Source organism: Melozone crissalis, unplaced genomic scaffold, assembly GCF_028551555.1.
Source record: "Melozone crissalis strain CALT ecotype California unplaced genomic scaffold, PUWL_Pcris_2 ptg000033l_1, whole genome shotgun sequence".
Taxonomy (NCBI): Eukaryota; Metazoa; Chordata; class Aves; order Passeriformes; family Passerellidae; genus Melozone; species Melozone crissalis.
The window spans coordinates 16,988,722-17,239,545 of record NW_026535811.1 but is presented as its reverse complement, the minus strand read 5'-3'; the positions used below and the strand labels follow the sequence as shown (position 1 = coordinate 17,239,545).

The 250,824-nt window shown below is 39.9% G+C and overlaps 1 protein-coding gene across 1 annotated transcript; it reads left to right on the top strand.

Annotated features, from left to right (window-relative positions):
* The first annotated feature begins 53,119 nt into the window (after positions 1–53,119).
* On the top strand, positions 53,120–241,064 carry SCUBE1 (signal peptide, CUB domain and EGF like domain containing 1). The gene is made up of 23 exons (XM_054282072.1): positions 53,120–53,298; positions 56,021–56,143; positions 83,898–84,026; positions 104,704–104,838; positions 151,515–151,640; positions 159,645–159,761; positions 162,539–162,628; positions 177,762–177,878; positions 198,002–198,124; positions 217,172–217,288; positions 219,261–219,383; positions 222,501–222,620; positions 223,661–223,753; positions 225,753–225,869; positions 227,505–227,663; positions 228,669–228,872; positions 230,377–230,538; positions 233,779–233,946; positions 234,793–234,954; positions 236,358–236,555; positions 238,025–238,177; positions 238,653–238,732; positions 239,768–241,064. Exons 1-23 carry the CDS (start codon positions 53,211–53,213, stop codon positions 239,918–239,920), a joined length of 3,057 nt encoding a protein of 1,018 aa, XP_054138047.1. The 5' UTR covers positions 53,120–53,210; the 3' UTR covers positions 239,921–241,064.
* The last annotated feature ends 9,760 nt before the right edge of the window (positions 241,065–250,824 follow it).

Below are 250,824 nucleotides of genomic sequence, written 5' to 3'. Positions count from 1 at the left end.
CATCTGGTTTAGGTTTAAAATATTTTATTAAAAAAAATAATTTATTATCCTCTATTGTTACAAAATGATGAACAGTACTTGACATTTTTAGTTGTTTATTATTTGCATCAAGTTGTCTTTGTATAAAAACTGACATTCAACTAAAATTTATTTGAGGTCTCTTAAAATTGTTCATTAAAACTATCTTAAAATGTTTGATGCATTTCAAAAGTATCTTTGCATTTTAAAATATTTTATGAAATAACTGAAATAATGGCCCCTAGAAGGGGAATTAAATTGGAGGCTTCCGGTAGCCATGGCGTTGACAATCTTAGAGAAAGAAGATCTTATCCTCTCACACTTGGATTTAGCTGTAGATTGACAGAGGAAAATAGGCAATCTTACTTTTTCTTCTCTAATGTTGGTTTTTCAGCTTTAATAGTCCTTAACTGAACTACTCAAATGGATTGAAACAAAGATATTCACCCTGCCTGCAAAAGAAACTGCAGCTCTCAAAAATTGCTTTCCTGCATCAGTTACATCCTGTTCCATCTGCTTAGCCAAGGCAGTCAGGCTGGTGGTGTCACCCTCTGAAGCTCAGGAACAGCAAACATCTCTTTATGTCAATTGAAGAGACAATATTACATGATTTTTTTGTGTTTTTAATAAAAAATTTTTGGGGAAGATACTGTGGAATTATGTTGTCCAGCAAGGACAATCCCTATTTGTAGGCATTTTAATCAAATTCTGGGATAATGAAGCAAGGGACCCCTAAATAGTTAGCTTTGGTTGTACAGATTGTTACTTCAAGGTGGAAGGGCTTTTATGTATCATTTTTTAATTATTATTTTTGAAGATGGAAAATGCTCTATGTGAGCACTTAGGCAGCAACAGACAAAAATTAATTTCAACTGATAGGGGAGGAAATGATCCTCTTATCTAAAGTGAAAGGCAGTTGGGCAAACGAAGTTCAGACGATCACTGGGGAAGGCAGAAATAGATAATAAACATAAACCTGTATAGCAGTGCATCATTTCGGCTGAATTTTTGTACTTGATTTGGCTTCTTGCTGGTTGGCAACTATTTATGTGTAGTTTAAATTAAACTTGTGCTTCAAAACCACCCATTAAATGAACAATCCAGCCCAGTTTAGGATTTTTTTAGTGTTTCTTGAGCAGTTTTTCCAGATAAGAGTTAGTGCAGACTTCTGTCAGCACAGTGTCAGAGCAGAAGAGGAGCAGTAGATCACGGCTGAGTGACAGCCTCCAGCTCTGAAATGTGCCATCCATCCCCTCGCAGGTTGTCTGTTCCCCATCACTTCTGGGACATGTCAGACTTCCTGCACATGCCCTGCAGAGCTCGTCTGTGCCTGTGCACTCCAGCCTGCACCTCCCAGGTGCTTTCCTGGGACATCAGATGGAATGCACGTGTGCAAGGAGCAGCTGATCCACACAGTCTGGGTGCTCTTTGCCAGGACAGGAGGGTATGTGGTGCACCTGCGCTCTGAGGCATGGCTGCGTGTCCATGAGACCCGGACAAATACAGAGGAACATCAGGTTGTGCCTGGGCATGGTTATCACACAGAGAGAATGATGTGTTGTCCAGGATGGAAAGATCTGTTCCTCAGGCAGTGGAGCTTCACACTGCTAACACGCACACAAGGATAAAAGTTTAAAGGGTTTTTTTGCTAAATTTTACATCTTTTCCACAGAAATTTGGAAATGGGTCTGATGAATGACTAATAACGAATTGTCATTTCTTTAGTGGGGAGGAGGTCTCTAACCTGTGTGATATTTTTAAGCTAATAAATAAACAGCTAATTCTTAACACTAAACTTACCAATCAAATCAGCCTCGTGTTGTATTGCAGTAAACCTTAGCGATCTCCTTTCAGCTGGGGTCAGGTGTTCCCTGCAAATCCTCATAAAATACGGAGCTGTGGTACTCTGCCTGTGGGGAAAAAGCCTGGAGCCACATAGTGATGTATCTGTTCAGCAGTGTGAGACAGAAATTCCCTGTTCACAGCCCTGCACAGTCAACATTGCCTGCTGGTAAACTTTAAATTGCCCGAGTTGCTTAATGTCATGATTAAAAGCCATTTGTTTCTTTCTTGTCCTATGCTGTGTTTGGCAAAACAGAAGGAATAAAAGTCTCACAATTGCTTGCATGCCCAGCAAACAATTGCACATTGCCCAATTGTATGGGTTTTTCTTGTTCTTAAAAATATGGTCTAATAATACTATAGACACCAGAGGACCTTTTCATTTCCCCATTGTGAGCAAAATGAAAAGCTGAAGTCTTGAATACCAAAGTGCAATTCTGTGACTTGTGAAACTGAGTAGGTATATCCAGCAACTACTGAAAAATGATGGGACAAAACCTCAAACAAGCCATCATTGTTTCTTCCCAAAGATGCCAATAAAAAAGGCTTTGGAGTAATATTCAGCTTTTAATTAAGACAAATGAGAAATGTCACAAATAATGTGCATTACAGGACACAACAAAACCATGTGGAATTTCTCCTGTAGAATTTCTCCTTAAACACTGATGTAATTCCAAGTCTCATTTAACATGAGTTTTTCTTGAACTTTACTGCTATGTCAGAGGCTGAGATACTGCAAATGACTCTAAAACCTGAATAGCAGTTGCTTATATTCCTAATAGTAAGATAAAATATCTACATCCTCTTGTATTAAAAATAGAAAATGAAGTAGAGAGAAAAAGAAAAGAAAACAAAGTATTTGCATTTTGAAAACTGTAGAAATATATATTTGGAATGGCACTAAAAGATGAGCTGCTTCTCTGTGTTGTAAATGAAAAAAAATTACTGGGAGGCCATCTATAGCAATAAAAGATTTTTTATTTGGCTGGTTGGTTTCTATCAGTGATATGTATTCTTCAGCTGAGGGGAAAAAGTCCATTTCAACAATCAAGTGGACATATTTGTGCTCCTATTTTAGGAACATATTCCTTTTATAGGCATTAAACACAGTTTACTATTGGAAAATTTTCATTTATTACATCTGCTTCATGTAGGGTCTTTCATGTAAACATTATAAAAAGGATTTAGTGTTGGATTTAGAAGTTGGGGTTTGGTTTTTTTGCCCTTTGTTCTCATTTTGTATTTTATTTCTTTGGAGAACTCTTTTTTTTCCCCCTTTCAGGAAATTTCACATAATCTTTTCCATTCGTCATCAGCCAGGTTGCTGATTACCAGAGTAACTGCCAAGCTTTCAACTCCTTGTCATCAATGGGCTGTGAATGACAGACAGCATTAATGTTGGCAAGCTCCCACTCTCCTTTTTGCCTTTCCCAAATGTAATTAAACTGCACTAATACAGCAAAAGAAAAGCTGCAGCTTTATTTTACTCACCCTAATAACATAACAATTAAATCAGAGAAGCACACAATTCAGTCAAATAAACCCATCACGACAAGGAAATTCAGAGGTAAGGGAAGTGTGGATCTATCATTTAGTGAGAAACATGAGCAGTCTTCCTTTCCTTTCCTGGCACTCCAGTGACTGCAGTGTTTGACCTTCGGCGCGACGAGTCCAGCATCCAGGAGCCACTTTCTTACAGCTGGGGAAAGGCCTCCAGTGTTTCCCCTTTGGGTTAAGCATAAAGGGAATGATTAGCTTCTCCCACAAGTGATCTGCTGTCCCCCACGTAGGGGATGGCTGGATAAGGAACAAAAAGGTTGGGGGTCAGAATATACAGTCTGGACAACACTGCACGCCTTGGCCACCAGAAGGACATGGCATTGTCCTGAGCTTTGAGGAAGCCTTGAGTCTTAGGCTTAATGTCTGTAGTGGCTAGAGGACAGCCAGGAGTCAGGAAGAGGCAAAAACCAGAGTCCTCAGAGTCCTCACCTCATTTGCAGGTCACTGTGGAAATTTGTGGAATGCACATACACCATTGAAGCAGATAAACTATCAGGAGATGAATATATATATATATATATATATGTGTGTGTGTGTGTGTGTGTGTGTTTCTCTGGATCAAGGCCAGTGAAGAAGTTACTGGCTCATGGAAAAGCAATGGAATTTCCCCATAAACCTCTCATTTCTTGCAGCAGTGTTCTAGGAGGGGAAGCAAGCACTCCTGAGGAGGCTGAGAACTGCCTGCCATGAGCTCTGTTAGCACAGCTCTGAGGCTGGCAAGAGAGCCTGTCTCGTCCTTCAAGGCATCCTTAAAAGTAACACAGTTGGCTTACAAGACAAAGCAAATTTACAGTAATGCAGAGGAATAGTTTGACTAAATGCTGACAGAAGAAAATAAAGGCTGTTGCACAACTAGCCAGAAACAAGGGGCACCATATTCAAAATGCAAAAGCCAGAACCCTCCTCAGCCTGTATTTGACCATACCCTTAGGCCAGCCTGGCTAAACAGACTAAGTCTGTCTGCTTGTGCAATTTGGGTGAATCATGGTGACTGTTAGCTGACAGGTGGTACCTTATAAATCCAGCCTGTGCCAAATTCTCTGAGGAACTGTTCAGTACATACTGTAAGTAAATATGTAAGTTCTGTGGAGTAAGTAATTTACAACTCTGAACAAATTGTCCTACAATACCTAAAGCAGTTCAATATGATGATAATTTTCCAGAGGAAGAAAACTTTGGCTGAAATCATCTTTTAGACAAAGTTTAAAGCAGGATTTTTTTGTAGGTCTAGAGCTGGGGTGATTTTTTATATGCCTGCTAATGTGGCTAAAGTGGAGTGAAAAGCAAAAAGGAAAAAAGGGAGGCATGTAAAACATAAAAATGTAAACCCACTGGAGAAAAAGCATAGTTGTATAGTGGAAACACTAAAGAGATGAACTTGGAGGTTTCTGTTAGATTTGTTCTGATACAGTACTCTTGCTTTAAACAGCCAGTTGCAAAATGGCCCAAAAGACCTTTTGGTTGAGTGTCATGATTTTCTACTTGATTCAGCAAAGATCAAGGCTGCAGTGTTCCAAGCCAGCTCCAGGCCCTCAGAGGGAGAAACAGCACATCAAACACCCACCTCATCTGTTTTTGCCATCAAGCAAAGAAAGAGAGGCCACAAAGGACATGGAAAAAACATATCAGAAGGGCAAAACTGAGCCTTCAGCTGTTCTTGTGTGTCAACCATAATTCTTGTTAGAAAAAAAAAAAACATGGCAGATTTGGTTCCTGTGTAGAAACTACCCTGAACACTTTAAAAGGCTTGCTCTGAGTTTCCATGAATAGATGATTCCCAAGACTCCGTAAAAATTTAATCTGATTTTCAGACTGAATACTAAGTGAAGATTTGCAATAGAAATTGGCCCTAAAAATGAGAGAAAATGCTTTTACTGCAAGCAAGGTTTGCAGCATTCAATGTGGTGGCCTTTGATTGTCATAGTGGGCAGCTACATTTGAGGCATTGCTAACAGAGGCTTTGGTCCAGGACTACTCCTGGCTTACTCACTGCACCTAAATAACACCCTGGGCATATGTTGGCATCTTTGAACAAAATAAGATATATTTACAAATTGGTTGGGATCAACCCAAAGCTGCTGGCCCGAAACTGCACCCAAAGCAATGGAGATTGTGTTAAAAAGAATGAATTTAGGACTGGCACAAATAACAGCGGGGAGGGAAATTCTACTCTTAGGATCTATGGACACCAGAGAGCTCCCCAGAGACTTCCAGATGTGCAGTTTTGAGGGACTTTAATCCTACCAGAAAAAGTTTTTCCTGTTTTCTTGCAATATCACATAACATTTGCATAAACAATGTTATTTCAATGGTCATTGCGTGATTTACTATTCAGAGATGAAATGGTTCTTTTGACCTTTTCTGTGTTAACTGACCAGGGCTGCAAACCTCATTTTCATTTAGACACAGATGCTACTGTTTAGGCACTGGGTATTGATACAGGAATTAAAATTACTGAAGAGAATGACAGCCTATTAAGAGTCAAAGGTGAACTCTTACAGGAAAAATTACCTTATGTTCTGTAAGAGGTAAAAACTGTAGAATATGTTCATAGCTACTTGTAGGAAAGAGGTTTCTGGTGGAATGCACCAGCAGCGGTTCTTCAGATTCAGAACCAGAGGGGCAACTTACTTCCACCACAGACTGGAATAAGGGGAGCTATGGTTTTGTAGTATCCCAAAAGGATGGACTGAGGCTTTAACATTGACGGTATTGATGTCTTGTCCAAATAACTTCATTGTGGGATTGATTGCAAATGCCAGCCTGAACAAAAAAGGAGCAAAGAATTGATTGTTTGGGGCAATGAGCACGTTTGGGGAGAGGTGATTTTTTCCTCCTTGCCTGTATTTTTCAGAAGTGCTAATCCAGTAGAACAGTTGCTCCAGGGATTCCCAAGAAACTGAGTGATTCCCACAGAGGGAATCTGCTACCAGAGTACTGTGCCATTTGCAACAGCCATCCTGGAATACAATCTGTCCCAGTGTGAGTGAAAACTCCTGAGGTTTTTTTCACCTGAATGAAAACTGCATTCACAGTGGAACAGCTCAGAGTTTATCATCAAGTTCTGTATAAAAGTTGAGAGGAAAGCAGTAGACTATAAGATTTATTAGCTAGCTCTAGATCTACTGCAAAAGAATGATGTAGTGCAATGTCATAATTTGAAAACTGCTGGAAATTTTGAGGTGTTGTAAAGTAGTATGGTCTCCTTTGCATGTGTTACAAATGGATGCAGAAGTTGCTAGGAACCACTGAGACATAGGAATAGCCTCTCTTGAGCAGGATTTTGCTAAGCAGCTCTTCCTGATATTTTTAATAAGGGTTAGTATTTATTATTTGCTCGGGAATTTTGCAGTAGTTCCCAAAATTACATAGAGATCACTTGGGAAGGCATTGTCAGGGCCCTGATTGCACTAATAAGTCTTAATGTCCCTGATTAGCCCCACCTGAGCCCTCTACCCACAATCCTTGAGAGACCAGGAGCTCTATTTAAGCTCAGCCTCAGCATGTCATTTTTTTTAATCTTTGTTGGAAAAGTTATGGGTTGGAGCCCTGCTATGCAGCCAGATTTGAAGCTGTGCTCTGGCTTCCTAGCTTGACCTGAATCTGCCTCATCATCACAGTCTTGCCTTAGGACTCGGATTCTTCACTGGACCCGGCCACCATCTCTGGATTTGTGCCTACAGGTATTCGGAAGTTCAGTGGGATGGAGCTTGGCCAGTGAGGCACCTGCCTTGGTGGCCCCAGCATTTCCCTTGGCTCACCTTCCTTTAGGAAATATCCCTGCCCAGGTTGCTTCCTCACAGATACAAAGGAGTGCAGAATGTAACAGAGGATTAATTAGAGATGAAATTTTGAGGTGAGTCATACACAGGTCAGGAAAGAAGCTTTGATTTGGAAGTGTTTGAGTAGATTATGAGACTCTAGGAAAAGTATTAAATACCTGTCATCTTAGTGCAACAACTTCTGATAAGATAGTGGAGGAATTCAGAGTGGATGCTGGCAGTTCAGCTGACTTTCTTATCAACAAGAGGCAGAAATTAGTGTTTTGTGCTGCTTTTGAAGCTGTAGGAGGGTGGGCTAGTGTTCCTCACTCTTGATTGGGGGTTGAAGACTTTGGAAAATCTTCTACCTGGAATTTTTTGTGGACATTCAGAAGCCCATAATTCCAAAGGGAGGAAAACCAAAGTGTCCTATGCTTGCTGGATATGTTTAAATACACCCTGTTATAAATGAGACTATCCACTGCTGATGTTCTGAGTGTGTAAGCCAGAAGTACTCCCCTGCTCTTGGGTGTGGGTGCTGTGCTGAGACAAGACCCAGAGCACACGAGCCCTTCATTCTTAGGAAGCTTGGAGTTTCTCAGCTGTGGAGATCAGGACTGCAGGGTGTGCCAGAGATGACTCTCTTTCAGTAGCAACAGTGTCATTCCTCAGATAAAGAGGATTTGCTAAAAGCATCTTAGGCACTGTTTGATTTTACTGGATCTAAGATAGTTCCTAAGTTTCTGGCAAACTTTGGAGATTATCATGTCCTCCCCACAGAACACATCACAGATGGAACTACTTGGAACTGGGAGTTTGAGTCCCTATCACTGCTTTGTGAAGTCAATGCTCATTTTATCTGTGATAATCACTGAGCAGCTGAATGGTTTGGGGAACTTCCAGTTCAGAAGAATTCCTGAAAATATCTCACTTAGATTTGATTTGGACTGGAATCAAGTCTGAAAAGCCCCCTCAAATTTCCATTGAACTGCAAATCTTGCTTTTGAGCCAAATTTGATTGGAAAACTTAAACTGGCTAAACCTTGGATAGGGCCCTGCATGGATCTGATGTGAATGCAAGTAGTGTCACTGGAGATAATTTGGGGTTCAGCCCTGGATATAAATTGTCATGTCCAACCAAGACCATTTCCAGGGTTAAGATAGTTCCTTTCCATTTCTCATCCTAAAATTTGAGGGAGTACTTGTCAATCTCAAAATTGCAAAGGCTCTTTCAGTAAGAAGCTGCTGCCCCTGCCCACCCCTCATTAGGACATAATGTGTGGGGTGCCACAGCCAGAAATTTCTGCTCATACACGTGACACTACTCAGGAGCCTTGAGTCATGTGTCCCTGCAGGCAGCCTGAAAGAGACCTGGGCAGGGAGTGAAAAACTCCAAAGACAGGTGTGCTGAGCTACAATTTGGAGTAGCACATGAAAACCCTAGTAGATAGGATACCATCTGATAGATAGATACTATAGAGAGCTGCTTAAAATGATGTAATTTGTATTTAATCCTCTAGAATGACTCCTTGACTTTCATTTCCTTTTGAGGGTGACATAGAGATGTCAACCTTCTGTCTTAAGCTGCTATGATGAGTAAGTGAAGTTAACAGATAGGGCTGTGAATTGTCTTGAATTGGATCCTAGAGCCTCCCTTATAATTCTAGTAAGCCATAAGGAGCTGTAAAGCTTCTCCAAGAAACACAACAGTAGAAGTGATGAAGATTTCAATCCAAACAAAGTTATTTGTCCAGAATCAAAGATACAAATAGTCTTGAGTTCCCTTCTGCTCAGGCCAACAGGGTGGCATCAGAGAAATAGCTGACCTATCAGTCCCTCCTCCAGCTGGAGCAACCTGCAGTGGCCAAATTGTGAGTCAGCAGGTAGCAGGTGTTATAACACACACGTGTAACTTGCTAAAATAATGTTCACTGTTTAGGAACTAGTTTCTTTTATTCTCTGCATGGATCTTGTTTGTCATCTTGCTGTTTGCAAATGGACAGTAGGGAAGAAGAAAATGTTGGCACAGGGAGATGTGGATCCTTTCACATTAAAGTTAAGGAATAGGGACAAGCACAAAGGAAAATTCCACGGTAGGAACTTTTTTTATTCATGGTGCCAAGAAAAAGCATGAAAGATAATACTATGAAGGTTGGAAAATAGGAATCTCATGCCCCTGATGTTAGAACCTCGGAAATAATGTGTCAAAGATGTTGGAACGTTTAGAATACAATCTTTTACTGTTTCAATGTCATCAACATGTTGTTCTCGCTATTTTCTGAGACAGGAGATTTTATTGAGTCAATTTGTCTTCAACATGTTAAATGTACTGTGTGTAGGAGGGCAAGCTAACCTTATTTATAAAGTATTACAAGGGAGAATGCTAACTCACATTTGCACTCTTGAAAACTGTATTTCTTCTGACAGAAAATACCACACATTCAACACCCATGCAGGTATGAGAATACTGTTTCTTAAAAGAATGGCTTTAACAAAGAAGAAATATACTGGGGGGTAACCTGGTTGTGGGGTTGAAGATGCATTTATTTGGCTCTTGTCACTTTGCTTAAGCTGCTCTCAGAGCAGATACTCATCCATCTTCCCTACACAAGTTATCTCTCAGAATAAGACCCTAAGATACCTTTTCTTGCTAATCCTGAAGTATTGGTCCTGTTTCTGCTTCATGCATTGATTTCATCTTCTCAGCTCCATCTTTTTTTACTTAATTTTTTGTTGCTTTTTGTGATGTACAGGAAGAATTTTTTCTCTTTTTCTGCCTTAGTGTTAATTTTGTTACCCCTTTCCTGCAGGTTTTGATAGAACAAATGATACTCAACCCTTTGCGTTTCGCTTATCTTTAATCCTGGCCACTTTATACCTGCTGTGTGACCCCAAGGGTCTGAGTTGTCCAGTCTGGTCCTTCTGACTGAGTTGGCTTTTTGTCACTGTCTGGTAAAACCTGTGCAGTACAACATCCCTCTCTGCTGCTGCACATACTCAAATCCAGCTGGAAGTTGGGCTACTTTGTGCTAATTCCATATTTTGCAGCAATATTCAAGAGACGCCACCTCTCTAAGAATTCCTTCTGACTGAGGTGCTCTTCCTGCAGGTGATCTCCATAGTACTGAACTTCTATGGCTGTTCTTTTCATGTCCCCTTTCCCACCTGGCAGCTGCCAAACACCTTTGGTATTTTTCCTGTTACTTCTCCTATATGCCTCCTTCCTGTGCACACACACAGAGCTGAGATTGTGACTGTGTGTATTCCTGTACCTATGTTCCCTGATAATTTCCTGCAATCTGTTTGAGATCAGTGGTTGTTTATTTGAAACTTCACCCTGAAAATCTAATTTAAATATATGCTCTTTACATTTTTAACTTTTGCCCTTTTCATTTTTCCCAGCACAGACTTCCCTTCTCAAGGCAGATCATTTCTCCAGTCTCATCTTTTTCAACCCTTACTTTTTGTTTTCTAAGCAGCTTTGTATTTCCTCCACTTTCAATGGCTCTTGGTCAAACCTCAACACATACATTTCTGCAGAGTAGTCATCCCATATAATTAAAACATCTAACAACCTTTTTACCACTTAGCAAAGGTAGGGTTTGGTAATATTTCTAGATGATTAATTAATCCTTAAATGCCTTCCTGTTTCTGAGAGGGATGCCATATGTTTGACTTTCCCCCCTTCAAGCAGAGGTGACATAGCTGCTTTTGCTAATCATGTGAAAGGTGGTATCATATGCAGAGAGAGGATAACAAGCAGGCTGAAGCCAAACAAGTCTAAGGGGTTCACAACTTGAGAGGCATGGTCTGACACCTCTCTCCTTTTCTTCCCCGCTCTGCCAAATATTTCTTCAAAACATGACTGGCTTCTTCTCTTGCTAAAATAGGGGTCCTTGCCATACTGTGTCTCATGTCATAGATACTACAATCTGTTCTCCTTTGGCTTTATAACAGCAACCTTGCTTATTCAAACTAAGCCACTAGAAGCCACAGTCCTTGGATGTCAGTCCCAAAGCTCAGTCTCTCTTTCCCTCTCCACTTTAAATTGTTGTATCGGTTTTCACACTGAGTCATCAGTTGCCTTTCAGCACCCAATGCCTGTCTGGTGACATTTCTGTCAGCTTGAACCCAGCAAACACTCTGCTTCTACAAACTGGTATGGACCATCCTCCTTCCCTGCTCTCTTAAACGAAGCCCATGTGCCTGGAACATTGTGCTTGATGTTGTGGCTTGCGGCCTCACTTAGCAGCTGCACTGCAGGAATCTCATTCTTCTGAATCTTGCCATTAAAGATATTAAATGTCCAAAATAAACAGTCCAGCTCTTAAATATCAAAACTAGGCTGGTGCTTTGTGGAGATGTACATCTTATTGTTCACTCTGGTGTCCCAAGGAAGAGCAATCTCTGACTGAAAACTTTGTCATGGTTGAGATGTTTGCATGGTCACTCTTGCACACATGGATCCTTGACATCTAAAAATATCCTAAATAACCCTCTTTTCCTCAGCAGAGATATTTGTAATGTTTCTGGTCACTTAATTCACTAATGCTTGAAAATTTTGGTTGATCTGGAGCCTTGCTGCCTGGCTAATTTGTTAAAAACTGTTAATGACTTGTGGAGGTACTCTGGGAGAGATAGATGTGCATGTGCACACTGAGAACATGACTGCACAGGTGAAAACACTAGAAAGAAGTTTTTAATGTTTGTGGACATTATTTTTATCTGTTTTATTGTTACACACCCTGTTTATCTCCCCTCACTGACATACCTGATAACGTTGCCTCACTTTTTACTGTTTTCATTGGGTGTAATGCTTTCTTATACCACCACTCCCTTAAGATTCCATGGGTTTAAGGTTACAGGTGGCATGAGATTTCCTTCTCCTGTCTTCTGTGGCTCAGATCGTGGCCTGCAACAATACCATGTGTATGTACCCTGTGAACACATAAAATAATGCAAAAAACTGCTTTCAAGGAGCTCTACAAGTTTGTGTGTTTGAGGATATTTTAAATTAGCACAAGGCAGTTGAAAAAACAGTTCTGTACCAATGTGTATAGATGGAGAAGTTGGATACTTCTCTCAGTTTTATTGCGTTTCTGGAAAGAACAAGGAGCTCTGGTTGCAGAGGTCACATCTGCATCTGCATTTTGGACAGTGGCAAGCACTCAATACAGTTATTGGTACATGGGCAGGACAATTCACAAAGAGGGATGCCTTAATAACATTTCTATACTCAGAATTTGGGCACTCTGTTAAGGTCCTCTAGGGTTCACACAATGTGAATCCATTTGGCAATAATGTTGGGAACTTTGTAAAAGTGAGACTCCCAATCAACTACTAAAACTCTCACTTGAGACCTAAACTTTGGATATTATTCAAAACACAAAGCAAAATGGGCTGAGAAGCACACTTGTAGCTGTTGAAATAGGTCTGGAAGTTGGAAGAATCTTCACTTAGTTCAGTGATGCAAATCCTTTAAAAGGCAAGAGCTCAGTGCACTGGATCAGGAAATATTTGAGTCATTCCTCTAAAGTGGATGAAATGACAGTGGCGTAAAAATATCTTTTTGATAACTGATGGTGTTAGGATTATAGCTAAAGTGTAGTTGCACTAAGAATGCATGACTGTAATGGGACACTGTGAAATGAGGTCTGTCCCCACACTGTAACCTTCATGTTTTTGGATTTTACTGTGAATGTAATGAATTAGAGCTAGGTTTGTCTAAATCTGAGCAATAACAAGTGAGGTAGTTAAAATTCAGGGTAAAAGAAGAAAACAAGATGGAGTTGCAGTGTTCCTGTAAGCTCTGTGGAGCAGGCTTTAATTCTTTCTCAGCACTTGCACCATGCCCAGATTAATAGAAGGACCCTAATTATGGATCTGGAACAAGAGAATAGAAGATAAATTAATCTTCAAGAGACCCAAATCACAAAGCAATAGCATCTGAGAGGAAAATGTCATTAAACATGCTGCAAACATGCTGAAATTAAATCTACTAAGGGGATGCTTAGTCGGAAGATTTTACAAAGTTGGGTGCTTTGTCTATAAAATTTCTGCTACATTCTGAATGTATATTAGGCAATGATTTACAGATTCCTAAATTTGTTATTTGTTAAATTCTTTTCCTAATAACTCTCCTAATTTTGTTTCATTACTTCCCACACTGTTAAACCACATAAAAGAACATCTACAAAGTGAATTGTGTTTATCACTATCCAAAAAGAAAGTATTAAAAAGCCCCTAGACCTGTTAATTCTGCAGCTGGTGAGGCACCTGTGCTGTAGCAAAGTCACCACAGAGGAAGATTCTCTGGTCTAGACTCAGTTCCATCAATAAGTGATTCTGGGTGCAACTTTCATTGATGTTAACATCAGAACTCAGTGTTTAGTGACTTGTTTTGAGTAATGAAATCTTATGCCTTGATCTACTTTGACAAAAAAGGAACTGAATGAAGAATAGAATAAATAAGCTTTTTTTCCCTGAAAAAACCAATTCTAGAGGGATGATGAAAAAGGAGCATAAACAAACTACTGGGAGAGGGAAAATATATCTAAATTGGAGATTTGAGTTGCTACACAAAGGATTTCTAAGCGATGTTCAGATGTGCCCTTAAACTTTTTCTTGTACCTAAAGTCCCTGTGAAGTAAACCTGAGTTTGTACTTTTGATGCTTGGTTCTGGAGAGGTTAATGGATTCTCTGCTTTCCAGGAAAAGCCCTACATAGAAAGAAGATATTTTGGAATACACCTACCTTCAAATCCCCTTTCGTATTTTTTCTTTTTCTCCAAAACTGTCCTAACCATTAAACCACACAAGGCCAAATAATAGCCTCAACTTCATTTAAACAATTTTCCTTATGAATCTGGCCACTTCTTTCCAAATCTTCATTCCTCAGAAACAAAACACTTCAGGTCAAAAAAAATGTTTCCTTTCACTTGAAAAGGAATATTTTCCCTTTCCTTAAAGTTAAAAGTATAACTGTGGGTCATTCTGAAGTATATTAGATTCAGCTACCAAAATCATTTATTAGCACAGCTCTATGGCAGGATGTTTTTCATGGCAAATTAACAACTCTAGTGTGCCTTAGGACCTTTGGATGAAAGGGATTATACAACTGGAAGGGATCATCAGGTCTATTTAATTTGCCTTTAGTAAAATGATGGAGGAAATAATCAGCATATTAAACATACATGAAATATTTTTGGAATGTGTAGTCTGTTGGAAAAGAATGAAGAGTTCATGTTATTAGCTGGAAAATGAAGTATATATAATGCACTGTGTGTGGCTGTCATCAAACCCTTACTAGGAGTGCAAGACTAAATGTGCTGTTTATACCTTCTTCTTTCCTGCTTTGTTTGTGGCTTTGGCAGAACAAAAAAAGACCTGGATAAAATGAGAGAGATTGTTTTTCATTTATCATGATTGCGTTTGAGGTGCTGTCTTCAGCATGAAGACACAATATAAGCTTTTCATTCATTATTTGCATTAGAGTAGGGCATGGCAGCCTAGGCTGGTATCAAAACTCCACCTCTAGGCACTCTGTGCTCCTGGGGAGGAAGGGTCTCTGCATCTGAGGAGTTTATGATAAAACAGCTGTGGCAAATGATGAGGGGTGAGCAAAGCCACAGAGGAGGAGCCCTGTGTTCACCCTGCACCTGGAACATCATGCCAGTGCTTGCTTTCTGCCCTGCTGCCTCTCCTGATCCCTGATGGATATGCATCCTTATTGGAAGAGTGTGATACATGAGTCACTACAAAGTGCACACATACATACCTGTGCTATTTTAACTTTATTGTGACAGAAATTTAAAAATAAATATATTCCTTTCACCTCCCAAATGTGACCTGGCAAGAACATTCATTTTAAAAAGCTGGTGGTAATGCCATACAAGATATTAATCAGCCTTCAATCCATACCCTTTGTAAGAGAAAATGGGATGGTACATGCCTAGTCTTATTTTATTGCAGTATTTTAACAACAGATGCAATGCTGCCTTTGTTATTATCCTTTATTCCTCAGACAGTGTTCCCCCTCCTAATTATTACTTGTCGTCTTCAGTAAGATTGAGAAATGGCATTTTTTTGAGCTCAGGTAAATATCAAAGCAATCTTACTTGTAATGACAGAGCTGCTTTCACCAGGGAGTGAAGTGTAATGAACTAAAAAAGGAATTTAATATGCTTTCCAAATTAAATAATGTATTAATTTCTGCTGAACAGTGGTCCCCAGCCCTCTTGAAAACAGTGGCTCTTGTATAAATACCTGCAAAGTTAGAGGGTGGTTTGGCAATCAGTAGCCAAGAAGCAAAAGGCAGATCAGGGCCATCTCCTTCAGCTCAAAGTTGCCCATGATACCCTCGGGTGGGCTTTACCCAGGGCTCTCTGTGGGGACTCTGGGCTGTGTCCTTTGTCTCTCCCCGGGTTTTGCTCCTTTCCTGCCGGCAGTGGAGGACGTCACTGACCCCATTCCCACTGTGTGAGCTCCAGGCTTGCTCTCTTGCCATCCATCACAACGTGCAGCATCTTCCTTGCTGGAATCAGGATTTTACCTCCCCCTCAAAAATGGCCGGGTTTCAGCTTTTGTGATAGCAGAGAACTGTTTGAATATAGAAATTCTAAAGGTTTGAAAATCAAAGGCATATTTAAAAACAGGCAATTTCTCTTTAGTATTTCCTTAAGGCAGATACTCTTTTGTTTCAGGTACGTGTTTATTTAAAAGGAATGGGAGAAGATAAGGAACTCATTCAGCTCAGTAGTTCTAACCTCTTGGAGAATTCTTTAGGATTGTGCTGAAAAATCAGTGCATTGAATGATTTCTTTTTCCCCAGGCAGCATTTTTTTTTTCCTATCTGAAACATAATTTTATACTTCAGAAAAGGACCAAAAAAAATCCAAACAATTTTAGGTAGAATTTAGTGATTTCTCTCTGTAGCATGGCTTATGGTCATTAAAATCAGCATTTCTGAGAGCAAGTGTGGGCACAGAAACCTGTATTCCATCGCTCTCTACAGAATAACCATAATTAAGGCATTCTTATCTAGGTAGAGAGAAATAGACTCCCAGAAGTGTTAAGAAATAAAGGAACAGGCCCTGAAACTGAGAAATTTCCAGGCTATTGCTGATACAGTGGAACTCACAGAGCTGGCCAGAAATTTGTTGTTTAAGAACTACTTTAAAAACAAAATATCTAATTTTTTCATTAAACTCAAATCCATTTCATTTAAATTAATATTTAATGAGTGAAATAATCTTTTTCACTCCAGGAAAAAAAAGCACAGATGCACTTCGCAGGCTTGACTTTTCAGCCGTATTACATTTCTCTGTATATAATTCCTATTATTTGAAAACAAATCAGTAGTACTCATAGATATCCTTTATTTTTTTAGACCGAGGTGACAAAATACCATTTTTTTTCATTAAAACATAAACAAGAAGCTGTTTCAATCCGAACTCAGAACCAGCTATTCATCACGGTTTTTGAAGCAAGACACTAAGTTCTTCTGCACCACAACGATGACTTGAGGAGCGCTCACATTCACATGTTCTTCCTAATATTTGGAATCAAGGTCAAAAATAAGAATATGTTAAAAAAACATGTTATTTAAGACATTTACTTTTTCTTTTTTTAATTTAACAGGCTCTTAGAAATATTTCGTCTGGAGGAGGATATTGGGAAGGCATTTCCTGAGAGGTGTACTGACCTTTAGTTTCCTTTTACACTCCGCTTTTTACTCGGTTTTCGCCCCGCTTTCCGCGGCCCCGGCCCCATCCGGCGGCGGCGCCTGAGGCGGCGGGGCGGCAGCGCCCCCTCGTGGCGGGCGGCGGGAGTGGCCGCTCGGCCTCACCCGGCCCGGGCCTTCCCCTCACGGAGAGGCCGCGAGTGGTGCCTGCCGAAGGAGCACTCGTTCGGGTGTTGGCCTTGGGAAATTCTTCACCGAAAGGGCAGCGAAGCGTTGAGGCAGGCTGCCCAGGGAAGGGTTTGATTTGCCAACAGTCAAGAGTGTTCCAGAAACACGTGGATGTGGTGCTTAGTGTCTGGTAAAATTCACAACGCTGCAGGTTTATGTCAAAAAGGGAGACAGAAGAGTTATTCGAACATTATTTGAATAAAGGAAGAGGTCATGGGGTCTCTCAAATTGTTGGGGGATGCAGCCCCCTTTTTATCCTTATTTCCCAGACACATTGCCCTCTTCCTTCCCCCACTGGCTGATGTATATGGAAAGTACAGATTTCCCAAATCACCTACTCTGTGCCCCCCTCTAACATGCACTGCCCCCTTTTTTTCTCCCCTCTTATAACAAAATAGTATTCACAATTCTATTAGGTCTTTGTTCTTTTTCTCTAAGTTGAGGAATTTTACTCAGCCTTGGCTAAGCAGCACTCTGTGTCAATTAGCCATATTTTCTAGAACTGACAGTTTCTTCCATTAGTTCCCTATCTGCAAGCTCCTGGCCCTATCTACAAGCAGATTGCCATGGTTGGTTGGTAGCACACTCACCTTATCATTCCATTAGGGACATGCTCTGGTGGTGGGGCTGTCATTGCGAGGTTGCTGGTTGGACTCAATGAGCTGGGAGGCCTTTTCCAACCTCACTGATTCCATGATCAGCCACCAGATGACCCGAATCACTGTGTTTCTCACAGCTCTGCTGTCCTGGCTTTGGCAGCCCTGCAGGGAGAACCTTGCTAAGCCCTACTCCCTGCCCTGTGCTTTCCTGAAGTTTCCTCCATGGGAGTTGTGCTCATCCTGATTGCTTAAGTGCCACTTAGCTAAAAACTGGTAGGACCGAGAAGGTCCCCAGGTAAATCACCCATGTAGGCAAAGCAAGAAACTGAGCTGTTTCCTTTCCCTCCCTAAAGATAAGAAATGAACTGTATGACACACAGGCTACAGCCTGAATGTGTGTCTCCCTTTTTCTTTCAGGCTAACTGGAAAATCTGCCTGCTTCAGACACTTTCCCACAGATTTGTGGTTGGGTGTTTGCCTAAACTATGGGCTCTGTGTTCAGCTGGGGTCTAACAGATTGTTATACGTGGGAATAGGGTCTTGTGGAAAGAAGTCCTGTAGAAGCTTGTCCTGTTTCCAAAGAAAGGAAATATGTGTATCCTTTGTCTGTTTCAACTCTTCAGGTAACCATGTCGTAGCTGGGAGAGCTAAGGGGATGATGACACTGCTCAGATCCTCAACCCTGGAAACCTTAAACATGCACTGAAGTATTTCTGCTGAAGACTACACCACGCACACTTGTATTATTTCATCTCTACTCTCTACCAACTTCTCAAGCCTCATGCCCCTTGTTTTTAATATTTAGGTGAAAATGCTGAGCAGAGTCTGACCCGAGACTGAAGAAATACCTGTAGTCAGGCAGTGATAAGCGGGTAGGTGGAAAATAACAACACAAATTGTTCATTCAATCTATTAATCTGTCATTGAGTGGCATCTTCCAGGTCATTCATTAATCACTGATGTGGCTTCAGAACTGATGCATTGAAAGATAAATGCTTTATGGGTTTTTTTTTTTAAGGTTTTGAGAAAGTGTTGGAGGTTCTTTGGAAGACAAAAAAAGTAACAGGAACTGTTGACTCATTCAAAAGAGTCATGTTCTTTTATTCCTGCACTTGTAGAACTTTCCCATTCTTATTCCTTACCCACAGGTGAAAAAAGGAGTAAACATCAGAAAGCACCAAACCAGTTTTTCTCCATAATTTATATATTCCCTTGGAAAAGTGAATTGCCTGCTTTGTTTGACTTGAAAGATGTTCCATCTATTTTTTTATTTTTTAATGGAGAATGGATCAGAAGTAAGTAAATAAGTGAGCTTCTTTCTCCTTACTTACATTGTCCTTTTTATTCCATGGAAGAAGATGGTTAGAGAACATTTCTTCCCACACACTCTTATTTTGAGTTCTGTGCCCTTTTCTTTGAGAAGAAGGGGTTTAGAGATCACAGAACTGAAATAAATCCCTCCAAAATTCTTTTTTTTTAATATTTCTTCCTGTGAGAAAGACAGGAATGCAAGGCAGCAAATAACAGAAGTGTTTTCTTTTAAAGGTAATACTAGGAATTAAAGTAGTGCTTTCCTTAGGATTAAAAATTATTTTCCCTTCCCCTGAAGTGTCTGTTGGAGTTTTTTAAAGTTGTTTCACTTTTTTAGTAAAAAATCTGAAAACTGAAGTTTTCTCTTAGAGTTTCAACAGAGGGAGGGAGAAAAAGTGAGAAATTTGGCAGAAACAAATACCCTGCCAAAGAGCTTCCATAGTTATATGAAGTGGAAAATGGTGCTGCTGTTTCTTGCTCAACTTACATGTGGCTGGCATGAGAAAATTCACATTGGTAGGGTGCAAATCAGGTGAGATCCAGTGTCCTCCTGCCGCTTTCTGGAATTTGGAACTCAGTGGGACTGTGGTTTCTAGGTAAAGCCTGTGTTCCAGGACTGTCCAGGTCAGCTTTAAACATGAGGCCATCCTAGACAGAACAAGTGGCTCCCTGTGAGGATATACCACCCTCAGAGGAATGAAAAAGGGAGCAGGGTAAGGGAGAAGCAAATCAGGAATTAATGCTTGCTCATCAGTGTGGTCAGAAATATGACAGTTATGTACAGATTGAGGCTCTTTGTGCCAAAAAAGCAATCTTATATTTTTAGGAGTTGATAATTTTTCAGCCTGCGGCAACATTTAATGCTAATAAAACAAAATATTGTGATTATTTGAAGATTAAGCTACTCCTGCAAGTTGATTGCTCAGATGTCTCCATAAGCATCTTCCAAGCTCAGTGATGTCCTGCTCTGTGTTATTTCTCAATGGACTAGGCATGCCCTGATATGTTTAAAGCCACATGGGAAAGATATGACAGAAAATGTCTAGGGGGAATTATTGCTGGGAAAACCTAATCTTAATGATATTTCATTACCAGTTGGCAGGTCATATGCTGTGGCTTTCTGCAGTTTTTGAGCTTTTGTAGAGCTTGAGCGTGAGGCAATGATCTCACAGTTTGTGCTGGCCGGAGCCTGGAGAGCACACTGTCCACTCTGTAGAGGGCAAATGCCACAAATCCCCATTAAACCTGCGTTCTTGTGGTCTCACCTTATCATGATTCTTGGACAAGTGCCCCAGAGAAGCTAAAACAATCAGTGGTGTCTTGTCCTGGGTATGTTTAATGAGCTGGTAGGCTGAACACCCAGTCTGTGCTCATGCCAGTTGTTATTAATCCTGTATTAATTCCAAGCACATAAATCAAGAAGCTCTCCTGAGTTTCCTTTTTAATCTCTAGAGGAAGGTTTCTCCCACCCATCCCCCCTGCATGTAATTCAATTCTTAAGTAAGGAGCAGTGCATCTTCAGAGGACGGTTAAGCTCGCTCAGGTGGCTCAGATGAGATGGAATCAGATCACCATCTCTTCTTTAATAGAAAGGCCAGGATAGGCTCCATTGCACCTGGATCACATAGCAGTGAGTGCCAGCTGCTGAAGAAATTTGGGAAGTAGAAATATAAGACGAGGAGCAACACAGATCTGATCAGTCCTGTCAGTGCTGGAGAAGGGCAGGCAGGGCAGTGCTGACCCTGACATGACCTTATTCTGGCAGGCAGTGCCTGCTGAGTCAGCACTGGCTCATGTCTCCTCTAGTGCTGGCCAAGGAGTGCCACTGCTTCCCTGTCTCTTCTCCCTGCACAGTCCCCTGTGCTGCTCCCTGCAAGAGCCTTTTCCAGAATGCCTTGGTATGCTACTGTCTCCTGTACTGTATTCCTCCTTCAGTGAAGGGTTAGAGTTATTTACCCCCACACTTCCTCTGAAGTGGCACAAGAGAGCTGCACACATTGCTGTGCTCCACAGGGGTGAGGGAAACCCAAAGGGGAAGCTCCATTTACAGAGCAATTGAGCCCACTGGCAGCACTTTGCTGCTTCCCTACCTGCACTAACTAGAGAGCAGGTTTGGGGCTAAACCAGTAGAAAAATAACTTGTTTTTTCTTCAGCGTAGTATAGGAGTAGTGGGAATGTGTAGCAGGATGTGGTTCCTTGGTCACTCAAAGCACAGCCTTGGCTGCTAGACCAGCAACAGGTACAGCCCTCGGGGCCTTTTCAGCACCCACAGCTCCTTCACGGCCCTCCCCCCACCCATGTCCTTCAACAGCATCCATCTGTTCAGCTCTCGTGCATTCTTTGTGCTTTTAACCCAGCAGATAATTAGAAATACTCTTGCCAATTAGTTTGAACTAAAAATGCTGTTGCACTCGATTCTGATTTCAAAAGGAATTCCAGTTAAAGCATCCCAGCTTCCACAGGGAGGCAGCAGAATACCTGACAATTTCTTTGCTACTTTAAACTTGCTCATTCTTCCAACAAACTTGCTTTTTCTTCTTCTTTTAAGGAGGTCTTTGACCCAGTATATATATTGTTTGGATTAAGAGGTTTTAAGAATTTGAAGTTCAGATGAAAATTCATTTTTTCGTGCCAAGATCAAGCTTGCCAAGATCAACATTCCCCTTATTTCCCTCTGAGCTGCCACCAAAATGATTTACAAGTTATAGAAGAGCCAATTTTGAAAGAAATATGCTTTTAATTAGAAACTAAAAATCAGGGTAACTATTTTGAGACAGTGTAGTTACATTCTGTCAGAATTTCCATTATTTTCAGGGTTTTATCACCTCGGGAGGAGAAAGCATTCTATTCCACTGAAACTTGGAATTTTAGTATTCAATATTAAAAATATAAAATAAGTAGAAAATAATACTATAAATTCCAGCATTTCCGAACCAGGCATTCAAATATCATGGAGCAGACCTCCACCCTGCCCCCTAATTATGTTATTGGCTTTAAAAAGGTGGAAGTTTTAAAATAATACAAATAGGATTTTTTGCTTGTCTTCTGCCTTGTGAGACTTTATGATCTCTATTTTCAAAATCTTTCTTTGCAACCACAGGGGCTAAAAACATTTTGCTTTTTCCCTTTTTCTGAATGGAAGTTGAGATTTTTTCACATGCTTGCATGACCCTGAAAGATGAACTTTCAGGGTTCAGCTGAAAAAATTTTCAAATACCAAAACATCATATCTTCACTAAATTCAGCTAACTTTTCTGAGCTGCCCATGTGCTTAGCTTGTTAGGAAAGAGAGTCAGAAATGTTTTAAATCAGAATGGACAAGCTAGGAATATTTAAATTATGTATTTGCTTCAGACATAACTGGCTAAATTTAAATGTCCACTTCAGAGAAAAGATAGATTTTCACATTTATTGCTTTTGGGGGGGTTTGGGGGTTTTTTGTTGTTTGGGGGGGGGTGGTTGGTTGGTGGGTTTTTTCATTGCAAATAAATTCATAATTTCTAACTTTTAGCTTTATCTACAGAAGAGGTGTCTCATTTCTAGGAGCAGCACACGTTTCTTTTATACTGCCCTGAAATAGATATCAGCCTGCCTCTGAGTTTCACTTCACAGGAGACATCCCAAATAAGCTTTCTCAGCTCCTTTACTCCATGTATTTGCAAAAATACCGCTCTCATGAGGAGTCTCTTACTTGATCCAGGGTTACAAATTCTATGTTCCTGGTGAGACTGGGGGTTTTAGACTATTTTCACAGGTTCACTGACTTGACATCTTTTTTTTGCTATCTCCAGGAGACTGGATCTTGCTCATCTCATGGTCATTTCTTTGCAGCACAGTGCTAGATTTGGTTTGTTCAACCCCTGTCTACTTAGGAAAAAGGAAGAGGAGTATTTTGTATGTTTCTGTCCCTCAAAATTCTGTTGAAAGTTAAAGCCTTGAAAATTCTAGTGTGTTTTTACCATGTACAGATATTTTCTTCATATCCTTTTTCATTGATCCACGCAAACAATGAGTTCCATTAAAAAAAAAATCTGGTGAAACAGGTGAGAGGTAGAGAGAGGTAGCAGTAACTGCCTTGTGACAAACACACATAAGTCAGGGAAAGCACCAAAGAGTGGCTTACAATCATAAGCAAGGGAGACTGAACCTGTAACCTCGAGGTGAAAAGCTCCAGAACTGGCTACCAGAGCTGTGAGCTGTGTAATCCCTCTGGAGCCTGGTTATAGGCAGAAGATGGATGACACAATTTGGATAACTGGTAATGTCAGGCTCCGGTGAGGCACTGGGTTCCTTCTCCAGCCCTAACATGGCTCTCTCTGCTTCGGAGGTGCCTCATTCCCAGTGTAAGCTGCTACTCTGAGCCAAAGGGCAGGGTTAAAGGCCCGGGGGGAGATGGATGGTGTGGCATTAGGGAAGAGCCAAAAGAAAGCTCCACCTCCATGGTCAGTGACAAACACTAGCTGAAAGATTGGGCACAGCCTAGTAGTAGCTAAGAAAATACCCCAGAATACACTTAATTTCCACAGCAACAGCTGGAAGAAGCCACCAAAGTGTCAGTCCTGATCCATGACCCTGGGAGTGCTTTAGGTCTCAGACCCTGGTGGGGCCTGTCCAGTCCTCAGGGAGACAGGATGATCCTCAGCCTCTGCCTAGAGGCATCGATGGGACTTTGATACAGTGATCTAAGAGGAAGAACAGCTGCTGGGCATGGAGGGTGTGAGTCTTTCTGAGCCTTTGGTTCCTCCTCAGTGTAACTGATGATCTCTATTTTGCAGGATTGCTGGGAGGGTGAATGCATTAGTCACTGTTCCGATGAACTACAGGGATGGCTGTTGTCAGGTAATTTATTAGCAGTCTTTCTTTCTTTCTTTGCTGCCTTTTTTCTCCAGTGTTTGATATTGGTATTATCATGGCAGGTCTTCCTGGTATTCACAATTACATTTAAAATAATCATATTATGATTAAAGAGCAAATGTGCATCAGAACCTGAATTCAAATAGGGCCACAGAAACATAGGTCCACTGTGTTTCAGCAGTAACGGGGAGCCAAGAACCTGACAACAGGGCATCAACAAAGATATTTCTGATGTTTTCTGTTAAATAGATTCAAAGGCTCTGATTCAGGCTCAAGAAATTCATCTGCCTTTAAAATTAGCTGATCTATTTTTCACATCATAGCTGCAGTGTTTCTGTTCTCTGCCCTCCCTTTCACTTCATATGTAACCACATTTTGGTGGTAGATGAAGTGATTTCTATATATAGCACCCAAAACACTTTGTGATCCTTTCAGGGAATAAGTCCCAGATATATCAGATATTTATTTAGCACAGTACTTTTTAGTAGGATCACAGACAGGAGTACAGCCTTGGAGCATGGCTCCAGCACCTGGCTTCAAGCTCAAAGCTCACCTACTGAATGTGGCTTGACCAGAATGTAGACAGGCTGAGAGAAAAAAAACAACTTTGTCTGCATCTTTGTTGCAGCAATGGGCTCCTCACCTTGGATTAATTGCAGTTTCCAAGGAGGCTGACAGTTCTGCCCATTTCCATAGGAAAGGAAATACCAAAGAGTACGCTCAAAGGAGACCCTTTCCAGGAATTTAGGATTTGCTATACCTATCAGGTCAGATATCCTGTTCCTAGCAGCTGTCAGGACACGATGCTTCAAAGGAAGTTGGACGAGTTTGCGTAGCCAAAGCATGACTGACTAAAGATGGAGAGAACTGAGGTAAGCATCTCTCTGCAGTGCAGGACTCAGCTTTCTGCCCGTAGGAGGAGATCTGATTACCCCTGGCTTAGGAAGCTGTGTAGCTGTAATGTTAGCAGCAATCATATTCAGGCTTCTACAGCTTTGCCAGGTCATTACATTGTCCCTTTCAGTGACCTGTTCAGCATCTGCTATGTTTTCCAAAGGTTTTACAACCAATATAGGGTACAGCTCAATGGGGACACACAATGTAAGTTTGTGTGATTATTCTGCAATGTACTTTCTGCTGGGTCCTGATTTTTGAAACAGATGGAAAGTGGGCAGAGAGCTGAAAGCCTTAAGACCACTCAGCTTCAGCTGCTTTCCTGCCCACCAAATTACAAGGTCAGGTCTTCCATAACACTTCTGAAAAGTGCCATATGCTAGAGATACCACCAGTCCTTTCAAGTGTCTATTGACTTCAGAGGGCAGACATCTTAAATTACCCTCCACCAAGTGTGCTACTGAGGCTTCACAACACCAAGTATTTTATTCCATGTATTCTTTCAATGTGCCTCATCTTTTGAAAGCTTACAGCATTAACTAAATTTGTCATCCAGAGCAAATGGACCTAAGGTTTTCTAAATTACCTGAAAATTAGGAATTTGCTTACTTCTCATCTGCCTTCCCCTCCTCCTTGGAAATCACAAGTCATGTGGTGTTGTGCCCCTGGTGCTGCTTCCTTGCTTTTAGGAATGGCTTGACTTGAAAGTAGGTTGATAATTTAGTCACACTTATCTTTAATTATCTCTGCAGAAAAAGGACCCTTGAACATGTTGAGTAGGTAAAACAGAGAAATAGTGACTTATTTCATACTCTCCTCAACTTCTATATGTTTTTTCTGAAGTTAGGTACAGTAGAAGGAGAATATTTATTTTAAATTTTGTTGTGGAAAGGTAGGAAATTAAAGAGGCTCTATTATTCCAAATAATTTCATTTTAAAACAGAACATTCCTTCTCCAAATCTCTTGAGGTATCATACATATCCTCTAGCATAGGAAAATCAATAGATAAAAAGGTTCCAGTTCAGTTTCTCTTGGATGTGATCAAGTACATTCAAATATTGAATGATAAATAGGCTAATTTACACATCTGCCAAACTGGCATTAGCATTTTACTAACTCCCTGCAGTGTCATGAGGTTTAATTAATGGTTGTAAAGCACTCCTCTGAATGAAAGGTATGACTTTTTACATTTGAGATTATGTAGATCCATAAGTTTCTGCTGTATTTGTAACAGCTGTCTAGAAGACTAATGGCTTTGCAGATTTACTGCTGTGCTCTGCTGCTTTCTGCTAGCCTGCACTTTTTGCAAGTTTAGTACTGGTAGTAACTTTCAGAGATTAAGACCAATCCCAAGTTTGTTTTCAGCTGAAAGACATCTCTTAATTGTTCAAGGCAATTTCCTTGCATTCTAGTACCTGTAACTTGCACTGTGTCAAATTAATACAAAGTGCACCACATTATTAAAAAGAATGGTGGTTTTCAAGTAGCTGGGGAAAAAACATCAATTTATGCAGCCTCAATGAGACAACCCAGTAAAGAAGTGACACTTTGACTGCAGCATCACTAGGGTGGCTGCAGGAGCAAGGTAACATGCACTGACATCTCTACAAATAAGTTTAAGAAGATGGGTAAAGTGACAATTCAAAACATTTGTGCCATTCTTATCTGAAGGCTCTCTCTCGATTTCTGCTCTAGCTCAATGTGGTCTTGCATGTCACCCCCTTGAGACTGCCCAGAGTATTCCAGTGAGGTCACCAGTTCTAACTAAAATTCATGATGGGACCATCTTATTGAGGTACAAAGGACTTTTTTTTTTTTTAAACTCCTTTTCCTCTGCTCCACTCTATCAGTGTGTCTCCTGCTAATTTGGTGTAACTGCCCTTTGTGGGTAGTGGGAAAGAGAGAGATGAGAGTGAATGCATGCCCTTAACTTGAGCAGCAAAAATCTGCAGCCTGATAAAATATTCACTGATTTTGGCCTTTGCATTTTGGAGTGCTCCACATCACTCAGTATTGTTGACTTGGTTCAAAAACATAATCAATTTTTTCTATCAGTGGTTTCAAAACTAAAGACAGACAAATAGAGCATGTGGTTGCCTTGGTCACCCTGAAGGTGTCCCACCCCCAGCTCCCATGGAGCTGCTGTATCCTGTATTCCTGAAAGCAGGAAGGCTCCCCAGCTCTGCAGCTGAGCCCCAAATAATCCACTGCAATGCTCCACGCCTTATGCCAAATGGACTCTGTGGTCTCCTGAGGCTGACACAGCTGTCAGAGCTTGACAGAATGAGTGAAAACCAGGTAGGTTTTAGTATTATCCCATAATTCTGTTAAATATATAAATATTAGATACAGATTGAGGCAGGGTATCCTAGGCTTATATAACTAACAGTTACTTACAGAAGGATGTGGCTTTTGGCCACATCAAGTAGGATGATTCACCCGAAGTGGCATTATACACTCTTTATTGTTATATTGATCCTAAATGTTGGGGGCTGCCAACAAGCCCTCTCTGCTTTAATTGGTTTTATTTGTATTGGCAGTGTAAAGACCAGGACTATAGAAGCACATATGTGTAAAGTGTTTGGGTTTTTTCCTTGTCTTTCCTTAGGATAACCAATTTAGATTCAATTGTTTCTAGAACCCAGCAATTCTATGGCATGTATAACCAGAAATAATCCTGAATCAATCCAGATGTTGACATGTATTTTGATAATTCCTTTACTGCCTTTCTAAGACATGCCTGGTGTTTGAGATGTACTTTTTTAACCAGCACCTCTTGTCTGGGGAGCTAGAAAACAGCCCTGCAAATAATTATCACCTCTGCATCAGTGTTGGAACAGGAAGCAATGCTGTACCAGTGCTAGTGAAGGACTGAAAAGTATAAAATGGTCTCTGGAGCTTTAATTACTGAGCAATTACTCAGCCCACAGCAGGTCAGCAACAAACTTCAATCACCATCATTCTATTATTCTGTTTTTAAATGGTTTCATTTTCCTGTGAGAATTATGACAAAAAGGAAAACCAGTGCAGAATCCTTATGTGAGCTACATGTGACTGCAAAAAACTTTTTAAAAAAATCTCATTATTGGTGACTTAAATGAATGTATCCTGAAAGGTAGTGAGTGATGCTTCTATGGAATGCTTTAGGATACAAGTTGAAATTACGAACAGTACATAGGAGTATGTAAGAAGGAAAAAGGACAAGCAAATAAAAGTATCACTGCCCTTGTATATGGAAGAGCACATCTAAGGGGCTGCATTTCTGTAAGCAGGGGGAAGTTGCTCCTGTAGGATGGGCTTTTGCTCCTGCTAACAAGACAGTACTACTGGAGCTTTTTGCCAGCCTCCTTCCAATGGCAGAAGCATTCCCAGGGACAAAAACCACGGGATCTTAGTTAACACCCAGTGAAGCCCCTGTTTTCTTTGCACAGAAGCAGCTAGAAGCTGGTAGGAGTGGGATATGTCAGTGGATAGCCCTCTTGTCCTGGGCACTTCCCAGGAGCCCTGCAGGCTGCTGGTAGGGAGGCGTGGTGGGTTCACCCAGGCGCCCACCAAAGCTGCTCTATCACTGCCCTCCTCACTCAAATGGGCAGGGGAAAGAAAATATAATTAAAGGCTTCTGGGTTGAGATAAGGACAGCAAGAGGTCACTCACTAGTTATTGTCATGGGGCAAAACAGACTCAGAGAACTTAATTGTATCTATTACCAATCAGATCAGAGCAGGATAATGAGAAATAAAACCAAATCTTAAAACCCCTTCCTCCACCCTTCCCTTCTTCCTGGGCTTAATTTTATTCACAAACTTTTTACCTCTTTCCCTGCAGAAGTGCACGGGAACCAGGAATGGGGGTTGTAGTGAGTTGATCTCACAGTTTCTGCTGCTCCTTCCTCCTCAGGGGAAGGGCTCCACCCACTCTCTCCCCGCTCCAGCATGGGTCCCTCCCACAGGAGACAGTGTTCCAGCAACTGCTCCAACATGAGTCCTTCCTTGTAGGCCTTCACAAACTGCTCCAGAGTGGGTCCCTTCCACAGGGTCAGTCCTTCAGGAACAGCCTGCTCCAGAGTGGGAGCAAACCTGCTCCATCCTGGGATCCTGTCTCCACAGAGTCTGCCAGGACCCTGCTCCAGCACAGGGTGCATCTCTGCACCTCCTGCCCTCCAGGGGCTGCAGGGGCTCAGCCACCTCTCTGTGGGCTGCACCACGGAATCTCAGGGTAATCCCAGCTCTGGAGCCTGGAGCTGCCCCTCTTTCTGCTCTGCCCTGGGTGTTTGCAGAGCTGTTCCTCTCATGTATTCTCATCCCTCTCTTCTCTGTACCCAATTACACCTGTGCAAAACCTTTTTTTTGTTTTGTTCTTAAATCCATTCTCCCTTAGATGTCACCACCTTCTCTGCTAGGCTTGACCTTTACCAGTGGCAGGTCTGTCCTGGAGCCTGGGCTGGCATTGGCTCTGCTGGACATGGGGGATTCTTCTGGGAGCTTCTCACAGAAGCCACCCCTGTAGCCCTCCCTCTACTACCAACGCCTGGGCACACAGACCAAAATCAGGAAGGGGCAAGTGCTGCAGCCGTGCAGTGTCCAGTATCACCTCCCCAGGAGAGAGCTGAGATTCAGTCTTGTTGGCCTGGGCCAGACTTGTGCAAATATTCCATTTGTGCAACTGAATTGGAGGAGAATGGAAGAGGGAAAATAACTGTAGACATTTTAAAGCAGAGCATGAAAGATTGACTAAATAAACAGAATTGTGCCATAATACTGTAATATATCCAGAGGGTCTCTATGCCTCCTTTGTGTTACCACCCACAAAGTTTGTTTGCAGCTGTGTGGCACAATCTGCAGACCAACTGAAGGATATGTCTTACCACTGAAATCTCTTGCTTCAGGACTTGAAATTGCATCTTTTGTTTGAAATTTGACCACATTTGTAGTTCCTGAATTATTTTCTGTTGACATTTCAAGAAATGGATGGTGTTTGTAAGTAAAAGTGAATCCATCCATCCTCTGTCAGAAGTACTTTTAGTCAAATAAATTAGTATCCTTCCTTTTTGTCCTTTAACCAATTATTCTTTAATCTTTATTCAATATATTCCTTTTACTTGAAATGTCACATAGGCCTGATGCTATACTATGCAGCGATTTCTTTACTAATCTTGATTTGCCTTTCAATTTCACTGATGAAGTAAGAGACCAATTTGCAAGCAAATGACCTGGGGAACAAATGCAAGAGAGTTATATCACACAAAACCAGTCCAGTTCTTCTATGCAGTCCCTGTTTTGCACAACGCTATCTGGCTATATCAGGATGCAGCTCATGGGCAAGCTGCAGTGCACTGACAGCCTCTGCTCCTTGAGCAGGTGAGAGGGGAGTGTCCCACTTGGCTTTGTGCTTCTGTTAGATGCTAAGCTCTTGAGGCTTATTGGCTGTGGACCTTTCTATCGTTTGAGAAATTCTGGCAGGTGGTGACTGTGGAACAAGATGTGTCACTGCCTTTCAGTGTCCAGCCAGAGGATGCATTCCATCAGCGACAACATGAGGTTGGGTTATCCCCATTGGTCTAGGGAGACAAATAAGGTCATAAATAATGGTTTGATGGTTTAGTACTGGGTTATGGCTCAGCCACTGCATAGGGAGCTGCAGTGTGTGCTCAGTGACGTGCACCCACAGGCCATCTGCTTCTGTGCTGATGTGATTTATAATGTAGCTAACAAGGCTCCATTATGGATAGAGGTGTCACAATATGTCCATAGCAGTCCATCTGAAAAAAAAAAACAAACCCAAAACCAACAAAACCCACTGTGAATTGAAGTTTTTTGTTGTGGTTTCATCCAGCAGACAGCTAAACACAGCACAGCTGTTCCCTCTTTCCTCTGTACTGTGAGGGGGGAGAAAATCAGAAAAAAGGTAAACACATGGGCAGCCATAAAGACAGGTTAATAGGACAGAAGAGGAAGGAAAAATAATAATGGAGATAAGTGAACATGCAACACAAGTGATGCATAGTCTAATTGCTCACTACCTGCTGACTTAGGCCCAGCCAATCCCCGAGAAGCAGGTTCCCACGTTGCAGCCAACTCCCTCAGTTTCATTGTTCAACTTGAGGTCATATGGTCTAGAATATTCCATGGGCCAGTTGGAGTCAGCTGTCCTGGCTGTGTTCACTCCCAGCTTCTCGTGCTGTCCCAGCCCTGCTTCCTGGTAGGGCAGGAGAGGCTGAAAATCCTTGATTTAGTGTAAGCCCTGCTTAGCAACATCAGTGTGTTATCAACACTATTCTCATCCTAAACTCAAAACATCATTCTCATCCTAAACTCAAAAAACTCTTCTTGTTGTACCCGCAACTAAGAAGAAAATGATGTCTATCGCAGCCAAAACCAGAACATTTTTTTAAGTGTGCTTTGGAAATGGCACAAAGTACAGTAGGAGCCCATGGCAGTCTCTCTTGAGAGACAGAGTCCAGACCAGTCCTTGCATTCAAATGTCACTAGTCAATTTTCATGTCTTATTTAGGTTAAAATGTTTCATGTTCTTGGTTTTGAGACAAAAAATTTAGACACACAGTTAATGTCTAATTCAATAATGTGTTAGTGAGTTAATTATCCTGAGAGAGCAGTTTTATTTTACTGGCACCAAAAATTTCAGCAAATGTCAAGCAAGCTGTAAATGAGGCAATTCCAGACTGGGCTTTTATTGAATTAAATGGATTATTTCCTTGGTGCCTTCGAAGTCTTCAAATATGTCTGGAATCTCTTGTCCATTTCTCCAAGTCGGCCGAAGCCAGATTATTAAAATGGCCCATTTTCCATAATATTGTCCCGGGTTTTTCTCATCACTCCCCTGATTATTATAAATTGCATGGTATGATATTTCAGAGGATTAATATTCCATCTGCTCTGCACTCTGCCAGAGGATCAAAACACTTGGCTGCTTCAACTCAGACTTAATCTACATGATAGGCTAACCCCTGTAAACACCCGAGTTGTTCATGGTGGGCTGGTCTACATGGGTGGTTTACACTGGTGGAAAGCTGACTATCCATATGCAGAGATCTGTGCCACACATCATTGACAAAATGCTCTTAATTCTGTTGAGAGCTTTAAATTCTGCTGAGATTAGTAGCACTGTGGCAGTGGAATAAATACTGTCGAGAATCAAGTTAATTTTGTCTGTGCTATCATGTTTTGTTAGCTGTCCAGTTATGTTCCTGTGTCTAGTCTTGTACATCTGCCTGAAGATTCCCACTTCTGGCCATCTGGTGCAGCACATTGGTAAATGAGGAAAAGAACCTATTCCTCATTGAGGAGGAGCTAGCATTAGTCCAAAGCTTTTTGGGACACCTACCCACGAGCTTGAATACATGAAGAAAAGAAAATAAATCCTAGCAGTAACAGATAGCAGCCAGCAGTTTGTTTTGATATGGTTTCTGTTTTCAGCATTCTATCTCAGCAGCATAGCCTATACCACCCTGTGCACAAACTCTTTTGCTCTAGAGACTAAGGGGAAATAATGTTGGCTCAGTAATGAGCCAGCAATTAATAAGTATTACATGGCAATTTATACTCTTTGTCTGTGACAAAGGTGAGCTTCAACTCACAGAGGAACGTGCTTCTGATAATTTTTTAACACTCAGAGCTAATCTAGAGTGTAAATACTCAAACACAGTCATGACAAAACAGTGTTGTTCAGTTAGAGCAATGGCTTGTGGTTGTTCCCCCTCAGTTTTTCTACTGGTATCCTTTGCTGACCAGCTCTGCTCCAACTACTTCTGGTCACCACTGATGTCTGAAGGGAAAGGAAAACATTCTGTGAAATGACATTGTAATGTTTTGTGATGCTTATTTGTACAGCTCTTAATCTCTCATTGAACAAGGTCATCATGCTAAATTCAAAACTTGCTGCAACCCCACTGTAATACCATAAATGAGGAATTAATTTGGTATGCTGTATCTAAGTGGTTATTGAAATCATGGTGTGTAGGTTGTTTAATCTTTTGTTTGTCCTGTCCTGAATCTAAACTATCCCCAGCTTGAGAATTTTTACTTGCTAATGTGGACTCTTTACAAGTTGTTTCTCAACTCTTCTTTGGTCCCCACTGTTTTTTGGTCCCCAGTTAAACTGCTAAAAAACATTGAAACTGTGTGTGAGCAAAAACATATTGTCTGTTATTTTGTGTAGTTGAAGCTAACAAAGCCAACCAAAAACTGTCCTGCTGAGCTTCATACAAGCATTTATTCTTCTCTGTGGCCAGGATTCAGAATTTGAAACCTCCCAAACCATCACAGAAATTTCTCTTTGGAGAAATTGGGTTCTAACAAGGCTTTGAGAACCCTCATCTGGTGTTGAACTCCTAATTCAATTGGAGTGAAAAAAACACAGAGGCAAAGAACACAGGCTCTTAACATAGAAATTGTATTTCTAAAGGACTTGGCTATACAGACCGTGGGGAACAAGTTAAGACCAGCTACATAGTTCCATTAATCCAGACTCATCACTTCCATATATGTGAAATTTACTCATCAGAGTCTTCCCCCTACACCTTGAGTCTTGCAAGAAAGTTGCTGTATGTAGCTGCCATTGACCTGCAGCTACATGACTGCTCCTGTGCAATCCTTATCTCTCTTCCACTGAGATCCTGTTCCTGGAGCCATCATGCTGCAGTTGTGGTGTCTTGCACAGGAGATGTCCTGGTGAATAGTGAAGGGTCAGGAGCTGATGTCCCCAGCACATATCCCTGGGGATCCATTGCAATGGTCCTTCAGTGAAGTGAGTGATTTTACTTGGCTGAACACCTTGCAGTACTATAGACTGTGGACCTTACCCTCTCTACTGCCTGTTGGAACCTAGGGCACAGGGAATATTTTTCTGTCTGCTCTGAGGGGTCCTGACCCCCAGAGAAGCATTGCCTTTGACCTCTGCCTATGGAGAGGGCTTCTGGGACCTTGGGATAGACTGGGGTCTACAAGAGTGTGGAATAGATAATAGAGAAAAGTGTAATTTGTCACAGGGTGAGAAATTTAGCTTTTGGGGGTTTTTAATATGGAAGTGGATAGGAAGCAAGATGGAGGATTTCAGGCGTTGTCTCGGGCTTCTTCAACTTCTCCATTTTCTGCAGTGTTCGTGGCCCTGGATGATTGGGTGAGGAAAGCTGCAGTGCAGAGGTTACATGGACAGACGAGGGATAAGTTATTGGTAGAAAGGTGGAAATACAGTACATTTTAAGAGTTAATTGGATGAAACAGCTTTAAAAGACCTTGAAACTGTACATCTTGTGGCCATTTTGCAATGCTTTCCTGTGCACTAAGTCTGGTATAGACGGCGTGCCAGAATTTTTGATAACAACAAGGTGAAGACCAAAAACATCCCGTGCATCTCTCTGTCCTGGCACAGAACGGTTACAGGAGGGTTTCCCCCATCAGGGGAGCCCCCTGAGGCCCAACGAGAGGGACAAAAACCCATAACTGCTCTACTTTTTCCTTTGTTTTTTGGAAATTTTGAATTGGAAAGCTGGAAATTATTTTATTTTATAAAATAATAAATAATAAATAGTGATAAAATAATAGGAAAGTGATAAAATAATAAATAATCTCTTGGGGACATGGGGGAGCCAATTTAGAGCAGCCCAATACCCAGTATGTGCATGCAGATCACTCTTCATGACTAGCCTAAGTGCCAAGGGACACTTTTTGAAGCAGGTGTGTTTATCAGGGCAAATATAGACCCTAAATAGTAAGGACTATCATTGGAACTTACTTGTAACAGTCACTCTGAAAAAGGTCCTGGATATTCCAATTAAATGAAGCTGGATTTTTTTTTTTAAGGTGTAATGGTGTGAATTATTCTTTATGCCAATGCCAAGCATTATTATTAGGCTCTTGAAGATGAAACCCTCTATTTTTTGAGTGTCTAGCCACAGTGAGAGTCCAAAGTGTAAATTGCCCCAGTAATTTTAATTGTTCTACAGAACCCAATTTGCTACCAGATATTTAAACAGTCTAGAAAGGGCCAGTTATTGTAGCCCTGAGAGACTCCCACTGTAAGATGCTCTATCCAGTGGAAATTAACACAAAATATGGTCATAATGAAAACCAACCTTTCTAGTAAAGTATTACAAGTGGAGTGAAAGTATCCATACCAACTTCTACAACTATTTCTTTCTAAAATGGACTGTGAATTTCAGTTCTTCACCTAACCCAATTTGTTCAGCAGCAGCTGTTAGCTTGACACAAATGGAGAGAAACAACACATTCTGAAAAGTAATCAGTTTTGAAATTTGAATACATGCTAGTGTCTTTTCTTCACTTTCACAGAACAGCATCTTTCATCTCAAAAGTTCAAAGCATTCCTCAAATAATTTATTACATCTCATCACCTCCTCTCTAAGGCTTTTAAATATTATTTTCCTCATTGCAGAAGATGGAAAAATGGAGAAATCAGAAAAATTAAGTTACTTTCCTAAGACCACACAGTGAGTCAGAATCAGAGTGAAGAGTACAAGTCTGAAGTGATAACTTCAGCTCTGCCATTCCAAATGCTGGATTATAGTTTGTCTGCAACATTCCCTACAGGGAGAAGTAATAACTTTCTGAAGAACTGCTGTAATTCAACCTGCAAGTTACTGGGACAGATGTGTTAATTACTGGATGAAATTCTGTCACCTAACTATTCGAAGGGTCAGACTGGATGGTCAAAAAGGTCTTGTGTCTAGTCTTAAAATAGAAGAGTCATTGCCACCATACAAATCTATTTGCCCTTTCTCTCCTTCCAACAAAAATCAGCAATTAGTCGTGTTGAAAAGCTTGCTATGAAACTGCATTTTTTAAATCCAAGGTATATTATGCCAGAGGTTAGCAAAAATAGCTTCAGAAATCCTGAAAAATTGACAGATTGAATCTATCAAATCCATTTTTAATTTTATTTTGACAAAAATTCACACTGGGGCTGACAGCTCCTTGTAAAAACAACATTGCTGACTGCAGTTTGAAACACGCATGCTATAAAACCTTGGGAACAGGATTTATAATAGAAACCTGGCAGTCTCTTAACTCTACCAGTATTATCACCATGTGTGACAATAATATATTAGGACCATACCTCAGAGCTCCTTCATTAGATTCTGACATATGGAGGAGAAAAGAGACCCTGAAAACTAGGGAGGACATAGAGTGCAGTCTCAGCTGTGCATATTTATCATCTAAATCAAGTGAAGGCTATTTATTGACTTATTGATTCTAATTCAAAATGAGAACTTAATTAAAAGTTTAGTTCATTACCACACAATTACATGGCCCTCAAGACATCTCCAGGATAGTAAAGTGCACATTTAATCATGTGGTATATTGGATCTTCAGTTGTTATAAATCAGACATTAGTGGGGCCGTGCTAATTTACACCATCTGGGGACAGGGCCTATTAGTTTTCTATGCAGGAGACATTTGTTATTGTTTTAAATAAGGGAATTACAGTTTAATGTTGCCCTTTGCTGAGCAATAGTGTTAACTTCCAACCAGAAGGCAAAGCAGTGATGAGAAATTTAGTTTTGGTTCCATATATAACACATACCAGCCTTTGCTCAAGCAGATTGAAGGACTGTCTGCCAAAAATATACTACCAAGCCCCAGAGAAGCTGTTCTGCCTTGGAAACAGGCTTTGGTGACTCTGCTAAGAGAGATTCTGGCAAAGAACAAACTTTTTTGCCAATTTCTCTGCAGAAGCACAGCACTCTTGTATCCAGATGCAGCCAACATCTCCATCAATGCGCTGTGCTAGCTCTGACATCCCTTTTGGTTCTCAGCCTCACAGGGCTGCACCTACACCTCACAGCTTGTGCTGCTTCCCCTCGACACAGCCAGTGGATGAGTTTGGTTGTATGAATTTGCCTTCTGAGGTTCTTTGCATGCAGCAAATTTAGGATTTGTCCTGCAAAGGATGAGAGTCCTAACTATATTTGTATCCACCTAATGCAGCATTCCAGGGCTGTAATCGTGAGGATTTTTGTGTCTTTCTCTACTTTTTTGATCATTTTTACTTATTTACAAATAGCCAAAACTGACAGTCTGGGAATCAATTTGTGACAGACTTCCACATGCAGACATGAGATGTATTAAGCCATAGAAGATTTGAGGGCAAGTTAAGATGTTAATGAAGAATCATTGTATATCTTCAGTGACTGAAGTTCATTCTCTAAAAGAGAAACTCCAAAAAAAAAAAAAAAAAGAAAAAAACCAAGAAAAAACTCCAGAATGATACTATGCAGTGTGATCCACAGTAAGGGTTTGAAACTTTCACTTTGCCTGGCATCTTTATTCAGATAATGCTTTCCACCTCTGAGCCTTCTAAAAAGAATTTGGGCAGACAATTTCTACATATGTTCATATTTTGGACTCTCAGCATAGGACTTTGAGTGGTACTGTGGAGTGGGCTAATGTCAAATTAATTTTATTGTACTTCTGACCTAAGGGACTAAAATATTTTTCAGGTGGTATGTCCTGTAATTCAACACATAAGCCATACACCAACAAGGAAGCAGGACTAGAAAGAGTTTTCAGTCAATTTTTGGCTCCCAGCTCCCAAGTTGTTATTCACAGTTTAAGAGGAAGAACTTGCAAGGCAGGTGTTAGCTGACTGAGCAAACAGCACAAACTATACCTGTTCAATCTAAAACAAGGCAAGGGCAGAGGGAGAGGAGCACAGAAGGGCACCAGACCCAGCCAGGAAGCTGCATTCAGCATTTGTCAGCCAGCAGAGATGAAGGCTGTGCTGCAGGAAGCACAGTGATTACCCATCACAGGTATGTGTGCTCGTGTGACTGCTGTGGTGGTGGCAACAGAGCCAGAGAACAGAAGCCTAAGGTGACAGAGCTTTTGAAAACTCTGTAGCCCAAGGAGTATCTGTAAGGAATTGACTGGGGGAGCAGGCATTTTAATAGCTGCTTATTAGGTGCACCTGCTACACTCAGTGTTCAACCCAACAGTATTTTCCAGCTATTGATTGAGCACATCCCAGAGCTGCTGAGGAGCTGGTTTTACATAACGCTGGATATTGTGTGTGACTGCTCTTCTCTGTTGCCTCAGATGTTTCTGTAACAAGGAGACACAGACTAAGATGGCCCCTGCTATGTTTGGTTGCAATACCTCCAGCTGGCAAGAGCCCCTGTTTTACCCACTGCAGTTAGAATAATGCTTTGTGCCTTCCTAGTCCTCGCAGCTCTGAGCCATCACACTGAGTTTGTAGCAATAGCTGCATGAGACATTCTGCTCTCCAGATCCCATTTGCTGCTTCACTAATTGTCTTTTCTTTCCCTGCTTATGCTTTTTCCTAGGCTTCATTTTGGTAGGTTGAGATCACACAATATGTTTGTGTGTGGCCAGTAAATGTTACAGGAAGGGACAGAGGTGTGAGTAAGGGTAAAAGTTTGACTTGCAGCCATGCTCTGTGCCATAACTTGTAGACCAGAGTCAGTTTTCATTTTGCAGAACTTTTTGTCAACTTTTTGTCTGAGAGAAAATTTTCCTCACACCTTATGAACCCTACTGAAGTTTGAAACTGAGTATTCAAGGCTAGCAGAGCTAAAACTGCCATCAATGTTAACAGAGCAATGCAACCAAGCAGATTATCAGTGCTTTTCATGTTTGCAGAAACTGATCTGATTTCTCTTAGACAAATAGTAATTGCTGGGTTAAATATTTCCTATGTTAGTAAATATGTAAATATAAAACCTATCAGGCAACACAACATAGATTTGGTCCTTCTTTCCTAACCTGCAGTGATTTTAATAGAGCAGGAAGAAGCCTAATGAGATTTGTCAGGAGATACTGCTTAATTTTGGTGGCTGTGGCAGCTGAATGCTGGATAAAAGGTAAAACTCTTCATATAGTGCAGAGTGCTCAGGTTGAGTTGTTGACCTTTTACTATGGCTCCTTTGGCAGTTAAACTTCCATCTTTGAGACAAAGAAGTGTTTTCATACAAATGAATTCTGTAACACAGGGCTCCTGCAGCTCAAGAATGGTCCTGATTCTTTCATTACTGTAAACTGTTGGTTTTAGTGAAGCTGCTCACAGGAGTTCGTCTCTCTTAATCTTGCCCAGTGCTGGAAAATTTTACTTTCAAACGTTTTTTTATTCAGTGTGACTTCCTGTGGCTACTCTACTGCACGGGTTTGTTGGCTGTTAATAGACTGGCCCATAAGCTAATTCTTTCCACGTTCTACCCAGTAGCTTTTTTCCTCTTCTTTTGTAAGAGACTTCAACAAAGATGGATTTTAATGCTTTTTTTAGCTGTTGAAACCAAGGCTAGGGGAATATATCTAGCGTACCTAAATTCCTAAGGCAGCTCCTTGGCACAGAACAAGATCTGATTTGCAGTCTTCCTTTCTTACTGCTGCACAATGATAACAGAAATATAGTAAAAACAGGAGATATTTTATGTATTACCAAAAATCTGTCTTGTGTAGGGTGGGAAAGCATCAAGTTTCTTAGAGGTAAGTGTCATGAGATATATGTCTGCTCTGAGGCACTTCCTTTCAAACCATTTTTTCAGTATTTTCATATGTTCTTATATATTTAGGCAGAGTGCTGAATTTTCAACAGTACTAAAACAGAGCTGGATTTGTCACATTAAATGTTCACAAAATCTTTCCCCCTCTCTGTCCCATTGCTCCCTCCCCATCTATATTCGCATTCTTTTTAGTGCTATTAGCAGATCTCCCTCAGAATTTTCAAAATCTAAGGAAAGAGTTTTCCAGAAAAATTCTGCTAAATACTGCTTGTTTTCAACCCTCCTGCAGAGTACTAAAAGACAATGGAATTTCTTTTCATTAAAAACTTTCATAAAGTCTCATTGTGCTTAGAATTTTTGGACGTTTTTCTAGGTTTTTTTGTGGCTTCTACTGGACCTTGGGGTTTATGCTGTTTAATTTTTTTTTCCTTTGTAGACAAAGATAGCACCTGATTTACTCTTAAACCTGCTTCCTCTAGAACTCTGTCACCTTTCAATGACTCAGGTGTGCAGGTTTCCTCCCTTCCTTTCTGAAGGGAACAGATGGTCCAGTTAGAAGCCAATTTTCTTAGAAGCACAGTGATTCAAATACACATTGATTCTTGGTCCTGTCTTGCCTAGTGACACTGCTGTGTGGTCAGTGACGTGCCAGTGTGTGACACCAGAGCAAACGTTTGCTCAGCAGCAGCCACTATGCCTGCTCTGGGGATCATAAACTAACTTTTACAAACCTTACCAAAAAAATGGGCATTTTAGTTTAGAATATGTGTAGTTTAGATTGTATGACTGTTAAATATGAAGTGTTACCTTCAAAAGAAAATCACAGATGTCCGGTGTTATGCCAGTTGCAATTCATTTCTCTGAAAATATTTGAGTTGGGATACAATCTAAAAAGAACTTACATTTTTCTGACCGCTGCTAAAATTTTCTTTACTGAACCATAGTAATTTTAAAAAATTTAGTCAGAGTTGCTGCTACCACTTCCTGCAAGGTTTAGATTTGGTTGTTTGTTCCACTGTCTGACTAGGGTTGCAGTCATCTGTAAACACAGGGGACATTTAGAGTTAATAAAAGGAAAACATTGAAGCTTTGATCAGGGGAAAAGGAGGAGGTGGGTTTTGTTTTTTAATTTCTTCTTCATGATTTTACAGTTTATTAGCACCAACATAAATAAGCTAATAGGTTCCAATTACAACAAAATAATTGCAGGTTTTTTTAGAGCCACTATGAAATAAGCTCTCTTCCATTTTAACCTTTCATCTTGGTCTCATTCTTATCTGTGGACTGCCCCTTTTCCCTCTTCTTCCACTTTCCCTGAAAAATAAGCAGAAAATACAGTTTACATTATGTCTGTACACACATCTAGGTTTTTTTTTAATATATCCCCAAAGGAAAGTGGATAAATAAATATACATTTTTCAATAGCTGTAGAGCATTTGTTTAACATGGACTAACTCCCCAATAACTAGCAGAAGATTATACATGCAAATCTAATTTTCTGGCTAACTTAAGTCTCTCTTGGGAACCTTGGTGACTACTTGCAAATACTTTCCTTGAATCAGCAGTATCAGCAAAGATACATGATGGTACTAAAAGTATATAATGTAAAAAGTGAGCTAAAAAGATGGAAGAAGGTTTAGAAAGAAGGAGGAGATGGAAAAGGGAAGTACTATAAAGGGAAGGGCATCTATAAAGAGAGAGGGGTCTAAGCCTTTTACAATAGAGGCAGACTGAAATAACCATGGTTTCTTCTTTGAGTCGTGAGAATAGCTATTTTCTTGTTTAAAAGCTTAAAGAGCTATTAAGTTGGGCAAATCACTGGTAAAACAGCTGGAAATGTAAATAGCAATTTAAACAGTCCATTGCCCCTCAATCCAAATGTGGAATGTGCAGATCTACTTCAAAAAAGTTCCTCTGGTTTTATTATATTGTCAATGGTAAGAGGATTGAGTAGGCACCCTTTCTCCATGGGCTGAATGGAGACAGTGTGCTTTATTTAGAAAATCCACAAATTTTTTCCTTTTCTCATTTTTCTCATTTTCCCCCTCTGCTTTTCCCCTTTTTTCCTTTTTCTCAATTTTTTCCTTTCCTTTTTTTCTTTTTTCTTTTCTTTTTTATTTTCTTTTTGCAAGTGAGCAGACGAGTGTCTAATTTTCACACCATTCTCCCTTAGAGACCTCCTTCAATTGCACCATTCTTTCATTATGTGGAACTAATGAAGTGCTCTGCAACCTTTAGGTCTCCAAAGAATCCATTCCATTGCTTTAGGAATATAGTCCTTAAATAAAACATGTTTCATTGGCTGACTTCAAAACACTATTCTTATGGGGGAGGGGGGATAAATAATTGGCCTGGAATCACTGTGTGAAAAAAAGGAAGAAATTACATCGGACAATGCTTTTAAATTATAGTTACAGTCAAAGGATACATTCAGCAATGGCAGTTTGGGTTCTTATTCCTAGTAAGCTGCCAAAATTGGAATATGATTTCTTTGAAGTTCCAGATTGCAAATCTTTTTATGACTATTGCCCTTTCAGTGCCTGTGTTCTATTGAGAGCGAACGGGTTTTGTGGTGTAAAAAATAATGCAGTAGCAGATCAATAAGACTAATAATTCAGCAGCTGAGTTGGAAGGCTGGCTGCTTGTGTGTCTTAAAAATAACACCTCTCATTTTATACATTGCTTTTCTTCTCCAAAGTACCCACCAAACACTAACTCAGTCCTGTGGCTTGTTTATTCAGCATGTGGAAGCACAGATCTGTTTTATCCATGAGGTATCAAATGCCTTATTCTCCTCTGAATATTTGTGGGTATGAGCGCAGCTTATTTTCATCTGCCATTATGGACTGTGGAGAACAGAGTTATTTCAAATTTGTCAAAGTCTCTTCTCTTTCTGTGCAATGTCTGCCCTCTGGCATTTTTAATTGATTTGCCTTTCTTCTCTAAAGCTTTTAATTGGTCTGAGCTCTGTTTTCCTTCCCTGTCCTAAAACCTTACAACTGAAATATGCTCTCTCATAATATCTTTGTCTGCATAATCTGCTTTTAAATTTAAAAAAAAAAAAGGGAGTAGGGTGGACAGCAACAGGGGGAAAATAAAGCTATAGTTCAATGTAGGATTGCTTGTGTATGCTGGGTTTGTATCTGAACCCAGCAAATAAATGTAAACATTTAAATTTTTTTATTAGTATTCATTTCCTTTCACATTGCTTATCATTTGGTGCTTGATTTAATTTGTAACATATTGGATCCTGGCTTTTGGTAAACTGAAATAACACTATCAGCATGATTATTGTTATAGTACTGGCACAAGAGATTTGCTGGCTTAATTTCAGTGAAAACTAGATGTCTGTCTTTGGCTGTAAAACAATTTATATTTATAGAAGCTGTTGTAATCATCTATTTTTGAGTGAAAGGATTTCTTGGAGCAGAACTGTTTTGCAATACCCAGGACTTATCCCAAATTTCTAGTGTAAAAATTATGCATTTAAGCTCTGTTGAACTGATTAGAAAAGAAAACAGTGTTTAATGAACATGGAGCTTTAATTTTTGGGTGGCTAGGGATAACTTACAGCCTTTAATTAGCTCCCAGTGTATTTTGTTAGGACAGCACACTGCACTTTGCAGTACTGAAGACTGTGGAGCAGGAGTCAAGAACAGGGACTAAGTTTTGCCAAGGTCATTAGTAGCAGTAGTTGCCTAATTGTGGACCCTCTTGAGGGGCCTGATTTCAAACAGGCATGGAGCTTGCAGTCCCTGTGTCAAGCCACTCTTATATTTATAATGGAGACACCTGAAATTCCTTCCAAATCCTGGCTCTGGCTCTGTTTCTGGGTTTTCCAAACTTCTCACGTGAACCTGAGAAAGTAATTTAACCTCTCTGTGTGATCTTTCCCTTATCTTTCCTAAGGGAGAATAATACTCCCCTTTTCTGTCTTATGAGACCTAATTCCTGAATATTTATCAATCTCTTTAAACAGAAGAGACTTGTTCAATACTGGCCTCATCATAAATAATTTTTCAAGTTGCAAACTGGAGACTTGCTGGAGTTTCTATAGCTTGATACAGAAGTGATTCTGGAGCTGCACCCTTGCAGTTCCTACTGTGGAGCAACTTTTATGTAACTTTGGTATCCAAAGACAAAATAGTTTGTTTTCTGCCCAAAACAAAGTGTGCAGGCTGATCAGCTGGCAAGCTGCAGAAGCACGAAGTGAGGCCCAGATGACCCTGAGTGGCACAGATGGCAGCACTTGCTGTTGCTGCCCAGCTGCTCACAGTATCCCTCCCCTGCAGGGAGAGATGTGGGCTCCACTACACCTCACTCGTGTTCAGGTGGAGCTGGGACATGCAGTGTAAGCCTCCCACGAGGCTGACACTGCTGTTCTGCACTCTGCAGAACTGTTCATCTTGCTGTTTAGGTCTGGCAGGGTTTGCACACCCCTGACACATACCTGAGTGTGCAACTGAAAGCCAAATAAAGCCAGCAGAAAGCTCTACATTATTCTGAGTTGTGGGGTTGGACTTGCAGAGGTAGAAAGCAGATGAAAATTAGGATCCTGTTCAAACATTTAATGCCCTGATTAAGCACTAGCTGAAGACAGAACAGACAGAGAGAATTGTTGAAGGTAGGCACTGTCATGTTCAGTGTCAGCTCCATAAAAACATGTAGATTAATTGTCTATTTCCAGGTAAAAAAACAGGGATGCTGTATTTCATTCAGGTTCTGCACATCAAGATCTTACATGTACTATCTGCAGTCTTGACACATGTAGATATATCTACATACATCTGGCCTTTTTGGTCCAGGGTTTCTTTCATCAAGAAATTGGTGACACAAGTATTGATTTTGCTTCTCTAATTCTATTGTATTTGACTGAAATTAATTCCAAATTATTTTAGATGTGTAATTTAAGTTAAAGAACAATGATAATTTACCTGGGAGCTTTCAAGTAGTCAGTAGTTTGTGCCTGCTCTATTTTCAATTTGTTATATTATACATTTTTCTGATTTTATCAGCTCTCTGAGCACACTTTTATGAAGCCTTACTGTGCTGTAATCTTCTGTAAGCTACTTTCACTGCAATTTCCTATACCTGTGTTAATCCAATTCATCTCTAATGACATAATAATACCAAAAAACAGCAACACTAATAATGGGTCTGCACTGTGTATTTCATGTAATTTGAAAAGAGAAGCAATGAACATATGAGGCTAAATCCTCCTGTCATTATTCATTCAGCCATGGCCTTTCAATAGAACAAAATAATATGCAGGATTAAGGTGAGTGGAATTTTACCCTTTCTATATCCAGGCCTCCTGAGGATGCTGCATTTAATTCTATTTGATAATCTTCTCTTCTATTTGCCATTTCACACCAGCTGAAACTGCAGCTGCCTTTCAGGAATTGAGTTAGTCTGAGCTTCAGCTATCTCATAGGTAGCTTAGTGCACTAAAGCATAGGCTCCTCTGGAGAGTCCTTAGGGAGGAGAACTCATTTAGCAGAAAATTATAATTGGGGCTTCCGAGTGGTTCTGGAATCATCACTAAATATTTGGATAGAATGATGTATTTTCAAAGCCTCTGCAAGTGTGTAACCAAGCAGGGTGTGCTTTTAAGGATGAAGTAAGCAACAAGAATGCTTTAATTCCTAGTCCTTTTAAACATGATTGCTGGGAAAACGTGTGAGATGTGTACTCTGCCACTGAGGTGCAGCATGCTGGCAGTCTGAGGGGTCTGGGGAGGGTTGTTCCCCTTCTGTGCTGCAGAGGGATCTCCACTGGCTCCTTCACAGCAGTGTTGGGAAACGGGGCTGCTGTCTGTGTCAACATGGCCTGCGAGCCACAGGCTCCCTCACAGCAGCTGCAATTACCCCTGCAGCCACCATGGGACTGAAGTAGAGTCCTGAGACTTGTGTGAAAAGGAATGAAGGTTTGCTGACCTTTTGTTTTGTTAAACTCAGGTTAGAACTGCAAAGATCAACACACTCAGGTGTATGGACTTTTCTTGTCTTGTTTTGTTTTATAGAGGGGGAGGCATTGGTTGATATGGTGAAGTCTGAGGCAAAGATTTGAGCTTGGATATTTTCTGCAGTATCTTCTCTCTTGGAAGTTTCTTGTAAACCACAAAGACCATGATAGCCTGGTTCCATCAGATTTATCTGGTGTCTTGACAAATGCAGCATGATTCTACACAAGACATGGACTTTCCTATTGCTGCGCATTTTGTGGGAACTGAATTTTACTTATAGTATTCCCATTAAAACCCTGAGCACCCAACTGTATCCTTAGGTCTAACTTTCATTTTTCATTTCCTTTCTCTAGCCTTTCCAACTAAAACATGTTAATTTTCACCGGTGGTAAGGCTCATAACAGTCTCAGCATCAACATTTTAAGCATTAAGAATAACTACAAATATGAGAAACACAGCTGATATAAATTGTAAAATTAATGTAATTCTACATTTTTATATAATTCTACTTCATAATGTATATTTATTATAATTTTAAATTTTTAAAATGTTAATGTATTATTAATTTAATTTATTCTAATTAATAAATTATACCATAATCTTGGCATCTCTAGACTTGGTTGTCTTTACAAGAATATTAACTTTACAATGCTGCATCCAAGTATTTGAAAGATCCTATTGTGAGATTTACCCTTTTTCCTTAAAAGACAATGAGGAAAAAATCTCCTCCCTGTTTTGAATTCTTCTTGTTTCAGAAGCACTATTCTTTTATTGGGAAACAGTTGAAACTTCTTTATTGTCACAATCCTTAGCTAATCTGAGCATGCCTAGAGCTGGAAAAGAGTTACTACAGGACCATAGGAGACAGGACCCTGCTTGTTATCTTTCTGAACTTTTGATTGTGGTGCTCTGTAAGTTATTTCTCACATAGATCTTGTAATCATCTTATGCTCATGCTACAGGCCTCAATTTCTGCTGCTATCCCCCTGATACTCACTGGTCTCTCCAGGTGACAGCTAGAGTGTTTTACAGTATTTTTTCACAACTGAAGAGGTTAAGGCTACAGTCGCAGTGGGGGAGATGCAGGCTTCCTGATCAAAGCCCAGCTCAGTTCAGCTGTGTTGAAGGAACACAGCAACTGAATAAAAATGCATTTAATTACAGTACAAAGAATTACATGCATTTATATTTCAGTAGAAGTACCTACTTTGGAATAAAACTTTACTTGGTCTACAGAGATTTTGTCTAGGATAAAATTGTTACTGGTAACAGGCCAGGCTTACTGGATAAAGTCAGGGCTTGAACTCAAGTACATCTTTCGTAACATGCTTCTTGTTTAAGATTAAGTTTATATGGCAGTGGGCTCTTAAATTGTGGATTGTGTGCAGTAAAGACTGCAGCCAAACAAGGGGATGAGTACATGTTTACACTTGAACTAAAATGAGCACATTGATTTTAGGAAATCTGTACTACACAGCTCCCACTGGCTTGGACTTGGTTTGGTAAAGGGATTGATGCTCTGACCTGGTGCTTAGCCCTCCAGCTGGTTTTGATGGAAGAGTTTGTGTCCCTGCAGTAAATTGAACAGATGCTGCCATGCAAAACCATCTAAGTTTCAACAGCGTTGGACTCTCTTAACATTACAGCAAATTAAAGGGAAAATCCTGAGAGCAGCTTTGGTACTGTGGGCCTCCCTGAAGAATGCAGAATTTCAAATTAGTACACAAATCTCACTCTAGCTCTCAGTGGCTGGGTGGGTAGGGAAGGAGGAAAATTGCAGGAGCTGGCTGCAATTAAAGATATTTTTTCTTCCTGTCTGCAGGAAGGTGTCCTGAGAAATAACCTTTAATTGTTTGTGGAATTGTGGAGAAATCAGGAAAAAATTTTATTTTATGAAAAAAGCTTCTGTTGGAATTTTTCTGGAGTCTTGTTGCTTCTATTAATGTTAAAAATGAAATGGTTTTGGTTCAGGAAAGGTTCAAAAGAATTGTTGCAGGAGTCTTACAAGATCTTACCATGATTTGGCAAGATGTCTTGCCAACTCACCCATCTCTAGCTGCTCTGCCAGGCTACAGTTGGAATTTGGAGCCTCTGGAAGTCCTGGGGCTTTTGTGAGTGCTTTCAGTTTGTGTTTGGGCTTTTTTTTTTTTTTTTTTTTTTTTTTTGAGAGAAGAGAGGGCAGGTAGGCCCTCAGGGCTGTGAATTGGAAAAAAATTAAAATTTCACAATATGAAGTCCTCTGTGAAGCTGAATCAGCTTTTGCCTCTGAAGTGGTGCCATGGTGTGTTCCACAGAGCAGAGAGGACTGCAATTGTCTGCAACTGTGGATTTGTGTGGATTTGAGCCACATCTCTCCTCACAGCTGGTTTTGAGCTGCACTGAAGGATAAAGGGACTGTGAGTGGAGGGCACGGCCTCTTCTCTTTGTCCTGCACTACACAATCCCAAGCCTGCTGAGGCAGTCTTTGCAGAAGTCTATAGGCAAGAGTAGTCCTGCTGATCAGTATGTACATGCTTCAGTGTTCCTTGCATGTTCAGGACCTTGATTAGAACAGGAAAGGGAACTGATAGCTTACAACAGATCATGGGTATGATGGAAAGTACCTCAGCCTGCGGGCCCAAAGTGCTTTGAAGAAGAAATCAGAGCCAGCTGTAGATATTTTTGAGAAAAAAAGTTCACTTTCAAACAAGAGATCAGAAAATGTCTTCTAAAAGAGTCCAAAAGCTTTCTCTCATCAGCTGAGTTACTAGAGCTCTGTTTGCTGTTCTGTGCAGTCCAGAGCAGTTAATGAGTATCCAGAATTTAAGATTTTAACTATGATAAGCCTAAAGTACCAAAGGCAGGACTTTCCTCTGAGTTGCTTGACATTTTTTGTGCGCAAACCTGGTTGTTTAAGAGGACTGCATGTTAGAGCAGCAGCAATCACAATAATCTGTGAGATTCATTTTCAAAGTAACTGAAATGCTAATGCTAAAATACAATGGCAAGTAATCTGCAGCAGATTAGGAGCCAGAACTTGTACCAGCACAAGTCACTGTTCTGAAGTCTGAAGTGGGGGAGCAAATGCGTTAAAATTTTCATCCTACTGAAGCCTAAAGCTAGTGGATGGACAAAGAGCAATTGGATTTTTTTTTCCCCCTTGATATTTCCCTTCTGGCTCGCTTATGCCCCCACTTCCTAAAACCCAACCATTTCAGAATGCCACTTTCATATCCTGGTGAACACAAGGACACATCACTCCCACTTTTAAAACTATTTTGGCAACAGAGTTATCAAACTGGTCTTCTAGAAGGTATCCTTCTCAGCTCTGTGTGTCCACAGGTCCTTGTCATCTTCTCCAACCTGCTAAGTGTAATCTCAGAGCAGGTAGTGGGCACAACCTTGTTTTGTGTGTTCTCTTTTGTGGCTTTTAGAGATGTCCCTTATTAATTTCAAGAGAAACTGCTGTAACCAGTCTCCTGAACAATGAAGGTTATGAAGTTTTATCCAGCTTTTTATGCATCAAGTCCTTATTCACCTGTTTGAGATGTAACCTTCATCTTGGCAAAATATGCTTTTACTAAGATTGACTGAGTACCACAAAAGAAGGATCTACTCTGCTTTTCATGGTGATGGTGGTATTTTCCATCTCTTTGTTAATGTTTTCATCTTTCGCTCTCAGTGGTTATAATTCAAGCAGGAGAGAAAAAAATAAACATCTCCATTACTCTTCCTAGTAACTCCCTTCTCTCCTGCCACTTTCTAGCTGTTGAAGCATTTTTCTGAATGGAAAACTGTTCATGAGACACTTAGGAGGCAAGAAGTTTATGAATTTGTAGATAGTAATTCTCAGTAAGGTGTTTCGAGCCTTATAAGCCTTATGACCCACTGTGTAAAATAATTACAGGTGTAAGGAAATGCCTTTGCATGAGTCTCCATCTCTTTTGACACCCTGGCAATGAAAGGGGAGGGACAGTTGGATGAAGCAGGTGACAAATTTTGGAGGAAGGTAACAGCCAAAGAGTAGCTGTCCTCAAGCATGGGTTGATGTCTGTCTTCAAAGTCTGGCACTAACTTACACCTTTTTTTTTCCCAGAATATCAAAATTTACCACTATTTCCACAAGGTTTCACACATTGTCTCACTGATGGGAGAGGAAGATAAAACTGATTGTGATCTCACCAAAACTATGGAATAAATGTCCCCTCTTAACTGTTACAGCAGCTGCTATGTAAGTCCTTGTTGCCTCCAATTAGGAAAAAAAAGAAAAAAATATCCTCATCCTCTTACATGCTGAATTTTCTTGTGCAAAACTTTATTATGGCTTATGGTGGACTTGTGTTGTTTTTTTACTCCCATGTACAGGAACAAATCATTTAATTACTTCAGCTGCATGCTGCTACTTGACTTCTAGGAAACTTACATGCTGTATTTTCCTGGAAAGAAGTCATACAGCATTGAGTATGTGGTGCAATGCATGTCTATTGCCTGTTAGTTTCAAAAGCTTCCCCTAAATAAGTGTACAAATGCAGAATGGTCTATATTGATTTGATGACTTGGGCTTGCATAGTTCCTTTCTTCCTAATAGAAAGTATTTAAGTAAAGTTTGGAGATACATGTTTCAGGGTTCATAATGTAGGTGTTCCCAGCACAAATTCTGGAACATGCATTCCTTGTCTCCTATCTAAAGGATCCAGGTCTCTCCCAGTTCTTTGAAGTGCAGTTCAGAAAAATAGATGAACTGAAGTTAAAAGGGTCAGGGTTTATGTGCCTCACTGGCCTCATGAAAGCCCTAATTGGGGAGACAGACAAAACAAGTTTAGTGTGTTATTTTGAGAGGTGCTGCATTAATACAGTGAAAGACAGGCTCTGCTGCAGTGGGCTTTTACTGCAAATGGACAGAAAGAGGGACAGGAGGAAGGAAGGGAGACAGAGATGGAGAGGTAAAGCAATTGGTTCAAGTTTGCATAGGCTGTTGAGTGACTGCTGTGATTCCCAGCACTATCAATAGCTTGTGCTGCCTCCTGAGGCAGCAGTGGCCCCAATATATAAGTGTTCATTAATAGCAAACCAGGAAACCAAATAATTCTGCAGAGGCTGTTCTGTCTTTTCACAGCACTTTTGGAATGGTGCATATCTGTGGGAGAAGGTGTTCTGAAAGTGGGAGTACTGTTCTGCAGCCACAATTCTATTTATGCTCTTGCCTTATATGCAGCTTTGTATGGACTTTCTATTCTGTAAAAAGATGGATCCTTTTTTAAAATAAACCTCTTTTATTACTAAGCATTATTATTATTTTATTGGAATAGTCCCCAAAGCTTCAAGGGCATTAGTGTAGAAGAACATTAGAAGCCAATTAACATGCTGCTCAAAGGTTTTTAGGCACAGCTGAAGTACTTTGGCAGATGAGAAAGCTGAAACACTGGAGGTGCCCCCTGGACTGGGCTGGCTCCACCTGCAGCCCAGGGTAGCTCTTGCTTATCTCTCTTACCCAGAGCAGGTTTACAGGCATGAATCTGGCTTTTACTGTCCACAATGGAAGAAGAGCTGCTTAGTCATTACTTCTAATATTAAATTTTTCATAAAAATAATTTTTGGAATTGACATAGAAATTATGTTAGATTATTATAACTAGAGAAACATAATTACAGGTGGAAAATGTGGAGATCCACAAGAATCCCTTTTCTAAAATGTGGCCCTTAGCAAGGAAGACTCTGAAAAGACCCATCTGGAAATATTCAGCCTGGCATTGTAGATGATGTTCTTTATTTTATGTGATAATCCTGACTTACAGTTCAGGCCATCATTTGATAAATACAGTACTTTTGTATTCCCTCCTGTATTCTCTCTGTCCGGATCTTGGTAAAGGAAAAACACAACAAACTCACTAGAAGAGGGACAGCTGATATGAGTGATCTTTAGCTTTCAGTTGTATGCCTTGGAGAATATATAAAAAGTGTGAGATTCCATCAAGGGCACCTCCTTTCATGAGTGCCATACAGGTGTTATGGACTATAAATGTGTAGAGTTCATGTGTGGTGATTTCTGTAACTTAGCAGCTGCAGCTAACATGACACTTACAATGCATGGCAGAGAGCAAGTCACCAAGGCAGTGGAAGCATTTTGTTGCTTTACCAAACTTATTTATTGCACTGTGACTTTTTTAAAAGTTGAGATAGTTGATTTTTTAGACAATTCTAGTGGACTCCTTCATGAAATATAAACTTTTTTTTTATTATTTATCCCATTACAAATTTTAGTATGATTCCATCAAATGGGGGGAGGGGGGGGGGAGGATTTGGCCTTACTTTTCACCTAGGACAAAACTCCTCCTTCCAAAAATCTTGAAGAGGAACGGCCCTTGGGTGGCTCTGCCCTGACGGTCACGAGGTGGCGCTCCAAGGCCCCGTGTGCTCCCTCTGGGGACCTCCGCGGCACGGACGCGCCGTGGGGTATCCATGGAAGACTCGGGCATGGAATCCAGCGCGGCACCTCAGCCGGGTCACACACACACACAAAAATAAGCGTCCGGATTTAAAATAGCAATAGCCCTAACCCCATCCCTAAGGGATTAAGGACGGGAATGCCCAAAGTAGAGGTGTAAACACGCGGAAAGCAAACAGCTTTGGCACCGTGCGGTAGTGGTTCAGTTTTATTGGAGAATAAGGACCGTGGTGTGGAGTTTTACTAAACACGCAGCTGGGCTGAGCAACTTTTCTTACGTTTCTTTCCCATCTCTTCAAGCTTAAAAAATACTTAATAGTGCTACTTTCTGGGCAAGTGTATTGTACTGGCATATATGTGTATTTGGGAGGAACTTGTCAAAAAGAGGCATCTAAGGCTATGGCAGGGTGTATTTATCTTCCAGACGACAAGTGGAACTCATCCACGACAGACAGACAGCCTCCCAGGGGAACTGGGAGTTGAAACTCCTAATTCCCCTGAAGTAAAGGGGAATTGCTAAAGTAGCAAAGCATTTTAGTAGTGGGGTACCCGTGAAAGAAAGGTGTGAAGCAAAGAGGGGCGGCACGGCTGTAACAATAGTCTACCAGCTATTTCAGTCCTTTAAAGACAGTCTGAAGGAGTTTAGGGTCATGGGGCTTGCCTCGGAGGGGAGAAATATGTCATGTTTGGGTTTAAAAGTGAAGGATTTTCGCCTCCAAGGCTGTGGTGACAATGACACTCACATGTCCGTTCTGCAGCGGAGATGATTTTGGGGAGAGCATCTCTCCGGCCCGGGCCAGGTCCGCAGGGATCCCTTGAGGAGCCGTGGTTGACCGGAGTGAAGGGCTCGGAGGAGCAAACCTAGGGCTGGAAAGGCGGAAAGGCGCACCGGCCTCCGCAGCAAAGCCCTAAAACCTGGAGGAAGCCAGCGGCTGGTGATGACCCGTGGCAAGCGGGAGCGGAGTTAGCCGGAGCTAGGAGGCAGGCAGGGGAGAGGGGAAGGCAGTGGAAAAACAAAAAGTTGTCTTTTAGCCTGAACCCGAGAAGGGTGAAGTATCCCTGGCCGCCGTTGCCAAGGAGATGGGCAGTGTCCGCCGGCCTGTCTGTCCTCACAGCCGCGCCGTGGGGGTGGTCCGTCCGTCCGTCCGTCCGTCTGTCTGTCTGTCCGTCTATCCGGGCATCCCCTGGCGGCGCCCGCAGCGCCGGCCCCAGCCGCGGGGGGGCGCAGCGCGGACTGTGGCGATGCTGCGGGGTCGCTGCGGGTCCCTACGCGCTCCCTGTCGGGGCGGCGAGCCGGGCCGCTCTGCCTCGCCGGGCAGCGCCGCACGCCCCGCCAGCAGCACCGCCCGGGGCACGGACCGGCTCCCCGGGGCCCGAGCACCCCCTCCCCGGGGCGGCGGGGCGCGGGGGCAGCCGCGGGGGCGGCTCTGCCCCCGGCCCGCCCCGGCACCGCCCCCGCCGCGGGAGCCCCGGCGAATCAGCGGGGCGCTGTCAGGGCGTCAGCGCCGGCGGCTCCGCGCGGCCGGCCCCGAGCGCGTCCCTTATCGCAGACAGGCACCGGGGATCGCATCATTATCATGGGCACTGTTTGCTTTTCGCGGCGCTGCTGTTTGCTTTTCGCTCTCGCCTGGGCCGGCAGGTTGGCGGGAGGCAGCGGGGGCGCAGGTAAGAAGAGGGGGCTCCGCCGCCGTGCCGCCTTCCCCAGGCGCGGGCGGCGCGGAGCCGCGGCCCCGGGGGGACCGTGTCTGTCCGCTCTCCTCTGCCCGCTGTAAGGTGCTCAGGGGGAGGTCACTTCTCGCTGCTCGTAGCGCCGAGGGTTTTGGAAGTTGCGGTGGGGAGGCGTTTTCTCGCGTGTTTGCCACAGCCGGAGCCGAGGGATTTCTGCAGGGAGAGATGGGGAAGAAAAAGTTACTTTTCTTGAGCGCCTACGAGATAAGTATGTGCTGAGCCCTGGAGACTCCGCAGTGCAAGCGTTGGCTGGGATATCCTAACAGGTTTTCCATGTCTGCGCATTAACCCAAAGACCTGGTGTTTTAAACAGCGGCGCTCGTATCAGTTTAATAGCTCTAATTATACTTTGTCTTTGCTTCGGTGTTTAAAAAAAGAAAACAAACCAAACCAAAAATCGAAAAAATCCCCCCATCCTATCTGCTTTGGAATGTTGCAAGCCCGAAGTGATTTCTGAAAGAAATGCATGCAGGTTTTGAAGTTGTGCGATGAGAAATCTTTTAAGGTGAAGTACGAGCGGGGGCAGGCGTCGGGGGGAGGGAGGGGGGAGGGTGTGGAAAAAATCCCTGTTCCTCGGATAGAGGAGTTTAAATGTAACAAAATGAACAAAGTCAGCCAGAAGTTCTTACAGTCCCACTAATGCAATGTGAGATGTGGAGCAGAGCAGGGGCTCATACTTGGTTTTGCCCTTTCATTTGACTCATTGGCATTCACGCCTGACTCCCAGGCATCCTCTGGTTGCTGTGAAATGTCCCCCTTGGCTCAATGCAGTTTGAATTTTTGACGGCATTATAAAGAGTCCAGCTGTCACTTTTGCTGATCTTGATGGGAGATGGGTGCCGGTTTAATGACTCAAAAGTATGAACCAAAGCATTAAAAAAAACTCGGAGAAGACCCCCAAAAAACTTTTTTTCTCTTTGTGCTTGACTGAATCTGTGCCTGATCTGGGCAACACCTAAGCTAATTCACGTAAATCATAGCTAGATTTGAATTGGCTCAGCGGTAAAAAATATGAATGGACAAGGAAGAAAGCAACAGATTACAGCAGCTCTGCCTTAGTCCGGAAAAGAAAATTACGACGTTCGGTGTTCTGTTCCCCTCTTTCTTATAAAAAAAAAAAAAAAAAAAAAACCCAAACAAAAAACCTCTACAACAATAACAATACCGAGTCCGGGCAATTCTGTCTCTGGGATTCCAGAGGTGCCCCGCGGGGCCGCCCCGGTCTGCACCTCAGAGAAGTTCTCTGCTGTGTGCCATGCTACAATGTCTGCTTATTCTCCCCTCTCTAAATAGCCCCCTCCTGTTCCCGGTGACTTTGAAGGATCCATGTGTTATCGCTGGAGATGGCTGAGTGAGCACTTCTGAAACAATTAGCGTTAGCATTTCAGGCTAACAATAAAACTGTTTTCACTTTAGTGCACCTTTTGGAGGATCTGTTAATCTAATTGGCATGAAACCAACTGCACATGGCTCTCGCTGGATGCCCGTGTGCCTCCCTCCGCAGCACCCCTGTCTCCTCGGTGCTTCCTGACCATACAGCGGGGGCTGTGCTCTGTGCAGCTCCCGGGTCCCTCTCCGGCGGCCTGCCCGTGTCCCCCCGGGAGCCGCAGATGTGGCTGTGGCGTGGGGCAGGGAGGAGCCCCTGGGAGCTGCGGGACTGACGGCCCGGCCCGGCCGCTGTGCCCGGGCGCGGTGGCATCGCCGCCCCTGGCCTCGGGGGCTGCGGGTGCCGGTGTGCCCGGGCAGGGGCAGCTTAGGCAGGGCTGTAAGCGTTCCCGTGTTCCCAGCACACCCCATCCCTGAATAGGTCGGGAGTTTTTTGGGTTTTTTTCCCCACGCTCACTTCATTAACATTCCCACGACTACCAGATCTCGACTCTGTCTCATCCTTCTCCCTCCCCATCCTCTTTAAGTGTGGAGGAGAGAACGAATGTGCGTCACTAAAATGTTTGTAAAGGCTTCCTACTCAGAAAACAAGAGAAGTGGTCTGGGTCCCCCCTTTCAGAGTAGGGCATACCCAGTAAGGCACCCACCCGAGCAGGGGTCAGGACGGCTGCTGGCACTTTTTTCCCCTAAATGTGTTACTCCAAGTAGATGATGTTATTGCAGGTTGCTTTCCTCCACTCTACCTTACCGAGTTTCATATGGTCTTCCATTTATTTATTATTTTGCTTCTCAGTAAAAAGTATTAATGTGGTTTTGCTGTTCAAATATTTCTTTTTCCCATTCCCCACCAGCTTAGTTTATTTAAACTGGGATCTATCTTTATAAATTAAGAAAATCTCTGTGCTAGAACATGCAAGGGGTCTTTTTTTCTCCTCTTACATGTAATTTAAGCATTCTCTTGTTTTACTAAGATGTGGGTCTCCAGTACCAGACTTAAACAGCAGAAGCTAATTTCTAGTGTCTAAGTGTTTTATTCATAGTGCAGAAATGTGAGACTGAGTCCCTCCAGCTCCGTGGAGCAGTGCTTATAAGCGACTTGAGGAGAATATCACGTTGTCTAGTTTAGTTATTTATCCTAAGATGTTCTCATTTCCAGCATGACACTGGTAAGGCAGGCAGGCAAACAGCTTCAAGGGGAATATCTATCCTTGCTGTTTTATGGCTCTGGTCTCCCTTCTTATCTGTCCCCTTGGGGTTCCTTCTGTGCTTCCAGATGTTGACGAGTGCGCAGAAGCTACGGATGACTGTCACATCGACGCAATTTGTCAAAACACGCCAAAATCCTACAAATGCATCTGCAAGCCGGGCTACAAAGGGGAAGGGAAGCAGTGTGAAGGTAAGGACAGATCGGCTCCTCTCCTGTCTCTTCTCCCCTCCCTTCTTTTATTTGTTTGCTCTTTGAAAGCTTTTGTAAATAGCTGAATTCCTGAAACGATTAATGCAGATTTACAGCTGCTTAACGTCAAATCTGGGTGTTTATTGGCAAGCATCCCCCTGCTGCTTTTGCTAATTGTCCGGCACCGCAAACGTTGTGCCCGCCGGCCTGCTCTTAAGAATAAAATTGAAAAGAGGGTGTGAGGGGATGGCGTTCTCTGGTAGCACCAGTTCCTCCTGGGCAGTGGTGGGCCCACTGCCCCTGCGGCTGGAAGCGCTTCGCCAAACACGTGGGTGCGGCCTGAGGGTGGGGATGGGATGGGATGGGATGGGCCGGGCCCCTGGCCAGCTCCCCAGCAGAGAGCGGATGGAAAGGACTCACCATTGTTTTACCCAGACAAGTGACAGAAGGTATTTCTCTGTACCTACTCAGAAAGGACGCTGGACTTCGATTCTCTTTGACACTCTACATGTGTCGTGATTGTATAGTTCTAGTCCTTGGAACATTATTTTAAATGGAAGCATTTCAGATTATTGCACTTGTAACAGACTTGAAAAAACTTACTTTACTTCCCTGTGTCTTCACACCAGTCTTGTAATTGAACAAGACTTAGCAGGTTTTATTAGGCTCTATGTACACTCGTATTTTGGATTTTATGCTCTTCAACTTGTCTGTTGAATCTCAGTGGAGAGATTCTCTGGTGAAAAGAACAAATATTGTAATCACAGCAGAATGCCTTACAAATAAAAGATGCAAGATTGTTACTTTTTCCCACTTGTAGATACTTAGTAGGTATAATATTTTCCTTCCAAGTCTCTCTCATTCTACATCAGAGAGAGAGCAGCTTTTTAAAAAACATCTATAACCAGTCCATTATAAAGATTGAAGACCTAGAAATTAATTTGGTCTACAAAAATTTGAAATTGTGTATTATTCGCCATGGACCTCCAAAATGTTTGTTCAAGTGCCCTCCAAAAGCATTTCTGTGGTTGTCATATTTTTCTGTCGTGGGCTTAAATTGACAAATTCTGATTGTCCACCTTTTGGTGCTCTAGCATCTTTGAGCTGCTGTTCCTCTGGAAGCTGGATTTTCTCTCTTGCAGACAGGATAATCATTCAGCACCAGTTCTTTCTCTACTCAGAGAGAGAAAGAGTAGAGGGAACTCCTCTGTAGCTCTTCCAGGGAAAGAGCTACAGAAGTCTGAGATAATGTACTCAAGGCCGCAGCTGTGGAGGTTACAGCATTCCCAGCACTGGTACTTCTTGTATTGCTTTTCTACATTAAAAGTTTCTTTATGCTTTAACTATTCATATTTTAGTTGTTGAGCTCTGTTTAGTGGTAGATGTGGCTTATATTCATGCTTGTCTAATACACATATATCTCTGCCTGACTTGCCTTGGTTCAGTTAAAAAAACCCTAAAAATCCCAAACTCAGTAAGTAGTAAAAAGCAAGAGTGATCCTTTTAATGATGTACAGAATAATGAAACATCTGTGTCTGATATCAAACTAATATATAATAGAATTTAGTGTCTGATAAGCCTGATAAGTAAACTGGGACAGACTGCAAAACTGCATGGATGTTCAGCATTAGTCAGGTAATATAAGCTGTCTAAACCAGGTGTTACTGTGCATGATATATAACATTTTTTCCTACAATGTTATGTCAGCAGTTCCAAAGATTTTGCATTGGTTCCATGTCTTAAATTGGTAATTAATACCAAATTTTGGTAAAAGCAGAAAGCTTCAGAAAGGGTCAGTGGCAGGTCTAAGATCTGCCTCAGGCCTACTGTACATGGAAAGTGGGTTATTTTGCATCTTGAGGTTAAGTATTCAAAACCTGTGGAAATAAACAGACTAGCTTACTTGATTGGTATTTAGTATTTTGTCACAAGACAACCTCAGTGATCAGCTGTTAGAAGTTATCTTATAAGATAAAAGTGACTATTAACAAAGATGAAACCCACTGGATTGTTTTTGTTGTGCTAAAACTAAAACTGGGTCATTAAATAATTCTTGTCTTGATTTTAAAGTCCAGTCTTTATAACTGGACTTTTCAAAATAAGCCTTTTGATCCGTGAAGCTAGTTACCTGTGAGAAAAAGACTTTGTACAGATAATGAGCCTCTTTAACTAAGTTTGCAGCAATCAACCAGTGTTGCTTCATGTGTGAAGAACATTGAGTATATCATAACTAACTCACTTATAGCCCAGGCTCTCTCATACAACCAGATTTTACTAAAAGAGTAGGAGTAGAATTGCCATTCATGCAGCACAGTGAGCTTAAAGACATGCTATCAAATTCATTCGGATAAATTTTAGTGAGCTGCCAGTTTAGGTTGTATTGAGGCATTGCAATTAATTTAGCAAGGTGCATGTTTGTTCATTCTAAGTGGTAGTCTTAAATATTGCTTTTGTTCACTGAAAATCCATTCTAGAGTAAAGGGTAGAGTATGGGAAGTAACATTTTTTGGATAATTCTGAGGAGCACATATTTGTACAAATGTGTCCAGTATATCAATATGTATTTGTGTACTCTTGTGTATTTATTCATAGTTTTTCAAAACAATGGAATCCTTAGATCAATGCAGTAAATGTGGAGCCCAGCCACTTTGCTCAGGTTTGCTGCTGTGAGCTGAAGGGTGGGGAGAAATGCATATGACACAAATATTCCTATAAGGACATGTGGAGAACTCTAGAAGCAATTACATGGAAATGAAACATTTTCCTGACAGTCTGTTAAGTTTCGTCAGTAGGGAGTTTCTTTCTGAACTTTGATTTTCTCTCAAAATATCTTTTGGCTTGGGTTTCTCCAGAGTTTGTGAAGATTAAGGATGACTTGTCAGTTCACAGATCTTTTTCTTCTTTTATTTTTTTTCTGGCCAGCTTTCTTGCCTGAACCACTTGACCTGTTTCTTTCCACAGAGCACAGTTGTTTCTCCAGACAGAAGAGTTCCTCATTCTTCTTGTATCCTGTCTTCTGCTTCACTCTGTAGATTTCAGTTGATCTTTTTCTTTCTTTAAGGTATCTGTAATGCTTTGTAAAGCCTCATGGTCAGCATTGCCATGATATTTTCCCATATCATGTAATGGATCAATATCCCTTGAACACAAATTCTCTAGCTGGCATTTTCATAGGACAGAATAATGTGTCCAACCCAGATAATGTTTAAAAAATAATTCTCTCTTTCTAGTCAATATACAAAATCCATTTATTCACAATTAATTAATTTACTTGCCCTGCCACACCTGCTATTACCTAAGAAGTCTTCCCCGTTGTGATTTTAGTCAGGATCTGAAATGCAGTGGGCTGGATTCAGCTGCAGGCATGATCTTTCATGATCCATGGGACTTAGTTCTTACCTTCTCAACACTGAATTTTGGCTTCCACACTGGTTGATATCTCAACAAAATTGTGTTGAAGGAATGGAAATTCCAGAAAGTTCAAAAGGATTCCGGGTCCTGGGGTTCCTTATGCCTTGACGGAGCGTTCCTCGTCTCCAATGCAATGTTGTGTGTTTGCAGTTGTAGGATATTGAACTGTGTAGAAAGGGGTTTAGCTCTCAAACCCAGCTGTTTGGGGTTTTTACCCCATACTACTTCTCTGACTACTCCAAAGTCTTGTGCCATTAATGGTTAAAATACTCTGTAAAGTTGTTGGTTGATGTTTACCTATGCCCATTTTATATCCAGTTAGTGTTAAGTTTATTTTATAGGTTGATTTTTTTTTTCTTAGCCTACTTTTTATTCTCAGTGGGACTGTAATTTCAGTGAGTTGCTCTGGCTGGTGGTTTTTTCCTTTTGGATTATACTTTACATGTAGGACCCTTAAGACATGTTTATTGGGACCTGTTACTTCTGAATTGTTAAACTCTACTCAGTGCTTTCCCATATTGACTGAGATTTTCCTCTTGGAGCATTTTTTTCTACTGTTTTTCATGGTATTTTCAGACTTCTGCTTCAGTTCTTTTAATAATTTATCTCCTACAGCAGTTACAATGTTTCTTGAACTTTTTGTGCAGAAGTGTTCACAATTTTCAGCTGGACTTTTTTCCTTTTTTTTTTTTTTTTTTAATTCTCCTGTGAAGCTTCATCATGTTGTTGATGGATTTCTTGCTGAGGGCAACATACACATACCATGGCAAAGTGTCCTGGTAGAGTCTGCCCTGGGAGGGTGATTTTCAGATTTCTGCTCACTTTGGAAATTTGTTCTATAGCAGCAGCAGTTCTGCTTGACTGCTAGGTGAGTGGGATTGTGCAGTTCTAGAGATTTAAGTCGGTCACGTGTTCATGTATTTGTAGTCTTTTTCTTAATGTAAATAATCATTCTAGACAAATAAGCAGGTGATGGTGATAATCTGCAATAAGGGCCTTTATTCTTGATTGCCCTGGTGGCAGCACCTCACAGGATTTAACCATGGCACAATCTCAAAATAAACAATTCCTGCCTCAGTCACAGGTATATTCAGTCTCTGCATATGCCCATTTGGAAGCACAGACCAATTGTCCCTTCTGAACCATCATTATCATCTTCAGTAGTTTTGTGGATTTGAAGCCAAGTTTCTACTCACGCATGTTTGTTAGATCTGTTTTTAATGGATTTTAAACAAATCTAAGCAATTGGAAAAACCTCTCATCACTTTCATTTAAATAATAATGATTGACTCTCCAAGCTTGACTTAAAACTCCTCTTATAATTTTAATCTTGTTGACCTGTTTTATCTTTCATTTCCTTAAGAAGCTCATTCATGGTTTCACTCATTGGGTTTTCATTTTATTATGGCCTTTGAAATACCTGTTGAGTTCTTCTCATGATCTTCAAAAGTGAATCCAAATATTGTGACAGGGCTGCTCTGAATCAATCGATTGGGGAACACAGAACTTTCCAGACTTCTCTTTTCCCAGCTCCCAGTCCAGTATCTCATAGAAGAGCCTCCTTTTGTCTGCAGGGATCTGCAGGGATAATTAAGGAACTTCTGGATGTCCTTTAAGTGGAACAATGATCCCATTTCTTTTAAGAGCTCCATGGTATCCCATCAATCCACTCTCAGCAGTTCTTTCTTAAGTAAGTCATCTTCATCAATGATGTCCTGGGAGAGCTGGAACACTGCTGGGTGTCCTTTGGTGTCTGAAACTTGGGCATCTTGATGCTTGCACAACTCTAGTGAGCTTAGACTTGTTCTGTCTGTCTCTGCAGAATAAAAGTAACGCCACTGAACAAGGCAGCTTAAGTGACTTCTGATTGATGATTCTTCCAATTGCAGTAGAAGGTGAATTAATACTTTCAAGGACTCCCTTGATCTCCCTGAAAGAGGCCTGCAGGGGATATTAGGTGCTGAAGCTGCTGTGCTTTCTGGGGTTACAATACGTTGACAGATGGTGCTCATGTCTCCTGTTGAAGTTCATGTCACCCTCCCCTAGGGCTGTGCTCCAGATGACACCTGGTGCTCCAAGTCTGTGCTGCTGGATTTGTGAGGTTGGCTTGCAGCAGCCCGTCTGAGCACAGAGCAGCACACTCTGCCACCTCCAAATTTTATGGGGATTTCTATTCCAGGATCAAATCTTCCTTCCCAGTTTGATTCACACAAATTATGGCTTTACTCTGGATGAGCCCTCGTGCTGATTTCACTGAAAGCAGCTTTCACAATGAAGCTGCTTTCAACAAATGAAGGAGAGAGAATATAAACTAGCTTCTTTGATTTGAGCTGGTAACTGCTTTTTTATTTTCACTTATTGGGTTGATTGATACATTTTATTTGGTTTAGATGGATAAAAGTGTTCACAGAACTGAATTCTAAAGCCTTCTATATCTCTGCTTTTTCCTTTCTCCTTTTTTGTTTTAATTGTCTGGTACTATTTAATACTCAATTTTGACTTGTGAGTTTTCTAACTTGCATCAGGAGATGAATTTTCTTGGGAGATGGAGAAGTGGAGAAATAGCTGCAAGTAAGAAAATACTCCTGAGAACATTCTGTATTAAATCAGAATTTTATTACAGCCTAAGTGAATTAACAGCTTATGATAACTTTTTTCTTTTTTCTCCTTCATGCTTCTTTCTGTTCAGTGAATAGGGCTTTTGTTTTGGTCCAAGTTGAGCCTTGATTTTATTTATTTATTTATTCAAATTGCTTTAGTTTCCCAACTTTGTTCAGTAGTTCATCCACTAAAACCAGAATATCCCTTAGCTGGGCTGACATGCCCTGTTTAACTGCTCCCAGGGCCATCAGTCCCCATGTGTCACGAACCCTATTGTTTTCTCCTCTCCCTTTTCTTCCCTACCCTGTCCTACCTCTCAGAGCTGCTTTTTGACAGCCCATAATGCTGCTTCAGTGAACAGCTCCCCCGGTGGTCCACTTTGGAAATCTTCCATTTTGACTTAGAACTTTCACTCCAACTTTTTTTTTCTCTCCAGAATGCTTCTTGGATACAAATATCACTATATTTTGCATAAACAAATACCATCCCGTATGAAATATGGGCCTCACTCTTCAACAGCATTACATGTAATTCTCAATTTGGAAAAAAGGAGGTTTTTTTCCAAGGACACTTCTCTAAATAGTTGATAAGCTCCCTGTCTGCTGGATGGTCTATGGGTACTCTGGGAACTTATTTATAAAATTTCATCAGGCCCAACAGTTGCTAAGATGCAGAGCCCAGGGAGGCCTCCTGGAGTGATATAAACTTGGTATTTAGAAGGAACTTCTTTCCACCCAGATACACAATGTAAATTAACTGCCAGGAAAATTATAATGAAATGAAGGAGCATAAATAAAGTGTACTAAGCCCAATAGGTCTGTCCTTTTGTCTTCATTCATTTTACATCTGCCAAATACTACCCAGTTTTCCTTGTTTTCCCACCCATCACCTTTACTTCTGGTGCAGTTCCCTTTTCTTGCAGTCTTCCTTATGTTGTCTTGAGTATTCTGTAAGTCAGTTGTCTTTTAGCCTTGTCATTTCCCTACTGCAAACCCCACTTCTCTTTTGTTCTTTTCTCATGTATTTTCAATTATTTCATTTAGCTTTCCTTCCCCTGTCCTCTCAGTAACTTGCTGCAGTTACAGCAGTGTTTTTCTGAGAGCCAGTGTGCCACAGCAAGCCCATTGGGCCAGGAGAGCTGGCAGCTCTAAGTGCCCCTTACTGGTCCTTTCCCTTGGGCTTTGTCTTTAAGTCAAAACAGCTACTACCAGCTCTCTTTTCTTGCTTTTTCTCTCTTTTCTCCACCTCTTTCCTGGCCCCCATCCACAGCTCAGAGCTCACCTGTTCCTCAGCACATTCCCTGCTGTTGCCACCCTCTGCAGAGCCATGGCTCTTCTCTCAGTGTCTGGCTGGAAAAACATCTTAGCCTGGCTGATTGCCATCATTTGTTAGCTCCCCTTTGGTTATGGGCACTGTCTCCATGTGTGTCTTCACTGCCCTGCTGAAATACACATTCTTTGTTTGGAGGCTGATACAAGACATGGTCAGGGACCCTCTGCTGTGATGATGGCAGAGGAGGAGTTAGGGAATGTGACCTCCTGCTGCTCTCTTGCCCAAAAAAGCTGCACGAATGCTGCTTCTGTCTCCTCTGCATTTGAGCCAGGCAGCATCCACTCTGTTCATTAGCATCCATGCTGGCAGGACACTGTGGGGTGATGGGAATGATGGATGGTGGGTACCTGATGATGGATACCTGAGGATGGTGGGTACAGCCTCTGCACCCATGGTACCAGTCCCAGGCTGTTCTAGCCCAGGACAGCTGTGAGCCCTAAATGCAGGCCAGGTTTGGCCAACCTCAGGCAGTCCTGAGATGGAGGACGGATGGCAGGAATCTGTAGGGAAAATGTGCATGGAGTCTGGTGGTAAAAGGAATAGTACTCCCTCTGCACTGGTTTAGGAAGCTCCTTTTCCTTGATGTTGCTCTTTCTTTTGCACAAGGGTGATTGATGTGGGGCTAGTCTGTGAAGAATATTGCTGAAATAATACACCCAAAATGCCCTGTAAGCATTTCTGCACTGAAAAGTCAATGAACTGGGACATAGAGGCTGAGACTCATGGCTGGGAGAAGGTGGTGGTGAATAAGGTGAACAGATTTCCTAATCTGGTTTAGTTTCTGGAGCCACTATGGTGTGAAACTACAGCATAAGATTGAAACAAACATCTACCAAGAAGGACATTTTGGAAATATCAGCTGCCTGAATTTCAGCAGATGCCTGTTGAGCTTTGGATTTATTATATTCTTGGAGGAGGGGAAGGGGTTAATGAATTTTTAGATGGGTAATTTTTTTTGGTAAATTTTCAGCTGTAATTTGACCATCTTATTCTGTCCTGAGGAATCTCTTGAAAGGTAATTTCCTGACACCTTATTAGAAACAAAATCTGACAATATTAAATCTGTTGAAGCAGTTGAGGGAGATTTTTTTTTTAAACATAGCAAAGCAGTGATTTTTCCATATAATCCCTTTAGAAAAAAAGCTATTTTCCTGGGGTTTTTTCCTTAGTTTGTTTTAGCATATATATATTTGTTTTTAATTTCAACTGAAAAAAATTACCTTCTCTGAAGCAGATACCTTGCAAGAAAAAATATAGTTCATACATAAATGTTTGGCAGAGTTATAAGAAACCAAAGATAGGGTCTGACAGACCCCCTTGAAATTTCAAGACTTTTCTTCACATTTAAGATGCTGAGCATCTTAATGCAAAAGGAATACCCTTACATTACAGTTGGAAGAATTTTTTTTGTTGAAGTGCCATGAATCACCTGAGTGCTCAAGCCTGTGTTTAATCTTAAGAAACTGTTACCTTTTAATGTAATTATGTTTAAGTGCTTTATTAAATTGAAGCTGCTGCCTTGTTTTATGTTGTAGTGCTGTTTTTCTGGAGCCTGTAGAAGTTCACAGTTTTTCTTTCAGTGACCAAAGAATTAAAAAAAATCTGGATCATTTGAAAAGGTGATTTAAGACCTTGATCTTTCACATGCTTTAGACCTAAACTTAGTGAAGTTTGTTTGGTGCTGTAGGACCCATAGACAACTTAGCAAATTCAAGACCATTTTTTCACAGCTATTGACAATGTATAGCCATCAAAGAATCAGACATAATAAATAGACAACTTTCAGATTGTTCTGATTCTTACAGTAAATATTTTAAGCAGATGAGCTGTTATCTCAGAGAATATAAAAGCCAAGTTTCATTTACTCTCTCAGAGTGAGGTCACTAAGCTTCATACTATCCTTCCCATGCCTTAATCTGCATGAACCACTGTCAGTCCTTACATTTAACATCGTGCTCAGAGAGCATAGTAATTTAACTAAGGGGGAAAAAACAAGAGCAATGCATAATACCATTTGGGTGATTAGTAATGTTGTTGGAGAGAATGGTCCTGCTGCAGAAAGTGCTTCAGAGAAGGGCAACCTCTGCAGAAATAGGTATTTGTTGGACATATCATTGCTGAAAATACTACAGGACATTACTGCTGTGCACTCTAGTTCTTGCTGTTGTAAGAGGGAAACTGCACTGAGTGCCTTTGTTCTGATTTCATTATCTGGAAGCAGAGGTCACATTCAGAACTTTCATTCTCCCTGTTATAGTGGAAAAAGGGGTTGAAGTAAGTGGGATATTTGCTTTGCTGAATAAGAAGGCTAGGTAATGCATATCTAAATTGTTTGGCAGCACATGCACAGAAGGAATTCGATATCTGACTTCATACCTCTAGAGATGTCAGTGTCTCTACCAAGCAGAGTTGTGCCTTTATTCTTTTTGCACATTTCTGTTTGCAGAACTTTGTTGGGAAAGGATTCCATAAAACCTGTGACTTGGAGACGTGCCAATGTTTTTCTCTAACTACGAAGCACCCAAGTCCAACTTTATTTGGAAATTTCCATTTTTTCCTAATGCATTCCAACCTGTCTAAAGATGCATGCGATCAAAGCTCCTCTTTGCATCTCCTTCCCCCCCACACACCACTTTTCTCTTAAAGCAGCCCAATTCTTGCTTGCACAGTGGTGGAGTTCACCTGATCTTTAGTGCAGATCTTGGTGCAGCACGCTCTGCAGAGGCAGGTGCTCTGAACGGTTCACTCCTGCCCCTGATTTGGGATTTTCCCCAGGGCTCTGCTGGTGGCTTTGTGTGCATGGGCAGACTGGGGGAAGGCAGCTTCCTTTGGCTGTGCTGCAGACCCAACCCAAAGCCCTGAGGGAGGCTAACTGCATTATTTGGCTACTAGAGGGCAGACACAAGTGAAACCCTCTGGCTTTTGCTTGGCTCGAATTCCTAAGGAAACGATTTTACCTCTATTCAGATGGGAGCGTGCAGACGTATTGAGAGCACAAGAAACGAATGAGGGAAGGAGGGCTGCCGGGATTTCTCTGACCTGTGGCTGTTTTGCTGTAAGAATGAGCCAGGGAATGGGTATAAGAGAGGAATAGACGACCTCACCCTGTTGTCTGGAAACAAAAACCTGAATGCTAAAATGCTTTGGTTGGATACAGTCTGTTTCATTAGGTATAGAATGTTTCACTTTGTGAAAATGGCAGCAGCTTATTCTGTATACACACACAGTTTTACGTTTAAGGAGATTATGACTTCTGTATGGAAGAACTTTTATAATACAGTTTTCTCAAAATCTTAAACAGTGGAAACGACCTTATCAAATTGCTTATAGTATGATTGTTTGCTAGGAAGATACTTTTTTGTGATATGGATAAACTCTAAGTTGCTGTCATTTAAGTTTTGTATTAACAATCACATATAGGTGTACATTAAATGTATTTCTCTTCTTGATCCTTCTGGCACTTTGCATCCTTTCACTGTCTGTTTTGATATATTTTTTTTAAAAAATCTGTGTCTTGAGGGAAGTGCAAGAACTGCATTATAAAAAATTACCTGTTGACTGCATCATATGTGGTCTTACAGAGCTAAACCCAAAAGCTTCAGCTTTTATTCTAAATAGGAAATACACAGAAGTCTATTCAGGATAGCAACAGCAGTAGCATTAATTTTCTAGAACAGCTTCATAACGCATTTTACCTTGAGTTAATACAGAAGGTTCCAATGCACATTTCTCAGTTCTTTCACTGGATTTTGCCGCACAAAACCAAAAAAGAGTTACTAAAAAAGAGTTACCAGAATACATTCCTGTACTGCTGAAAGGCTCTTAGTGATGTCCATGAAAATTGATGTTTTGATTAGGTACTAGTCCTAATTTTGAGCTGTTTTTAAGACAAGTATTCTGGTGGTCTGTATGGAAGGCAACAGACAGCTGCTGTTGCCTGCTCCACAACATCAGTCTTTATCCTGAGTAGGATAACATGATAAAATTGCCTGAGTTAGCCAGAGTCTGGATTCAAGGGATGGGGGCACATGTTCAGGAAGGACCAGCATGTTTTCCTTAATGCTGCCATTCGCTGAGGAAAGCCCCAGTGTTTGTAGCTGGGAGAGCACCTCAGTGCTCCAGCTTGCACACAGCATTTTCTATCTGATGGAGAGGACAGCCTGTTGTCTTTAAAACTGTGATTTATTTGGGTGCTTTGGGGGAGTTCTAAAGAGTCTAAAAGGCAGGTGAAAGGTTTGAGTGTGAATGCACCCAGAGGGTCCTGCTGGAGATGGGCTCTGGCGCAGCCAGGCAGAGGGATGTGGGGGAGGCTCTCGTGCCCTCAGGAATACAGCCTTGATTTGCTCACCCTGTTTGGCTTGAACTGTCTAAAATAACTTGATTTTAAAGATGGGACCAAGCATGAAGAATTTCAGTCTTTGAACAAGCTGTGAAAATGGGAAAAATGGGAAATGGAAGATGAGGTGGGAATGCTTTGAGTCCATTTATGTAAGTAGTAGAAATCATAGTTTACTTCTACCTTTATCTGTCAAATACACACAACATCTATGCTTAAGGCCAAGCCAAGTATGATCACAACTATCAAAAGTCAGAAATACACCTCTGGGAAGTTTAGTGCATGTTCTTATTGATATTTAGAAAATTAAGAAAAAAACATAATAGGAACAAACTTTATAAAACTGCAGAATTTGTTTTTTAAACAATTAACAACATATTGTTCACCTGAAACCTAGTTTACCAAGAGTTGCTTCTTCAATAAACTTTACGATCAACAAGGAAGTAAAAAACTTAAGGGAAATAAAGACATGTCTTCTGGTCTGTATTAGTCACTGACATAGTCTTTTCTATTATAGTATTTGAAGCAGGAGGGAGTGCTTTAAATGCTTCAACCCATTTAACCTTAATTGCTTGGTTTTAATAGACATTTGCTAACTAAAGGAACCAGATTATAGCTTGAATTAGGCCTTACTAATCTTAATTAAAAGCTCTACTTTATAATCGGAAACAGCCTATGCTTCAGACAGTAAGCCTTTCTTAAATTGCTTACTTTCAAATGCTAAGGCCCTTTTGCTAATAATTGTTTAAACTGGATATAGGTAACCATTATTTTCCTTATATTGCACTTAATTAAAAATATCTCCTCCATGTGGTTTTGTGCAGTCTGCTGGCTGTAAAATTGTTTGACTGGTGGGGGTGGGATTACTTTACTTTTCCTGTGGTAATTTGAAAACATGGTTCGGCCTTTGTTTTAAAAATTTTCTGGGGTCACAAGTCACAAGACTAACATGTGAATCAATAGAAACATTCGCTTCCTGCATTTGTCTGTCCTCAGGCAAACGTTTGTCAGTCACAACCATTAATAATACACCCTATAATTCTTTTAGTTCAACATTGAAATTGGGCTCAGGCACTTGATTATGGTCTCTGCACTCCTTCAGAGACCTAAATTTCAGAATAAATCAAGTCTGTTGTATTGGGAGGGAGGCAGGCCCTGGCTCTGTCTGTTGAGCATTTGGTGTATTAACAGAGCTCCTGTATTTTCCAGGGCTATCTGAAGAGGACAGAGGGTGGATTTCATCTTTGCAAAGGTGGATCTCAGTAGTAGAGATCAGCCCACTTAAACCATTTGCTTTGCTTTCCCTTTGTGGTTCAGGAAGAGAAATTTTCTTAATGCAGTTTGCCTTGCATTATTGGAGGCAAAAATAAGTCAGATAAATCGTGTCCTGGAAATAAGAATCTTCTTTCTGACACAGATGTGGGCATCTACAAAGTTGGATGAGGTGTGTCACTGGATCATTATAAAATTCATCCTCCTAGTCTCAGTTTTATGTTTTTACAATCTCAGTTTTATGTTTTTAATTCTTTAATTTATTTTTTTTCTTAGTGCAATCTACTCAGGAAGCACTGCTAGACTGTGTGATCATACCTTTATTTTGTTTGCAATGCTTTTAATTCAGTGGCTGAATCACCTACTTGTACAAACTAAACACAAATTAAAAGTCCTTTATATACTAAGCCTATTAGACCCCATATGCACTTGGGAGAAAATTCCATAAAAAGTCACTTGTGCCAGTTATGGAGGTGGATAGATTTTCTTGAATGCCAGTTTTGCTTGCCTTATCAGATCTTTGGAAATCACCTAAAGCATTCTTTAGAATTTCTCCTTGATGTCCAGTTAGTTTCATGTTCTATGCTGATGGAATTTACAAAGATTTTTAAATTATACCTAGTACAGGAAGGCAAAATCAAGACTCTCAACAGTGGATGCAAAGAATCTGGTCCCTACTATGTGTATTTATATTTTAATATCAAAAGTGTGTAAGCTGGCCAGACCAAGTTTAACTGAAGATCTGTCTACCCTGATGTGCAGTCTCTGACAGTGGCCAACAGTGGATGCTTACAGTAGATTATAAAAAAACATGAAATGGAAGAATGCAGCTAGAGACTTAAAGACCTGCGCCAGAAATTTCATTTCCATCACTGTCTTTAACAACATCTTCAGAATAGGAATGGAAAATAAGTATGTTTGCTTCTCCAGGTGTTCTGCAAAACTCACAGGGGTAGACATGAGATCAGCTGTGCTCAGAATGCTGGTAAAGAGTTGTGCAGGAGCAGGTAATTGTGTACGCCTGTCTCTTTGCAGCCTCCATCTAATGTGGTTTAGCAGGAGCCTTACACTATGTTTCCCTACATGGGCAAACCCTAAAAACCTGAGTTTTTGTCTTGGTTACTAACAGTGTCTTCAGAAGGATGGGCCTTCACACTTTTCTGAAAATGAGACTTCATTAAGGAGAGTCTCAAGTCAGTTGTGAAAAATTAATAGGTACTTTGAAAAGCTTGACCTGGATGTTTGACCAAGCTTCAGATGGCTACAGTGTTAAATCAGGTGCTGTGGATACTCACCCATAACCCTATTATTTCATTCTTGAGCCTTTTACTGAGGCTGAAGTCCTGTATTATTTATGGGTGAGGTAACTAGTCCGGCCTTGCTGCCTCTTTTCAGTGGATAATCAAGGATGTTATAATGTGTTCTCTCCTGGACTTTATGTATCTCAGAAATACTGTGAATATACACCAGAGACAGTGCTAAAATAGGGATTCTCTGGAAAGATGGGAGGAAAGAAGAAGCATGTGGAATTCATGAAGAACATTTCAAGAAGTGACATCTCAATTGTCTAGTTTTATGTTGGATGTACTGTCCAATTAAACAAAAAAAAAAAAAAAAAGAACCCAAACTGTTAGTTGGGTTGTTAATCAAGACTTTAGGCAAGACATTTCAGTATTTTGGTTATCTCTGCATAATAAAATAACATTCTTATGAAAGGCATCTCAAAATAAATCATCTACATGAGAGTATTGGAAATAGGTCTACAAGACCAAACAATTGTTTATATAACCTTAGCCACTTTTATCTCTCTGCTGTCAGGGAAGAGGTGAGTGCAGTTGTACAGCTTGGCTTTCTGTGGTGTATTCTGTCAATGGTCGATTATTATTTGAACACTGCACAGAAGTTGTAGGCATTCTTTGGTTCTCTCTACCTAACATTCTCTCCAACATAACGAAAAATAAATTGCTTAAAATTCCCAAAGGGAGATTTCCAGGCTATGAATATGAGCACTCTTCAATTTAGAGCAAATGCCCATGTTATTATTCCTGTGTCTGCAGTTTCATTCCTTTTTCATTTAATAGTGTTAATGGAAGCTGTGTGTGCTTTCTAGTACAGGATATTTGAACAGTGGAGCCAAATTGTCTGATTTCATGGCAAAGCTGAAATTGCATCCGTTTGCCCTATCTCCCTTTCTTGTCCAAACATCAGATGTGAGCACAGCTTATAAATGAAAATATTTGATGATTCACAAGTCAGCAGTGATGCTTTTCAGATTTGAATGTTAAATTTTGTCCTTAGCACTTTTCCCGGACTTTCCTCACTACTAAACTGGTATTTGTACAGCTTGGCCTGGCCTCATCTAACCCTCACTTACCTCATGTCCAGCCAAGATGAGTGTGTCACTTCATTAATTCCTGTTCCTGGTTTTGCTTTCTGCTCTAGTTACCAAACAGTCCAGGAAATGTTTGAGAGTCTGGAAAGGGTAATGATGATGGAAAAGCCAGTGGATTGCCTGCTATCTGTACATTTATGTCCCTGTTGGACAATGGCTGTACATCCACAGGTCAAAAACTAAAGGCTGCTTACCACTGTTTATTAAATTTTATCTGTGATTATTTGTCTTTGGTGACAAGTAGGTCTCTGGTTCACAAGACTTATTTCTGCATGGCCTTTTCAAAGACTGAGGAGAGCCTACGTCGTAACTGATGAACTCTCTTTGTGGACAAAATTTTAGAACTGTCAGCACCTATCAGTAGGGTTGGGTTCTCTGTTTCAGGAATAAAAACAGTTGGAATAAAAAAATTGCACCAATGTGGTATTTGTTAGAAAATAAAACCCTTTTGCATTCATCAGCTACAGCAACATCTAGGGCTTCTTGTCCATGCTTTCAAATAAAATGGAAAACATTCAGTCTGTACATCCAAGCAAAACTGCATGGCAGGTACTTTACACACTATGGAGACACAATTGTTGTTAAGAAGCTGAGAAAGGCTGTGCCAGATTTCTGAGCTGTGCAGCAAAATTGCCAACTGTTTTGGCACCTTGAAAATAGCTCCACATTTTCTGATTGTTCAGTCCTGAGGGAGAAAGTTTTTAGAGCAGTGAACTGTTTCAGGCAGTGCTTGTGTGTGCTCACATTTAGGATGTCATCATTATTATCACAGGTTTAGTAAGGTTTAACTTAATGCAAGTGAGATGCTAAAACACAAATCTGTAACAAGCCTAAATTTTCATAACAGGAACAAAATGTGGATTGATCATCTTAAACTCTTGAATTGTAACAAAATTTGTAGCCTAGTAACTTTTATACCTTCTAGATGGTGCACAGAACTGAAAGGTGGTGGACAAAAATGAATTTAAGCTTTTTTGCAAGACATTTCAGATTTTTAAAAAAAGGTATTGTAAATATTTGATTATTCAGTTTAGTCTTCTCAGATCTTTTTGAAGTGAATGTATCAAGTACATTAATGAGCTTAGTGTAAATGTAAATGGCTTAGTCTAGGGTCATCTCAACTAATTTTACTGTTTGTTTCCTAAAAATACTCACAGCTGTACAATAGACACATGACAAAATTAACACCACTCTCCTGATAACTTAAACCAAATACAAATCATTCATCTATATCTAGGCTGGAGCACTGAAATATTTTTTTAAGAAATGTCTTAACAGCATAGAAAAGAGAAGGAAAGTAAAAAATCCTCAGTACTATCTCTTGGATAAAAAGCAATATAATGTGAAATTATTAATATTGGAAATCAGCAACATGCTAGTATTAACAGATTACTCTTACCAGAGTTACTTTGGAGTCTTAATTACCATGAGTGTAAGGGACTTCTTTTTCATTGTTTTTTAGTGAATGAGCAATCCTTCCATTTTTCAGAGCATTTCAGCATTTCACACAATTCAGGTGTGTTACAACCTTTTTACCATTGTGCACGCCCTGCTAGACCAGATAAAAGCTTCTGCAGGTAGAAAAACTATATACAGCAAAACCAAGTGTAATGATTCTAAACCAAAGAAGGATCTGTGTTTTGATGAACCAAGTTACCACCCAGCCAGCTGCAGTTTACTGGGTGAGGAGTTTATCCCTTTATCCCTGTGAAGGACTGAGAGTGGACTCCTTGTGGGCTGCTCTTTACTGTTGTCTGCAAACCAAAATGCTGAGAGGCCTTCAGATCATGAAGGATGTTGTTGGGGAATGGTATGAATTTGTCTGCATCCAGGGAGCAGGTGTCAAAATAGGAGGCAGAGTTGGTTTCTTGGGCTTCCTAAGTATTGTGACTGGCAGGGAACACAAGTCCGTGGTTTCCCTGTGGATCATATTTAGAAGTAGCCACATCACTTCAGTAAATATTGGAATGAAAGGCAGCCCTGAACAGATGATTCCCTCATTGCAGGGCATATCAGCAGTGTAAGGTAGAGCTGCTCTGCTCACAGACAGATTACTTGTGTGGGACTGTCCTGCCAGGTTTTGTAGGCTGGCAAAATTAATATCTGATATGCGTCTTGCACAGAGTAGGAAGTTTGACCAAGTGATACAGGATGACAGGAAGTGCTGTATTCAGCAAATCTTGCTTGGTATAAGTCACATTATATTCCCCAAGTGATTAACCAGCACGACAGAGTAGTTTTCAGCCAGAAGCCTGAGGTACAAGTGGGAAAAAAAGTTTGAAAAGGTAAACCTGCTGTCAGAAGATGTAAATTTGCTGACGGAGTGTTTCCACTTCTGCTGGAAAACATACTAGTTCCTCATATCCAGGAAGGCTGAAAATCATTGCGCTGCAGCCTCCCATTCTGTTTGTGGTCTTGGCTTTTTCAGCATGAAACTGAAGTGTCAGTCTGCCAGGGACTAAGGAAGCATGTGCTCTTTGATACCAAGATATCTTCCATTTGGCAGTGCACAGTCTGCCACTGACTGGTTCTGAAATTAAATTAGAAATTAAATGCAAGTGAGGTTGGAGATAAGTAATCTGAGAATGAGATGCCTACAGAGTCTGGGAAGAAAGTAGGTGAGTTATATCTGTATCAATGAGATAATTTTATTACTTGAAACACTTTCTCAAAATTGATAGGTGCAAATTTGAATTTAAAAATCTAGGAGCAACCTCCTGCCATTACTTACTGAAAAAATTATCGTTAGGATGCATGCACACCAGCAGTGCCAGTAAAAAGATAGAAATACTCTCCCGTTAGATGGCCGAGAACTTTGAAGATTTGCTGTAGAATCAAACATTTCCCATTATATTAAAAGAGGGAATTGGGGTGCAAATGGCTGTGATTTAGAAGTGGTGGGGAAAAAATGCTGTCAAATGTCATGTTTCACATTCATAACAGCTTGTGAACAGGAAACCTCTCTGCTTGAGCTTCTCGGGCATGGCAGCTACTAAATAAAGACAGACTCTAAAACCGTTACATGCTCTGCAGGTATCCATCTTTATTTGGGTATCTCACCTGAGCTTCAAAGAACTTGCAGCAAATCTGTTTAAATATCAATTAAGACAAATGTCAAGCTGCTCCAAGCTCTAATAAAGGGTTCAAGAAATGCTGAATGCAGGATTACAATAATTTTGGGTTTATCTAGGAAAAAAAATCTATTTACTATAAATGAAGCTGGAATGGTCACAAATAAGTTTCCATTGTGCTAGTCAAGATGGCAGATGTCACACAGGGGTAATACTCAGATACATTAAGAGAACATAAAACATTCCTTAGGGAAAGAACTCTGCTTAATTATTTTTTCCCATAAATGATTCTAGCTCTCCAAAGGTTTCAGGCACCCAAAAGGTAGTGTAGGTAAAAAGCTCTGTAAAACTCCAGTGTTAATGTAGTAGGGAGACTTGCCAATTAAGCAGTCAGAAACTCTTAAGGTGCTAAGTGAGGAGTGTTTTGTATCAGTTGTTTGATCTCCTCCCCATTCCTGCTGCTGAGGTGTTATGTATGCCACCATATAGAGTATTTAGGTGGCTGGCAAGTGACACCAAATGCGTGCAGAACCTCAGCTTTCAGTTTGTAAGTTACCTTTTTTCCAATATTTTTCCATATTTCTTACTTCACTGTACTTCAGTGATAACTTTCCAGTGGCAAGGTCCGTGTGGACTGAGGCAGGAATACCTGCCTTGAACATCAGGTATCCTCAGAGAAGGAATCAAAGGGGTAGGTTCTTGGGCCTGTTGTCACTTTGATTGGCATATCAATGTCCAGCCACTAAAAATGTCCTTTCCACTCTTCGAATTCAGAGTTTAAATAAGGAGGGAAATGCACAGGAAAGAGAACAGCGACAAGAAATTGAGGAAGGGAAGGTGAATTTAAGAAAATGTAAGGAGGGGTGTCTCTAGACACCATATTTCTTATTGATGAATGAAGAATGGGATGGTTACTCACCAAAAATGTGAGATATAGCCATTCAGCTACTGTAGGAATTTTGCATTTTCATCATCTATTGCCTTGTTGCTTTTTCCAATGTATGAGCTAAGTCAGCTGAAGTCAGCTTACAGCACTGGGTGCTTGATACTGTCTAGTCACTCGTGTCTTTAAATGTGGCTCTTTAATTCTCTCTGTATGATGCACAATATTTGAAGATCATTAACTAAAATTTGAAAAGTAGCAAGTGCTAAGCACACCTACATTTTCTACAGGTGATAAACTCAGTTCACTTACCTATTCTCCTCCTTAGAGAAGGATTCGTGTCTGAAAGCTGGTTTTCCCCAACCAGTGAGGATGATTCCTGTGAGGCTACCTTTACGCTGTGTGACTTGAAAATTAGATTCATGCTTGCTGTACACAGTATAATAGTGGGAAAAAATTACAGACACAGGGCAAAATAGGGATCGTTAATAGTTGTCTCTGTGCTTTCTTTAAAATGATAAGTTAATAACTGTGGTTAGGAAAAAATTATTAAACAGTATTAAAATAAAATTAAATTTTAAAAAGTCATATCTACAGACATTGATAAATGTGACGATATCTCATCTGTCTTTCAGACATATCCTAAATACTTTTAGGCAAGAGAGTTCTAAATCTGAAACTGTTCACACTTTAAAAATGTGTGTGTCTTGTTTAACCAGCTGGACGTAGCTTTACATAGTTGGTTTGTATTCCATTTCACCCCACTTCTTTCAGACAATACTTTAGCAAGAGATAAAGCATGATGAACTTTGTGTTTAGCCATCACAGAAGGAAAGGAAACAAAACTGCTGCAGAATACTTGATCTTTTCTGGAAACTGGATGAAATGGCTTCCAGAAAAACAGCACAACAATACCACAGATTGTATCCAAATCATGTCCACTAAACTGGCATGGCCTTTTCATTTTATTGCCAGTTTAATACTGGGAAATAGGGGCTTGTGACATTTTTGAAGGAAGTTGTAAAATTGATTTTTTTTTCTTTGTGGACACACTAATGGGAAAAACATGGGAGAGGCAGTTCCCATAATGGAAAGGCTCTTGAGGGATTTACACTGAAAAAACCTCATGTTAAACAACATATTGTACCTGTTCTTTTTCCTTCTCCACTGAGAAACATCCGGCTGCTCCTTCTGAATTTACCCTGCTCCCAGCCTGCCCACTCTTGACCTTGCCTCTTAGAGAAGCCCTAATGGCTATCAAATTTTACAGTTTTCTTTGGCACAAGCGTCTTGAAAACATCATAGCAACTTGAAAGCTGTAAAAACTGCACTCTGTGTTCCTCTGATTCATTAGATTGTAACATTTACAAGGTCACAGCATCTAAAGAATAAAGATTTTAACATTTATTAGTCAAAAAATAAAGTATTGCAGGAAGGGCCAGATGTAACAAATAATTTGTTTTATAGAAAAAGTGATTTAACAAGCATTTCGTGGAAAGGGATTTTCAAAAATGGATTTTTCTCTGGAGGTGAAGGGGTTTTTTTGGAGTAGAAATATTGAGAGTCTTTGTATGTCAATATATTCTCATAAAATTTGGACTTGGAGTAGATGATGAATTCCTATGCCACAAAACAGATGGAAATGCTATTTCATCAGGTCAGATTTAGTGAAATTGATAATTGATCACATTTTCCCACCCAATTCTTCATACTTTGGTCATATTTTGCAAATTTTAAGAGCAGAGCAGACTTGAAATGTGTGGAAATGTGCTGATGCTAAAGTCTTTGTAAGACTCTAACGTGTTTAGTAATATTGCTTAGGTTGGGTGTTTTCCTGAGAGCTGAACTTCTGGCAAATTTCACCTGCACTTTACCAGAATGATCTTTAACCTATGTTTGAGCTTTTATTCTGGCCTTTGGATCTGGAACTGATTCCCTTCTTAAGGAAAGTGCAGCTTGATAAGGGAAATTCAAATGCTTTAGGTTCAGGTTGTCCAGAGTGTGATGTATATCTGCTGAATGTATATTAAATATAGACTCTGACAAAGAATATATATTAAAATGTGACTATTCCCATGTAATTTTTACTTATTTTCATGGCTTTTGCAGTCTCAGTTATGAAGAAGAAAAAGCTGCTGATCTGACTGTGATCCAGGACTTGAACTTGTTTGTAATTCTTGTCAGTGTGCATGTAACTTCACTTCTGCTTGTTTCCTTTAAAGCAGTGGAGTCAGTGTACATTGCTGTTTGCTCTGAATTGGAAATGGGAACAAAAAATTTCAGTGCTGATCCTGTCGTACGTATCTCTCTACTGTGAATCCCAGAAAATGTGTCTTCCTGGCTTCACTAAGCCAGTGGCAAAAATTGTAGAATTGGGTTTTCATCTCAGGCTGTTTTATCTTTGGATTTTACGAGGTTACTTTCTTTCACAAGCATCTGAGATCAAGCTTGTATGAAGCTATGCAGTGAGGAAGACAGTTCTGCACTGTAAATCTTCTTAGTTGTGTAGGATTTAGAACCTAGGGATGGGCTTTTTTTCCCTGTATTTTTCTGTAAATATGAGGATAGTGCATTAGCCCTAGGAGGAACAGTGACCAAAACTCGATAAAGAATCAATAACATTTTTTGAAAGCTCTTAGTAGAGAAGCCATAAATTGAAAAATATTGCTACATGGAAATATGGGCTCCAGCACCTTGCAGTGTTCTTGGCTGCATAAGGGTTGTGGAAAAGCAGGCAAGATGCTGCTGTTGCAGAACTGTAGGAGGGCATTTTTTAGCAGAAGCCAACTGATAAAAGAGAATTTTGCATCTGGTGTGCTTTGCCCTTGGTAGGGGCTAGCAGCAACCCCTTTTAAAGCAAGAAGGTAAAACACAGTTTCTTTCCTGTCAAGTTTGTAAGGGCAATGTTATTTACTGTCTCCACAGTGCCTTTTTGGCAGTATTTTGCTTAAAGCAATTAGATAAAGGAAGATGAATATCAAAATTTTCTTTCTTTAGATACTGGAGAAATACATGGCTTCAGGCATCAAGATGTACTTACAAAGATTTTAATATTTCTTTTTCTAACTATTTAATGGATCCAGCTTCTTTATGAGAAATTCTACATCTGCATAATATACCTGCACAATCGCCTTTGTTTGTGGTTCTGTAAATAAGAAGTTGATGTGGGCAGACAGCTTTCTTTGGCTATTTGTTTTAAAACGTTCAAGCACATAAATTACTCCATTCAAAGTCAATTGAAGTTTTTGTTTACTAAATTAGCTCCAGATCTTGCCCTTATATTGCTAGTCAAGAAATACTTTAAAATGGACACAGATTTTGTTCAATCCCACGCCAATTTTGAACATCTTCTGTTGCATTGTGAGTGTTGGGATCTGTGGCCTTGACAGATGCCAAGATAAAAATTGTGTCAATGCACACTTTCCCATTTTCTACAGAAATCTGCGGAATTCAACACTAAACACTGAATTTGGCTCATTGACTTCCAGGCCTCAGTCATTCTTCCTTTTGCATGTTAATAGCCATAAGGCTTCTTGTGACAGTTTAGCTGTGACACTCATCCAAAATTCATCAAATCCATGCAGGCATTTGCTTTGATTTCACTAGCTGTGCCCATGATGATCTGTATCTGTGCTGACAAAGTTTGTTGCATGTGTTGGAACACACATTTTTGGACATTCAGGAACTTAATTAATTTCAAGTGATGCAATGAAGAGTGGGAATTAATTTTTCTGGAGGTAGACTTTTTACTTACTTGGCATAAATTCTGTTCCACCTTCTAGGAGAGCTGGTTACTGCTTGGAAAAGATGATTAGCACTCAGTCAATTAATGACAGTGCTGAAAATATTCAGACAAAATGGGAACCAGGCATTTTGCAACTTCCTCGTTTTTTTTACAGTTTGGCTTGTCTTGTGGACATTAGTTATTGCATGCTGATGTGTCTTCTATTCTCTGCTGTAACAGAAAGCTGAAATACTGTGATATGGGAAGCAAAAGAGTTTGATTCTTGTTTTATTTTGAACATTTCATAGTTATATGTGCTTCTGGAAGAGATGCTTCTCTGCAGGGTGGCATTGTGAGGCTTATGAGAGTTCCATCTCTTTGTGGCAGAATACACAAATTAAACCAATCATGGGGCAGCATCAATTTCACCTCTAATAATGAAAGAAGAATTAACCCCATTATGTATAAGGGAAATACAAGTCCCATCAAACTAAAAAGAATCAGATTACTCAAAACAAATTCAAATTCTCTTCCTATAACTGAAATACAAGGACTGTAAATTAGAGCACATCCTCATGGTAACACATCCTCAGATACTTGTCTAGAGTATTTTTTAGAAATTCTTAGATGCTTGCATTGCATAATAACTGCAGTCTCATAGAGTGAGTGTTCTTTAAGTAACACCACTGCTCCTTGAGGAGGGCAGTAGAAGAGCATGGCTGTGTACCCTAGGGATGTGCTCAAAGAATTATTTCCAGATGGTAACAAAGAGATTCACCTCTGCTTTCCAGAAAGAATTAGGATGGAGTTTCCAAACCTCTTTCACCTTGGTAAATAGCTGAACCACTACAGTTACTAGTACACCCAAGTAAGCAAGTTTCTTTTTAAGTCTTCTTTCCTAATCATTTTTTACTTTAAAACTTTTGAAACAAGCAGTGGATTTTTGAGATTTTTCTGAACCAGTTCCAGAAAGAGATGATCAAAATTATTTTGCCAGCATCTGAGGATGTCCTTACATTCAGCCCTGGGATTGGGAGGTGCTGTCTTTTTGAGTACACTAAGCTCAAATGGGTTCTTGGCAGGTTGTGTCAGTACTGAAAATGTCTCTACACCTTCTTAATCATTTTGGTGCATTTAATTCTTGTCTGAGGCTACCACAATTCCTGCCATTGTAGTACCACATGGATTTAATTTCTCTTGGAGTGGAAATACCGCAGTTCTCTTCTAAGGTGATTTCTTCACTAAATACCCCAAGAGTTCCCCATCTGAACAGCTGGAATTTAAGGAATTGAAAACTTTATAAATATTTTGCCATTGTAGACAAAACTTTGGGTTTCTCTTTGAGAAACCTTGCAAATTCATCAGTAGATGCACCTGCATCCATCACAATTTCGTGCTTGAATACCTACATTTATTTTTTTCCTCTTGGTTTTGGTTTTTGTTTTTGTTATGGTAATTCCTGCACGATGAAAGACAATATTAAGAGATCAAATGCTACAAATGCTAAGGATAGTTGAAGCTATAAAATTAGCAGGGAAAGCAGAGGTGTTTAGAGTTGAGGTTTTGATTAGCATCCAATTCTATCAATTATAGGAAAAAAAGAATGATAGGATATGACCTACTCAAAAGGAAATGGACACAGATGGCCCCTGTGAATTTTGAGGCTTATAATAGACAAAATGAAGAGCAAGGCTGCAGGTTTTATGTGATTGAATGTACTCCTATTACTTTTACTCTATATGAAGCTTACTATGGAAGCTGTATTCTGGCGTGTCAGATGCAGTATTCTGTCCATAAATTGCAGCTGTTGCACACTGAGGCATTCTTTAAAGAATGTCTTCCTCCAGGTAAAAGAGAAGACGGAGTGGTGGTCACGTTGCTTGCATTTCTTTTGGCAGTTGGAGCGTCAAAAATGTTCAACATTTGGACTTTGTAGGCTTTGTGCATGTTTTTGTGAGGTTTTCTTGTTTGGGTTTTTTTTGTTTGTTTGTTTGGGTTTTTATTGGGGAGAGAGCGGCTGGGGTTTTTTTTTGCTGTGTTTTTGCTTTGATTTTTTTGGACATGTAAATACACCAGTCTTAGCCTCTTGATTTTTTTGCTAGCCATGCTGGAGATAGAAATTCCAATCAGCCTGCCAGGTGAAGTTTTTAAATAGTTATTTGGGTTTTGGAGGGAAGAAACACAAAAACCCCCACAATGTGGCTCTGAAAATGAGTTAGAATGTTTGGTTCTACTTCTAGTTTTTTACAGCTATTGGGGTGCAAAAGGGAGAAATAATATTCTAATCCTTTTGCAATATTAATTGTGACTGGAACTTCTAAGAGAATGATATGAAAAGTATCTGTTTCTTTTGCTATTTTTGTGGTTTCTGTATCTGTTGCATTACCTTTTCCATAACTGGAGTATTTGTATTGCATCATCATTTGTGCTGCTAATCACAGTACAGCTTTTTAGAAATAACTATTATATAAGGGGCAGTCATTCAAAAGGCTTCACATTTCTTTGGTATTTTTTGTCCCTTTTGAAAGCTTTCCCACTGCTTGTTTAAACAAATAGTACTGTTTGGTTCATTGTTTGAAAAAAAAAATGGAATTAATTGCTCAACCCTGGCAGTCTGATGCTGAGGAACATAACAGGTGGTAACAGCTTCTTCTGAATGCCCTCTTCTGAAAAGACTCATTGCTGGATAAAAGTTAAGAACAAACCTTGAAATGAAGATGCTACTTTTTCTGAGTGTCCTGAGGGGAACACCTGAGACACCTGACATCAAAATCCTGTTAGATGCATTTTGAGTATTGATTTGGCCTGTTAAAACATGGCATTACTGTAGAGCTCTCTTTTTGTCTCTGTAGCCTGTAGGGAACAACAAGAAGTCTCTGGAAATATTCATGAATGGTTGTGGAAGGTGCAAATTTCTGCTGAGTGGAAAGCAGACTGTAACATTTTGGGAATATGCACCCAGGCACACGGAGCTGTGGTCTAATGAGAGCAGCTTCTCAGAGACTGCATTGCAGGTTGTTTGGGATGAGCACTTGACTTGCTCATTCTTGTTTTCAATAAAAATCATAGATTTCTCATTTTCCTCTCATAGTGGACTTGGAAGGTAGAGCACAACCACAGGCTGTGCTGAGTGGGCACTTGTACAGCTCATGGATGGAAATTGTTAGTAAAGAATGAGAACCTTCAGAAAAAGAGCAGTGCTTTAAAGACTAGGAAATCTACCTTTAAGCAGCAGCTTGTATTTTGGTTTGGAAGATCATTTCTCCAGTTTCCTATTTCTGGTATTGCTATGGTGCCAAATGCTGAGTTACAAAATAGCCAGCTGGTTTTGCAAATAAAGCCAAGTCTGTCATTCCCTTTTCAAGCTGCTGAGAAGGTTGTACAAGGGGAAATTCAAAGCTGTTGAAGACAGGTGGATGGAGACTTGGAAAATTCTGAATTTAAGCTAGATTTCTGGGAGAGGCCAACATGAGGGAGAAGACTTGCAACAGAACTTGGGAAAAGCCTGTCCCTGCTCTCACAGATTGTGTGAGGAGGGACAAACCCAGCCATTCTCAATCCAAGCACCAGAAGTGGTGAAGGCACTGAGTGGCTGAGTCTGAGGCGGCTCTTCAGACGGGTCTGATTTTGCCAAAACCACCTTGTCCTCTTTGGATTCTAAATGGGTATCATACCAGGTAGCAAGAGCCTTTTGCGGAGTGCTTTTAAAAGGCGAAAAAAATGAGAGAGAAAATCTATGTGAACATTAACCTAATTTAGAAAAATGTCAATCACCTCTGCAATGGAAGGCGCATTTGAAATGTAATGCTGGGGTAACTCTGATATTCTAACAGGTGGTTTCTACAATAATAATTTTATCTGTTTATCATGTTCTGCCTAAGTTAGGGAGATTAGCTGTGGTTTTTGGTCTAGCACAACACAAATTTAGACCTGATACTTATCAAGCCATGAGGCTATCTTTAATTATTTATGTATTTTTAGTTGGTTGATGCGCACCACTTAATTATTCACAAGAGTAGCTGTGATACTGATGTTCCATGTATAAGCCAAAATACAGCTTGTAGAAAGAATAAAGTTTGCTTTTTCTAGAATGAGTGATTTTTTTTGTACAAGGGAAGGAAGATCATGGCAGGATTGTTTGCAATTGAAGCAGAATCCATCTCTCATCTTTTATGATCCTCTTTAAGATACAGGCCAGTATGAAAAAAACCCCAAACGACTCTATCATATATTCTGAGAAGAAAATACTGACATTTTTGTGGTTCTGTTTGTATGTGATTAATACAGAAGATTATAGTTTATTTGTTATAAAAGGCCTACTTTTGTCTCATGCCATATTAATACTATGCTTCTCATAGTTGTTACAAGTCAAAGGTTTCATTTATTCTCTTCTTGATTATTTTGAAGCCAGAAAATAAAACTACTTTTTAAATATAAAGTGTAGCAAAATCAAGTATTCAGTTTTTTATTTTTAACAACATATCATTGTTTACTGTGATGATACTCCAGTTATTTTGTAAAAGAGTGTTCTATACATTGGCTTTGTGCTTTTCAGACAAATATGACCCTGATATATTCATTACCTGACCATGTGTTGAAGTAGGCAAAATGAGCCTAAAAGAAAGATTAGGGATGGACATATTTGAAAAAACATGCTCAGCTGGAGAATTTTTTCTGTATTGTTAGAATTCTCTTTTACAAAAGCTTTTTTTCTCTCCTTTTGTGTTTTAGATATCGACGAGTGTGAAAATGACTTCTACAATGGGGGTTGTGTCCATGAGTGTATCAACATTCCAGGCAACTACAGGTGTACGTGCTATGATGGATTCATGTTAGCCCACGATGGCCACAACTGTCTTGGTAAGTGGTGAATGCAAGAAACTTTCATTTCATGCCCGTGCCAAGAAGGCCTGATCTGTTTTCTGCATTTTATCATCTGGCACATCTTCAGAAAAGACTTGATCCAGGTCACAATGAATACATTCAAACGTGTGTGTTAGCCCCAGTGTGGTTTAGGTCACTCTTAATCTCGACATGCTCAAAGCAGAATGCCCATGTTTAATATTGGTGAGGAAAACCCTGATCCCCAAAGCCTGTGCTGGATGCTTGGGCTTCTTCTTTAAGAAAAGTAATCTGTTAAATATATTAAATATACTGAGATATATTTTGTCTGTTTCTTCCAACTTTTGTCATCCCGGTCATATCTTTAGAGCTTTCCCTCCCCTTTTTCCCCTTTTCAGGCAGCACAGTTCTGGTTATGGTGTATGAACATAAATTATGGAATGTTAGAAGTACAAGTAAGCCAGGGAAGAAAACTTGGACAATGAAACAGGGCAGAAGAAACACTAATCACTAATAACTGGAGGGACACTGTCCACTGACTGTGAAAGCCCAGTGCAGGATCTTCATTGCTTCAGCAGTCTGAGGATTTGGGGATCTGTATTTTTGATTCATGGCCATTGCTCTGGTTCAAATATGGTGGGTTTGTCCTAGAGTTACATAGGTGTATGTTCTTATTATGAAATTCCTCACACCAGTTGCCTGGAAATGAAGCTACACTGCTATGTCCAGTTTCCCATAGCTTCTTACTTGTTGGTCATTTTTTGCTTAGAGACTCTTTCTCACTATTCCCAATATAAATGCAAAGATCACATTTTGGTACGGTCCTAAGTTAATTTCAAGGTGATGTTTATAAAACAGTATGTAAAAGGGATATTTTTCTCTGGGTCAGCAGCAGCTCCACTTTAATAAAAACTGAGATATTTTCAATGAAATTCAAGAAATGAGGCAGCAAACCAGAAATATTGAAGTCCAGTATCACCAGTCTGCACTAACTGAAGCTATGAAAGAACTAGGATTTCAGGGCAAGGATTTGATTAGCCTTTCAGTAGATGTATTTTGTACTGCATTTATTTTCAAGCAGAGTACTATGTGTTCAGATGGATTATATATCCTGACCATTGACAGGGGTTTTTACTCAAACTTCCAAATTTCATTTGTAATAGAACAGACTAAAATAGATTTATTTGCCTCAGCCTGAGGTGGTCAAATGATTAATGGTGCAAGAGGTATTTCTCATACAAAGAGCAGCCAGACATTAATTTTAAAAATAAAGAAAAGCTCTATTTATTCTAATATTCATAAATTCTTACTAAAACAGAACACAGACATAATCAAATAGTTCAAATATTTGGAATTCAAATAACTGTGCATATGTGTTGTTTCAAACAGCTTGCTAGCTTCAACTTTGTCCAAACAACTCCCATTATAGTAGGGAAAAAACCTTTTTGAACACTGAACAGCAAAAGGAGTGACCTGATCAATGATGAGCCATTGAGGAGATCTGTGGGATTTTTTTTGGACCTGCTGTCTATGTTATTGCTCTCTGGTCATGAAATGAAGAGGCTAAATCTACAGAGATAGTCACATTTCTAATTACATTTTCATTAATTTATATCCAGCCACTTGATATTTTTGTGGGGTTTTTTTTGTTTTTTTTTTTTTTTTCTTTTTTGATTTAAAAAAAGGGCCAACAAAAATACAGACAGGTGACTACATTGGGAGTAATAGCAAAGAGCTCCCTTTCTCCCAATGTACAACCTTAGGACACTAAAAGAGGCCACAATTGTCTTTCTGATTTTGAGACCATGGACTGGGGAGGTTGTGTCTGCAACTAATAAATGGTCTTTAGCATGTCTTAGTAAAATATCTGGTTTTACTTACAGACACTGCAAAGGGAATCAAGGCACATTCCCTCTTCCTTCTTTCCTTCTTTGAAATCTGAGTGATTTTAGTGAGGGCCAGCATGTCTGCTTGCAGGGTTTTAGACTGAACATTTTAATTGTGACAATGACCATACCAATCTTGCTATGGCTGTTTGTTGTGTGCTGACTCAGATTTGGGATACCACTGCTAGAAAAGAGAGAACTTTTTTTTTTGGATGGCATTTTTCTGCCATTATTTGCACCCCATCTAGTTGCTGGCATTGTCAGTTATACTGACTGTTGTGGCAGCCTAGTGGTTTCCATTAGTACAGTATCAGTTTTTGAAAAGGGCAACATTCTCATCCCTTCCCTTCTTCACCAGCTATATTTCCCTTCTCTTATGCTACCAGAAATATGTAAATGCATAAGAGGTTGCAGTGAGGTCTCATAAACAAACCCTGTATTTGCACAAACAAATTTAAATTAGGATTTCTGTAATGTTTTGGAAATTAGTTTGCTTATTCCAAAGATTTTCTTTTTCACCATGATGAAATTAGGCATTGAATGGAATTGTTTTGGTGAGTCCACTGGTTTCCATCTGTTCTTGCTTTTTGAGAAACCAGTCATTTTTCATGGATGTTATAGAGACAAAGAATGCTTCACAAGATTGGTATGAATGCTTTTCATCTTTCTTATAATGAAAAAGATTTCATCAGAACTTCTGCATATCTTCTTTGACATCAGGATTTCTACATATCTTGCTTGGCTGTGGTCTCTGCAAGATCTTAAGCCATCTCTTCTTGACAGGGTTTACATTCCTTCATAAATCTTCACTGAATGTCTTTCTAATAACATCAGTACAGCAAGATGACTAAAATCTTCTTTATAAATAGCAAACTTGTAGTATTCAATTACAGCAGATGCTGTGGACAAGTTAAGTGCTTTTTCCTGAGTTCTTCCTCCAACATTTCCTTCCTTCCTTCCTTCCTTCCTTCCTTCCTTCCTTCCTGCCTTCCTGCCTTCCTGCCTTCCTATGGTGATATCCTTGTCTAGCTAAAAATAAACATTTTCTGCACTCCCTTGAGTAGTTTTTTCTCAAAAATTGCTCTAAATTCTGCTAAGTGGATGCAAGACTAGTATTTGGTGTCATACAGTAGGTTTGAAATAGGATTTCCCTTCTTGTACATGAAATACAAATCTGAGGGGTTTTATAATGCTTATCTGTTTTGATGTAAATGAGAATAGCAACCACCTGCTTTCATCTCTCCTTTTTGTGTGTTGTTTGGGGATTTTTTTCATATTTTCTTTCTCCTGAGGTCTGGTTTGTGATAGTCACTTTTTAAATAGGGAATAAGCATTGCTTTTTTGCATAAGCAATTCTTGCTGCCAGGCTGCACACATCCTAACTCTTCCTTTTTTTAAAGATTAGGATAGGTTCTATGAAGTCCTCTGCTTTTTAGTAAGCATACTAAAGAAGGTTGCAAATTCTTCGTAGAAAGTATCAAAAAAGATGCAAAGCAGCATGGACAAAAAATAAATTATTGTATTCAGAGACATACTTATTTTATTTAAAAGTTTTTCTGTGGTATTAATTGCTGTAGGAACATGTCTTGATGCCTTGTAAATAGTAATAAAATTGTCCTCAGAAAGTCCTGTAAGGAAATGAAATAAAATTTTCATTGTTTTATAGATTAGTAACTAGGCAAACAGATTAAGTTCTCAGTCTTCACACAAGGTCTACACCATGGGCAGGAATAGAACCCTTCTGCATCCCTGATTTTATTTCAAATAATGTATGTAGCTTTGGTTTCTCTTACAGAAAAATAGCAATTACTAAGTTTGGACACCTGTAATATGATATCTCAATTGATTCTTTTGTATGTGTGACCTCCTGCAGATAACTATAAAAGTAGGTTTTGATGATTCAATATAGCTTATGGTTCTTCAGCAGCTAATTATTTTTCTGGTTGAGAAGAATCCTGGGAAGCAGAGGGAAATTCTGGTCAGAAATTGGGACAGAAGTGCAATTCCTAGTGTGTGTGATAAGTTCCATGGAGCTCTCTGCAGGAGTTGAGCAGACGCAAGTGTGGCAGACATAGGCATAGTGTCAGCTGTGAATTTATTAGCAAGGTCCTGGCTGTGTCCACAACCTTGAAGGTGTGCTTGGGGCAGAAGGCCTAATTTTCCAGCCTGAAAAATGGAAATTAGCTTTTTATTTGTCTGTTGTCAGATGGTACTTTGCATCTCTTGACAAAGTGGCTGTCACATGGAAACCCCTGTGGGAAAGGAGTGGTGGCACTTTCCCTGGAGCATCTGAACCTGCTCCAGGAGTGGTATTGATTTGCCAGCTCTGGTAGGTGCAGCAAAGCAGCAATTCCAGCCAGGCATTCGGGAGCCTGCAGCTAAAAGAGAAACTTCTGAGATGAACCAGGACTGATGAGACACAGGCCTTGAGATGCCTGTTATAAAATAGACCTTGGGATCTCAAACCAGTATAAAATTTCATGTTTGAAGTCACATAATTTCGTTTCTTCTAAGGTTTGAGGTTAAGATCTAAACCCAAGTACCTGTCTTGATGCATTCCTTCAAAATATCTTGGCTTACTTTAAAAGAGAAGAGGTTTAACCCTGCCATGGAGGTTTAATTCTTGGCTGGGTGGTAATAATCTGCAATCTGACTCAGAGGAAAAAACTAACATTACTATATGCATAGAATCACAGAATCATTTCGATTGGAAAAGTCCTCCAAGGTCATTGAGTTTAACCTTTAGATCATCGAGTCCAACTTTTAAATGTATGTATATCACATCATATGATTCAATCATTTTTCAGTAAATGTTCCAGGGTTCTATGTTTTTGGAGTTTTTTTTCCAAAATAAACCCAAACCCATTAGAAATTAAATTCTACCTGTTCCTATCCTGTTGTTCAAACATAGACACTGGGACTTGGGATTGTGGCCTCATCTGACTGTCAACATGAAGTGGGAGGGGAGTTGCAAATGTGTGAGAAATCATTCCTAAAGCTACCAGATGTATCTTGTCCAGAAGTGTCACATAACTCAGGATTGCATAATTACTGGTATGATTAAAGAGCTCAGTGTCTTCCTTTTTATTTAGCTGTATTTTTCTTCTTCTCCTGACAGCTGTGCACAATTGTTGCTTGCTTAAACTCCAAGCAAATGCTGGTATTCCTGATGTTTATTTTTCTTTATGTTTCCTGACAGCTCAAATAGGGTTTTTTTATTAACCTTTTTAATATGAAACTAAACAGCTTTTGCAAAGTTGTTTTTAGTTTCATAAAAATATTTTAGAGGAGCTGAAAAATGGTCAATTTTCTTGGACGTCTTCCAGTTTTCCTTGCCCTTCTTTCCTAGTTCCAGAAGACTATTAGGTGAGCTGACAGTTATGTGTTGTCCCTCTCTAGCACATTAGCAGGTCCTCCAGTAAAAATATCAGTTGTAAACTGTCTTCCAGATTTTTCTGGTTAGTAATTCCAAGCCCATTGGCAGATGGAGGAATACCCAATAGCCTTCTTTTTATAACTCTTCCTTTTTTATTAAAACAAATGTAAAATTATGGTATTTTTCTAGAGAAGGTTAATAATCTAAATCTTGAAGTTCTTACTCATTTCCAGGCTTTTACTTGAACAGGATTTTGGGACTTGGAGGTGGTTTATGCCTTGAGAGAAGCAGGCCAGACCCCAAATCAGGTCTCAGTAGTTGAGTAGCAAGGAGCTGTTCTAACTGTGAGGAGTCCAAGCCACAAGATGGGAATGGGAATGTATAAAATATATGTTTATAGACAAGATGAGAACTGTTGAAATGCAAGGTTTAACAGCACATTTATCTGCGTGTTTTAAACTCTTGTGAGCTCTGCCTTTCTGCAAAAGATGACAGGCAGTGATCAGGTCCTTGGGGTGTAGTAAGAGCCTTAAGATGAGGGGAGCTTCTGGTATTTAGCTACTGAACCTTCCCAAGACAATCTGCAGTGAGCACATTCAGACAAATCCATGCTACAAATTGCATAGCGACTGCCTTGTAGTGACAAATGTGTTCTTGCAGAATGAAAAAATTGAAAGCATTTTTTGAAGTTCTTTGGTTTTCATATGCAAGCCGAAGTGACAAAGAAATTTATTTTCTGATATATTTCTTCAGCAAACTGATTTTTACCATATTCCTGGTTTCAGATATTTTACCAGTCTTGTTTGGTCTGTACATGAGATTAATAAGAACAGCTGTGATTCATCACAGCAATTTAAAGTATCCCGTCTTCATGGTACAGTAGTATGAATCAGATTTTAGAACACATATTGGTATTGCTATTCTGCAGTTTGTGCTGACTGATGATTAGGTGCTGAGAAAATGTGGATATCTGGGATGTAAATGTTCTAGAGACAATTCTGTATTAGATGTTTACATGCAACTTCTGTATACATGGGTTTACTTTTATTACTTGGCTGCTTGCATCTTATGAAAGTCTCCATGGTGCCAAATGGTAGCAGGCAGTCAGAAAACTAAATTAAATCTCTCTTTCAAGATAGGATTATAACATCTGAGTTCTGATGATCTTCCAACATCCAGTAAAAATCTGGAATTCTCTTGGTGATTAATGGAAAGGTCATTGGTATCCAGCCCTCTCCGAAGCTGGGATCTCAACACTCTGCTTTCCTTATCTTGCTTTTTCTATTTCTGTGTAAAGTTTCCTCCTTTAAAAGTACTCTAATGTTTGGTCACCCCACATTAATCTTTGGAGTTCAAATGGGATATAACTTTCTTTACATGTTAATTTGCTGTATGTTTGCTTTCTTAAGCCAATGTGATCTGAAAAGTACCAAAACAAGTGAGAGTATAAATCAGCATAGACCAAAGGTTTTTGTTAGGTATGGAGAAATAATCAAAAGTGTAGAATAAATCTTGGTGGCTGTCAGCTATGGAGTTGGATTCTCAGACTGTCATAATAAATTAGGAAACTGGGAGCTGTGTGACAGCAGCATCAATCTCAGTCTCTTGTTTCTGCAAGTCTTCTTGTTGTCTGAGCCTTTTTCTTCTTTTTTTCAAATACTTACTCCCTGGAGGAGGTAATCAATCACAGCAAAGATTTCTCTACATGGAACACTCAGGAAAGTAAAGAATAAGCAGCTTAGAGTGTGAAGCTAATATGTGTAAGTTAAATCTCATATGGATGCTCTTAGTTAGTTTAATATGGCTGTAGATAGTGTCTTGGCTCAACAAGCTCAGAGATACTGCATCCTTACTGCTTTACCTCATTTGTGTTATTTTGTGTCTTTTGTTAATTCGTTTTAACTTTCTCATAAAAGCAAATTTCTGAGTCAGTGTGGCCTCTATTGATGTATTCCTTAATGGAAAAACTATAAAATATGTTGAATTTATCAAAGCTTTGGGAGCTGCATTGTGTTTAGTGCTTACTTAAACCAAGGGAGAATGTGTGTTCACCTGAGGGTGCAGGATTCCAGTCTCTAATGGGTGTGTCAGGTGTGAATGGCATTCAAGCCCTCCCTAAAGAAATGGTGCCTTTTTGAGTCCTAGAAATTCCATAGGTCCAGTTGAAACACTGAATTCATATGGATTACAAAAAGACATCAGACAAAGAAGTCATCAGATCCCTGATTTCAGAGTCAGTGTCGAGCTATGCTTAGAATGCAGTCAGAACTAGGCAGTGTTGATTTATGATAAACAATATGATTTATATAGTCAAGAAACAGCCATCACAAAGAATATCTGCCACATAGTTGCTGACTGTATTAGAAAATGAGACCTAACTCTTTTCCAGTAGGAATGAGTTCTAGATAAGAGGTTGGTAGTGAATTTCTTGATAAGTAGATTTCAGTGTCTCAGATTTCCATAGTGCCCTGCCTTTGCTGTCTAACACTCTTCATGATTTTCTGCATCTTTACATTATTCTTTTGACTTCAGTGTGCAGTGTGCAAACTGGAAAACTTGGATCCGACTACAAGACTAAGGTAGTGGCTTGTTTTTACTGCTTTCATTACCTTCTGCAGACTTCAATCCAGTTCCTTTACAAGCATCTCAAAATATTCCTTGTTTCTTACTAGAGTTGTATCACAGCAGAAGACATAGTTTTGCATAAACAAGGAGTAGGAAGGAACATGGAGTAGTTGATGGCAGCAAAATATGACTATTTTGATGACTGTAGCTAACATCAAAATAATAATAATTACTCAATAAAAAGTCACTGGACATACTTTTACAAGAATGATTGTCTAGAGAATTTGCAATGTTTGAGATTAAAGCAAAATTTATTACTAAGAGGCCTTATAAGATGTGGAAAGAAATTATTAGAAACAATTCACTCAAGTCTTCAAAAAGGGGCAAGAAGGAAGACCCTGGGAACTACAGTTCGGTCTGCCTCACCATTCCTGGAAAGGTGATGGAACAGCTCATCCTGGATGTTATCTCTGAGCATGTGGAGGAAAAAAATCATAAAATCACAGAATGGTTTGGGTTGGAAGGGACCCTCAAGATCATTCAATTCCTCCTCCTGCCGTGGGCAGGGACATCTTCCACTATCCCAGGTTGCTCCAAGCCCCGTCCAACCTGGCCTTGGACACTTGTAGGGATTAGGCAGCCACAGCTTCTCTGGGCACCCTGTGCCAGGACCTCTCCACCCTCACAAGGAAGTGTTTCTTCCTAATTTCAAATCTAAACCTACCCTCCTGTAGCTTAAAGCCATTTTCCGTTGTCCTGTCACTGCATGTGCTTGTAAAAAGCCCTTCTCTCACTTTCTTGTAGGCTCACGTCAGCTACTGGAAGGGCACAATGAGTTTTTCCTGCACCCTTCTCTTCTCCAGGCTGCACCATCCCAATTCCCTCAGCCTTTCCTCCCAGCAGAGCTGCTCCATCCCTCTGATCCCCTTGGTGTCCCTGCTCTGGCCTGGCTCCAGCAGCTCCCTGTCCTTGCTGTGCTGGGCCCAGGGCTGGATGCAGCCCTGCAGGGGGGCTAAGCAGAGAGGGGCAGAGGGGCAGAATCCCCCCTGCCCTGCTGCCCTGGGGCTCTGGGTGCAGCCCAGCACAGGGGGGCTCTGGGTTGGGGCAGGGCCAGCTCTCACCCACAGCCCCCAGGTTCTTCTGCCAGGGCTGCTCCCTCTGCTCATCCCCAGCCTGGATCCATCACACACAGGGATGTGCCCAAGACAGGGCCAGCACCAGCACTTGGTCTGGTTAAACCTCATGAGATTCCCATGGGCCAGGGCTCGAGCTTGTCCAAGTCCCTTTGGATTGTCACTGCACCCTCAGCTTGGTGCCATCTGCAAAGCTGCTGAGGGTGATCCCTTTGTTTATATCATGCTTTCTCCAAGGGGAAATCACACTTGACTAGTTGGATAGCCTGCTGTGATGGAATGATGGGCTGGAGATGAGGCAGAGCAATGGGTGTTCTCTGCCTTGACTTCTCAAAGGCTTTTGACACTTTCCCCCACAAGATCCTTGTGGGTGAGCTCAGGGAGGGCAGGTTGGCTAACTGGGCTCTGAGGGGCTTTGAGAACTGCCTGAACAGCAGAGCAGCAGTGCCAGGCCTGGCTGGAGGCCTGTACCCAGTGGTGTCCCCGGGGGTCAGGACTGGCCCCAGTATTGTTCCACTTACTCATCAGGCCCTGGGTGAAGGGGAGATGTATCAGCACATTTGCTGATGATACAAAACAGGAAGGAGTGCCCTGGCACACCAGAAGGTGCTGTCATTCTGTGAAACCCAGGCAGGCTGGGGAACTGGGCAGAGAGGAACCCAACAAAGTTCAGCGAAGGCAAGGTCAGGGTCCTTCACCTGGGCAGGAACAACCCCAGGTACCCGGACAGGCTGGGGTGATCTGCTGGAGAGCAGCTCTGAGGAGAAGGACCTGGGGGTCCTGGTGGACAGTGAAATGTTCCCAAGCCAGCAGTGTCCTGAGGGCAAGGAGGTGGAATCCCCAGTGGAATCCTGGGGAGCATCAGGAAGAGCATTGTCAGCAGCTCAGGGAGTGATCTGCCCGGCCCTGGGAGGCACATCTGGAGAGCCATCTCCAGCTCTGGGCTCCTCAGGACAGGAGAGACATGGAGCTCCTGGAGTGGGGCCAGCAAAGGGCTGTATAGATGATGAGGGGACTCGAACATCTCTCCTGTGAGGAGCCAAATGGGGGAAGACATGACTGAGAGAGGATCTTATAAATGCACACAAATATCTTCAAGGACAAGGGGCACAAACTGAAACACATGAAGTCTCCTTCTGAATATAAGGAAAAACTTCTTTACTGTGAGAGTGACAGAGCACTGGAACTGGCTTCCCAGAGAGGCTGTGAAGTCTCCTTCTCTGGAGAGATTCAAAACCTACCTGGACATAATCCTGTGCAACCTGCTCTAGGGGTATTGGGCTAGATGATCTCTAGGGGTTCCTGCCAACCCCATCTGTTCTATGTTTCTGTAATGAAAATATATTTTGTTACATAAATTGTGCCATAGTTTGGTGCAATAATGTTTGAAAAAGTAGAGAAACTATTTAATTATTTATGTTGTTATTTTGAAGGCTTAATTAAGAAATTGCTTCTGAAATTATTCAGAAATTACAGAAAAATTATGAGTATGACACCAATGAAAGGGTTCTGGACCTGATTAAGGATTTAGGGGGGTTGGATTTGTAGTGTGCGACCAATCATATATAGGGCTTGTTAAATAAGATGCTAAGCACTCTGGTCCCAGTGCATCAAAATTTCTATGTGCACAACAGGTACAAATCATGGTATCTTGCTGCCTGTACAACTGCAGTGCTTTCTTAAATAGGCCTGAGAGTGGCTATATGTCACCAAATGCTGTTCAGTACTTACAAAAAACTCCCAAACTTCCTGTATGAACATGTTAGGGAAGTCTAAGAGACTTGGTTTTAGTCACTTTAAAAATAACTTGAAGATCTCCTCTAGTCTATAAAACCTGAGTGGACCACAGGCTCAGGCTGTTAATGACTGCACATTGAAAGAATGTGAGAACTCATTCTTGTGCTCTGAAATTACATGAATACCCCAGGCAAGGACTGAGATTTGCTTTGAGTAGATTCCAGCAAGTGTCCACTTCATCATTTCACACAGACTGTTTGAGTGGGACCTCAGGGCTTTCAAGTTGCAGAATTTGTCAGTAGATGGTCAGTCCATTTGCCTTAACATGTAAATAGTTTCCCCTCTGATTTAAGGTTCTGTACAACCAATATTAGGTATCTCAGAGTAAAAGGTAAGAAAGCTTTCAGTGGAATGCCTGTAGAAAGCTCTGCATTTTTCCTGTAATTTACAGATTAATTTACATGCAAGAATCTGTTGGATTGGGTCCAGCAGAGGGCTGTGGAGATGATCAGGATACTAGAAATCTCTTATATGAAGAGAGGCTGAGAGACCTGGGCCTGTTTAGTCTGGAGAAGAGACGACCAAAAGAGGATCTTACCAATGTCTGTCAGTATCTGCATGGAGGGTGTCCTGACAAGAGCTGGGAGCCAGGTTCTTCTCAGTGAAGCCAAACAGCAGGATGAGAGTCAATGGGCAGAAACTGAAACTCAGGAAGTGTTCCATGAGGAACATCAGGAGAAACTTCTTTACTATGCAGGCAACTGAGCGCTGGCAGCCCAGAGAGGATGTGGAGTCTCCTTCCCATGGAAGACCCTCAAAAGCCATGTGGACACAATCCTGAGTAATATGTTCGAGGATGACCCTGCCTGAGCAGAGAGGTTGGATGATCTCCAGAATTCTTAAGGTTTTTCCTTAAAAAATTACACAGTGTTATATAGCTGTTAGAGAAATCCATTCATGTGTTCCCGAGTGCTAGCAAAAAGAATATGCAGGTCTGGTGAATTTTACAGGGAAGGTGGAGTTAAGGTGGTTGTTTGTTTTGATTTATTTTGGGTTCTTTGTTTGTGTTGGCTGTACACTACCAAGCCAGCTCCAAACTTTCTAAATTCTTGCCTTCTCATAAATATGATATTCCTGAAGTCAGGTTTTTTGACTGCTGTTGCTTTTCATTGCTAATTTCCAGCTCAGGGCAATGTTGGTCTCTCTTTATAAGAGGTGAATGTGGCTGATGTGTCCATCTGTTGAGTTGCTTAGTACTAACACAACTTACTGTAGCTTACATGTTCTAATGGGTGGCTGCTGCTTAGCTGGTGCACAGGGGTCCAACTGTTTTCTTAAACTCAGGTAGTCAAAAAAACCCCAGCCAACCAGTTCAGCTCTGTACTGTGTGATATAGAACAGCTGGGTTGAGTAGCAAGCTAGTGTTGCCATTTAATATTAAAAAAATAATTACTGTTTGCTGTAAAATCTTAAATATGTTCCAAGTATTTCTGTCCAGAAAAATCAGAGAACATATTTTTTCTAAATACTGTGATTTGTGTTGCTTATGTTTAGGAGAGTGGAAATGCTGAACTCATTTCTCAGGTGGCAAAAATGCCCATTTGCCCAAACATTTTGTGCCAAAGGAAGCATTCATTCTCTGAAAGTATTCAGAAACTGAGGCTGTGTTTATAAAACAGTTTTCACCAATGGAGTTACTTTCAGGAAAATGTAATTGTTTTGATATGACCTACAGGAAGGATTTCATCATTTTTCTGTTCCCCAAAAGTTTAATGAGTAGATATGTGTCTGACTAAGCCAATTCACCTGAATAAGCCAATCTTTTTCTACTCCTGCTATAGTTCTCATTACACAGTATTGAAAGTTGTGCTTGAGACTCTCCCATTTCTTCCACTTTTCATGGACCTCAAGTATTGTCCATATAGAGCATGAGAATGACTTCATGGCCTACTGGGTGCTGCAGTGTTGAGGTTAAAATCACTCATCTGACTCTAGAGAGGCCCCTAACTGTGTTACTGGCAGATAACAACAAAAATCTTTAATCTAGGCATTTTCTAGGCTCCTTCTACTGGAGCTCAGAAGGCAAGTGCTATAGACCTGGAAAATCTTACCAACTTGGGATGGAGATACTGTCTCACTTTCCATGTCAAGTTTCATGGTTTGTTTACCCCAAAAGAAAAAATCCTTTTTCATTATTGAGACAATAATAACAATATAACAAGAACAACAACAAGCAGTTTTAAGATAACCCAAACCAGATTTTTCTAATCTTGGTAGGGTCTATAAGTAAATGTAAAAGCAGTAATTATCCTGGAAGAAGGATAGTTCAGTTCAGCCTGCAGCAGTTAATGATGCTGAGGAAAAAGACAAGGGGGCATATGATAATAGACTAAATAATTTACTTATCTCAAATTTTTCCTTCATTTGATCTGGACTGCTGCTTGTTTGTATCTGTAATTAGCTTCCCTCTACTAGTTTATGGAGTAATGTTAATCCAGCATTTGCCACTTGGAGTGCCTACTTATAACTATGAAATAAATAGGGCAGGAGATCTTTCTCCTTTTTAATGCCTTTATTAAAAATCAGCTTAGGTGGGGAGAACCGACGGGTCGTGCTCACGCTGCCACTCCTCCCAGGAGCGACTCAGAGGAGGAGGAGGAAGAGCAAGTGCAGTTGTGGCCACTGGTATGCAGGCAGAGCTGGGGCTTCCATCCTCACAAGAGCACCAGGAGATTCTAAGTTTTTCAGTTAGACATTCAAGGTCCTCTTTCTAGCCAACACCTTTTTAGGTTAGGGTGAAAGGTAAAAGGGGTCTTAGCAGACACTGGATTCCATTCTTCACCTCTAGACATCACTTAGATCTCTTAATTCCATGGTGGCTCATTGTTTTAGGGGTTTTTCCTGCTAGATTTGGTGAAGTGTTTCCACATTTGCATACCAGCCCGATGTCACCCCCTTCTCACAGCCCCGGATGCCATTTTCCATGAAACAGCAGGGTGATACTCAACAAAGAGGGATTTCTAACTATCAACAACAGGTAATTAAAGAAAAACTATTAACCATAGGTGATTACAACATGAAATTATTAACAACAAATAGTTAAAGCTCCCACTTAGCAGCAATTGGTTTAACCTGTTAACTTTGCAACCTTTAAAAAAATGGACAACTTTTCTACTCATAACAACTAGATGTCCATGGGAACTGCAAACTTACACTAATGGAGCTGTGGATGTGTGTGCGTCACAGAAGAGCTTCATGCCTAGCTGGAGGCTGCTGGCATTCCCTGGAAAGTGGCACAGATGAAAAGAAGTGTGATCAAATTCACACACAATTGTCTTGAAGCCTGAATCAAAAGAGTGGATAACATGAACAAATAATTGAGCAGGAACTTTGTTGAGTTTAGGCACTGTTGTCAGGAGGCCACCTGTGAAAGCATAGAAGCTACAACTGTTACATTCAGGGACTTGTATGTTCATTTTGGAAATGCTAAAAGCTGTGAAAATGGTTTTGGTGTCTTAAGAGGAGAGAGAGAGTGGTGCCCAGTTGTTTAAGAAAGGACAAACAACATCAAGGGAGTTGAACTTGATGCAACATCCACACAATATCCATGGGGCTGTTACCTTCAGCTCAGCAAGTGGGCAGCAGAGTTAAACTGGGAGTTACGTGTGTGTTTCCTAGGCTGTACAGAGCAAAGAAGTCTCTTGCAGCTGCTTTTACACCGTGTTTGCCTACTGTGAAATTTAAGACATTCCACTGTGTGTCAGAAAATAATTACAGAAAAGATTTGAAGCATCCTTTTCAAGTTGTGCAGGCAAACAAGATGCCCAGTCAGTGGGTGCTGAGTGGGAGTGGATAGGTGATTGCAACCCATTAAAAGACTGAATTCTCCAGGACAGATGCAGCCATCACTTTAAGTGTTCTATCCTTGTACATATCAAAAGAGTGCTTCTAGAGATCAATTAATTCATCAATGACTTTAAAATGATTGTAGTATTCATCACCCAAGAACATTCTTGTGATTGTTTCTTTATGTCTCCCATCTGCAAAATGTGCTTTATTTCTTGGGGACAGGTAGTTTTGCACACTTTTTGTTGGTTTGGGAGGTGTTTTTTATGTCTAGTTCAGTAAACATTGACTACTGTAGGATTCCTCTTCTGTAAGTGCATCTTTTCTCACCAAGGGCTCTAGTGGGTATTTTTGCAACTGTGGGAGTGAATGAAGCATTGAATTCAGGGCTGTGGTGCTCTTTCTCCTTTTCTTCACCAGATTTTTCAGTTTCTGAAAGGAGGGGACAAAAGTAGAATCTAGCCTTGTGCAAATAACAGAGAATTCAGGCCCAGCTTTTAAATTTTTGATGAAGTCTGATTTCAGATCTGCTGGAGATACAAATGCTGTGTACATAAGTAGCAATGTCTCTTGCCTCTATACTTCTCCCTGCATGCTCATATGAAGTCAGTCTAAGGAAGATGGTTTGGCAGCTCTTCCAATTAGCAGTGATTCTTGTTTCCATGGCCCCCTCAGCTGCTGCAAGGGATCACCCTCCCTACCTTCACAGCGTGTCACTGCTTGTAGGAGCATTCCAGCAGGAGCACCTGCCTGCAGCCTCTGATCTGATACCACTCCTACATGCCAGATTTGCTCTTTGGGCTCACATGGGTATCTTGAGATCCCATCTTCCAAGACACCCACTCCAACAGAGCATCACGGTACTTGGAGGATTAGAGAAGTGAGAAGAGTGTGTTCCAAATTCTGCTGTCATTAAAGGTTAACTCACAGAAATGAGCACATTTTGTTTTAAACATGATATACTGAAGTCATTTGAATTGTTTCTGTGATTATCTTATTTGTGTATTGCTGTGCTTCAGGGTTCAGAATAGATGAGAGAGACACTACGAGGATAGGGAGGATTTGTAAGATGAAGAAAAATGCAGAAAAAGCAAGTAGTGAATGAATATTTACTCTTTCTCACAATAGTGGAATCTGAGGGCATTCATCCAGAATATGAAGTAGCATTTTAGAAATAAACAAAAGTATGTCATTTTTACAAAACTTATAATAAAATTAAATCTCATAATTGAATTGCAGAAGTGATTGCACCATGATGTTGGGCTCATTGGAGATTAGAGAAATCACACAGGAAAGACCCAGCAGGACAATAGTCTAGGAAGTGATTTAGGAGTTGATAGGTGTGTGGTGCTGAAACCTGGGAGAACATGTCTGCAGTGGTATTGTCCCATCTTTACAGTCTTCTCCTGAATATCAGCTACAAGGACAGTGTCAGAGATGCTGGGCTAGGTGGGACTTTGGTATAATTATGACTGTATTAAATCCAACACTGTGATTTTTTAAAATTTTATTTAGACTTTTCAGCCAGCTTTCTGACTAGAAATATTCAGGATATAATGATTTTAAAATTCCAGAATCAGGCACTTACATTTTCCAAGCCTATGGTTGCTAATCTTTTCCCTTACAAATGCAAAATATCCCAAGTGGTGTTTTGTTGCTAACATTTGTGTCAAGTCCGCAGTATTGCTATCAGTTCTTCATCTCTCTGTCATGATGTTCTGCGCTGGTTAAATAGGCATCTTAGAGATATCTTCCAAAAGTTTCTAAGAGTCACTTAGAGGAAAAAAAAAAAGCAGGATCACCTCCTTAGATCATGAGTCAAAATCCTGTTTTTGAAAGTCTTGGTGCAACAGGAAGTACATTTTACTATGGTTCCCAAATGCTTTGGTGATTTTGAAGACTCAGATTTCTGAGGGTCTTAAATGTTCATGAAAATGCTGACATAAAAATGTCAGAAGGAAGGAAGAGAAGATCAGGGGAGGAAGAAAACAGTGGACATACTGTTCCTGGCATTGACTCTGTGTAGTGTTTCCACTTGTGTGTCTTCCTGCTCGTGGTTTTGGTTTCAGGTACCCTTAGCAGACCTTTCTCCCTCCATGGTATCCAAACAGGACACTCTGCTGAAAGAGCTTCTTCAGGCCAAACACTGCAGGAAGCTCTGTGCCAGATCAGGGTGAAACACCAGTGAAGTTAATTTGAAAAATTCATCAGATAAATTAAATGAGAAACTGAAAACATTTGTTTATTTAATACATAAAACATTCATCTTTATCAACTGTAATATTTCCTACCCTTTGATACTGTTCCACACTACCACTCTCCAGAGGATCTCATCTTACTAAGGTACAGAACACGAGTTTGATTATATGAAGGCAGTGGGCCAAAAAGCTAGAGGTCTTATGCAAATTGAAATCTGCATTCATTTGCATAATGCTTCTGATATCGAGATATAGATATAGCTACATATGTATGCATTTATGCAGCTGTTATCTCTCTGTCTCTGCTGAAAGATCCTTCTCCTTTCCCAGCTTTCCCTGAGCTGGCTCTTGCCCTGGTCCTGGTTGTCCTTGATGAGGACTGGCCCCTCTGAAGTCCAGGGGCTCCTGTCCCTGTGAACATAGCTTTGTCCCTGGTCTAAATTCTGCAGCAGCAATTCTTGCTTTTGTGCTGGTGGTGATCGGAGCTGTTTATTTGTGCTGCTAAGGAGCAGCTAAAAGCTGTGGAAACTGAGCTATTTCTAGGTGCTTCCAGCAGCAGTTGGCTTTGGCAAACAGAATCACAGGACAGTTCTTTTTGATGAGCATTACAGAGGATGGCTTAAGGATGTGTATTCACTCTCTACTAGTTCTTCATCCTCTTTTTGAGGATGAGGGTGGGAGTAGCCATGTGGAATAACCATCTGAGCTCAGCTCAGGTGAGAATAATTTAACATTCTTTAGTGGGTTTGGATTGTAAAGACTTGGTGAAATCTTCCTGCATCAGTTGGGGTTTGGGACTCAGCTCTCCTGTGAGCACTGGATAATGTACTTTAGGAGCCAGCACACTATCAGGTGGGGAGACCAAGCTGAAACTTTTGTCATATAAGGAGGATGGGAAATGGATTTGACTTTCCACACACCAGTTTAAAGGAATGGAGGCTTGCTCCTTCTACCTTGAGGCTGCCATCCTCAGAGACAATCTGAATTATTGTCTCCTGACAATCCTGAATGATCAGTGGTACCTGATTTTGTGTAAAAGTTTATGAAAGAAGGCCTGTCTATTGCTCAAAAGAAGAGAAAAATTCTGTTTCATTAAGAATAGAGTAATAAACCAAGTAAGCTTTGTATTTGTGCTTAATAAATTTAAAAGTTTTTAATATGGGTTTAGTTGGGGCTTAGAGTAGGTGTTTGAGTCACTTTTATGCCATAAGTGACTTTTTTCAAATCTCCAGAGTTAGGCCCTGGGGTACAGGTATAAACTGTCACACCGAGTTGGCACCAATTAAAAGCTCCTGAGAATCTACTCTCAGTTTTTTTCAAAACAGTCAACAGCCATGTTTGACATGTAGAGAGGCAGCAAAACTGGAGCTAAAAAAAGCTTTGTTGAAAATCTGACTACTTATTTTGGTGTTTATGTAGAACTTAATTGCTAGAAAATCTGGTCCTAAATTCAGTCTCATCCATGTTGAACTACCAATGTTTCCACTTTCAGGTGGATGAATTGAGCTGCACTGAATAAGAATTGGACAATGAAAAAAAGAAATAGGCCCTTGGCAGGTGTTTCATTTGTGAGATTTGAAAAAATTCAGAGACATTAAGGAATTACTCTGCTAGATCTACCAAAGCTTGAGCTTCTTGGAGTCAATGGAGTTCTCTTGCATAACTTCAGAAATCTATTTTATGCTGTTCTCTCAACTGCATTATTAACAAACTGATAGGTTGATCATGAAGTGACTTTATTGGAAAGAAAGTTTACCAAGTGAAGAATTCAGTAAATATTTTCCAGGCATCCATGTTCAATAGATTGCTTGGTGTGATGAATAGTAAGCAATACTGCCCTTTAAGACTGCAGTAATACAAAGTGCTACAAAAAGCCTAACCCAGTCTCAGGATTGAGACCTGAGAACATGTAAATCCTCCACCATCAGGCCAAGATCCATTGCAAGGCATATGTTTGGTGTAGAGTAGTCCTAGATCCCACCTGTTTGCTTTCTTCAAGTCCTTCATCAACACGTACTAAAATAATTTGGAGAGTAGCAATTGAACACAATTGGAAGAAATTCCTCATAGAAAATCCTTTTAAAGAGTTTTGATTGTAATAATTTTATTCTAGCATATGGATTTAGGGCTTGGTGATAAATTGATCTCATTATGGAAATGGTAAGTGATTAGCATTTGCTATCAAGAGCAGAAAAAAAATGTTTACAAATCAATGCATTCGTTTCAGAGTATTCATGAGAGTTGAAAGGCAACTGTTTGAGTTACTTTGTGATACCATAAACAGAGCTCTGGGAAGACCACATACTTTGTAGCATAATTTGAGGTTTGTGCATGTACCAACTGAGACTTTCCTTCAGTAAGTGCTCAGCTAATTTTCCAAAAAGGAGAATCTAGATTCCAGGCTGCTGTTCTGAAGGAGCAAGTTTGAGTTGGCACTGATAGGGCAGCAAGGCCTGCTGACTGACAGAGGAAGGGTCTAACCAAGATTATTTTCCTTCTTGTGCAGGAGTAGGCAAGGAAAGTCTTCACTTTCCCTTTTCCTCCACACTCCCAAAATCTCCGATTGGGTCGTGACAATGTTCACATCTGGAAAAGAGGAAGAACTGAGGGCTGGGAGGATTTTGATACAGAAAATTTGTCAATAGCACTTAATATTTCCTGGTAAATAAAAAAAAAGGAGAACTGTCTACACACTTACATTGTAGTTCAAGACAGAATGAGACTGCCTAGTTTCCCTGGGTGCTGCTGTAAATTACCCCAGAGCTTTTTTCTCTGTGACAAAGAGCTACAACTGCTGTCACATGAAGGCAGCACAACAGCAATAGCTGAGCTGGAGCTCATGGCCAGCCCTGCATTCAGAGCTGCCTGGAGTTGGCCTTGCTTGCAACAGTACCATCAAGAGCAGCTTGGGTTTACCTTACTGTGTTGTGGCCACTCCTGGTGGAATTAATTTCTGCAGGAGCTATGCCAGCTTTTCTGAGGTTTGGAGTGTTGTGGATAATTTAGCTTTGTTGTGGTTTTTTTGCCCTTTCCAAAAATAAAATGAAAGCAAAACACACACCAACTCCATTGCCGACATGTTGGCACATACTGTGAAACATCTTAACTGGCTGAAGGGTCTTCATAAAAAAAGAAAGCATGGAATTTTCAGGTGGCAAGAAAAAAAGCAAAAAATAGACATGACTCATTTTCATGAGCAAAACAGGAAAATTGCAAAGTTGAATGTGGGTCAGATACCTAGTAGTGGCAGTGCTGATACATAGGTGTCTGTTAAACACTACAGCCTAAAAACAGTTACGCCAAAGAGAAGTGATGGAGCATAGGCCCTCAAACAGCCAGTAGCTAATGCTGCCTTTGTGGTTTAATATATTTGCTTATTAAAATGACAATATAGACACAGAACATTTAGATTTAAGAAGCCTTCTTTTCACTAAACAACATTAAACAAACTGACAAAGTAGGGGGTTATGACTCCAGTAATTGAAACATGCTGTTCTGTTCAAGACCAGAACTCTATAAAGACTCTTTTCACCCAGTAATGCCCTTTGTGTTTGCCTGCTATCCCTGCTAGAAGTTACTGTAGACCTGAAGTATGTCTTTCCAAGTGGAGTGGGAATGACAGAGTGCAACAGCACACTTGGCAGATGGGGTCACAGCCTTTTTAGGTTATTCATGTTCATTGTGCTCTGGAAATCAATTTGCAGCTCAGAATACATGAAGACTTAGGGAGATTCCTCTCCCCACTGTTTGGGGTTTTGTTTTGTTTTTTTTTCATGTCAACTTCAACCCTAGGATACAGAAAAAATAATTAGAGGGATTAATTTGGATTAACTAATTTGAGTAATCTTCATTAGCTTATTTTACAGCGTGCCTTTTTGTGTGTTCCTCACTCTTCTAGATTTGTATTCTGAATCTGTGCATTACCCTGAATTTCTTTTTCCTTCTGTCTTCTAGATGTTGATGAGTGTCTGGATAACAATGGAGGGTGCCAGCAAATTTGTGTGAATACTATGGGCAGCTACGAATGTCAGTGCAAGGAGGGCTTTTTTCTGAGTGATAACCAGCACACCTGCATTCATCGCTCCATTGGTAAGTTTTCAGTGGGTAAAATGTGCTGTTTAGAATAACCATGCTCAGAAAAGCTGAAATAGTTTGGGGTTTGTTGGGTTTTTTGTTTTTAAACCTCCACAGTTCCCAAAATCATTTTACTGGTTGGTTGGATTTGATTGATTCCTCTGCTAGCCAAACTTGTAGCAGAGCCATAAATAAGACAAAGAGACAGGCTTTGGTTTGACATACAAATTATACTTGGTTCACACAGCAGACTCTTTGTGTAGGCAGAGACAGATTTTCAAATAGTAACTTTCTGGTTCTGAGTTTCCAGAACTTAAAAATCTGTTTATTGGATAATGGTACGCCTGTGTTTCACCTTAGAAAGCATGGTATCTTAAATCCAAACAAGCAGCTTGTTACTTCTGTAAGTTACACAGCTTGTGGGGGTTTTTGCCAGTTGTGTAGCTCATTATATCATTGCAGACTGATCGTGGCTGATACTATATTGGCGCTGGATTTTTCTGTGGTACAGTACCCTGTCCTTGGGTGGATTAAAAATTGGTTTCTCTGTTGCCTATGCACTAGCAGTAGAAACAAGGAATCCCTAAAGAACTGTGATCCTTGTCTGCTGCTGTTTTGGACTAGAATAAGCAGCTTTCCCTTTTCTATGGATGTCAGACATGGAAGACAAGTTTGAGTGGAAAGGGAGAAAAGAAAACAACATAGTCATAAATCCTTGCAATTAAGTGGATTCTCTCAGTGTTCATTCAGGCTTCTGTGACCCTGGAAGCAGTGGGAAGATATGCTAGCAAACTCATTTACCAATAAGCAATACAGAATGACAAAGTAGCAAGATGAGACTGGTGATCAGGAGTGCTGTAAATTTCAAAAGGCCACACAAATGCTTCTGAGCTATTTTAAGAGACTAATACTAACCAGAAAATCATGCTTGAATACAGAGTATGAGTTTAGTCATTCTGTTGATAAGAAAGCAAAACATTGTTGTTTTGCCACAACGTAGCATCTCAGAAATGTAGATGTGTTTCTGGCACTGTGTGTCTGCTTAAACAGAATTGTAATGACAAGTAGTGATTTTGACTTTCAGAATCATGAAACTATGGAATATATATAACTGTGGAATATATATAACTATGGACAGGTCCAGTTTTTAGCATGATTATTAAGTTTTAAGTATTTTGATTATGATAAGAATATGCAATTAAGCTACAAGAACCAGTGCATGTTTGAGGTAGGTTTTTTTGTCATTCTTTAAATTGTCCAGATTTCTGTCCACCATAAAGTAACCCTGACACAGAGATATCCAACAGAGCAAGCAATAGTTGCTGGAGGCTTAATGAAAAGCACTTGCAGAGTACTGCGCTACAACCATTATTTCAATTTGCACATTATAAAAATTCCCAGCTGTAATAAAAAAAGAATCTAGTTATCTGAGATGGAAACTAATGAAATAAATGAAAAATGAGACTCTAAAGGCAAAAGTTTATTCTAAGGAATAGTTTCATGGCAGGAAAAGGGTGTGCTTTTATGGCAATGAGGATTACTAGTTTGTCAGAAAGACTAGGGGAGTGGATTTGATTACTGACTGCTGTGGGCATATAATAAATATGCATGGAAAATATATTTGTGTTAACTTGTCTACAAAGAAAATGTCATATAAGATATGGATGTTTAATTTGAAGCAATATCTTCAAATTGTTTTAGATCTAAAAAAACCCAAGCAAACTACTAAATAAACGAGTGGGAATTGCAGTGTGTTTTATGAACAAATGGTTTGCAGCTTTTCAAAAGTAAAGTGTCAGTTTACAATAACAGCAAACATTACACTGCAGTGTCATGATCCCCTAACAGAAATACATCAGGTGGGTATGCTAGAGGAAGGAACTGAGATGAAATGATCGTTCTCACTTGCCAGAGGTGCCTGAACTGCAAACAGTAAACATGCATGGTGGGAAAGCAAATTTTTTTTAATATTTGTGTTTACTTCTTTTCGTAGCTCTCACTTGTAAGCGCTGCTACTGAAACTGTTGGAACACAAAAATACACATCAATGTATTTATCCAGAATGGTGCCAGGGCTATATTGTGACTGTGCCTCTGTTGGTAAACAGGGCTGGAGTGGACAAAGGCACCCCATGCAGCCAGCGCTGCAATCCAAACACGAAGGAACTGACTTGCCAAAGCCCTTTAGCAAGTTTGTTGACTTTGTGCATAATAAGATCCATTCATTGCAGAGTGGGTGCATTTCTATCTCTGTAAAATGCATGTGCAGTCACAGAATGGTGGTGTCCTGAACATTACCTATAGTCTCTGAAGACTCAGCTAGTCTCAAACCATCGGCCACAAGGGTCTTCATGCAGTTTGCTGCCACCTTTCCCCTCCTGTTTTCAAATGCCTTGGGAAAAAAGGCAGAAGCATTGCAAGGTGCTTAGGAGATGATTGGAGTTGGGATGTGTTCAGAAGCAGGGGAGCAGCACAAAGCCTAAGGATGCCTTGTCTGCAGGCCCAGCTCACCCGTCTCAGGCACCAGCAGAGCTGGTACTGATCACCTGCTTGGATCTCACCAGCACATTCAAGTCATGGGATGGTTTCAGAGTTTAAAAAGGGCTTTGGATGTTGAGAGTTGAGCAGAGGAAGGAATACATCCCTTTTTGCACTTAGCAGGCAAAAGAATGGTGTCTTCCAATAAGAGAGATCCTCCTTAAAATTGTAGGCTGCTCTGTGAATTTTCTCCACTTCCAGAGATGCTCTGTGCTTGTCCCAGTGTTTTTGGGGTGTTTTGTGTCACTGTGCTCCTACTTACAAGTTGTGGTTAAAAGCATATTGCAGCTCATGATGGGGGTTTTTGTTCTTGTTTCTCAAATGACAGGTTGGCTTGTCATCCAGAATTGTTATTATCTCTTGTAGACAAAAAGGATTAATGATCCACAGAGAAATAATCCTGTGGATTTTTAATTATTATTATTATATTTTATATAATAATAATAATTTTATACTAGTGGGAGGCCAAGCTGACATTAAAGTCAGAGCAAACCCTGGTGTCCCAGCATTTGCATTGCTTCACTGTCTTTGTTACAGGCCTACTGATTTCTTATATTTAGTCCCAATATCTTTTGGGAGGATGCTATGCCCAGTACTACTTACTTCATTTGTTTTCGCATAAAACTGAATTTTGCTTTGCTGAGTCAGATTTCAGTGCTAGTTTACTCGCAATAATGATGGCAAGAACAGGGAGAGAGAATGGTAGGGAGAATAGATTGTAGAAGTTATGGAGAACTTATCAGTTGTTTATCTTTGTATATCTTAATTGCATGAGTGGGTATGAACACTGGGAATCATACCAGAGACAAGGTTGTGTGTGTTTCCTCATGACTTAAAGAGCAACCTGAATAAAACAGCTGTTACTGACTGTATCATCTCCAGCTCCAGAGGGAGCATGTGTTTAATAGATGTAGAGATCTCTATCGTACACTAGCTGTGACCGAGTCAGGTTAGTGGGTTACAGCACGTTTGAACTGAATTTGATGATAAACCAAAACCTCTAATTCAACAAAGCCTTGGGGCAGATCCTTAAAGTCCTAATTTAGGAAAGCTGGTGAAAAATCTAAATTTGGCTTAAAAAGGATTAAAGTAGACTTGTGCCTGTAGTTAGACAAAATAGACAGAGTGCCTGTATCTCCACTGAAGCTCAGAGTAAACTCAGCGAAGGCTTGGGTACATCCCATTTGTGTTACAACTACATAAGGTGTTGTGGGCAGGAGCCCTGGCTGCAAACTGCCTCACCAACCCAAATTCCCAGCTGAGCCCCACCCCCAGGGGCAAGTCTCCTAAAGCACAAAGGGTTTTTGCCTAGAAGGAACATACTTCAGGAGCTCTGTGGCTAGGAATACTTCAGCCCCTTGTATTCCAGCCCTTGGATGTCTACATCTGGCATAGTTATATTAATAACTATGTCTTATGTCTGCTCATCATTCACTGCAATGGTTTTATATAGCAAGTACCAAGTAGGCTGAAAAGGCAGGTGAATTAGGAGTGGCAATTACATGTGGAGATGAGAAGAGGTGGAGAAGTACCAGGCTATAGAAGGCTGAAATCATGGTGGTCTCATCAAGTGGTGAAAAAGCTTTTTACACAGTTGTCACTGTCACTTTCAAGTCTGTTAAAACACTGCTTAGCAAGGAAATCCTTTTTCACCTCCTCTTATCCCATTAGCTTTAGCAGAGTTAAGGGACTTGACATAAAGTCAAGCTACCAAAACTTAACAAGATTCTCAAAACCAGCTTGTCTCTTTCTGTACTAAAAGTGTAGGTTTAGACCCATAGGGAAAGGAAATGTACTAAGCCACGTTGTCTTGCACTTGCTAAGCAAGCCTGTGGAATGGTTTAGCATGCTTTTGCTGATACACTGAAACTTGTTAAACTTGATTATGTGTTAAACCCTTGTTAATTTTGCAGTAGTAGCATAGGAGTCCATTGGTCATCAAACTACTGAGTTTCTTCTGAGGATTACAAAGCCATCTTTGTTCAATTTTTTTCCTTCCTATTTTCCATGATTTATTTTTATTCTTCATGTTTTTTCTTAGTTCAGTGCAATTTTGTAGTGGTAGAATAATGTGTTAGGACTCCCTGGGAGGAAGCGCTGTGCCGAGTCACTGGAGGAGGTGTTACAGTTGGGATTCTTTATTCCCATCTCTGGTGCTGATCCCTTGTGGGACTGTGGACAAGAAGGTTATTGTGACTCAGAATTTCTGCAAAGCATTTTAGAGGACAGAGGTGTTTTTCTACTGAAAGCACAATCATCTCTTCATATTTAAATTCATGTGGAAGGGTGACTTTAAATAATTAAGTGTTGCCAGCACTGTTCCAGACTTTATGAAGTATGAGTTTCTCATCCCAACTATGAAAGCCCTTCCATGATGATGTAACCAGTTAAATTACTCCACCTGAACATGCTTCACCATGGCTACCCTGAGTGCAGGTGTCCTATTCACAGAACAATCCTATTTGTCTTATTTTAATTGGAATCCTAATATGATTGTAAAGGAATGTATGCAAAGAAAATTTTATAAAGGAAATCAGTTCATAGATAAAATAATAAGAAAGCATTTCAGACAGCAGCAGTTTTATCTGGACAAACTTAGTGTGATCTTGGAAGCCTTTTCCTAAAACTGCACACATTATGACATAAGTGTAATTGAAACTTGTCTCTTTACGTGTTCCCATGATACATTTAGAATAAAACATTCAATTTATTATCTTTCACATAATATAGGAGATATAGATATAGAAAAGCTATTTGAAATCTCACTGTGCCCTGTTAGAAATGTATAACTTTTTAAAACTGTGTATAACCCATGAAAATTGCTGTACTTTCATTTCCAGGATTCTTTGCTCCAGCAGCCTGTGTGAAGGGTACCTTGCATTTTCTTTCTCTATTCCTCTGGAATAGAAAGAGGTTTTAGTTTGTCTGGAGGGAAGATGCAACAAGTGAAAATACCTGGTATGAGTAAAAAGTAATTTCTGTTAGACCTGATCTCCCTCCTTTCGTACACCAATGACTGATGATTGGGACTAGTAAAATGAAACTGGTGTAAAACCAGTTTAAGTGTAACCTGACTTAGGTTCAGCTGTAAGGGGAAGCAGGAATCATCATAGAATCACAAAATCAGTTTTAGGTGAAAGTTTAGGGCTAGATGTGATAGTCTCACAGGATCCTAGAACAGCCCAGGTTGGAAAGGACCTCCAGCCTTCTGTGGAAAAGGGAGCCTGGATGAAAATAGTGGCCTGTCTGGTCACATCCTGAAAACCAGCCATCAGCAGAGATGGTGACTCCACTATGTCCCTGGGGAGCTTGTTTCACAGAATGGTCATTCTCTTTGTAAAAATTGTATTTCTTCAGTCATAAGATCGATAAAACCTTGGTCAGTGCATCTTGCAACCATTGCTCTTTATCTTTTCTCCCTGTGGCTCCTTGCAAAAAGAGAGCCTCCACCCTCTTTGTAGCTGCCCTCTAAGGACTAAACACTATCAGATTAAACTAAGCCTGTCCAAATAAAACTGCAAAAGCAGAGTTTTAAGTATCAAAATTCTCGGTACTATTTTGTTAATTTTTTTCCCCTTACCTTTTCACTTAGGACCTTCAATAAATGTCAGCTTAAATGCTTAGGATGGAGACAAAGGCATGCTACTTTTGGCTTACAAAAATTTTAAATGCATCTGAAACCGGAGGCTGCAATCTTCCATTTATATGTAAGAAAATGGAAGTGTAAATATGATAGAATTGTCAAAGACTGTGTCTGGACTGCAGGAGAGATCCCATCCATGAGAGCAGCTGCAGTTCTGTTCCTCAGAGGAGTCCAGACAGAAACCAGGATGTGAGAAAATGTTATGTGACGTGAAATCAAGATAGATTTTCAGTATTTCCCAAGTTGCAGAGTTAAATACAGCCAAGTAAATTTGATTGCAGTCCTGTGATGAGTTCCTAGGGACCAATTCAGATTCGTATCATACTTTCACTCAGCAAAATGGGACCAAGTCTCTGCACATTCTACTTTGGTTTTTTAGCTCACTTGCCTTCCAAAAGAAAAATCTTTTGTTTCAAAATTTTCTGGGACTTTGAATTAGTTTTAATTCAGCAAGAAAACCAAATTTTGTTGAGTAATCAATACCTATTGCTCCTTTGCTTCCGCTGAGATTGAATGCACTAGAAAGCAACAGTTATGAAGATACAGTAGGTCAGGAGCTAATTGAAACTCAAAGAAAAAGTCTCCCAACACTCAGGAACAAGAGCAGATGTTCAAATTTTGCCAAAATCTGGAATTGAATTCCAAGAGTATTGTGCAGAAGCTGTCCTTCAACAGGTACCAGATTTAAGAATACTGATCAGAACAGGCATAAATATTTTAAAAAGAAAACAGAAAACATAACAACACTAAAAAAATCATAGCCAAGATGAACTAGGAAACATCAGCTGGTAGGTAATCTAGAAGTCATATGGATATAGTGCTTGAACAGTAAATGCACAGTTGAAAATGACTGAGTGATAAACTAGGACATGCAGGTAATTTCTCAGCGAGCAAGAATCTAAAATAGTTTAATGGTACAGTCATTGTTTCTGCATGGTTCCGTTGCCAGTGCCTTTTGGTGTGGAAAGGATGAAAACTAAAGCGGGAAAGTTAAGCTGGAGGTGCTCTTGGAAAGAGCAGCTGTTCGAAACAGCCTGCAGCAGCATGACAGCCAGCCAGCTTGCCAGGGGCAGCACAGGATTTGTAAGTCAAATCAGAAATCTCTCCACACCTGTGTGACAGAAAGTGCAGCGAGCAGGCAGGAGCTCAGCAGCTGAGTGACTGGCAGTGCTGACAGGATGGGAAAACTACACGCACGAATGGGAAAACACACTGGAAAGCAGGACCTTAAGAAAAAAAATGAAAAAGAGAAAGTAGGCAAAAGAGGCTTTCACACTCAATCATTCAATAGCACTGGAAGGGAACCAATGTTCTGTTCATACTGTCTACTTTGGATATAGGAAGATTATACTAAATAAAAGAACTGACATGTTTTTTAAAGGCCTCTAGCATCCAGTTGACTGAAACATCAGGTGAGAAAGATCTGGGAAGAATATTAAGCCAGAGCGTACTGGAAAAAAGCTTGCATCCACATACAACAAATGGACTCTGTTTTAAGTATATACCATATGTTGTATTTGTCATGTGTCTTTCTCTGAATGCAGGGCCTGCTCTGAGTACTATGTAAAGATGCTCAGCATCTTTCATACCTGCTATAGTCTCTGCATGGCTTGTGGTTTTCACTGTGTAGAGAAGTCAGTCACAGACCGTGTTGCAGGCACTGTTCCTCTTCTCTGCTATCCATGACAAATCTCAGCTGTGATCCAGCAGGAGCTCTAGGGACTGATACTACTACAAACCTGATACTGCTATATATATACTGCATTTCTTCTGGTTATAAACCAGGAGAAATTCAAGATATGAATAGCAAATACCTGTTCATAATAACTGCTAGCCTCCTGTATGTGGCATGCATTTTATTGGTTCTATTAATTATTCAGTTCCATGTAGTTGTGTTTGAGGTTGCTCTGAGCTATTCTGAATTAATTTAGGAGTTAATTGAAATAAGAAGGGAGATGCATGTATTTAATAGTCATATATATTTCAAGCCTAAGAATACTTGCATGCCTTGTTAAATTTTATACCTTAGAAGTCACTGTGAATGCTTTCATAGCAGGAACTTTGTAGGAACACCATGAAATATTTTTAAGAGGAAACAAAAAGAAGGGAGTGAGACAAAGGTATGTCAGGCAAACAGAAAATAAGAGGAGGAGGAAGAGAAACAGCCAGCCAAGTGGGAATGAGGTGAAGAGGAGAAGACTAGATAGAAAATGAAGAGTGAGAAACAACGTAAGACGAAAATCCATACTTCTTTTCTCTCCTTAATTCCCTGTCCCGCCAGTAACATTTCTTTCCAATGTCTACTCCCTTAGAGTTTTCATTTAGGTAACTTCTCTCTTGTATAAGCCACAGTATAGTCACAGAACAGTCATGGTAGCAGTGTCTTGGGAATCTTTTTTCTCAGTGGAATGGATTGTGCGCTGAGATTGCAAAGTCAACCTGCAATCATGAGCAACTCATCAGGATGATTTCCCTGCTTTGCTGCTCCCAGGATTCTGGAAATGCAGAAACAGAGGTGTTAAGTGTGACAGGGGGAGGAGAGCATCTGAACTATGTTCATTATTGATAAAAGCATTGAGCTTGTGCAGCAAATCAATTAACCTAAGTTTTGTGCACCATGCGTATTATGACTAATCATTTTCCAAAGGCTGTGCCTGATTTATCAGGGCTGAGAAGCTGCAAATAATCTTTCTTCTCTTGTTCCATCATAAAACATTCACCTTGGAGTAAAAGCCACAGCACTTTTGGCCCCCTTTGATATGGAGTACCTTCTTTAAAAGTTCTCTGTGTTTATAGCTCGCTAAATCACTGCACATGCCATGTAAGCCTGTGTTATCCACTTCAGTGCTGCAAGAATTGTGTTACACAGCTGATTTACCAGAGCTGGCAGATTTTCTGCCTACACTTTACATGGGCAGAGGATGGAAAAATAGCTGCTATCTTCAATCCATATCAAACTGCAAAGTGCTAGAAAGGCCAAAGCTCAGAGCCTTCTTGCTAAAACATTAATTTTTAACAGAAATCCACATGATCAGTGTTGGCATTTCAGTATTTAGTGTAATGAGAATTGGTTATTTAAACTGACATTTCCTTGTAAGGCAACAAATGCCAAGATGGGGAAGCAGGAATGTGCATGTTCTTATGCTGTGTATTTCTTCTCCTTCTGCTTCTTCAGAAGTAAACTCCTAGTTACTTGCTTTTCTAATCACTAATTGGTTAGGGGATGTTGCAGGAGTTTTCAAAAACTACCTCCACTCTGAAAGAGGACCTACACTATGTGCAATAACTTATAGATGTGAGGGACAGAAGAGTTAAATAATTTGCCTAGAGTTACACAGGAAGGCTGTAGAAATCACAAGAACTTTCCAGAAAACCTGTGAAGGGATCATTTGTCAGTACATGCAGTTTAATTGATACTGTGTTGATTTCACCAAATCTGTTTTGTTAAGCTGAGTGTCTCTTTTTATGTATGCTCCTACTATGAATAGAATGCAGATACCCTGAATCCCATTCTGTTGATCTGTTATTTAATTTATCTTTCATCCCTGGTGCACTTTAACATCAGTGATTGATGAATTATGTGTACATGTTTGGAGGTCAAAGTGTAGCACAGGGAACCCAGTGGATAACAGTGGATATCACAAATCCTGTTCTCTCCCACCTTCCCACATTTTTGTTCGCTTTGTTCTCTATTGGCTCAGTGTTGTAAATTGAATAATTCCTGATGGTGTCAGGCAGCTTGACTTCTCACTGAAATTCAGGATGACTGCTGACTCTCTGCACTGTGCCTTTGTACTGGGAAGGCAGCAAAATTGACATTGGAAATGGATAGGTTCTGAGAAGTGAGGAGGAATACAACCACCTGAACAAGCCAACAAAATGCTGCCAGCATTATTTTTGAAAGAAGTGTATTCTGACACTAAGCCAGATTTTGTTCTCTGAAGTAGTTGATTTTTCTGTTTTTCTGTGGTGGTAGTTGTATTATTATTATTATTATTATTATTATTATTATTATTATTATTATTATTATTATTATTTAGGCGTGAAGACATTGTCATTGGCAGTGTGTGGGAGTGGTGTTTAGGCAGCCTTGTCTGCCTCTGTGGGTGGCTGTTGTGTGGCACTGAGAACCCATGAAGCTTCTCATCGGGCAGAGAGGCTGCTGCAAGGAGCAGCTCAAACACGGAGCCTAATTTGCTGGGTGCAGGAGGGTGTTCCTGGTAGTGTCTCTGAATCCAGTTTCCTTTCACAGGTGAAACATCTCAGTATAGGGGGAGCTTTGCAGGAAAGAAAATGAGCAGAACAAACCCAAAGGGTCCTGCTAGCTCTGCTGAAGGGCACATCCCGGCAGTGCTGGAGGTGAAACTGGCCTGCCTGAGCAGCGCCTGTTTGTCTGCCTGCTCTTCTCCGGAACTGGGATGCTGCTCCTCACCTTTCCAGACAAAATGCTTTCTGAGCTCCCTCTAAGCTTCCCAGGAAAAGCTATCATTTGGCCTAAACACTTACTTAATGGCTATTTAATTGTTCTGCTCTAATCTGAGTCTGAAAAACATATCATAAAAAATACAAACAAACCTGTAATGAGCTGTTTTAAAGCAGGAGTTGTAGTTTCCTAAGCTAATCTGTGTCTCATACTTGTGTCCTGAGTAGTACATTTCCCTGGAGATTTATTTTGAAACTGCTGCGTGTGTAGATCTAAACAGGACTGTTGAGCATTTGGCATTAGTTCAGAATACCGTGTGCTGTTCAATCTTCCTAGAATTCCCAGAAGGAGATAGTGAGCTGTCATTGCTGTGCTGTCTCTCAGAGAAGCTGACCACTTATTGGCCCAATGAGCACTGAATAATCTGGAGGATTGCCTATCAGGAGCTGCCAAAATGCTCCATAAAACAGTCTCACAGCAAAGTAAAATGCCAGAAAAACAATAAAACCAAAGAACACCAGTTGTAATACTCAGTAATAAGAGCCTTTAAAAGGATCTTAAAGATCCTCCCTGGTGGGAGCAGAAGAGCTCTTTTGTGGTTTTTATGTTGTTTTTGTTGGTTTTATGCAAAAGTTATATTAGGTGGCTAAAGGAATTTTCCTGTTGTCCAGACTGTGGATTTGTTTAACCTAGCTGTAGTTTATATGTAGTAGCACTTCTGAAAGTCCATCAAATTCACTTGTTCCTATTAGCTGTCAAGTGCCTAAACCAAAGTGTAAATATATATACCCCCATCTTATTTATATGTCATTTGGTTAAATATTTTTGGAGTTGTTTTGTTTCTTCATTTCCTCCAAAACACCTGCAAAGGCCTTGTTTTCTCTTACTGTTTTTTATGACTCATTTCATGGAGATAGTTCTGTACCGAGCTATACAAAGTTGAGCTGTCTCAAAAACAACTTTGTGAACCAAAGTGTGGCTGTATTGAAGGACATCTCATTTTTCCTTTTTCATATTTATTCTCTCTTTGGACTTCCATGAGTCCTATTTACAGGGAGAACCAGGATTTCCTTGCTTTTCAATATGGCATGATGTCAGGAAAAACACTGCTATTTTTTTCTGCTTACCTTGACCACCAATAAATACCACCCAAATTAAAATCCATGTTCAGTGTTTAGCTGATGCTTTTCATCAAAGTATAGAAATCAAATACAGCTACTTATCAAGAAGAATTCTAATTTTTGTGTTCTCACAAGCACAGCACTATTGACTGCACTCTGTTTAGTCTTCTGCTGACCTCTGGCAAACAGCTTGTAGATTCCTAAGGATTTTCTTCACCTTTCTTTACTTAAATCATTAAAGCCAGGGATTGCTATAAACCAGATATGCTGCTAGCAGATCTCAAGCTTATTCCCGTGTGCAGTTCTGCCAATGCATCTCCACCTTCACTCATTCTGTCTTTTCACCTCCTTGCTCTTTATAAGAAACGGAACTCCAATTAGTGTATACATGGTGACTAGGATGAAATAATACACCATTTCTAGCCTATGAAATCTATAGAGGCCAAAGACTGCTCCAGTCAGTGCTGTAGTGCTCTCTCTGAAGTGGAGATGAGATCCAAGCCTGATCAGACCGGTTCTGAAGCCCACAGAGTCCCAGCAGTTTCAGTAGGATTTGAACAGGCATCACCAGACTGTGTACATCTGCCAGCAGGAGAGATTGAATCAGGAGATGAAGCAAATCATCATTATTTCTTTGGGTTGCACCATTGCTCAGGTAGAGAAAGTCAGGAATAACTGTGCTACAATTCACTTCCTGCTGAAGAAATTAGCAAATCATTTTACCAAACTACAGGAGAGAAGTGACTCTAGATTCTATGCAGAGCTGTGAGAAAGTGAGTAAAAAGCAAGAAAGAAGCCAAGAGGTACTAAGTAGATTAAAGGCAATTCAGTCCTGAAGAATATACTTGCAGAGCAATTACACAGCCTACAACTCCCAAATGCTACTAATGATTATTATGTTAAAAAGAGCCGAGCTATAAACAGGTGATGCTCTTCACTTTGGCACAGAAGAGAGCCTGCTAGTGTTAGGGTAAAGAAACTATACTGTGATGCTAAATAAGCCTCAATGCACAGAAAAAGAGCAATGATGTGACAGCAGCAGTGTGGTTTGTGTACACAGTGGATGTTTCTCACCCTGAATGTGCCAGCAGAGCATATAGAGTTCTGAGAGAAGCAGGTTCTTCCACTTTCACACCACTATTGCCCTGTAAACATTTCATTCATTTCTGAAGTACAACTTGCAGATTAGACTTCCACTCATTGTGTTCTTGATAGCGTGGTCTTAAATGGCTAATAACATAGGACTGCTATTTCAGGTGCCTCCACATGAAATCTGATGCTGAGTGCCCCAGAAAAAAAATTAACCATTTGTGACAGGAATGGGATCAAATTTGCTGCTTTGAGGAAGATGTATTTGCCTACAAATGCCCACTGTGTGCCTGTGTTAGGTGCTGGTCCTAGCATTTGAACCGAGAAGCAAGAGGAATGTAAATACTAGTGACAGTAAAAGCAGAAATTATAACTATGCTTTAAAATGGTCCTTTTGGTACTATTGTTGTTCAGGATTTTGTCCTCTGAGGTAACCAGAAAATGTTCTGATCGCAGGTAACTTTTCTCAAATGGCAAAATATTCATCATCCCATGCTACACCCCTCCTTCCTGAGCAGCTCTCACTTCTCCCCTGACCTAGACCCTGCAATATTGCCTTCCAGACTGTGAATCACTCATCTCTCTCCCTTGTGCCCCCACCAAATGTTATCATCACACCCGCTTGAACCCTGACATTTGTTTTGTGTAAGCTACAATCCATGGCTCAGGCTGACATTTTATTCAGATTCCTCTTCTGAACTAAACTCAGGGAAAACACAGCAACATATTTTGTTTGCACAGAATGGCAAACTGTCTAACCATAAAAGCAAGCCCAGTAAAAAGTTTGGAAGTTTTTTCATAGCTAAATAGCCCTTTTGTATTTCAACTAGAAAACAAGCTGGGTTTGGTTTTTTTTTTCTTCTTCTTTTTGGCCTAGAAAACAGTGTTATACCACCAGTGTATGTATATTTAAAATTTGTGTATACAAATACACATGCATTTCGTAAATACGTTATCTTAGCTATCCTTGAAAGCAGCTGCTGTGACCCCACTCCTTGCTTGCTGTACCCAAGGGAGGCAGCATTGATTTTCTTCACTGAGTTCTGCAGGCTTTAATGAAAGCAAGGGAGAGGCTTGTGCCTACATTGCAATTTGCTTTAATGTATGGGCAGTCTTTCAGACCTTTGTTGTTGGGACTATTCATGTGCTTAAGTGTTTTGCTGGATTGAAGCCACAGAGCAGTTAGCAAATTAGTGCACATACCAGGGTAGAGCATTCTATTTCTTCCCAGACAGTTTGCATTTCCAGTATTTGTGTAGGATATAGAGTGACAAGCAGCCCGTTTGCTTTATTTATTAAATTAAATGTCAAAAAATGGGATGTCTTCTCTGTAGTTAGAATTTCTGTATCGCTTTCTGAAAGATCTTGTTCCCCTTTTCTTCCCATCCAAACTCCATTCCCTACAGAAAAAGTCTGGAGGGAAAAAGTCTATGTGGTAGCTATCATTGCCATACTTTATCTCCTGTGAAAGTAGCATTGTATGCATGGTTTTTCCTTGTGATATGTTCAGACAATGTTAGAAACAAAATTCAGCTGTCAAATTTTTAGAGTGATAGTGACCACAGGTATTCATTGCAGGCTGACAGAAGCTTCTCTGAAGGCATTTGCCTAATTCTGTGCTTCCAGCTTGGAGTGTGGGAGAGTAGTTGTACATCTCCTTTGGAATGAAATTCTGACAGTGGCATTTGAATTGGAAAAACACACGTTTCTACACAGCTTATTAGGCAACAGATGTGTTCTCACTTTGTTAAATTATTTCTGAGCTTCTATATTGATACTGCTTTAGCAGCAAATTGACCAGGTGAGTTGAGGACCTCCACTCTCCCACTAGCACTGCTTTTTATGGCATGTGCTCTCAGTCACCAGCTCATTTATTCCACAGCTCTGTTGTATCCTGCTTTCCACTTCTGATTAGTACTGGATGGCTTTCTCAGAGCAAGGTCATACCCCAATAGAGCCAAAAGCACCAGAATTCCACCTTGCAGAAAGCAGGGCTGCTGACTGCATCTTAGTTTGCATGTTGACACTATTTCCTGGCATTCTAGGCCTTTTTCTGTCCTGCTTATATTGCTATCTCCATGCTTGTTGCATTAACTTTTAATTCCTGTGTGGTCTAGTAGGCCAGTAGTTACTTTAAGATGTGGCTATGCATTGTTTTCTCACGGTGCAGCTTCTGAGGTAGTTACCTATTTTTTTTAATAGAGCCCCTTTCATCCTGTAATATCCCAGGGTGCTTTAGAGCTGTGATCCTAGGAAACGACATTACCCCAATACCTCTGGACCGAGATACTTCAATTTATGGGCAGTGTGGGATTTTCCTACAGCACACGCTGGCTTTTACTTGAAACAAACTGTGATGCTCCCAGTAGTGATGAACACTACAATCAGGTGAAGGGAATGAGGAGCTAAGTCTTGTTTCCCCTTCACCACTTCCCTGAAAAACAACTGGAATTCATCAAGTAAGAGGTTGTAGAAACAGGTGGAGGCACAAGTCTCCAAAAACAAAACAAAACAACGCTTGTTGTTGTAGTGAGTGGAAATGCTGATGTGCAACCAGGGTCAAAGAGTCAGCAGCAGGTGGACTCCTAGAAGAGGGAGAAGTTCTATATAAGAGAGAAATTAGGAAAGGGGGGTTTGTAGAGAAAGTGAAGGTGCAGGTGGTAACTACTCTGTAAGTAAAGAGAAGAAAATTGGAGCAGTAACTTGCAAGGGATATTAGAACAGATCTGGAAATGCAGTAGATATTGGCCAACATGACATTAATTTGGGAGCTGGAAACGGTGATCCTGATTGTTCCTGTCCAACTTAAGATAAGTTATGATTCTGTGATTAGGGAAATTGTCAAGAAAACCCTACAAAAAGAACACCACCTCAGGAAGATATAACTAGACCGGGATCAGAGAGAGAAAGGGATGAGGGTTGTTAAAGAAATAGGGAGGGGGGAAGGAAAAATTCCAGACCCTTGCTTGGAAGTCTCCCTTGCGTTATCTTCCCTTTTCCTACATACGAAGAGACCAGAAGTTCCACTATCTCTGTGGGTTAGCATGTCCTTTTCATCTGTCCCCAAGGGCCCTGAACAGAAGCTCCACTGAGATGAGGCAATGAAGAGATGGGTTCTGGGCAGTGTACATACTTGAGCAGTTGGGCAAGGGACCTTCCATTGTACTAGAGGACACTTTTAAAGAAAGCAAATGCAATTTTCTATTTCCAGGAACCCACAAGATGCATCAGATTGCTTTGATGAGCTTTCCTACCCTCACTGGGATATAGAAGGGAGTAGCCTCTACCCTGGAAAGTTAGCAAAAATCTCTTGGAAGAGGGATGAGTAGTTTTTGGTTTTTTTCTTTTAAATTGCTGTAAATAGCCTCAGTAAAAGTAATTAGTGTAAATGTGTTGTATTGTATGTAGTGCAGTGCTCTGGGTTTGTTTAGCTACTGAAAAGTAAAGTGGGAAGTGTGAAAGAAAAGTTATCTGGGCACAGTAAAATCTATCTGTGCTTACAGAAAGTGTATTGTCATATGCTGATTCAAAAAAGTGTAAATCCCTTCATATACCAACCTTATTCTGAGAATCCTGGAGCTTTCTGAAGATGTGTTGATATTAAGCATGTAAGGAATAGATGGTAGAGGGAAGTTATTATCTGACACACTGTAAGCACCGTGCAATATTTATACAATTATTAAACTCTCTGCATTGGATGGGTCATTTGCTAAGGTAATTTTTGCTCCTTGTGTTCTCAACTGACCCAGTTGTCAGTACCATTATGACCAATGGGTCTCAGGCTAACATAACTAGTGCCTTTTGGTTTTGAGTCTCTGATTATAAGTAAATGGATTTATTCTGGGACGCTCTGAGGGAAAAGGACTTACTGCAGCTTTCCAACTATGGAAAGCACAGTCATGCTGCCTTAAGCTGTTCCTGCCAGAAGAATACAGTGACTGTGTGTAGCACCCTCCTGTGGTGTTTTGTGGCTTTTACTGCTACTTTCATTTTATCCTTTGCTCCCTCTTTATTAAAGTTAGTGTCCTGATACTCACTACTTGTAGCTAAGATTAGGACAGCAAGGTCTACCATAATGAGCAATTCATGTCATGCTGTCAGCTTTCCTCATGGGTCTTATTCTTATTTCTGGATACTATCACACCTTTTCCCCATTCTGCTTGAAATCAGGATTTTAAAAATATGTACTGCTTTAATCTTCAGGTTTCTGAATGTATTTAGTTTCATGTTAAGAAGGTAATTGAAAGAAGTAGAAGTATTTTGAAAACATAGGTGTAGTATGAGCAAATGTCCTTTATCATATCTTTTAAAATGCCTCATTCTTATTTTCTGGTGGCATCCCTTTTCCTTCATTTCTGACCCCTGGTCAGAACAAGAAATTGTTATTCATGCTGAATCAAGTTTAAAGTCATCATATGGAAGCATTCACCTGAATGGTTCCATTTACTCCAAAAGCTGAACATTTCCAGGGTGCAGTCCAAGCAGAATTTGTCTGCTGTGATGCTACTTTATTCCATACATTCTACTGTATCCTAATCATCCTCATATATAAACCCTGCAGTATCACTCTGCATCATCAATAGAAGTTATTTCTATTGCAGGTTGCTTGTTTGTACTGTCATGTTTTCCACCTGATGTGTGTGCAGGATCTCATAATTCATTTCCCCTTCTTCCATTCACCACCAGGAAGGATGTGTGTGTCTCTTGTGTCTCTGCCATAAACCAACTTTACTTCAGAATTACATCTTCATAAAAAAGTGATTTTTAAAATTTTAGTTAGATCATTCACAGTAAGGACTTTATAATTCCTCTGAAGATTATGAGAAACTGCATGTAGAAATCTTTTAAGATAAGCATCAGAAATTTGATGACTCTTCAGTAGCACGGCAATGTAGAAAATTGGGGTGATGTCTGATGTGCCTAATCTAGGTAAAGCACTGCAGTTTTTTGTAGTGTAACACCAGCGTTCTGAAGCACTAGAGGTTTGGAGCATGGGTGTGTCACCCTGCTCTAGTCTCACTGAAAGAGGATAACATCAAGAATTACTGCATCCAGGCTTAGAGGCCATTTTCCTTTTTAGGCAGAAGGAATAGGAGAGGCTGTGTTTACTTGGCAAGGAATGCAAGAGGCTTCTTCAGCTGGGGATAGAACTGACCAATTAATGTTTGACTGAAAGAGCCTGAAGAGTGTCTCCCAGCCAGTCAGAATCCTGTGTCCATCTGCATCATGTGCTGTGGATCAACATTAGTCCCACTTTTTCATGATGATACATTTAGAGGCACAGCTGAAATGCAGCAATGATATCACAGACTGCTACTGTTTAAGCCTGTCATTCCTTCAGGTGCAGATTTTTTTATTATTATTATTTTCCCTTTTTTCCCCTTTTTTTTAATGGATAAGGTCTGCTACCTCCATAATAAGAATAGACACCCTTTTGTATGGGTTTGGAGAACAGCCATACCAAAAGTAGGTTGAACTGATAGGTTTTAAACTCTTATCTATGAGAGAATGTTCCTCCTTTTGTATAATATTAAATTGCTGCTGTGTGTCTCTGTAGAAACAAGAATGGTTAGATGGGTGATGGAAGATAGGCTGACAGAAAAGCACTAATTAAATACTGTTTTGCAAAGCCCTCATTGAAATTCATAGCTTGGTACCTTTGGGGACTTGAAAGCAGGGGAGATGGAAAGATTTCAATTAAAAAGATATTTGTATGGTTCTTTGTGAAGCCAATGATTGCCTTTTTAATATAAAGCAAGTATCTAATATGCTTTACAAACATCAAATATCTTGCCTTGAAACAATGAGTGTCTTAATAAGTCTCAGAGGAAGATACTTTGAAATAAAACAAAAATCCTGTAGACCTAAAATTTTATTCAAATTAAGGCTCTGCCAGTTTTTTTAACACAATAGCAGTCTTATGTAATTTCTACATTGACTGATTAGAAAATTTGAGAGGAAAAATAAACATGCAAAAAAAGGTGGTTTTTTAATAACTAGTTATTTGTGTTTTGCTAGTTGTAGTTGCCATTTACAGATTTTTAATGTATTAAAAATATGGTGATTCCTTTATTCTTGCAATACTTTTAGATTCTTTCCTAATTCAGGGACTTCTGCAGCATGAATCCCTCATTGAATTGGTGTCTGGGCAACAAATAACAGAAATATAGCAATTTATGTCTACAAAAGATCCCCAAGGGCATCAGTTGAAGTCATTTGCAGGAGACACATAGTTCAGAAGGGTTCAGAGAACATGTATTCCATATGCAACTAAATACCATGAGCCAAAAAACGCTTGTCAGCAAAACAATCCCAAAACTTAGAGTAGAACCACAAAAGCCTTAACTGTAATTTACCACAGTAAGAGAAAAGCAAAAATCCAGGCCATTGCCAGGTCCCTAGATCCTTGAAGTCATGGGGAGCATAAATGAAATTTCCAGATAACCCTAGAGTTCTGTGCAAGAGACAGAAGATTCAGAAAGATTGCTCTCAAAGCAATCTTTGGTTCAGGCATTGGGGCATGGGTTGGACTCGATGATCTTGAAGGTCTCTTCCAACCTAGCCATTCCATGAATTCTGTGAAACTGATTTCAAATAAGAATTTCTCTTGTTCCTGAATATCCTGGTCAGAATACAAGGAGAGTGCAGCAAGCTTTGAACATCTGTTTTAAGAGCTGTGGAACCCACCTTGTCTAAGCAGTGTTCTTCACCCTCCATCTTCTTACCCAGTCGTGAGCTCTCTGTCACTCCTACAGATCCAGGCAAAGCTGAGGGTTTTCCACCACACCTCAGAGAATCCCTGTTGCAAGTGCAGATGGTGTAATTCAGAGCAAAGTGCCTGAGCAGAGGCCAGCCAAGGCAATTTTGCAGAGTCATTTGGATCTCATTAGATCTCGTGCAACACTCAAAATCATATCTTGAAGCCAAAAAGTTTTCACCCTTTGGATCTCTAGAGCATTGTCTTTAAATGCACAGGATTCCTTGGCAGGAGCACAAATGGCAAGCACAAATGGCAGCATATTAAATCAGTGCCCTTTCAAGGCAAAACTGCTCATGAATTTAATAATTTTTGCTGTGTCTAGGTTTGTGGGGACATCTGTGATGACACCCCTTCATGGCTGCATCACTGGATGCAGCATAGCACTTGACAGGTTCTACAATAAACACAAATACCAAAACATGGGCCATTCTGATAAGAGAAATTCTACCTCCCTTATTGAGTGACAGGAGGCTGTAACAGAATGCCTTATGTGAAATAAATTATTTTACCTAATACCATCTCCCCCAAGGTTTGCTCATCAGCTCCTTTTTTTTTCCCCAGAAGTAGCCTTAACTTTTAGCTTGATCCACAAACCCATCTAGTGAATCACTTTCTTGATTGTATTTCTGATGATTTCTTATGTAGAATTGTATGGTTTATGTCCATAAAGAAACTTCGTCATGGCTTTTTATCATGCAGCATGATTCAGGAGTCAGAAAATAACTGTGGTTTAGGGCCTGGTTGTCATCTCATGGTCAGTGGAATGCTTTCTCCACACTCATGCCCACACACTACCACAATAACTCTTGCACAGTTGCATGCACATAATTTCCCTGTAAGCAACAATAAAAACAAATGACATTTAAATAATAACCACAAATGGTATCAAAAGTAACAGGTAATAACAATAAATATCACTCCATTATTTTCTTTTATAACTATGACCGCTTTTTATTTTAAAGTAACAGCTACTTGAAAAGCTCAGATGCTTAGGCTTGCATTTTTCAGTTATGAGGTATTTTTAATTTTCTTTTTAACAAGTTCTGTGCATAGCTTGAATCAAAACTTACAGTCTCTTGAATTTTTTTTTTCACTTTTGGCCATTCATGCTTGATAATTATGGCTGTTTTACATGGGTTTAAACATAGTAAGAACATAGTCTGCCAGTAGCAAAGCTTGTGCATTGTACACTTTGAAAAAGCACACAACTATCACTTAGGTGATGAATATTTTAGCAGAGGAGCTGGCATTGAACAAGATGATGCTATTTTCTTTTTATACCACTGAGGTCTAAAAGAAGTTGTATCACTGCGGTAATTGCAGCACGGGTGGTGAAAATCTCTAATGCAGTGCATTTGTTTTGTGGATAGTACTGTGGCCAAAAAGTATATTTAGGTAGCACTGGTGAAGGGCTTGTGGAAAAGTAGTATTAATTTGTATTACAATAGCTTTTAGGTCTGGGTCTATTGTGTCAACTGCTATACAGAGAGAGAGAGAGAGGGAGAGAGAGAGACTGAGAGAGACTCCATTCAGCCAGACAAAAGATGTGTATCCCTGCTTTACAGGCAAGGAAGCTGGTATTCAGTGTGCTCCTAGAGAGAGAATGCTGCCTCCTGATTCCTAGCCCACTAGATTCCCAGCCTTCACTAACTGTGTTGGGTAAGAGCCCACAGACAAACTGTTCATTAGTTGAAAAATCATGTTTATATAACCTGGACTGATAAGCAGATTCACTGAGAAATCAGAAAACTTTCTCAGAGAAACAGTAATTTGAGATGAATACATTTACATTTTTTTTTAGATGTTGGGGAGAAAAAGGTTAAAATATCTGCAAATTAAAAAATTATATTGATTGTCTTTAAATGAAGTTGTTGATGCTTCATTTTTCCAAGCAAACTGCAAAAATACCCATGTGAATGGGCCTAAAAGAAACAAAACCCAAAAGTCTTCTAGCCTTAAAGCACAAAGCCATCCTCCCCTGTGGATATGATGGAAAGAGGTTCTCTGGAGCTTTAGTATTCCTGCTGAAGTCATTAATAGCGGTGACTATGAACTCTAATGAAGCTGTGATTCAGAGCACTTGACTTCTACACATCTCCAGAAGGTCCCAGGAACACTGGTGTTAGGTGCCTAAAGTAAATAGTTCTGATGCATCCTTTTGCCCCTGAATTTGATGTGAATTCTGTACTGCAACTTCATGTCAAGAGCTGGGAACATAAGCTTGCTTCCACTTGAAAAAGAAACCAGTGAAATCCTATTATAGGTCTGCTAAGGCAGCAAGGAGCAGTACACATTTGTTTCAGTGGCAATTAAACCCCCACTAGGTAAATTGAAAAGAAATTTGCCTTTTAAATTATGAAATAAAACTCCATTGCACCCCAAATTTTATTTTAAATTGTAAAAATTGGTTTAAAGGTATTGTAAACCCTTGCAAATTAGCCTTTATAAAAAAGTATTTGCTGGTATTTTGAATACATGTATCTGACTTTGCATTCTGTATTATGAGGTTTGTCCAACCTTAATGATCTAGAAAAGTGGTTTGTTATCAATCAGAAAACTGTTGGGCGAGAGTAAATGGGATTCAAATATGCAAGTGTGTGAGTGCTAGTTTATGTCTGTGGAATTAGCAGCAGAAAATCTAAAAAGAATAGCACTTAAGAAATGTCTCATGTGCCTTATGAGTGAAATAATTTCTACATTATCCAGGGAAAGTCTGGAAAGGTATAATCTGTTAATAATGGGAAAAAAACCAGAATATGTAGGCCACAGGGAGCATGCCAGAGGGACTCTTCTTAGATAACAAGAACAGTGGTACTTGATCAGAGTACATGTGCCTGTCCTGCTGTAATAGCTGTCTCCAGTAATAGCCTTAAGTACCTAGGGAAGAGGAAAAGCAGGGCAGGCACACGTGATGCTTCCTTGCACTGCTGCCAGCTCAGGGGGGTTTCCCAAGCCTGGTGTGGCTTGTCTGCTTTGTGGCCATTAGTGGATCCCTCTTACACACACTCTCCTTGTTTACCTTGAATGCATGCAGGCACTCTCAGAGGAGCCCTTCAGGCCTGCAGCCTCTTGTCTCAAGAACTGCCACATCCTGTGTGTCTCATCCTGGCTCCTGCTCCCTGCATTTGGTGGCCTCTTGTTCCCAGGGGCGAGAGGAGAACTGTTGGTTTGTGTGCACTCTCACACAGGCTTCCTGCATGGTTCCATTGTCTGCACAGTTCCCCCCCCCCCCCCCCCCCCATTCTAATCCTGCTGCAATCACTGGTCCAGCACTGGCATGGCCAATCCATGGCTGCAACAGGTCAGCAAACCTGGAGGCCAGCAGGAGATGCAGATGTCTGTCAGAGAGCCATGAGAAATACTGGGAGTTTGCTTACTTGAAGATTATCTGGTATTATGTGTTTGAAGATGTAGTGAAGGAAAAACACAAAATATGAACCACAATATCTGAATATTTAAAGCAGGGCTTGTTTAGTAAAAGCATCAAATATGTTTCAAAGTTAGTAGTGAATATAGCTGGAAAAAAAATTCTGTGACTGTCTTTCCCTCTGTCCAAACAGACATAAAGTTCTGTTTCATGTAGGTGGGCGGCTACTAAGCCTCTATTAAGAAGAATTACTTCTGTTGCACTTGGTAGGACAAAAAGTTAAGTTTTTCTCTCTGAGGTAGAAGATGCAGTGATGATTTCTGTCCAGTGACAGGGAACAAGCAGACCTACTGCTTTGGCCCTCTCTCTGTGTTTGCTGCTGGTTAATTCTTCCTTCCAGCATGCTGTGCTGCCTAACAATTGCATTTCTGGTGTTATGGTCTTGTTTGCAATATAAGCAGACCCATTTTCTGCAACGTGCTCTACAGTTCTGTTGCTTTCCTGAGACATTAAGTTGGCACGGGTGTGAGGTGAGGCAAGAGGAAGCAGACTCAGTATCAAAGCTTCAGCTCTGTACTGAGATAAGGTGGAAAAAACAAGTAGCAGACTTGTCAACTATGTCTGGATGTCTGAATAAGAAGGATGGAAATGTGTTGTTAAAAATGATGCACTGGAGTGTTGATAAATCCCTTTTTGAATTATAGAAATAAATTTCAGTTACCCTTTTACAGTTTAGGTCCTGTAACACAAACTTTTAGAAGCATACTTACTTTTACTCCATAATAATAATTTGATGTGACATCAGTGTGGTTTGTTGGTCAAAGATAAGCAGAGCTGTCTTTCTATGAAATAAAATCATAGGATGAAAAATGAATGGAGCCGTGTTTACATAACCACAGAGGTTTGTTTTTTTAGTTTCCTTGATTTTTTCTACACATGCTATTCTACTGCAGGGTGTTGATTTAATTACATGTAATAGATTGCAATGAGCTATTACATGATGAATTATGTATTTTAAAAGCAATAGATTTCACAAATGGTATAAAAATTCTTTTGCAAATAGCTCACATTTTGTACCGCTTGCATTATTTCCCCTGTTCAATCATGAAACACGCCTGTGCTTCACAGATGTCAGTAGTGAAATGAACTTCTGACTCCAGACGGAATGAATCTCATGCAAGAGCTGTGTTCTCAGCTGACATTCTGGAGCAGCAGGTGTGTTCCTAAGGCAGACTGCATGGGCATGATGTGAGGAAACTCTTTATCCTTAGCAGAGGGAAAGTCTGTTTTCTATGCATACCTAAGAAAAGAGAAATGAAAATTTATGTTGGACACTGATGCAGATGCACTTTGTCTAAAGCAGCCATTTTGTCACAGTCTCTAGTATTACTGAACTGTTTTTTCAACAGTTTCAAGGAAGAAAAGTGCAGTGGGTCTTCAGATTGGAACCATTTGGATTTCTGGTTTCCAGCAGTGACAGGTGTGCCTGCAGGTCTGGTTGGCCACAGCCTGGCATTAAATGGACTAATTTTCAGAAGGAGAGAGCTTAGTAATTTCTGAAAATTTTGCTCCTTAACTAGAACACAGAAGTTAGATCCTGAAATACTGACACATCCATTCCTGAGAGCTGGCCTAAAAAAAAAAAAAAAGAAGAGCTGATAACTCACTGTCTCAGTCAATGGAAATACATCTCTGCATCAGACTCAGCATGCCTGCAGCAAGTGAATTCCTACATCAAGAACTATTCATTTCATTCCATAGAAAGGACAGGGAACATTTGTGTTTAGAAGAATAGGTTGTGCAAGTATATATAGGTCCAAGCCATTTTCTAGTGCTCTCTGACTTTCCCTCCTAATTTTTATTATGTAATTTTCAAGGCTATTAGGTTTGACTCAACTTGCTTTCCTTGCCTTTGCAGCCACCTTCCAATTACAAAAATAAGCTGAAGTGGATAACAGCTCTGGCCTTTTGCTCCCAGCCCTCTGTTTCATCTCCAGGGTGTTGTTTTAATGGAATGACTTAGGTGGTCTCGGTTCACATCCCGGCTGACTGTGGACTGTATTATAAAATCACTGGGTACAGATTCCATGGAATTGGCAGCCCTTGCTTGAAATAAATCCAGGCTGAACAAGCATAAAGAATTAATTATTTCTTGCTTCTGGAGAGGGTCTCTTTGGGTCAGGGTTGAAAGTATTGGCAGGCCAGTGTAGGGACGCTTCCACTCCAGCTGCCTGCATTGAAATTAGGCTGTCGATAAATAGAGGACTACAGTTTTCAGAACTGCCAACTCCTTAACCTTCATTAGCACAAATATTTGCTCAGGGTTTTATGAATGTTGTATTTTCAGTGTGTACTGTTGTATTTCGTTCCTAGAATGATCTCTTCAGGACAAAATATTAGGGAGTTATCTTTTTCTTTAGTGGACATGCAGCAGCACAAGCAAGGTGTACAAGATTCTGCAATTTTCTCAGAGCAATTTCTGAAAATTTCTCGAAGCATTTCCTCTTGTCTATGGGTGTTGGGTTATATGGTAAAGAGGTAGCATGAATTTTTCCTTCATAAAATAAGCAGGAGGCCCACAGGGGCTCATAACTTGACTTCAAAAAAACTGCTTTCTTAAGCCACTCCTTATGGCAAACTAGGAATCCCTGGAGAGCTGGGTTAGTTTGTGGTCTTGGCAGGGTTTTCTTCTGGCTGCACACCAGGTCTGGTGCAAGCACAGGTAGTCCTAGGCATAAAACCCCTCTGATTTTAGTGAAAAAGATTTATGTGGTCATAAAGGAAAAATTTCCCAGTGAGCTAGTTCTGTACATACCTAAATGCCTAGACAAATATGTACAGAAAAATTGTGTCTATTTTTCTAATATTATTCCACCACATTGACAATAGAGATGACTTTGGATAAAGCTCACAGCACCATGTATGTTGCTGTAAGTTTCTAACTGGATGTACATAAATTAAAGAAAAAAATTAGAAGTGAATATCACATGAAGAGATACAGCAAAGAAAAATCCCTTCTCCCTCAAAACAACATTTTGGGTTTGGACAACAGTTCTCCCTATTTCCTGATTGGGAATCCAGATGCAGGGAAGTGTGGATCTAATACATAAGTTAGGACAATCTGTTGCAAATATATTTTTGTGGATCTTTTCTAACTCTGACTTTCATCACCCCACAAGCAGAGTTTAACAACAGGCAAGGGGCATTGGAGCTCTGGCAGTGTGAGGGCATCCCCTTGCTCCCAGGAACAGGACCTGGCTAGGGTCAGATGCCAAAGTTCTCTCCATCCTTTTTTGAAGCAAAATATAGAGATGGTTTAAAAGGGTGAAAAATTAGTTATATTAAAATTTCAACAAATTTTGATATTGTATTAAAGCTGAGGGTTTACCCAAGCGAAGGTGTATTTCACAATGGGATACAGATATCTTATTAGAGCAGTAGGGCAGTCATAGCTGAGATCACCTAATGGCATAAGAAGCATTTGGATTGTCATAAGACTGGATTTTTTTCAGACTGACTTGATAGACATGGAAAACAAAAATATTGGAAGGTAAAGCTGAACCAAGCACATTTGTTCTGTGTTTGACAAGATGCACAGAGGGAAACACTGGTTGTAGTGAGCAGGGGAATAAAGAATGATAAAATCATTATCTTCAGTGTGGAGAAAAGAGGGATGGTAATAATTGTTCTTCAGGTGATTCTATCTCAGTATATCCTCCACACAGGTAACTTGGTGAATTTCGTTATTTAATTTTTTTGGTAATAAAAGCACATTGCTAAGGTGAAAAAAATACAGTCGACGAATGTCATCAACGTGAACTTATCAGTAATATTGCATAACAAATGGCTGAGAATTTTATCATAAAAAATCCTCATAGCTAATTTTCTAATGTTTAAAAAAGACATTTCACCAAGTATAACATAGTTCATAGCTGCTGTGCTGATAAATAGGTATCACTGAGTAAGCAAGATACAGCAATGCAAGACCCAGTGTAACTTTCAAGCTTTAAACAAATGATCTTTAAAGTAGCCTTCCAGTCTATGTTATTCAATTATTTGATGACACCAAGAGTTCTGTAATTGGTGTTCTGATGACATGATGATAAGTATGCAGGTACACAGGTGTATAAAGTGATTGGGCTGTGTTGGAAGTGTGTTCTCTGAATCTAGATTGCAGTTGTAACCCTAGGAGAACCTCAGAATGAATGTATATAATGAAGTCAAAAGAATGTCCTGTGCTTCTTAGTCCATATTTATCTCTTTTCAGAGTTCAGCATTGAGCTGGCGGGAGAAAAAGGTCCAAACTTTTTAAAAATTGTTTGGAGACACCTAGCTTTTTTAAGTGCTTCTAACATGGAAAAAAATATCTCTGGTTGCATGACACCAAAACTGTTCTCCAAGGACCTTGAAGCTCAAATCTCTGGCTCAGGAGTTAATTTTTTTACAAACTTTTACAGCAGAGTCACCTCACACAATGATCAGTTCATAGTTCAGAAGGGGATATAAGGGAAGAAGGGAGGATTTCTGAGTATGCATTCCCCTTCTTTACATTTTCAGGCTAGGGTGCTATGTAAAGTTCCATTTTATTTTATTTACAAAGCAAATTCCAAAATAACATACAAATTATTTTAAAACTCTCCCCAACTGACTTTTCTATTTGAAGACTGCACAGCCTACACCTTAGATGCTGCATCTCAGACAGCCATTCCTGTCACCTTTAAATCCAGAGACAGTGACTCAGTCATAACCCTTTTCTAGCCTTTCCATTCTTTGCTGAAAAATTTGGATATTACAAGCATGTTGTACTATGACACTGCCACAGACAAATGAAATTTCTTATATTTCAGTGGAATTCCCTCTTGTCCCATCACAGGGCACCACCAAGTCTGGCTCCATTCTCTGGCTCCACCTTCTTTACTTCCCCTTTACTATCAGGTGTACACATTGGTGAGATCCCCCTGAGCTTTCTGTTCTTGAAGCTAAATGATCCCAGCTCTGTTAGCTTCTCCCTACAGGTCAAATGCTCCAGCCCCTAAATCATATTTGTATCTCTTGGATTCTGTGTTGAGCACTAGGTGCATAAACAAAACAGCAAACTGAAATTTCCAAGATTTTTACTTCAATATGCTATCTCCAGGCTAAAAGAAACACTGCCGTATCCTGCAAGCAAGTTTGCTTGGGCTTGGACTAGCCAATGTTTGGAAGGAGTTGTCCCCCACCCCCAGAAATTTTCCCTAATAACTCACTGAAAGGCCATTTGGACTTTCAGATCTAGATCTGACTGCTTACAAAATTATATCATGTTTTCTGCTTGCCACCATTCTGTGAACATAATATTCCAGTATTTCAAGTTAAGCCTGTATAGTAGACCTATTTCCATGGCCTTTTTTTCTCTACACTTTAATTTTGTTCTTGTTTTCATTTCTAGTATTTCTAGTGGGCAGATATTTTTAAATGGTTGCAAGAAAAAATGGTGTCATTTTTAGACCTTGATTCTTTCCCTAGTTATAAGTGATAGGTAGTGAAGGAAGATGGTCTTTGTTGGTTTCAGTGGCCTAATTGTAATCAAGTGTCATCACTGTATCAATATCACACCTTGAATCTTGCAGTAGCAGAAAGGAAGATTTACTCCAATAGCTACAGTTCAGTCTTCACTCACAAGGTAAAGGCTGTTTGATTAGTCCAGTTTTCATTCCATATCTACATGCTCTAGAAGTCATATCTTCATGATTTATATTACCACCATGGCTAGCACTCAGGTGTGAATTCTTACTTCACATACTCTCCAAATATTTATTTTCATAAATAATGTGTAATTCCAGCTTAAAATTTGCTATTTCAACGAAAATGTTTTTGCCATCAATTTATCTGAGTGAAATTCACTGAAAGCATGCCTAAAAGGGGAATGCAACATTCATGGCTATTTACTTTAAAATACAGATGTACATTGGGCATTAACAGCATTTTTATAATTATCTATTGCATTGTTGCTCAGGTCTTCAACCCTATGGAATTTTATAGCTGAGGATCAACATTTCTGTAGACCATATTGGTGATGATTTGTGGTAAGAACTGCACCATGTAATAGTAGGGTTTAGCCCTGGAAAATACCAGCAAATTACACAACTATCTCATCTTCTAAGTCACACAGCAGTTATATGGTAAATACTCAGGGATCTGATTGAGCTTAATTATCAAGTGAGCTGCAGAGACATGTAATTATTGTGAAGCCCTACCTATGATATCCAATGGTAGAGTTACCACAGAAGTCAAATGCACTTCAGAGCTCTGCACTCACTCTGTCAGTGTAAAGCATTACCATTAGTTTTTGTCATGGTTTTTCTCATAGGATTCCTTTATTTGTTGAGTTTTCAGCTCATGTTTCCCCATTGCACCCTCATTGCAGCTGCCCTGAGGAAGGACTCACCCAACCTCTCACATGTGAGAGTCCTGAGGGAAGGGTCAGAAACCTTCCAAGCCATCCATCTTCTCTGTCCTCCACTTCCTTCAGCATGCAGGTAGTTTTAATAATTTTGTTTTCTTGGGAATCATGTTCTCCTGGACTGCAGTCCCTGTGGACAGCAGCCAGCTGAGCCAGCAAACCTGACACCTTCAGTACTGCTCTTCCAGCTTTACTGGGCAGCTCATGAGGAAAATCTACCTGTTCTAATAAAGTGCAGTGCTAGAGGCTGAAAAAAGGTCTACATACCTCCAAAAAGAAAGGGAACAGCTTGAGGAGATAATTTATATATTTCTTGGTACTTGCATAGACTGATGTGAACACTTAAAGGTGAAGCACAACCATGGTATAAATTGTCACCAGTGGTCCTGGTGGCAGGGAAGACTAAGAATAGTAGGATGAAAATATTTGAAGTCTGGGAGGAAGCATTGGTAGATGCTCCAGATGTAGTTGTTGCATTTTTTGAATGAAATAGATGTCAACTTTTCTGCTGTATTTTGTAATTTGTGTCTCTGGGTGCAAAATCTTTTGCTACGGAGATTTTTTTCTTCAATGTTGTACACTGCACAGGACAAGAACATCACAGTTTAACTGAAGTGAAGCAGAGTAGCCTGGATGCTGGACAGTTGTTTTGTTTGTTTGGGGTTTGTTTGTTTGTTTGTTTGTTTTAAATCCACAACAACTATACTCCTTTGAAACAAGTAATGTTTTCTTTGGTCATCCTGTACTAGGCTGTTGTCTTAGTCAGACACTTGAACAGAGATTCACATGCACTTTTACAATCTATTAGTCATAGGAATGTTCAGTCATATTTTCTTAAAATTATGTCCAAGCCTTTCTATGCATCTTTATGGTATTAAAAGTGTGTTAGATGACTGTGGAATGGAACTGTTGGAGCAGGTCCAGAGGGAGGCCACAAAATTGATCAGAGGTACAGCACACCTCTCCTGTGAAGACAGAGCGGGAGATTTAAGGTTGTTCAGCCTGGAGAAGAGAAGGCTCTGGAGAGACCTTATTGCAGTGTTTCAGTACTTTTAAGGGGTGGTTATAAGAAAGACAAAGATCTTAGCAGAGCCTGTTGCAATAGGACAAGAGGTAATGGTTATGAACTAATAGATTCAGACTTGATATGAGGAGGAATTTTTGTGTGTGAAATATAAAACTAACATGATAGAAGACTGTTCTCCAGCACAGTGAACATATTCAATCATCTTTCAAAATACATTCACCTGACATCATGTTGGCAAAGTTGTAGCTCACCAAAAAAACTCTCTTTAAAAGACTGAGGGAATTGAGGCACTGGAACATTGTCTCTGCATTTAATGTTGTGTGTCCAAGAGAGATTCTGACTTCTAGGGGAATTTATTTCTCCCCCTTAACAATGCAAGGAGAAAAGAGAGACTACATTTCTTCTACAGACTGAAACTATTTGAGATGGATTGTAAAAATACAGATTTCCCACTTTCACATCCCTTAGTTTCTTTGGAGTTACTACTGTAATCTAAGTAGTCTCAAATTTGGGTTTACTGTTTGTTCATGTAAAATGCATTTGGTTTGGAAATTTCTGGGAAGGGGTATTTTTGCTGTGAGAAGTAGCAATTAAAATCACTGACTTAACTGGCCTTGCTATGAAAACAATGCTGTTTAATTTTCTTCAAACTTCTCTATTATCCTTGGAATCAGAGAATCACAGAATGGCTTAGGCTGGAAGGGCCCACAGTGGTTCATAGGGTCCAAGCGTCTCTTCAAGCAGGGTCAGCCCAGAGCACAGGGCACAGGATTGTGTCCAGAGGGGTCTGGAATATCCCCAGAGAGGAGACTCCACACCCTCTCTGGGCAATCTGTTCACTGCTCAGGGAAGTTCTGCCTCATGTCCAGGTGGAACCTCCTGGGCTCAGTCCCTGCCTGTTAAAAAACTTCTGAAGATATTGAAAACAGTCATAATTACAGAATAATTTTGTTTGGAAAAGACCATGAAGACCATCAAGTCCAATCTATGGTTGATCCCCACCTTAATCAACCAGCCCAGAGCACTGCATGCCACATCCAGTCATTCCTTGGACACCTGCAGGGATGAGGATTGCCTCACCTCCTGGGCAGCCCCTTCCAATGCCTGACATCCCCTTCAGTGAAGACATTCTTCCTGATGTCCAGCCTGAACTTGCCTTGACACAGCTTGGGGCCATTTCCTCTTGTCCTGTACCTCCTCCTGGACTGCAGGAGGTCTGTTCTGCTCCCTGTAATACTGATTCCTTTTGTCACTGCATGGTATAGTGATTCATATTAATTTATCATTACTCCTAGAAAATGAAGTTTATCACTTGAGACCTTGTCTGAGAGTATAAGAAATTACTTAACTTCTTCACTTTTAAACTCTGAAAAATTCTTACAGAGCCAAAGAAATCAGAATTAAACAAAATAGAATACTTTTCATTGGTAACAAATCTGTCCACTAGTTGTTTGTCTTGACAAGGTATCTATGCAGAAGTGGTCATTAAAAAGTAAGCTTTCACAATTTGTTCTTAATTAGCTATGTCAGGCTATCACAATCCCTGTTGTATAATTTTCAGTGGCAGTAACAAGGGTAATTTATACAGAGTGACAATAAATTCATCTATTGTACATTCACAATGAACCAGTAGCTGCAGTAATCATTCAACAAGTGGTTTGCACCATCTTAGAAGGAGGAACCTTTATAATTTTCTGTTCAAACAGCCAATTTAATTCACAAGCCCTTTCATATGCTTTCCTCAGGGACTTCATCTAAGATAACTTGTCATCAAGGACCACAAAATAATTTTCTGGTTTCCTTTTTGTTCTGACATTAGTGGCTTAGTTCAACCAAGTTTTCTTTTCTGTTCAAATGGAGACCCCTTTCTAGCTAGTCCTTCATTAAGGAAATTAAGTGGTGGTTCTGTGCTGAGTAAAAAGATTGCCATTGATTATTGTGTTGTAGTGTCCCTTTTGGATCTGAAGGCTCTTGCAACATCAGAAATTCCATGCAAAGAGCAATGACTTCTAAATTATCAATCTAAGCTTGGTGAACATTTCATCAAAAACCCCTCTTTGGTAGGAATGTGTGTGCAAATGTCATCTTAGAGAAACACATTAGTGCAAAGCCTCTTGCAAAGTAATACTTATTTATGAGATTATGTGGATTTACGTAACATCGCTCTTGCATTCCTTATTATTTCCAAATTGCCATCAATAGAACTCGCATGCAAGAGAGAAGACCTGGAAGACAAGAGTCAGGGTCAAAAGTAACCACAACTCTCTCAGTACTTAGGAAATCTGGCAATTGCCATAGTGGAGGGAGAAAGTCGAGTGGCTGCCAGTAGGGTTTCATAACAGTAGGAGAATCTCTCTCTGTTTGCTCATGCCATGAAGTTGGAGATGGAAGTTCAGTGACATGTTGTGAGTCATGTGGAATGGCTTCCTAGTTCTGGGAAGTTCACTGTTGTTAGTCTGGGGTGGGACATACTCTCGTTAGCAGATGTGCCAGACCTATAAACCTGCATGAGTAATTTGTGAAGGTGAGGTCATAAAAGCAGTTTCACAGAAGAATTTCAGTCAGAGGGGAAGAAGAAAGGTTTCCTGTAGCAGCTTGGAAAGGCTTAGGAGGTGCTGTCCCAGTTCTCTCTGGCATCCCCCACTTGACCAGTCCTCTTCATCACTTTTGGAAGAACAAAGAGGGAGCACTTCCAATCTGGTAAACACAATCTTCAAATAGCATTGTGTTCTCTTCTTTGGCTGGCCAAGTGATGTAGGTGGAGCTTGTTCTGCATATGTTGTGTTTAATTCAGATTGTGGTACCCTGTAATTTTCTAGGATGTGGATTACCATCAAACTGGATTTTTAAATTTGAAGTCGGACCCAAGTATGTGTTCTTTGCCTCATTGTTTCAATGAGTGTAGAAAAAAGCCCACGAGTGATGCCCAAACCCAACAATATGACATGTATTAAAATGGCATACAGACCACACCCTGTGGGAACTTTCCAGATCAACAAATAATTCCAGGTTTTGGTAATAACACAGCCAGTTAGAAACATACTTTCAAACCCACAAAGAACTCTACTTCATAAGGACTCAAGAATGCTGATCTCAGTATCTTACCTTACCTGGAGCCTGAAACTCCTGTTTGTATCACAGGTTGTTTGCCCAGTACTTTGCTTCTAAACATACAGAGTTTCCAGTGTTATGCTTTGCTGAATATTGATAATGATGGCCCTTATGCCAATGGCAGAGAAGAATGCTTATGTTTTTTCAGTCTGATGTCATTCCACAAGCAGCCTGGGCACACAGAGCTGTGGTGAGAATGTAGTAGATGAAGTCAAGCCTTCCCATGAAACTGCATTAGAGATCTTGGAATGCATACATATTGTCAAGCCAAGAACTTTAGACATGTAAGCAATTGTCATGCCCTGTCATTGAGGAATATGGGAAAACTCAGTGGCACAGCTTTTCCTGGTGAGCCTGTAGGCTCTGGACAGTGAATGCTTCTGTCTGCTAGCCTTTCCACTTACTACTCCATTATCCTACTCTTTCAGTATTTTCTTCTGATTTTTTTCCTGTTTTTCTAGGTGCAAGGAATGTAGCTTACTAGTCTATTCAGGACACAACCTTCCCTATTCCATATTCACTCTAGATCAGTTCCAGCACTTCATCAAAAACAGCTTTGCTTTCCTTCCCTTGATGAGGCTTGCCTTTCCTTCTCCAGCATGGACTGTTACCCTGTCTGCTGACTGCTTGTATGCTGAGTGCCAGCATTATTCCTCATGTTCCCTGCAGGCCTCTGACTCAGGGACACTGACTGACTGTCCCTTCATGCCTGTCCAGCCTCCGTCAGCTCCTTATTTTGCCCAGCTCTCATTTGCTTTCTCCATCTGAGAAATGCTCACACACTTACAGCTTTTATTTTTCTCTCAGCCAAGGATCTGGCAAGTTTCTTAGCAAAGATGTGTCACAAAAAGCCTACTCTGTTACCTCCAAGGTGATGAAAGAGCAGCTGTAAGACATATTTGCTAGCTTTTGTTTTGCAGATTGTGGCCAAAAAAGGTGTCATTAAATCTTTTCAGTGCCATCTTTGAGAACATTTAAAAAATAATTTTGTGGTCTAAGTGTAGGGCAAATACACCCCTTGAAGTGGAAATTGTGATCATGTACAGGTGAATGAATCCTTGCAGAGGCCATAAAAATTGAAGTTTTAATCAGATTATAGTATTATATAGTTGACTTTATTTTTGTAACAGCCCAGCCACAGGCCACTATGGATGTGATGGTTCATCTTCAGGCTTTTCTGCAAATATTCCTGATTGGAATTCCTAGATGGAAAGATCTTTCTCTTTTGAGAAGCACCATTAGTATTTAGAATAGGTTAGCATAAGGAAGTTTGATTTTTTTTTTTTAAACATCATTCCTTCTGCTTCTGCCTTAAAAATGTATAATTGTACAGGATCAAATGGAGGAAATTCTTTCTGAGGATTCAGGGGATGGAAAAAAGGAATTATTTAGGTAATGCCTGATTGTTGTGAAGAATTTTTTTTAATTACTGGTGAATAATTTGTAAGTACTGGCATATCTTTTAAAATATCTCATCTTAGTAGCTTTCTTCTCTCTTCAGAATAAAAATTAGAGGAGATTTTCTCAAAGATCTGTGTAAGAACAGTATCACACTGAAGTGACCTTCTGTATTGCATGAGTTCTGAGATAACCTACAAGCAATTAATGCTAAGTGTCCTTTCAGTCACAGAGTTCAGCAGAGTTAGGAAACTCTTGCTTAATAAGACACATGTACACTTTTAATACTTACTTCATAAATTAGGCATATAAACTTCCAGTGGCCTTGAAATGATCTCAGAAGGGTTCAAGAGGCTTTTAGCAATTCATCAAAACAATTGGTTTGTTTTGCTGACAGCCATGCAGGAGTGTTGGTCTGAGGGACTGGTAAACTGGGAATTACCGTTCAGTTTTCAGCCTGTTAAGGCCAACTAGGAAATTACAAAAAGTAGACATGTTCTTTCCAAGTCTCAGGCAAGTCAGAAGGGAAGGGAATCATAACATTTCCTTCCAGGAATTTGTCTTTTATTCCTTCGGCTTATGAGATAAAGAGTAATGTTTGGATCTGAGAAACAGATTTCACTGATTGTTGTTTTCTGGAGAATTTAGTGAATAGCCCCTCAGATAAACTGGGTTAGACCATCAGCTGCTGTATTAAAGTCTTTCCATAGGGTTTTCTAAACAATTCCTAAATATGTTGAAATCTAGAAAGAATGTGGAAGCTCTTTTTCCAATAAAGAGAACCCAGTCAGTGTTAGCATTTAAACTGAAGTGAATAGCGGCACACTTTAAAACATTGCAGAAGTTCTAAATAGAAGGGAAAATAGTTGGTTCCTGCCATCTCCATATGTTGTTCCTCTCTACTGGGTCGCAGTTCCTCTAGGATTTCCACAGTGACAAGTGGAAAGCTGAAGGAGCTATCCAAAATGAGCAAGCATTATCTGTCTTTAGAGGTAGAGGGAGAAGCAGCACAAAATCAAAGGACAGTGTAAGATGATGTGTGCAGGAAAAGATTCAAACATCTTGAATTCCCTTTCCTAACCAGCACAAAATTTCCATTGTAAATGTGGCCATATGCTCAACTACTTGTCTTTTACTCATAGACCACTGAAATTCAGCTCAAGAGCTTGGAATTGCATGATCCTAGTGATTTCATGTTGGTGCTCTAAATCTGATCCATTTTCTGCTATGTATCTTTGCTGTCATTAATCCTACTAGCCCCTTTGTCTAACTGTGGGTGCACGTTCCTCATCTCCGACTCACATCACTCCTTTCTTTCTTTCCTCCCCACTTTTCTCTTACACGACAAGGAGAAGGAAGCAGGAGGTTTTTCATACCCACCTTCACCCTCTCACCCAAGTATAGGTACAGAAAGAAAGGTCCAAAAGATACAAACAAGCCAGTGCACGGTACACTGACCTTTACTTTGTGTAGAAAGCACCAAGCAGCACGTCCAGGGCTCCTCTTTGAACATCACCATCAGAGTCATGACAAAAGTGTAATGGCTCAGAAGGACTTCCTAATTATTTGCTATATGACTCTTAAAAGTTCCTGCAGTCAAATCCTGCTTTGGAAAGGTTCCATTATTTATGAACTGACTTTGTGTAGGAAGTGTATCTACAGTTTTGCTTTGGTCGTTGAGGTTTTAAACTGAGCAGTGTTTTCCAGCTGTTTGGTAACACATCCAGTGCTGAAATCCTGTTTACCCCATTTGTACAGAATTGGAATAGCTTCCTGTTATTATGTGACTTTAAAAGCCCAAGTTTCCCACTGTAGACAACTTTACCCTGCTGGCTTGAAATTTATATTGATTCTGTCACTAGTCTAGCTCTTATTGTTGAGTCTTTTAGGTGAATGGGCAGGGTTCTGTAAATTTAATTGCAGCAGATGTTTCTCTGGGTTTTCTCTCTCTCTCATTTCACTCTAGATTTTAGTTGTTTTTCCTTGGAAAGGTACATGAAAGGGAAATCCTTGTATAATCAAATGTTTGTTTTACCATCTAAAGCTTGCAAAGGGTCCTTAGCCTGGGCTGATTTCTTCTTGAAGAGCTGTAATTATTCATGGAAAGGAAAAAAAAGCCTTTGTCACTAATAGGCTTCTTGGTGCTTCTTGTAACAGTCTTTATTATTCCTTTCTACATAATTTTCTATTGATGAGGTGAATAAAGGCTTCCTCTGCTGTTGAGAAAGAAAAGGTAATTGTTCTTTTTTCACATTTACCAATGCTTGTTGCGTTCCTTATGTGTTTAAAGGACAAGGATGCAGAAAATGATGTTATTGATGGCATCACCATGGCAACAGTTCTTTGGAATAACACATTCTGGCATTGTTATTCTGCACACACAAAAAAAAGGGGACTTTCTTTTAAGCACAAACAGATTGTGCCTCTTTTAAAGGCACCCATGAACTTTGCTTTTCTGAAGATTTACAGACTGGTTTGGGGCAGAAAGGATTCTGACATCATTTACCTCTCTGTGTACATCACATTATGGTGTTAAAAAAAAAAAAACACTTTGAAAAAGCCAATGGTTTAAAGAGACACAGTATGTGAAGGATACATAAACATTTCTTTGATCAGAAAGACAAAAAAAAAAAGTTGAAAGAATTTTGAAATTATGAGCTCTAGGACCAGACTCACTAAATAATCAATCAAGAGACAGAGGAGACGGAGGAGTCAAACACTCTGAGCTTATTAAAGTAGTTTTTTAGTTATGACAGTACTCCAGATAACATTGCTTTTACCCCAGACACTACACACATCTTAACACATTTTGATAGGAAGCTGAATTGCTTCTTCACAAGGCAGTTTGCAAACATATATCTTGGCTTTCATATTTCATCTTCCATTGTCCTCAGGTATGTAAAATCCTGCTGTATTAGCATTTAGAAGCAATAGCATTTTCTAAGGCATGGTTCAATTTTATTCTTTTTGACTCCACTGCAGTTCTAAAATGGATTAGTTTATTTCTCAGAGACTCATCAGTGAAATACATCTGTGTTTTTGTAAGAAGAAGGAGAAGGGACTGTATTGAACTTGGGAATGTTTGAAATCCATTCTGCTCTCTGTGGTGCTTTTTCTGGCACCCAAGTGCACACCTTCCTGTTTGACTTCTCCAAGGGACAAACTACCTCCTGCATGCCAAGGCTGCATGGAAGTGGGCTGTACAAACCCTGGGACTTGAACACTTTGCGCCTAAAATGAACTTGTGTTGTGTGCAGATGTACCACTTAAATATAGCCACTGTCTTATTTTTGAGAGAAATTGTGGTTGACTCTCTGGCTCCAAATACACTGTTAATATTTTGGTTCTAAGTTACATGTGACTTTTCTGGAAGTCACCACAGCTGGTAGAAATCAGCTGTTTGGTTGTTGGACAATAACTGACCACTGTATTTTTCTGCTCACAAAATCTTGATGAAAGTACGAAGCTCTGGGGACTACAGCACAGCTACCTATGGATGTTGCTTCACATTCAGCTTTCCAAAGCTGAAGTGTCTCCCTAAAATTGAACAGGAAGCTGGAAACTCTATTCCTTTAGCCTTTATCTTTGGCAAGTGTAACCTCCTTAGTGAGCATGGAGGAACTCCTTAGCCCCACAGTAATTTTTTTATTTGGCAAGAAACAAAGTAACAAAATGAGCTTTAGATCTTAATCATGTTTAGCCCTACTACAAAAAATATGCTCTGTATTTACCTGGAGGAAAGTGAGCAGCCTTCTTTCCTTGTAGAACATATTTTTGAGTTTAAATTGGTTATATATGCATTAGTACATATAGAATCGCAAATAATTATCAATATTCATTATATATAAAGATTGCTGCATATATATAATGATACATACACCTATTACAGTACATAATATATATAGATCCATATACTATAATGCCCTCTATCATTTTGCTGATTACATTGTTTTGTAAGGAGTTGTGAAATTGTCCTGGGAAGAGTTTGGGATGCGAAGGAGTTCCTGCAAAGGAACGTGTTGTTGAAATAGTTACTCTTATTCCATCTATCTGAATGTATTCTATGTGTTTGAAAAAATGCCCTAGAAATATTTATCTTCAAGATCTTTTATTAGAAATATTTCTAGAATATTTCTATCTCATGTCTGTCTCATGTCACTTGTGCATATTGCAGAAGAAGGAAGAAGTTACAATATTTTAGTTGGGTTTTTTTAGTCCTATCCTCCCATTGTTTGCCTTATCTTTATGCAAATGATACTGCTGTGATTTAATTTTTGTTCAGAGCCTGCTGAAAACCTTCTTATGAAACAGTAATGAAAAGCCATCTTTTCAATTGATTTTTTCAATTTCTGTTTGTGAAAGTGTCTGCTCTCTGAGATGATTTTAAGTCTTTTTATTGGAGACCTCAAAACTTTGCTACATCTTTGTGAGAAGTTCCACTTGGTAGAGGTAATGAATGTTTGATTAAATACTGCATTTTCCTGTGACCAGGAGGGAAAAAAAATTTTCTTGCCATTGTCTGATCTTCTGCTGTACAATTTTCCTATGTTATATTCAGGTACAAAGAGAGAGACTCTTGAAAAGAGTGTGACAACTTTTCCTAGCTCTAGTAAACTAAGAGGCCCAAAGACCTCATATGAATATTTTTTAAAACTTCTGCCAGTTTCTTGTTCTTGTGCCAACTCTGGATTTCTTTGTGTTTTCTCAATCCTGCTGTTGTGAGTGAGTGTCTGAGACCCCAGAGTGGGCTGAGGTGATTGTTCCACTACCCCTGCCCAGCTGAAGGTGCTCGGGCTTGTGGTGATGCTGTCCTTCACTGGCTCTGCACCACAGCCCTGGTGCTCAGGACAGCAAAACTTGCTCCCACCAAGGCACCAAGAAATAGAAGAGAGGTGTTGAAGACTTAGATGCAGAAAGTGCATTTCTCTCCTCTGCCTCCTGCATGGCCTGGTCTCCCCTCAGAGTCACCCCCCTCTGCCCAGGGACATCATGTGGCAGTGACTCCCTGAAAACCTCCCTTTTCTTTTGCTTTGCTTTACTCTTTAAGGAATTGCTATTTAAAGATGAAACAAAGTTAAAAGCAGGTAGTGCTGACTGTGTTTTTCTTGTCCTTACCTTTTTCTTCCCTTACCATTTATTTCCCTTTAACATCAGGTGCCAAGTCTACACTAGCAGAGACTCACAGTTGATTCTGCCAGGGCAGCATTGGCACACAGGTTCTGGGCTATCTTGCAGATTTTATTTTTTTTTAGACAATCCATATCTGTGTGTGAGAAGGTAACAGAGACTATTGGAAACAGTTTCAGCAAGCCTCAGCTTCTCTTGGTAGCTCTGCAATATGGAAAGCAGATTGAGATTGCAGACGTTCTTTCATGTGTTCACCAAAAAGCCATCATACAGCCACAAGTTGGTCACAACCAGCATGGGATGGATTTCAGCCAGTCCTCTTATTCTTGTCTTGGTCCTATGAGAATTGATGACATTTTCTGGCAATTTTGGAATCTGTTTCCTTTCCACACTTCCATGGTTCCTTTCTTAAACTTGGTCCATTCATTCTCACCATTCTCCTGAAACCACAGCACCTTTGCAGAACTGCAAATCTGTGCTCTTACTGCTGAAAGAATGAAGTTATACTTCTGATACATTCCCGTTTCTAAATTTCAAGACAAAAACCCTCTCCATGTGGTTTCCTGGCTGTCACTCAGAGCAGGAACATCTTGTCAGAGATCAGACTGCAAGTCTGCCTTCTGAAGATGCTGGCCCTAAGCACATTTCAGATCCAAACTGAAAAGACATGTAATTGCTAAACAAACTTCAATTTGTTTATTTTATAATATACCAGCAGCTGTTTTCTTGTACTATGTCCAAGATATTTCTCCAGACAACCTACTTAATAGTGTAGAATTCTGTTTCCTTGGGTCAGTTTGCCTGCTTTATTTGTTTTCTTTCCAACCACTGTGGGGTGAGTTGTAGTCACTGAAACAACTATTTTTCCTAAAATTTCAGGCAGAACCAAGTAACTTGTTTCAGAAATGAGGATGGGAAGAAAATGTTGTGTGCATTCACTTAACAGTATGAAAAACATTAGATGTTCATATAGATGATTACATTTCCAGCGTGCCCAATGTGGGGTTTCTCACTTAGCTCTGAAGGTCTGTTCCTAGATGGATGCTTTGTACCTGTGGTGTTGTGATCAGCTGAGGAAGGACGCCTGCCTCAGCCAATTAGTTTCACCCTCCATTTTCTTGCTGAAGAGAGCAAATCTTGGTGGGGGTTTTGATCCTCAAGAAAGGACATTCTGTTTTGAGATGAAAACATCTTACTTCTCTCACTGGGGAGCAGAGGTCACCCAGACATTCCTCACATCCCAGAATCAGGTTCTTATTAGGGAGCCAGAAGTGTCCAGAAGATCTGATGCAACTGTGCAGCATAAAGGTCAGATCCAGTCTGTTGGAAAACAGTCCTTTGGCTTTAATGGTCCTAAGATCTGACCATCTGTATTTGTTGACTCTAATTGGGTTGTTTAGCCAAATGCTGATTTTCATCACCCTTGAGATGCACATGAGATGCTGGAGTTAGAAGGAAAAGGCAGGGACATTCCCAGGTGTAGATGGGGAGCTGCTTTCCACAAGCCAGACAAAAGGTTAACAGTCTGTTTCTATACGATAAAAACATACATGCATAATGTACCTTATGGCTTAGAACAGCCATCTCACATTTTTGCCAACATCGCGTTCCTGCCTCCATCAGAAACTTGCTGTCTTTTGGTTGACTTCCATTCCTCACAGAGTAAGAACTCTGTGAGAGGAGTTGTCTTTGTCAGTTTTTTAAACTGCCTGGTCATTGACCAGTGTGTTTTATTGTAGCACTGTAGTTTCTTACACAATTTTTAAAAAGAGAACAAAAAAGAAAATCCTATGATGTTAATAGTTTACAGAACAAGTAAAATGAGAATTGGGTTGTTTAGCTTGTTTCCTCTTATATTCTTTCTTCTCTCTGCTACTGAAGATGTATCTTGTATCTTATATATGGTGAAGTTTAATAAGAGATCTCACCGTGTACCTTGTGTTAAAAATAACTTACCAACAAGAAAGGATAATGTGATGATGTAGTTTTCAAGACTGTGTGTAAATTATGCAAATGCTGCTGGGCATGTCAGTGTGTATGTATGGGTTAAGTTCAAGGTATCTTGTAACTTCTTAGCACATTCAAGCACATGTAGTCTGAAAATATTCTGAAAGTTATTGATGCAATTTGAAGTGGTCTTTTTCAGATGTTTGGAATCAGCATGCTTCAGCATGTATAAAAACAGCAGAAATATAAATACAGAGTAAGTGAAATCATGGCAACATAGAGGATAATCTAACCATATATGATGAGCCACATGGTAAAATAATTGCTAAATGATAAAAGTCTTAATTAAGATGAGAACAGACAGTGTTAATGAGAAATAAAGGCTGATCCATGCTTTAGTTGTCACAGTCAGCCTGAGTCAAGCACTTTCAGGGCCATTGAGCTGAAAACATTTTTAGAGCATAATACAATGGAGAGGCCATTATATCAGACTGAACATTTTGCAGAACAGCACTATTAAGAGATTTGTGATAACTAGATGGCAGACTGGATTAACGTAGTAGACTCACATCCAAATCTCTCCTAGGCTAGGAACAAAAATGAGTGTGGATTGTAGGTATACATAACAGTGGCTGTCACTCTCCCATGAACAATCTTTTGTAACTTAGAGGCAGGAAAAAATCCAGGAAGGCAATAGAAGAGAGTTTCTCAAGTCATATCTAAAATGCTGAGAGAGGATTTAGTTTAATTAGATCAGTGTTTTCCTTTCTTAAGTGGCATTTCCCTTCCTGTTTATATTTTCCATTGGATTTTGTTTTGCTGTCTGTAAGGTGAATTTGCTGAGAATGTGTCTGTGTTTTAGAAGTTTATTTGACTGTCTGCTAGCACTGCTGAAGAGACATGCACCCATTCTTGTGCTGGCTTTAGAGATTACCTTGAGTAGCAGCATTTGGGATTAAGACACTGCTTTTATGAACAGTTAATGTGTAAAACCTAGAACATTTCAACACTGGACACTTTAGTGTCATGCTGATAAAGTAAGGATTTTGTGTGTGTGTGTGTGTGTGTACAGACTTCTCTCTTATCAACTCTCTTATCAACACTTAATCTTTCCCTTCATTTGGGAACTGTGGTTTTTCGCTTAACCCATAGTCCCATCAGTTCTAGAAGCTGGGACACACTGAGCACTGCAAAAATCAAGACAGGCTGGGAGCAGCTCCTCGTGTTCCAAACCAGAGTGAGGCAGATGTGCACACAATGGAGAGTGAGGCTGGTCACAAGTTCTGTAAATAGTTTTGTAAATACCGTCTGGTTAGGGCTTGGATGGAAGATCCATTGTCTGATACTTTGCCCAGGCCATGCAGCATGCTGTGGGCATAATTCTGTACTGATGTGGGAGAGGCCTCCAATAGTTCCGTGGGTGTTCTCCCTCTCTGTACTGTTTCTGCACTGCATTAGTCAGCTCAAGGAAGGGGCACCATGAGAAGCACGGGGCACCTCTTGGTAACAGGACCCATCTGCTGAGTTGGGACTGATGGTGATAAGGAGAAAAACTTCAAACAGATAAATGAACAGCAGAATCCCATGCAATTTTCCCATCATAATGGGGGGGGGGGGGGGTAATTTAAATGAGTAGTTTTCCACCCCTTTCTGCAAATAAAGAAAGTTGGGCCACAATTGTGAGGCTGGAGCACACTGCCCACCTCCTCCTTGAGTCACCCGTTGTCCTGGGGCTGAGCAGCAAGGCAGGCACTGAGAGGCTTAAATCCCCCTTTAACATTAGGGAAAGTTTTCCCATGCTGTTATTCCCACTCTGCACCCCTTATGGAAAGAGCATGTGTGCATTAGGTGGCTGCTAAACATGAACTAAAATATTGCAAAGCTTTCTTTCTCAGAGGGCATGAGCAAGGAGAAATGACAGTTCAAACATCTCACTGCTCCTGTGGCAGCAGTGTGAACTCAGCCAGAGCAGTTCTTCACTACCAGCAGTGCACCTTCTTATAGGAAAATACTGGAGGTGCTTTATGTGTTTCTTGTCTGTTTTAAAGTTTGGACTACATTCTACTCGAGAACACTGAACAAAGTCCTTTTAGGAGTATTTTTCTCTCCTATTTATATGCATTTGTTTAGAAGCTAAGATTAGTACTAGAAAGATACTTAGCATATTTTTGTTTTTTCAGTGGGACTAATGTGCCATATCATTAAAGATTCTATATTACCTCAAGAGTCAATTAGCAAAAAAGTAAACTTTATCAATGGTGATTCATAAATTATTTGTGTATTGTAAAGTAATACAGAAGACATCTGGACAAATACTGTATCTGCTGAAAAATTAGAATTTTGAATGATTAAAATTATTTGCAAATAGACACAGTTTTAGGTTAGATTGCATTTTTAGCAAAATTTGCTGCATTCTTATTTCACTAATCTTTTCAGGCTAAAAAGGTTTTGTTTAGGAAATTACTTGTAAATTAATTTTTATGGATTTTGAAAAATACTGAAATGAGAATTTTTGTTGTGCATGGGCTCCTGCTTATGACTGAAAAATAATGGTCTTTCATTTCACCATTATATTTTCTAAAAGAATGATTTTCAGGCTCAGGAGATTTCTATGGTGTTCTCCAGCTAGACATGCAACTGAAATAATTTTTAGACAACTCTGAATAATACCACAAATGGAATAATTAATACAGTAACTAAAATATTGTGGTCTTACACACCACTATCAGGATCACTTTTGTTTCTAAAGATTTTGATCTTCAATTTCTCCCAATACTTTCAGCAGTGCACAGTTTCTGCCTTCCCATAAAGGCAGAGATTCGGTATCTGCAAGTAAACACTGAAAAATCACTTGCTTGATTACACTTGTGGGCCATTAAATATCTGCTTTCATCTCTATAATTCCTCTCTTCTCAGAGCCTGGGCAGTGGGACTCAATCAGCCATGTGTTATCTTTCCCAGATCCCTTTCGGAGCATAGCGCAGTGCACAGGAATGCAGTTTGTCAAACACATTGTGTCTGAAATCCTTTGTTGGGAGAAGTGGAGAGAAAGAGATTATAAAATGCCTCAAACCCTTCAATAAGGCCATTCCCAGGTTTCTTGTATCTGTTCAGCCCAACAAAGCATTCATACCTCGCTTTGATGTGGAGGGTGGTGTATTATAGCATGTAGTGTGTGTTGTATCTCAGGGCAGCATCTGTTGTCCAGGCTGCAGTTTACAAAGAATAACTTACTTGGTTGTAGTAATTTACTATTTTTTGGCAAGTTTTTAGGCTCAAGGACAACACAGAGGGGAATTTAGAAGAAATAAATACATCTGTTGTCTATAATATTGGTTTTCATAGGTGGTGAGATTTAAGACCCTGGTGTGTTTTGTAGGAGAGGTGAACAAAAATACCCAATCAGACTGGTGATGTGTGTTTTTCATTACTCTGCTAATGCAAACCTCTCAGAGGTAAAGTTGAACAGTGTGAATAACTTCTTGAAGCTGTTAACTTCTGTCACCCTGAGGCAATCTCTGACTGACTTTTTGTAGCGTTTCCTCCTCAAAATTCTAGGCACAAAAAAAAACATTTACTTGCAATACACTGGCATTGTAGGTTTAAGTTGAACGTTTTGCACTGGAGTAGTTTTGAGAAATTAGGCTAGAATAGGTGGGAGCAGACACATTGCAAAGTGTCAAATGAGTTGCAGAGTCCGCGCTGATGTTGCTTACAGCAGTGTAGCAAGCTGAGTTAAAATGGGAATTCTCTGCCAGTGTATTCTGAGGGAATTTGTCTCTCCTTTACAGGTCAGATATCCAAGGGGAAGTCTGGGAAGGCTTTGTAATGCAAATCTAGCTAGCCTTCGTTCACACAAGGAATGTTAGATGCTGACCCATAAGAACTGAGTTCAAGATTTCTGTGAATATGTGGGATTTGAATTAGCACGGTAATGAAAGGCTCTAAGAGTATAAGGTGCATTCAGTATCTAAATCACTGATATGGTTTAGAAAGCTAAATTTGTCTCTGTGATGATTAAAAGAAAGCTGGTTGATACTATTCTGTGGCATAAACATTAGCAGGAATCCACCCATGGCACTTGGATGCTTGTTGAACAGCTGGTGTGTTTTGTTTAATAGAGTCAAAGACAAAAGTGGTAGTTGGTTTGTTGGAGATATGCTGTGTTTACAGTGGATGACAGAGAATTGAGATGTAAAACAAATAGCAAAGAAATGCATCCAAGCAAAAATGCTTGGTTATAATATTTGGCAGATTTTGTGTGTTAGAAAATATAAAGCACATTAGCAGGCATATAAAAATCCACCAGACAGTAACAGCCATTGAATTTATACAAGGAAAAAAATAACAGATCACTTATTCAGCTCTGTGGGACAGACAGCTTCCTGGAGTATCCTTTAAATCCCTGATATTTTCATGAAAGATTAGACTATAGATACAGAATACAGAAATCCCAAGTTTCTGCATGAAACAGAGACGCACAGTAGTGCTCATATTTGCCCCAGAGCGTGTTTGTCTTTTATTACACTGTTTTGTTGACTATATATCTCCTTTCAGCTCTGTTCTTTTGTCTTGTGGAACACGGTCCAGATGAAAAATAAAAGTTACAGATAAAATTATTGGAGGACTGGATATGCATAATTATTTTGCAATTTTATTTTAATACTAATATTTTCTATTTTTCTTTCCTTTTCCACAGAGGGTATGAACTGTATGAATAAAGATCATGGGTGTGCACACATCTGCCGGGAGACACCCAAAGGTGGGGTTGCCTGTGAATGTAGACCTGGCTTTGAACTTGCGAAAAACCAGAAGGACTGCAAATGTAGGTAGATGAAGATTAAATTTCAAATGCCCCAAAATGTCTTGTTTTCTTCATTGTTGTTGTGTTCCACAAGAAGTTATATTTGTTTTGGCCAAAGGTGATTGATAATTTTGGTAATGAGGGGTTTTTAGCTGTAGAAGATGCATTTGGAGATGGATTAGAGGGATTGAATAATAGAATGTTGACAGTGGCTCAGTTATCAAAATCATAACTTTTCTACTTTCCTATGAATGCAGAAAAGTGAAGGACCAGTTTAATCCAGGCTTTCCTTGTAAAGCAATACAAATAAAGCATAATGGATTCTGGCTTGCAATATTTTGAAGGTCCACAAAGGTGGATGCATCAATTAATTTAATGATAAATCCACTAGAGCTGTCAAATTAAGAGTGTCAGTTCCAATATTTTTAAAGACAGAAATGATTGCTCTAGTCTTGATTCCACTGCTCACAGTCTAGAATTATTACTTGGAAAACATGCAGCTGCATCATATATACTGTTCTTCAGAGAAAAGCCCGGAGTGTTATATTCTTGAAGCTGGGATGCTAAAGATGCAGATACTCATTAGCCCACAAAATTAGAAATTGTTCTGTACAGGCTCAAATAATTGACCTCAGCATTGTCATCTAAAAGCTTCAGAAATGAGTCTTTCTGATGGCTTCAGTGAGTCTTAGGTCTGAGTCCAATAGCTTGCATTCCTACTTGGTAGCTTTGAGAGAGACAAAAGAAGTGTAGTAAAACAACATAAAATGTTTGCTGCTTTGCACAGGGCCAGTATTTTTGAGACAGTCTTTCTTACACTTCAGTTTTTTTCTTGCTGAGATCTCCACTATGTAAACACACATAGATGATATTAGTTCCCAAGTACAAAGTGAAAAGAATCACTTTTGAATGCCTTAAAGAAGTGCCACAGAGTATTTACAGCCTGATTTCTGCTCTATATTAAGAGGCTACACAGGGCCAAAGGCAAAAGCACAGAGAAAAATGCCTTTATGGTAGTTTTCATTCTCAATGTTTATTAGAAGTGAATATTGTGTGCTGTTAATTGGAGTGCAATGTCAGCTACGTTGGTGAAGTATGGGAGGATGTTTACTAATGTTGTTATTATTTGTTTCCTCAAATTCTTGTATTCTTTGGGAGTTTCAGTAATAGATGGTGGCAGGAGGATTAGAGCCTTTTCTGGAACATTATTTCTAAATGCCTCAGGGTTTAGAGTAAAAACTTCAATTTATTCAATGCCCTCTGGTGTCCAAATTGTAGTTGTAAGTATAATGAACCTTTGGTGGCAGATTTCTAAGTAGGGACACTGAGTTTTCCAGGGCTGCAGAGCTTACTTTGAAGCACATCAACCTCTAAACCCACAGCACATTCTGCAAGTATGATCCAGAGTTCTTACTTAAAATAATTACTTCTAGTCCTTGCAAATGCACTGAAGTACAGAGGTGTAGCCAGATAACCTGGGACAGTAATTGTGAGATTACAGCAGGCTATTTATAGAAGCCTAATTCTGAAACCAAATCTCAACTTTTAAAAAAAACTTTTTCACAGCTAACCATTTCAGTGCAGCTATGTTGAAGAGCTGGACGCTTCCCACCTGCCAGCCTGAGCTGGGTCTGTAGCCCTGTATAACAGGGACAGGTAGGGTCTAAGACACCCTTGTAAAACCCCATATCCTTGTCAGTTATGCTGTTTTATCATGGTCCTCCAGGAGTCCAGGCCTTTCAGGGTTTGTCAGAGCTTGCTGCTCTGGTTTTTTTATGTGAACGAGTGACAGAGAGTGTAGTACCTCTCAGTACACCTAGTACCTCTCTCAGAGAATTTTTATCAGCCAGTTTGCAATTCAGTCGGACCACTCGGAGAGGTTTTCAAATGTATTGGCCCAAGGCCTTTAGTAACAATTCAAGTCTTCCTCAAGGAAGATGTTAAAATAAGTGAAAAGGCAGAAACACTTGGAAGGCTCCATGCTTTTTATGTATCACAATTGTCATTACATGCTAGTTACATAAGCACATCCCATCTTATCATTTACCTTCACATGCTGATAAGGCAGTCACTCTTGCTTCATGCAGTGTCCATTATGGTCAGTGTTAATTAAACAGGCTTGTGTTCAGTAGCTTCCTCTCCATAATTTAGTGTCATGCCTTTCCTACTGCAGAGTACTCAAACCCTATTGTGAACACAAAATTTTTCATTCCCTCATGGATTTTCCCATGATACTCATTACTGTAATATCAAAGTGCTTTGCAGACATTTGTAATGTATTTTCAAAATACTCTTCTCAAGTTTAAAAGGACTGCTTTGCCCATCTTACAAAAGAGAAATGAATATAAAGATATTAATATCAAACTCATTTGGTAGTGATAGGTGATTAACAAGAGCCACGCAGAAGCCAGCTAAGCATTTACAACACATTGATATGATCCAAGCCAAACTCCTGATGGCTCCAGCTGTAGTTGCAAATGCCATAGAGAAAGGACTATAAAATCAGTAACCTGTAATAGAAGAGATTCAAGTGACTTGCCAAGCTCTAAGTAGGGATTCCTCAGTGAAGGCATAAATAGGTTAGAGTTTTAGAGCTCTTTTCACTGTCTGATCAAGACCATTCTTTCTTGACAGTCCATTTCTGGTTTGCTACTCACTCTGCAGCAGATGAGAAAAGATTCCCAGCTATTTTCACAGCCCTGACTTTCCCCAGCTTCACTAGGCACTAAATGAGACAGGAGCATTTTCTGCATTTGTCATTGAGAAGAGTTATGACACAATAGGTTTATTTAGAAGTCTGGTATTTTGCAGCTTTTGAGTGCTCAAGATTGCAGCCTTAATGGTTTCTTAGTGTAAATTTTAAGTATGCAATTTCTAGTTGCTCAACATGTTAAGAAAACACTGAAGTGTTGAGGCTGAAAGGGACCTCAAGAAGCCATCTAGAAATACGCAAAGCAGAATCATACAGATCCATACATGATCCCTCAGATGAACTGCATCCTTTAGCTCCAAAGCATCAATAAACTTCAGCTTTGCAGAGTTTACTGCTACTTCTGTACTTTAATGGACTCTGGTGTACACAAGCCCAGAAGAAGATTGTGCTTTGTCAGTAATTTTCATAGATACTTGCTGTCAGCAGAAAGAAGATACTTCAGAACAGTCGATTTGACTCCAGATTATGTTGAAAAAAACATAGGAATTTACCTCTTCTTTCTATGTCTATATCCATGACAGATACTAAGATCCTGCTCCTGAGCACAATTGCATTAGAAGTTTTTGATAAACTGAAGATTTTTTCCCAAATATGAAAAAAACCAAGACATTTTATGTTCCTCTCTTTCTAAGCTGGAAGCTTAAAAATAAGACGAAATCTAAAGCAGATTCACATACCTGCAAATTGCAACCTGAAAGAGTTATAAACAAGTAAAAGCCAAATCTTTTGGTGAAAAATGCTGGTAACCCTGCCTACAGCTGCTTCTGTCTGCCTGCTTGGATAATAATGATTTAAGTGAGCAGGAAGGCTAGTGCAAAGTGATTCTGAAAATCCTGCCTAGTACTTTTACAATAAAATGCCAACCTCTCTATGCCAAGTGGCAGATTTTCAGCTTCTGCAGATGCTGTCCTCATGCAACTGTTTGCTATCAGTACAAAGATCCCCAGAACGTCAAAAATGTAAAGCCATACTAGAATAAATCATGGAAGCAATGTTGCATGCACAGCTTTATCACATAGAGGTGGCCATATATTTATGCAAATTATGTATTTAATGGCCAGTTTAGTTAAGAAACAGTGCAGTTTTCAAGTTATCTGGGATGACAATATGCTCATTTGAGAAGTCCATCCTACAGAAATGAAATATCTGTCTGTGGCATCTGAGCCATGGTATATATTTCAGTCCATATTTGGACAGGATCAGAACACTATTTTTTAAGTTGCCAAGTAATAAATGCTAGATTAAATAGTTTGCCATATGTTTTCAAGTACTTCTTGTCATGGCCATGTAAGATGGATTCTGTGAAATTTCAGAGAAGCACTGAAAACACGATTTAGGCTGTAGAGTGAGGCTGAATTCTGGTACCTTCTGTCTTCTGGGGAGTTTAGCATGGAATATCAATGTCAATACTTAGTAGCATATGTACATTAAAATCCTTCTTGTTCTTTGAGATGCCATTTCTCTTTCAGACAGTTGTTTCTCATTTTTCATTATCAAAATGTCATTTCTACACTAGTCCATATATTTCTCTGGCTGTAAGCTCTGGCCCACATGCCAAGCTGTGTCTCAGGACTGTTTGGCTCAGCCCAGTCAAACTGAATAATGCTGCTGGTTCCAGTGTGGGCAGGTGGACAGGTAGAGCCATTCTGCTGCCTGCCAGGGCCTGAAGGGTGCCTGGCCAGCCCAGGACCCTGAGCATTGTAGTCAGTGAAAAGAATTAATCTGGTTTGAAGGCACTTTGAAGCCCCAGTGTCAGCCCCAAAGCTCTTTATCCACGTGGAAGAGTGTTGGGAGAACAGGCTGGTGGTTTGGCTGCCAGCACTGGACCTGTCCCACAGAGGGTGTGTGTCATCTGTGTCATTTGTACGGCTTCTCTGCTGTTGTACAGGGCATTCCTCCCACTAAGGGAAAGAGCCCAGAATTCTGACTGCACTTAGCCCAGAATTCTGCACCGCAAATGCTGAAGCACTGTCAAAAAACGGTGTTACTCTGGTTTTAAATCTGCCATATGGGGATAAGTATGTCTGAGTTCTAAAAGATATGTGAATATTCTCCTTTGGTTAAAAAAAAAACAAAAACAAAAACAACAAAATAAACAACAAAAAAAAAAAAGCTAAAAAACCCCTCATTATTTTCCACCCCTTTCATTTTAACATGATTTATGATAAGGTGATCTCTGTCTGTTGGAATTTACCATTTTGCCTCTGTTTGCCTCTTCAGTATCACAGACTCTGAATGAGCACACAGATGTTTGCATAGCTGCAGAGTCCAAATTTATCAGAAATAGTTTTTAAAATAACACTTTGTGAATTCTTGTTAATACTACTTTAATTCTTTCTCACAAAAATGGAGTAGATCTGGATGTCCATTTGCTTTTAAATGATTATGACTTTCTTCCTCTAAGCAAGAGAAACTTCCCACTGTGTCACTGCCACAGAATGAGGACTGGAAGGAAATTGAAGTGACACATTTTACAACTAGATTTTGTAGCAATTTCACCTGTAGAGCTTGTCAAACTTCAAAATGTTGACTCAAGTTACTTAAAATAAATAAATAAATTGTAGTCTAGACAGAAATTCAAATCTTTCAAAAACACGATTTACTAATGTTTCTAGGAGACAGGAAAAGGAACTGACCTACATGTGCATTCATGGACTGGGTAGAATGGGAACCAGCAACTTTTATAGGCAGGGAAGCTGTAAAAGTGTGTGATTCTGCAGGATTTGCTATAAATGCCATCAGTCTGCTGCAATTTTTTCATAGACAAATATAGTAAGGAAAAGTTCCTCATATTACGTGGGTCAGAGCAAGCCTGTTCAGATATTTTCATCTCTGCCAGAAGAGGCTTTCAGCAAGGAATGCCAAAAATAACCACTGCAGTCGCATTTTTTAAATACACACTTTGTTGCTGATTGCACTTTAAAATCCTCAATAAAAATACTGTTGGCTAGAAATGTATTTAAACATCTGGCATAAACAACACCTTTAAGTTAATTTGTGATGGCACTGCAGTCCAATAAGGATAGAAACTCCACATAGTCCTAGAGGCATATGGAGTCAAGTAATAAGCATGTCTTCATTGGAAAGGTGGGAACTTTAAGAATAGAGAATTGACATTGAGTTTTGTTTGTTTTGCATAAAAAATAAAAACCAAAGTGTTACAGTGTATTAAAGGGAAATAAATGTTGCTTCCTTTGGATGCAAAGCAGACTGATTTGCTTCTGCTATTTTTTCACAAAAATAAATTATTAGGTTAGGTATAAAAGTGGAGAAGGAGAAAGAATGCCCGAGGGTGGCTGTTGCTTAGGGGCTTTTGTAATGTAATTCCTTGCAAGTTTAGAATTCTCATGATTTGGGGTATACTCCTTCCCCTGTCTGGTTTGACTGAACCGACAATTTCCATTTTCCAGTTTAGTGCACAAACTGTCAAGCTGCAAAAAGGGAACATGGATCAGGCAGGTCTCCCCATGTTTCTCACTGCCATTCTTTCCAGTTGGATAGACTAGTGATATTCCTGGAAAGTGGGAATCCAGGCAGTCTCTCTTTTCAGAGATTGTTCTTGCCACTAGACACCAAGGCTATTCCATCTCTATCTCTGAACAGCACAAGGGTTTTTATTCCAAGTATAGAGTGGGAAGGACCAAGGATGCTTGCACCTGTAGTGGCCTCAGGTCTGTACTCACTTGAGAGGTGGACAATTCCTGCTGAGATCTTTGCCAGAATTCAAGAGCTGAAATTGTAAACTTGTGGTTCCCATTCTGGCAGGAGGTTTTAATGGGAATTCTGTTGGATATGCTGTGGTGGGTCTCCCTCATTTGCTTTTTTTAGAACTGTTCCATTTTAAGATAAATACTTCAGTGATTACTGAGAGTGACATGGCTGCTCAGCACTGAGGCACTCACACCAGAGGTGGGATATTTCATTTCTAGTAACTGTGATGGAAAATTCCGGTCTACTCCATTTTCAGGAACTAGAATTAAAGCAGGGTCACTAAGTTCAGTGGGAAAATATATGAATGTAGCTCTCTTGCCTTAGATACAACCTGAGATTTTAGTTACATATATGTGATTTTCAAATATTGTTAATCATTATCTTGGTTTTGTTGTATATTGCAACTTGCTACCCTGCCTCTTCTGTAAATTTTTATCTAGAAGAAAAGTTCTGCCAAGACCAATGTGGAGAAAGTTCCTTCTGATTACTGGGAGTCAGTATTTAAATAAATGTAGTCTGCATTTAAAGTACCATAACATTTCAAAACATTTAAGTCCTCTGAAATGATGAGTATATGGCTAAATAATGGCATATTGGATTTCCCCCATATTTGCCAATATATATTTACCAGTAAAGAATCTAGTCCAAATAAAGACAGTGAATTGAATTCAGGAATCAGTCAGATCAGAACTGTTATTTAGCATCAAGATGTGCAGCTGCAAAGGATGAAATGACACAGGGGCAAGTGAGAGGCTTTATTAAATACCAGCTTAATATTTTAAATATGGTTTGTCTTAGCTGGAAGAAATTAAATCCATGATGTGACAAAGGAAATCAATTGAATCTGATATATTAATTCAAAACCTTCAAAACTCTACCTATTCTCATGAAAAATATTTACTTTAATATATCTTTAGTACTTTTTCACCAGAGGACATTTGAATTGGTAAAAGCTTTCACTTCTTCATTCCTGGAAGTGAAAGTGGCATCTCCAGTGCTTCCTTCCTGGCTGAGGCCAACACATGGCAGAGCCATAACAACTGTGTATTTTTTATTGCAGAGAAGGAAAAAAAAAACCCCAAACATTTACTGGTTTATTTTTAAACTTGTTGCTTTAGGGGGGCCAGCACTTGATATAGCAGATTCCAAGACTTTTGTGGTTCTGTTCTTGCTGCTTGGTCTCTGCTTCCTCTACTGAGAGAATGACGGGGCAACAAAAGACAGATTCTGTCTATAGACCTGAAACTATACATTTGTATTGGCAGACTTAATTTCATCATGGACATGAAGCATGTAGCTTTTAGGAAGACATAGAATTGGCTGAGAGTCACACTAAAATTATTAATACAAGTAGAGTGGGGAAAATGCTTTTATTTTTCTTTTGCTTCTTCACTGTATGGATTGAGGCTAGGGCATGGGACAGGTAGAAGGGAGGGGGCAGAAAGAAAAAATATAAATAATTGCAAGCACAAATCTTATGTTGCCTTATGTCTTGGTATGTTACTGTTCTTCTGTGTTCTGAAAGGCTCTCAAGACTAATTGGTTTCATTGTCATTTTATTTATATATACATATATACACATTCATTTGGGGCTTAACTAGTAACCTGTAACTATGGGAATGGAGGCTGCCAGCACACCTGTGATGACACAGATACTGGCCCTGTGTGTGGCTGTCATCAGAAGTATGCCCTGCACTCAGATGGCCGAACCTGCATTGGTGAGTACCTCTCTGCAGCTCGTTTAATTTGGGGTTGCTCAGGATCTCTGTGCCGTGTGTGTGTGTGTGTGTGGTGCCTGTGTGACAGAGGGGTGCTCCAGCAGCTGACAGAAGGGTGTTCCAGCAGCTCCTGGCTCAGCCAGGCACACAGAGAGGCATTTGTGTGTGTTCTGTCAAAATGTTTGTTAATGAAGTATCCCTTTGTTACCTGCTTGTGACTTTTGTTTCTGTTCATAACTAGTTTTGAAGTAAAAAGGTGTAGAACATTCATCATTTTAAATGAAAGTTCAGCTCTTCAGTTCACTTTCATCAGTCAAGATTCCCTTGCTTGAGCAAGGTTAGAAAAATTACCTCCCTTTCTGAGCTGTTACCAGGGAAAAGGAGTCATCATTATGTGCTGTCTTCCCTGGTGTATGTTTCACGATTCTAAAAACTGCAACACTTGTAGTGACTAAACTTTCATTCAGAATATCAGCAGGAAAGAGCCGGTCAAGATATGGAGCATCTTGGCAGATGCTTTGCAAACATTTATGACTATAAAGTGTATGATTTGCTTAACTCCATTTCTTTCTACTCCACTTTAAAATAAATTAAAAAGTGCATTTTTGCATGATGCAAGTTAACATTTGAAAATTCTTACTCACAGATCAGAACCTGAAATCCATAATGGTTTTCATTGGCATTGCGGACATGATGACTTTTTTTGTTTGTATAATTTCAAGTTCTTACAAATTCTTAGTAATTTCTTGAGGTAAAAAGAATACAGACACATATTTATTGTATTTTCTCTCCAGTACTGCAAGACAGAGCATTTGAAAGCCATGGAAATCTGTCAGTTACCTTTAGCCAGTGATCTTGGCCAGATCCAAAAGCTCTGTAGCTGCCCAGAGCCCTGCTCGCTTCGGAGGGGTTTAACTGCACAAATTGTGGGGCAGTGTGAGGTTTATGCTGGCAGAGGTGAAGCTGAGCAGGGCTCAGAGCTGGGCTCTGCCTTTTTGTCTGCACAAGGAGTGTCTGAGTGCAGGGGATCTCTCAATGAGTGCCTCTGATAACAGAGAGCTCCATCCTGCAATCCCTGTCCTGTGGCAGTTCCAGATGGGGAGAACTTGCAAGAGTGAGAACCTTGAGAGCAGGTTTTATTGAATGTATAATTGATCTTCTATTTATTATTGGTCACTAACATACTTGGATGTTTTATTTTGTCCAGCATGTAAAAAAACATTTTAAAAGATGTTTACATTGCATCTATTTTTTTTTACTTTTTTTTCCCATTTTTGTAACATAATACATACAACTCCATGTTACATTCCTTGGTCTTGTGATGTAAGTCACATATTGCTGCCTGTGCTGATTTTCTTCCCTCTAAAATAGTTCTTTCTCTTAGAATACTTCTAATTTTTATTTTTTTTACATTTATTTATTCCTGCTTTCTGGTGATGGTTCCTGATTGCCTGTCTTGTCTGATAACTGACGTTTATTAATTATTTACAGAGAAAAAAAAACAAACAAACTCAAACAAAAGCCTCTATTGCAGCCTGATCCCATCTAGAACTTGTTAAAAACAAAACAAAACAACTTCTTGTTACCACTCAACCATGTAGAGTTGCCACAAACAAAACCTGCCAGCCTCCTCCTCCTCCTCACTTCAGTGATTCCAGTGTTTGCTGTCTTCAGTGGTGTATATATTCCAGCCATCACTGCAAGAATGCAAACTTCTGCAATGCCAGATAAATACTTGTTGACCCTTTGTCTAACATATTTTGTGTTCGTTTGCTTGTCTTAACTTCTTTTTAATGTTTGCTGCACGTGAAAGTCCCAACTTGCATTTTCATTTTTTGTTTTCCTAACGAGAATTTCCCCTTTCCTACAAATAATTTTATTTACCCAGCTGCTGCTCCTCCATTGCTCTCCTGTATCAGAAATCTTTAATTTTATTTCACAAACTGATCATCTCTTCCCATACTTGTGACTGTTTCTGTGTATTTCTAATGAAGCATAACCAAAGTCCTTATTATGCTGTATGAAACTCTTACATGTAGGATGTCAGAGACTACCTTGTAAAGTGACCTCTGATGACATCATCGTGCTCACTGCATGCTAATAAAATTACTAAATCCTTTTCTTGCAACATCTTTCCTAGCGTTGAATGTTTAGCTAGTAGTGTTTCATAGACAAGCAGGCAACCAGCACTGCCCAAATTGATCTTTTTTTGTGTTTGTTTGGTTTGTTGTTTGTTTATTTTTGTTGTTGTTGTTGTTGTTTAATTTGCATGCTGTTGTTTCGTTTCTCAGTGTGTCGATGTGTACAAGGCTGTGGTGCATCTGTGCCCATCCATCACCGGACTCTTCTCGCTCTCTCTGTCTGTCCCAGTCTTCTGCCTGCCACCTTCACATCCTGGTGCCCCCATTAGCCTAGGTTGTCTTTGGTAGTTTGTTTGACTAGCCTTCCTGAATTTTAATTTTCATCATTAACACCTCTCTGGGGCACCAGTGTTAGCTGTCTTGTTCTCCAGTAGAAATCCAGCTTCCTCTGTGTGATTAATTACTTCTGAGCTGATCATTCTTCCTTCACACCCTCTTTCTTCCTCCTTTCCCTAAACACCCTTTTAATTTTTTCCTGGGTTCTCAAAGGGAATTAACTCTCTAACGGGGATTTAGTGCTTTCATGCCTTGCTTCTTGGCCTTGGCTGTGCCATGCCAAGAAACTGTCTTAGGCAGCGGAAAATTGGGCTTGTGATTAACCAACTGCTCCATGTTTGTCCCTTACTTGTGTTTTAGAGAAGGATGAGGCTGCAATTGAGAGTTCTGAGTACAATGCCACGTCAGTAGCTGATGTGGACAAGCGGGTGAAACGGCGGCTACTTATGGGTAACACTTTTCTTCCACTTCCTTTGTTGTGCTCTCACTTTTGTCTGTATGTATGTGGGGGGGAGGTTCTCCTTTGGTCTCATTTGGTTTTAGTCTCCTTTGGTTTTGGTTTGGCCTGGTTTTTTTTTAACCTGACTTCATCTGTGTGGAAAGGTCACCAATTTTGTTAAGTTCTCATCTGTTTTACAACTTCATTCCTTGTTTTTAAACTTTTTTTTCCTAATGCTGCAGCTTTAATGCTCAATTTTCTCTGCATAGAAAGAAGCTTTTGCCATTAACCTTACTTAGCTTATGCAAGCTACTTTTTACATGTGATCTGTGTGTTTGTGTGTATGTGTTTCTCTAGAATTCCTGAAAAATATCCTGTTGCAGACCTGCCTATTGACTTAAAAGTGGATGATGATGATGATGATGATGATGATATAAACCAATGTTCTATTACATTTGTGGTGTTAAATGAGCAAGTGTATTTGCCTAATTAAAATTTCCTGTTCTTTTGATTGAAATGTAAATGTTGTGACTGGAAATTCATTTCTTTCCTTTGTGCAGCTATTTTAGTAACCACTGAAAGATCTTTCCCTAATGACTAGTGAGCTTCTGTACACTCTTCTTTCTGAGGCATGGCTTGTTTCTTTGTGTTGTTGGAGCCTGAGAGAGGAACAGAGTAGGAAGTGCACTGAGCAGTGAAGATAATTCTTTAGCTTCTGCTCCCATTGCACACCTTTGTGCTTGTCTCCTCCACTCTACATTTCTGGCTGTTAGTGAGAAGGGCCTTGTGGGAATAGAAAGGGTCAAGTGGCTGAGCCTCTGCCAGACTTTGCATGAGACAAAGAGCACAGCATAGCACAGACTGCGATGTACCCAATGGACCCATGTACAAGACAGGGATTCATCACCACAGAAGAGACAGGACAAAATTCTGCTCTCTTCCCTCAGGGTTGCTATTTCTTTTCTTAAACCCACTAAGTCCTTTGCAGACTGTCCTGGTAGCCTTTGAAAAGCTTAGCCTGCCTGTGAGCATCCATACCTACCTGGAGTGACCACCTTGAGGAGACTAAAGCCTCACTTTGAGTATTTAGTTGATTGCTGGGCTAATAGTTGGAGTAGGTGGAGATATTTATAAAGTTTCCATATCATTTGTATCTTGTCATCCATGACAAATAGTCCATTTACCCAGAGACCAGCATACAACCACTGTGTAGGAAATGGCATAGTGTTATGACTTTGTAATGGTATTAGATGACAAGATTGAGGTAAAATATCTTCCTTCAGGTGAAAATCTGGGCATATGTTCCTTAATTTTTAGATTATCCGTGATTGGTAATTTCCAGTTAGTTTGCAGACCTAGCAAGTGACCCATATTGTTTTATTTTTTAATGATACACAATTTGAAATTATTTAACCCAACAAAAGCAATGATACAGCTTATCTTGCCTTATAAATGTGCTGTTAACGCTTATAGCTGTAATTTCAATGAGACCCATAGTCTCACAAGAAGTCAGGAAAATCAGTGTGCCAAAAGAGCTCCAGGCCACTGAAAAATGCAGCCCTCTGGGTCTCAATGGTGAGTTTCTCCCGCCACAAATAGTATGTGCAGTACACTAGAGGTACTGAGCAACATAGTGCACTGTGTTGATGCCTCAGCCTCTGAAAAAAATAAAAATCCAACCTGAAAATAAGCTTACATTGCTTCCAAGAGTCCAGACAAATACTATTAAAAAGTTTAGCATTAAAAATATTAGTAACAGCCTTCTTAATTACACCAGGTCTGCAAGTTCCAAGCTGAACATAGACCCTAGAAACAGGCTTAGGGAGATATAGTTTAAGATCCAATTTGCAAAATACATTGTTGAATTCTTCAATACTTCCTGTATTAGCAGGTATCAGCTGACAGCTGAGAGTTTCTGGACATGCTGTGTTTAAATCACTGATTCCTTAGAAAAACATTAACTAGAGAGGAAAATAAATTTAATTAGTGAGTGAGATCTGAGTGGGTGGCTTAATATTTAGGAACTTTTCTACTTGTATGTTTCTACTGGTTGCTGATACTCAGATTTATTTTTTTTAATGCACTCTTACTCATTTCCAAAGTGTAGTGGCATTTCCATGAAATTCCATATGTCCTCAGATATTTTATAAACAGCTGTTTTAGGAAATACTGGACGGTTCCTCAAGAAACTTTATCCCAGTTTTTCTAAATAGACTGTGATTTTTGACCCTCCTGCAGACTGTCTTGGGAGAGTAGGAAAAGTAGATGACTTTATGTAATTTTAGTAATCTGATGAAAGGTGCCTTCAATTGCAAGTCCTGAGATGATAATTGCTAGTCCCCTGTCATTTGCTGCATGTTATCAAAATGACTATGATCTGTATAACCCTTGAAGTCAGCCAAGGCTCAGAATAAGCCTGACAAGATTGCTTTAGAACAGTGTTGCTGTCAGACAGGGCTGCCTAGAGCAGTCACCTTGCTACACCAAGACTGGGCACCTCAGACTGGCTGTGTCCAAGTCATGGTGTAGTCCTGTGACTTGTGGCTAAATCTTAAATAGAGAAAATAAGGTAAATACTCAATTTTCCTTCCTGTTAGATGCATTCTTATCTAGATCTTCTGAGGCAGATGAGAAACTGGTCTTCTCTGATGACCTACAAGAAACTTCCCTTTAGAACTGTCCAAAGATGTCTGGGAATTTCCATCCAACTTTTTCGTAATCTTTGGACAGACCCTGAGGGCTTCCAGCTGAAACGTTATTTCCCTGAATCAAAGAAAAGCACTTGGATTCACAGTCAAGAGTGCTCCAGTTCCAGAGATGGCACTGAATGGCTGTTATCTGGTCAGTGAATATTCATACAGCTCATTTCCCTCTTCCTCACTTCCCCTTGGCCATTGCCATCATGGAATGGAGGCAGTGCAGCCTTAGTTGTACTCCAGGGGGGCTCCTGGAGAGGTCCTGCCTTGCTTCTGTGGTGGCTGCTGTGAACTGCACCTTGAGCCATGAGCCTTCCATGGTTGAGAAAGGACATGGATCCTGCAGAAGTGCACAGCTCCAAAAGGAGAGCTGTACCATCATCTCTAAGGCACTCATACATTCCTTTTTTTGCAGAACACCTTGCACTTGCTACAAAGCAGAAGGGCACCACCAATGTCTTCATGTCTTCGTAAACATCCGGTGTCATTTATCTTGCAGTTAGTTGAGCACAGCATTCAGCTCTTAAAATTATGTTCAAGTCTCTGTTTTGTGTGTGTGTTTTGTATAGCAGAATATTTTCTGAAAGTATTTTGTGTGTTTCTTAGGAGCATCACAGCAACCTTCTCCATCTTCCCTTACCTTCTTTTCCTTGGGAACCCACTTGCTACAACTGTTTTTTCTATCCTAGCATCATAGGATGGATCTGCCCTGCCTGGTTAGAGGAGTAGACTGGTGCATTTCACATATTTTCAGTCTAAATCCAGAATGAGTGTGAATCACAGTATATCTGCCCTGCCTAACTGTATGAGACACATTCTAGTATGGGCACACAACTTTCGAAGCACCAAACTTCCAGTTAACCCTACTAATACATTTACCTTCAAAATATTTTGTCCAGTGTCACATCTTCATCAATGGAAGTTGCTTTTATTCATGTTTCCATATCTCTTTTTGCTATTATAGCCCTGGATAGAATTCATAAGTCCAACAGCCCCATCACCGTCTAAACTGTAAAAATAAATCATCCAGCAGCACTTTATCATAAATTAATTGTAAGTAATTAAGTCTTTTGGGCTCAATTCTCCTTGACCACTGTGTTTCACTCAAAAAGGCTGCAATGTTTTTATAGAGCAATTGTCTGTTGATATCCTGAAGCTTTCTTTTAGAAACCTTTAAGAAACCTTTTAGAACTTGATATTCTAGTCACAGAAATAGAATTCATAGCATCAGTTACGCCATCGGGCTCCCTCATTACAAATAAGCCAACTGCTTACAAAGAGGTGACAAGCATCTGGAAACTTCCTCTTTAAGTAACCAGAATGTAGAACTGTCTGAAATTTAGGCTCAAGGAGTCTCGTCAGAGATAATGCTTTGCTCTTTGGCTGCCCTTGACAATTCTTTGAACCAAGCAATTTTATCAAGTATTTTTTTATATTGTCTTTAAAAACGCAGTTACTCGCTACATCACCATCATCCCAGGCTTACTGGCCTGCATGAATCTGTAAAGTGTTTTAGCAACTCAACCAGGATGCTTTGTGCAGGCTGTTTGTTAGATCCTGTCCTCTGGTCAGCTCTTCTTGAGGAGGCAGACCTGACTCATTTCTCACTGTGTTTCATTTTCCTTCCTCTGCTCTTTAGCAGTCAATGAATTGGGTTCATTTGGGCTTAACACGAGGTGACTTCAGAAAAACTGCAAACACTAGACATCTTCTTCACCTTCAATCCCTTTTCCATTCTTCACAGAATTCACAGAATCACTAGGTTGGAAGAAACCTTAAAGATCATCAAGTCCAACCCATGCCCCAATACCTCAACTAAACCATGGCACCGAGTGCCACATTCAGCCTTTTTTTCAACAGATCCAGGGATGGTGACTCCACCACCTCCCCAGGCAGACAATTCCAGTACTTTATCACCCTTTCTGTAAAAAACTTTTTCCTAACATCCAACCTTTATTTCCCCTGGCACAACCTACGACTGTGTCCTCTGGTTCTGTCAGTTGCTGCCCGGAGAAAGAGACCAACCCCACCTGACCACAACCACCTTTCAGGAACTTGTAAAGAGTGATCTCTTCTCTGAGATCACTGTTGTAAGAACTCACTTTGACCATAAAACATTCTTGCTCTGACCCTAGAAGATAAAAAGTTGGTTCCTTCTCATCACAAGAAGAGGGATGTACAAAGCACTTGTAAGTATAGCAAAGAGCAACAGGACAATGAGCCCATCCTGAAGTTGAGGAATTGTAGTAATTTCCCTTCCATGCTTAAGGGAAGCAAAATGGACACCACTGCTAGAGGTGTCTTCAGAAATCCAAACTGCGCAGAAATTCACTGCTTCACAAGACATAGTCAGCTAATTTTGTGTCAGGACAGCTGAGGATTTTGTCATTGACATTGGCTTCTTGGTCATCGGTAAGGTTATTTGCAACCCACCTCAAAGAGAGATGCAATTCTCTTTCCTGGAAGCTGGTTCGTAAGAACCCTCCAAGGTATTCTACTGTCAGCTGAAATGCTGGTATAACCTGTGAAGTGCATTGGAACTGTGCTGGTCTTTGTTACTTCTCAATTTTACTTCTGCCTTGATTGCTTCTGGGGTGCCATTTGGAAACCAAGGACCAGCTCTGCCAGGCTGGGATATGTGTGCACCTGCGTTACATTTTATCTCTGATTTCCTAGGAGTTGTTCACAGGCAGGGCTGTGGTCTGGCTGTATTCCTGGCACTTAACCAGCAAATAAGGTAGTATTCTTCCTAGTTCTGTATTTTCCTTGTTGTAGTAAGAATCATTTGATTTCTGCAGATGTCTCCGCTTCCATTATCTTATCAGTGGCTTTCCAACCGTTCATTATGAGCACTCAGCTACCTGCCTGGAGAGGTGAGTGTGCAGTCAGCTAAGACCATTCCCTCTGCACAGCAATAGCTAGAGATGTGAACTGTGGAAGTTGCAATTTGGGCATTTCTGCCGTGGATTAGTTTATGACAGCGAATATCCTCCCTGCAAGTTATGTGGGGCAGAATCATGTCCTTGTTTGCATTTTCTTGCTGGGGAAATTGTACTTCCCCATCCGCTCAATGCCAAGGATCCCAAACATTGCAGTACACAGCCAAAGCCAATTCAGAATAATAGATCACAAGTGCAAGTCCTGCTCCGGCCACTTGAATGGCACGCCAGTGCTCCCTTTTCTGTGTGCTGGTCAGCTCTTTCATCCAATCTTGTGCCTCCTGAAGGTACCTGGCCACATCAGCCAAGGTAACTGTGTTTATCCTGTCCTGGTCAAAGCTTTTTAGCCAGTACCTACAATGGATTTTAATGAGCTGCTCATATCATATTAAATAAAAACCCCACAACTTGAGCTTGTGCCATGGCTGACAGCATTTGTAGCAAAGGCAAGCATTTAAATATCTGTTACATCAAAAAAGGCAGAGAGATTTACAAATTTAGAGCTTGGGTTTAGCCATTTGAACCAAAAGTAGTACTCAACACCATATTTCTTGAGTCATCTGAATTTAATAGTCAGCCATATGGCATCTTTTCTTAACCTCCAGTTATCTAAGGATTAGACTGCCCTATTCATCCTGAACATCAAACTGACTTGTCTGGAGCACCTGAAAAATAAGAAATCTTCTAATTTCTCTAGTGGGCTTTGTTTTACTTCCACCTCACTTTATGACACACAGGACTTTTTGAATCACTGTTTTCAGTAGAGACATTCAGCTTTTTATGATTACAGGAAAATAGAATCCACAAAGTTAAATGCAATTACCAGAGTCTCATACTTAAATTTATTTTCTCCTGCCATGTTTAAAATGACTGCATATCAATATGGAGATTTTCCTTCTATAGTCTATCACCATCCAAAGATCTCTCTGCTGGTGACTCAGTGTGAATAGCTTGTCCAAAATCAAGTATCTTGAAATACTATAGAATCTGTAGAATCTATCTTGAAATACTGTATAAACCACACAGTGACAGTGTACATAATATGGAAATCTCATCATTTTCTGGATTTCAGGACTCTGTGGTAAAGCCATATTTAGCTTCTTTGCAGATCAGAAAAAGGAGCTGTAGAACGCATGAAAGCCACACATTCTTAACCTTAAAGAATCTTGTCATCTGATGAGAGTCTTCTGTCAAAAGGCTTTTTTCTTGAAAGTAGGTTGTGTGGGGAAACTCTGGGTTTTCACTGTGCTTTTGCCTGGAATGGTCTTCAGAAATAGGGAGACAGAATGTACACAGACAGAACGTACTTGTTTGAATATTCATTTGAAATGTAAGGAAGTGATTCTAAAGACCCTTTCACAGTGCATTGCCACCTCTGTTCAAGAAAAATGTTGGTCTATAAAGTCAGACTAACTCATTATTGCCTCATGTATATGTTCCACCCTTGGGGCCATTATTGATAATCAATAGCTTGATAAAGGCTAAGGATTTTTCAGTTTCAGTAAACATAAAAGCATAGAAAATGTGAGCTGGGTTTCTAACATGCAATTTAATGCCTAAACTACCAAACACTGGAGTAAAGAGTGTACGAGATCTGGTTTGCCATCAGAAAATTTCCAAAAGCCTTATGTTGTTTCATTCCAACATGAATTAAAAATGGATTCTGCAGCCTTTATTTTTGTCTTCTTTCAAAATAGAATGAGAGTGATACTACTCCCAGGTTTCTGTCTCAAAGAGCAGGATGATGGACAAGCTAGTGTTTGTTTTGAAATGTTCTTTCAAAGCAGTTAAATTCTATCACAGTTACAGCCTACCAAGGGTCACTTTAAGCCAAGAGCACCTTTCCAGTGTGTACTTCAGTGCCTAGCTTTGTTGCACTGCCTCCTAGGATTCTTTCCAATTACTTAAAATATGTCTTTATTTTTCTGAATGGCTTTTACCCGACTTAGAAATTCTCACTGTCAGAAAGCCAAGCGTGTGTCTCTATATGCATCATAATCCTTTTGTGCTTTAATCAATAAAGAATTGCAAACATTTCATTAGCAGGCATATTGCTGGGAGGTTCTATAATTCAGTTACTGACTGTGAAACCAAGACCTCACTTTAACTCCTTCTGTCAGTTCTACTTTGCTGTATGAAATCATAGCAAACAGGGGGAAGGAATCCCTGAGGTCATTCATGCATTCTCTGTCTCCCAAGGGCAGATCTTTTCATCTTGAGTTACCGTCACTTTTATTCATTGAGTTTGTGAATGGTGTGCTATTTCCTGTAAAAATCCCTTTTCATTTCTTTGCTGACGATAAAGACTCTGACCTTATCCAGAATTCCTGGCAATACCTTCCATTGTTTTCCTTTCCCATTTTAAATGAAAGGATTTATCCAAGGTCAAGAGATAATGCTCCTTCATGATGTTCAGAGAGTTTCAGTTTTTCTTAAATGCAGCTTCTCTATCTAGAGAGAGCACCACAGCTACAAGTGTTAATTTTAAGAACCAGACTGGACTCATAGGATGCTTATAAAACACCTGATCCAATCAATCAGGTGACATTCCCTAAATATGTAGTGTTCCCTGAAGAGGAATAGAGTTTTTCTGAACTGAGAGCTGAGGGGTTCATGATTCAGTGTAAGATTCACCTAGTTTTTTCTTCACACATTCCCTATGTGGCAGGGCAGAATTCTCATCCTATTTTCATGCAAATAAAATTCTACCAATCATGAAATTGCAAGGAAATGAGGAGACAAGCATAACGAAGTGAAGAATTCAACATCCTGCAAGTTACCCCTTTCTGTCTTACCTTTTTCATTCCCTGAATATGAAGCTCTTTCAGTTTCTCCTTCATCTGTTCACAGCTATTTGTTTCTTTCATTATACTCTTGTGAATGCTCTTTCTCTATCCTTTCAGCATCACAGAGCATAATTTGCATAAGAATAGCACAGTTCTCCCTTAACTGAAAATTGAAATATTTTGTGTTTCGTTTCTTCTTGTGCTTGTTGTCCTTTAAGTCCCTCCCTGTACCCTGATTTACTGCCACATAGCACGTGTACCTCATGTACTGCTGCTTTCAGTAAAATTCTTTTTATGGATGGCAACAGCAGTCTTGTCATCTGTTCTCTGTCTCATGGCTTTCTTACTGATACTGCATATTCCCTCTTACGTAAAGGCAAGCTCATTTTATAGTCCACAGAATTATTTTTTTTAATGGCCTTTCCTGAGTTCAGTTTGAATCTCTTCCAAGTTTCAGGCTTTCAGGATTTGTGCATTTTTGATCAGAATTTGCAGAGGATCTTCAGTGTGGTCTTTTTTATTCAGTCAGGTAGTCCTTGTTCTTAGGCATGGTCATGCACTTCACCTACCAATAGTGGTTAAAATTATTTCCAGATTCTCTAGATAAAAGTTAGGAGGAAGAGAGAGAACTCCAGTTCAAAAAGAAGTCAGAAAGAGCTCTCTTTGGTGGAGATTGTGCTGTGACACCAATGTGAAAGAAACAGATGAGATGTCTGCACAGGCAGCCTTTGAGCCAGATGGAGCAAAGTGCTTTTTCAGGAGGGGAGGGGAGGCACAAATTAAGGACTCCAGACACTTTGCGTATTAAACTAAATTAATTCAACATTGTTTAAGAGAAGGAAGCCTGTACCACTGAGCTCAACAGGATCTTGTCCTCTCATAGAACTGCTCTCATACCTTACCATCATCACTTTTTCAAAACTGCAACATAGTTTGCACAACGGAGTCCTGATGTTGGTCCCAAAACACTACAGTGATGCAAGGAATCACAACAGACAATGGCAATCAATGGTTTCAGATTAGACCTTCTCAAAATTCTCAAAGCCATATATATGACTATCTTTAACAGACGTCCTTAATCTTTTCCAGTTGTTCAAAGTTGGTGTTTCACTGTGAATTAAATAAAGAGAAATTTTAAAATGACAAATAAACTCATTTTTATGTGCTTAGGATAGGTAAACAGGTTATCAGTTGATTCAGAGACAGTAGCAGTTTGCAGTTTGCAACAGCTTTAGTGACAGTGCATCTACTGAGAAACAGCTACTGGGAGTAGTTTACCCTTTTTGCCACTCCAGTTGCCAGGAATTATTACTTCAGAGGTACCTTTTTAGGAAAAACATGGTCTAATTAATCCATATACCTTCTCGTTGCACTGGCTTAAACTGTGAGTGCACTAAAGCTGCCATCTTGCTTGCACCATTTAGCTTTAGTTGCATGAAGGTTAGCTTGTTCATGTGTCTGACCCCTGAATTCTGAACATAAGATGCCATGTTCAGATCTTGTGCAAAATCCAGACCAAGTGTAGAAGGAGACATGATTACAATCTGAGTATGATTACTCATAACTTTACTTAGATTATGATTTACTTGATAGGCTTTGATGGCTTCTCTAAATTCTGAGCTCCAGGCTACTCCATCAAGAATTGCTCTTGCCTAGCATAAATATTGACTCAGAATAATCTCAAAATAATATGGCACAGATTTTAGGCCAGTCATCCTGTTTCTGCTGACCCCAATGAGCTTTAGTCCACTGCAAATGCATTCCAAATAAAGGCAGTTTGAATTCCTGGCTTTCTTTAACTTGCCCTTTGGTTAGTGTTATCATTTGGGTAATCATAGGAGCTAGGTGGTGGAAAAAAGCATTTTTCCATTTTCATGTCTTCCTTTTGGCTGTACTTACTGCTTACCATGTCAATCTAAACAGTTTCAAAATCTGGCAAACTTAGAGAATACTCTTTGGTTTGGACTGCTATGTGTTTTATCTACAGCCTACCAGTTGCTGCAAAAAATCCTTTTCCTCTGCACAAGGCCTTAAGACAGGGGGTCAGTCCAGCCTTCCTCTCTGATTCAGAGGAAATGGCAATCATAAGCCCTACAGAACAGTAACTTAATTTAGTCCAAGAACAACTTTTTCTGAGCAAGAAGGTGCCATTCAGTGTCCCTCTCATGCTTTTCCTAAGAGACAGATGCTGCAAGGCTGCCTTGAATGTAGGTGATGACTTTAGTGGCTTCCCTCTCCCATTTTCAATTCGGTTGTGTAGTTCTCTTGTTTTCATGTCAACTGGGTTTTTTTCTTCTGTTAAGACTTCTTTGCACGAGAAGAGAGAGCAGCTCTTAGGTTTACAATTGTTATCCACTCTTTCCAGTCATTGTGTTATGATCAGGAGTCTGGGAACAAGTGGGGTATTTTTGGATCCTGTTGACTTCAGACTGCCATGATGAGTAACAAAAAAGATCAGAGAATCACTTCTCCATATCTCTAAATAATGCACCTTGGTGCTAGATCCCCTCCTCTTGCCTTTATTGGTGTTTACCTTGTCCAGTTTTAATACCTTTCCTCAGGATTTGTCAAATATTATAGAGAATGACCTAGTTAAGACATAGATTACTGAACGATCCTCAGATGGAACCCTGCTAATCTCAAGGACCTATGGAATTTTGTTCTGCTTTGCATCATATCTTAGTTCCTATACAACTGGTTTGGATTTTAGTCCAGACTGAACCAACAAAGAATAATAGAGAATCCAAGATTTGCCTGATTTTGACCAATACCCTTAAAATCATGTTATGTTCCTTCATTCATGAGATAACTTGAAGTCACAGAAATTGGCTTTATAAAATAATTGCCTACTTTAAAAACCCCAAACAAACAGATTTTTTTAGAAGTTTGTATTTTAAATGGTTATATTTACTTGTTTCATAGAAGAAGCTGAAAATCAGGCTTTCAGAAATATTCTCATACCATGAGATCTGTTCGGAGTTTCAGGCATTTAATGGTTTCAAAGCCAAATAAATCCTGTCTAGCGTGACTCTTTAAGAAAGTGACCTGTTGCCACCTGATAGAGCTCTGGTTTAGTTCAAAAGCTTCAGAAGTAGAACCTGAAGAGCTGCTCTTTCCCTGCTGAACCATTGCAGGCACTGGAGTTACTTCACCTGGTAACCAAGTATATGTTCCTGGATTGAAGGATTAGCAGCTCAAGCTTGTGCTTTTTAATTGGATATTTTAATATCCAGAAGCAGTGCATATCCCATAGTGCAGTGGACTAATGTTAAAGCAAGAGTACCTATGGATTAAACCATAGGACATTGATAATGATTTTAGATATTTCTTGTCTGTGAATCCATCGAGCAGACACATGAGAGATTGTTCCAAAATTAGGAGCTTACACTGGAAAAATACAATGTAATGTCTCCTAGACCGTCTCATATAAATAGAAGTCTTTTTCTTCAGATCCCTGTTTCTGCTTGAATTTTTTTGGTATGAATTCAGTAGGGATGTAGATGGGGCTTCAAATATCACTTTAAATTAACAGTAAGGTCTAATTGTTTCAGATTTTGAACTTTGTCATAATTCAGAAGCAATCTAAATGCCAGTAACATGATGCTGCTTTAGTTGTGTCTTCCTGTTCTTTTTTTTTTTTTTTGCTACCTTGTCAGAACAAAAAAAAAAAAAAAAAAAAAAAAAAAAAAAAAAAAAAAGTTTGAAACAAATAAGAAAAAAAAGGCTAAAATGTTGATATTGTCTTTCACAGAGAAAAAAAACAACAAAAATTATCTGTAGGACCAATATTACCATGAAGACTTGATCCAATTTCTAACATCTGTTCTTTCCCTTCCATAGCTTCTCCACTGTGGTAGAATGGAAATAAGTAATTTACTTCTGCTCTTGGCCTAAAAGTTGTATTTGTGCTTCAAGTATATGCTGAGTTTTAGTAGTGCTGAGGTGAGGGATGAGTTGGTGTGACCCTTCTCAGAAACACAGGTGGTCGTGCATTGGGTTTGTTCTGTGTGTAGCCCTCAGCTCCTCTCTTTGATGTAGCCTCTTTCCCACATTCTGCTATTCATGTTTGCTTTCTTTTACCGATGTTTTCTCACGACCTTGAGTTTAAGGAATTTCATCAGTACATCTCTCCAATTATCCAAAGTGTGAGAGGTACTGTCACATGTCCTCTTGCTCACTTGGATCTTCATTCTGTTAAGAGTTCGTCATGTATGAAAGTCAGAGTTGCTAGGAAGGTTGCAGGGTATTTACCCTTTTTGGTTTGTTTTACTAAATCTGTGTGAAAATAAGAAAAGCTGCCTTGATTCCTTCTATTTATACGTAGAAATAACTCTTGTTCATTGAATGACCCTTACCCTATAGATCCAGTCATCCATGCCATGAGAAAAAAAAAATTGTTGTATCTATTCATTTTCACTGGATGTCATCCAGAAAGCAGAAATATTACTGCTTATGTTCATCTTGTGTTGACACACTGCAATAAAGGAGTCTTCATATGCCAGAGTTAATCTGCTAACAGAAGATTTACTGCTCTTTGCAGTGCCATGCCAAACGTAACCTTCAGTGCTTTTTCCTGAGTTTTAACCTTAACTCTTTACTCCTAGCAAATTTTCCTGCCCTTAAACTGTGCCTAAGTTAAAAATTTTAAATTACCTGATACATTTTGCCTTCCCTGAAACATAAAATTATTATCTGATATGTTGGTCTACGAGGAGGCACTCGTGTTCACATACAAATGGAAATGCCAGAATTGTCATTTGCAGAATTCTTCAAGCAGAAGTTTCAGCCTGTAAGTCTATAAAATAGTGCTTTCCAGAGAAGTAGATGAAAATCAGAACTATATTGCTTAAACAGTTAGGTTGTGGTTCTGCAAGGTGAGCAAGAACCGTCTGAAAATCAGGAGCGGCTCCGGTTTCAGAAATCCTTTCAGACTCATCTCCATTTTCAGAAATCCTTTCCAGATAACATGTCAATCCCTTTGTTAGTTGTGCTTCCTGGCAGTTACATGCAAATCCATTTCTATACTGGTAGCTCTCTCTACATGATGTCATTACATAGCAAACAGACATAAAAATATAAAATCTATCTGGAGGACCGTGTGTGAATGTATATGGGCTCAGAGACTTGTCCCATGCTGTTAATGCTGTTAAAAATCTGTGTTTCAGTCTGTTCCTAAGTGCCAGGAGCTTATTTCACACTGGTGGAGAGGCCTGTGCCAGTGCAAAAGAGAAAAAAACAGTTACTTTTTTTTTTTTCCTAAGCAGTGAAGTTCTTAAAAATGGCCAGTCTAAGTTCACCTTGAGGGCAAAGCACTTTAAAATAAAAATCTTTTAGTACTAGTCAATAGAAAAATAAAGCCTGTTCTGTTCTGTGTAAATAATTTTTGATCAATGTACTGTTCTAAAGCAATTCCCAATTAGCATATCCTATAGCTGATTGTCAGACCCTGTCCACAGGGTACAATTGTGACGCAGGCTGTGAATATTCAGCAATAGGAGTCTGTAAATCTGAGTAAGTAATGACAAAGCCTCTTTAGGGAAAGAGGTGAGCTGAGTATAATAATGGCAATCTTGGGGGGCAGTGGGGTATTTTAATTTAATCAAATCCAGAGCAACTGAAAAAGATACTATTAAAAGGACTTATTCTCTGAAGTAAATACTTTTCAGTAAAATGTACAGTTCAAACTGACGTGCTAAATTGGCATCCTTACATCCACTCCATTCTGTGGATCAAAGAGAAGTTAATCATTTCCCTTGCCTTTTATCTCCTTTATGGATGTGTTTGTGAGTATGTGTGCATATGCATGTGTCCGGTGTGTGCATGTGCATACATGAGTAACACCAAACAACGGCAGCGAGGGAGGGGTTCTTGCTTTTTCTGTAATGAAGTTGGAGATTTTATTTTTTTTTTAATCCAGTGGTACCTAATAGTCACTGCCCACTGTAGTAAAAGCTCAGAAGTATTGCAACTTTCTCTTGCCTGTGTTTGCCCAGCCACCCTTCTACATACTACAAGCACTGGGAAATTTCAATGACACAGCTTGGAATGGGTTCAGTGACCTCAATTATGCCCTCCCACCCACTCCAAACTCCTTTCAATTTGCAAAAAGCTTTAAGTGGACAAAACCCAGATGCCTTTTGCTTGTAGTTCAGTAAGAACAGATTGGGCATGTAGATTCTTGTCAAAGTGATATATGTAGTTCATTTTCCATTAACTCTTTCTTAACTAAGGGTTTTAAATTCTTAGTTCCAAGCCTAGCACTCTGCTTTGCTTTCTATTGTTTTTAAAGTTCATTATGCCTACAGCATCATTTAAAAGTGAACTTTAAAATACCTCAGCTAGACAGTGACTGATGCGAAACAGAATGTTTGATTCCGCTTTTAAAGGCAACCACTTTTTTTTTCTTTTTAAACTTTATCATATGTAATAACCCATCCTATTGTCTAAGAGAGTTGAAAAAACACGAACTAAATACACTAAGTAAAATCTCCAGTTTGGGAGGAAAAAGAAATCATGACTTGTGGAAATGATTTACCAGTCAAAACCAGTATGTGGATCCTGATGACCTTGAGCTTGCTTCAGTTGGCTTACTTAAAACTTACATTGCTTTTAATATGTTGTAATATTGCCCCAAAGAGGCAGCGCCCTTCCCCTCCCCCAGAGCATTTCATTACACTGCCTTTCTCCCTCTCTCTCCCTCTCTGTCTCTCTTTCATTCTGCAGAAACATGTGCTGTCAATAACGGAGGCTGTGATCGGACTTGCAAGGATACCGCGACAGGGGTGCGCTGCAGTTGCCCAGTTGGATTTACCCTGCAGCCTGATGGGAAAACGTGCAAAGGTCAGCCTCTGTTTGCTTTGCAATGCATCATTTGCCTTCAGTGGGTCCAGTACAAGATGTAAATATGCAGTTATTTAATCAATACTTTTTAAGGTGATTCAATACTGGTACAGTAATTGCAATTAAGTTCATTAGCTTTCTCCTTCCCTAATTTTTATGTATTTACCTGGTACAGTTGTTTTTTATTTATTAGAGGGTTTTATTACTGCAAAGAAATGAGATGCAGAGGTCAAACTGTTTCAAGCTGAGCAGAGATTTAGAGGAACAACTCGGGGCTGCAAAAAGCCTTTAGTTTCAAAGGACATTCTGATACCTTTGTAAAACCTCAGTCATCTAATGGTGTCTGCATTTGTCTGTTCAGAAAGCAAGTTACAATTGTCAAGCAATACTTTGTTACTTGGGAATAATCAATGGCTTATTGCTGAGTGAAGCCAGGTATGGCTCAGAAAAAAACCCCAGATACTTGGTCATTTCTGCACCTTCAAAAGATAAATAGCCAGCTCCAAAGGAAAACCAAAATAAGATTGACAAATGCAGGAGTTTAAACCACACAGCTGATGCTCAGGTTTTACTGCTCCAAAGGCAGCACAAGAGCCTTGCCATTCATGTGTGTGTTAAAGCTGAGGTCAGGGGAAAAGAGAGCAGAAAAGAGCATCTGATAGCACTGTCAGCATGTGCTCGCAGTTAAGGAGACAGGGACAGCTCGCAAATGTCACCACACAGTCACACTTCAATGGCACATGAGGAGATTTGGGTACATGTTGATAGGATCAGACCATGCATCAACAATTTTCCCACTTTCCTGTGTATTCCTTTTGAGCTTCCTTGCAAAAGACTTGGAGATGGAGATCCAGGAGGACCTGGCATATATTCTTATCACAGAGAATATTTTTCATCACTCAGTGATTTAGCATAAGTTGACCTAACTTGCTAAGCAATTATTGTGACTTTTTTTCCTTCAAATTAACCAGAAATGTCAGAATATACTCAGTCCAGGGCTTGACGTTACTTAAAATAGTAAAACCCACAAAAATAAACAGAAAATGTGTGGTTTCCTCTTGCTCCAGGCAGAAAAATCCCGGTGCTTGGGCATGATCCTGTTAGTATTTATAGAAATAACAGTCCATTTGCCTGTTCATTTGAAAATAAAACATTTAAGCTGCCATCGCACACAATGTTAATAGTTAAGGGTGAGCACACATCAAAACTCAGTCACCTTAGTTCAAGCCACATAAAAATAAACCTTCATTTTTATCAGCAGACTAGCTAAGCTGTAGCAGAACAGTAACAGTGATTCCACCAAGTGCTTAAAAAGGAGGCATTTTAATAATGTAGCATGCACCTAGGCTTGATCATAATGTTTATTATTAAAACTGTGTCATGAATAAAAAGCATAATTCTAAATTTAGACCTCTGGCCAGAGAACTAACATGAAACAATATTTATATAATAATCAAGACTATAATTATTCCTACAGAAAAATGAAATATTCTACTGATCCTCAAACCAAATACCTTAGCCCTAAGCTCTTTCACATTTTGCTTTTCCTCTTTTTTATGAGTAGAAAATATAAGAAACAAAATGTATTTTTATGATGCTGCTGATTCTTTCTTACTTTCTTAAAATAAGCAGCCACTGGAAATTAACACAGATGGTTTAATAAAGCAACAAGCCATTTCTTTTTAACCTTTATTGACATTTTAGAAAATACTCTTTATCCTAAAATGGTAAAATATAAATTTTGAATTTGATTTAATTAATAAAATTTATCTTACGTATTGCACTGTGAGATTTCTGGGCTAGATCCTGCTCTCCTGAAGCTGAAGTGATTTTGCATTTAAACCTATGCACAAATGATCCTGCATTAAACTGAGCAGTGAAGTTTCTTGCACAGGTTTTGCAGGCAGCCCGTAGTCAAAGACAGTTATCTGTAGAATTTGCATCTCCTGAGGGCAGAAGTGAACTTTTTGGTGCAGTGACATTAATGTCCTCTTGGCTCCTCTTGCTGATAGGTAAAGCCTGGAAAAGACCAGGCAGGAGAAAGTCAGTGTACACATATTCCTTCCTCTGCAATCTCTAGAGAAGAAAAGAGAGTAATCAGCACAAGTTTTCTTCTGGGATTTCTTTTTCCTCTTTACTCTCCTTGATTGGACTGGCCCCCAGTTTCTCATATACCCACTCCCCTGTTTCCTCCAGCTGTAATTTTACATCTGTGCGGTAAGAGCAAGAGATTGTCTCTTGGATGCCCTTTAAAGCATCTTCAGGGATCATGGAGCTGTCACATCCTGTCTTTCTTAGGCACAGTTTTCAAGTCCATGGAGCATCACAGCATGTCCAAGTGAGGTTTCTCATATAACATCATTTTAAGGGAGGTTACATTTCTAAATATAGAAGAAAGATATGCCATTGTCAGTTAAGGGAAAGTAGAGATGTAGGGCATGTAAGAAAAGCTAAGAGGAACTGGAAGGAGAATTAATATATTAACTGAAAAATGCAATTGTGGGTTGAGCAAAATGATTAATATGGTTAGGTTTAATTTAGCAAATAATGTTGACCAAAAATAATGTTTTTATTGGAAAGTCTGAGGGTTTTTTTTTAGTCCATTTTGGCATCTTCCTCTCTAAGCCATTTTACATAGTGCAGCTACTACATGAAATTGTGTAGAAGCTTAGATTCAAGTGACTTCAATAAGACTCAAAGAAACATCTGAATTTTGGGTATTGCAAAGTGGATGTAGGGTAATTTATTAATGTGTAATTCTAGCTCACTTGTAGGTGAATAATATATTCACAATAATGTGCTTTTTCTATACTGGTAGTTTATGGATATCTGCTGACACATTTCTTCCTTTTTTTTTTTTTTACAAGTGAATGAAATAATTTTTTTTAAATTCACAAAATAGAAGTACTATTTTTCTAAATAACAAAAATTTCTACATGGTTCTGTTCAACAGTCAGGACTCTAGTCAATTTTAGGCACTGTGTAGACATGTAATGGGAAAAAAAGTTTACTGTCCAGAATGTCCACGGGTTTTTGTTTAGTAGTTGGGAATTGCATTAATTGTTTCGTATAGAAAAAAGGAAAGTACACATAAAAAAGTAAAGACAAGTTCTTAAAAAAGAGTTTATCCAAACATGCTTGATTGCCAAAAGGTGGCAAAGAAACCCTTTTAAATGTAAATAATTGTTCTATGCTTTGTTTGCAACATCATAGTTCCCATTCTGTAGGAATTTAAATCACAGAGTACAGAACTGAGTCCTGACTAAAAATCTGGTATTTCTCCTGGCCCCTCCCAGTGTATCAGAGAATAGAAGGTGTAGGGGAGCAACTTCCAAGTAATACAAAGAACCTGCCTTCAGTGGTCTTGCAAGAAGTTGACCTCTTCTGTAGTGAGAAATGAGATTTCATTGTTCCTCAAAGAATCAAGCTCCTTTTTTAATGCACAGAACACTCTGGTTTATATCAAATGTCAGTAATTTCAGAAGGAAAATTGTTGTGGATATAATTTTAATATGGAATACGTACAGGTATCTGCAGAGCACATAAGAAGCTACTGTCCTTTGTTGTGGAGGATTGCTTTGCTTTCTGGAAACTGGAAAAATCTTTTTAATCTCTGATTAAAAATCTCTGATTTCTCTCTTACATACATAACTTACCTGGTCTTGCAGTGAAATAAGAGCAAAAGTGCTGTCTGTGGTCTAGTTAGAATGATCTTCAGATGTATTAGTGGTGCTTGGATAAAAGTTCATTAACCTTTTGCTGTCTTTTAAAAGTCAGTCTTGAACTCAAGTCCTCCCTCAGTTGGCTTGGCACACAATGGAGAATGCTCCTTTATTCCTTTCAGCTTTCCTGTCAGCTTGGCTCTTAATAAGCCAAACCATGGAGGCTTTTGACAGCTAAGAGAAGAGACATTCCAGGCAGAAAGGGTTCCATGTTCTCCCTCTAATTAATGCTATTTAATTTCTACTGCCATTGTAACTGGGTGATGCCAGCTTGATGCTCAGTTCATTTGATGCTGTTGATTATTGTGCTACACATGAGGAAACAGTGTAGGTCACTTCCTTGAATGCCTACCAAGTTATCCCACAGAATTCAGCCAATTCAGGCAGAAAGGGAGACTGAAGATTAAAAGACATAGAGGCCCAGGATGCTTATTGCTCATTACCTCCTACCCACTTTTTAATATCCTCTGTGTTGAGCATATCAGGGGTTCTGTGGTCCTCATCTCCCTTGTTTGTTGGTTTCTGTGCCTCCTTCCTGCTGAGTGACCTTTCCATGGATCCAGCTCCATTCTGCCCTCAGTGAGAAGATTCATAGGTTCAGCATTTTAATTATACTAAATACAGCTTGGGTAACTGATAATGAATGAGGCTCATTTGCAAAACCCTTGTAGGGTTCAAGAGGAGTGAAGTCAGACTAGATTAGACTTAGCAGAGATTTCTGAAGATTTTTTAAATCCATCTGCCAAACTAGATCAAACAGTAAAGAGCTCACCTTCCTGAGGACAGTTACAGGAGACAAGCTGGGCCAGGGAGAATTCTTCTCCCAGGACTTAAAGTAGAGAAGCACTGAGAATAATGGAAAAGATGATGTCTGAGAGAGACAGGGACTTTCCCTGGTGTCTTCTCTAAGAAGAGAATCAGAGCAGGAGGAAGGGCCACAGGCTTCTACCATGGTGTAAAATGTATGACCGTGTATATGATACATATGCTCCATTTCTGCTCTGGGACTTAACAAAGAAGCTGTGCCCATAGGTAGGCACTCTTGTGCCTGAATAAAGCAACTTCCCAGCACTCTGCACCTAGAGGTACAGAGAGGAACTGTGCAGACTGCAGCCCTTGCTGAGCTCCTAGAGTCACATAGCACAGCAAATGGAAGTTTTAAGCAGGAGAAACTGGATTTCAAAGGGTCATTGAGCAAAAGCAACATCTCACCTATGGCTTTCCCACAAACATCTATAAAGTGCTGCCTAACTTTGCATAGATGTTTGGTAATAGCAAGATGTGGATTATTTTGTTCAGCTGATTTCCTGTTTTGTATCATTTCACCTGTATTTCATCATTTAATCTGCATCTTGTGAAGATCCACCCTTAAGGGGAAGGAACCTGACAACAGGATTTTGGGATCCTCAGCTGGGCTGGAATGTCAGGGGGTTTAGTAGCAATGTGGTATTACACGTTCATAATGTGCCACCAGCTGTGACTAAGTGCAGCAGGATCAATTCCTGTGCAGGAACAGGTCTGTGCGAAGCCCAGGTGATCTCACAGACGTGTTTAGGAGACAGAAAGTTCCCTCCACATCCCCACCTAGAGATGGAGCATTTTCTTGGCTGTGTGACACTCGGTCAGCCCTTCTCAGCGCTCTGGCATATTTAACCAGAGCGGTGTTACGCTGGGGTTATGTGCCTGCATGGCAAACATTTCTCCTTCCTGCTGTCTCATTGTCATGGTGACCCAGCAATGGGGTGGGCTCTCCACTTCCTCGAAGCAGGCCCCCATCCTTCAGCATTCCGCCGCAGGAGAGAAATGTGGCACTGACGCGCTTAAATACTTGACTGCGCTGCAGTGGGAGTATCAGAAATGCCTGACTGGTGAATGATCTGTCCAGTAACTCAGCTCTGAAACCTCCTTTATCATTAAGCAATCTAGGAAAAAAAAAATGGGAAGAAAAGAAAAAAAAAGCAGGAGTGTGGAGACTAATGAAAAATCTCAAAGAACTGCATCAAAGTTTATTTGAAATAAAAGGGAAACTTTGCATTGGCTGTGCTAGCTTGATATCATAATTACATTTTTTAAAATCTTGACTAATTGCAGCCTATTACAGCAGGAAAATGTGTTTTAAATCAGTTTTGAGTACACAAAAAAATAAAACCCTGAAGGTGAATTAAATTTTGAAAATAGAATTGTTTCCGTGAGAAAAGGGTTTTTTAAAGAATGAGTTCCAATGAAATAAAGTATGTCATGTTTTGTTAAATATGAACTGAAAAGTTTCATTAAATTAAATGCTTTAAATTAATGCTTGACATCAGTTTGGTATAAGATTATGACTCAGATGCTGAAGGTTTTCCTCTCTTTTCATTCAGAACACACTAAGTGAAAAGCTCACTGTGAACAGTTTAGCTGGCCAATTTGGCTTCATTTCCTGGCTACAGACTATCTGTGAACAGTTATGATTTCCTCCGTACTTCCATTAATCGAAAATACATAAAATTTGTTTCAGTTTTTTTTCTCTAAATTGGATTAAATTGACTAGAGCACTTAGAATTGCATCTTGTCAGTCCTAATCAATTCATATGAAACTGAAAATGTTTCCTCTTTTTTTAAAAAATAGTACAACAGACAGAACACAGGTTATTTTTACTATTTATTACTAGTAAGATATAGGTGTTAATCTCATGCATCCACTGTTAGCTTGCCTGAATTATGATAATACCTTTATTTCACTGTGATTGATTAGGTAAATTTCAGAGTACTATGTTTTTTTCATTTGTTGCCTTAATGCAATGGTCTTCCTGTCAGAATATCTTTGATAAACTCAGGTTTTGTTTGATTCATATCCCCAGTCAATTTGATGGTTTTTTTACATGTTAGCAAAAATTAGTGCAAGAAAACCTCTAAAATGTATGCATCAGTCAAGTTTACACTAAGGCAGATTAAACTTTCATGGCTTATATGACCACACTTCTCACAACAATAGAGATCTCAATGCCTTTAGAGTCAAGATTGTAAGTTTGGAACAGGCCTTCTGAACTAAATGGGTCTGACCTAAGAGAAAAATACAAGACAGACCCAAATGATTTCATGTGAATGAACTTTTATTTCCCCTTAGTTGTAAAGTGATCTCATTAAAAGTAGTCACCCAAATACAAAGCTTTCCTTGGTTGAATTCATTCACATACATCACCATTTTACATGGAAAGGAATTTAAATTATCTCCTGAGGAGTTTAAATTTTAACATTTAGAGGCAAATCTGTTCATAGCTGTCTGACTACTCCTGCTTTGAATCCACAGCTTCTTTCTATGCACCTCCCATGAGCAGTGTGTGCAATATCTGTGATGCTCCACACAGTGCAAGGAGTAGCAGTGGTGTTAGAGCAGGTCCTGGGGCTTACAAAGAGAGCTCTCCCCAGCTCACCTTTCTCCAGCAACATTAATTATTGTTTGAACACATGTGAAGAGGTCAGTTCAGCTCCATCCACACAGACACATAGGGTTTTTGAGGAACATAAGCATTATGAGCCATTATCCATAACAAGACATTACCATTTTCCAATGCTTTCTCAAAAAGAAAAAAAAAAAAAAAAAAAAAAGGAAAAACATACATACATGCTGTTGTGAAAGAATGAACTCAAATGAAAGAAGTAGCTGACAGTCATCACCTTCTCCTCTGCAGTCAGAGTGCTGTGATACCAGCAAATGTCAGCATAAATGTCAGCTTCAGAATTACAAGCAGCAGTGGGTTTTTGAAGAGGATGTCTGGCAAAGCCAGAAAGGGCAGAGACCTGCTTGTCTTATTCCCTTCTAGTCTGATTACATTTTCCTTGATCATTGCACCATGGCCATCTCTTATTTTTGAGATAATTTAAGTAGTTAATAGAGTGGTTGTACTTTTTACATTTGACTCTGGTTAATAATGTCAGTGCTTCATGCCAGAGCAATGTGGCGTACAGAACATTCAATTTTGTAACATTCTGCTGATATAGTGCCTTGGATTCATAGTTTGGTTTGGAAAGGAGCATACAGGAGATGGTCCCTTAGCCTTACCTTAGTCAAAAGTGCAGTGACAAGGAATGAGAGAGGACAGCTTTTCCTTTAAGCTGATGAGTGGCATCTGTCTTCTTGCTGCACGTAAATGAACGTATCTGGGCTGGATCACTCTGGGATATCCCAGAGATGTAGTGTGCATATTTTTTGGAGTCTGTCAAAAGTACCCAGGGGAAAGACAGGATTACTCTCAGCATACTTTAACTTACTCTGCTGGAAAAAAAAATGCCAAACTCTGCAAGTGGAACAAGATTGAGATACACTTAGTGCTTAGACTCTCTGTGAAGAAGCTGACCTGAGCGCATAAACCACTTTACCCGTGATCCTTGGGAGTGGCAAGTAGTACAAATGTTTTAGGGTAATAAGTCAGATATTTGTCTGACTTTTTAGGGGAAAATTTCTCAGACATTTCAGAAAACTGAATGTTCATGGGATTTCAAGTCAAGAACCTCAGTAGGAAAGACACTGAAATTTGCTGTTTCATTTTTTAAAACAGATGTTGTCATCCTCAAGCCTTTGTGTAGACTCACTTTGTGTGACTGTTCATTTGATCCCCAAGGCCACTGTTGCCCCCAGTGTGGATACCCAGCTAGAATCCCCATCCTCTCTCCTATGCATCAGCCCCCAGGGGCATCAAATTTGATTTTGCACCTCACGCCTTTTACTTCTCTCAGGAATCCCACACAGTGAAGTGTGTTCTAGAATATAGTCAGAAGAATAGGTGACCCCAAGGGAAAATAAGCACAGCCTTTGGTAATTCCTGGTGGGATTAGAGGTCTTACATCATATGGTTCAGCTACCTCCTATTTGTACAAGCTTAAAGAGGTGTGCATTGGGAGATAACATGGGACAGCTGGCACCCTCTGAACTCATCTCCTATTGCAATAACATGCTCCTAAGGACATGGAAAGAGTTTAATCCCAACCTGTGGGGTACCCACTTTACTTACCATGACAATATCTCTGAACTGGGTTAGCCTTTCCACTTCCCCTCAAAGGAACACAGTGCCTCTCCTTCACCTCAATAATAAAAACAAAATATAAGAAAAAATGTTAATATAGTGGTGCTAAGAGGCCTGTGTTGTGCATTCAGATGTGGAAGTCAGTGCAGGACAAATTCTCAGTCCCTCTCTGGTTTTCTTCAGTGTTCCTCCCTCTGAAAAACATCCTTCTCCAAGGGAATCAGAGTGCCTTGATTTTTTTCAGTGGCAGGCCAAAGCCAACTGAATTTATCAAATTATTTTGTCAAAGCCAGTCCACAGGCTATCTGAAGTCAGAGGGTAGAGGTTTAGAAGTTAGCTATTAAAGTATGTGTTGTCTTTTAGCAACCCTTATGTGTTGACTGAAATGGTTCATTCTGAGCCATTCCTCCCCCCCAGATGGCTTTCTCCCTACTTCTCATCAATTTCAGCCAAGAAAAAACTTCCCAATAATCAAATCAAGATCTAGTTTTCATAATTCATTATAAGCAACTCTACTTCTATCAGATTTCATACACAACTCTACTTTCAAGTAACAGCAGCTTACCCTCCCAGGGTTTGCCACTAGTAATAAGTGTGTGTTCAAAGATAAGCCCCATTTGAGTTTGCTTCTCTGTACCTGCAAGCGAAGAGCTATCAGAAAATAGATCAGGTGTAATCACAAGCCGCTACAGCCACATGTCAGAACAAAAAATACCTTTGCCCTGTCCATGCTGATCATAAGGCAAATACAAATCTTTTGGCTGAGGTCTGTCTTTTAGCCTAAAAACAAGGGAAAAAATAAATAAAAAAACCTCTTATGTCTTTGCACGAACAGAGGGCCACCTTTGCCTTGCACGAGAAGCCGGTGCCTAAATTAATTAATGAACATGAGACTGAGATCAAGAATGACAGTAGTGAAAATGTGGGTTCTGCAGTAGTTAGATTTGTGCTTTTAGGAGGAACAAAAATATTAATTTAAAATAATACTTTTCTATTTATGTGTGATGCACAGATTAAATGTGCAATTAAATGTTCCTTTAAAATAGCTTAACTTCCTTAAAATCCTTCTGACAAACCAGTTCTGACCATTACCCAGCATTCTGTACAGTTAAAGGGTTTTGAGACCACATGCCATTTTCAGGAAGCAAGCAGGAAGCACTCTTAGTAAAGGCAGATTGGTGTGAATCCCAAACTGGTCAACTGCATATACAGCAGATTTTATTTTTTTTTTAATGCTGCTGCAGCTAGATCACCTTGTCTCTTCCCCTTCCCAGGACTCCTCTTTAAGTGACAAAAACATTTGATTAAAAAAATAAAGGCATTTGTAACAAACATGTAACCGAAGGCGGCCAGTGGGTGATTTCATTCTGTGAAACAATAGATGTGTCTGCCCAACCAAAAAAAAGGTAACAAAAACAACATTAAATGAGAGGAAAATTATGAATTTTATAATGAAAACAGTGGTCCTGTTCAGGGCTTGAGTACTGGCAAGATTTTCAGAACACACACTTTGGGGAAGCCCTGAGACGAGTCCTATAACTGGACCCACTAAATGCCTCTACAGGGAAGTTTTTGGCACATGAATCATCTCTGCATGCTGTAGAGATGGCAGGTAGGCTTGGAGTTGATGAGAGAAGAAAACACAAAGGGAACTTATTTGCTAGGAATGACAAATGAAAAGATAAAGCCAAAAGGGAATATTAAAATACAGAGGCAGTTTTGAGGTTATTTTTTGTTTGATATGACTCTGAGATGTGAGACCATCTGTGTCCTGAATAAACCATCATAAACATCAGGACTGAGAGAGGGGAAACTGAGTAACCAATGGGAGAACAATAATCAAGTTCAGCTTATCAGAAGAGATGCTTGTTTTAGAAGAGGTGGATAAGACTCACAAACTGGATGAGAGCAGGAGTTCCCCAGTAGCTACAAAAGCATTTTCAAAATAACTACCTAAATGTGAATTAAAGAAGCAAACATTAAGGCTTTTTTGCTGAGGCTGCAGTCATTTTAGGCTATTCCATCTATGTTGTCCAGGTCTCAAGACAAAGAACATGCAGGATCAATCCAGTGTGAGGAAAACAGAGCAGCATCCAGCAGGCAGCTGTAGCAGCTCATTAGAAGCTCTGTGTCATGTCCAGAGAGAGAACCACAACCATCTGGGCCAGCCCTGCTGCCCTGGAAACAGCTGTTTCTAGACTTGCTAAGACTGGGAAGTGACTCAAAACTAGGTTTCTATTTTTTCCCCCCACTTTTTTAGAGCAAACAGGGAGTTGACTGTTCTTGGTGTGTGATAAGAGAGGTGGTGGAATATTGGACTGAGGAGAAGGCTCAGAAGAGGTCATGGTAAAACCATAAATTGTGGAAGAGATGTTGGAGAGGGGGGAAAAGCTACTGGTTGCCAGCAGAAAATGAGTGAATGAGTGGGATTTGAGGGAGAATAAGATGGAAAAGCCTTGGTGGTAGGTAGTGACAGTGGTCAGAAGCCTAGTGGGGCAATCAGAAAAATGAGCAATTGGACACGCACTGAGCAGTATGTATGTGACTGATTTAGACACATAATTGATTCAGACTTTCCAAGAGACACTTGAAGTTTCGACCTCAGTGATGAAAAATCAAATTATAAACCCATTATTAAAAAAAAAAAGTGCAAATTTTAGATATCAACACAGCCAAAATTTGTCATAAAGAAGAAAATGGAATGAAAAAAAAAAGAGAGAGTGAGAGAGAGAATGGAGAGCAGAATCCTTCTAACTGCTGCTGCAAATTTATGTAACCAAGAATATGTGTGAAACTTTCACTGCCCCTTCCCTATTTTTAAGGGAATTGCCTTTTAGGTTTTCAGCTGGGCCTTGGGTTTGGGTTTTTTTGGTTTAAAGAGATACAATTCATTTGTCTGCTGTAGACTTGTTCATGACAGACAAATATAATATAACAAATTATCTTCCATTTAAAAATTGCAGACTTGGGTCAGCTGCCATGTAAATCATTCTGTTTCAGTCCCTCCCGAGGGTTTCATCTATCCCCACAAAATAAATTCATGTGTACTAAGTTAGGGGTTTTTTCATGACTAGGCAATATCCCTGTTCCCTAGAAACTTGCAGTTGTTATTTGTCTTCGTGAACCTCCCCTTTGAAAATGCCAAATCCTTTAAATTAATGCTTCAGAGGGTCATATTTTGCATTTCAGTTGTTGAAAGGACCTTGCATTTATTCAACAATATAAAGCCCCCTGAGGATCAACAACCACGGTATATTATGGAAAAGTGTGCTGTGCTTTCTGTTACTTGGGAGCTGACTACTCACATGATCATAATTTCCAACTTTCAAAACTTAAAGCACTTTTTTCATTATTTTATCATTGCCTTTTTCATTATAAAATATGTTTTTTCTTCTTTAATAAGACTAGATCCTGCTCTCAGTGATGCCTCTGTCCTCCCTGGTACAGAGCAGATCCCTGGCTGCTTGAAGTAGTGTCTTCAAAAACTTTTGGAGGGTTAATTTTTTGGTCAGCATCCAAATTTCTTTGATTCATTAAGGGCTATTTAAATTATCATGGACTAATTGTATTCAAGTGCCCCTTTCAAAAGGAGTAGCTTTATCCCAGAAAAGCTATCACAGTTTCACTGGGATTTTAGAGAGAACACCAGTACCTTTAACTGCCCTTAATACCAGTTTTATTTAATTAAACAAACACTTTTCTAGAAGCAAACTGGGGTTCTTGGAAATAACCCCAGTTATTTTCTGGGGTTATAATCTCCTGAGCAGTTAATAATTCCAAGGGAGGAATAATTCCAAGTTACATGGGTAACAACCATGGGTAAATGTAAATTTAGTTCATACACTAAACTTAAGGATTCTTATATCTTGGTCCAATAGTGCAGTTATTTCACTTGCCCCTTTGCTCTTCATTCAGAGTATATTGAAAAACTAAATACAGTAAAGGCCAGGCCTTGTTTTTTAGTGACACCTAGCACAGAGAAAATGGCCAGGGATGTCAGCCCCATAGTTCTGTCTGATTTACTCCTTAAGAAACACTGAATTAACTCTTTTATTCTTGTTATTAACCTGCAGCAACCCGTTTTGTTCTGCCTCTGCCCCTGCTGCATAAACATTACTGATAGAGTTATTCTGGTGGTGTGGCTGTGTGAATAATTGCATTACTCATGGAATTACTCTGATGGTAGTGGCTGTGTGAGTAATTGAGGTAGGTAAGCAGTCAACCCAAAGTATTTGCACAGTTCTCTCCCACTGTTTTACCCACAGCCTCCAGATCCGCCTGTACTCACCCACATGGCCACAGGTACAGTCGAGTTTCCCAGAGTCTGATTTCCTGTACTTTCCACATGCTCTGTAAAAAACAGAGACACATTCTGTGGTGTCCCCAAGCACACATGGGAGGTTGAACAGCACACTTATTTCTCCCTCTCCAATGTTTTATGAAGAGTATTTTGATGGACGAAAGCATTTTGATTGATAAAATGTTACAGGAGGAGGAAAAGTAGTTTTATTTCCTGGGATTCCTGTGAGCTTTATCTTTGCTTCTGGCAGGGGGGCACTGGGGAGGAGGGGTAGTTTTAACATTTAGCTCAGCCTAGACACTGAAAAGACTATCAGTCTGTATCTTCATGTCTCCAGTTCCCTTCACATTCTGGTGTCATAGCCTCAGCTTGCACTGTTTGGGTTCGTAGCGTTGCACTAACATGTTTTTAAGGTTAGAAAAGAATTCAGTGTTCAGCAGAAATTTTAAATGAAAATCCTTTCTTTTCACATTAGATTTAGGAAATCCCTTCCCCTTTACAAATGAGAAATCTGGGCCTAACCTATTATGACAGCATTTCTGAGTTTTTCACCTGTGAAGGTTTTTGTGGTTTATAAATCTAATTAACTGTAATAAGAAAATAATAGGACATAATGTTTGTTTTACAAGGTGATTGATCTCTTGGCAGCCTGGCAGACTCTTTTATTGATTGGTTGGTGGATAATGTCAGAGTGGATATGTCCTGGAGGAGAATAGCTGACACCTAAATCCATATGTGACAGATTACCATCTGTGTTGGAAGACAGGTTTCTTCGTGAAATTGCGAAGATAACAGGTGAAAATTGAGAAAGTGACATGAGGGAAATGTGTTGAAACCTGCCTCAACCTTTCCATGCTCTAAGAGCATTTACACAAAGCTCTCTACTTTGTGGGCAGCCTGTTTTCAGGATGAGGAAGATTAAATTTTAATTACATTCATTCCTGTCTGCCCAGTCTAGATTTAATCCTGTTAATTAGGAAAATGCCTTGTCCCACAACCCAGCTATAAAGCTAATTAAACAGAGAATCTTCATTTGCTACTTAGTGGAACTTCAGTTCAGTAATGACTATCATACTTTACAGTTAATTAGCACTGTGGGAGGGAAAATGAGGATGTTGTTGAAGCACAGAACTCAAATTAGAGGTATGCTTTATTTCATTTTGTAGCTATCTGATGCAGGCAAGTTGCACACTATCCTACCTGCCTCAGTTTCACATTTGTTAAAGAGGAATTAATTAAATGTATCTCTCCTGCAGAAATGTTGTGTAGGTTTAATGTAATGAAGAAAATAAGCTGCTGTCCTTTGCAATCCTCAAGTGGAAGGTACTGCATAAATAGAATTATTCCTCCCTGAAAAGTGCAAGAGGCAATGAACTGTGCAGTTTCAGGTGGAGTGTTGGAACAGAAATTGTACCTCCTAAAGTAAACATGGCCCTAACAGTCCTGCAGAGATTCACAAAATCTTCCAGTGCAAAGCACTACCAGCAAGGAACCTGCTGCTGGATCAAACCATTCTGAAGCCCAGAGTAGAAATTTAAAACAACTGTAATTTGACTTTAAAATTTTGACAGCAAATGACTTGGGTTCCTAACACTTTGTTCCATAATGTGCATTTGAAAGTATTGGTGCTGAAAATGCCGAGTGATAATTACCAATCCTCAATTTTGCAAGTGAAATAAAGCAGGGAAGTGTTACACCTTGCCCAAATGTTGGATAAATCCATTGTAAAACTGGAACTAGGACTTCCAACTCCCTGGAAACTAACTCCACAACAGCTGGCTTGATGCTTCTGGATGGAAGAGCAGAGCCTGTGCTCTACTTTGATTTATATTTTCTCACAGTGGCACTGATCCAATGAATCCACTGATCTGGGGATATGAAATTATCTTTCTACCTTAATGAGATATCCCAGGCATGCATTACTTAAAATGCTATGCAATATTACATTTAGAGTATTGCAAGTGGAGCCTGGTAGCTTCTGCTTATGTTAATCCTGAGTTTACAAGTTTTATTGAGAAGTGAGAGGGCAAATATAAAAAAAAATTCAGTCTAAGCATTGGTGACTTTGTAATATTTGTAATGTAGAACAGCATGCAATGCTAGGTGTTTTGTGCAAGCCTGTGCTAATTGGCACCCCAGCTAAGTTGTACACTGAAATTAGATTCAAGTGTGGATGAGTTAGTTATTTTTTCTGTTCCTCTATTTCCCTTCCTCCAGCATGGGGTTAAAAAGTTTTGTGGCTGCTTTATTCTTTGTGGTCTGTGTGCAGCAGAGAACTAATATCTGTGTCAACAAGGCATCAATAGTTCCAATTTCTGGGGGACAGTGGTGATTTGTAAAACCATGAGGAAGAGCAAGGGAAGAAAAGCAAGGGAAAATTGGGAAATCAGGGAACAAAAAGAACTAGCAAACCAGCCCACCTTGCAGAAAATGTATTTATATTGATGTCCATTGTATACCAGTAATAGCATTACTAATTCCAACATGCTGGCTTTCATTATTAAAAACAAGCAGCTTATGAAGTTTCAGTAATTATTTTAGGTTGATCTGGGAGTATATTCTTTTCCTGGAGCTAGGTAGCATTTTAAATCTGTGAAGGATTAGACAGACACAATCAGTTCAAATATTTGTCCAGCCATTGAAAGGAGGATCCTCACTTCCGCCTGTGATGAGGCTCTGGAAACCTCCATCTCCATCATTGTTCAGCAGCTAAGTGAAGACTGCATGCTGATTACCCTTTCAGTTGCCTTTAAGCAGCTTATGTGAAATGATAGTTCTAAGTTACCTAAAATCCTTGCTTTTTAATTTATTCCCTGGCCTGTATGCAGCGAGGCAAATCTCTGTGGGTTTATATGTGCACACACAAGTGCATATATGTACCCTGATCAGAACTAGCTCCTTCCAAACATGAAGTGCACTGAGCAGAGCTTAAAAAAGGTGCAAGTGGAACAGGAGCAGGCATTCCCATTAATCTTCACAAGATCATGAAAAGAAAAATAACAGTCTGCTTGCTTAGCCGACTCAAATTGTAGCATTGTAGCTATGCAACTTAGCACAAAGCATCTGAGTTTCTATATTTTTAGTTAAAGCTGATTCCACTGCCTCCCTCACATTTTGAGATCCTCAAAAAAAATAGGAGAATCTATTATTATAGATTAATATACTTACTACAATAATTATATTATGGGTTTTGGTTCTGGTTTTTTTTACAAACCCAGGATTCATTCCTGGGTTCACATGGACACACAGCTTTTGTGATGGTGTTGCTGAGCTCCATCTCCAGGTGCAGATATTTGCAATTGGGGTTTTTTCCTTCAAATATTACAACTTTAAAGAAGATGTTAGCTTCCTTGTTGCAAATCTTTTCTTTGCTTTTGTTTGTATTTAATTGCTTGGATGAACCATTTTCAGAGCTAACAGGAGGCTTGAGTGATGAGTTGCTTGCTACACCATACCTTCACCTGATAGTTTTGACCATAATTTTCAAAACTTCTCTGGCTTCTCACTGGCCTGTATTTGCATATCTGCATGTCCCATTTTGGTATTTTGTAGCAGATCATGAGCTTGGATGAGCAAGGTATTATTTAACAATATTGACTCACTGCATTGGGATAAATCCCTTGGGGTTTATTCCCAACGCACTGAAAGCCCATCAGACCTCTCGGTCTGAAATGACTCTCACAGGATCATCAGGGCATTTTATGTACAACCCCACAGAGGAAATACAGTTCTTTAAATCCTCCTGCATTTCTGAGGATAAAGGGGAGCAGAGCCTGTGGGAAGTTGGAGCTATTTTTCTGCAACCTGCATCTCAAGGAGCCACTTGAGAACTGTTTGAAGACAGCAGGTTTATGGCTGCTCCACAGACAGTTCCAATAATAGTAGGGAAATATTTGACTAAATAATGTCAAAGTTGGTAGAGACACCACAATGGGTTTCCACTGTGTACTTTTGCCCAACATGAGAGGCAGACACACTTACCCTCTGTGAAGTTCAAAGAGGCACTTGACAAAGTTGGGTACCAGTGAGTTTAAATATAAATGTGGCCTTACCTTCTCATGCAGTGGAATAATTTCTTTTCACATGGCTCATAACACATATTATTTATGACCAAGGAAAGAAAAATAGTGGGGATACAGACTTCTTGCAGTTTCTCTGAACCGGCTAGACATGATACATGCAGTTGGATACTGCTCTCTTCCAAGTGAAATGCAGCAATGTGCTGCTCTCCACAGAGTGAAATAATTTTTACATGCCTTGTCAGTCTCGCTATGACCATGGAAAGAAATACAGTGAAAGCAGAGACATTGGCACTGTTTATGTTATTTAGAATGTTTTTGCAGCTAACAGTTTTGACCTCTATTCTGTTTTGATGGTCCCTGTTTCAAAAGGTCATGTCATGTTTTCCAGTTAGAAGAAATGAATAAATACTTTCTTTTCCTGTGGACTCTCACAGGTTTTACGCAGATCCTAGTTTAGAATTCCAAAGAATTGCTGGTGTAAAGCTAATAGGCTGCATTGTTAATGGAATTACAGGTATTAACAGCCTAAAATCTACACTCTGATGCCAGCAGGGTTTCATTTTTGCCCCTTATGGTCGTGAGAGACACAGAAAAGAGACTGGAATTTGGAATTTAACATGTGAAATCCAGGGGCCATCATTTAAAAACATCAATCATTACTCCAGAATGGTGTTTGACAGGCTGCAAGTAATTTCTACTTCAAGCAGTCTCAGGCAGCAGAGTAGCCCAAAGGTCATGTTGTTCTTATGACGAGTAAAAGATACTTTCTTCATGATGGATGACTCTTCTGTGTGTTTATGATGCATAACGTATTAGTAATTTTAATTCACAATTCCATTTGTCCCACAGTTTTGTCAGGGCATGCTAAACTGTAGTTCGGTACACCTGTGCTCTGCTAAAGGATGGGACTTTTTGTGGTAACCCATCCTAACACCCACACCACAGTCCCAGTTGCACATTAGGGAGCTGGGAGGAATCACTTCTACAAAAGGAAATGCCAGGCTGCAGGAATTGGGCCAAAAGTTCTTGTCTTTTCACTGCCAGTCTTGACCTGTACAGATGATCACAGCCAAACCAAAAGGGTTGCTGCCTCCAGTCTCTTTGTGTTACAAAAGATGACCTCAGTGTGTTCTTCACCAGATCTATCAGGTTTGGAGCCCAGGGTTATCTGTTGTTGGCCAGCCAAATGCCAGAACTGGAGCACCACAGACAACAAACAGACTCCTGATTTTGGGGCACTTTGAGAACTTTGTTACCCAAGACACAAAGATTTGAGCTGCTTTTTGGACAAAGCACTCAGGGTGTTCCACAACTGCTGCCTGCAATTTACCCTCATTCTTTAATTGGGTTGAATGCAAAAGCCACTCCTCTGCAGACCCAGACACAAAAGTAATAAGCAGTAGCATTACTTCAGAGGGTCTGAGAACAAATTTCCCATCTCCTTGCCTTCAGTGCAACTCATAAGAAAACCTTTATAACAATATACATTGTTCTTGCTTATTTGAGCCCTGGACATATTTCTGTCAATGTGTGTGCAACAAAGTGCTCTTTAGAAATGATGGCTGAATTTCCCTCTCAGTGGTTCAAATTTTTAGATTTACCACCTCACTCCTCTTGCTGCTGTTTATATTTTACATGCAGAAATGTGGTAAGCATCATGCCTCGTTCCCGTTGGAATCATATGTTTCCAAAAATTAATGAATTACTTTCGTTAAGAATCCTGCTGAATTCAAATAATTTTTAAAGCATGCCCTTCATTCACCATCATCTTGCTGGTTTTGATAAATTCCCATCTTCATATGTTAGACCTTTTGGCATCTAGATTTGCATTTTGCAAGATTTACTCTTTAAATGGCCAGCTGTTACCTCAAAGTTTCAAAGATCTTATAGCAAGAAGCTTTCCAAAAGGAAATATTGCTCTCCATTTAGTTCCCTGAAAGATCTTGTTTTCAGTTCCAGAAGTGGGAAGCCAAGGCTCAATGTCATAATACTTCTTCACTATATGCATTCATTAAAAGAGCTATTTTTTGGCACTGTTCTTCTCCTGAAAAATAATAAAAGTACTTTTATTTCCTCCTTTTTCAAATAAACGTAAATCCATGGTTTTATAATTGGGGGAGAATGGAAAGATACCCTGTATTTCAAATGATGTTTTGTGGCCTGTTATATACTTACTTCACAACCTTTTATGGATTGGAAAAGGGATTGGTCATTCCAGATCTTCATAACATTTAGGAGAACTTAAAAGGAGTGGGAAGTAGAATAATCAGTATGAAATTCAGAACAGAGGTCTTATCAAGTTCATCAGTCCACTTCATAATCACTATTTGAAGAGCCATTGAGCTATCCTTCATACTGTATGTGTGTGTGTGTATATATATATATATATATGGCTTTCAAATGAAGGTAATAGGTGCTCTGTCTTCAGAATAACTGAAGAAGCAACATTTCACATGCACTCAGAGTTAATTCCTTTTCTGCTACACCAAGTGAGAAAAGTTTGATACATGAAAATGGATGACACTCTGTGTCACTGTGTGACTGAATAATGAGCAAAATAACATATAATGGTCATTCTGAGAAAATGTATCCTTGCATTTGTTTGTCTAAGGATGATGGAAGTATTTCTTCAGAATTCAAGAGTCTTTTACTTCACATTTGTTATTTCTTCAATTTTTTGTGTGTTCTTATGTTTTGTTAGTTCCTATACAAGGTAAAACTATTCACATCCTTCCCAGGTTGAAGTCTGCTGTCAGGCAGAGCACTCCATGTACAGAGAAGCTCCCATGAGTGTTCCTTAACACCACAGTACCTCAGCTTGGGTCATCTTTTGTTTCCAGTTCTGAGAGAAACACCTTTATCTCCTGAACAGATCACAGATCAGGCCATAGCTCTCCTTGTAAGCCTTGTGAAATAGGTCTGGGAGGGACACATCTGACCAGCCTGGTTCCTGACAGGCACAGCAGCCTCCTTGGGGATCTGAGTATTCCTGTATTCCTGCCCTGAGCGACTGAATTTCTGTCACAAATTAAATTTTTGCTATCATGAACTAAATCTTTGCTGTTCATTCTTGCAGATATTGATGAGTGTTTGGTAAACAATGGTGGCTGTGACCATTTCTGCCGAAACACGGTTGGCAGCTTTGAGTGCAGCTGCCAGAAAGGCTATAAACTGCTCACAGATGAAAGGACCTGCCAAGGTAATAGCTCATTAACCTTACTCTTCACATAATGAGAATGTTTTTTCCAGTGCATTTTTTTGTTGTTGTTGTTTTTATACTTAAGTCATTTGTACTGCAGGTTTTCATTGTACTGCCATAGGAAGTAAGGTTAGAAAACACCTGTGAGATTTCTGTTTTCTGAGGTGGGATCAGAAGAAATGTCTTGTTTCAATGTTTTTAGTAGTAGGAATGCCAGTGTCCTGTTGAAGTGTAAAAATCCAAGTGGGGTAGTGGAATAGCCTCAGGCAGAGAGTCTTATGTTCAGATCCTCTCATTTGCTATGCTCTGAATGGGACAGAAGCTTATCTTATTTAGACCAGAATCATTCAGGGTAACTGGCTGTAATACAGCATTTGCAAGATTTGAACTAAAAAAAATGGTTTGGATTTGTAAGCTCACCTTTGCCTGAGAGAAACTATTTATGAAGGGATAATGGTGGCATTTTGTGGGAATTCAAATGAAGCATGTTTTATATCATTTGCTGTGCATGTCATGATTTGTTACCTAAATCATTTGATGTTATGTATTCTGTGACTAATTAGATGCATAACCATTTCCAAGTACTGACCATGTCCCACTTTGGAGAAATGACATTTAAACTCTGTAGCTTTACTTTTTAAAAAACTCACAGGAAAGGCTAGAAAGATGAGCATGCATCAATAGAGAAAGAAAGGGGAGGATGATGTATTCAATTAAATTTTTGTGCAGAAAATGCCATTTTATTAATACATGATTATTTGCATGGGTTTTTAATAAGTAAAAGTTATGAAGTCCAAAACAACATTAGTATTTTAGATCTTTTTTGTTTATCCACAAAGGAGAAACCACGATCTGAATATATATGTGCCATTCAGAATTTTTCCATTGCTTCTCATTGGTACTTCTATCCATCATTTGAGAAGCCACCTCCACCCTGACTGTGTGATTAGGCACAAAGGAGTTAGTGAAAGGTTGGTTTTAGGCTGGACAGGATGGGAAGAGCTGAGATTAGCACAGCTCATGTCACATGATTCAGCAAAAATAACACTGTAGGATTGTGTCTGACATGGGGAAGGTGCCAGGTTTTGATTTACCTGCTAAAAACAGGGACAGTATATTAAAAAGAAACATTCCTTTCATGATGTATTTAGAGATGGTTGGAAGGACCTTGTTCATGAGTTTCATGTGTGATGACATGCTTTCACTGTGGTATCAGTCAGAGGTTTCCCCACTGAACTAATTGTTATGACGCGAGGGAAAAACTCAAGAAAAGTTAGGCAAGAGCTGGTGCAGAATTTATTTTTTCATTATGCAGAGCATTAATAGTAGGCTATAAAAGCTCTCTGTAAATAAGCAGGTTTCTGTGATGACAGTGAGAATCTAGAAGCAGCTCTGTAAATGCTATTCAAGTGAGTTTTGTTTCTTCACGTGCCAGAGCTCCAGAATGAGAGAGCCACCAGTAACAATACACACCATGCAAGGACTAAAGCAGGAGCTGATCTTCTTCCCCTCATGTGATCAGACATGGAAGTATAACCATGATCTGGACATCCTGCTTTTTCCATTGTCAGTGAGGAAGGACAGGCAATCCATCTTGTCTCTACATGATACACTGATTGATAAACTGTAGCTTATCTGTTGCTGTAAAAGATAGATAAGTGCAAGTCCAGAGAGTTTTTGGGCTGGACAAGTTCCTACATCCCAGAAACTCTGGTTCTTCATAACATGAAATCTGGAGGACAAAGTCATTTCCTGTTTAAAGTCTGAGGTATTTGAGCCCCCGCAAACATGGTGCGATGCCTGCTTTGTGGAGAGATCACTGTGATAATTTAGTTCCTGTCTGGTGCTGAAGGTGATAATTGGTGACTCATGCAGTCAGTATTAGCCTGCTAATAAAGAGAGAAGGAAAGTGAATGCAGAGCAAGAAATTGCTGATATATGAATCACCTGCACTTTGCTTCTTCCCCTGCAAAAAGAATATAGTCAGGGGAAGTGGTTATAGTTCTTAATGTCAGCTCCATCCAGAAAATGCGGTTTGGGGTGAGTGACTCTTCTGGGATATAAATCATCCACATTTTGGTTTTTTGTAACAGCTGGTCAACACTGACTGTAAAATATTAATGAGAGATTCAGGGAAATTTATTTTAGGCATATTAGCCTTTCCAAAGAGTGAAACAGAACAGTCTAATTTCTGTTTATAAAGGATGCTGTTGTTCTTGTTACATCTGTTGTTTTGATTCATAATAGAGGTTCCATGATTTATGATCTTTCTGTCAACATTGCCCTTCTCTTCTGGTTTTCATCTTTTAAATAAAGATTTCTTTCAGTTACTAATCAACATGTTTACAAAGCACTCATTTAGGGCCTTAGGAATATGCCTTGTTTGGGACTGGGTCCTGTTTACTTCGGGTGGCCTCCCCAGTGTACAGAGCATTCATCTCCAAACGTGTGCATCATTAATATCAGCACAAGGCAATTCTACAGATTTCAATATTAAATGTTCCTTTCTATTCCCAGTGAAATTCTGAAGTTGTCCCACCTCACCTAATTTCCTTCATGTCCTTTCATTGTAGACCTCCGAGCTGACTTTGAAATTACAGGGCAATTGTATCAGTCACAGACATTGTCCTGGTTGTTTGCAGAGCTCCCACCCCAGTCATACCAAATGCCTTCCCCACATTCCTGCTCTCTGTGAAGATGAAAGTATTTCTCTTTCAGTTTTTAGGCAGGAAGGGTGAAGCCATATATAACATCTTGCCTAAGATCATGCATATAAATGCCTGGACTGCCCAGAGAACAAATCTCCAATTTTGGTAAATCTGCCCATGCTCATTTGCCCATAACAAGGTATTCTTTTTCTCTTGGGCTTGTGTTCATGTCCTGATACAAAAAATCCTTGATTTTTTCAGGAACTCTGAAGCTTGGTGCTCTCTTGGTGCCACCCTGCATGTTGAGTGCCTGTGTAAGCAGCCCTTGCCTTAGGAAAAGGCCTTAAAATGTTCTGAATTTGTCTGTTTACAGCTAAACCATTTTTAGCCCTGGCTGCCAAGAAAACCATTGTCAATCACAGATTACTTCTGCTAGGGAGTGGTTCTTACGCTGTGGCTCCTTGTTAGACAAGGAGAATGTGGGGGGTTCCCTTCCTTTCCCCTCCCCTGCATTCCAGCCATTAAAAGGAAATTTCTTTGTAACTCAGAAGATGAAGAATCCATACTGCAGTGTGGAATATTGTGCAGACTGATACTGTTTTCCCAGCGTTTGTTTTTTTTCGCTCAGACTAAAAAATAGATTTTTTCCCCCCCTTTGACAGAGAAATCACTGTATGACAATATCAAGCCCATCTATTGTGTATTACTGTAATTGATCCCTTAAGTCTAAGGTATTGTAAATACTTTGGTGCAGGAAGAAACAGTTGGATCTATTTGTAAAAACCTAGCAAAAAGAGGTCTGCATCTCCTTTGAACATGTAGTAAAAATAACATAGCTATATTTATAGCAAGGAGAGTTTGTGTTTGTAACCTTTTTGGTAATAGAAGGACAACAACTCAGATCATTCTAGAATGACATCAGCAACAAGCAAGCAGGCAAGACTTGCTGTAATGAAATAATGCTGCAATGAATGTGTGTAAGCTCAGACATAATTACCTTAATCCTCAGCCAGGATGAGTTTTAGAGCCAGTTAACTTAATTGCTTATTCAGTTTCTGTTTGTTGTGCAGTGATCTTGAAAAAAAATCGACAATAAGCAGTCTCTCTACTCTGCTCAAGTTCAAGCTTCATTAAGCACCCAGAAAAATGTGTGAAATTCTATCATAATTAATTTTCTCTTCCTGCTCTAGGCATTGCTTTTTGCAAAGCAAGACCGGGAAAGACAGCACACACATTTGTTGCAAATCTCTCCAGAGAGTGGTAGAGATAGAAGGAAAAAAAGGGGGGAAAAAAAGTGCTTTTAGTAGGAACACCCAGAGATCAATGTGTAATATTTTGGGCTGCTAAATCCACACTCACCCTCTACCCCTCACCACCCCTGTTCAAAATAGAGACAAATCCTCCTACACCAAGGAATTTAAACTTTTGCAGGGGGCAAAAGCTCAAGGCATTTGCATCATTCTGGTCCCGTTACAGTCTCCAGAGTAGGCTTTGAGTAGGGTTTGGTGATATCACAGACATAGTAAAGTCTGCTCAAGTGGCCTTCTCACCAACCATTTGAATTGATAGAGCCACTGTATGAAAGGAGATGACTGTCCACCAGGGAACAGTACCTCCAGGGCACGTGGAATACCTGCATGGGCCACCTGGCCTTTTTGGGTCTTCTTTACAGCCATGGATGACAGCATTTTTTATTTGCTTTGAAGTATTGGCTGTTTGACTGTTGGTTATTCTTTACTCCCTTCCTAGCAGATTTTAAACAAATGTAATTGACCCTTTTGTAGCCAGGCACTGGAACACAGGGTCTCACAGTCTGCTATTGATATTGCTGGTGTCTGTCCAAAGGAGATTCAGGGATGCGTGTTTCTACAATAGGAAATTCCAAACAGAATTTGCCCCATTACTTCATGAATAACTGAATTTTCCCTCTAGTAATTTTCTGTGGGCACTTTTCGCTATATTTAGATAGCTACAAAGCAGTGGAAGTCCAAGTACAGCAGATTTGAGGTGGTTTTCCCTCTCACTACAAGGGAATTTTCCCTCTCATGAGCATTAAACCATTGTATTTGATATTTGTACTTGTCTTTCATTGAAAACAAATGTGCTTCTTATGCCCCACTCCTCCACCCTTCCTCTCTCCTCAGTCTCACTTCTAGACAAGTGTTCCTCAAGACTAGATGCTCATGGAGTGGAGCAACTGGAGTAATGGCCTAGAGCAATGAGGAGATATTGAAGCAATTTCCTAAGCAACTCTGGCAGCATTTTGCTGTGCTGTCCTGCAATACACCTCAAATTTTGTCCAGCTCTGGATTTTTTTGTTTCCTGGGGTTTTTTGGTTTGGTTTTTGTTTCATATCTCTACATATCTGTCAATAGAGGGATGGTTTACATAGGGCTTCCAATGCCTACTGTCAGGAGAAGCCTTCTTTCATCCCAGAATGAAAGAAAGAAAAATAGCACCTTGAAAAACAGTAGTTGTCTGTGATCCAAGGATCCTGCAGGCCTGGTCTTGAAACATTGCCCTATTAACTGGGTAGGTAATCACCTCTCATAATGTCCATATTCTAACTGTACGAAATATGCACTATTTGCCTTCCCAGGGTAAGATTTGGATCTCCCAGCACGGTATCTCCATTTTGAAAATGAGTATGAAATGAGGGATTAATCATACAGGGAAGGACAGATAGAAGGTGTTTGTGGGAATTATTTTTGGCCTAGAGAAGCCCCTAAAGATTAGCTACAAAGATTTCATTATACTCTTCTGTATGGAACCATTGATGATAAATGTGGATATACAGGACCAGTTTAATCCCAAATAAATCAGGGCATCCACATCAGCAGCACTGAATCCCCAGCCATCTTTGACACAGAGTAACCAAATTAGAAAATAAAAAATAGCCAAAGAGGTTTGCACCCTTGGGTTACATGACAGTGACCTGTCACTCACATTTGGTCATACAACTCAACAAAGCAAGGGGCCTTGTCCCACGCACATGACCTGATGAAGGTCCCAGGATTAGGATGCAGCCCTTGCATTGATTTATATAGGACACAATCACTCATCTAAGATAACAAAACACATCAGAACATAGAAGTCAGGGCTGGAGCATCTGGCCCCTCAGATTCAGTTTATCAACATGGTTCGACTTTCCAGTGAAAAGGGGTGGAAAGTTTCATTGTTGGTCTCCCCCCTCTCTTTCCTTTGCTTCCCCCGTTAAATACACAGAAAAGCAAATGCACTCATATACTCATCCTCATCAGATAGATGTGCCATGCCATATAAAATACCTTGGCTTGTTGCAGGCTGATTTTCATCCAGTCCAGCTGAGTGTGGCCCAAGTGTGTTTTAATTGTGGGAACTCTTCATACACAGACAACAGTGCTGGTTCAGCTGCCAGGGCACTGTAGCTTGAGAAGCAGGCACTGATGCTCTGGAGGAGATACTGGGAGCTGCTTGTGGAAATCAGACTAGCTCAGAGAAAGAAAACTCACGATGATTTCCCTGTCACTGATGATGTTCACTCCCTATGCAGATTTTCTCTCTGGCATTCTGCACCACTGAGCCTTACAAAAATATCTTGCTTATGACAAGCACCATATTGCTTCTCGCATCAAGATTAAAAAATACTCCACTGGGTAAGCAACATGTTACACTGTCAATGAAAGGAATACTTCTCAAATCCTTTCTGTTACACTGGGTGTCAAGGAGACTGTGAATATTGGTACAGTCTGCCTCTGTGAGAAAAAAGGGTTTCAAGATCATACCCAGAAACAATAAATGCCCCAGGTATGAAGTAAAAACAGCTCTAGCCAGTACAAGTTTGTTTGCCAAGTGATAGTATCTGCAGTGTTGGTTGTAGCAATTAAGTCTGCTGAAACATGAAAACAAACACATCCCTCCACCACCTCCAGTTCTCCCCTCTGCAGCAGTGTTTTCATAAGTTAAAGGGGAATGTTCTTTGGTTGCTGCTTCTTGGAAGGCATATTAAATCTCACAATCTACGCTTTAAATCACTTTCTAATAGAATGAGACCTAATATGGAGAGGGCAGATGGGACAGATTATTTCACTTCTATTTTCCCATGAAGCTTCTGACATAGGCTACTGTTGCAAGTTAGAAAGTAGATTAGTTTGACCTCAGGTCTCATTCAGTATGGTAGCTCTTATACTGTTAAACTCTATAAAGTACACTGCTCTCAAATTGCTTTTTACAGCTCTGTCTGGCCCCCTCCTCTTGATGATGTGTGTGGGAAGCCAAGCAAAACGTTCCATTAGTGTTTAGAAAGAGAATTTGAGATATATTTTTCAGTTGATGCTGTAGGATTTATGACTTGTGTAGTGCAGAAATTACTTTACTGGACTGGAATCATGTTATGTATTAATGAATTACCAGGATATGAGTCAGCCTTGGAATAGTTTGAGCAGGAAGGTAGCATTCTTCCACAAACAATAATCTGTTGATAAATCATGCTGAAAGCTGTAATTCAATAGGAATTGTTTTTAAAGAGAATCAGAGAAAGACTATATGTGTATATCTATTCTCCACTATGGCACATTAATGCCATATTACTGAGCTCAGTCCTTCAGTCACACTGATTATGCTCAGATAGCCTTTATTACCCTGAGTGCTAAACAGAATTGCAGTGAAATGACATCCCTATCCCAAATATTAAAGAGTTTCATTTTTCTGTGCTTGCATCCACACTCCTGGGCCTTTCAAAAGTGCCCTGCTTGGATTATTTTCTTCTAATGACAGTAAAAGCCTAACCTGTGGAAACAAAGGAGTGTGATTTTTTTTACATTAGCCCTGTTATGAACCACTTGTCTTTCTTTTGGTAGCTTGGACATGAGGCCTTAGTTAGGACAGGTGAAATAAAACCAAAAATCCAAGCCCAAATATTGAGTTAGTGGAATGGAGGGGTGTCTTCTGATGTTTTGCTGGGCAGAGGAGTTTTGAGACATATTTGCAAATCATGGTGTTGGTGTTTTCAGAGGGATACCTGCTGGGATTCTGCAGAGGCCAGCCTTTCTGGGCAGGGTTTTTAAGCAAGCCTTTGAGGCAGAGCCAGAGAACAGCAATTCTTGTATATATTCAGTGGTCCCTTGACTTCAGCAAGAGCTTGAAGCAAGCTGGGAATGCACAGGTCCACGGGAAGTGAAGTGCTGCATTTGAGTTCTCAGCTGAAAACTGAAACTGTGTTGTTGTACTTGCTCTTTCAGCACCATCAAATAACACCAGGCATGTTTTCACCCAGACTAGTCCCTTGTTCCTTCAAGAAGTCTCACTAGCAGCTCCTACTAAAGGGTGATAGAGACAACACCTTAGCAACCTGAACAGTTTTCTCTTTTCAAAAATATAGCTAAAAATCAAATGTGTTGCAGGATAGAGGGAATATTCCTTCCTTGATACAGAAAGGGTAAAACCTTTATTATGCTCTCCTCAGGCTGTTAAGCTGCTCTTACACAATTGCTGTGTAAATAGTGGCTTGAGCAGAGTGCAGACTAGTAAACATATTTATGTTTGTAGGAAAACAAATAAACCTGCCTGGAGTTTCTTTTAATGCACTTCTCTTGATATATGGCTTCTCCCACCCCAAGCTCTTGACGTAGTAGCACAGTTGATTCCTATAATAGCAGTATATATCTCAGCTTGCCTTTGCCTTGGGAAATGATTAATACTGGAAAATTATACAATTGCTTATAAAATCCTGGCAACCTCTTGATAAAAGTACTTATTTTCTTGAAAAAAAAAAACCACTGTAAAAGTATTGACTTCAATTGCATTTTAGATTGTCCTACCAAAACAATGGTAAGAGGATAAATTTAATAGGAACCAAAGCCAATTGCCTCCTGGTGGGTTCCTGAGATTAACAGAGGAACCTGAGCACAACACAAAGCCCTCAAGTAATGGAGAGGGGTGGGGAGGAGCTGGGACAGGTAAATGTAGCCCAAGAGCAAGGGTAGTGTCTGGGAAGTCTGAGCATTGGCACAATTTTAGTTTCCAGTTTCAAGATGTCCTTCACACAGAAAATTAGGCTTTTGCCTTACTTGTCACAGTCTCTCTTTCACTTCATGTCACAGCAGATTCAGCCCTCAAAGCCTGGAGGATCTTGTGTAGCTGGGAAGTGGTTGTGTCCAACTGTCCCACAGAGAAATACAGATTGGCTCGAGAGGATCTGTATTTTCATACCATAAATACTTCTGTTTCAAAATTGTATGTCAAAGATAATCTGTACCTAATGTGAGAAAGCTATAAAACAAATAAATTCAGCACCAGAGATGTGTGGAGGATGGTGGTCCCCACTTCTGCCAAGAAATGCATTTGTTAGCACAGGTGCACCTTTTACAGAGCACTGAAGATGTGCTTGCACAGATTGGTCCCTGGAATGTTCATACTTTGAGAAGAGTTGTCATCCAAGGTGCCCACACTGCTACAGCTTCATTGGTGCTAACTCACATAACAGCTTTGACTTTATCAAAAATGCCACTGGCTGTTGCTGCGCTTGGCATTCTCCAGGTTAAGCATTCAGGGGGTACAGTTTTGAGTCAGGCTCATTTTTCACAGCTTTCTTGACCTTTCTCTGATTTGCCGTTACTGAAGTTGAAAATGTATTTGGACTTTCTTTGGCCTTCCACCAAGCACTTCCATCCCTTCCTGATGCAATCACAGGAAGATTTTGTAGCTCCTGTGATCTGACAAAATGCTTAGCTTAACTCATTTCCTATTGATTTTTTAAGTAATAGGTTATAAAAGTGAATTATACCATTAAGTGTACTTAGGCATTTTTTATACTATTAGCTTTGGATGTTAGAAGATAATGGTGCTTTACTCAGGTTCAGATCCCTATCGTGCATTTTTATATGTTTTAAAAATCATTTGGAAATCCTCTCAAAATTGTTATTCACAAAGATGGCAGTATGGAGAAAAGGCAGGATGAGAGAACTGCCATGAGCTTATGGTGAGGTTAAGTGTGATGTGCTCAACAGAGAAAACCAATACCAATTTGAAATCTTCCCTTCCAAATGCCTTTATAGAACACCTCCCTAGGCTCACTTTGTGCCTGTGACCTTGGGCAGATTTACTAATTTTATACCATTGTGTCTAGTTATTAGTAGGTTTTTTCCATGTTCCATAAGAGACCAGGCAAACTTTCTTACCTAAAAAAAAAAAATCCCTTTCTTTTTTTAACTTCTCTATTTGAAAGTATCTGCAGAGCTGTCTCTGGTGACAGCATTGGTTTTCTCATTCTTCTCTCTGCTAGGACAGCTGACTGAATTCAGAATTGAGCTCAGATGAAGAATTGGAGGAAGAGGGAAACTTGACTTGGCACTTGAGGTCAGGCACCTTTCCCTCCTCAGCAGTCACATGGTGAAAAGTTGACCCTGCAATTCCCCAGCTCTGCTTGCAGAACTAAGATTTAGCAAGTAGTTTTGCTCAACCATGTTTAAAATATTAGAAAAAATAATTATCTGCCAAAATTGAATTTATCAGGTAATCCTCTACTGTTATTCTGGTTTTAAGTTTGGTGCTGCCCCCAAAAATATCAGATGATGAGGTCTTCCATGCTGCTGCAGAGAAACATGTCAGAATTATTTTTTTTTTATTCAACAGCAGAGAAATAATATAATAATAATAATAATGGTGGTGATAATGATGATGTATTTCATTATAGAAAAAGCCTTGGTCCAAATCCCATCACCTACAGTCAAAGAAACCCCAAAGACCCCAGAGCTGGCTGCCAACTTTTGCCTGGCTGAAATTGCCAGATTCTGCAGTTTCCATCCAAAAGCATAAACCTTCCCACCCCTTGGTGATGCAAAAGCAAGCAAATGTATGGCTGATGCATGAAGCAGAACAAAGCCATAGTGCCTGGGAGCAGACTTGGCTCTGCAGGGCTGACAGGAAGAGGAATGAGTGGGGGTCACTGGGCTTGGCACACGCGTTAAGGGAACACACACGAGTGTTGAGGGAACGGGCATTTACTGCAGTGAGATGTTGTTCCACAGCCCCATTTCTGCAGACTCAGAGGAAGTCCTGAGGGAAGCTTGTGGAAGAGAAGGAGCTTGTGGATTCTGTGTGGAAGAAAAACTAAATATGGAATTTTTGAAAGAAACTGAAAAGAGAGGGGAAAAATTAATTTGTTGCTACGTGAGATCACATAAATCTCTCTTGGAAGAATTCCTAGAGAAAAGATTGTGTTTACTGAGGAGAGGGAGCAAGGAATCTAGGCCTACAATTTTATTGCCAAGTCTTGCTTTTTAACCTGCTTTCCTTTTGTTTTCAAACTTCAGAGATAGCATGGTGGTTCACAGAAAGTGCAACTGGTCTCTTTTGATAAGGTCTGATAGCAGAGATAAAGGAAACAAGCTGCCATTTGCCTTTAAAGACCTTCCCAAATGTACTGCCTTGCTCTTCCTAAAAGCAGTTCCCTTTGCTTTAACATCTAGGTAAATAGTGGGAAACCAGTTGCTGTGATGTTAATGAGGATGATGAGTTTGCTAGGTGAAGAGTGGTCCCCTTGGTGCTTAGCATCAAAGAAGGACCTGCCTGCTGCAGTTCCTCTAACACCCAATGAAAGATTGCTGTCTTTTGAACTGAGGTGAATTCACAGGAATTAGTAGAGGCAGCCAGCCAGCCCAAGGGAGCTGCTCAGTTGGAATCATTCCTACTTTCTTGTGTGTAACCTCAGGCCCAAGAAAATAATATGAGAAATCTAAAAGGAGGTACCTGCTTATTCCTGAAAGGATCAGGTATGCACTGCACTTTCTAAGATAAATTCAGCCTCTAAGTGTATTCAGCCTTTACAAATTTTATCAGTTAAAAGGGATCACACCAATTTAAACTCCGAAAGTTAAATTGATGAAAAAGATTAAGGGATCTGTTCAGGAAAACACCTAGACAATCCCTTCTGGGACAGGCATGCTTTTGGAGTTTACCAGCAAAATGCTGGAGGCTGCTTAAGTACAGGAGGTTGGACTAAAAGAGTATGAGTATTTAATGTTGGTAATAAATGTCCTCATTCTATCAAAATAAACATCCAGTTTCTGGATTATGTCTTGGAAGACATTATTCAATTTCAGACATGCAGCAGAAGTGTGAGAACACACAGTAACAGGAGAAGTTACTGATGCCCAGATATTCCTTAAAGGAAAACGAGAGTATCTAAAATGATCAGACCAAATGATAAACAACAGAGGCACCTGTGGCTCCCTAAACTGCGCTTGCACCAGAGCTGTATGGAGTGTTCATACTGCATTTGGTACTGTATGAAGACACAGAAAGACATGGCCTGTCCTAGGAGCCACAGCCCCAGAAGCAGAGATAAGGGGTTATTGAGCTTGCTGTAAGTACAGATAAGCTGGGAGGTAGATGAAAACAAGCTGTTTTCAGGATCTCAATATACTGAATAAAAACATACAGACAGGATTCTGAGGCAGATGATAACTTTTGTCCTTAGTACAGCTATAAACTATGTGGCTATCCCTGAAGCTGAGTAGCAGTCACTTTGTTGTGTACTGCTAAATCCTTTAAATATCTCCTCAGTGGGATGCTTACATAAATAAGTCACAGGTTTCTAATTATTTATTGCCTCTGTCTCAAACATATACTGAAGGGTTCTTTTGCTGTTTATATACATTTATTTGTTTTATTACTTCTTTGCATTCTAACAAATCATCTCTAATAAAAAGCACATTTCCTTGCGAACAGAATCAATTTCCTTCAGAAGTCTTTCAGCCCCTGATTAGTGGGTTACATTTGGTCTTCACTAATCACATACTTAACTGTGAGCAATAAAGTTCTTAAATAAATAAATGCTTTAGTCCAAGTCAACATTAGTCATAATGGACAGTTTCCCACTCCAATTTCTGAACTACAAGATGAGACTGTGCTACCTGGGCACTTAGCACTTCCCATTAAAAGTACGGCAATTAATGCCAGATCTGTTTTTTCTGCAGGTCATTAGGTATGTTATTAACAATTAAGTCTCAGCAGCAGGATGATTGCAGCTCAGTAATGCAGTGGGAAGTCTAAATGGGTGTGGGTTTTCAATTACTTTTAAAGGCCTGGGGTTATGGCTATTTTTTTCCCCCTTGGTGTTAGCCTGCTCCAGAAGCACTCAGTGGGAAGGTAATGAAGTAGAAGATTTGTACATTACTACATCTTTCCCTGCTTCCTTTTCATTGGTTTTATTTCTGTAGGCCTTGAAACTTAAGGAGAAGTTAGCTGTAAGCCATTCCTCTTGGTCAGGGTTGGCCGTGTATTAAAGAGCTACGTGCTCACATGGAGGATGCATTTTACTAACTGTGAACAGGGCTAAGGCACTGTGGATCAGAAAACCTGAGATGTGGTGCAAACCCCATCACGTGGCTGCTGCAGCAAAACAATGCCTTCCCAGCATTGAATTTAAACCAGCATTTGTTGGGGAACATAGCTTGAATCATGGCTCCCTGTGGTCCAACAACCACTCAGATTAAGATATGTGGTTTCCCTAATGTCTGTCAAATATTGTTGGAAACCGGGCTGGCTCGGCCGTGAGGTGAACAACATTACATGGGTGGTATCAGCTCCCCACAGAAAGTGGAGGTGGGGGCAGGAGAAGACAGAATATAACTTTCAGCCAAAATACATACAAAAAAAGCATGAGTGTTTATTTTAAAAACATCATGTAACACTTCTTTAGAGTTCCTATGTATGTGTGCTTAATGAATGAGAACAAGGAAAGGCTCTGTTTCTCACAGGAGCCGATAACTTGGAAGCTGAGAAAGGTGAATACAAAACTTTCTGACTAAACTTGAGTTTGGCTTGTGAGCATGGCCTGGGGTGCTCCACACTGAGTCCACATCTGGCTTGGGGGTTAAAAATAAACCAGGGCTGTGTGAGATGGACAAAGCAGAGCTACATCTTGTGGGCCTTTGCACGAGGAGAATGTGGCCTTGTTGGGAGATAACCCCAGTGCCCTGAGAGTGGCTTTGCTGTGCCCACTGCACTGAGACACCTGGGCCACTGCTCCCAGCCTGGGGCTGAACCCCCACCAACACCTGAATCTGAAAGCCACAGGTTCCTTGTGGTGGATAGCAGCCTGGGCAGCAGTTATGAGATAGAAAAAAATCTTTGCTGCCATAATCAAGGTATACCTAAACTTACTGAGAGGATTGGGACTGTATGGACTCACAGCTGTAATAGCACTTTAAAGTATTGTTGTAATATCAAAAATTACCATTTTTGACTGATTCTACCAGCATTCAGGGTGTCATCAGTCACTTCTACTGATGAAAGAGTAGAGATAGATATATCCTTTTATTTTTATTGTACATTCAATTTCTTAGTAAAAAATATTTCTTTTCTGTTTTACTTATATTTGAAATAGTATATCTAAATTTCATTTATCTATTTTGTAAATATGCAGTTATCTAGTGCATACTTCACTAGATAACTGCATATTTACAAAACAGATAAATTAACGTCTTGCCTCACCAAACGCAGACAAATCAAATGTAAGATGAGTTTTTTGCTTACAGTGTCCAGGACCTTTACAGTCTGCACTCTGTTCCCCATGCCTGTTATAGCTTTTGTTGACTGCCTTTGAGCCATTCCTGTCTTGTTCTCTGTAGCACAAATAGCACCACCAAATAACAGTGATCTCTCCTTACTGCTTTTTTTTTCAGATCAGGTGAAAAATACTCCAGGCTCAAGACTAAACTCTTTGGCAGTTATGATATATGACCTGTGTTTTGGAAGGAGGCTCCCAGTTTCATAATTTGACCTAGCTACGTAGTGTATGTCTCAAGAGAAGCTGTTGAGATGACCATTAATTTTCTCTAAACAATTTCTTCACTTGTTCTTAATATTAACAAAATTACATTAAGGAAAACAGAGATGGCACAATCCTCATTTTTGAAGTAGATTTTTAATGTGAAATTGGAAAGCTGGGCATTGAATTCTTCAGTTCTCTAACCACAACCCTCAAATCCCACCTCTGTGTAAGTGAGTTTTGCATATGTGCTTTCTGTCAGGGAGTCACAGCAGTTCCTGCATCAGTCTGCAGTTCAAAAACACCTCTAAATCCAGCAGGATTTACCAGTTTCACCTGGATGTGTCTGGTGCTGGGCTGCTTGTTTGTAATGCTAATGGTTTTTTTGAAATGTCCTGCTTTATGCTTTGATTTCCTGATCACTGGTTCCTTCTTATTACTCAGAAATTTATTTTAGAGTGAAGACAATCAGGAGTACAGGGCACTGTGTCTGAGTGTTGGAAACTGTACAGAAAGGAGCCTTTCACTTCAGTGCTGCTGGTGGGAATCCAGCTCAGGTCCAGGCTTAGCAAAAATCACTGCTGTGTGATGGCTTCTGGGTGCCCTGCGCTCTATGTCTACAAATGAGTCAGTGTCCACATCACACAAACCACAGAACAATTGGTGCTACTGTAATTGGGAGTCTAGTGGCAGCACTAGTGGAAAGGGCAGGGACTTGAATGAGCATGGAAAATGAGCTGCTTTATTCCCTGCTCCCTCAGGTCACCTTTGAGACACATCTGTTTGAGGAAACTTAGAAGAAATTCGATCTCTGGTAGCTCCCTTTTGGAGATAGAAGAATTTACTTTGCAGTACTGACAATCTGACACCCACTAAAAATCTTTACATTCAAGAAAAGTAAAGATCATTATGGTATCGTTTAACATGGGAAAGCCTGAACTGAAAAAAAAAATAAAAGCTACATATGATTGAAAAATCAACAATAAAATCCAAATGCTGACTTGAAATAATAGGAACCTAGCCAAACTAATATTATTGAGCATGGCCACTACTGCCAAAAATTGCTTCCCTCAAAACCCCAGGGAAATCCTGCTCTTTTATTAAACCATTGAACAATCTCTTCTAGTTGAATCCATTCTAGGGAAAAATTAAGGAGTGTTTCCTCAAACATTCTCTTTGGAGGTGAGAACATGGCTTGCTAGAAGAGATATTGGACTTTATTCAGCCTGAGATGATGCCTTGATGTCTTGGAAACAGGAACTGGAAGGAGAGCTGTGAGCAGCACAGGACACCATGAAGAGGTCTGGCACTGTCAGTGTGCCCATGAATCCCTGGTGGAGTCTGGAAAAGACCTTTGGAGGTCACCTGCTCCAGCCCCTGAACTTAGCACTTCCACTGGGTCTGCTGTGAAGTAGGGAGCTCCTTTCTCAGATTTTATATGTATCATTAGTATTCCTAAAAAAAAATTGGCAGGAGACTAATTGTGTGCTACCAGCAGAGAATTTGGCCCCCTAGGCCCTGTAAGCTTTGCACAGCTCAGCTGTGAAGACACCTCTTAATCTGCTGAAATGACACAGTCACCTACGCTGATTGCAGTGGTGAATGTGCCATGAAATTTTGGCTAAGTAAAATTTAAAAAATATGTTTGATGTCAGATAAGTGCGTTAGCAAATCTGAAATGTTCGGAGACAGCTTGGACTGCATGTGACTTTATGCCAAATGCATCAAAAATAGAATACAAACTTCACCTTTAAGCTGAAGTTTTCCACTGCAGTACTTCAAAACCACAAGATTTTGACTTTTTATCTCCAAACAGTCTAGAAAATAAATTTTAATAACTTTAAATCATTTTAAGAGTACCTTAGACCCAGGAAGTTAATTTATAAGTATTTATTTTGGGGTGTGGGAGGGGGAAAATTCAGAGCAACACAATTCCTAAATGTCTGTGTATTTGAGCGTGTACATGGTGGTGGGAGCGTGACTGTAACCTTCCACATCTCTGATTTTGTATTTTTTGACTTCTCTTAAATAGATGAGGCTACCAGATTTTGTAGAGTTGCTTGTACAAAGGAGACAGGGTTTAGATCCCCATGTTTGTTCTCTGTTCTTGTGGTAAAGCAGGATTTGAAACCCAGGGCTGGGAAGGTTAAATTCCCAGCTCTGTGGTGTCTTGTGAGATACACCTGTGTCATGAGGGTGGTGGGAAATAAGCACATCCTTTCAGCCTAAATATGGAGAGGTATTGTGAAGCACCACAGATGTGTGAGGGCCAGCTTCAAAGTTCCTGGGACCCTGGGGATAACATCATCCAGAGCACAGATTTCAGAGTTTAAAAAAAAAAAAAAAAGGGGGGAGGATTTCAGCATCCTGTATCACACCACCAGTTTCTTGTAATGAAGAGTATGTGATGCATATTTTTGCCTTTTCTATGACAAGTGCTGAATTCCTCAGGGGGTTGGTGATTGTGCAGAAAGCTGGCTCCCTCCCTGCCTGCCTCAGCCGGGAGCTGCGGGGCTGAGGCTCGGCCAGGGGAGCCCTTGTTCCAGCAGGATGCTGAACTCAGCAGCCCGAGTGTCTGAGAGCAGCAGCAGGAGGGGGCTGAGGGGTTTCAAGGGTGAAAAAGCTATGGAGCAGAAATGCATTTGGCCATCCTGAGTGCCTGGTACTTGGCAAGCAGTGGTCACGTCACCAGGCAGACTGTCCTTCCACGGGCAAAGAGGGAAATGCATCCTCCTTAATGGAAGAAAAATAAACCCTGTATGCAGCAACACACAGTTCTGCATGGGAAAGCAGTGCATAAACACTATGGACTAAACTAGTGCAGGATAAGATCACTGTTCAGAAATACGAAATTGGTTCTGAAAAAGAGATTCCCAAGGTAAGTCAGAGGCCAGAAAATGAACTGCTTTTGTAAATCTCCCTCAATTCCATGTAGTGAACGAGGTTACACATGAATGAAACCATGATGTATGATTTGGCATCTTAAACATTAAAAATCCTTTAAACTATAGCTGCAGTGTTCATTCCCAAATGATTTTACTTTGTGTATTTATTTAGAGAAAGCTGAAACAGTTTGCCATTTATGTGAATTCAAAAGCTGCACATTTCCAAGACTATAAAAGAAACCTTAAAAAGAAATTACTTTCAGAACTAAAATGATATTTAAAAATGGAATAAAAAATGCATTTAAAATTAAATAGGTGTAAGAAAGAGAAAAGCTCAGTTGTCATCTTTTTGTAACTTTATCAGAGAAAGTGATTGTGATGCACACGTAAAACTGGACAGCACAGATTTCTGTTCATCATGTTTATTTCATTTTATGTTATGCATTTGCCTGAACAGTTGATTCCTACATTGTGAATTATCTTTTGTGTGAATGTTTTGAAACATTTAAAGTTGGAGGTCATATAAAATATAGCTGTATGTGTCATTCTAAATTTGTGCGTGAACTCTCACACAGATTTGGGTTTGTGTACTCATACAGGAAATCTTAATTTTATAGTTCTGGAAGGTAAGTATTTGTATTTATAATAACAGAATGAGACTTAGAATGCTTCATGAAATCTCAAAACTTTGTAAATAACACTTGAATATAGGAATTGGGTTAGAGTCCCCTGAAGTATGGTGAGTTTTCAAGTGTTTCCAAACACCAAAAGCTTTCCAAGCATGCACAATATGAAAGTCTAAGTTACATTTGTAATGGGGTTGTTCAAGTTTTGTTCTTAAAAGCTAGCTCTAGAAATTGTGGAAATTGTCATAGGAATGCTATTCCATTCATTTATAACTGAGAAACATTGGAGGAATGAGATTTATTGAAATGACCACTCTCAAATAATGTCATTGTATTCAATTTTCTGACCTGTAAATTTTTAATTTTTCCAGCAAGTCCATTCTGTCAGGGCTGCTCTCATATCAACCTCCACAGCACCTGCTGAGCAAAGCCTTTGTACTGTCCTGGAAGCAATGTGCTCTCGGTTGCTTTTTCATAGCTTGCTGGATGGAAGAGGCTGTGTAAGCCAGGGTTTCACATTACTGGCAGTGATAATTACAGCTGCTTGGCTTTTTTTAAGGGGAAGAGGTCATATTTTCTTGAGTTGGCTAGAATATTGGGCTAATATTTTCAGTGCTTGGTGCAGCCTGTTCATTCCTTATGAGGGTTTCTCCGGCAGTATTTTGCTTACCCTCTGCAAGTCTGTACAGTCTTGCAAGGCAGAGCAGAAGTCTGGGAGCAACTTCCTGTCCTGCTGGGCAGGATGTCAGGATATTGGTCAGTGAAAGAGGGAATTGCTTGATTCAACCTAAACCTTTTTTCCATTGTGCCGCTAACTTCCCCAAAAGCTCCGTACTTGCCCAGCCCTGCTGGGTCAGTATGATCAGAAGTTAAAGGTTGCCATCTAATGGGGAATGTACATAATACAACCTTCATTGGGTTTTACCAAATTATCTCTTGTTGTTCTTCTCCATGTACCTGTGAGTATTTTCTTTACAAGGCACTAGAGGAATGAGAATGATATTTTATTCAGATTTTACATGGGATGGTAAAGGATATTCTATCAGTAACAAGGCGTTGCAACCTAGTGAGAAAATCCAGTCATTCAGTGTAACCTGATTAAATCTGATTTCTTCATGCTTTTTCTATTCATTCAGATATAGATGAGTGCTCCTTTGAACGGACCTGTGACCACACCTGTATCAACTACCCTGGAAGCTTTGAGTGTCTCTGCCACAAAGGCTACACCTTGTATGGACTGACACACTGTGGAGGTTTGGAAACTGAGTTTTGCTTACATGTGTGTTTGTTTGCTTTGGGAACTGTTTACAGAGACACTCATTCTTTTAGATTAAGGTTTTATAACTCAAGATGCTAAAGACATAATGTTAAAATACACTTAAAATATCATGAGCTGGCTGTGACTAAAATTACAGTATCTCAAATATGCTGAAGCATTCCCAAGAGAAAAACAGCAATGAAAACCAATGTCCCACCACTTTTTGATCAGAACTTCCACAGGACTGAGGTTACTCACTACTGCAGGGAGGCATCATATGATTGGCACCAAAGAGAATAGGGGAAATAAGTCAGTTTGCATATTTTGGCTTTGATGGCGTTTGTCCTTAGCAGTCTGTGGCATAAACTGCCTCTGAAATGCATAACAGAAGGCTGTGGGGGATCTTCCTCCCATCTTCTGGGGACCTCAGCCTTTTTGGCATGACTGGAAAGAATTGGTGCTGTAATGTTTCATTATGTAGGAGAGGGATATTTTTGAAGTGCAACATTATCACAGTGACCAAACGAGAGGTTCAGCTAATGTAGCAGAAACAAAGGCTGGCCCCTCACTTCTGAGGGCTGAGTTCATCTGATTTTGTAATGTCAACATGAGACACTGCTAATGGTATCTCTGCATGGCTTCTTTTTTGGGGGAAGGATGTTGGAGGTGTATGCTGGTCTCTCTTTTGTGGAGAAGTATCACATGAATTCCTGATAAGAGTAGGGGCAGACAGGAAAAGAAATAAGAATCCGTCTAAGGAAGCAGTTTGGGAACAGATCCCACTTGAAAGCAGTTGTGAAAGCAAATTCAGAGTCTGAAAGTTTTTGGGACCTGTGTTATATGAGGTGTAGAGAGACTGATCTTCAGTTTCACTGTTAATTCCTTAATTACTTAATGCACTAATTTAGGGAGAGTCTCAAAGTTTGGGGTTCTGCCTCAGTCTTTAAATAACCTTCAGCCTCAGTTCAGTTTCAGTCTTTTCAGTAAGACTGAAGAAGGACCAAAACTCTCACTGGAAATACTCAGTGCTTAACTCTGAGCAAAAACATAACTGGATCCAAACCTCCTGCTTCTTTCCATTATGAGCAGATGCAAAATCACAACTCTGAATCCAAACTTGTCCAGGCCCCAAGTTTTACCACTTAGGCCTGTCATTAGTTTTAGTCCTTGCATGCTTAATTTTGAGGTCTGCCAGTGAGCCAGAGCATTAGGAATTCTGTGTGTCTCCTGTTGATTTGGTGGCATTTTGGCTCATTAAATAAATAAGTGTTCTTTCTGGTGGTGGAAAGAGAGGAGATGAGAGATTGACCTTGTTGGCACGAGTATATGAATCCTGAATGCATGGACTAAAAAAGATACACTTAATACTGGCTAAATATTTTTCTAATGTATCAAAAGTCAAAATATTTTCTGTGGAATATCAGGGATAACACACATAACTTCTTCACCTTCTTGCAAACTTTACCTTTTATTTTTATTCGAGGAGTGGAAGTCTAAACTACCCTTTAACTGCTTAGTTTCTTTCAAAAGCATCATTTCCTTCTTCACCTGAACTTCTAAAAGAAACTCTGGGAATCACTGTGGAGAATTTATCTCCTTGTTTTGCTGAGGTGATGTAATCTCACAGAGGTTTATGCCATTTTTCTGTATAGTCCATTATTGTCCAGATGCTGCAGAAACTTTTTGAGCATGTTTTGTACTCAAAAATTTCAGTGTAACTGGTCCTGACAAGTAAACAGTATCAAATGCATAAATCCTTGGGAGAGTAGGAGCTGTACAGTTTAAGGACAAATACAAGCAATATGCACTACAGTTGTTTGGCACTGTCTGTCTTTATACATGTTTATATGGGCTCCATTGTAAAAGATGCAGTAGAAATAGGTTTCCTTATGCAACTCGTGTCCTAATGTACAGTATATGTGTATACACATGGTTAAGACGCTTCACAACTTTAAATATGTTTTCAGATATTGATGAATGCAGCATCAGCAATGGTAGCTGTGACTTTGGGTGCCTTAATACCATGGGGAGCTATGAGTGTGTCTGCCCACCTGGAAAGAAACTGCACTGGAATAAAAAGGACTGTGTTGGTAAGTGTGGAAGTGTGACTCAGAGGTGACTGTGGTGAATGTGTTCTCCAGGAGGGTGCAAAAGCCTATGGTTTTGTTTTAGAGAGGCTGCATTTTCACAATCTAGATCCCCAAATTCATTTTACAAACTCAGATACACCTGATCCTGTGGAGCTCCGTGGGCTAGGATACAATTCTAGGTCGATTAGCAAATCAGCAATATGTTAGATTTTATTTGTGTGAAATAGTTTTTTTAAGTTTAGGACTCCATTCACAGAAATCTAAGTCTATTATTATTATTGTTGTTGTTGTTGTTGCTGTTGTTGATGTTGTTGTTGTTATCGGAGGTATTTTATACTTTTGTCCTTAATTTGCCCTCTTCCCATCCCTGTAATGTCAGCTATTACTCTATTTACCTCTAACACTAATTTAGTATATTCAAAATATTTAACTGTTTACAAGTAGGACATGGTAGGATATAATACCTACATTCACAGAACCACACCCCAGTTTTTCGAGTTATCTCTGAAAAAGTCCTGCTTCATATAAAGTACTGACACTAGCTATGTCAAAAGTATTAATCAAAATGAACACAATTCCTGAGACCAGAAAAATTTGGTACTTGCTGCTAGTGCCACTTTGTGGCAGACCTGAATTTCTGTATCCTTTAAAGAGATAGCTTGATTTTCTGGAGTCTTATGTGAAGCACAGCAAATCTTGATCATGGCTACAGCCAAAGTCTTTTCTGTGAGATTTTAATTCTGGGGTTTTTTTATTTATTTTTAATGAGAATGGCCTTCCTGGGGTTTATGATGGCCACATTTTTTAGACACAAATAACTTCTCATAGGCACATGATGAGATGGGATGGTACGTAACACCTAACTGGGAGCAAGGCAGAAAAAGAAAAAGGGGGATCTCCCTTCAGGGAATCTCTGCCCATACTGAGAGAAAGCACTGCTTAATCTGGAGCAGAGAGTACTGCACTGGCCTCGTGTGATCATGCAATTGTGGCATTTTTTCACATGGGTACAGCAGTATAAAAAGCACTTTATAACCAAGGTGGGGTGGGAGGTGAGAGCCTCAAGCTGAATTCCAGCCTTTGCCTCTATGTTCTTCCCAAGCACAATTAAGTGCTTCACTTTCCTGCTTACCTGGCTATTACCTTCCCTGCTATGTAGAGAACTAAGCATTGTGACAGCAAGAATTAGCTCACTGTGGTTTTTAGTTATCCACTAGGTCTCCCTTGCCATATACCAGTTATTCCTCTGGAAAGGATTTTGTAAGTTAGCAGCTGGGACTAAAAGTTTTGGAGGTCTGCTATGAAGTTAGACTACTTGTGCTATATTCCCTCTCAGCCTACTAAGAATGTTGCTGTATTGAAAATATTCTCCTGATTGTAAATTTCTCCTCATTATTTATAATGCTTAGCTGGAAGATGGAAATAGAACACCCTTGTCTATTGATACACACTCTAGTAGTTGGTGACTTCAGTGAGGCTTAAAATGAGCATCATCTCCCTGCTGATCACCTGCCTTTATTACCAACATTTTTGAGAGGAAACTATACTCTAAATTGTTACAAAAGCATGATAAAAAGTGGAAGAATTATATTTAGTGATCCTGAAACCATGTGGCTTGGAGACATTTGCAGTAACAAAACCCTCTTTTGCTCAGCAGTGGCACTTTGTGTTTTGTTGCCTCCACAGTCCAAGGAAATAGTTTCCTTAAAGATATCACCAGAGCAACATAGAAGACTTAGGAGGGAGATAAGTGAAGGATGATTATTCCCATATCTGAGATGTGAACATCAGGCATGTTTATGGGACTTGTATATATTTATATTTAATGACCAGTGAGGCCAGGAATACAAACCAGCTGGAGGCTGCTGGGACTCTTCCTCTGCACTCAAGCCAAGTCAGGCAACACTCATTCCAGCTACTGCTTTGGAACTGCTTGGTTTCATGATGACTTTCCTGGGCTTTTGCCAAGGCCTGGTAGACCCAAACCAGTCTAGCTGCTGAAGCTGTGGTGTCAGAAGCAGCCCCTACCTCAGTGTTGTCTGCTGGCAAGCTGACAGGTAGGAAAAAAGACATTTACAGTACTACAGTCAGCAGTGAGAAAAACAAATGTCAGCCAAACCTGTCTTGTAAGGTGAGCAGGTTTGGAAGAAGTAGCAAGAAACAGAGAAAAGTCATGTACCTGAAACAGCATTTCTATGGGGCTGAAGCAAGAACTGCCCCACAGCCACCTGGCTGAGATTTAAGTAGCTGCTTGAAGAGGTGCCCAGCTGCACTTGGTCAGCAGACAGGGCAGAGGGGAACCCTCTGGGGAAAGGAAGGAATCAGTGAGGCTTCCTCCCTGTAGGAAGTAATGGCATGTGCCAGCTGCAGCCAAGAATGAGCCTTGTCATTTGTGAGGGGAAAGATGTATTTAAGTAACACTTCAATCCAAAGGAGAGGCAAATTAAAATAAATGGAGGTTTATGGTTATCGGTGTCATTCCATCTTCTCAGGGTGAAACAGAGACTGCTCCAACAATTAACAACAACTTCATGTGTCTTCAGCTGAAACACAAGCACTGTCTTACCCAAGTGTGAAGAGTCACTTGTGAGACCTTCAGGGTGCTCTGTCTTTATCCAGAAGCTAGAGCATGGAGCTAAAGTTAAAAAGTCAGTGGGAGTTACAGAATTAAAAAATATAATTTTAGTGGTCATCTAAGTAAACAGACCACTGTGCACAGTGTGTAGTTGGTCTGTTAAATCAGAGAGCTGTGCCTCCAAATCAGAGAAAGGACCTCTCAGGTGCTTAGTGTTACCTATTGCTTCTGAGATCAAGATGACCACACAGAATTGTGCTCATAGAGCACAAAGATCCCAACATGGAGGATAGGAGAGAAAGGCTGGTGTAGAGTTTAGGTCTAAAAATGTGAAGGGAGTTTCATTTTCAAGTACGAGCTCAACATCCCAATCCAAATGCTCTTCCTTATGAGATATATGCTTATTTCAGAAACAATTGTATCTGTCATTATGGTTTTTGCTACTTCCTGCCTTTTCTCACCATTGTATCCAAGTGTGCACACAAGGTGCTGGGTTGGGCAGTGTCCAATTGTTTTACATTTCTTTTTTTTTTTCTCCTCAGAGATGGTGAAATGTCTCCCAAATGCCAAACCAGCTCCCAAGGCTCAGCTAGTATGCAGTAAGACAGGAGGCATAGAGAGCTGCTTCCTGTCTTGCCCATCCCATACTCTTTTTGTTCCAGGTTTGTGCAAATTATTTGTCCTCTTCATCTAGGATGTGACTTGTTGACTTTTCTCTCTTAATGCATTCATGATTCTTGCATTCATTTTTTGTTATGGAAAACACTAAATGAGCAAAACCTCATTATAAATTAAATCAAGAAGAGCTGATTGTCAACTCCACATGAGAAGTTTGGTCCTTCATTGTTTAATTTGAGATGTCAGTTGAGAGGGTGGGAAAATTCTAACAAAAAGTTTGTATTAAAAAATAACAGGAATTCACTGAAATCAACAGTTCATTTTTGCCTTCCCTTTTGCCACAGCAATTCAACATTTAACAATTTTTTTCTGCAGCATCCTGGTTAACATGGACATGTCTCTCAGTCCAGCTGAGTATTATTTATAAAAAATTGGGCATTTCATTCCCCTCCCTCTTTTTTTTTTTTACCATTTGCTACTGGTAGTTTTCAACTTCACAGTTTTGCAGGGAAGAAGGAGGGGATTGCTATTCCTTTTTCATAGATCTGGCACAGGATTATTTTTGGGTGTCTACTTTTCATGCTTAGCTTGGCATTATATGCAGTTGAGCTAACATTTTATTCACATTTTATTTCCAGTTTAGGAGATATTAGTGGAACTGTGCATTTCTTTAATTGTAAGCACCAAGACAGAGTTTTATCTCTGTAATATGTAAACACTGTTATGGTTCTAAGCACGCCATTTCTGTTTCTGCCAATAAGTTCTGTTGGAGCCTGAAGCTAAAATTATTATGAAAATACATGGTTTATTTTTTAAATTACAGGGAAGCAGAAGGACTTTGCCATGGACAAACACAAAATATTTTTTACTTGTGCACACCTGACCTTGTGCCAAATCACTTATGAAATGTATCATTCCAGTGCTGGAAGCAACAAACCTTGCCATCGACACTGTGAAGTGTTGAAGCTTTTTGGCAAAGTATTTCAGCCACTTAAAATATCTCGTTGTTTAGCAGCTCTGAAAAGCTGAAGCCTCGAGTTTGGTGAGGCTGTTGCCCATGTGCTGACTGTGTTCTGTCCCCCAGACTCGGAGAACAGCTACACGCTGAGCTGCGGCGTCCCCGTGCAGCACGGCAAGGCACAGCCCCGGCGCAACTCCACCCTGCCCAGCTGCTCAGGTGGGTCTGCCCTGCTGCTCCCCTGCCCTGGGCCCCAGAGGGAGGGCATGGACCTCGGGCATTGCAGGACATCTGGCTCATTCCTAGGCAAGGCAAGGGTTAAGGTGTTGCCCAATAACAGAAGGAAAAGCCTTGCCACAGAGTTGAAGCGGTGTAAGACAAAAAAGTAATTCTTGCAATAAAGTGGGAAGGTAAAAAAGTAATTCTTCAGTGAAAGCTTTCAGGTGCACAAAATATGGTTCTGTGTGCACGTGGTATAGGATTTCTGTAATTCTGTAAGGTTAATTAATTAGGATATCTGGCTGGGACATCCAATAGGAAATTAGTTACCCCAGTGACCCACCTGTGGGTCAGCCCCCTTGGGGCTTCTTTGCTCTCTTCTCTTGTTATGTCTTTTAAGTTGTGGTAGAAAATAAGATGTCCTTGTCAGGAATTGTCTTCTTAAGTATAAGGCTAAACAGAATTCCAAGTATGTATTAGTAGGGTTAGCTTATTATTCTAAAATCTAAGAGAAAAGGTAGGAAAAATACCAGGAGTTATATAACCATGTATTAATGGTCTACAAAGCTACAAATATATTGAAAATTTATCAAAAGCAAAAATCTTGAGGCATCAAAGGTAGCCAATGTTCCCTTATGCACACACTCCTTTTCTGCAGCCTCTCCTTGAGGGTGGGGTGTGTGGAGCTGCAGCATTCTGTTGGTGGGTCAGGGTGGGAGTGCTGCAGACTTGAGACATGTTCAGGAAGGACTAATATTTAGAATTATTTGCTTTCCATAGTCTAGCAAGGCAATAGTGAGCATATCAAAATTGGACTTTTTCCCAGGCTAGGGAGTGAGCCAGAGGGATCCAGCAGTAGCACAAGGGTGGGTTCCAGCCCTCCCCTGCAAAGCCCTTCCACAGGAGCACAGCCTCTCCTACTGCAAGGGTAAAAGGTTAACCCTGCATAAAAAGGTTGTGAGACTTCTGTGAGAAAATTCTGCAATTCATGCATCTTTTTCTCAAAAATGGCTGGACTGTTTTTGCAGAGACATTTCAAATGTTTTTGAAAGCTGATAGCAAAAAAAAAAAAAAAAATACCCACAAAAACTTGAAGCCTGGCAAAATTAGAAACAACTGAAACAACATCCACCAGTAGGAAGAGTCAGCTCACCTTACACATACCTGCTGTACTTCTCTTCCATTTCCCAGTTCTCCATGTATTTCTTATATATCTGGGATGTGCTGGGAGGTACAGTGCTGTGGAGTGACACAGCCTGGCAGCAGATGTGCCTGCTTGTGGCACAGGATCAGGCCACCTCTAAAGTCCTGTCTCAGCAAAGCCCCACCAAGGAAAGAGGGACCCACACTGTGGCATCACCTGGGACCACCCTCCACCTTCTGCAGGGCCAGCAGGCATCCCAAAGCAGCTGGCAGGTGACAGCCAGGCCAGTCTTTTACTCCAGGGACTTCATGAGGAAATCAGTCAGCAGCTCCATTTTCTACTCATTGCATGACTGCATAGCAGCCCTTAAAACAAGACTGTGAAAGCTGCCTTGGGTTTAAAACTGAGGGATGAAGCTTGCAAGCCACAGACTGCAATAGAGGCAGCTCCTTTGGATGGTTTTCAATTGCCAGCAACATAGCTCCACTAAATTAACCTTACTGGCACTGGCAGGAGCAGAGCTACAAGTAACATGGGAATTCACAGACAGAGAGCCCAGAAAAAAAATAAAGGTAGGAATTAATCTTTCTCATAGTAAAAGACAAATTCACCCAAAATCTGAGATGTGCAGAGCAAGCGTGGTACTAGCACATTCATTGACCTGGTTGGGCCCAAGGGTAGGTACTCTCTTAGAAATTGAACTTGTAGAAATGGACCCCCTGGTGCAAGCTGTGTAATTCTTGGGCTGCCTCTTTTCTAAGTCACAAGAAAGCTTTTGAGACTGTTTTTAAAAATCAGATCCAGATCTCATTTCATTTCTGTTGCAATGGCAGCTTTTTTACTTTACATCAACAGATTCCCTAGCCCCTCCAATCAAGCAGAAAGCTCGTTTTAAAATCAAAGATGCAAAATGCCATTTACGGCCTCGCAGCAAAGAAAAAACCAAAGATTCTGGGAAGCAGGCTGTTTCAGGTAGGTGGTTTCTTCCAGCATGTAAACAGCACTTTAATTTGTTCGTTTGTTTGTTTTCTTGTTCATTTGCATGCTTTGTTTTCATGATGCAGATAGGGAAAAAAAATCAATGGTTTACATATTTGGTCTGAATTTAAGTTAAAGCCAAGGTTCCCACTGTGGCTGAACAGTGCCTTGGGTTTGGATCTTGGGTGCTGAAAATCTCACCAGTTGCTTTGAAAAATCTTTGTTCAAAAGTACATGAGTTGGGAATGAAGCTGATCCTTTTTCTGGCCTTGTAATGGCACAAATACCCCGAGACAAAAAGCTGTGACTAATGCAAAATTATGTGAAACCATGTCAGTTTGGTTTGGTTTGGTTTTCCCAAATGAGGTTTTTAAAAGAAAAGAAAAGCTATTATTTGTTTGGTTTGTGCTGCATTAGTAACCTATTGTAGCACCAAAGACAACCCCTAAGAAGGAAGGTTATTATGAAAATCTGATGTTACACAGCCTTAGATCTTTTGTTATGAAAGAGTGAGTAGTTATGATGTTAGAAAAAATATTTATAAGATTTAGGTGTCATTAAGAAAAATGTGGTGAAAAAGTTAAATTGCTACTTAACTTAGCAGCTTACACCAAACATCTACTGGTGATGCATTCTCTGTTATGAATTTGTCTTACCACCACTTTCACTAGCGAGTGAGAAATCTTACTTGAGCCCTGAACAGAGAAGAGTAAAAATACCTATTTTTAAAAAGTGAATAGTTTAAAGATTTTATTTTTAAAATTTAGATCCATATTTCATCTTTACCCCGCAATCTACACTTTTGTATCTCTCATTTTACAAGTATTGACTTAAGTCTTAGTCATTAAGATGCCTGTAAATAAGATGTGATCATCAGACTCATTTTTAAAGTCATAGAAGTCGAATGTTTTGGTCCATACAATCACTATGGGAATTTGTTTCTTAGATGCATCTCCTTGTCCTTTGCTTGCTTTGTGTTTGTTATGTCATCTGAACCTCTGAGTCTAACAATAAGATTACATAGTGTAACCGCACCCTTGGAATTAAATCCTTCTGATGTGTTGAGGGCTACTAACTTCTCTGTCTTCCCTGACCTGAAAGGTTCATCACTTGTGGCAAGCTACAATTCTTGCTCAGATAAAACCTTCCAATACATTTTCATAACCTCACAATCAAAGCCTTTTAAAGCCTTTGCTATGTGATGATTGTCACTTCTGAAAGAGATGGAATACCTACTGATAGAGTCCCAGGCCTGATATTCTCATAGATTTATGAAATTGACTCCCTTGCTTTGTTCAGCCATCAAATATAGTTTATAGTATTTGCTAATTTAAAATAATTTCTGTAAAGAGCTTTCTAATCCTTATGCAGAAAAGGGCTGGGCAGTTTTAGGCATTGGAGGCACCACTGTGCAGCTGATCATTACCAGGCTGTGCTTTTGCCTTCTGCATTCATAGCAAAATGAGCAATCCCAGCACTGCCCGGAGAAGGAGGTGTCTCACAAGACACAGGAAGTGTTATGAAGCCTGTCACTGCCTTCATGATAACCCAGTGAGATATCACTTGTTAGCCTGTCACGTGCTACTTTGCTGCTTGATTTCTTCCCTGTGTTTCTTCTCTCGTGCAAAGGAGGTCAGTTCCCCTGCACAGACAACTGCCAGGTGACCTTTGTGAACCTCAAGTGCGATTCCTCCAAGAAAAAACGCCGAGGCCGCAAGTCGCCATCAAAGGAAGTGTCCCATATCACGGCAGAGTTTGAAGTGGAGATGAAGTCTGAAGAAGTCTCAGGTTTGTGAAAGATTGGTGTGTGGAGAGAAATCAGAATTTAGTTCCTCAGGATGTTATTAAAATGTCTTTGATGTTATTTCATCAAGTTGCCATGAACACCTTTTAGCACAACACCTTGTTCAACAACCTCTCCAAACTCAAAGTTTCAGAGCTTTAATTGAAAAGATCCAGGGATGAAGTTAAGCCAAAGGAACAAAAACTGAGCCTGCATCAAAATTCCTTCAAGGCCTTGAGTTAAGACATGTGCTTTAATCTAGTGTGATTTCTTTAAACAGCAGAAGTGCTAATTGATGTACAGGGAACATAAAGATTAGGTAGAAGGTCTGCAAAAATGATGATAAAAATTACCTCCAAAATGTAAGTTGCTGAATATTTACTCTGTGAAGCAGAGAGTTTTATCACGTGGTTGAAAAATTCATGTTTTCTTACCAAAGTTTGGAATAAAAGTAATTGCCTCAAGTTATAAATGAGATGGAATATTATGTTCTAAATTCCAGCCAAAGAAAATGTGGACTGAATCCTATAAAGATGTCAGTCCTCAAAGGCAGATTTCTTAACCTTGAGGGGCACCTCATTAGCCAAGTGATTCAAACAGCAGTTGTGCCTGAAAACACCTTTCTTTTTGTCACTAACACAAAGGTGTTTTGGTCAGGGAAGTGGCAGGAGTTCCTAATCAGCTGAGGAAAGCATGGACAGAGAAAATTCAGGAGCATTAACGGTGGCAGACTGAACACACCTGAAGGAGAGCACATTGGGATTGATGCTTTCTGCAGCATTCAGTGTGCACTTGCAGTCCATGGAACTGCTCCATGGACCTCAGGATACTGTCCTGTCCCTTTGAAAGGCCTGATGTTGAATACAGGGAGCTGCTGCTTCAATTTATATGGACCAGACAGTGAAACAAACAGAGGTGTCATAGTGCAATGCAGGCTAAACTTTTTGTTAAGCACCTCTTTTAAACATGAATCTCAATTGCTTCTAGTTTTGTTATCATTTCCCATCTAGACACCTGTAACATTGACTGTGTTCGGAAAAGGATGGAGCAGAAGCTGCAAACTGCAATCAAAACATTGAGGAAATCTATTAATAAACAGCAATTTTACATTCAGTTTTCTGGGACAGAATATGAAGTGGCTCAGAAGCCAGCTAAAGCTACTGAAGGGCATGAAGCGTGCAGTACAGGGCAAGTACTGCAGGATGGAAAATGTGGTAAGTCCAAAGAGCTCGAATATTCAGTCATATCCCCCAAATCAAGCAGTCTGAAATTGCCTTTTCCATGGTGAACTCAGGAGGAAATCTCTGAGATTATGATTTAGAATTTAATGATCAGTGTTACTCAGCATATATGCATGGACTATGGATGGTTCATAAGACACTGAAGGGAATTCATTAGATGGTTGTAGGAAAACAGAAGTGTAAATATGGATACATTCCCATGCTGTCAGGTGGTAGATATCAAAACCTGCCACAAGACAATGTTGGCAGTTAGTTCCCAGTTGCTTCCATCTTATAAAAATATATTTACATGTATTTACATTTATTTATATTTATATATATATACAATTCGTTAAAACAATTCTATGATTTTTGCCTAGTTGCTGTGTATTTACTTTTACATCACCAATGTCAGTCTCCTCGCCATCAAACAACCCGTGATCCATGGATATGTTATATTTCATGCTCAAGAGGTCCAGTTAAAAAAAAGTACAGAAATCTATTTCATGAAAAATACCTAATTCCTTTAAGCCTTTTCCCATGTTATCAGGCTCTATTTCATGCAAAATACCTAATTCCTTTAAGCCTTTTCCCATGTTATCAGGCTCTAGTGCTTTGCTGAGGACAGTGTGCTAATGCAAATTTATTAATGGCAGTTCTCAGCACTGCAAGCTTTCTAATCACTTACAGACATCTTCAAAATCAGCATACCTATTTTTCCAGCTTTTGAGATACCAAGTGATTTACAAGCCAAAAGAGGTCTCATCTGATAGGTGCTTCCAGTGAGTGGGTTCAGAAGTAGTTGTCATCATATGGGAAGAGTGATATAGAAAGTGTATTTGAAAGGTTGTTGCTATCGGTATCTAGAAACTGGACATTATCTAGACATTTTAACCACCCCTACCCAGCAGAGAAAAATGTGAAATGCAGTTACATGCCTGTTGAAGCCAGAAAAATGTGTGTATTCATGTCTGTATTTAGGATGCTGTACAATTGGGGTATTTGAGTGGCAAGAGACAGAAATTATTACAGAAATTATTACAGGGAATACATTGCCAATGGAGAAATCTCTAGAACTGATCTCAGGGGACAGACTTTTTGTTGTCATCTGCCATAAAACCAATTTGTAACTGCACCTGTTATAAACTAAAAGCTCACACTTCCCACACTTTATGCAGCCCTGGTTTGATAAACTGCAAGATACTCCTTCAAGACTGCACCCAGCTTTATTAACACACATGTGTGATAAACACCTGAGTGCACTACAAAGCCATTTAATAGTTTAAACATTAGAAGCAGGACCTCACCCTGATAAAACTGACCTAAACCCCAGTGGAGATGGGTCTGTTTACATCCGAATCCTGGACTAACACATGCAAAACATGCGCCATCATAATCCTGGAGCCAAAGACATCCACCTCCTCTAAATGTTCGATATTAGGGCAAATAACGTGATCAAAGTGAACATCCTTACGTAGGCTCCCCCTTGTTTCCTCAGTTACCTGCAGCACGGGCACCTTCTATAGCGGAGAACACAAGCAGTGTGTCCCGTGCTCGCCAGGAACCTACCAGGACACTGAAGGCCAGCTCACCTGTGAGCCTTGTCCCAGCAACGATGGCCAGGGAGTGGCGGGCGCCCGCAACGTCTCGGAATGTGGAGGCAAGTTGAACTTGATCATAAAAGCTTTAGGTGTTGCCACACACACGCCCTGTGAGGCAAGGAGGCTGAAAGAGGAGAGAGCCTGCCATAGTTCTGGTTTGTAAAGGTAATAGAAGAAATGTCTGTGCACTTACAAGCAATGGATGGCTTAGCTCAGGCCATCCGCTCCCATTGCTGACCAGACGATGGGATCTGCTGCAGCAGTGTGAGTTATGGGATGGAAATGAGCAAGCCAAGCAAAGCACTTTGTGCTTCACCTCAGGTATGGAAATGCCTTGACTTGTTAGGACTCATCAATGTATTGTGAGCCAAAGGGATTGATTGCTTTGGACTGGTATTGGTGAGTCTGATAATGAACCTGCTCATTTAGTGTTTTGCATGAGATGCAGCTTACTTGCTCTAATTAGCAGCAATTATCAGTTTGAGATAGTTATCCTGTAGGGATCTGTAACCCAGACTCAGAACCAATGATTACAATTTTCAGCGCTGCTTGAATGCACTGTGGCTTTGTGATGTAGCATCTCTGATTCAGCTTCATGATTTATAAATTAAATTATAATGATGATAATACCTGATGCTTCTACTGTAACTTGATCACTCTAAGTTTTTAAGATACAACTGTTTCTTTTCTTTACCTCATTTCATTACAACTATCAGAATCCAGTTTATAGCAGATACATTATGTGACTTTGAAATAAATCTGTCCTGTCTGCTACACAAGTTCTAACTTGAAAACTCATCCATGTAATTTACATTACCGAGTTCTTCAAGGATATCTAAAGAGAACACATGGCAAATATCACTTGAGAAACTGATACTTTTTCCCATCTACTGAATAAAAAATAACTGCAGTCACCAGTCCAAACACATGATAGATTTTGCTGATTTGCTGTATGAAGGAACTATCAGACAAAAAATTTGAAACACCTGTGCATTTTTATCCATAACATAAGAAAAGCATATCAAAATACAGTCTGAGTTCATAAAGATTGCCTATTGCGTGCTGACAAAACCAGCAAAACAACTAGAAGAAAAAGACTTTTGTTTCAAGGCTTACATTGGAATTATTGTTCTGTACAACAACAAAAAAATCTCCTTCTGATTATTTTTGCAAAGTGGATTTATTTATTTGATTTGACAATAACCATATATTAATGGTTATTGTCAGATCAAAATAGTCTGTTTTTCTGCTCAGCTCTCCCCTTTTCCTCTGGAAGTGGCAAAAAAGAATATACTTTGGACTTCATGAATTTCCTGTCAAAGATTTTATCAAAATTTGTGTCAGCACATGTGGCTTTGTTAGAAACTCTGTACTGTCTGTACTCACTGCCAGTAATCAATAGTATCTTTGCATCCTATCTTCCAGAGCAGAAACGCCTGTGCAGTAACCCATAAACTTTCACTGAAATCCTCACCTCTAAATGCGAGGAATTTACAGTCCACATGTCAGAGATTCTAAGTGCCTGTTGTGCAGAAATCACTCGTAGCTGCAAGTGAATTCCATGCTGCAATGAGTTGCCCCTGCCTGGACACCAGGCACCCACCAAAGCTGATCCCTCACTGCCTTCCTCAGCTGGAGAGGGGAGAGACAGGATTAATGGTCATGACTTAAGGGCAGGGAGAGACCCCTCACCAAATATCAAACAGACTTGAATTGGGAAAATTCAGTGAATTCATTACTAATCAAAATCAGAGCAGGACAGGGAGAAATAAAATATCTCCTAAAAACACCTCTTCCACACCCCTCCCTCCTTCCCAGGTCTACCTCCTCCCACCCAGCAGTGCAGGGAGATGGGAATGGGGATTATGGTCAGTTCATCACACTGATGATGTTCTTGCTGCTGCTCCAGCATAGGGCCCCTCCAACAGGAGACTTCATTAACTTCACAATGTGACTCCATCTCATGGGACAGAGTTCTCCAAGTCACTTTTCCAGAGGGTCAGTCCTTCAGGCGCAGCCTGCTCCAGCATGGATCCCCCACAAGGGTCACAAATCCTACAAGGAAACATGTTCCAGTCTGAGTTCCAGTAACCAGTTGGACCAGGCCAGTTAGATCAGTTTTGCTCCTAATAACAAGAGCAAAGTTGTCCTCAAATTAGTAACATCATAATATTTCTCTGTAGTCTGTGTTACTACAGCCAGTTTGTACAGTCATATTTCAGCCAGCTGGGATGGGAGCACAAGGAGACCCTGGAAATCCTGACCCCACAGGTGTCCATAGGAGTTTGGATTTGTGGGGACAGAACTTGGACTTGGCTTTCACTCAGGAGCTCTAGTTCATCCTCAGTCATGCCAAGTACCCAAAATACTGAATGCCCCAAACATTTCCCAGCAAGTATCAGGGTTGTTATGAGACTGCAACAGTACCTAGAGCTCTCAAAACTTTCTTATTTTCAAGCCAGTTGTTTCTGTCTGCTGTTCAGTTCTCAGGGAAGCTAAATTATAAAATACTGGCATTAGGCAACCTCAGGGAATATGTAGCATCTCACAGTGCTGGTGTCCCAGTCTGGAGTGGGGTGAAGATACACATTCATGCCCCAGTCTTGAAAAACCTGACATCCTGGTTCTCAGGTTCACAGAGGAAAGTACTCAAGCTAGCAAGAACCAAGCCAAACAAATGCTTATCAGAAACTGCCTGGAGAGCGAGTTTGGAAACTTCTGTCAGTAGACTGATTCACAAAGCAATTTGCTTTACACAAATCTCTGTTTCCTGGCAGAGGAGCACCTGACAAGCACTAGTTTTCACAACTATGTGAAAAGCTGCTGGTGTTAGGTATTCTCATAGATAAGGTGCTGGACTGCTACCATCCTATCTGGTAAATCAACCCCATGATCCACTGTCCACATCTCTAACTTGGAGGTACAAAAACTTGCTTCATAGGCATGATTCAGTTCCATTTCTTCCTATAAAGTGCTTTTGAAATACTGAGATGAAACATTTGGTGAAAGTACAAAATATTCTAATGAAATCCTAGTAGACCTCTTTCTAGAAAAAAAAAATCCAAACAGAATCATTGTTGCCAAAAAGCATATTATGAAACTGGTTCTATTACTGGTGGGGATTTTAGGAAGAAGATACAGGAACAATACAAAATATGCAGGTAAGATTAGAATTTGATCTGCAGCTGTCTTGATGTCACATGATTAAGTGAAAGAAAGCCTTGCTAACTACTCGTGGGTTTTATACTTCATCCAGAAATGTCAACACACTAATAGAGATGATCATTTTCAATTTCTAGGGCAGTGTTCTCCTGGGCACTACTCTTCAGACGGTTTTAAACCTTGTACAGTCTGTCCTCTTGGAACGTATCAGCCTGAACCAGGAAGGACCCTCTGCTTTCCCTGTGGCGGTGGGCTTGTGACCAAATACGAAGGTGCTGTTTCCTTTCAAGACTGTGAAACCAAAGGTGAATTCAAAATCCTTCCACAATTCATCTTCCTACTTCTGGGCCTTTGGCTTATTATCATCAGTGCCAAGGGGCTCTTGAAGGCTCTAAAACAAACATTGTTGCTTCATGGCCGTGTGATTAAATGAAATGGTCACGAGATCTGTAAACTGGGAATGGTCTCCTGGGGTTGTGCAGGCTGAACAGGATTTATGGTTTTCTTTGGAATTTACCACAGGCAGGCAGGGGGTCAGCACTGCTATTGGTAAGGGAATCAGCCCCACTGTGTAGCAATAAATAACACAAACTTGCATTAGACAATGCTTTAGCCTTCATGTCTTGTATATTTTTATTTACTGTATCACAAAAACTAAACAGTACAAAAGTTATACCAAGTTAAGGATTACTCATGGGCTAGGCAGAAACTGTAAGGGTGCAACACATTCTGTATTCCATAATGTCAACTTCCAGTGCCAATGCTGAAGAAGGAATCTGCCCAAATGCATTTTGGTTTAGTTACTGAAATGACATGCTGGCTCTGGCAAACAGACTCTATTGGAAACCTCTCTCCTGCTACTGTGAAAGTAATTTTTCTTGTTGTGGTGGATTTACATCCATTTCCACTTATTGCAAATATATTAAATACAGTGAGAGATCTATATCACACATTTCTAGTTCATATGGGTTTTTCTCTGGGTTTTAGTTGGAAGATTCTTTATACTGGGAAATACAGGGAGCTGGTGTCTTTTCTGCTTTTTATGGCCTAGTAAGAATGTTGCAGACCAGCTATGTCCACCCAGGGCAGAGGAAATCTCTTTGCACTGGAGGTTGCTACTTTTTGAAAATAATACACCTCCTACCTTGCAGTTCACTGTTCTCCTGGACACTACTACAACTCCACAACACACAGATGTATCCGGTGCCCTGTGGGAACATACCAGCCTGAGTTTGGTCAGAACTACTGCATCACCTGCCCTGGCAACACCAGTACAGATTTTGATGGCTCCACCAATGTCACACATTGCAAAAGTAAGTGACATTTATATCAGTGACACAGAGCGTGTCTTTGGATCTCAAAGCAGCTCAAAGGTTGCATCTGTCAGGCCGGACTTCAGATTTGTACTTCCTAGTTAGCAAATATCTGCTGCCAGAGGGAATAGTAAAAGTAGGGAAAACAATGAGGAAAAAAAATTGGGAAAGTACCACTTGAGGCACATGAGTGTTTTAGATTTAATATGATTTCGCAGAGTTCCAGCTACAAGGTAAAACTACAGAGCCTTTAGTTTCCCATATCCTGTAAGTTGTGTAACAGTGATGCATATTTCTCTGTGTCTCTGTAGAGCAGAATATCTTCTGTCAGAGTAACTGCCATTTTAGAATAATTGTAAAATGTCAGAAGATGTGGTCATGCACGCTGCAATTGCCAGGTATCGCTTCACTTATGATAGTGAGATCTTCTTTGAGGCTTTTTTGCAGTACTCAGCCTCCTATCTTAAAAATTTTAAATGTCCCCAACGATTTCAGTACAGTTTTATTTGATCCTTTGTGAATGACTGATTATTTTAGACAAGCATTTTTTTTCATCTCTACCATGCTAATTTAAGAGAATGTTCCTATAATAATTAAGCAATGTTATCTAACTAACTATTCATGTGCAGATCTCCTGTAAGTTTTTAGTCTGATTATGTGCCATGTGTTTTATAAGCCCTTCATAATTTCTAATGTCATTTGAGTAAGCTATATATTTGTATGGAATTTGAAGAAGTTTGCTGATTTTCATGTAAAATAAAACCACCCTTGTTATTCTGCTGTCTTAGGTCACCTCAGTTTTCAAGCCAGTTTCTGACCTTGCATACTATTTGGGGGTTGAATTAAACAAAATATTTAAACATATATCTAATTTTATGTGCATGAGTAGGCCTGGGGAGATCAAACTTAAGTAACTTGTGCCAAATTCAACATGAATTTTGAAAACTCAGAAAGAAAACCTGATCCCTCAGTGGAGATCCTTTATTAAGTGGTTTAATCTAAGATGAAGCAAGGTAGATCTGTAATTAAGTAAGGCCAGCTGTTGGGACCAGCACTCTCATTCAACTAAAGCCAATTAAAAACTAAGTAAGTTAAAGCAGAATATCTTCTGCATATCAGCACAGTGTCCATAGTAACCACAACTGGATCATGTTTATGTACCTGCATTTCTCAAGCAAAGTTAAAGCAGCCTGGATGAAGCATTGAATCACTTAGTGCACCAGAGATTAAGGTTTTGCAATCAGCTGGAGCAACCTCGTGGATCAAATATACCTTTAAAGCTGGAGAATGTATGCATTTCTAAAGCCACAAGGAGGAGTTTAGACTTGCTCATGACAGATCCAGAAAAACACCTTAGATGAATTTATCAACTAACACAAACACTAATTTATATTTCTCCCCAGACCAGCACTGTGGAGGAGAACTGGGGGACTACACTGGCTACATTGAATCACCCAACTATCCTGGGGACTACCCAGCTAATGTGGAATGCATTTGGAATATAAATCCACCCCCAAAGAGAAGAATACTCATCGTAGTACCTGAGATATTTCTCCCAATTGAAGATGAATGTGGCGATGTTTTAGTAATGAGAAAAAGTGGTAAGCTGCCAGACATGGGTTATATTTCCTGCAAACTGATGGAGTGAATAGTTCATATTGAAGGGATGACTGTCTTCAGTGTAGCTAGTGTTCCTAAAAGGCTAAATTTAATTTGTTTTTTTTTAGTGGTAGTGTTCTAACTTGCTTTAATTGTTACTGTTCTAACAATTAATATCACACCAATAACAGTTATTGGTGTGATATTAATTGTTCAAGTTTATTGTCTGAATCACAAAGCAGTTAATGGGCTTATGTCTGGCCCAGTTACCACATGAGATAAATCACTGCCATTCTAGAAATTAACAATGATAAATTATATTTGGAGAACTATCTCTGTAATCTGTACAAACTGTGCTCTCACTTATCTTTTATAAATAAATAAATAAATATATGTATATGCTGCAGTTATAGCTAAATATGGGCAGTGTGTTGGTACAACTGACACCCTCAAGAAATCCAAAGTTATCCTGCTTTTCTGTGGATTGGAGGAGGTGCATTGTGTCTTTGATTATGAATTTAACTCAACAACTTCTAAAGTTAAGATCCCGATGAAATGCACTCCTCTTTTGCATTGGAGGATGTGGGCATCCTTTTGATGATTTTTTGCTATATATTTTTTGCTTAGAAGCACCAAACCTGAAAGGCAATTTTTCATATGGAGTTTTTGTTCAAAACAGTGTATTTAGTCACAAAAATTGTGTATTTTATTTGCTAGAACAATTTTCACAATTTTTTATCCCTGAGGGCCTGTATTGACATCTTTGTATATCAGAAAGAAGACATCTGGTCACTATAGATGGAAGGAAATTATACCTGTGCAGATGAGCTTTTTTAAAAGCAAACACTCTAACAAAACACATCACTTGTCCTTCTGACCCCAAAGTGAGGTTCCAACAGTGCCCAGAGCCAGTCGCATCAGGGTAAAGTTACACTTCAGACATGATTTCCCCTTAGTGAAGCTGTGCTGGCTGTCACCAACCACCTCCTCACATCCAGGTTAACTCTTCTGTGGATCACTGACTCTGCAAGGTGTGACAGTCTTTTCTTCAAAATTACCATACCAAACATTACTTTCTGATTTTATTGTGTTTCTGTTTATAAGTGGTTTGTTGCTATCAGATGAATTCCCCAAACTGGCCATGTGAAGGGCTGGCTGCCATGTCTGCCTGGCATGCAGCTCACTTGTCCTCACCTGTCTGGGACGAGCATATGGGCACTCTGGGATACAATGCTAGAGTAGTAAAAAAAAAATTAATATTGACAGTAGTTTTAAACATCAAAAATTATACCTCTATGGAAAAACCTACTTCTCTTTATAGGCAAATAAGGACAACAACCATTCACAAAAAGCTTCTGCTCTCAGGACACTTCAGCTGAGAAGTGTCTTGTCAATTTGACATGCCTGACCCCTAGATGAGGAAGGGTGCAAAAATTGTTATATAAAGAACATTATTTAACTTTATTTCTAGCTTCTCCTACTTCAATTACTACGTATGAAACATGTCAGACCTATGAGAGACCTATTGCATTTACCTCAAGATCAAGGAAACTCTGGATTCAGTTCAAGTCAAATGAAGGAAACAGTGGCAAAGGATTTCAGGTTCCCTATGTGACTTATGATGGTGAGAATGGAATTGGTTTTCATCTTTGTGTTAAAGCTGAATTACAGAAAATTTTCCTTTAGAATCTCTCTCACACTGCTTGCAGAGATAGAAGAATGAAGAAAAACTTTATGTACCTCCTTTAATTTTAGTTGCAAAGACTTTGAAATGACATGCATATAACATATATAATGTTTGAAAAGTTATTTTGTATCTCTGTTTCTTCATCTCTAGAGTGGAGATAATACAGCATTATTATTTGGAGGGAATAGTTTTTTGAGGATATAAGTATTTATAGCAATAATTCAAAACCACTGTTATAAAGAAATAGAGAATTTTAAGGTGATTAAATTAGAATATAGCAACCTTTGAGACACTGAATAATTAACTGGATGCAAAATTTCTGAGCTCTGTCTTCAAGAGGAGGTCTAGCTCATGTCTGACTATTGCCCTCCCAAAGGATGTCACGATCACTCACCTGATCTTTATTTTTCAGAGGATTACCAACAACTAATAGAAGACATTGTTCGAGATGGCCGATTATATGCATCAGAAAACCATCAAGAAATCCTAAAGGTTAGAAATTTCTGCTTTCTTTAAGGCAAACCGAGAATTCCTTTTCCTAAGCATTTTCCTAAAATAGTTCTCAGTACCTTGATACAGTCATATTTAAAGCTCAAGTGTGACCCCAAATTCAATTCTCTGTGTTCTGAGGTTTATGCTGGTATTTGAAGCAGCCCAAAATCAAGTAACTAAGCTGGGCTCAGAACATGCTTATGTCCTTTGTGGAAGAAGGAACTAAATGAAATATATGTTAATATGCTTAATAAGATTGTATGTTCAAAAAATTAGTCTGCCAAGAATGAAGGACCTATTGTTTGAAGAGCCTTCTTCAGCCTCAGTCTGGCATTTACATGTTTAAATTACTCATTAAGTTTGCTGTGCATTAAAAATGTATTTACCTAAATCACTATCTTGCCTCAATAAGAAACGGTTTTCCAAAGATACAAGCAACACCTGTAATAACAAATTAATTAAAACTGAAAAAAGGCTGGTCAGAGGGCAAAACTGAGCTGTGTAAATGTAGGGCTTGGGAGGACAGGAGCTGAGGAAGGGCCAGCTCCCTTGGCCATCCCTGCCCAGCACTGTTCTCTCCCTCCAGCTTTTGGGTTGCCCAGGTCCCAGCTGCAGTGCACAGTGCCAGGCACAGGCTCAGCTGAGGCTCTGGATCAAGGCTTTCCCAAGGTACAGAAGGTCCTTAGAAAGCTCAGCATCCCTGGGGACCAGCCTTGTCTCCCATCCATGGAGAGATGGCCTGGACAGAAGCATGGAGCAGGTGGGAAGGACAGTCAGAGGCAGCTTGCAGTTCTAGTGCAGACATCTGCAGTTTGTGGTTAGTGCTCCTGCCAGGAGCCCTGCAAAAAGCACCCAGCACAGCAGGCAGACTCATCCCTCTGAAACTCCACTGCAATGTGGAGCAGTTTCCTCACACTCTTCTACCCAGACTCAAGTTTTGCAAAACAGACCTGGTTGTTCTTCAGTCTTGAAACCTATGTAGACACTAAATCCAAACCTTGCTTTTATCTAACATATCTATGTTGTCTTCCATAGGACAAGAAATTGATTAAAGCTCTCTTTGATGTACTGGCACACCCTCAAAACTATTTCAAGTACACAGCACAAGAGTCAAAAGAAATGTTTCCAAGATCATTTATAAAGCTACTGCGATCGAAAGTTTCCAGGTTTCTACGACCATACAAATAGTCTAGTGGTTTTCAATTTTTGGTTACTTTGCATTCCTGTCAAATATTATCTTTCCTCCATAGTAGAAACATTTGCTAATTTGAAAGCTCTTTTTTGCAGACTTTGTTCACAATTGTTAATGAAGAACACCTATAATGTTTTATAATTGTTAAAAGTCAATGTTCCGAATGGGATTCTTACTAAAAAAAAAAATGCATCCCTGAGTACGTCTAGTTGGAGGTCCAAATTTGTATGTCTGCACTAGTGTATCCTCACTTTTCATCTGAAATCTCACTATGTAAAAATATTCTTTCTAGCTTTTTATTTTTCATCAACAATAACTTTTGTCAAAAAAGGAGGAATTTATTCAAATATGATTAAACTACCTGCAGATAAGTTCTGTTATAGAAAGAAGTATGTAGTATAAATAATACTTGGATTTTGAATTGCACTTGAAGTTTATATTTGAATCTTTAGAAGAAAACGAAACAATCTGAATTTTGTTATTTCTCATTTGTGGCTTGGTGGAACCTCTGTCCAAATAGAAATCAAAAAGGAAAAAAAAAGAAGAAAAAAAGGTATAATTTTGTTCTATGAATTACATGAGATTGAGTCCCATGCCCTAATGTCCTAATGTTTTTATCTGTCCTCTTCTAAACTTCTTCAGAGGTTTGCCACTGTCAATTACTTAATTGAAACAGATTAGCTCTGGATTTCCATGCATCAGTCGGTCCCTTTAAAGACATTTACGATAGGATATGTGAGAAATAAACAACAACATTAGTAGTCTTGGTTTTCTTTCCATTAAGAGAGCATCTAATTAAGTACAATATATAAATATATAAATATATACTTCTATTTGTGGGTACATTAGTAATGTTATCTCTAGTTACTGTAAATATTATTCATGCTTAAATCTTTACTCCCACACACCCTATTTACTCATATCTATATGTAACTTTGTGTAGACAATTAAATAACTTCTCCAAGTGCTTGTCACTTCTATTAGCACCCAACTGAAGCCTTTTGAGGTTTTAAAGTACTGGATAATGGTTTACTCTGGGACAATCTCTTTCAATATGTATTATTCCAGGAAAAACAGCATCGGTGGAGATGCAGCTGCTGCCCAGTATAGGGTCAGCTGTTGCCTCTCCCTTGGGAACCCCCCACACAGTGGGAGCAGCAGCTGCTGGACCTGCTGTCTCTGAGACACTGGGAACACAGCTGTGTCCAAGGCCCAGATTGTCAGGGGCTGGGGGGTGAACAGGACACGGTTTTGCAGAAGAGTTGGAGGGCAGGCTCTGTGTTTGCAGAGACCTGGCTCTCCCTTTTATCCCAGATTTGTAGCCACAGTGCCCATCAAGCACAGGGACTGCAGGAGAGCTTTAGCCATGTGCTCAGGCCCTGCTCACAGAGCGACAGAGGGTTTGCCATGATGGTAAATTCTGGGTTTCCTGCTGTTTCCTGGCACAGAAGCTAAATCAAATGGGAGAGGAGCCTTTATTTTCTATTAGTATTTCTGCCTCTTTCCTCTTCTGTATCATTTTCCCTTTTGATTCTACAAGTTTATTAAATGGAGAAATGAACTCTCCTGGCAGCATCCTTTCAGAAAAAGACTAACACACAGTTTTGCTTTGCTGCTTTTTTTTTTCTTTTTGCCTGTCTACCCTGTAGTTTAACACATGTTTGGATGTTCTCAAAGACATGTATTAGGGGTGGTTGTGGCTATCTTCTGACACTTTCTTTTTGTCCTTGAGCAAGTACTGCCTAAACTTACACAGTTGGTTTCTGTTGACTACAAGCGGTTGAATATTCCATTTCTATGAGAACACACCTTAAGTATTCTGTTTAGTTTTTCTACTGAATCATCTTGTAATTTTGCTTGCCTTCTTTCCTTTTCTGATGAAGAATATAATTTTTTTCTTTCCATGCCTGAACAGCCTGACTTTATAGTCTAATCATTTTTTTTCCACTCATGGACCTTAGAACTTTGGTAAGCTTTCTTTTTAATATCTACATTAACCCTTGTTAAAAAATGTCACTTCTCCATAAAGGTCCTTTGTTAAAGGTTGTTAAACCTAACTTTTTCTTGAGTTAAAACTACTTTTATTTATGATTCACCAAGGGTCATTAAAAAGGACAAATTTTCATTAATTTTTTCTTTGACAGTACTCATTTGTACAAAAAAAAGTTTTTAAAAAGTAAAATTCTTTTCAGGTACTCAAATTATGCAGGAGTACATAGCTAAAAAACTACTTTAGCCAAACAGTAGTTCAAAGTCTGATAGGTTATTCAGAGTTTTATTCAGATCCATTAAAATGAGTCAGGATTGCAGCCATTCTAATGAAAGATATGAAGGAAAATATATGGAAAATATGGTGAAAAATAGCTTCCTCACTTGGCAAATGATTTACAGTGATCTTTAGTATTTCACACTTGAGAAAGCAAACTTCAGAATCTGGTATTGTACACTGAGTTTAGTAAAATCCTTGCTAAAATTTAACAACCAACATGTTTGAACATAATATCATTGTATGACAGTGATGCCAGAATCCAGAAACCACTGCAGCACCATAACGTTTTCCAGGTTCCAAGCACCATGGGAAATCCAGTGCCAGAGAGAAACCATAACAGGGACATGTCCCAATTCTGGCCACTGGTAGTGGGACCTCAGTAGAGCTGTGAGAAGTGAATACAGGCAAGAGAAATTGCATTTGGCTCTGGCACCATTTGTCCTGACTTAAAACCACACTACAAAAAAGCAGGGTTGTGTGCAGTTCATCCTGACGGACAACCTGAGAATGAGGCTGATATTCCCCAGAGCCACGTCAGGACAAGGCACTTGTGGACTTCTGGGGCAAACACAGGCTTTGTGTTGCTGAAGGAAGGTGCTGAAAGAAAGAGAATAATTTGACCCTCAAAAGTTGACACTTAAATGCTTTTGAGTTGAGAGGGTTCAAATCTGATATATTTAGAAAATGAGTCAGGCTTGAACGCTTGCCACTCTGCATAGAAATGCTCTTGGATATACAAATTTCTAATGAAGTAAGTAATGACAAGTGGTATATAGGGCAGTCTGAACTGGTTTCAGTTGATTGGAAAAACAGCACAGAATTTTTATATCAGCTCTAGAAGTGAAAAATGCTTTGACTTTCATACTAGGTTTACAGTTACAGAAACTGGCAGTCACCAAATAGGAGATGAGTTCAGCTCTTCATCTGTTAGTATAGGATGCCTTCATTGTTAAAGTCAGAAAACCTGTTGCTACTGCACCATAACAGCACAGCAACAAAGAATGCCTTCTTCTACAGATGAGACCTACACACATTTGGGAATCAAAACTGTACAAGGAGAAAGAAAGCTGCCTTTAAGCAAACCAGCTTCGGGAACGTGGCAGAATATAACATTTTACCTTTTACCCTAAATGTGAAATACTTCATTTGAACATACCAATAAATATATCCCTGTAGCTGTTCTTACAGAGTTACACATTGTCTGCAGGACAGGTGCAACAACAAATTTATGTGTTAATGCAGGTAGACTGAAGAAGTGCCCATTTATGATTGCCCAATTCAGTGGCACAAACAGAGCTTTTTATTTTAATTTGCAAATGCCTATATGCTTAAAAGCTGCACCTGCAGCACTTACCATTTTAAGCCTCTCTTTCTGCTTTAAATAGTGCACTTATTTTTAGTGAGGTGGTGGTGAATCATCCCTAACCATTCTCACAGGCCACCAAATCACTGCCTGCACACCTGCTGCAGTCCAGGACACTGCAGCAATCACAAGTTGCTCATCAAGCCCCGAGTTGTGCCTTGAAAGTGCTGAGGACACAAAGGTGCCTCTGTGTGTCATTTGAATGCAGGGAGCAGCAGGATTCTGTGTTCAGTGCATTGCCACCTCTTCTGCCACACTGCATCTTGCCTTCAATAACAAGACTTATCCTGCCTGGAGATTTAGCTCGCTGAAACTGGATTTAAAATAACTGAATAATAACTGAAGCCTTTCTTTCATCTCATTTTCTTGCTTTGTCTTCCTTCTTCCATCAGACATTAGATTTTTACCTAAAGACCAACTTTTCAAAAGAAATTTATTTCCTCATTGTGCCATCCCCATAGAATAAAGTTATGACTACTTAAGATTTAGACTAATCCTTTCTACCCAGCAGCTTTATTCTAGAGTAAGCTTACTTAAAACTAGCTTACCTTGTAAGCCAAGTTTAGTTTAGTTTAGTTTTAGACTAGCTTAAATATATATAGGATTGGTCAGAGTATTTTCAGAGGGTCCACATTCTGAGTTGTCAGCGGATTTTAAAGAGCACAGCTCACCTGATCTCCTGTCTGTGAGCAGAATGCAAGGATGCTGCCACATGAGTGAGAAACATCCTTTACATGTGTTCAGCATTCCAAAAGGACAGTCAAACCCCACCCTGTGCCTTTTTATAAGCCTGCCCAACACATTCAAATTTCTCAGATCAGTTTTAACTATAAAAAACCCAGTTTTAATCTTGCAGATAGCAGGTTTGGAACTTCAGGAGCAAAAGTAGCGCTGTGATTCTTATACAGGGTCTGCTGACAGGTGTTTGACAGCAAAACTCAACCTGCTCTGTGACAGCTCCCATGTCTGGACTCTAAATATCTTTGATTGCTCTTACAAACTTAGCTGGAGTAAAATCTTCAACAGCTGGACCCAATGGCAAACTCCTCAGCCACCTCAGGGGTCTGGATGATTTCTAAATGATGGGAATGAGTGACACACACAGTTTCTTATATCTGTATCACAAGTTCAAGGAGTTGCATTTTTTCGTAGTTTAAAACCACTGATTGATAGGAATGGGAGTAACTGGAGGAGTTCTTATAGAATTTCAGTACTTTGGGACTTTAATGAAGTAGTTTTCTAGAATGGCAAACTGTTGTAAGCACTTGGGAAAAGGAATATTTTGTCTTCCAGAAGAATTTATGGAAGAAGGGAAATTTTTGTAAGGTACTATGAACTTACTCCTCAGCGAGAGACTTGGATTCAGAGACAAGTCTTGTGTTTTATCTCTCACCTGAATAGAAGCAGAGTGGAAAATACACAATGTCAAAAACCTGTTATCTAAGGATCTGAATATATACAATTCCAGTTTGTTATTTCATTTATTTATTCTTTCATCATAAAGCCTTTAATCTATAAAATTAATATGTAATATACAAGAGTTAAATGTACAGAAGTACCTTTAGATCTAATAATTTAAACCATCTGTATTCAGAGAGCAGAGATAACAAGTTTAAAGATATACAAACAATTGCAATTCAATTTTCTCAATATCTAGAAAAAAGTGGCTTTGATTAATTAAACTTTATTTTAATTATTGTGAAAATACCTTTTTTAGAGTTTGTTTTTGTTACTTTTTTTAATTAAAATTATTTTGTAAATATTGTTTTCTATGTTTTATAACTTAGAAAGGCCATTAATTTGCATTGAGAGCAGCAGGGTCTCAACATGTTGATTATAAAGATACTTTAGGAGACTGGGGTGGATGTGAGGCAGTTGCCAGATTTATCATTCCAGATTACAGATTCCTGTTATTTCTTCAGTCTCACTGACATGACAGGAAAAATTTTCTGGGGCACTTGAACATTCTAATTTAAACAGAATTGACTATCAAGTGTCATTCTAAAGTGCTTTCCATTTTCATAACATAAAAAGAATATGTATCTTAAAGTTAGTGCTGGTTCTTCTTCCATTGTTAGGATAAGAAACAACACAGAACTCAGAAATACAAGAGAATTTAATAGATTACACACATGGATAGTAGAAAGACAAGAAAAACTGTGGGGTCTCTATGCTTGTAGGGAGCAGTGGAAGTGATAAAACCTCACATTGGATCAGATCACAAGAGCCTTTTCTACCCAAAACCACTGAGGCCAGTGGTACTTTCACCTGCAAAAAAGTTCATTATGACCATATCCAGCACCAGTGTAAGCAGGAATTTCTGGCAGGCTAGATTTCAGGGGGAAGCACACAGGGTGTACTACTGGTTTCTGCATCAATTTGCTCCACATAAACCACTGGGCAGGAGTGAGATTTTAAACTGAACTGTTGTAGATGCTGCTGGGACTTCTAAGCTTTATTACCAATGTAAATTGTGTACAAACAGCGATTTCCATATGAAATGTACAATAATAGTTTAGAACAAGGGTAGTGAATAACTGTACAAAATTTGATACTTAGAGAATAAAATACAGCGCTAAGCTTTACCAATATTTTAACAATTCTGTCAGATTTATAGTAGAAAATGTTGTTGTAAATGTACCTTATAAGAAAATACATTTCCTTTTGCCTCTGTATATTAATAGCTTTGATTTCTATGTCAAAGTTAAAAGTGAAGCATGTAATAAAATTTTTTGTTAAAATCACTTTCATAATAAACTTAAAATGGAATGAATACCCCTGCTTGCCATTTATTTGTGTATAGGACAAGGCTTCTTGCACAAGTGTGTACAAGAAGCAGAAGAGAACTTTTCTTTTTTGATAGCATTTACATATTTTGGTCTAATTTTCATCCTTAAGCAACAGAGCTTTTTCTTTTTCATCCAGCTGCTGGTGTTTGTGGGACACTGATACAAGTTCCTTCCAAAGAGGCTTCAAGGAGAGTTTTTTAAAGAAGAAATCCTAGCTACAGTGAAGGACTAGATGATCAATATTCCTCCAGGACTTTTAACTACTTGTTAAACTAAATGTGGTGTTACCGTGTATAGCTCATGCAGCTGCCCTTGTCACAGCCCTCTGTTGAGAAGCAGCCTCAAAGAAAGAGAGAGAAATCTCTCATGTTCTAGCATGGCATGTGCCATTTTGCTGCTGTCCTCAAGTAAGCAGTTCAGCTTGTTAAGAGAAAGCATTTATGATGTGACAGTATCAGCTTTACTGATTTTATATATCTTGTTCATTATATAAATACTGTTGGTATGACTGATGACTCTTGGTGTCTGGCAGGTTTGAAAGGCATCAGGAAACTTGCTGTAAAATATCCATTACTGCCTTTTTCAGCTGGTAGAAATTCACTTGGGTAAAATGGCAGCTATCCTCACTGCATTCTAAGAAGACACAGCATCACTTTTATGGGACTACAGACGTGCCATATGAAATGGCACTCAGCTGTCCTTGTGGCTTCAGAGCTTTAAATGAGTAACAAAAAAAGCCAGCTCCTATCAAAGACAGAAAAGCTGAACCTCAAAGTTCCTAAAAGTCATTGGAAATCAAGCTGATTACTGGTAATGAAGTATCTGTGCACAAGGACAAAATCTGGAATGGGAATCCGGGGAGGTCCCGGCTGACTGGAAGTGGGCAAACATTGTCTCTATTTTCAAGAAGGGCAAGGAATGAGGACTCCAGAGATTCCAGGCCTGTCAGTGTCACTTCAAGTGCCTGGGAAAATCATGGAAAAGGTTATTCTTGGAGTTACTGAACAACACCTGGGGGACAACAGAGCTTCATGAAGTCCTGCTTGTCAAACTGATTGCTTTCTGAACAAGAATAGAACAGGCAATTTTATAACAGCCACTTAAGTTTCAGCAGTCATGACAGTCTTCATTTTAATACAAGATTCTCATTTACTGGAACAGGCATTGCCTGGTGTAAACTGCAGAAGGGTCCATTCTCAGTTCCAATCTTGCTGTGACTTCCCAACAAGTATACAAAATGTAACAGCCTGAGGAACAGCACTCTGGCACAACTCAGCAGGTAAGTGAAAGCAGGCTGGGCATAGATTATTTATTCTTCTTTTATCCAGGAATCAACATCAACCAACTCCTGGTGTCACAGAAAGGGCCTATCCTGTACAACAACCTTAATTTGCTTTTTTTGCCTTTTAAATACAATATCCAAATAGCAGTCAGCACAGGATGAGGTATGCTACACTCCAAAAGCATTTCTTAACATGTAGAATAACAGCACCTGTACCTCACTTGTGTGTGTAAAAGTGTATTCCTAAGTAATGGTCCAACTTTTATAAAAGTAATATATTATACAGCATGGTATGTATGCCTAAAGACATGGGAAAGGGAAGAACAGAGATCTGCCTTTGAAGGCACCCAAGCAGATGGTGAAAAACTGTGGAGGTACAGCAGGATGCCTCAGGACTGAGGGCAGCATATTGGATTGCCTACATGGACACAAGATCCTTGGAGCTGCCTGGCAAGGTGTTTTTTCATTGTTGTACTCCCAGAATGAGGGCAGCCTCCCTCTACCCCAGAACTGCATGAGCAGTGGGAGAGTATCTTTGAGATTAAAAGACCTGCGCTTGTCAGTGTATGTTATGGCAGCACATAATGTGGGTGCAGTAAATTTGTCTCTTCAGGGAAAACACTCAGGGGAAGTATTGTTTGTGCCAGACAATTTGTTTGGTTTGTTATCCTTCACACACTGATCTCATGCCAGACTTCGAGAGAAGGCTGAGTCCAACCTGCTGAGATCACTCATCCACCTGCCGAGCGTTCCCCAGAGCTCTTTCCAAGCTCCACACTTACATTGGGCACCCATTCCAAGGTGAAATCATGGGTTTCCCTTCTCACTCAGGTGACCATCCAGCCACACAACAGGACAGCACAGCCCCACTGCCCCAGAGTAGCCAAAGTATGGGATGGATCTCATAAAGACTCCAGCTGGCATGTGGATATTGCAAAACCTTCCCAAAAGTTGTACCTGTCCACAAAGTAAGCAGGCAAAAGCTATACACAGTGATTGCTTGATTGCTTTTTTGATGCAGAAGAATTCATTTTCCCTTTGTAAAACAGCCTTCTTACAAACCTCTCTGAAGTTTTAAACTCACATATACGGCTATGATAAAATATTTTCAGCAAATTATGTTCTCATCATCTAAGCCCCTAACACAGCTTTCTATGCTCTGAAGTTCTAGTTTTACCATTGACAAAGTTGTTGACTTGAAAACAAATGGTTTCTTTATTTTAAAGTGCACCAAAAATATGTCCCTTCATCTCCTTTTCACTGTGTTGTTAAGGTCTCTTCTGCCCCTTATATCCTTATCTCTCTTGAGGTTGCCATGCCATGTTGGCAAAGAGGAAGGTTCTAACATTAAACAACAGGAATATGAAGTGGGGAATGCACATCAGATCTATTTGGATGAGACAGCCATAAACATTTGGAATAAAGCCACAAACTGCCAGACTCACAAAACTTTGAAAAACTCTAGCTGTGTTTGTTGGGGACAAATGCTGCTTCACATATGGTAACTCATGATAAATTTCTGCTGCAGACTGCTGCAGGGTAGGAACTAAATGTGGTGGTGGTGGATAAGTCATGGAGCCTGCTGTGACAGGGAGGTTCAAGGGCTCCATGGGTTGGCTTCCTATGGATAGTGCCAGAAGGCTAAATCCTCTTATTTTAGACTGGGGTAGTGCTAGTAAGCTCAGCTTTGCTGGGATCTTTTTTGCATTCTCTGTGAATTCCTATGTAAAGTAACCCATTAAATTCAACAAGCACATTGCCTGAGTAAGGGCTGCACTGTTCAGGCACTGTGAATCAGCCACTCTTCCTAAGGAAACAATCAGAATAAAATACTGTGGTGACTTTTCTTTACAAAGATTGTCCACAAACACCTGCAGTGGTACTGGGCTGTGGCTCTGGCATCCATCAGAGCAGGAAGGACTGCTCCTGAAAGCCTCACGGTGCTTGAAGCAGTGGTAGGACAGTGGTGAGTGCTGGTCCCTGCTCCAGGAATTACTGCTGCTGTGAAAAACCAGCAAAAAAATAAAACAAGCTGCCAAGCACAGCAGCTGAGCAAGACCACATTATATAAGTGCTGGACAAAGTCAGGGAAGGGCCCACTTACACTCTACTCTTACCATCAGTGATTCTCACTGTGTCTTATTTATTACTTGGAGTTTATCAGCAGCAGCCCCCAGACCTGCAAACTCACCCAAACAGCCAGCCAGCAGCCACAACTCCCATCCAAAGGGATGTGGAAGTGCAAACAAGCAGTGAGAAAGCAGCTGCCTACACTTGGTGAGAAAAAGAATTATGCAAATCTCATGTTCGAACAGGACCACATTCCCCTTGCCTCTGGACAGGGCATGATCACTGTGGCACTAGTGAACAAAAACATGAAGACACCCTAAACTTTTCCTCCTTGATCAGTTTAAGGAAAAATACTGGTTTTGTTTTTTTTTTTTAAGATAAGTAGAAGATTTGAGTTAACTACATAACATGACAAAGACAGAAGTGAGGGAAGGGTGGCCTTTTCAGTAAGCAAGGTCCCCAGGAGGACTACTAGTAAGTGATCAAACCTCCACATTTTACAATACTAGGGCAAGATCAACACCACAGCCATCTTCTTTTCCCAAACCACAATATTAGCAAAAAATATGCTGAAACTCAGGGTAGCAGGGTGGGAACACAGTCAGGGAACACTGGAAATCCAACTATTTTTTGATCTTCTGCTGTTTAATCAGGGAGGTCTTCTCAGAGACATCCTCAGCCTTTATGCTGAGGAAATGTGGGAACACAGCACATGGTGAGGCAGACACAGTCTCAGGCAAAGAGGAAAATTTGCCTGCATTTACTATTCAGATAGCCAACCTGGAGATTTGAGTTAGATCCTCAGCTGCTGAGTGCTGATGTATAGTTACAGCACGTAGGCACCATTTATAATCTTTTTCTACTCTCTTTCTGCCCAGCCAACCTATTTTGCCCTTTAGTTTATAGACCTTCCTCCTGAATAATTCTGTGATTATGTGGAGAAAGGGATTGTTGCTACCCTTGGGTAGTTACAGAGGACACCAGTCCAGCAACACTAGACAGGGCAGAGAGAAAAGAGGTATTTCTTCAACATGGCACATTCTCCACTGACAATGGTCTGTGAAAGCGAAGCTTTCTTGACCAGCCACTAGATCAGATTTCTTGAACTTGACTATTTCCAGGGCTGT

Excerpts from the sequence above, each read along its gene's own strand:
- SCUBE1 (XM_054282072.1), top strand. The coding sequence starts at position 53,211 with ATGGGCACTGTTTGCTTTTCGCGGCGCTGCTGTTTGCTTTTCGCTCTC. Across the intron at positions 151,641-159,644 it reads AAACCAGAAGGACTGCAAAT|TAACCTGTAACTATGGGAAT; the intron begins GTAGGTAGATGA and ends GGGCTTAACTAG. Across the intron at positions 162,629-177,761 it reads GAAACGGCGGCTACTTATGG|AAACATGTGCTGTCAATAAC; the intron begins GTAACACTTTTC and ends TTCATTCTGCAG.